The 282,623-nt window shown below is 39.2% G+C and overlaps 34 protein-coding genes across 46 annotated transcripts; 21 read left to right on the plus strand and 13 right to left on the minus strand.

Moving 5' to 3' along the window:
- Window positions 1-858: 858 nt before the first annotated feature.
- LOC126366152 (sodium channel protein Nach-like) lies at window positions 859-17,465 on the plus strand. 2 transcript variants are annotated; one of them, XM_050009097.1, is made up of 10 exons: window positions 859-1,120; window positions 10,207-10,407; window positions 11,221-11,412; window positions 11,852-11,953; window positions 12,692-12,830; window positions 13,504-13,697; window positions 14,285-14,418; window positions 14,685-14,799; window positions 15,554-15,660; window positions 17,077-17,465. In XM_050009097.1, the coding sequence occupies exons 1-10, from the start codon at window positions 978-980 to the stop codon at window positions 17,283-17,285; spliced, it is 1,536 nt and encodes a 511-aa protein (XP_049865054.1). In that variant the 5' UTR covers window positions 859-977; the 3' UTR covers window positions 17,286-17,465. The 2 variants fall into 2 exon arrangements, with proteins under 2 accessions (XP_049865054.1, XP_049865055.1); XM_050009098.1 differs by lacking the exon at window positions 859-1,120 and adding an exon at window positions 9,338-9,445.
- A 515-nt stretch (window positions 17,466-17,980) lies between these two features.
- On the plus strand, window positions 17,981-46,175 carry LOC126366150 (serine protease inhibitor dipetalogastin-like). Its single transcript, XM_050009095.1, has 3 exons — window positions 17,981-18,075; window positions 44,063-44,180; window positions 44,551-46,175. Exons 2-3 carry the CDS (start codon window positions 44,072-44,074, stop codon window positions 46,101-46,103), a joined length of 1,662 nt encoding a protein of 553 aa, XP_049865052.1. The 5' UTR covers window positions 17,981-18,075; window positions 44,063-44,071; the 3' UTR covers window positions 46,104-46,175.
- A 536-nt stretch (window positions 46,176-46,711) lies between these two features.
- LOC126366151 (serine protease inhibitor dipetalogastin-like) lies at window positions 46,712-49,800 on the plus strand. Its single transcript, XM_050009096.1, has 2 exons — window positions 46,712-46,749; window positions 47,983-49,800. The coding sequence occupies exon 2, from the start codon at window positions 48,000-48,002 to the stop codon at window positions 49,536-49,538; it is 1,539 nt and encodes a 512-aa protein (XP_049865053.1). The 5' UTR covers window positions 46,712-46,749; window positions 47,983-47,999; the 3' UTR covers window positions 49,539-49,800.
- A 3,336-nt stretch (window positions 49,801-53,136) lies between these two features.
- Window positions 53,137-62,659, plus strand: LOC126366398 (trypsin delta-like). Its single transcript, XM_050009507.1, has 7 exons — window positions 53,137-53,332; window positions 53,541-53,567; window positions 54,575-54,722; window positions 59,755-59,869; window positions 60,352-60,489; window positions 61,075-61,230; window positions 61,571-62,659. The coding sequence occupies exons 1-7, from the start codon at window positions 53,137-53,139 to the stop codon at window positions 61,742-61,744; spliced, it is 954 nt and encodes a 317-aa protein (XP_049865464.1). The 3' UTR covers window positions 61,745-62,659.
- Window positions 62,660-64,918: 2,259 nt separating this feature from the next.
- Window positions 64,919-98,273, minus strand: LOC126366156 (beta-1,4-glucuronyltransferase 1-like). 4 transcript variants are annotated; one of them, XM_050009103.1, is made up of 6 exons: window positions 97,920-98,273; window positions 87,487-87,591; window positions 86,415-87,343; window positions 85,991-86,147; window positions 67,835-67,998; window positions 64,919-67,137 (listed from the first exon to the last, which is right to left on the minus strand). In XM_050009103.1, exons 2-6 carry the CDS (start codon window positions 87,544-87,546, stop codon window positions 67,080-67,082), a joined length of 1,368 nt encoding a protein of 455 aa, XP_049865060.1. In that variant the 5' UTR covers window positions 87,547-87,591; window positions 97,920-98,273; the 3' UTR covers window positions 64,919-67,079. The 4 variants fall into 4 exon arrangements, 3 of the variants coding, with proteins under 3 accessions (XP_049865060.1, XP_049865061.1, XP_049865062.1); XR_007566314.1 differs by lacking the exons at window positions 64,919-67,137; window positions 67,835-67,998 and adding exons at window positions 75,421-75,559; window positions 76,524-76,725; XM_050009104.1 differs by lacking the exons at window positions 64,919-67,137; window positions 67,835-67,998 and adding an exon at window positions 72,338-72,519.
- Window positions 69,152-71,288, minus strand: LOC126366159 (trypsin-like). The gene is made up of 3 exons (XM_050009111.1): window positions 71,121-71,288; window positions 70,621-70,770; window positions 69,152-70,291 (listed from the first exon to the last, which is right to left on the minus strand). Exons 2-3 carry the CDS (start codon window positions 70,741-70,743, stop codon window positions 70,145-70,147), a joined length of 270 nt encoding a protein of 89 aa, XP_049865068.1. The 5' UTR covers window positions 70,744-70,770; window positions 71,121-71,288; the 3' UTR covers window positions 69,152-70,144.
- Window positions 98,274-99,800: 1,527 nt separating the features above from the next.
- LOC126366154 (ribosomal RNA-processing protein 8) lies at window positions 99,801-102,952 on the plus strand. Its single transcript, XM_050009102.1, has 6 exons — window positions 99,801-99,989; window positions 100,319-100,633; window positions 100,802-101,261; window positions 101,630-101,804; window positions 102,118-102,354; window positions 102,718-102,952. Exons 1-6 carry the CDS (start codon window positions 99,921-99,923, stop codon window positions 102,929-102,931), a joined length of 1,470 nt encoding a protein of 489 aa, XP_049865059.1. The 5' UTR covers window positions 99,801-99,920; the 3' UTR covers window positions 102,932-102,952.
- A 735-nt stretch (window positions 102,953-103,687) lies between these two features.
- On the minus strand, window positions 103,688-113,534 carry LOC126366147 (helicase POLQ-like). Its single transcript, XM_050009091.1, has 16 exons — window positions 111,217-113,534; window positions 110,763-110,941; window positions 110,368-110,559; window positions 110,207-110,288; window positions 109,781-109,980; window positions 109,087-109,232; window positions 108,268-108,429; window positions 107,761-107,930; window positions 107,359-107,563; window positions 107,003-107,181; window positions 106,262-106,416; window positions 105,768-105,863; window positions 105,458-105,549; window positions 104,962-105,157; window positions 104,517-104,651; window positions 103,688-104,008 (listed from the first exon to the last, which is right to left on the minus strand). The coding sequence occupies exons 1-16, from the start codon at window positions 111,968-111,970 to the stop codon at window positions 103,937-103,939; spliced, it is 3,015 nt and encodes a 1,004-aa protein (XP_049865048.1). The 5' UTR covers window positions 111,971-113,534; the 3' UTR covers window positions 103,688-103,936.
- Window positions 113,535-113,577: 43 nt separating this feature from the next.
- Window positions 113,578-124,528, plus strand: LOC126366157 (troponin T, skeletal muscle). Of its 3 annotated transcripts, none has more exons than XM_050009107.1 (15): window positions 113,578-113,717; window positions 117,771-117,810; window positions 118,106-118,144; window positions 118,869-118,886; window positions 119,200-119,217; window positions 120,033-120,060; window positions 120,165-120,290; window positions 120,395-120,610; window positions 120,779-120,997; window positions 121,079-121,171; window positions 121,317-121,397; window positions 121,967-122,045; window positions 122,709-122,869; window positions 123,441-123,506; window positions 124,318-124,528. In XM_050009107.1, exons 2-14 carry the CDS (start codon window positions 117,788-117,790, stop codon window positions 123,504-123,506), a joined length of 1,167 nt encoding a protein of 388 aa, XP_049865064.1. In that variant the 5' UTR covers window positions 113,578-113,717; window positions 117,771-117,787; the 3' UTR covers window positions 124,318-124,528. The 3 variants fall into 3 exon arrangements, with proteins under 3 accessions (XP_049865064.1, XP_049865066.1, XP_049865065.1); XM_050009108.1 differs by lacking the exon at window positions 113,578-113,717 and adding an exon at window positions 113,789-113,804; XM_050009109.1 differs by lacking the exon at window positions 119,200-119,217 and having other exon boundaries at window positions 113,599-113,717.
- Window positions 124,529-125,371: 843 nt separating this feature from the next.
- LOC126366485 (coatomer subunit beta) lies at window positions 125,372-151,345 on the minus strand. Of its 2 annotated transcripts, none has more exons than XM_050009596.1 (20): window positions 151,181-151,345; window positions 150,728-150,819; window positions 150,292-150,521; window positions 149,367-149,536; window positions 148,459-148,666; window positions 147,869-148,006; window positions 147,347-147,545; window positions 147,033-147,178; window positions 133,279-133,419; window positions 132,305-132,466; window positions 131,842-131,942; window positions 131,390-131,577; window positions 130,858-131,027; window positions 130,309-130,438; window positions 129,570-129,716; window positions 128,955-129,116; window positions 127,821-127,966; window positions 126,714-126,803; window positions 126,122-126,274; window positions 125,372-125,906 (listed from the first exon to the last, which is right to left on the minus strand). In XM_050009596.1, the coding sequence occupies exons 2-20, from the start codon at window positions 150,816-150,818 to the stop codon at window positions 125,817-125,819; spliced, it is 2,862 nt and encodes a 953-aa protein (XP_049865553.1). In that variant the 5' UTR covers window position 150,819; window positions 151,181-151,345; the 3' UTR covers window positions 125,372-125,816. The 2 variants fall into 2 exon arrangements, with proteins under 2 accessions (XP_049865553.1, XP_049865552.1); XM_050009595.1 differs by having other exon boundaries at window positions 130,309-130,447.
- A 559-nt stretch (window positions 151,346-151,904) lies between these two features.
- On the plus strand, window positions 151,905-156,087 carry LOC126366553 (E3 ubiquitin-protein ligase TM129). Its single transcript, XM_050009703.1, has 5 exons — window positions 151,905-152,442; window positions 152,695-152,824; window positions 153,018-153,272; window positions 153,574-153,695; window positions 154,886-156,087. The coding sequence occupies exons 1-5, from the start codon at window positions 152,027-152,029 to the stop codon at window positions 155,037-155,039; spliced, it is 1,077 nt and encodes a 358-aa protein (XP_049865660.1). The 5' UTR covers window positions 151,905-152,026; the 3' UTR covers window positions 155,040-156,087.
- A 2,865-nt stretch (window positions 156,088-158,952) lies between these two features.
- On the plus strand, window positions 158,953-164,554 carry LOC126366399 (sodium channel protein Nach-like). The gene is made up of 9 exons (XM_050009508.1): window positions 158,953-159,047; window positions 159,152-159,343; window positions 159,496-159,765; window positions 160,584-160,677; window positions 160,889-161,056; window positions 161,768-161,891; window positions 162,308-162,413; window positions 162,800-162,906; window positions 163,754-164,554. Exons 1-9 carry the CDS (start codon window positions 158,953-158,955, stop codon window positions 163,888-163,890), a joined length of 1,293 nt encoding a protein of 430 aa, XP_049865465.1. The 3' UTR covers window positions 163,891-164,554.
- A 1,364-nt stretch (window positions 164,555-165,918) lies between these two features.
- Window positions 165,919-168,231, plus strand: LOC126366400 (uncharacterized). Its single transcript, XM_050009509.1, has 9 exons — window positions 165,919-166,010; window positions 166,217-166,417; window positions 166,538-166,804; window positions 166,906-167,011; window positions 167,175-167,342; window positions 167,443-167,566; window positions 167,640-167,739; window positions 167,821-167,927; window positions 168,021-168,231. Exons 1-9 carry the CDS (start codon window positions 165,919-165,921, stop codon window positions 168,188-168,190), a joined length of 1,335 nt encoding a protein of 444 aa, XP_049865466.1. The 3' UTR covers window positions 168,191-168,231.
- A 967-nt stretch (window positions 168,232-169,198) lies between these two features.
- Window positions 169,199-169,994, plus strand: LOC126366480 (probable DNA-directed RNA polymerases I and III subunit RPAC2). Its single transcript, XM_050009589.1, has 3 exons — window positions 169,199-169,415; window positions 169,621-169,721; window positions 169,800-169,994. Exons 1-3 carry the CDS (start codon window positions 169,401-169,403, stop codon window positions 169,984-169,986), a joined length of 303 nt encoding a protein of 100 aa, XP_049865546.1. The 5' UTR covers window positions 169,199-169,400; the 3' UTR covers window positions 169,987-169,994.
- A 1,018-nt stretch (window positions 169,995-171,012) lies between these two features.
- On the minus strand, window positions 171,013-172,507 carry LOC126366487 (40S ribosomal protein S2). The gene is made up of 3 exons (XM_050009598.1): window positions 172,360-172,507; window positions 171,524-172,043; window positions 171,013-171,327 (listed from the first exon to the last, which is right to left on the minus strand). Exons 2-3 carry the CDS (start codon window positions 172,040-172,042, stop codon window positions 171,061-171,063), a joined length of 786 nt encoding a protein of 261 aa, XP_049865555.1. The 5' UTR covers window position 172,043; window positions 172,360-172,507; the 3' UTR covers window positions 171,013-171,060.
- A 454-nt stretch (window positions 172,508-172,961) lies between these two features.
- Window positions 172,962-175,019, minus strand: LOC126366486 (N(4)-(Beta-N-acetylglucosaminyl)-L-asparaginase-like). Its single transcript, XM_050009597.1, has 6 exons — window positions 174,865-175,019; window positions 174,556-174,709; window positions 174,178-174,406; window positions 173,743-173,930; window positions 173,346-173,453; window positions 172,962-173,231 (listed from the first exon to the last, which is right to left on the minus strand). Exons 1-6 carry the CDS (start codon window positions 174,974-174,976, stop codon window positions 173,009-173,011), a joined length of 1,014 nt encoding a protein of 337 aa, XP_049865554.1. The 5' UTR covers window positions 174,977-175,019; the 3' UTR covers window positions 172,962-173,008.
- Window positions 175,020-176,231: 1,212 nt separating this feature from the next.
- Window positions 176,232-179,460, plus strand: LOC126366125 (adenosine deaminase-like protein). Its single transcript, XM_050009069.1, has 7 exons — window positions 176,232-176,421; window positions 177,344-177,492; window positions 178,144-178,332; window positions 178,410-178,629; window positions 178,704-178,860; window positions 178,936-179,036; window positions 179,114-179,460. Exons 1-7 carry the CDS (start codon window positions 176,383-176,385, stop codon window positions 179,297-179,299), a joined length of 1,041 nt encoding a protein of 346 aa, XP_049865026.1. The 5' UTR covers window positions 176,232-176,382; the 3' UTR covers window positions 179,300-179,460.
- A 1,658-nt stretch (window positions 179,461-181,118) lies between these two features.
- Window positions 181,119-181,963, plus strand: LOC126366143 (mitochondrial import inner membrane translocase subunit Tim8). The gene is made up of 2 exons (XM_050009089.1): window positions 181,119-181,347; window positions 181,471-181,963. Exons 1-2 carry the CDS (start codon window positions 181,249-181,251, stop codon window positions 181,642-181,644), a joined length of 273 nt encoding a protein of 90 aa, XP_049865046.1. The 5' UTR covers window positions 181,119-181,248; the 3' UTR covers window positions 181,645-181,963.
- A 28-nt stretch (window positions 181,964-181,991) lies between these two features.
- On the minus strand, window positions 181,992-183,482 carry LOC126366136 (RNA transcription, translation and transport factor protein). Its single transcript, XM_050009080.1, has 4 exons — window positions 183,332-183,482; window positions 183,030-183,254; window positions 182,739-182,825; window positions 181,992-182,549 (listed from the first exon to the last, which is right to left on the minus strand). The coding sequence occupies exons 1-4, from the start codon at window positions 183,399-183,401 to the stop codon at window positions 182,248-182,250; spliced, it is 684 nt and encodes a 227-aa protein (XP_049865037.1). The 5' UTR covers window positions 183,402-183,482; the 3' UTR covers window positions 181,992-182,247.
- Window positions 183,483-183,671: 189 nt separating this feature from the next.
- Window positions 183,672-186,228, plus strand: LOC126366132 (dehydrodolichyl diphosphate synthase complex subunit DHDDS-like). Its single transcript, XM_050009077.1, has 5 exons — window positions 183,672-183,990; window positions 184,382-184,515; window positions 184,821-184,969; window positions 185,441-185,616; window positions 185,914-186,228. The coding sequence occupies exons 1-5, from the start codon at window positions 183,799-183,801 to the stop codon at window positions 186,121-186,123; spliced, it is 861 nt and encodes a 286-aa protein (XP_049865034.1). The 5' UTR covers window positions 183,672-183,798; the 3' UTR covers window positions 186,124-186,228.
- A 284-nt stretch (window positions 186,229-186,512) lies between these two features.
- On the plus strand, window positions 186,513-189,060 carry LOC126366133 (dehydrodolichyl diphosphate synthase complex subunit Dhdds-like). The gene is made up of 5 exons (XM_050009078.1): window positions 186,513-186,692; window positions 186,851-186,984; window positions 187,777-187,925; window positions 188,325-188,500; window positions 188,823-189,060. Exons 1-5 carry the CDS (start codon window positions 186,513-186,515, stop codon window positions 189,015-189,017), a joined length of 834 nt encoding a protein of 277 aa, XP_049865035.1. The 3' UTR covers window positions 189,018-189,060.
- A 189-nt stretch (window positions 189,061-189,249) lies between these two features.
- On the minus strand, window positions 189,250-191,503 carry LOC126366126 (protein FAM50 homolog). The gene is made up of 6 exons (XM_050009070.1): window positions 190,988-191,503; window positions 190,801-190,902; window positions 190,293-190,497; window positions 189,967-190,121; window positions 189,641-189,753; window positions 189,250-189,464 (listed from the first exon to the last, which is right to left on the minus strand). Exons 1-6 carry the CDS (start codon window positions 191,330-191,332, stop codon window positions 189,365-189,367), a joined length of 1,020 nt encoding a protein of 339 aa, XP_049865027.1. The 5' UTR covers window positions 191,333-191,503; the 3' UTR covers window positions 189,250-189,364.
- A 300-nt stretch (window positions 191,504-191,803) lies between these two features.
- On the plus strand, window positions 191,804-195,871 carry LOC126366122 (ethanolamine kinase). The gene is made up of 7 exons (XM_050009065.1): window positions 191,804-192,196; window positions 192,284-192,420; window positions 192,855-193,038; window positions 193,297-193,385; window positions 193,526-193,752; window positions 194,343-194,571; window positions 195,652-195,871. Exons 1-7 carry the CDS (start codon window positions 192,062-192,064, stop codon window positions 195,716-195,718), a joined length of 1,068 nt encoding a protein of 355 aa, XP_049865022.1. The 5' UTR covers window positions 191,804-192,061; the 3' UTR covers window positions 195,719-195,871.
- Window positions 195,872-197,735: 1,864 nt separating this feature from the next.
- LOC126366139 (RNA polymerase II subunit A C-terminal domain phosphatase SSU72) lies at window positions 197,736-198,799 on the minus strand. Its single transcript, XM_050009084.1, has one exon. It carries the CDS (start codon window positions 198,556-198,558, stop codon window positions 197,980-197,982), a length of 579 nt encoding a protein of 192 aa, XP_049865041.1. The 5' UTR covers window positions 198,559-198,799; the 3' UTR covers window positions 197,736-197,979.
- Window positions 198,800-199,959: 1,160 nt separating this feature from the next.
- Window positions 199,960-201,050, plus strand: LOC126366138 (39S ribosomal protein L22, mitochondrial). Its single transcript, XM_050009082.1, has 3 exons — window positions 199,960-200,298; window positions 200,377-200,590; window positions 200,776-201,050. The coding sequence occupies exons 1-3, from the start codon at window positions 200,122-200,124 to the stop codon at window positions 200,994-200,996; spliced, it is 612 nt and encodes a 203-aa protein (XP_049865039.1). The 5' UTR covers window positions 199,960-200,121; the 3' UTR covers window positions 200,997-201,050.
- On the minus strand, window positions 200,993-205,465 carry LOC126366118 (UDP-N-acetylglucosamine transporter). 5 transcript variants are annotated; one of them, XM_050009058.1, is made up of 7 exons: window positions 205,313-205,465; window positions 204,620-204,842; window positions 203,959-204,072; window positions 203,339-203,553; window positions 202,830-203,099; window positions 202,397-202,753; window positions 200,993-201,908 (listed from the first exon to the last, which is right to left on the minus strand). In XM_050009058.1, exons 2-7 carry the CDS (start codon window positions 204,672-204,674, stop codon window positions 201,900-201,902), a joined length of 1,020 nt encoding a protein of 339 aa, XP_049865015.1. In that variant the 5' UTR covers window positions 204,675-204,842; window positions 205,313-205,465; the 3' UTR covers window positions 200,993-201,899. The 5 variants fall into 5 exon arrangements, with proteins under 5 accessions (XP_049865015.1, XP_049865014.1, XP_049865018.1 ...); XM_050009057.1 differs by having other exon boundaries at window positions 204,620-204,890; window positions 205,313-205,464; XM_050009061.1 differs by having other exon boundaries at window positions 204,620-204,814; window positions 205,313-205,462.
- A 350-nt stretch (window positions 205,466-205,815) lies between these two features.
- Window positions 205,816-208,165, plus strand: LOC126366144 (cytochrome b-c1 complex subunit 8). The gene is made up of 2 exons (XM_050009090.1): window positions 205,816-206,064; window positions 208,003-208,165. Exons 1-2 carry the CDS (start codon window positions 205,911-205,913, stop codon window positions 208,095-208,097), a joined length of 249 nt encoding a protein of 82 aa, XP_049865047.1. The 5' UTR covers window positions 205,816-205,910; the 3' UTR covers window positions 208,098-208,165.
- A 327-nt stretch (window positions 208,166-208,492) lies between these two features.
- On the plus strand, window positions 208,493-210,140 carry LOC126366117 (28S ribosomal protein S27, mitochondrial). The gene is made up of 2 exons (XM_050009055.1): window positions 208,493-209,658; window positions 209,749-210,140. Exons 1-2 carry the CDS (start codon window positions 208,606-208,608, stop codon window positions 210,019-210,021), a joined length of 1,326 nt encoding a protein of 441 aa, XP_049865012.1. The 5' UTR covers window positions 208,493-208,605; the 3' UTR covers window positions 210,022-210,140.
- A 104-nt stretch (window positions 210,141-210,244) lies between these two features.
- Window positions 210,245-212,780, minus strand: LOC126366115 (coiled-coil domain-containing protein 22). Of its 2 annotated transcripts, none has more exons than XM_050009053.1 (8): window positions 212,587-212,780; window positions 212,304-212,475; window positions 211,967-212,231; window positions 211,526-211,773; window positions 211,230-211,448; window positions 211,016-211,155; window positions 210,780-210,945; window positions 210,245-210,472 (listed from the first exon to the last, which is right to left on the minus strand). In XM_050009053.1, the coding sequence occupies exons 1-8, from the start codon at window positions 212,634-212,636 to the stop codon at window positions 210,245-210,247; spliced, it is 1,488 nt and encodes a 495-aa protein (XP_049865010.1). In that variant the 5' UTR covers window positions 212,637-212,780. The 2 variants fall into 2 exon arrangements, with proteins under 2 accessions (XP_049865010.1, XP_049865009.1); XM_050009052.1 differs by having other exon boundaries at window positions 211,526-211,803; window positions 212,587-212,779.
- Window positions 212,781-213,055: 275 nt separating this feature from the next.
- On the plus strand, window positions 213,056-214,868 carry LOC126366116 (DEAD-box helicase Dbp80). Its single transcript, XM_050009054.1, has 2 exons — window positions 213,056-213,190; window positions 213,365-214,868. The coding sequence occupies exon 2, from the start codon at window positions 213,372-213,374 to the stop codon at window positions 214,770-214,772; it is 1,401 nt and encodes a 466-aa protein (XP_049865011.1). The 5' UTR covers window positions 213,056-213,190; window positions 213,365-213,371; the 3' UTR covers window positions 214,773-214,868.
- LOC126366137 (ER membrane protein complex subunit 10) lies at window positions 214,853-216,198 on the minus strand. The gene is made up of 5 exons (XM_050009081.1): window positions 215,945-216,198; window positions 215,705-215,872; window positions 215,283-215,551; window positions 215,098-215,194; window positions 214,853-215,013 (listed from the first exon to the last, which is right to left on the minus strand). The coding sequence occupies exons 1-5, from the start codon at window positions 215,993-215,995 to the stop codon at window positions 214,930-214,932; spliced, it is 669 nt and encodes a 222-aa protein (XP_049865038.1). The 5' UTR covers window positions 215,996-216,198; the 3' UTR covers window positions 214,853-214,929.
- A 3,258-nt stretch (window positions 216,199-219,456) lies between these two features.
- LOC126366119 (uncharacterized oxidoreductase YrbE-like) lies at window positions 219,457-222,834 on the plus strand. The gene is made up of 6 exons (XM_050009062.1): window positions 219,457-219,673; window positions 220,049-220,300; window positions 220,399-220,706; window positions 220,987-221,226; window positions 221,402-221,557; window positions 222,617-222,834. The coding sequence occupies exons 1-6, from the start codon at window positions 219,594-219,596 to the stop codon at window positions 222,754-222,756; spliced, it is 1,176 nt and encodes a 391-aa protein (XP_049865019.1). The 5' UTR covers window positions 219,457-219,593; the 3' UTR covers window positions 222,757-222,834.
- A 139-nt stretch (window positions 222,835-222,973) lies between these two features.
- Window positions 222,974-226,740, plus strand: LOC126366120 (uncharacterized oxidoreductase YrbE-like). The gene is made up of 7 exons (XM_050009063.1): window positions 222,974-224,246; window positions 224,395-224,476; window positions 224,983-225,234; window positions 225,308-225,615; window positions 225,874-226,113; window positions 226,187-226,342; window positions 226,549-226,740. Exons 2-7 carry the CDS (start codon window positions 224,397-224,399, stop codon window positions 226,686-226,688), a joined length of 1,176 nt encoding a protein of 391 aa, XP_049865020.1. The 5' UTR covers window positions 222,974-224,246; window positions 224,395-224,396; the 3' UTR covers window positions 226,689-226,740.
- Window positions 226,741-259,688: 32,948 nt separating this feature from the next.
- Window positions 259,689-269,783, minus strand: LOC126366128 (delta-sarcoglycan-like). The gene is made up of 6 exons (XM_050009073.1): window positions 269,628-269,783; window positions 264,705-264,991; window positions 264,077-264,266; window positions 262,124-262,316; window positions 261,045-261,168; window positions 259,689-260,532 (listed from the first exon to the last, which is right to left on the minus strand). The coding sequence occupies exons 2-6, from the start codon at window positions 264,945-264,947 to the stop codon at window positions 260,344-260,346; spliced, it is 939 nt and encodes a 312-aa protein (XP_049865030.1). The 5' UTR covers window positions 264,948-264,991; window positions 269,628-269,783; the 3' UTR covers window positions 259,689-260,343.
- Between the last annotated feature and the right edge of the window lie 12,840 nt (window positions 269,784-282,623).

A 282,623-nucleotide genomic window follows, 5' to 3' on the forward strand; every position in this document is an offset into this window, starting at 1 on the left:
CCCCTCAATCAACCGGAGGGGGTATGGAGCATACTCCACCACGCTGCTCCACTGCGGGTTGGTGGAGGTGTTTTTACGGCTAATAGCCGGGACCAACGGCTTAACGTGCCTTCCGAAGCACGGAATCATCTTACTTTTTCGGACAATCAGGTGATTCAAGCCTGAAAAGTCCTTACCAAACAAAGGACAGTCTCACAAAGTGATTTCGACAATGTCCCCATCGATATAGATATATACAGCCATTAAAGTAAACGCCAGCTGTGTTTAAGTTCCATGTAATAGGGGGCAAGTCTATAGAGCTTAGGTAACTAGACCTTGGAATAAACGCTAGCACGATGATAATAAATGGCCCTTGATCATCAATCCTTAAATATATCAATAGATAGACACATTGATAACACTAACCGACTGACTGGAAAATGACAAATAATAAATGGACGTTTTATTCATAAAAAGCAAATCCTATGAGTTGAACATTAATTTTGATTGCACCTACCGAGGAATTAATGGTGTGTCACTATCAATAAAAATGATAAGGTGCCTGCTGGCAGTTTACGTAGTAAAAACAATAGCAGTAGGTACACATTTTCATAAAAAATATATTGAAACGACGTTTATTTACAAATACTGAAAGTCAATAACCTAAATAAAGATTTTATCTGACGGCGCATCGCTAGCGCCATCTAGTTTAATTTTTTCATCTTTTATTTCCGCAACTAATTATGGTCAAGAGTGGAAACACTCTAGTGAAACGTCACTGTCAACGAGTGCGGTTCAGTTCGTGAGACGTTTTCTGTTGCGAACGGACGAAAAAACGGTTGACGACGACAGATCACTTTGTCCCGGTATTGTAATCCGATTTAATCACGCTTGATTTACCTAATTGTTAAGTAGTAGCTTCTGATTATGAATTATACAGTGATTATCGAGTGATCTACAGTTTTATTTTAAACAACCACGCCCGGGCGTTACTTTATATGGCCCAGTCTGAAAGGTCTCGGAAGTGCCTTTATATCTATCTACCTAGTTCATATGTCCCACAATATTGTTGCTCTAAATATCATACGAAATACGTAGGGAAACGAGCTTATGTAACGGGCCAAATACCGCGGGCATTGATGTAAGTACCTATACTATACCGCGAACATAATATTATGTTTCATAAAAAAATGTAGTTGTCTCTAAAGGGGTTAACCCCTTAAATGCCGGAACGCGGATCTCGACCAGACACAATGTAAAATCTATTGTGTCTGGTATCTCGGCATATGAGAGGTTAATAGGCCACATAGAAGCAATTATCTAAAAAGCAATATTGCAATTTTATATACAATGTATATCAATGCATATAAAAGTAAGTGTCCAATGCGCAAGAATTCTCAATTAGCAATATTGCTTTTTAGATCTTCTTCTATCGTGTGGGTTGTGAGGTGGATTACCAACCCCATCAACCCTGGTGTCAGGGTTACTATTGAGCCGCCAAAGGACCTTGACATGGCTCATGTAACGATTACTAACTTTACTTACATCAGTAAGTAGTAGTAACCGGGAACAACGGCTTAACATGCCTTCCGAAGCACGGATCATCTTTCTTGCTTTTTAGATTAATTGCTTTGATGCGGCTTTTTGAACCCGCCATTGAACCGCATCTACTGTTTCTCATTTCCCTATGCGTATTCTTTACTTGGAATAATATATCAGTGGAGTAGTCACGCATGGCCACTTGAATCACTTTACTTATCTAGCTCATTCATAAAACATGGTCGTGTAACGATGACATTAACCGAATTTTTGGTTGAGGAAAATGTTGTGGCTGTTTTGTATTCTTGCCGGCGATAGAGCTAAGAATACTTGACATTTACTATCTTTTCTCTTATATTATACTTCCCTTGTGCTTCACGATCTATGATGGTCTTATGGAGTAATGACTTGGTGGCCAGTCACAGTGCGATAATTTATCATATTACCTTCAGGGAGCTAAACACACACATCCAGCACAGGCCTTGTGCTTGCCAATGATTGTCGAATTTGTTTTCGATTTCATGTTTGGATCATAAATGATTAGGTATTACGTGCTCAGCGGTGAAGGAACACATCGTGAGGAAACCCACATTCCCGAGAAATGCATTTTCGGATGTATGTGACCTAAACTGTATTGGGCTGGTTTTCCCTTCGCGCGTCAGACAGGCAGTCGCTTCTATAAAAAACCGGACCTGTCAAATCTTCAGGTCACGTAGGTAATAATAACTATTTATTATAATACAATAAATAGTTAAAAGTAGCATGGAGAGTATTTGGAAAATGCTACACCGACAAGAGCGTGGCTCTTAAATTGATGATGAATAAATAGTTATTATAATATCACACATCAACAGCGTATATACGTACCACTGCTGGACACAGGCCTCCCCTCAACCGGAGGGGGTATGGAGCATGCTCCACTGCGGGTTGGTGGAGGTGTTTTTACGGCTAATAGCCGGGATCAACGGCTTAACGTGCCCTCCGAAGCACGGAATCATCTTACTTTTTCGGGCAATCAGGTGATTCAAGCCTGAAAAGTCCTTACCAAACAAAGGACAGTCTCACAAAGTGATTTCGACAATGTCCCCATCGGGAATCGAACCCGGACCTCCAGATCGTGAGCCAATCGTGATCGTGTTATTATAATATAATAAATAGTTATTATTCGATAGCGTATAATAACCCGTCTCATCAACTAAATGTATGCAGTTTGTAGCGTTTATACAACCTCCCGTTTAAGGCCCGATCTCCCTATCCATCCATAGGGAAGGCCCGTGCCCCAGCAGTGGGGACGTTAATGGGCTGATGATGATGATACAACCTCCATGTTGTACTAGTAAGGTAAGGCCCTAATGGCCCGTTATATTGAGAAAGGACACATACCTTAAAGCTGAACTTGTTCATGTTTTTTTAGCTCCCTGAAGGTCATCATTATATCCATTATGCCGATTTTCACAGGATCCGCTTACCTAACCTGAAGATTTGACAGGTCTGGTTTTTAACAGAAGCGACTGCCTGTCTGACATTACAACCCGCGAAGGGAAAACCCTACTGACAATCCAACAGGAGCTGGCCTTAGCCAAGTTGCAAGTGACAAATCGGATCAACATGTCACCTTATTAACTCACGCCTATTTCCCACCGGGGTAAGCAGAGACTATGGAATTCCATTTACTTCGATGCTGACACACTTCTCTTGCTTCCTTCACAGTTGAGTGATAGAGTGAGTTAAGTTGGTTTGGACACGTAGAGCGGATGAAGGATAATAGGATTACGAAAGCGAAGGTTGATGGAGGGCTGGCAAAGGAAGACCTAGAAGGACGTATATTAACCAAATTGGAGATATCCTTAGAGAACATTTAGTACCTTATATCAATCTCATACATTTTTATCAGTGTCGTTGTCGCTTTTTTTCCGGCCAAGTAGTTAATGCCATCTGCGGGAAATCTGCAATAAGTCACGTCAAAAGAAAAAAGTTGTCGCTTTTAGAAATCTTTTACCACTTGGCTAAGCTCACCACTCACATCGTCCAAATAGTCCAGCAATGCGGCTGTCAAAGCCGAGCCGTGAATAATTGACCTTCCCCCCGGTCACGACCGCGGCCGGTGACGTCACGGGATCACGAAGGCAAACACCCTGCTAGTGCCAACACACGGATTTCGTAAGTAGGCAATAGTGCTGCGGAGAAGAGAATGTACTCAGTGACAAATGATATATATATATACACCATACTAGTACCTACATCTCTTCGTCTTCTCATCGTCTTGTATCTCCTGTGTGTGCATCAAACTACTTAATGAAAATAAAACAAAATATGTTTATTTTACGTTATCGAATGTTAGTAGGCCCCTCGATTCTATTATTGTAAAAAATAAGGAATTGGACCTCACGGATACTGCTGTATTTTTGGGAATTACTTTGGACGCTAAGTTGCAATGGAGTCATCATATTGATAAGTTGTCCAAAAGGCTCAGCTCAGCAGCATTCGCGGTCAAAAAAATTCGTTTAATAACCGATGTAGAAACCGCGCGATTAGTTTATTTTGCCTACTTCCACAGTCTAATGTCGTACGGCATCTTGCTGTGGGGTCATGCTGCAGATATGAACAGCATTTTTGTTCTGCAAAAGCGAGCCATTCGGGCGATTTACAAATTGGGACCCAAGATGTCACTTAGAAATAAATTTAAAGAAATTAATATTTTAACTTTGGCATCACAATATATCTTTGAAAACTTAATATATGTAAAAAAACATATAGGATTATTTGCAAAAAATAGCGATCGGCACATTGTTAATACCAGGAACAAAAATAAACTTGCTTTACAAGTCAGTCGATTACATAAGATTACTAAATCTTTTAAGGGGCAATGTATACGTTTTTACAATAAGATTCCCATTGACATTCAGAATTTGCCTTTCAACTGTTTTAAGACAGTAGTTAAACAAAAACTTTACAAAAAAGGTTATTATAAAGTTAGTGATTATTTAGAAGATATGAATGCATGGGATTAACTGTCTGAGAACTGATATTAGGCAGCTAAATTACTCAATTGTATACCAATATTTTATGTTTTATGTTTATTTTTATTTTTTTAAAGAACGTCTAGGGCCCTGTGCCGAGGTTTTTCTTGCAGCTTCTTTTCCCCGGCTATACAGGTTGTGAGAAGCTGCAGTAGTTTTAGGCGGATGAGACGTTCGTTATGTAAAATTGACGATTCAAAGTGTAACTATGTTACCTACTGAATAAAGATATTTTGAATTTGAATTTGAATTTGAATATTTTAATCCTATGGGGAGCCGTGGCAACCCAGTCGGAAGAACGCTTGTCTCTCACTCTAAAGTCGCCGGTTCGAATACAAATCATTTTCGAATTTATTTTTGGATCTAAAATGTTTATCACGTACGAAGGAAAATATTGTGAGGAAATCCAAATTCCCAAATAACACGTTTCGGAAGTATAGCATATATTGGGTGGTTTTCCCTTCGCGGGTTGGAAATTCAGACGGACAGTCGCTTCTGCAAAAAATCGCACCTGTCAAATCTTCAGATTAGGTAAGAGGACCCTGCCAAAACGGGGTAAACGGGGTATAAGGAGGTGAGGAGGGGGGGTTCATGCCTAGTCACTTCGTATTAGGAAACGACATAACGTAAGCTCACGACTATATTCGCAAATGGGGTAGTCAGAGGTGCATTCATCGCATGGTGAACTGAGCATGGACTTAGATTTTTTTCGCGCTGATTAGACGAATACATAAACAGCCTATATACGTCCCACTGCACAGGGCACAGGCCTCCCCTCAATCAACCGGAGGAGGTATGGAGCATACTCCACCACGCTGCTCCAATGCGGGTTGGCGGAGGTGTTTTTACGGCTAATAGCCGGGACCAACGGCTTAACGTGCCCTCCGAAGCACGGAATCATCTTACTTTTATGGACAATCAGGTGATTCAAGCCTGAAAAGTCCTTACCAAACAAAGGACAGTCTCACAAAGTGATTTCGACAATGTCCCCATCGGGAATCGAACCCGGACCTCCAGATCGTGAGCCTAGCGCTCTAACCACTAGACCACGGAGGCTGTTACTAGACCACGGAGGCTGTTAGGTTAATAGTAGGGAATTGGTCTTCTTCTTCTCTCGTATAGATTGTGAGGTCAATGACCAACCTCATCAACCTTCAGAATTACTATAGGGCCGCAACTGTCCCCTGACGTGTCTCGTTGGCTGTAAGCTAATTACATAACCTTAAACTAATTACATAAATAACAGCTAAACAATATCTGCATCTGTAGTTCCGCTAAGTGTTTAATTGCGCATAATGCGATGACGTCACCGATGACTATCAATGGAGATTAGTGGTAATTACTGAATAGTTAAGTGGTGCTGAATAGCCTGATCATAGGTACACACTATACATACACAAACATTGTATAGGTCGATATGTGATAAGTAGCAGTGCATAGTTCCCAATTCGCAACCCAGGATAACTAATTAGTAACAAACAAACACACACTACATTCACGGTCGTACTCCTTAAAGAGGTGGGCAGGTACACCAATCGTTAGAACACAAACAGCAGCAAATCTTGGCAGGTATTAGAGTCATAAAACGAATATGATAAATCATACGACAGCCACAAGCAACTAAATTCTTTGATTTTGTGATTCCAATTCCTCGTTTTTTTTTTTTAATTTGCATACCTCGCGATCGCGATCGCTAACGGCCTCCGTGATCCAGTGGTTCGAGCGTTGGACTCACGATCCGAAGGTCCTGGGTTCAAATCCCGGTGGGGACACATCACGAAAACAACTTTATGATCCCTAGTTAGGTTATAGGACATTACAGGCTGATCACCTGATTGTCCGAAAGAAAGATGATTCATGCTTTGGAATCGGGATAGAGTATTGATCTATTCTCCAAATCTGAATACCACGTGTATTCAATGAACAAGCGCAACAAAGTAATCTGGAAACTCATCCCTCACTTCAATCCTCGCTGACCTTCCACTGTTTAATTATTGACACAGCATCGTGAGACAGACGGCATGCGAGCATCACACTGAGATTATCACTGCGATGTCGGCAGATGAGAGTGCCCCGCTATTGTGCCATAATGGCCCAAATAGAGATACAACACCCATAAACGTTTACGATCACACTCAAACTGAATCCTGATTAAACGATAAACTCGGTGCTGGAACGGGGGAGCGAGCGTTACCAGTACAACTGATACTTGCAAATACTTGCCGATAAGATTACAAGTACTGAGATTCCAAGCTGCTTATGATTCCGGAAATTCTACTTATGATTGTGGAAGTCTAAGTGATAGATGGATTAACTTATTACCTATAATGTATAATGTGGCGTATTCGTCAAGCAGTAATCCTGGTGAATCCTGGTTCATGTTCGGTATTCTCTAGATCGTAAGCAGTATGGATCTCTGTTAAAAATATATATTTGGTCTTTATATAATTACCTACATAAATCAGAAACCAATAGCATAACTTTAGATTTCAGACACTAAAAGCAACGAGGAACCGTTGCTTCTCCATAAAAGTTTATTTTTCTGCCATCTGTAAAGACGCTGCAACGAAATCCGCTGAAATATTTATCTTAAGGCGTTTTATTACCGACAGCAAGACGTATAGAAGACAAACGTGAAGTAATTCTCACACTTAGAACATTAGTAACGATTGGACCCTCCATAGATCTGCGAGAGCGGGACATTTCAGCAAATATTTAAACAAACCATCGCTCACCGCGCGTACATTTTCATAAGGCTCGCGAGGTCTCGCCTCACCCTACCCCTATCGAATCTAATATTTATTGGGGAGGCATTGTCGCCTCTATACGTATTTCTTTATTTTATTTCCCAAGCGAGCGGCATACACCCCCATTTCTCTTGATAAAACACGGTAATAATGCTATAGAATGTCTGTCTGTTTATGTTGTCGAGGCTTTTTTATCGTGCATGTAAATATTCGCTCTGGCTGGCTACATAGAGGCTGGGAATATTTCAGTCTGGAGTGCATTTCTGTGTTGTTTAAAATAAAGTAGGAGGACGGAAATGCCAGCGGACTATCGACGATACAACCAGATAGAATGTTTGATTTTTGACTGTCAACTAGAAGGAGCGAATGAAGCACGCATCCAAAAGTCACATTATCAGCCAGCATATCACATCTGACTTATTTGTCAAAAGTGTTGTCAGAACCCGTTCGTCTTTTATTAGGAGTCTAGAGGTAATAACGTCGATAGCTTAGTAGAGTGTTCAAAGTTTTATTTAAAATAGATCCAGTAGGTAATATAATATCCTCTGCCTGGCGCGAATTATATACAGGGCTTCGACTACAGCCATTCGACGTCTATCTACTGTAGATGCGAATACAGTTCGACTTCCGGGCGGTACAGTTGCTATGCCGCGGCGGCTGCCATCCAATAGACTTCAAAAACAACATTTTATGTATTTCAACACTCATGTGAATTGCTGTTGACTCGTATGTCCGAGTACCTATACCTATGTAGGTCCGTGAAGATAACAACAAGAAAGTACTGAATTCAAATTCTAATCACTGTAGAACATGGAAATTAGCATCCGCTTGTATTCAGAAATGCAATGATTACCGAGGGGCATTAAGAAAATGGAAGCACTGACTAATTTCAATCGTAATCGCATTAAAAGCTATTTCTAAATGTCCCGTTGTAACATCATTGTGCTTTAGGTATCTGGTGCGCAGCAATTAAGTTCCAATTCCTTCCAATTGCAAACCATTTTATCAGGCACTAACTCGATTAACTAGCATGTCAGTCAGCAATACATTTCCATTTACAAAGCTCTTGAAGCTTTCCTGCATATTAATGAAGGAAATATTAAGTGATAATAATTATTAAATGACTTGTGCATACTGCATAGGCATCTCTATTAAAAGTCGTTTAAAATTGTATAGAATATTATAATGAAGAACAGTCAATGTATTATGTGTCGAAGTTAGTAAAAGTTTTATATCAAAATAATTACTTAAAAGACACAAGCAGTTATCATAATCGAGCACTAGTAAGTGCAGTTATTCATAAATTCAGTAATATCTACAATTGCAAAATTAATTAATCGGTTACAATTTTACTAAAAGAACACAGTTAATGTTATGAATGTTATGAAAAATGAAACATTTAGACTTCCAATATTGAAAGGAACCACAAAGGTAGTTAAGGAGACAGAGAGAGACAGTCGGAGACACGATGTCGGAGATAATAAATAAATAAAATTGTAACCATTAGAATATCATAAAAAATAATACCTACTGCGCATAGAACGGCAACTCTCCGCCCCGCACCAATTCGTATCAGGAGCCGAACTAGATTTACCTCACCCCCTCCGAGTCCTACTTTAGTTAAACGGGCTTAAGCCGCTAATGAGTGAGTAGGAGCGCATGCTGTCTGTCTCGCTCGCTTTTACGACGATAGACGGTAAGAACGTTAATTCTATATGGAGGGTGCGGAGTATGCTGCAATGCAAAGTCAAACCACTTACCTATAGGGTTCATTTATCATCAACACTTCTATCGGAAATGATTCACTATAAGCCGAGGCAATAAAATTTTATTATTCTAAATCACTGAATATGATCGATGTTATCTCTTGACCTGCCATTTTGATTTATGTTAATTACATACACAGACATACGCGGACTGTGAAGTCTGGAACTAATGGTCTATTAGCTACGACAGTGGTGTGAGCTGGGTGAGTTCCCTCAGCGCTCCCCATTTTTCCGGCCAAGAAGTGATAGCCGTTCAATGCTTATGGCAAATGTGCTTATGTGATGACGAAAATTACAAAATACCGAAGTAGTGTGAAGTGAAGATGATATTCAAGCGCCTACTGAGGGAAGCGCAGTTCCACGGCTCCAATAGACTCACTGAACGCAAATACCGGTAATTAAAAACGTATTTTCAAGCAATCTTTACGTAGCGCATCTCGTCACAATACAGTGGGAACAGAAAGTAGTATTAATGAATATCTATTATACAAATATCTAACTCCTACAAAATTATTTATCAGTTCAAGAAAGTCTTACGAAGTTTTTCCGAAACGACAAAATAGAAGATCGATAGACTAGACTGATCTGTTAAGATACTACTACAACTTATTAAGTACTTGTTATTAAAAATAACCTACAATTTTTTTACATTATGAAGAATAAAATAACAGGTAAGTACTACGTAGAAAAACCAAATCGGATGTCTTCGTCAGGTTTTAAATTCCTGAACCTGAACTTCGTCGCGGTTGGCTACTGACCCAAACACTTCCATTAACCCACAGTGGAGCATCATGTATTATATTCTATATCCCCTAAGATTAAGCGAATACCCAGCTTATTTTTTGACGTGACTTATTGTAGATTTGCCGCAGATGGCATTAACTGCTTGGCCGGACAAATGGGGAGCGCTGAAGGCTCTCACCCGGTTGTACCCAGCACTGAGACGTATAATAATATATAAGCTGCTTATACTAAGTTTTTTTTTTACTAGCTTGGATTGTTCCACTCATAAGCAAAGGCTTTGCTTCTGAGCTTCCACTTCTTCCTGTCCTGAGCGATATCTTTCCATTTGCCATCGCTTCCTGGGTCTGCCTCTGCCTCCAGAAGGTGTCCACTCCGTCACAGTTTATGTTTTTAACTTATGTAATATTTCAGAGTATTCTGGGCAATGAGTCTCACGATTCTGATGTGGGCAGCAGCGAGCATAATCGCAGAGACGATCAGCCGGTTCTTCGACAACCCCTCGTACCTGACGCTCACGGATTCCGACCAGATCGCCATCAAGTTCCCCTCGGTCGACATCTGCCCCGAAGTCGAATACCCTGACTATAAGCTAAAGGAGTTTCTTGACACCCTGTAAGTACAAAAATGTGTGTTGTAAAAGGTCTCAAACGATCCATCATTAATTGGGTCGTGTAATAGGTTCAACATAAATTATGAAATTCTGATTATTAAATAAAGACAGATCTAAAACGAAAAAAAATATTTTCCTTTTTCTATTTAACTTATTTATGAAATTTAATCTAGAAAAAAGTAATAATAATTCCTTTCATACAAATTCCATAGTAATTTTATGTTTTGACGTTTAGTAAAAAGTAATTGATTTGACTATTTGGAAAGTAGCCTATTGTAAAAATCATTAATCTAGAGGAATTAGACTAGAGCGATTACTTAGGTTGTACTTTAACGTGTTCTTTGGATCATGACATCTGATAGGGTTTCTGATCGGGGTTAGGACATTCTTCTAATCTAACGTCGAGTTCAATGCGAAAAAGGATTTACTAACTCTATGACGTGTTATTTTTATTAGCTTTTTTCAAAAGTTCTTAAACATCTTTCGACATCATAGTTATCATCATGTACCTAATCCTATTTAGGTACGATAGAAAAGCTGAATTATTGAGGACAGAAGAGGCAAGCTGATTGGACACCTAATAACACGCGACGAATTTATTAAAAACATCATAGGAGGAAAGCTAGAAGGAAAGAGAGGAAGGGGAAGACCAAGAAGAGCTTACATGGAACAGATTAAAGAAAAGGTTAACGTCGTATCTTATCAAGGAATTGGCCTTTGATAGACTAGAATGGAAAAGGCTACACCGACAAGAACGTGGCTCTTAAATTGACGATGATGAGAAAAGCTGAATACTCTTATGTTATTTCTTTCAGGAAAATACCACCTTCAATGAACAAGTCACACATCAGGTCGGTGTTGCGGCAGCTGGCCGCTTTCTACTCCCCGGATAAGATATACAGTTTGGACGACTTGTTCATGCTCGAGGCCTTGCTTAAGTACAACACGATGGACGTAGGCACCGCCTCGCGACGACTCACTGTCTCCTGCGAGGAGGCACTTATCAGGTGAAATTTTAACTATTTCTAAAATCTTAATACCTCTTAGCCATGACCATGATGAGCCATATCAGGGGCCTATGGTGGCTCAATAATAACCCTGACACCAGGGTTGATGAGGTTGGTGATCCACCTCACAACCCACACGATAGAAGAAGTTAAATGCCTGTTAGCAATACCGGCGTGCTTTGAAATTGTGCCATAACTTTTATTTTATTATAGTGGTGAATTTGTCAATTGAATCACGCAATTTTTGCATGGTTTCCTATCGTACTTATTGGCTTTATTGACCATTCGATTCAAGCGACAAAAATGATTGCCAACTATTTCGTTCGTGCCTTTATACCAAGCTTTTTAAATATTTAATTGAAATTACACGTATAGGCGCTTTAAATAGTTTTACTATCGAAATTATAAAACAGTAATGTTAAAATTTCTAATTTCTAAGGTGCCGTTGGAGGGGTGAAATGATGAATTGCTCAGAATTATTCACGATGGAGCTGACGGCGTATGGATACTGCTGCGTTTTCAATGGAAGATCGCTTATTCAGTGCGTATCAATCAACTACATCTCATCATTATAATATTTAAAAGTTTCGGCAAACAAATACATCGATGCATGGTTTTTCGAAGTACAGTTCCGACTTCATTACAAAAATATGTATACACCTATTTGTCTAATATTAGATGGAGTATACATATGCGTCATTATACTATACTTATGTACTTACATACATGACAGTCCTATTATCCGTCGGGGTAAGCAGAGACTATGGAATTACATAGACTTATATCCTGATTTACTTTTTTTGCTTCCACCACGTTTCTCAGTCGTTTTATACACATGCATATTAAAAAATTTTTGATTGCATCCCCAATTTAGTCAATGTCCTACATCATAGGTAAGTAATTGTAAATGGTCGGCAGCGATTGGGCGGAAATAATAAAGAAATAAAAAATCGAAGCAAATGGAATTCTATAGTCTCTGCTTACCCCGGTGGGAAATAGGCGTGAGTTTATGTATGTATGTATGTAATAAAGAAATACTAAACAAATATCACTTTTACTAAATTAATACAATGGAAAATACATAAAAACGACAATAATAAAAATAACTTAAAAGAAACGACCGCAAAAATTAAAAAGATAAAAGACAATCAAACCATATCGAAGAATTAAACATAGAATTTCTTATAAACTAAGGAGATTGTATATAATTTATAAAAAGTATAAAATCCATATAAAAACGTTCGTGAGTCGTTTACAATAATGATTATACTAATTCTAGAGAAATGCAGAAGTACGGCATCCACAATATGAAGGCTCCTCCGACGTTCTACACGAGCTACACGAGTCACACTACTGGGCTGATGGTGGCAGTCAACTCCAGCCAGCAGCAAGCTGATGTGGACCTTACATACACCTGGGTATGTAGAAAAACTTAGAAGAGTTACGTCCCGACTTGGCAAGAGCTAACCTCCTTGGAAAAGTCTGTGTTAGATCTTTAGAAGCGACACATATCGCGAGCTTTCGCTATCTTACGGAGGGGTTCGTGTTGCTCTTTGGCTTGTAGACGTATATTTATCTGTGTATAATCATAAACTGCCTATATACGTCCCACTGCTGGACACAGGCCTCCCCTCAATCAACCGGAGGGGGGTATGGAGCATACTCCACCACGCTGCTCCACTGCGGGTTGGTGGAGGTGTTTTTACGGCTAATAGCCGGGACCAACGGCTTAACGTGCCCTCCGAAGCACGGAATCATCTTACTTTTTCGGACAATCAGGTGATTCAAGCCTGAAAAGTCCTTACCAAACAAAGGACAGTCTCACAAAGTGATTTCGACCATGTCCCCATCGGGAATCGAACCCGGACCTCCAGATCGTGAGCCTAACGCTCTAACCACTAGACCACGGAGGCTGTTATTTATCTGTGTATCACACTCTAATTCAAAAAAGAAAAAACCCGATTGCACACTAAAAAGAGGAAAATAATCCTCTTAATTATATTGTTTAAACAATGTAAAACGCACTTTTGGCAGTAGGGTAAAAAGAGCTCCAAAAGCAGTTTAATGTTGAAATACCAATAAACTCCGCAGGTAGCGCTGGTGAACGCGCAGACGTACGTGGAGGCCGGGGTGAACGGCACGCCCATCTCGGCGGGCATGGAGCACTGGGTCGGGCACGGCTCCAAGAGCATGCTCATCAACGAGGACGCGCGCAGCCTCAGTCAGCACCTGCTCGGCTGCCGCATGTCCACGGAGAAGCTCAAATACTTCCCGTATTACAGCAAGTAATTATAGAATCATAGTGTGATATGATAAGGCAGCATTGTGTGTGAAAGAAGATGCAGTGAACAGAATTGATGTGTTTAGATGGTTTGAACATGTAAGTAAATAAAATTAGTAAAAGACGGTAGTGTCGGAAAAGGAAGGAGTAGACCGCGATCAAATGCAGTATGTTTTAAAGAAAGATCAGAGTACTTTAATTTGGTGAACGTTTATATAGGAAGGAGCAAAAGTGGTGTGTCAGGAAATTATAACGACACATGAATGTTATCCTGCAGCTATGGGAGGACTTAGTTTTGATTGACCTGTATTTGATTTAGTCCTATTAATTATTATTTTATAATATTCTAACAATTAATTCATCAATCAACAGATATCTCTATCCCTCTCATCAAAGGATCTATTCTAGGACGAACTGCCTGGTAGAATGCGAGATCGCGCGCATGATTAGCTGCAGCCAGTGCATCTTGTTGACACATTCTCGTCTATCGAAGACCCGATACTGCAGCTCCAGGAATCCATCCTGTGTCAAGTATGCTGCAGGTGTTTTAACCTTGTATGTATATTCCTCATCAATAAGCATTCATTCTAGGAAGTACTGCCTGGTGGAATGCGAGATCGCGCGGACTATCAGCCGATGCCAGTGCGTCCGGCTGACGCATCCTCGTCCTCCCATGATCCGGCACTGCACCGCCAGAGATCTGTCCTGCGTCAAATATGCTGCAGGTGTTGTGTTCTTGTATGTTATATAAACGTCATAATGTACAGATCCCATCAAGTGCCCTTCAATCCTCTTTGGATGGGATCTTTTATTTTTTGGTAATAGGTTCCTTTTTTTGCCACATGTGAAATCAAACCATTTCATTTTTTTTTATTTGTAACACCAATCCTGTTACCAGGGTCGAAGGGATCGGTCATTGAGCTCACAACCCACAAGAAACCTGGATTATTTTTTTTAATATCTAGTTTAATTTGATGGTTGATTGTTTCAGTGCCATTCGACAACGACCAGTGCAACTGTCCTCCCACATGTGACACAGACATCGACAATTTTGGAGTACAGAACTATCCGCTGATGGAGGGCTCCTACTCAATGGACAAATTCTAGTTAGTCTGGAAATGTATCCACAGAAAAACATTTTTTTTTAAATCTAAGGTTTCCACACACAACATTGTAAATCATATCCTAGTAAACGCGATAAACATATCAAAATGAAAGGAACAGATAAGCTATCCACATTTTACCATCTTTGTATTATAGACACCAAGATCAAGATGAGCGCATGTTAATCACTTATAAAAAAAAATATATATACATAGTATAAGTTGATAATAATCTACATAACTTATGTTGACGTTATTTATTTGGTATTTTATTTATAAACAATCCATCTCAGCTTTAAACCCAGTAGTTGGTAAAACCCTGATCTGTATAAATTCGTAGTCGTTACATAAGCCATGTCATGCCATGTCTTGGCGGCTCTATAATAACCCTGACACCAGGGATCAACCCTGGTGTCAGACTCGGTAATCCCCCTCATAACATCACCGATTTATATAATTTCAAAAGAAGTTTAAAACAGTACCAAATTGACAAAAGTTTTTATACTCTGCAGGAGTTTTTTAATGATTAGTACTTTTCTTTTACTTTTATGTTTAAATTATGTATACTTGCTCTCATTTATTATGTTTAAGCCTAAAAAATACGCTGTAACTCTCCTTTAAATTGCTGTGCCCAATCCGGGTCCATATTTGTTACTCACCTTATATTATCAACCTCCTACCATGTGGAACGCAATAAATGATATGAAGAAGAAAAATATACAAAAGGCACTAATTAATTCCCACTATCCTCCCGCAGTGAAGGGCTGGACTTCTCAAAGGTGAGCATCGTCCGTGCACACGTCCTGCACCGCAACACCGTGCGGTACATCCGCCGCTCCTACTTCACCTCCTATGATCTCTTCTGTAAGTCAACATTTGCTGAAGGATCTCATTATGATGCAGTGAAAGCCTGGACTTTTTTTCCTATATCGGCCGCTCTCCTCACCTCCTGTCATCGGGATTCTCTTAAAATGCATAAATGGTTTTGTCATAATTTTAATTATCATAATCCTTTTTGCATAACGTTTTTAAGCATAATAGTACTTTCCCATAATAACATCTAAGAATACTGGTTTGTTAGGTATAACTTATTTTTGGACTAATATTTGTTGGTATAAATTTGATTCGCATATAAATAGGTATCCATAATTCTTTTTTAGAATAATAGTGTTTTGTCATAATTTTTACAAGGCATAACAGTAGGTTAGGGTGCGGCGGGGGTGGCCTTTGGGCCACCCCTACGTCGCCAGCATGTTTATCTTACACACAAAAAGTATACTGAATGATGACCAACAGCATGAAATAGAGTCAAAAAATATAAAAAGTCACAATCATGAACCAAATGCAGCCTAGGAAAAAATAAGTTTCGGAAATGTTCAAAGTTGTGCCAAAGCTTTTCTCATTCGGAGTATAGTTTTTATGCTTATAATAATTATGCTTATATATCATTATTGCCATTAATTATTATGCTTGTAGTAGTTATGAGTTTCAAATTTATGCTTAAAAAGTTATGACAAATTAATACTATGCGTAACTAATAATAGGACAAGTAACATTATGCCATGGTAAATTATTACATAAACTTTTATGCGTTAAAATAGAGAACCCCTGTCATCTCTTCTGCAAGTAAACATTTGTATTTCTATGTCAATGCAACACTATCCAGCCCATGACTTCTCGAAGGTCCTCCTCCTTGCGCACAAGTTTCACCGCGACGTCGCGCACTACACTTCACCTCTTTCAATCTCTTCTAATGTCTACTTTCACATTATTCTTTTAATGTTATTCACACGTCTCAATGGAAATGTCCCAATGTTGCAGTATGCTTTCTAATAAGTGATTGAATACTATCACAATGCGGATAATAAACTACAATCTTAAGGTCCAAAATCGCGAATTAATGAAATACCTATTTATAGAAAAAGTGATTCAAACCACCACCATGTTGTAAAACGTTTTATTAACTTCATATAACTTTCATGACATCTTGAGCAGCTGTGTTTTTTCTGTCTCGGGTAAGGGCTCTCAGCCTTACCCATTTGTCCGGCCAGGTAGTTAATACTATTTGCGGCAATTCTACAATAAGTCACGTCAAGAACCAATGAAAACCTTTAATCTTATCTCTGTATTGAGTGCCTTGAAAGCAACCTAAAAACCTATTTACCACCTGCTAGATACAATCTGAATTCTACTACAATCTACAATATTTTAGTATGTTAATAAAAATAAAAATTCCTGGTACCAAGACTTTTAACGTTTACATCAACAATATATTTGCAGCTCAGCTAGGGGGGGTGTTCAATCTGTTCTTCGGCTGCAGCATCCTAACACTCCTCGAGCTACTGCAGCTGGCGTGGTACGGAGTCAGGTACTGCATTGACAGGAAGAAGAAGATACGCTTCCCTTCTCTGCAGCCCATCAAGAAGAAGAAGAATAACGGCATAAAGAAGATACTCAATAAGGGACAGGTTTTTAAGGTCAAGAAATAGTGACTTGTTTAAGTTCATGATCGTTAATTTAAGAGCGCTTTTGTCCGTGTAGATTTCTCCATAAGAATGGATCGATAAGAATCGTTTAAAGGCTAATTATTTTGACTTTCTTATAAGACACGACGTTCGCCTTCTCTCAAGTTACATTAGAATTGAATAGTATTTGTGGAATGGAAATAACGTATTGTAAGTATATGTATAATATTCATTTAATCATGTAGTTGTATAACTGTATGTAAAAACCCAAATATAATGATAATTAGTGCCCAAAACCCAAATATAAGTTGAATATGCATAATGGCCTGCCGTTTATTTATTATTCATAACAATATACATTGTGTTTGAAAATAACAATCGTTTATTAAGGTAGTCAAACAACACATAATATACAGGGTGTTAGTGACATCGTAACGAAAACTTTGAGTGATGATTCAGACTATGTTTTTAAGTAGATATCAAATGGAATTATACTCGCTCCTTGTTCGAGAGGTTTTTAACAGTGTAGTCTACGTCTTATGCTCCAGCATCGTCACAATTTTCAAAGCTCATATCCAAAGCTAAAAAAAAAAGTTAGTTTCCCGCTTCCTGAACGCAGCTGTCAACTAATGTCATTACGGTTTTTGTGCACCGGCGCGTCACTTCGCCTCCGTAAATAAACTAATTGAAAACCAATATTTAATACAAAAACATGATTGATATAGTGCGAAAAATCTGTTACTTACATAATCAAGTGCTTTTTTCTCTAAAAAAGCTAGAAACAGTACCAAAGAAAAAAATATGGATTAAACTGGTAAGTCTTAACATTATCCATCTACTAAAACAAGAGAAGATATAATTATGATCAATTCAATTTAATTCCTTTTATTACAAATTACTTTTTTTGAGGTTATAATTTTATAATCCTAAAATTCGAAGAAGTAACTTAAGTTGGTACTTATTACTAATAAAAGTAACTAGTTTTATTAACAGAAATAATAATAATATTAAAATTGTATCGTGTTCGTGTTATAACAGTGATTTAAAAGTTATACTTTTTTTTTTTGTTTTTCCCCGAAGGGTAAGGCAAAGGGAACTATGCCCATACAGCCATGTCTGACGTATTTTTTTCTTGATGATTAATGAAATGGTGAAAGGTGATGAATGATGATGATGAAACCTAAGCCCCCACCCTCGGAGTAGACTCCTACTCCGAACCCCAAACGAATTAACTCAAAAGTCCGCATAAACTTTTGAGTTATGAAGCGGCTTCCTAGCACGAAGCGAAAATAGGCAGATACACTTTGTTTATTGAATACTCCAATATAATAACACTCGCGAATGTCTTCCGACTAACTTAATGCGATCATTAACCACAAAACACCACTTCGTATTAATTATTTAGATTACTCAATGAAGAAAGCAACTGTCCCGTTTCCGTTTCCCGCCAAAAAGCTTTAAAAGTTATACTTTATTCCGATGTTGATGTTGTTTAAATTCGCCTTATATAAGGCAGGCAAAGATCTGAGGACTATACAGTCTTGACTTTAGTAATTTAATATTCGAAAATCACGATCAAAATAGGCCTAAGCCTTGTCTTCAGTCCCTGATTGCCGCGTTTTTATTTTCATCTGTCAAAAAATAATAATAATTTTTTTTTGTTTCTTTTTGTAATTCATGTTCTTGGCTTATGTTGCGGTTGATAACTTACTATCAGCGAATGAAATGAGCAGTTTTATTATAAAACAAAGAGAACCAGTGAAATATAACCGCAGAATGGCATAGAAAAGTAAATAATTAACTCGGAAATAATTTGACAAGTTCAGATAATTAGATGACAGAAGCACTTCATGTTTACCCTGTTCATCAAGAAGTACCCATGACACAGTAGTACTCGATATCACAGAGGTCATCTACACCATTGGTAGACAAGATACATAACTTATTCAAGATAACACTTAAAACATTTAGAGAATTATAATTGGTTTACTACAGGATAACCATACTTAAAAATGATATTATATATATTATAACAGTACATAATCCCTTCTCACAGTCTCTGTTAAGTGGTGTTAATAATGTTATCTTCTCCGAATGATACTTACAATATAAGATGATGATAATATACCCTAACAATAAAAACAGAAAGAGTGTTAAGAGAGTACAGGCAAAAGATAGCCTTATTATAGTAAGCAATTTCTTCCAAATTACTCTAATCTTATTATAATTCAAGCTTCCAACGTATGGGTGATGATTATTGGTACCAACCTAACCAACAAGAGAACACCACTTGGAGAGTCACCTAGTTAAGCACTAGTAGTGAACTGTCTGACTAGAGAATAGAGAGACTATTTGTTTCCTTTTAGAGCTATCACAATAGAGGATAGACAATGGACTTGATGTATCAACCCTATTAACATAAAAATCAACCACTAAGACTGTTGCAAAGCGCAAATATACCTATGCGTTATTTTAATACCTAGAGCTATCATTTAGCGGATGGACAGTGGACTTGATGGTACCAACTTAATGTACATAAGAGCTATCACTAGGAAGTTTGCCATTGCTAAGCGCTAATATACCTATTTTACATTTCCATACCTAGAGCTATCACTTAGAGGATAGACAATATACTTGAAGGTATCAATGTAATGAACATAAGAGCTACCACTAGGAAGGTCGCCACTGACAAGCGCTAACATACCTATTTCTCATTTCCATACTTAGAGCTATCACTTAGAGGATAAACAATGGACTTGATGGTATGAACCCTATTAACAAAAGATCTACCACCAGGAAGGTCGCCATTGCCAAGCGCTAATATACCTATTTATCATTTCCATGCCTAGAGCTATCACTTAGAGGATAGACAATGGACTTGAAGGTATCAACACAATGAATGTAAGAGCTACCACTAAGAAAGTCGCCATTGACAAGCGCTAACATACCTATTTCTCATTTCCATACTTAGAGCTATCACTTAGAGGATAGACAATGGACTTGATGGTATGAACCCTATTAACATAAGAGCTACCACGATTATGGTCGGCATTGGCAAGCGCTATATACCTATTTCTCATTTCCATACTTAGAGCTATCACTTAGAGGATAGACAATGGACTTTATGGTATGAACCCTATTAATATAAGAGCTACCACGATTATGGTCGGCATTAGCAAGCGCTATATACCTATTTCTCATTTCCATACCTAGAGCTATCACTTAGAGGATAGACAATGGACTTGATGGTATCAACTCAAATAACATAAAGCTACCACTACAAGTATCGCCTTTTGCTAAACGCTAGTAGATAGCTAGAACATAGACCAACTATTTTTTATACTTTTATTTCCATGTTTGGTTTGTCACTTGAGGAATCGAAGATAAACCATTGAATTGTCGGGGCTTACCTACCCATGTTGAAACTCAAGATTAGACTAATGCTGAGAAACAATAGACTATTATGTCAAATTGATTATTATAAAATAATGAGAGTACAAATTCTGAAGAAATAACCGACAATTCAAAACCTAAAAGCCTCTGTTTTATTAATCAACCTCATCATCACAGGCCTTTACATCTTTATCAGATGATTCAACTGTGCTAGAAATCAAAGTATTAATAGTATGTAATGTCAGAGATTACTTTCAAAAGAGATAACTGTACACAAGACATGGTTAGAGAATACTGCTATTAAATTCTTTCAACCAACATCATAAAATTCAAATAGCACATAAATAATAATGAATAACATTGCCCGAAGAGTGAGTAAACGAGATAGCAACAGGATCTGTGGAACAGAGACAACAGTATCAGAAGGCAGCCCCACAGCCAACAGCATGAACAGAAAGCCCACAAGGAACAGTATCAGCAGGCCGCCCCACAGCCAGCAATAAAAGCAGTGATGCAACCAGTCATGATCAGCAGTGCCATAACCAGCAGTACCAGCAGCCCTACAGCCAGCAGTAGTAGCAGAGCTACAACCAGATGTATTAGCAGTCTCACAGCCATTAGTATCAACAGTGGCCCAGGCAGCAAGGCCGTTTAAGAATAGTACCTCATGAGGAGGAAGAATTCCCTATAAAGTTATAATGGGAAAATTTGCACAAGCAAATATACCTACCTTTATGATATTTACTTTTTCAAAATTCTGGAAAAATTAATTCCGAATGTCTATCACTAAAAGTTTTAGCATTATCATTAAGACATGGGATTCAAATCCTGTCTTTGTTAATCAGGAATAACAATACTAATCTCAGTATAAATTGAGGTACCTACCTGATAATATTATAACTTCAATGAAAATTTCCTTCAAGTATTACATTCGAAATTGTAAAATATTGATACCTAGTTCGGTTAGATAGAATAGTTGCCCTTTTTATTATTAACTCATAGGTGAAAAGGAAGGAAAAATAGTTCATTATTAACATATAACTTACATCACCATTAGCGTTTTCTCTAAATTATGTTGTTGTAGATTTATTATGTTGTTGCTGATCAGCCCAAAACACAGTTTACAATTAATATAAAAATTACAACAATAATGTCCCTCCACTTAATCAATCGGAACCAAACTGCAGTGGAGAAGTAACAATAATATTTTCATGATAAATATATGTTTATCCAATTTTTCCAGTAAATAATAGGACGTTACTATTACTGTCCTAAAAACAAATTCAATAATTATTACACTAAAGAGATAGCTGCGTAAACAATGTTACGTGTGTTAATGTGTTGTGTGTACGTTGTTCTATCATCTGATTGGTGGGTGAAAGGTTGCATAGAGGAATAGGAAAAAAATCCACAACAAGTTATATTTATTATTACCACATAAAAAAATATACTAAATGTTATTACCAAGCCCATATGGTCGATATTAGGTAATACACAATAACGTGGGCTCAGGTAATCTATTTTAATAAAAACAAAATCTTAATTATTCCGAAGATAATTATCACACAAGTACATAATGTAAATGCACTTCCCCTCTTTATACTTTCAGCCTCATTTAACAATATTTTATAATAAAGAGGAAAGTTTAGTTCAGTGGTTCTGAATATTTTAATGAAAAAGGTCATTTGAATAAATGTATCGAAATTCTTACTTGCACTTATATTTGTATTTTCTCTAATCAATTTGACATGTTGTCTTAGGATTCATTTAACTACTCAATGTCGACAACAATTGCCAACTTAGCACAGGATGTTACAATCAATCTTGTGTCTGGGTGCCCTCGTCATTACCCGTTCTTCTTTATGTATTTCTTCTTCTTTTATGTATGTAAACAAATAATGTGTAACTTTGATAATTATTGTAGCCCTTGGTGTGCCAATGAAAAATGAGTGTTATACTATATGATGAAGTCTCACAGTCCTTTCGACTATAACTATCGTTGTTGTTCAAGAGCTTCGGAAATGTGCTCTATGGTGAGGTCCCTGTGAGGCTCTTATAGCCAATCTTGATGTTGAGCTCCATCAGAAATTTGTTCTTGTGTAGTTCTTTTGTTGTGAAATTGATAGTAATGTGAAATAGGTATTTAATGTACTTGCTCAACTTCAACTTTATTATTTAGAACTATGTATCTATTCTAGTACAGTATAGTATAACCATATATAACATACATAATATCGATTCCATTCTTGAGAACTGGTGAAACTTGTTTAGCGAACAGTTATTATTCTTATTGTTTTTTACATGATAATATCAAAACGTTTGGTGGAACGCCGCGCTGAGTTTATCAGGAGACGGCTGTGCCTCTGACTGCCTTTATTGGGATTAAAGTCATGGGCAGCTTAATTAGCTTTTGTGATAACAATGTATGTACTTTATTCATTAATGAATAATCATATTATTGGTACTCGTTTCAATTTAAATGTTTCATTCCCAACTAAACTTTGAACATCTACACTGTTAAAAACCTCTCGAACAAGGAGCGAGTATAATTATGAGATTAAACGAACTTACCTGTAAGTGAAGTTCTATCTCAATTATACGAAGCTCCTTGTTCGAGAGGACTCCCTCCCTTCAATTTTAATATCCCGCCCTAAAGCTTCCACAGGTGATGGAGTTGTCCATGAAACATGCTTTAAACATAATGACATTAGTTGACAGCTGCGTTCAGGAAGCGGGAAACTAACTGTTTTTTTAGCTTTGGATATGAGCTTTGAAAATTGTGACGATGCTGGAGCATAAGACGTAGACTACACTGTTAAAAACCTCTCGAACAAGGAGCTTCGTATAATTGAGATAGAACTTCACTTACAGGTAAGTTCGTTTAATCTCATAATTTTCCGTCACAAAAGTATGGAACTGAAAATACTATATACTAAAATTTTCATTAATTTTCCCACAGGAAATTGCACTTGATATCAACTCAGAATCATAGTCTGAATCATCCCCCTCAGTATTCGGTACGATGTCACTAACACCCTGTATACAAAGATTACACAGATTACTAAGAGAGAGAGAGAGTTTAATGTATTGATGCACAAAATGGCTTTCTCAATCGTTGATCCTATATTAGTTACATACGTATTATATGATTGCCAATTCGCCACACGCAACTTCGCAGTTTAACTGTTAACCATAAACGTGTGGGATAAATTATGACACCACGCCATAAGCCATAAGAGAGCATAATCGCGTCACGATGTCTAGCCAACAGGGCCAACACGACAAACATGTCAGACGTGGCGGCGCGTGCCAGTGCGGCCATCGTGCCAGCTCGTGGCACGCCAAATAGCCACGAGGTAATGAATAAACTTGATCATCGGATACGTGGACAAATTCACAAGTTTAATTAAAATACGATCCGAGCTCGCTTTGTTCGCCAACTATTTCACTAGGACGGAATGCGGAACGGAATCCCAATCCTATCGTGATCTGCAAAAAGTGTTTCAACCAACTCGCCTTAAGAAGCAAAGCAAGTCTTATCTTATTTCTTACTTTTTATTGTAAAATAAAACGGCCTCCGTGGTCCAGTGGTTGAGCCTTGTGCTCACGATCCGGAGGCCCCGGGTTCGAATCCCGATGGGGACAAATCACAAAAATCACTTTGTGATCCCTAGTTTGGTAAGGACATTACAGGCTGATCACCTGATTGTCTAAAAAGTAAAAAGATCCATGCTTCGGAAGGCACGTTAAGCCGTTGGTCCCGGTTATTACTTACTGATGTAAGTACGTAGTCGTTACATGGGTCATGACACCAACACCAGTAACCCTGACACCAGGGTTGATGAGGTTGGTAATTCACCTCACAATCCACACGATAGAAGAGAAGAAGATTTTAAAATTCTTGATTGATAAAACAAAGGACTGTGACGAAAAAGGTACATTATATCCCGAATCACGACAAAAACATCTTTCTCGTTTTGTTATATGTCCCTTAACTTAGTTTTCCTTTAAACAGGTTCTCCCATTGATGTATAGGTATTAAGTTGAGTTCACCCATGTTTTGACTCAAGCTAATTCCGAGACAAACAAAATATACTTATTTATTGCGTCTTTAAAGATGTGATTAGTTTGAAAAGTAAATAAATCCCACAAGAAGTGTCGAAAGGAAACTTAATTTTGGCACAAATCGAATTACATACCGCCGACTCACGTTCCCGCAGCCGGCGCCGTACCGGTAAGATTAGGGCTTCAAAATGATGTGAATTACCACAGACGTGACCGTTACCGCATGTTACGTTCCGGTATACAATTTACGAAGAAAAACCATAAATTATACTTGACATAAAATTCTAAGAGGAAATTACAAATAACGTAGGTAAGTATTTTAAATAATAAAAGTAAGCGATAATAATTATAATCAAAGAATTATTGTTTTTATAGTAATCACTCATGCTTGGGGCAACTTACAAACAACATCGTCAATTTACGAAAAATGGCTTTGATAAAAAATATTTTTTACAACCTGTGCATAGTTACTATTTTATTTATTTCAATACTAGCAACCCGCCCGGCTTCGCTCGGGTGCAATGCTGTAGAAAAAATTAAATTATTTACAACATCACATTAAAAACCTCAAAAATAACAGTATTTCTCCACTATTTAATGGATGTTATTATACATATAAACCTAATTAAAGCACATAATAACGGGTTCTTACCGCGTTTAAATGGGGATATGAGACTCCCGATATTTCGACACTGTTGCAAGTGCCATATCCCCATTTAAACGCGGTAAGAACCCGTTATTATGTGCTTTAATTATAATAATAACCGCGCAAACTTAAAACAATGTACATATAAACCTTCCTCTTGAATCACTTTATCTATTAAAAAAACCGCATCAAAATCCGTTGCGTAGTTTTAAGGATTTAAGCGTACATAGGGATATAGGGACAGAAAAAGCGACTTTGTTTTATACTACGTAGTGATAAAGAAAAGTAGTGGTTAAGTTACCGATAACTCTATTAATACCGGTAATCTAAATAACGGTCACAACACTAGCCTGACACTAGTCCCGGAACCAGGAACAGCCAGTACCTGGTACTATTGTAAGTTGTATTGTTGTTCTTTATTGTATTGTACCACTGCACTCGTGATCCCTTCAACCATAGATCATGATTGATTCATATTTTCGTAATGGAATAGTAATTCATTATTTTTATTTGCCAGGAACACGTATCAATAAAATAATTTGTGAACATGAATTATGAATTTCTATTTTCGTACTTTATCGATTTTGTATGTCTATTCAAGCACAAAATTAATTCCGGCAGGCTTAATTTAATTTGACTACAACTTTGTCTACAACTAGTGTCTTCCTTCTCTTATCATAACGAAAAGAAAGGGACAGTGCTATTTTTTAGAACTGTCAAGTTAAGTTTGAATTAAATCGGCGTCTGCGAGAATCGGCAACAACATTTACGTGCTGGAGTCAAGATTCCCTTGATGCGATAGCTCCATGCTGCGGTAAAGAATGAGGAAGCAATAGTCTGCACTGCTGTGCGGCAGCAAGACAGTAAGGAGTCGGAGATGCTCAGCCGCCGCTGTAATTAGTACGGATCCTACTATTGCTGGCGCGTGGGCCGATGCACCAGTTGTTAGCGATATTTTGTAGACAGTTACCAAACAAACATACGCTTAAGCATTCATTCCTGACTATTATGACAATAACATAACATAGCATCACGCCTGCATCCCCACGGGCAAGAATTTTAAGTCCCATGTTCGTACAAGGGGGCAAGACTATTGCCTTTAACTGGACACAAATCCTGAAAACCACGGAATATCAATTATTTATGATCCAAACATGAATTTAAACTCATAAAGTCGAATTCAGTTGTTTAGAGCTGGATCCGGGCTTGAAACCCGTGACACTACTATGTCAGTCACGCGTTCTGCGAACAGGACTATTACAGATTATTAAGACAATGGCCCCGATTCCAGACACCTCCAAATTTTGTTTTAAGTTATAACCGTCATTTTTTTGTCCGCCGAAATGAAAAGGGACGGGTGATTGTCAACAAGTAAATTTTAAATTAATGAATAACCCGTGCGAAAAAATAGGCATCTCGCTGGTATGCAATGCGTTTGACGTGCTGTCTACTTAATTCTGTCGGGTTATTGGCCGATGTAAGATTTTTAGACGGTTGTTTTAGATTTATGATTAAAATTGACGTGTATTCCATAAACTTTATGCCTGTCGATTACCCGTCCCTTTCTTCTTCAACGGATAAGAAAATAACAGGTATAACTTAAAATTAGATGGCGTCAGTAAACTCAATTTCCAGACACAATAGTTAAACAATATGGTTTGGATTTTAAAAGGACATGAGAAGCACAATCGGCGGCCTTATTGCTAAATAGCAATTTCTTCCAGGCAAACCTTAGGCTGAAATAACTTAGTGTATTAAGTTTAAAGGAAACACATACGTATTGGCACTTTAGAGGTTTATAGCAAACTAGTTATATTAAGTACATTATGAACCGCAAGGCACGTCCGCATAAAATATGTTCAGTATTAGGCCGTACACTTGCAGCACTTGAACAACCGTCAATCTGTTACGATTTATTCCAATTTCCACTATCCCGTCTCAATTGTACCACAAAGTGAACAAGTATTCGGGAGCCATTCGCAAGGAACGCAAGGAACGCCAACTAGTTTGTGAACACAGATTGAATCTGTAATGTGTTTCAGTCTAGAGCTAAATTATTTTGACCTGCACATTTGCTACCGACAGAGCCGACACAGGAAATGGTTGGCAGGTGCTTTCATCAAAGTTGAACACTTGGCTTGCACTGATGTGATTGGCTCACCGTTGATACAAAGTGTTTTGGTGCAATTTGTAGAAGTCGAATTTCCTGTTTCAATCTTTGGTTACCTTACTATACTGAACGATTTGCCTACCTTGTAGGCAAGTTAGGGTTAGTTCATTCCTCATATTTTCACGTAACACTGATAACTGCGCGAATAATTATGAATTACTTCAACAAAAAACATAGAACACGTTCAGCTGCTTGTCTTCCCGGGCATGTCGTAAAAACCGACAGAGGGATTGCGTTCTCTAACATGATGGACCAATGTTATGGGCGATAGGCTGATCCCTTATCACCATAAGGTTCATCATATCCATCTTAGGACTTCGTATCAACAGTGGCTGCAAGTTGTCTTTGATTACTTGTGGCTCTGCCCACCCCATTTGGGATTACGGGCGTGTGTTTATGTATGTATGTATGTACTTCAACAAAAAAGCCTTGGTAGGTAATAGAGACTTTTCAAAATCATTGCAAATTCCGATCGGCATCGTCGGTAGGCCCTAAAGTCACTTCCAAACATTGGCTGATTACCAGTATAGTCAAGTATAATAATGTTCATTTGCCTAGTGGTATATTTTGGGTGATATTTTCAAAGAAAGCGTGGTACTGATTTTCAAGTAAATCTTCTGATCAGCAATTCGGTAAATCCTTTAAACCTAAATCAGAACAGAGCGTCACCATCTTAGCATACACATTTTTTGCCTTCTATAAACCGGAACAAACCTACTGGCTCTACATTTCACGCAACACAATCCAAATAAACACCCTGTCTTACTTCACGTGGCATGTGAGCCCGCAAAAAGCAACAAATATGGCTTTGTAAGAAACAACAAAAACAAGCTTTAAATAGTCTCTTTTAATGTACTCCGGTGAAAAATACCGCTATTTCCGCGTTATTGTGAGGACAAGACTCGAGTCTGCACGCCGGCAACCATTCGAGCTCATGCAAAAATTATACAGGACCCTTACTGGGTCGTAAATTGAGAAGAGAAAGGGACCTTTTTAAGCTTATTGTTTTGCACCTCGCCACGATTGTTTCCTTTACAGCGATGAAATATTCATACGGTAAGCGTTGCGCTCACTTTAGGAAGTAATCCGGCGATCTGCGGACAATGCCGCTCGCTGCGGCTAAATGCTGTGAGTAAGGCTGCGTCCCCAGTAGGCAAACTGTGAGCCGCCGACTGAGTTAGCGGCGTATCGGTTTAGTACGCCCTTCCATATATTTCAAATGGAGTGTTCACAGTTTGCTAGTTTTGCGCTCACTGTACGCAGTTGCAGCGTTACGCGCGCCGACTATTTTAGTGAGCGGCCGACTCCCACCAAAACCGGTTCCAGTCGACAATTGGTTGGACGTTTGCCGCAAATTGATTATTCGGATAGTTAGAAAAAAGCTATCATCGTGTTAGGACGTGTTTTTTTGCATCGCACCTAACTAATCTCAACGCACACACACATCACTAACTCAAATTTCAGTTCGCTGCAAATTTGCGGCTCACTCAGTCGGCCTCTGACAGTTTGCTTACTGGGGACACAGCCTAAGAATAAATTAGGACGCGGCTCCAGCCTGGAAAAGGCTTTGTTTTGTTATTTGTACTTTATGGTCACGATTAATGACATAAAGGTGCCTCAAGTTTTTGCAGATCGTCTTCTGACGATTATTATTTTTATAACTCATAATTTTCTATCGGATGTGTGTTTTAACATTCCTATAGGTATAAGTAGTGTTTTGTTTTCCAACGTCTTCAAAATTTGCCCAAGAAACATTCCTACTAGAATCTGCAATACGATACCCCTCTCGATTGCAACATTTATTTCCAGTAAGTCCGTGGGCAAGTTTTATTGAACCATTCCTTGATTTAAACACGGTGAACACCGATGGAGGGGATAACCAACTTCTATAGAGGATAACTCTTAGACAATACCTCATTGTGAACGAGGGAAGTATCTTAGCAATAAACCTGAATTATAGCTCAATAATGTCTTAGAAGATTATTGTATTCTAAGTAACGGAACTACTTTTCTTTGTTCAACAGTTTCAGCAGTTCTTTAAGGACTAAGATACATTCTCTTAGGCAATCAAAACAGATAAGAATGTTTAAGAATGATATAAATCACTCGACATTTAGTTAGAATATGTCACTACCATATACAGGGTGTTAGTGACATTTAGTTAGAATATGTCACTACCACAGGGTGTTAGTGACACCGTAACGAAAACTTTGAGGGATGATTCAGAGTTGATATCAAGTGGAATTTTCCGTCACGAAAGTATGAAACTTAAAATGAAAAGAGTATGGAAATAAAAAAAAAACACAAAAAATTTCATGGATTTTCAGGATCATGGTCTGAATCTTCCCCCTCGGTATTCGTTACGATGTCACTAACACCCTGTATATTTTCATTTGGTTGAATTCTCATGCGTTATTCTTCTCATGTTTTTGTTCAGGCAAGCGTTGCGTTCCAGCGGATGCACCTTAGTTTAACACGTTGTACAATAATGTATTCTACTGAGCAAATGTGTCTTACAAACTTCTCAAGGTCTTGTGCTGGTGTATTGGCACCATTATGGCATCAACTTGTCAAAATTCTCATTTATTTTGAATTGTGTGAAAACGTGAAAGCCTAACTAAATAATTAATTTATTAGAAAATCGTCAACTAAAACCGTGGTTAGACACACAAAGCTGTACTGTGGTCATAATTAGGCTGACAATACCACCGCCACAATTTCATTAAAATTCAACTGCAATTTACAGTGCTTAGTACAGTAATTGAATTGACAATGTACTTATTTGCTATTTGTTCATTCTGCAGTCAGTCAGTACAAGTATTTGTAGCTACAGCAGACCCCGTAAATCATTTATCATTTAAGTACCTACATCTTCTATCGTGTGGGTTGTGAGGTGGAGGACTAACCTCATCAACCCTGGTGTCAGGGTTACTATTGAGCCGCCAAAGGCCCCTGACATGGCTCATGTAGCTAGTAGTAACCAGAACCAACGGCTTAACGTGCCTTCCGAAGTACGGATCATCTTACTTTCGGACAATCAGGTGATCAGACTGTAATGTCCTAACCAAACTAGGGACCACAAAGTAATTTTTGTAATGTGTCCCCACCGGGAATCGGACCCAAGACCGTGAGCCCAACGCTCAACCACTGGACCACGGAGGTCGTTAGTTCGTTAACCTACTTATATTGTTAACAGAACCATCAATGGTTTTTTCAATAAAAAAATAAGCAAGTGGTGAATGTGGAGCCTATACACTTTAAGTGTGACGGATGTTTACGGGTGTGAAGAACTACTTCCTGGAGCTTTTTTTTTTTGACGTGACTTATTGTGGATTTGCCGCAGATGGCATTAACTACTTGGCCGGACAAATGGGGAGCGCTGAAGGCTCTCACCCGGTACAACGTTTAAGACAACAGGCCTGAGGGTGCCCAGTTGGGCGCGAACCTCGGCTCAGGGCGTCGTCTGAGAGGAAAAATATTTGAAAGAATTAATCGACCCTAGTGGGTCGATAGCGATAAGCGCTGAATGAGGGAAATCGTCGACCACGCCGGCGGGGTCGGTATCGGGGACCATTACAACTTCCTGGACCGAGTACAACGGCTCCACCACTCTCCAGCGAAGCGGGACAGGGAAGTGATACTCCGACTTACCTCTAAAAGTATTCTACGCAGCATAAACCCACGCACGAGAGCTTGTACCTAACGTAGATTTAATATTAATTACATATCTTAAAAATTATTACCTTCTATTATTTAATTATCTATTCTATTCGGTAGCACCCAAAGCGCTACAACGTAATTGACAGCCAAACAAAGTTTTGTCTCACGTAGACAATTCAGTTGCATCCGACTTTGCCCAGCTGTCGAATACTAATTTTTTATTGAAAAGGCGGTTAGTATTGAAGTTTGAGATGGGGATGACAAACCGCATAGTGACAGTTTACCGATCACACGTGTAGAGCATAATTCGATCACGTTAGAGAGGTTATAATCCCTCATCGGTATTTACGACATGCGCGGGATGATTGGACACATACTTCCTTAACGTGTTCCTAGTCTACTGTCACACTAGCTTTTTTTTTTAAAATAGAACTCTTTCGTAAATCTTCTTGTTTACTCCACTTGATATTAACTCAGAATAATGAGCTGAATCTGTTTTCGTTACGATGTCACTAACACCCTGTATTTATATGCCTAAAGTTGTTATTTATAACTAGATTATAACTAATAATATGCTTCAATTGCTCTAAATAAATAGGTATTATAGGTTATTAATTTAAGTGTAAAGTTCCTAAAGAGTAGATTTAAGATATGTTAGTTATAGATTCCTTTTTTATTGTTATTATTTTCAAGTAATCGGCAACTAGTTGTATTCTGTGCCCTAGCAGGGCGTCACATGTACGCATATTTATTACAACACCTTGTATTACTTGTGACTTGCAATAAACTTCTATTCTATTCTATTCTAATTAGGCAAGCTGCAAATTCACTAGTCCATGAGTGGTTGCTGCATTTGTGGTTAGGTTTATTTGCCTAATTAGTCACTTGTAAACCAAACGTATTGACCTAGAGTCCGCCATCACTGGGAGAGCGCGTTATTGGTGCCTATTTGGGTAAACACGAACAGTGCCGGCCCTAGGGCGGTGCAAGGTGTGCCACCGCACCGGGGCGCCGAAATAGAGGGGGCGCCAAAATCATCCAAGACTGGTCCACCCGGAAACTAAAACTTCATCAGGCCCCGGGTTCAAATCCCGGTGGGGACATATCACAAAAATCACTTTGAAATCCCTAGTTTGGGTAGGACATTACAGATTGATCACCTGATTGTCCGAAAGTAAGATTATTCGTGCTTCGGAAGGCACGTTAAGCCGTCGGTCCTGGTTGCTATTTACTGATGTAAGTATGTAGTCGTTATATGAGCTATATCAGTGTCCTTTTGTGGCTCAGTAATAACCCTGACACCAGGGTTGATGAGGTTGGTATCCCACATCACAACCCGCACGATAAAAGAAGCACATAAAAGTCCGAACGGGTGGCCGGCAACATTTTTAAAAGATTTAAATAATCGAAAAATTTCATATAGTCAAGGGGCTGAGAGGAGCCACTTTGAGGTCTCACACCACCTAAATATTTTGCTAGGGCCGCCCCTGATCACGAGTGTGGTTGTGCTCGTTAGATGTTGATATTGAAGCAAGACGTGGATCTGTATACTGAGGCAGGACTGAAAGGTACCTAATATTAAGGCGATATATGCGTTTTGTGATACCCTGTGTGCAAGAAATTATAATAGTACATTATGATACAAGTAAGCTGTATTGGTCATTACAGTGAGGTTGGATTTCAGTCTGAGCAGGCGAGGGCATAATGGAGCCGAGAGTATAAACCAATGCTCACGCGTGTCATACGTCGTTCTTCAACATTTCGACGTTTTTAGTTTTGTTTTTCTGACATTTGCGAGGAAAAATCATTTTGCTGGTACAAATCAATACTAAGTAAACTGTATAAATTCATCAAAATCAAATATCATTAACAAAAAAAAAGAAAAACAAACCAAAATAAAAAAATGCAAAGGAAACGAAACTGGAAAAAAATGGAAAATGGAAATGGAATGGAAGGAAAGCGGTTGCTAGGGAATTTCGATCCGATTTCGCGAGACCTTGTCTAATTTTTCGGGATCAATCCCGAAGCATGATATACGAGATCCCTTTCGAAATTGACGGGATTGGGCGAATCTCCTTGAGTTATACTTTTTGTTTTGATTATGCTGATTTCCAAGGAAAACTACATTATTTAATTAGTAATATTTTAGAATAAAGGTTTTTGTTTTCTTTCAAAATATATTTTGTTTCGCTTAACCTCACTATCACAAAAAAGCAGTTTTCCCGAAAATTTCGGGATCCCGCGGGATCTCGAATTTGCGATCTCTAGTCGGGATTGCATTCCCTACTCCGGACGTTGAAATTCCGCGGACATTTTTTACCGGAACCCAATTTCGGTGTAAATAGAGTAGTGTCGTCACGATTTCTATTAGGGGCCCGTCAGACGTGCCATCACCTCGCGCGGCTGGCGAACTTAAAATCAATATTGCAATCAGAATACCTTCCTTACTCACCGACCTTGCTGTTAGAGTTAGATAGGTGGTGAGCCGTATTTGCCGTATCGGTCAAGCCAAATCAAATCAAATATCCTTCATTGCACACAAACAAAAGATAAAAATATTTATAATACATTTAACAAGAGTACTATTAAGCGACCTAATTGCCCTAAAGCAATTTCTTCCAGGCAACCACTGCCCGGAATCAACAATAAAAAAACTTGGATGACTTGGAAAAACAACGGTTAATAATAAGTACAGTAAATATTTATAAAAATACACTATATATATATATATATATAGCAATAGCACATACTCAATATATATATATAGATGCATATTTCTCAATAATACCTACCCATACTACAGAGAAAAGTATAAACTATACAATTGCGTTACTGAAAACTGCACATAAGATAAATTATTAACTCATTGGTGCAAGTCCGGTACCGGGTTTCGTACTAGCGCTCGAACCTGTATGTATATGTACCTCTGACTACCCCATTTGGGATTTAGTCGTGAGCTTTTGTTATTTACCTTCTTAATGTTACACTCCTAATGATACTATTGTTTATCTATATAATATGCCTTTCATAATGAAGAATTTCATTATCAAATGTAGTTGTCTTGGGTTAGGTGTATATTTTTAATGTCAACTCGCCTGAATGGTGTCATAAAACTGTTCCAGTTTACTTTGAACAAAGAATGAAGGGGTAATTTAGTCCAAAAATGTTATAAATAAATGATATTTTCTATTGTGGGAAAGGTGGATGAAGCAGCTCTGTCTGTCTGTGTGTCTAGCCAAGTAGTTAATGCTAACCTGGAGTTTCCCCTCGGAAATTCTGTTTTTTTTATTTAGTCCTGTCTTATTGTAGATTATCTGCAGCGCCGGAATAGAACTGTTACTCTGCGTATGTGTTGTCGCAGCTAGATTTCTCTGTGCTGTGGATTACTGGTAGTGGTTTATTTATGTACGTACACTCTGGCTATTGAAATATGCAACATTGTCACCGAACCAATATGGATCTCGGCGTCACTGGCATCTATCGCCACACATTTAGTGAGTCCAGTCTATATATCAGGGTTTGGCTACACTATAGTCTATACTCGCGATTGGGCTAGTCGGAGGTACATCCAGTGCAATCCACACATTTCTTGTCGCTTCACCGAGTTTTCTGTTGGACCAGCGCAGATACGAGTAACTATTAGGGAGCGGTATCGCTGCCTATGAGCAGCTGTGGTAGTGGCTTTACATGTAGTTTTAGACGGATGAGTTCGTAAAAAAAAATATGTTGACCTAAAATATATAATGATGAAGACCATATAATTACCCATTACTATTTATAAAAGGCCAAAATCTATTCTACTTTTATTAACCGTAACTGCTGAAAGTACTTTATATTTTCTCGAAGTATAATTCTCCTAGTTCGGCAAAAGTAGGACTCGTAGGACGATTATTTTATTATATCGCCTTTTCATTCCTCTCCGGGAGAATAGTTTAGAAAGTATTAAGCATTATTTGCAAAACAACGTTCATCAAAAGCCTGGGCGCACCACTAGCGGGTCACCAGTACATTGTGTGTGGAAGTGAAACCGCAAGACAATAGGAACTAATGCAACATTCGGTCCAGAACGGTAATTAGTAAGTTAATAATAGAGGCTGCACTAACAGGCGATCGATAGCAGGCACGGATAGACAGGTTTATCTACTCGCCTTGCATGTGTTGAGTGACGGGTGCATGTTGAACGTGCCGCCTGGCTTATGTTTCATGACTAAATCTATACTGTAGTGGTCTGTATGTCAATATTTCAATCGCCATTCTATATCTGAATCTATTTTTCATATACTATAGTCATATATTGTGCCTGTGGTCAAAAAGCGTCTCTAAAAGCGTGGTCTGTGGTCTGTGGTCAAACAGCTAAAATCTTGTGTGTAGATTTGAATTTCGAATTAAGCAATACACTATAGAGTAAAAAGTATAGTCCTTCTTGTCGTATTCGACATAGGCGACCTCAGTCTCTTCTCCCAAAAAAGAGAACAGCCAAATAAATGACTGCACAGCCACAGATCCACCCTCTCGTCTTCAGGATCCGGGCATCAGTGGACCCTCCGGTCCAACCGATAGGACCTAGAAGATACAGCAGCTGGCCGTAATTAAAAAGACTCTAACGTGCGTCCTTTAAGGCGTGTTGCAGCGTCCTGTTTTGTCGCATGGCAGCCAGAAGCATTTGCCTACCGAAGGTGTTCACCTATTACCCACACCGACTTTGGTACGATGACGGGAGACGACCGTCTACCTACACCCAATTAGATTTAGCCCACGGAGTGGTTTCCAGGGTGTGACCGCTGTAAGTACCATACAGACATGAGGAGCCACTAATGAAGAGATTCTGGAGCCTCGCACTACTACAGAGCAGTAGCCACGCGAGCCCCCGTTATTCTCCCGAATAAAAAAGTAATAAAAACATTAAAATATTTCAGGCGATGCCTATAAAAAGTTACTCACAGACAACACAATAATAAATCGACAAATAATTATAATGCTACGTATACGTAAGAAAGGACTCCGCTCCGCATCATTATGAGTTTGCAGTGAGCGTCGCATTAATGTTTGGACGTAATTCGTATTATGAAACAGTAGGACTAGGGCCCTGTGTTGGGAGGTTTTCTGGCCACGTGTTTCCCTCAGCGTTACAGATTCCGATGTGGTAGTAGTTTTACAGCTAGTTACATAATATGTAATTTAATTTTTTGGCGTTCAAAAAGCGCTAACTTTGTAAGCCAATTTTTTTAAAATTGAACTTAACTCTTTACATCAACCAACGAAACGCAAGCGCGCTTTATTGGGCCTAATTTTGGCCAGATGATAGCCCCAAGTATGTATTGCAACTATCAGTTAAAGGAACGCGTATAACGTTAGCTACAGGGCGGTAGAGCTGGGAACGTTTGCCATAGCACGAGATGGAGTAAACATCAACACATTTGCAAGTTAATTACGGTAACACGTCACTCCTGTTCACGCCTCTGCATTAGATACAATTTGATCATTTTCTTATCGTGTCGATGGCAAACTAAACAGTATCGGCCGAAAATAGACCCGGCTTAGTCAGCGGACTGTTTGCAGTTTGGTTTGGTAATTTGTCGTTTATCAAGTCGAGTACCACTAGCGACATGACCTTTAGGATATTTTATGAACAGCCTTAAATTCACAAAATAGTGTTCAAATTAAATTCGTTTTAAATTCAAATGTAAAGTTATAGTGATATGAGAATGAAAGTGTTCGAGTTCGTACACTTGGCTCTGCTTGAGATTTCACAACTTTTTAATAATGGTAGAGTCGCAAGACTTAGGTAGGTACTTAGTTACTTTCTTGCAAGAAAAGTTTTTACCCAACTGCGTACACTGCGTTGGTGAGTACCTTTCTATATTTAAGAATATCTTCCTTTCCTCGAAACTAGGGAATGATCTCACGAGATCTCGTCAAATTTTTCGGGATCAATCTTGACGGGATTGGGCGAATCTCCTTGAGTTATACTTTTTGTTTTGATTATGCTGAGTTCCTAAGAAAATTGAATTATCTAGTTAATAATAATGAAGAATATTTTTTTTTTATTTTCTTTTAGGTTATAAATAGGATAATTCATTAATATTTATTCAAGGATATTTTTTATTCAAGACCAATGTTTTGAGTAAAATAACACAAACAAATTCAATACCTACACCTACCTACTTCAGCATAAAATTTCCGGGGAATTTACTGTTGTAATAACAACAGCTGCTGTTGTGTTGTTGTTACTATTCACAAATACGACATAAACTTCAGCAGTGAACAATAATCATGAACATACTCGCGTCTTGTTTAAATACAAAAACAAGTGAAGATAAATTATTTATTCAGCTACACATTACAATATACACTTCTCATCAAAAAAATCGAAACACCTTGCAAGTTTACGTTTTGTCAGGATTATCAGAAAAATGTGTACATTTAGGAATAAATGTTAAATGTCGTTTAATAGTGAGTAATATGAGCTTATCAAATCTTAATGTTAATGTTCTAAATTTAAATGAATTTTTCATAGGTTTCGTATTTTGTTAAATGAGTCATTTTTATTCCGTATGGAGTATAAAGGAAATGGATAAAACAACACACGTAAATGAAAAAAAAAGCTAAAAAACGTTTATTTAATAACTTGTATTCCCTCCCCGAGCTCTAATTACTGCTTCCATACGGTTCTTCATCGATCGGATGAGAGTCACGATCACATGCTGTGGTATATTGTCCCATTCCTCTTGGATTGCATCTTGCAGCTGGCTAAGTGTTTCTGGGGCAGGATCTCTTGCTCGAATTCGTCTCTTTAATTCATCCCAAAGATGTTCAATGGGATTCATTTTCGGGCTTCTTGCTGGCCATTCCATAATAGAGATATCGACTTCGTTAAGATAATCTCGTACGACGCCCGCGGTGTGAGCCCTAGCATTGTCGTGCATGAATATGAAGCCGTTGCCAATAAAATGTGCATAGGGCATCACATGAGGCTCGAGACACTCCTCGACGTACCGATGACAGTTTAGTGCAGGCAGACGTGGCCCAGACACGAAAGCAAGCTCTGTCTTACCGTCGGCGCTGATTCCTCCCCAAACCGTCCACGAACCGCCACCATAGCTGACCTTTTCTTCAATGCAGCATTGTGCATAGCATTCTCCGTCTCTTCTGTAGACCTTGTTCCTTCCGTCGTTACCATACAGCATAATTGTACACTCATCAGAAAAGAGAACTTTGCTCCACTGTAGGTATGACCAATTTAGGTGCTCACGTGCAAAGTTAAGGCGCGCTCTTCGATGGTCTGCAGTTAATTTCGGCCCATTTGCTGGCTTATGCGGTACCAGTCCACGATCCTTCAACCTTCTTCTAATTGTAGAGTCACTTACAGCCACCCTTCGTACAACACGAAGCCGCTGCTGCAGTTGAAAAGCGTTAAGGCGTCGATTTCTTAAAGAAGTTGTTACAATAAATCGATCATCTCGCTCAGAAGTGACCCGATTCCTGCCAGATCCTGAACGGCGCGTGAACAAACCAGTCTCCCGATAACGTTTATAGACTCTATGAACAGATGACAGGCTTAGATGCAGTCTTGCAGCCACAACACGCTGACTAAGGCCAGAATCCAGCAATGCCACAACTTGGGCGGCTTCTGTGGGCGAAGTATCCATACGTTTTAGAAAAAAAACCTTTTTTCAGACGTCCCAAAGTCACAGTATTGAAATAAAAAACAAAAAGTTTAAGGATAGGCGCCAATTTTTAGTTTTTAAACGCTAAATGTACTCCAACCCTAAACACACATTTGTCTCAAAACAGTGATTCATTTCGTTTATAAGATAAACAAATGAAATTCTAATTTTGAATTTAGAATTTTCGCTTATTACTGTAATGGCCAAACTACCAGCTATACATTTATGTATTTTTTTTCATCGTATGAATTCTTTTATGTGTTAAATTCGGACAGAAACAATGAAAACGGAAGTGTTTCGATTTTTTTGATGAGAAGTGTATAAACGATTTTTTCAAAGACAGAATACAATAATATTATCCACAAATCATAATGTTCATACAATGTGCCCAATGCAAATGTTTATACCGCCATTGTGTTTTATAAACAATAATGTTGAATGAAAGAACGCAATAAAATATTGTTTTTTATAGATGGAACTAAGTCAACAGCGCTAACAGGAACGCGGCTAACGAAACATCCGAAATGTGACGAATAAGTGACGTGTTTACATTATTTTATTAGTGACATGTCCTTTGTTGATACCACTGTTTGATAGCTACTCTTTACAAATGAGACTTTGACACGTCGTCTCCTAGCGTTATCCTGTTTTTCACAAGGTCCCTAATGTTACCTGTTACCTAACCTTTACCTTTACCTGTTACCAAGGTTACGTAACCTAAAGATTCCGAGGTCCGGTTTTTCTTCGTGTGTGATCTTCCGACCGGCGAAGGGGAAACCAACCACATACCTCCGAAACGCATTTCTCGGAAATATGGGTTTCTTCACGACGTTTTCCTTCACCACTGAACACGTTATAATCATTTATAATTCAAACATAAAACGAAAACCGTTTTGAAAAATCTTTGGTTTAGGCCCGTTTTAGATGAACCTGCGGCTTCACAGTGAGAGTTACGTTCTTCCAACTAGGCTGCCGCGCCTCTCATAGAACGACAGATTTAGATCAATTTATGTGATCGACAGATCGTACAACTCAAGAAGGGATTTGGCGTGGAAATAATAATATCATTTATAGCTTAACAAATAGAAATATAATTAACATCATCGTATTTTTGATTACCATAGACAAATAAAATATAAATAAATAAATAAATTAACGGTATAAATTCACAAGCAATACAGAAACGTCCAAAAACAAAAGAATACGTTTGCGAAGTTGCCAATACAAGTAATCGTTATTAAAATAAATTACAATAATTAAAACAATTTAATTTAAATAAACATTAAATTGTTATATTAAAGCGAAAAGAAACATAAACACCCAATAATAACATAATATTATATCAATGTAAACATAAATAAATAAAATAAAAATAATGTTTATTTCTCTCACTAGCTTAGAACTTGTATACAATATCCAATGTATACGGGTACAGATTAATGAAGCAGCTAGCATCACACTCAATATTGTGCTGACAAATCTTAATAATAAGGGACTTTCCAGGCTACGTTTCCCAAAAAAAAATTAGATGGCGCTGTAAAGAGGTGCCTTCGTTTAACCTTCTAATTTCATGGATAACAGACGTATATGTACATCTTTTATCTTTGTTTTTAGGTACAAACGATGACCCTTGTTATTACACTCAGGCACAATTGCATCTTTCACCCATTATTATTCTGATTAAAAAAACCACTAAAATAAGCAAAATAGGTAGCAATATAATCATACAGAGTGATAGTGACATCGTAACGAATACTGAGGGGGATGATTCAGACCATGATTCTGAATTAATATGAAGTGGAATTTTTTGTCGCAAAATTCATTTACTTTGTTGTATGTTTTTAATTATTCTCAAATTTATACTTTTGAGATGGAAAATTCCATTTGATATTAACTCATAAATAATGAGCTGAATCATCCCTCTTAGTATTCGTTACGGTGTCACTTACACCTATACCTACTTGTATGGCTACCTGTATTTACTTGTACGGGGTGTAAGTGACATCGTAACAAATACTGAGAGGAATGATTCAGCTCATTATTCATCAGTTAATATTTAATGGAATTTTCCATCACAAAACTATAGAATTGAAAATAATTTCAGAAAACTAAAAAAAGGACATAAATTTTGTGACGGAAAATTCCACTTGATATCAACTCAGAATCATGGTCTGAATCATCCCCCTCAGTATTCGTTACGATGTCACTAACACCCTGTATTGTTTTTGGGAAACGTAGCATGGAAAGCATACGTATCATTGAATATTCTAGTATACAAGCTTACCTGTAAAACTAGCGTTCTTCTCCACAAACATAACTCATGACGTACAGCGGGAGTTCTGGCAGACACCAACTCAATTTTAATTAAGTTTGACATATTTTAAACTACCTATCTCTATCTCTGTTCTACTTCGTCATAAGTGAAGGACGACACAAATTAAGGACACTTATAGGCACTGCGACGAGTCTCTCCTTTCCGTTTGCCCTAGTTAATATGTATGAGGTACCTATTGTCATATAAACAATGATTTCTTGAACTGAATAGCATGTATAATTCAAATTGTATTTTAAACTCGCTGATTAAAAACCAGTATTTTATCATTTTCAGAGGTATGAAAATTGTGACATCATTAAAAAGGTTGTTTGAACATCAGAGTAGGTAGAAAGAAACGTGTTCGGGATAATTAAATTAGAAGATAACACGTGCAGAACAACAGGTTATGAGGGTAATGCAGCGGCCCTGGCGTCGCCTCCTCCACCCGGCCGGCGCGGGCGCGGCTCTTATCAGCTCGCGGCGGAAAGAAGCTGAATAAACCACCAAAAACCGGAACAGTAACTGTGTTATGGAGGGGTAATTCCCATATTTCTTATCTCTCTAGCTCCGGTTTTTTGTCAGCACCTAATGAGCCCCCTCGCCCTCTGCCCCCACCCGCACCCCGCAGGCCCCCTCCTCTAATTAATTTACTTCACACGGAGCCTTTACACGGCATTCGCAAACAAAAAATACGGCGAATTTCTCTGGCCCATGTGTTGTTGATCTCGGTAAAATTGGCGCCACGTTTTGCGGTAAAATTACAAGAGAATATAATTAGGAAGCCTACATGTGACGTGACGGGGGCTGGTGTTCCGCTGACGTGTACGACTACATTGTGATTCGTTTTGATATTCTATCTAGGTATCGCTCTGCTTTTCTCGCAAATAGGTATCATTATCCCGGCGGAGGCTTCGTAACAACCGAAACTTTGTGTACAAAAAAAAAGACAAAAACATTATAAAGATTCTATCTATCTATCTATCTACAGAACATAAACATTAGGTTGCTATAGTTAGCATATAGCAACGAGACCAAAAAATGAAAGAATCTGTGCAAACAACGTGATAATATCCGTAGCCCTTAAAAACGCTGTAAGTATCATGTTATTCAGCTACCTACGATTTATAATAGGTAAATAAAATCTAAGATAATGATTTTTCATCGGTATGAAATCATTTGACACTTCATCGACTATATTTTCGCACGAAGAGCGTAGTCAATAACCGCAACTACTGGCCGCCCCCCACTCTCGGCGACTACCTAGAAAAAAACAAAATTATTTTACTAACTTTAGCTCTTAGGGCTTTAGCTCTTGAGGCATAGAATAAACGGTAATAATACCATGTAAATGTAAATTACATAAGTACCTACTTAAATATTCATATTCATTATACTAAACGGTTTGTAAAATGTATAGGTACTCTTTCTCTCTCTCTCTCTCTCTCTATTTAAGAGCTGCGCTCTTGTCGGTGGAGTAATCGCCATTCCTCTCTTCTTCCCGCCAAAACCTTCACCTCCCGATACGACACGACCTGCATCTTCTCTTTTATTTGTTTCATAAATGTTATCCTAGGTCTACCCCTTCCTCTCTTCCCTAGGTACTATAGGTACTATAGGTATATATTATAAATTGTCCTCTGTTTCCAGTAAAAAACTTTGATTTTATTCTACAGATTCTAAGTTCTATTACCAATTAAGAATGCGGCCGGATGAATTTGAAAACCGACTGAAAACAAGAAACTTTCCCTTTCCATTTTTCACTGTCCACAATATTGCTACATAATAACTTGTGGACTTATTTCCTGTAATCAACCAGCCAGTGATCGCAGAATCGTCCCCTCAGTGGTAGTCGGGTCACGCGCCGGCCGCTCCAATTGAAAGGTGCCCAAGATTGAATAAAGATGGCGGACTCACGCTGTCAAATCGTCGCTATTGGCGCGAACGCGAGCACGGGAACACAGCGTGAGGTCACTCGTTCAGAAACAATCCGGATTTTTCACCAGTTTTATTACCGTTTGATTGTTCACGTCGGGGCACCCACGTCCGCCTTGAATAAAAGTCTCTGTATGTGAAATAAATACGGAAAACTCCGCGAAATGCACAAGCATTTAAAAATCAATCGACAGACATTTCCTACAGTTCAGGCTTTCCAAGCGCTATGAAGCAACTATCACAAGAAAAGGACAATACAAAAGATAAGACAAATTCGAATTGTTTCCTGTGGCACGGGTTACGCGACGCGTGGGGCGCTTATATCGAGCACTTCGACCAATAGCCGTACGACGTTTATTCACATAGTGGTGCTAATTCCTGTAAATACCATCTAATTTTATTTTAAGTTATATCTGTCATTTTCTTATCCGCCGAAAAGGAAAGGGACGGGTAATCGACAAGCATAAAATTTATGGAACACACGTCAATTTTAAGCACAAATCTAAACCAACCGTCTAAAAATTTTACATCAGTCAATAACCCGACACATTCATTTACTCATTCTTCCTAAAATTAAGAGCTGTGAATCATCCGTCCCTTTCCTTTTCGACGGATATGAAAATGACGGATATAACTTAAAATAAAATTAGGCGGTGTCTCCAGGAATCGGGGCCAGTATCTCTTGGTCAAAGCCCTCGATGTAATTCGATGTAAGATGTGCGGAACCCGTGCCTTCTGTGCTGGTACGCGTGTACGTGTTTATCAACATCCAACTCAATTGTGCAAACAACTAAACACCTAACATAGTAACTAACAACCTATGTTTACTTTGTATTCGCCATAAAAAAAATATCATAATAAATTGCTGTACTTATTTTAATTGTTACTCGAAACACTTGCGGCTGGACACGAAATGTAAATAAAATCCAATAACAACAGATTATTTGTTCCTAGGTCACCCTTATGAATGCATTGTCTACTGGTACAACATTTCAGTATATAAAAGGGTTTATAAGAAACATACTTAGCAAGCAGTCTCCGATACCCACTGCAGCCATGCGCTTCTATATAGGTAAATATTTACAATATAATGTATAGGACCGTTAAGGGGGGTTAAAAATACCACATTGCTATTTGACATTTGTTTTCAGATATATATAGGTTTTGTTTTTTTTTGTTTTGAGATTTGTTTTGTTTAGATGAATTACTTCGATGTGGCGTATTTAACCCCCCTGTACAATCTAGATTTTCTATTTTAATATTTGCTTGTAATTGTTCCTCCATATCTCTCCAATATTTAAACCCAATATTTAAACTCGCCAATTTGATATTTAGAATTATTTCACTTACGGACGTATTTTTTTTAAAATCCGCGTTTGATCTCGTATAAATCTTAGAATCTAGTATTCAAAACAACCTGTAATCTTTTTTCTGTTTTTCAGATATTCTACTGGTAGCTGTAATACAGTCCCAGATAATACAATTTGTGTCAGCCACAACGCCGATTCCTCCACTGGACTGTGCGTGTTCAGCTGTCTACATTCCCGTCTGCGGCTCGGATGCCATCACCTACTCCAACGAGTGCGTCCTCAACTGCGTCAGCAAGGACCGCAAAGCTAAAGGTCTCCCCCCTATCACCGTGAATAAAATCGGCGAATGTCCAAAGTACCAATGCCGTTGTACAAAAGAATATCGACCGATTTGTGGCAAGGACGGGCACACTTACCACAACGACTGCTACCTTGCGTGCGCCAATATTCGTCGACAATTACTGGGCTACCCGCCTGTTGGAATCGCCTACAATGGCCCGTGTAAGAGCACCTGGACCTGCTCTACCGCAATCATTCCCGTCTGCGGTACCGATAATCGGACGTATAGAAACATCTGCTTCCTCCGTGTTGCTAGTTTTCTGAATCAACTGCAAGGTTTCCCCCCAATCTATCTCAAATCGTGGGGAGCATGTCCATGGGAAGGTTGTATCTGTCCATTAAATCTCGACCCTATTTGCGCCAACGACGGACGGGAGTACACTAACAAATGCTTCTTTGAATGTGAGAAAAGAAGGAGACAACAACTAGGTCAACCTCCCTTACTAGTCGTCAATAAAGGCCCTTGCAAAGATGAATGTGTCTGCACGGCTATCTTCGACCCTGTATGTGCTAGTGACGGCAAAAGTTATGGCAACCCTTGCTTGTTGGAGTGTGAAAACAAGAGACGCAAAAAACAAGGCCTGCCGCCACTGAAAATACTCAGTAAAGGAGAATGTGGTTGCTTCTGTCCCCAAGTATATGACCCTGTGTGTGGCAGCAATGGTAAAACATACGGCAACGGTTGCGAACTAGGTTGTGAGAATCAGACTCGGAAACTGAAAGGCCTCCCACCAATAACGATGCTACACAAAGGAGAATGTGAGAAATGCTACTGTCCCCTATATGTAGACCGGGTGTGTGGAAGCGATGGGCGAACTTACAGTAATCTTTGTTTCTTGGGTTGCGAAAACAAAAGACGTCAAAAGCTCAATTTGCCGCCTTTGACTTACACGAAAGGAGAATGTCCATGCCAGTGTCCATACATCTACGACCCTGTATGTGTAAGTGACGGACAGACTTACAGCAATCCATGTTTGGTGGACTGCGAGAATAGGAGACGCGTACAGCAAGGTAAAGAACCCGTGAAGATACTTTACAAGGGAGTATGTGGTTGTAGTTGTCCAAAGAACTACGACCCAGTTTGTGCTAGCGACAGAAGGACTTATGGAAACCCATGTATTCTGGGCTGTGAGAACGCCAGGCGAGCTGCGCATGGTCTGCCCGCACTGACCGTACTGAACAAAGGGCCTTGCACCTGCTTATGCAACTGTCCTAACACCAACTTGCCCGTCTGTGGGAGCGACAGACGAACCTACAGAAACGTCTGCTGGCTCACCTGCACCACCAACTGCTACCTGCAGAGAGGCTGGCCGCCCGTGCTCGTCACTAAGACCGGCGTTTGTTAAATCAAATGCACAATATTGTAAACAAAAACATGTAGTCCAAGTCATTTAATCTAATAAATGAATAGCACCAAATGTTGTTTTATTATCCGTTCCATTTCGTCAAAAAAGTTAATCTGTATTAAGGCTCAAGGAATCTCGGCCGTTTTCCTTATGGCCCGACGACTGTATTCCTAGCGTGCGTATTATCACTCCTCCCTTCTTTCTGCTGATAATCACCGGATTCCGTAATGAATGCGGACATCTTTATTTTTTACGACTGTACCCTTCGCGAGAAAGTTATTCCGAGCTCAACCGCAGATAGAAAAGTGGAGTCGTAAAATATTATTGCTGTGTTATATTCGATACGTATAGAATATCGTAGACATATTGGTCTGGACTCTAAGTAATAAAGGAAACGTACTAACATTCATGATATTTTTCTTCCCTCCTCTCTCCTGCTCCTCATCTTCTCTCGATAGCTGAAATACATAACATGTTATTAAGTTTATTATTGACTTTCTATCCAGATACCCTTAAATATTCGTAGTTTCTAAAAAATGTTATATTAAGTAAAAAGCTAACCTGTTAAGCAACTCTAAAGCTTCGACAATATCGTAGCGACTCTCGATCGAAGATCATTCACGAATTTATAAAACGGTAACGTATGGTACGATCTAGTGCATTTGTCAAGCACTTACATTATTGGTTGGTAAGGTCACATTTATTTTTTATTTCAGTATTAATGTCTGGAAATTGAATTATACTGAAATACCATAGTAGGTAACCTGTGTCTAGTTTCCCCTTCTGAGCTCCGGTGTAAATACACAAATAGCAAATGCTAGATGCTTGAGACTTCTTGTGGATTCGATTCCCGGTTGAGATAATTTAGAAAGATTGTTTTTTTGTTAATTGTAATAAGTCTTGGTTAATCTCCATCACGTTAAGCCGTTGGTCCCAGCTATTAGCCGTAAAAACACCTCCACCAACCCGCAGTGGAGCAGCGTGGTGGAGTACGCTCCATACCCCCTCCGGTTGATTGAGGGGAGGCCTGTGCCCAGCAGTGGGACGTATATAGGCAGTTGGAGATTATATATATATATATAATCTCCATCAATCTACACTGTAGCAGAATGGTGGAGTATTCTCCATACGATTCAACTTACAGATTACACAGGGTGCACTGACCGTAACGAATGTATGGTTGTATTATAATAGGTACCTGTAGCAAGTCACTAAGAGGCTTCTTTCTTCCCACAAAACTACTCAGTGGAACTACAATACTGAAACTGATGATAGTCGAACTTGTATCCAGCATGATCCACTCATCAATAGACGTTTGTTTGTCAATAGCCACACACGAGCGCAAACAAACAGGCCCTGTTATTTTAACAAAACAAATCATATATTTCTATGACATAGGTGTCTTGTGAGGTCGCGAAAATCTACGTATAAATAAACAGATTATTGTTCCTAGTTTGCCCTTTGTTTAAATCTATTGTCCACTCATACGCAAGATTTCAGTATAAGAAGATCTGTACGATACGTAACACCCTCAAACTCCAATCTAACGCCTGGGGACCATGCACTACCACACAGGTAAATATTGATGCCTGTAAAACAGTACAGGTCTTAGTCCTCTGCCTACCCCTTTGGGGGTACATGCGTGATGTTATGTTATGTTAAGTTTGTTATGTAAAGCAGTAGACTGACTAAACTGGTAAAACATAGAATAATGTTGGAAATATATCAATAGTCTGTAGATCGTATTAACTTTTTTGTTAGCAATAGAACTACACCAGTCATGTGTAGTAAAGGAAGCAGTATTATTTTTAAATGGGGCGAGATTAAAACTATTTTGACAATGTTGGTACTACTTAGTAATTTGTATCGCTCGTTCCAGATATTCTACTGACGGCTATGATACACATCCTCATAGCAAGAAGAGTGTCGACCATCAAGCCGTATCCTCAACCACCCAGCTGCACATGTGAGGCTATCTTCGCCCCCGTGTGCGGCTCCGACGCCATCACCTACTCCAACGAGTGCGTTCTCAACTGTGTCAGCCAGGACTACATGGCCAGAGGCATCCCTCCTATCACCGTCAGCAAAATCGGCGAATGTCCAAAGTACGAATGCCGATGCACGGCTGAACTTCGCCCCATCTGCGGCACCGACGCCCACACATACTCCAATGACTGCTATTTAACCTGCACCAACACGCGACGATTGTCATTAGGTTTACTCCCCATTGGAATCGCCTATAATGGCCGCTGTAAGAACACCTGGACCTGCTCCAGCGAAATCATTCCCGTCTGCGGCACCGACATGAGGACTTACAGAAACATCTGCATCCTTCAGTTTGCCAGCCAACAGAGTCAAAGGCAAGGTCGCGCCCCGATCTATCTCAAGTCGTGGGGCGAATGTCCTTGGGAGGCTTGTATCTGCCCTTTAACTCTGGATCCCATCTGCGTTGACGACGGAAAAGAATACAGTAATTATTGTGTTTTTGAATGTGAAAGAAATAGGAGAGAGCAGCTCGGTGAAAAACCTTTGTTAATCGTCAATAAAGGCCCATGCAAAGTGGATTGTGTCTGCACCGCCATATTTGACCCCTCGTGCGCTAGTAACGGTAAAACTTACGGCAATCCTTGTTTATTGGGATGTGAGAACAAGAGACGTCAAAAGCAAGGCTTATCAGTCCTGAAGAAAGTCGGTAACGGAGAATGCGGATGTTTCTGCTCGCAGGCGTACGACCCAGTGTGTGGTAGCGATGGTAAAACATACGGGAATACATGTGAACTAAATTGTGAGAATAAAACCCGTCAGCTTCAAGGCCTTCTGCCAGTAAAGATCGTAAACAAAGGGGAATGTGAGATCTGCTTCTGTCCTCTTTATGTAGACCGGGTGTGTGGAAGCGATGGCCAGACTTACAGCAATCCTTGTTTCTTGAGTTGCGAGAATAAACGGCGCGAACGACTCGATCTGATGCCGTTGACGTATAATAAAGGAGAATGTCCCTGTCAGTGTACCTACCTCTATGACCCCGTGTGCGCAAGTGACGGGAAAAGTTACACGAATCCGTGCCTGGTGGACTGCGAGAACAGAAAGAATCAGCAGCAAGGTAAAGAACTCTTGAAAATAGTATATAAGGGAGAATGCGGTTGTACTTGTCCAAAGAACTATGATCCTGTTTGTGGTAGCGACGGGAAGACCTATGGGAACCAGTGTGTGCTGGGTTGTGAGGATAAAAGAAGGTTAGGGCAAGGTCTGAGTCCGCTGTCGGTGCTGAACAAGGGTCCGTGTGCGTGTAGATGCATGTGTCCAAACATCGACATGCCGGTGTGCGGCACCGACCGCAGGACCTACAGGAACGTCTGCTGGCTCACTTGCACCACCAACTGCTACCGGCAGAAAGGCTTACCGCCCATATTCATTGCTAAAAACGGCGTCTGTTAGAAAAACTCCACAGAAAATCCAAAGTTCAGAATGGAATGCAACCACCGTGCTCTAATAATGTCAGACAGCCTAAAACATTTCACTGCTTCTTTTTTGTAGAAACAATTAATTTGTAAACGTTTTCCTCGTGGCGAGACATATCTATCTCTTTCCTTCTGCTAATAAAATCAATGGACATAACGAATTCGAAAGGTTTTTTTATGTTACCCGTCGCAAAAAAGTTGCTTACATTTTGGGAACTGTCACAGATAGAAAAATACAATCGACGCTTGTTAAAGATTGATTATTTGTAGCATTCTTCCTTCAACAAAACTGCTATTATATTTTTTTAAACGTTGTTACTTTTCGCATTACCATGTTATAATGATAATAAAATTTGTTTCGGACAGCAACTTTTTTTTTATTCCCAACTGATCCTTTAATATGTGTTCCTGCTACTTATGTAAATAACGATCTCAAAAAACCGATCCGACCACAAAAATCACTTTGCGATCACTAGTTTGGTTAGGACATTACAGGCTGATCACCTAATTGTCCAAAAGTAAGATGATGCGTGCTTCGGAAGGCACGTTAAGCCGTTGGTCACGGTTATTACTTACTGATGGAAGTACGTTGGTAATCCACCTCACAACCCACATGAGAGAAGACCGATCCCAATAGATACTCAAGACGGTACGTATGTATGTACGTAGATATGTAACATTTCAAAATGAGCAACACAGCACGGTTGAGTATAGGCGCTTTGAAGCTTGCTTAGCTAAATGCCGATAACACAATAGGCTCAGCCACGGCTAGGTCACCTAGGTACGAGTAGGTCAGCACCCTTAGCCTTTGTGCGGCCACTTAGACCGCCTAGGTCTCGACTCGAGTGCCTACGGACTAGGCAGCGGAGGAAGCCTTTGACGAACCTCCATCCACTTGACACTGGAGCAACTGTACTTCTAATAGGAAATTTGTAACTTAGCTCTATAAAATCGCATTTGATTGGCAGGAAAATACTTAAATAATACACATACATAGCTTATATAATTATGTCCCTCTGCTGAGCACAGGCTTCTCCTGAGGGTTAGAGCATACTCTACCACGCTGCTCCACTGCTGTGGCTTGGTAAAGGTGTTTTGGACTAGTAGCCCGGTTTTTTTCTACATAAATGGATACCAACCATCTTAAAAATGTAAGCGCTTTAAATAAATAGGTTAAAGTTCAAAGTGCTTTATTTGTAAGAATATAGGTAAGTACAAAATTATCTTAAATGTAATAGTTTTAGTTTTCATCTTGCTACAAAGCAGTCCAAAGCCAGCTGAAGACAGGGAGGGATCAAGGGACAACCCAATTAGACTGTGTTGTTAAGAAACTAAACAAAACTCGCGCAGTGCGGATGCATCGCTGAGCGAGTCGGATCCCGCGGGATTTGCTCAGAACAGGGATGGACTCAGGGTTTGTAATTGGGGTCCTCCAACAGACGCGCAACCTCTTTAACACTTCCATACACACACGAAATTTCCCTAGTGACATAGGCAGAACCACAAGTAATTAGAAAACGCCTTGCAGTAAATGTTAGTCTTAAGGTAGATATGATTAACTCCTTTTATAATGATCCTAATAGATTTAAGTAGCCAAGATCCATGCAACATAAAGCTAAGCTAAGGAAGAACTACTTTAACGAAAGTTACATAATTCTTCTCTTACTTCATTACTTTCGAGAACAAATATGATTACGTAATATAATACTTATATCAACCACGTTAAACAAATCTTAGATAACAACAATAACAATATCTTCAGCGTTATTTTGCTGAGTATAAGCATTATTATTAAATATATTTTTGTAAAGATTTTATTAGTCAGTTATGGATACGGTATCCTAAGTTGGCCCCATGCGTCCATGGTCCATGGTCCTAACCGTCTGTGCGTCTTGTGTTCAATCTGTTTCTCTTTTTGATCCGTCCCGTATAGGTACAATCAACTGTTAAACAAATTAATAAAATAACTATACCTAAATCCGTCTCTGGCGGATTTCGGGAAGCAGATCCGGGCTCATCTGCATCGCGGTCGCGCTAAATTGTTAATTCAGCCCGTTTTTAAACACACAAAACTTTAGCCGCTCCAAACTTGGTCCCACTATGAATATGGTAACTAAGGCGCTTTACATAAGTGGCGGATATCATAACCTAACTCAAACTATTGTTTATTCTTGCTTATATTTTCTTGCTTTCAAAAAGTAGCGCAACTCAATATTTTCTTTCTTTCTTTCTCCGTCCACGTAAATCTTCAATAGGTACCCGCGTACAAGGTAAAATTATTATGTTAATGTTTTACCAATATAAATAGGTGTCTAGTCTTTCAAATTAAATTAAAAAGCAGCCTATAGATATAAATCGTTTGTCGCTTAGAGCGTTGGTAAAAAATGGAAAAAATGACCTTTCACTAAAATATATTTGAAAACAAAATTCAAACGAAGAACATTTACCGATTCTCGCCGTTTATAATTTTGGAACACGAACAATTGTGAACTTGTTCAAATAAAACAAATTAAATTACAGATTGGTCTGAGGCAATACCTCGTCCCCCGGCCCGCGTCCGCAACCTGCCCTTCAACTCCTTAATTGGATTAAACAAGGGATTTTCTAAGTTTTAAAATGTCTGCAACACCACCCGCGGCACTGACAAACTTGGCACCCTTTCTCAAAGAAACTTTACGCGTACAAAACACTTTTATTCGTCAAATTATAACTGCTCGACGGATTCTTTAAAAGACTGAAAAGGACATTCATTGTCCGCTCGTAAAGAAAGTGCTACAATAAAATGTCTTTACAAGACAAGCGCGCCTGCTCGAAAATTAAAACAACAAACATTTTCTTTGCATTTGAATTAAAACCAGGCGCCTATAGCCTAGTGCGCGCAAAAATACTGTAAGTATTACAAAGTTTTACATTACTCGTTACGATTGGTACATTCCGTAACTAACAATTTCACGATCATTTGATTTTATGATGTTAGTGCAATAAATGAATTATGAGAACAAAGAACTTACGAGAGTCACACGCCATCGAACTTGTAAGTGAGCTAACTTCGGAAGTGGATTCTGAGTATCGTTTCAAGAAAAAAGAAATTAGTAAACTGGAAGTGGCCGCGTGTTTACCGAGGCTTTTTTTCTTGAAATGAGTTTAGGAGTGTAATATTTACATTCAGCCCACTGCGGGTGGCAGCAGGAAAGTTCAGTGCGAATGTGTAAATGCAGCACTCGAGCTGCTGCTCTTATTTCCTCTGCTGCTGCTATCTTTCCCCTAGTTAGTAAAGGCCCGATGGCGACAGCGCTAATTAGTGTATTGTGCCTTAATTCAATGTAAACACTACCGTTGTTGACTAGTAAAATAGGCAGAATGCGTGTTATAAGTCAATGAAAACTTCATCAACCCTGGTGTAAGAGTTATTAATTAACCGACAAAGACCCCGGAACATAGCTCATGTAACGAGTACCTGTATATGACCCATGCCCAACAGCTTAACGTGCTTTCCAAAGCAATTAATCATCTTGCTTTCGGACAATCTCGACTTGCGATACGTTACCAACGGGACCTGCAGTTGCAGGTGAAACATGTTGCTGAGGAATTGCCTGCTAACGCTGCTGATCTGCCGGCGGTCAGCGGCCGAGTCCAGCGTCGAGGTGGACTACTCCGAGCTGGCAGAGAAGGCCGAGAGCAACAAGCAGAACATCCTCAACTTCCTCAAGGACTCGCGGGTGCAGGAGCAGTATAAGGCGCTCTATAACTCCTTGCTTACCAAACTTATAGGTAAGTTACAGATTTCCACACGCGACTTCATACCTGTAAATTTTCGATAGGTAAGTATACATAATAACATTCTAAATAAAATCCAGCTCATAGACTTCAGGTCCCCAATACTGAACCCGCTAACGCGGTCACGCTTTCCCTCAGGCATGTCGTCTTAATTTACACCGGCTGAAAGCCTTCAGCACTCACCAATCACAAATGTTTTCAGGTGCCGGCGCCACGGCTAGCAGAAGAGGTAAGAAATAATATTTAAATAACCTATTTATAAAGGAAACTAAAAGTAGTGATATAATAATGACCACCAAAGCAAGGTCGCGTAGGAGAAGAAGTATTCTAAATTGAATTGAATGTGGGTGTACCTACTTACTCCACTAACCAAAATGAAGGAGTATCGTGCGAGTGACATGCTTTGATCACCTGTCACCTGGGTGGTTCTATATCCACCTGAGTTCGTATCAAAACTGAATTGTTGATTAAATTAGCTTTAGTCAGTTGGTACAGTTTCGAACAAGTGAAATCAATTACTTTTTGCTCAAAGGAGGACCGTGTTGCTCTGTTTTTGCTAAACGACAAAACACGAAATTACTATGAAATAGCACACTGTGACGTCATAGAAAAACGTGGTAATAAGTCGAACTGATTATTACGATTTTCTTGATTAAAACTATTCATAAATAAATTAAACAGAAAAAAGATAATAATTTCGTCAGTTTTAGATGTAAGTATTTGTTTAGTCATTAGAACTTCATAATTTATTTTTGTAAATTGTTAGCAGATGCATGTTTCCAAGATTTATTCACATACAAGATGGTCATTTGACTACTTTGGAGTTCACTATTTTTCACGCGAGGGGGCGCCGCGAGTGTAGGGGCAGGCCGGTAATTCTGACAGCGGGCAATCGAACGCGGTAGGCTTATCGGTAGGAGCTAATTGTTTTAAAAATATTATAATTTTATTAAAATCAAGTACTTAAGTATTACACAGCTGTCTCTGCGTTTTTGTCTCAATTTCGCCCTTATTAACATGGTATAGTATAATAATACACAACTCTCTGCTCCCCACCACCGGCTAAGCTAGGTTTACCTCACCTCCCCTCGGTCTTACTTTAGTCTTCAATTGTCAGACGTAACACACACAGATACGCATGTACGATGACAAAGTGTAGAGTCTGTGTGAAACGAGATGTCCGGGGTGTGTCTAAAAAACTAACTAATTTCAGCTGGTGGTTTTTTTCCTGCGCAGGGTCTACGCGTCGGATCGTATCCGGGCGGAACACGTCCATTGCAGCCGTTCCCTGGCAGGTGTCTCTGCGACAGAAGACGTACCCCATCTGTGGCGGCTCCGTCATCACCGACCGCTGGCTCATCACCGCCGCACACTGCTTGCTCAGGTTTGTCAGCTTAAAAATAGGACCGGGGAGAGTTTAGATTAAACATTGCGGATATCTGTGTGAATCTGTGCATTAAGTAGGTACTTTACGACCAGAGACATTTTATATAGGTAACGTTTATTTATTATAATTTTTATTTTTATTAATTAATAAGCTCACATTAGAAACTCTACTTTGAAGTTTTGAACTTCGAAATAATGAATCCGTGCGATGTAACGCAATGTAACTGCCGCCTGACACCCCTGTTACATCAAGTTACATTATCTACATGACATGGACGTACTATGACGTGCTCCGACGCATGAAGATAAACGTAACCACGTAACCAGCCTTATCTTGAATACTAAAAAATACAATATCATTATTACTTTGTAAAACTTATGATTTTGTTGAACCTCTGAAAACAATTTCAAACTAAATTAAAATTAAATAAATATATATAAAAAAATAATAAAATAATTTAATAAAATTAAAAAGAAATAATTAAAAATTATTATTTTTTATTTTTTGGTCTAGACAGTCAAATTAAATTCCAAATAAATTATCTATATAATTAAAATTATGATGAATTGGAACCAATATCAGTGTGTTAGTGACACCGTACCGAATACTGAGGGGGATGATATCCTCATAGTGAAATAAAAAAAAAAACAAATCTTTATCCTATTTATTTACAACAAAAATATAACCTAAGGCGCCAACTGAAGATGGGTACAAATCGTATTTTGTCAACAACCTAATGCGAATAGTTCCGCATTCGTATTCGCAAAGCACGTATTGTATTTCAACCCTTCGGAGAGTCGTCAGACGACACGCCAATCCTGTTCCAACCAATATATTGCATGCCAAAGCCATGTAAAGCGAAACCTCTTCAAGTCCCAAAGGATGCCAAAAGAGATGCCTCTCAGCCGTAAGGGCGACAACCTTGTTGTGAAATCTTTTTCGACATTCGTATCGCAAACTCGGGGTTGAGACTTTGTTCCTGGTGGTTTCAAGCGAGTCAAATGCTACTCTTTTTAATTTAATAGGTACAGTTATCAGAATTATCTTGTACCCACTTTAGAACATTGTCGCACTACATATTTGACATTTAGTAAGACTTACGGTTTAATTTGTCAAAAAAGTTAATATGACATGGTATACATATTAGTACTCGTGACCGTACATAAATTACTTAAGTATATGAAAGAAAATTTTGGTGATGACAATGAGATTTGTGGCAGGCAACTCTCTAGTAATGATGATAGTGGTCTGGCATGTGTTATTACTAGCATACATTATACATCTGTGGCGGTGTCAGGTTCAGGTGACTAGTGGTTCTGTCCACCGTGGTCCCTGATCTACAACAGGTAATAGAGATTACAGGCGTTGGTGTAGGCGTCGATAACGATCTGAATGGTCACCTAACTGTCAGAACGGTGTATGGACACCTTACAGAATAAGGCCGGGTTTCCACAGCCGCGGAGATGGGTGGAGAAGAGCGGAGATGTGCGGATTTGACCAATCACAGCGTTCGAGAGAGCGAATAACGAAGACGCTCTGTCACTCTCTCCCTCACGGTGATTGGTCGATTCCTGCTCATCTCCGCTCATCTCCGCACAGCTCCGCATCAATGGAAACGCAGCCTAAAACACATAGCGAGTGGTGTACCGCGTTCCGAGCCGTCACTGCCAATTGCCGTCGGGCGGGTGGACGCGAGCGGGCAGGCGGCACGCGCTGCGCGTTTTACGGCCCCGGAGAGATGCTCCTTCCACAATTTCAATTTATCCTCCAGAGGGCGAATTGTATTTTTTCCAATGCAAAACAAAAATCGCCCCGGGAAACTCCATACTACAAACGAGGCATACATTTCGTTTCGCCGAATATTGGTACGGTTCGCGATACAAGTGTAAAGAGAATCAGAGAGAAAACTGTTTAGACAATAAAACAGCGCAGTAGGCATCTTTGGCACGAACATTTATTTTTTTCTATTTTTAAAACATTTTCATCGTTCCAAAGTAATAAGGGACTTTCCACGCTACGTTCCTCAAAAACAATATAGGTGGCGCTGTAAAGATTTTCCTTCGTTTAACCTTCTGATTTCATAGATAACAGACATAATATGCATCTTTTATTTTTAACCCATTTTATTACACCCAGGCACAATCTTCCACCCATTATTATTCTGATCAAAATAAAGAGAAGCAATATAAGTAGCAACATAATTCTATACAGTTCAAATGTAATCCAAATAATATCAAACAAGAACTATTTTTATATATTGTATTTTTGGGGAGCCTAGCCTGGAAAGTCCCTTATCAGTGTTGCCGACAGTAATTTGCTAAAATCCCCAAACGCATTGTCGAAATTCCCCACGTTTGGGGAAAGAAAAATGATAATTCCCCACATATTCCCCACAGAAATAAAACAACCAAAAATGTAGGTAAAGTTCCGTCTCTGTGAGGATGCATTTCTGACGTATGTCAGATATCACTAGTGTCACATTCACTGTAAAGTTCTTTTTAATATCTATATTTTCTATTCGTTACGTTGAAGAGCAAATACCATATATTTTTTATTTTTTACAGAAATAAAAAAATGTATTTTTTCCCTGCTAGGTAGAGCTACTTGAAAGCTAAATTCTGCCGGTAGGTCGCGACATATTCCATGTGATTTTTATTTCTGCCACTAGGCGGCGATAATAGATAATACTTAACGTTAAATTCACCGCAAGTTTCCGTCAAATTTTACTCTCCAGATTCTGCTGTAAACTTGACGTCAAAATACGGCAGTAGTTGGACGGCAACTTGACCATTATTCTGACGTGAACTTACGGAATAAAAGGCTATCAGGGAAATCAATCAAGACTAGCAGAAATGTGATGTTAAATATCGCGTATTTGTGTTCATACTTAAAATCCCCGCATTTTCCCCGAATTGAAGCTCTCCCCACACATTCCCCAATCAGCTTTGCTTTCCCCGCAGTTTGGGGAATTCCCCACAGATCTTATATAGGTAAGTACTTGTTCTGATTACCTATGTTGACGCAGTCTTGATTGATGATGAAGAATCAATATTGTCCGGATGTGCAGAGATTATGATTAAATTAAGCATTGTTCCGCTACACTCGACCTTTTTAACCCTAGTTTAAATAATTTTAGGAAAAATCTTTTGTTCGCCTTAAGCATATAATCGAATAATTATCTACTTACTTACTAATCTTTTGTTTCTCTCTTTTTCCTGTGTTCATCTATTTTTGTGACCTCAAAAATTGTATTTTGATACTTTAATATAACATTGAAGTAGTTGTTTTTCACTATAATTGTTGTTATTTAGTTTTGTTGTGTGCACTATATTGTGGATATTAGATTAAGATCTGTACTCTATACTATAATTCTGTTATGTGTTTTCTTTTATCTGTTTGTGTTCCTAATAAACAAAATAAAATAAAATCAATACCTCGGCCTACGTCATTACATTATGTCCTCCAACTTTTCCACCCACCAGTACCAATATAGGCTCGAGTAACACGGGCTCTAGGCTCGAGTAACACGGGTTTGGGATATTTATGCGAGCCTGGTAGCAGCGATCTGTCCCCGGACCAATACTGCAGTTACACCCACTTGTCCGGAAGATATATGACCGGATCAAGATGTGCTCGACTTGCCGCTATTATTCTTTATATAGGCAAATGGATTTTAACTAAGGTATTACATTTAAATCCGTGTTACAGTCAGTAGAAAATCCCCCTTCGCTTCCACCATTTCCATTCATATTTTTTATATTTTCGAAACCATTGTACCTCATTATAATCTTTAATTAAATGTTTAAGTAAGACTCTTAACCAAACAGCTGATAGAACAATTCAGTAAACGAGAAGAGCATTTCAATATCAACCTTAAAGGTTGTTGCCACAAGTGTTTGTGTACCGCAATATTGTATTTTCTGATTTCTTTGTGGCGAGTAAATGAAGTTTATTTGTTACATTGTTATTGCACTGTTGTTGTTAAATATATCTGTAATTACATTGTGTCAGATGAATAGCTCCAATCTAGATGTAAAGGCATTGTGTACACATTTTACTCTTAGGTTCTTTGTCCTTTCTTTCTTTTATAATGTTAGGTACATTAATCTATTTATATTATGTAGATAAATGATATCGTGTTGTTTCCAGGATTTGTGCCCGGTTAATGGCAATAGGCCCGCCTCATATTACATGGGACTTAAACATATCTGGCAAGGAGTGGGTGTATGTGGGTGTGTGGGGATGTACTATTATACACACTTTCGGGGATGCGGGCGTGATGTTGTGTTATGTTTTGTTATTATGTGTATATGTACGCAATTTGACATTTGCGTATCTAAAAGAAAGTGCGCCATGACAACAAAATGTCAAACAGCAATATTGCTTTTTAGATGTGGCCTTTTTAACCCCTCTGGAATTGGAAACAAAAATCTATACTTTTGCTTAATCTCTTGCAGAAGACGAGATTATACCTTGTACTTCCCACAAAACATAAAACTTGCCTCAAACAGTAAAGGCTATAATACCGTTGTACCTTTGTTCCGGTATTAAAGCCGGAGAGAACAAGGAAAAAAGCGAAAAATAATGTTTTTCTGGTACAAGCCTAGATTTTAAGCTTTTAAGCCTATAGTATTTTTCTCTCACAATAATACTAGAAATATTATTCCGTTAAAAACAACCCACGAACTTTTTAGTCTAATACTTATTCAGAAACTTCAAGACACGGAAATTCTGTAACATCATCTTAGCTAATGACAACTACTTACAGCTCTATTTCTTACAGCCACTTGTTCAGTACAGCCACTCCTGGCCATTGCGTTCACGTTTTGTGATTCTATACGTTACATATGACATGAAAGTGCAGTGCATTACGACGACTAACCGGGCAACAACGTCTGCGTATGTGGCATCTCTCTTCACAGGTTTAACTATAATAAAATAGGTTTATATTCAATCAAAGATTCAAAATCTCAATGCCCGGCGCGCGATCTTTGAAACATTAACAACCTTTTCAATATCTGGTGCACAGAACTCGCTCGAGCGACCTGACTGTGCGGTTGGGGTCCTCCTGGAAGACCCACGGCGGGGAAATGTATGACGTCAAGAACAGCTTCGTACACCCCCGCTACGTCAGCAAGACCAAGGTTAGGAAATAGAAAGAAATTATTGTTAAAGAACGCCACAATAATAATAAAAATTAAAAACACATCAAATCAAAAACGTACTTAAGTATACAAAATGACATTTCTACTTCTCTCGTGGGATGATCTGGTAGGGGTTATTAATTGAGCCGTCATTGGGCCCCTGACATGTCTCATAATAAAGACAATATAGCAGAAATTAACCAGCGCCTAAGTGTCATCCGAAACGCGGTATCATCTTACTTTCGAACAATAAAGTGATTCGCTTGCTGAACAAAGAACAGTGCCACAAAATGATTTCAAGAAAGTCATCGGGAATGTGAAGCGGACTTCAGACCACGGATACTCTTGCAAAATGAAATAAAAAAATAAGCAATTATTTATTTATTTAATAATTTATTGTACACAGGATAACACAGAAACACAATATGACAACATGAGGAGAGACAAAAGGCACAACTTTTTAATGATGTTAATGTTAAAAGGTCAACGACGTGGGGCTGGTGGAGCTGTACTCCCAACTGCGGTTCTCCGCCAGGGTGCTGCCCATACGCTTCGTGGATAAAGAGGCCCGGCTTAAGGCTGACTCGCCTGCTATTGTCTCAGGATGGGGGAAACTTAAGGTATTGTACAATCGAAGTCAATTATGTGAGTCTGTTGGTGCTGTATTCTCAGCTGCGGCTCTCGACCAAGGTGCTGGCTACATCATGGGGAAAGCGTTAAGTATACCTATAGGTATCTGTACTGTTTTGTAAGCTCGGTGAAGCGTGTAAATATTGTTGCGACTCCATGTAAGATAAAAACTTCACTATAACCTGTCTTGACTTTTACTCTAATACTATTAAGCTGATGGTCGTCATCTATTTTACCTCTCGACAAATTTCAAACAATGCAATCCTCTGCTGGAATGTATAAGTTGGCCTGAATGTGCTGTTTTATTTTCATGATTCATGATTAGCCTTCAATACTATCCTTAGACTTTTCTGATCTCTATGACCGCCGTACAAAGAGCCAAGGAAACAATTTGAGACAGAAGATCTCGTTAAACTCTCTCTTAAATTCAATTCAAAGGCTACACTGTAAAATTCTGGATCTTTTTTTCGCCCTCAATTTATATTTAGGTATGCAATGCACGTACTGCGTACGGGAAAGAATCAGACTATAATGAAACAAATTAGTCAGGGAATTGAATACTCCTTGTTCTGCAGGAAGGAGGTCCAAGCGCGACGTATCTGCAGTCCACCACTATCCGGACCATCGCCATGAAGCTGTGCAAGCGGTCAGGCCTGGACCGCAAGGCCATTGACCCCGTCTCCATGTTCTGTGCCGGCTCCTTCACGCAACCCTCGCCTGATGCTTGTCAGGTGTGTACTTATGACACTCTCGCAAATAGTGATTACCTGAAGTCAAATGTGTCTACCACTGATTGCCATTAGGGAATTTTGCGTAAGTATTAAGTTAGGACAACTAATCGCTGCTTGATCAACTATGCTTGATGTACACAGAACCAGGAAAGAGCGCGGTCTCTCAGTTCTGCGTGCATCATGCTTTAGCAACCGCTAACTGACACAAGCAATATTATCCGCCATTTTAGCTAACACTTGCTTCGTGCTCTGGAAAAGAACCCATTCAGTTGGTTCTGACCTTGAACGAGTAAGCATTCAGTAATGCATATTTTTTCTTGCATTCTTTTTCTTTTCCCAGGGTGACAGCGGTGGCCCCATCGTCTACAACGGCGTACTTATCGGCGTGGTGTCCTGGGGGTTGGGCTGTGCCAGGGGCAACTTCCCCGGGGTCTACTCGCGACTGGCCAACCCTATTGTCTGGGACTGGATAAACGGACATATTACCAGGAAACCCGATAACACCACCACATAGACGTACATCCTCGAACTTTAAATCAGTTGATTTCTCAAAGACTTGATACTTGTTATTTTTATAGAACCGTTACATGTTACGTTACCGGACTCGTCTATCGCGTCGTAGACACAAATTAACCCGCACTATCGGCTACGCTGCCAATACGTATAAATGAGCCAATAGAATTTATTTATTTCTCGCGTCGCGCGCACGTTCGGAGTCGAGATGCGTGTTGCGGCTACAGTCGTTTCGTTTTAAAGCAAACTCACAGGAGATTTAGGGTTGAACCAAACCTGGCAACACAGAATCGCATTTGTTCCGCCTCTGCGTGCTGCCGCGCGCGGATTGACCCTGCACTGAAGCGCTGTCGCATTTAAGATTTGCTTTCCCAACAGTAAAGCGAGCGACAACTGCTAGCTGCTGTATTGCACTTCCGCGCTTTTATCGCTCTAGTAAGTGACGGTTCTGAATGTCAGAAAAGGAATGAAGAATACAGGTAGTGCGATACGATGTGGCCAGATGTAGTTCAACCTTTAAACACCCTTACCTATCGCCTTGGACCAGAGTTACTTCTTTTTTACTTCAGCGTATTAATTTCATTGTTGGACATGAATGTCATGTTGCTCGGACTTGTGAACTGTGTATGTGTGACTTATTAGTCAATGATTACAATTATAAAAGTGTCACTTATAGAGGAATGTTGTTCTTCTGCGTGATATTTACGTCAGTCAATATTACCACTGTACACTTAGAAATCTTTGCACAAACAATCTGGGCTGCTGTTTATTTTGTAACTGAAAGTTCAAGATTCAATATTAATCACTGGCTAACTGACTGATTGTACTTTTTTATTATGTACGTACTCGGTTTTTTTTTATTATTTGTAATAAATAAATGAAAATGAATGTTCTTTATTGCACGTTTCTAAACAACGAGTACACGCCACCATATGAATGTGTTCCTCTAGTTATTAAATAACTTGTAATGTTTACCATTGGTTTTTAAAAGATGTGTTGCTGTTGCAGTTTCTTGTCATTTCTTCTCCTCAGCCATAACACCTTGCGAAATGACGTAAATTCAAAAATGTTACATTGACCTTCAACAAGTTTATCCATGATAATTACGTTGAATAAATGATTCTGATTCTGATTCATAACAAATAAGTGCTTATTTTATTGCAAAAATGGAAGCATAAAGTTACATAAACAAAAGATATATAAAGTAATCAAAAATCTTTAAAAATCTTTATTTGTTTTCTCAAATTCGATTCGATTTGATTTGATTTGAGAGAGCGCAATAGGCGGTCTTGTTGCTAAGTAGCAATCTCTCTGTTTATGTGTTTATTTATTTATTTATACACAATTAAACAGACACAAGGAACATACAAATTAAACAAACTCGATAATTTTTTTGGGAATTTTCTTTCCAATATACGTACTTACTGAATACCTAGTAAGACTTCGTTGTTCCCATTAGTTTTACTATGTCAAAATTTTAAAACATAGACCTAGAAATTGGGAGACAGTAGCTTTATTAAATCTAAGAGACTTTTTCTCAAATGTCAAATAACATTCTCGTTCAGAGGATGAGGACGTTCAAACGAAAATTCCCAGTAGTTCAACTGGTAAGACTACTAAGAGTAGGGGAACAGTACAGGTAAGCTGTGTATAATAAAACACTTTAATAGGAACTGATTGAAACAATATTTATTAAGAGAAGACTAATTTTTCCATGTGAACAAGTATAATGATTGTGAAACATTCACCACAGATTAACAATTAAAATTCAGTTTACCTAACATAACAAACACTTCCCACGACTTTGACACGAGCTGCTGGAGAAAGGTTTTAAGAACTTATAATTTATATTCCAATGAACTAAGTTTTTTATACATTATTGAAACATAACACAACATCACGCCTGCATCTCCAAAGACGTAGACAGAACGAATACTGAGGGGAATGTTTCAGGGTCATGACTCTGAGTTGATATCAAGTGGAATTTCCTGTCGGAAAATTCATGAAAATATTTGTATTTCTTTTTAATTATTTTTAGTTTCATACCTTTACGACGGATAATTTTACTTGATATCAACTCAGAATCATAGTCTGACTCATCCCTCAAAGTTTTCGTTACGATGTCACTAACACCCTGTATACTGTACAATAATTTTAATCAGACGTCCTGATTAGTGAAGTCATACGTACCTAGAGCCATGTCAGGGACCTCTGGCGGCTCACTATAACCCTGACACTAGGGTTGGTGACCCCAGTCATCGTACCTTATAACCCACACGAAAGAAGACGTCCTAAAGTTGAACTTACTTTAGGCACAAACGTTAGGGTGATACGTAAATAGTTCTCGTTTTTCAATTAAATACCCTTTTACCATTTTTTTTTTGATCTGTAGATCCGGGTCCGATTCCCGATGGGGACATTGTCGACATCACTTTGTGAGACTGTCCTTTGTTTGGTAAGGACTTTTCAGGCTTGAAGAACCTGTTTGTCTGAAAAAGTAAGATGATTTCGTGCTTCGGAGAGCACGTTAAGTCATTGTTCCCGGCTATTAGCCGTAAAAACACCTCCACTAACCTACAGTGGAGCAGTGTGGTGGAGTATGCTCCACGCCCTCTTCGTTTGATTGAGGAGAGGCCTGTGCCCAACAGTGGGACGTATATATAGGCTGTTTATGATTTTTATGATGACCCTCTTAACAACTTTTAGTTTCATGTCAGAGAAACGACACAATGAATTAAAATGTTCCTCATACCTATAACGGACAAGTAATATAACCATTTCCAAAGCAAATGTAAAATGTAGATTCAAAACTTTAACCATAAAAAATCCTTAAATGAGTAGTTACGATTTATAAGCGTATATTTTGGAAATTACGTAGAATATTACAGATATGATAACAATGATATTGAAAGTAATGTGACAAGACTGTATATATTTAAAACATTATTTACCTACTTACACAGCAACACTACTACAACATTGATAAAACTATCAAGTAATCGTTTTTATCCTAAAACAAGAGATCTAAACTTGTGCCCTTAAACTTAAAGCTAACACAACACGATACCCATAGAAAAGTGTATAAACTTTAAAACAACATGTAAATAAGTATACCCGCGTCCACCAACTAGTATGTAACTTAATTTGTCAGTCAATTTGAATAAAGGGCCTGAATGCTTTTTAGCCAAGTTTTATAATTACTTACTGAATTTAAGGACATTTTTTCATTGTTTTACCTTTGTACCTGACTGCCCTAGAAAAAAGATTATTTTAATTTGTCTAAATAAAAAAAAAGATCTTTGGTCATTCAATTACAAAGCTGAACATATTGGGCCAGGTAGATATAATGTATACTGCGTTAACTGACAAATTAACTTTCATGGCTTGGACATACCTAGTTAAATAATTATAATTACATATATTTTGTATAATTTGCATAAATCGTTCAACAAAATACTATACATCACATTACGTTTAGTGCCTAGACAATATAATTAATATTAATTAAAATAAATTTAAGCTTACTTCACTATACATACACCCATACATATTTACACAATATCAGACGTTCACTCTATCGTTTAAAAACCTACATACATGCATACAGAACTGACGTAATGATTTAAACATGATTGGTTATCTATTATACATACATACAGCTTTAAATGTTGCCTTGCCCAGGGATACGGGTGAAGACCTCAACGGTTGCAGAGGCGAAGATGGAAGCCATCGGTACGGCAATGCAGAACGGAAGGGGCAAGTGACAGGAACTGTAACCTAGAATCTAACAGAGGCGGAGGACAGGAGTCCTAGTGCAGCTTTGAAATAAAGTACTCTGGGCGCCATCCCACTTGCGTCAGACAGAGTACTGCGAGGCGGAAGGCAAGAGGGAAACTACTGCCCTATTTTTTCCTAAAAAGTAGCATGGATAATGCTACGCCGACAAGAACGTGGCTCTTAAATAAGTGATGTTGACACTATGTAAGTAAAAAATATAGACCAGGTAGCGAGCGTATTCAATGCTGCTAAAGAATCTTATACCAACATAAATATAATTGAAAAGATACTACTTATAAAGGTGTTCGTGTGTTAGACATCAACGGTTACATTATACGACGCACCGCAGAGTGCGTACCAGCACCAACAGCATCCTGGCTGTAATAGCTGGCAGGTGGGGCAGCAGCTTTATAAAGCACTGGCCCCATCAGCATCTAACCGTGTGCCATTAAGGTGTATTCTAGCTTTTAAGCATTTTCTTTTCTTATGCTTTTATGTTTTATTTAGCTGATATGGATGTAGAATTGACCGCAATAAAGTATTTAATTATATTTTTTTTATTATACAAGTCAATGCGACCCTTCCAACCGCTTCACTGCTAATCGCGTCGTGGCGCGGTGTGGTATAAGAAACGCCTTAGTAAAGTACGTATGATAGGTACTCAACTACTGATAATTTGTACAGTGACGTGGTAGCTCAAAACTATCTAAAAGCAATTGGTTTTTAAGAACACTTAAATCTAGAATCTACGTCGCAACAAATAGTCACCATTGTCCAGTTGGAAAATCACAAAACTGACTTAATACTAATGTGAAATTTCTTTCGATTCGCGCATTACGTACTGGGACATTAAAAGAAATGCTTCGATATCGCATTTTCTATCTTGTCTCAATGCAGCAGAGCGGTACAAGGTGGCTGCCTTCATCCTAAGCACACTAACCAAGTTTTAGGCACAAGTGGGCTGAGGCACCTTGGCTGACTAGTGACTTCAGCGCAAGTAAGGCAGAAATACATAATCTGTTTTGTGCCGCGTTCAACTCATACATTTAAGTACCTAGATAGAAACGACTACGCTTATTTTACTCCTGATCAGTGATAAGCCGTTCCGTAAAATCTCTTTCCTGTTGTGCTTTTCTGTATATGTTGTACATAAACTATTTTATTTATCTATCTATCTATCTCTTTAATAGTAAGGACACCGGCTGCCGTTCTTTTTCAAATTGTTCTTTCTTCTACTCTGATTTTATCTGCCTAAAGGTCAGGTAATATAGCTTTTTTTACATAACTTTTACGGCTTTTTACTGCGGGAACGGCACACAATATGTAGTCCCAAATATTTTAAGCTTAAGGTAATTTCATTCAGGACATCCACCACCACCATTATAACAGTCTCTTTGTGTTTAAATGTCAATTAAGCTTTTTGACTATGGCTGTGTGTTGGCGTCTATTAATAATAAATGCTTCTTATTGTTACTATGTACAAATCCCCGTGGTCAGAGAAGGCTGAGCACAGCGGCGAACATAAGGCCGGCGGCAGCGCACGCGCGGCCCTGCCCCGCCTATGTCTTCTTAGGGGGGGGTGGCCTTCGTAACAGGCGGAGGGGGTCTTTCCTGTACCTGAAAATTTACAAAACAAAGTTACACTGGGTTTCCGTGTTTATCTCAAATTGTGGTCGGTCACTGGAAAGGATTCTTATGCTTGGAACTCATCATCAGTCCGCGGTCTAACAACTGGCTTCTGTGAGGGTTTAGGCAACTTTAAACACCGTCTCCTTCCACAAACCACTGTGCTTAGTGCTTATCAAACTTACTCTTGTTCACATCCAGCGAGAAGCAACATAGTTGCTACTGTCGCTGCGTTCCAGAGGGGTTTGCGGATATATGCACGCATATGTACAACGCGTTCAATTAATATTTTAGTAAAATAAAATATACATAATATACGTATATAACAGACAGCCTCCGTGGTCTAGTGGTTAGAGCGGGTTTGAATCCCGATGGGGATTTTGTCGAAATCACTTCCTAAGACTGTCCTTTGTTTGGTAAGGACATTGCAGGCTTGAATCACCTGATTGTCCGAAAAAGTAAGACGGTTCCGGACTTCGGAAGACAAAAAAACCTCTGCCAACCCGCAGTGGAGCAGCGTGGTGGAGTGTGCTCCAAACCAGAGGCCAGTGTCCAGCAGTTGAACGTATATATCGGCTGTGTATGTATCAGTTTTTCACAGGGTCCAGGGGTTACCTAACCTGAATATTTGACAGGTCCGGTTTTTTACTAAAGCAGCTGTTTATATAAAATTAAAATGATTGTCTACCTAGCAAAGAGTTCCCGCTTGAAGGTCTCGAAGGTCTTACGGTTGCGTTCGTTCTGCTTCTCGCGCCACAGCGGGCGGTAGCGGCGCGACTGCAGGCCCCAATGGATCGTGAAGATCGGCGACAGCACGCAGAACTCGTAGCCAATCATGAACATCTCGTATACCTGCAGATTGGAGCACCAACTGAGCAAAATAATACTAATTAGCATCTCCAGGGGGATTAAAAAGACCACACATTCATCTAAGAAAGTTATTGCTTTTTATATTGAATGTTTGAATATGGCCTTTTTAACCCCCCAGGCCTAACTCCCATTGTATGGTAGATACAACGCTACAAATACGGCGGAAATGACCGTCACGACCGCCTATGTAATATGCAGAAAGATTGTACGCATTGTGAGCTAAAATGTGCTAATATTATGAAGATTTGCTAAATGGTAAGTCTCATACACCGGTCATCCTGACGTCAATGACGTCAGTGACCCAGGACGGCGATACCACATAGGCGGTCCTGACGTTCACCGGACACAATGTATGTCTTGTAATATTGGAAGTTGGCACGTGGCAAATGCTTTTTTGCCCGGCCAAGTAGTCAATGAAAGCAGAATGAAAAAATGGAATGGATGAAGTGGAAGGGGAAGACCAAGAAGAGCTCACATGGAACAGATTAAAGAGAAAGCGAACGTCGTGTCTTATAAGGAAGTGAAGGAATTGGCTTTTGATAGACAAGAATGGAGAATGCTACACCGACAAGAGCGTGGCTCTTAAATTAGTGATGAAGTAGTTTATGATATCTGAAACAAAATTAAAGTCCCAAAAAAACACCAAAGTTTTTATTGGAATCTTCTTGGGCGTACATGATCTACATTGCTTATTAAAAATGTCTACGCGACTGTGACATGAAAAGTTGTAATTGTATGCTTCTGTTCTTATTTTCAAAATAGGTACACAATTATGTTTTGATTTGCAAATACAATACACAATTAACAACTCATACATGTTACATTATTTGTAGCGGCGCCAAAATAACGTTTTGGCATTACGACTTTTACATGTGTCTACAAATTGGTTTTATCAAAAATAACTGTGTAGGTAGGCAAACTGATAATTTATACAACACTTTAGAAAAGTTACGATCTCCCCAAATTGATATTTATAGAAAAAATATACTTTCATCATGATATAGGTATAACTTCGACGCGTTGTTGACATTTGAAAAATATAAATATAAGGCTCATTAAAAATAAAACACTTTGATATAAAATTGCACATTTTATTAGAAAAGTAAAATAACGTAAATAAAATAATGTTATGATAGCTAGGAATGGGCACGCGCATGTTTACCGTGCTATTTATATAGTCCGCGTCGACACCGCGCACCAGTGTGGATCTAACATTGCTACATTTTTAGTGTATTTCTCTGAAAAAAAAACACACAGACACAAGGCACACACAGATAGCTCGGTGAGGTGAAAGTACTTAGTTCATCTTGCAATGGATGTACCTCTGACTACCCCAATTGGGAGATAGTCTTGAGCTTATGTTCTCTGAAAAAGAAGGTTTTTCCACATATTTTTTCCACCCATGCCTTTTTCAATATACTGGGTGTTAGTGACATCGTAACGAATACTGAGGGGGATGATTCAGACCATGATTCTGAGTTAAAATCAAGTGGAATTTTCCGTCGCAAAATTCATGATTTTTTTTAGTATTTTTTTAATTATTTTCAATTCTTGTGTTTTTTTAAATTATTTTCCGTTCCATACTTTTGCGACGAAAAATTCCACTTGATATCAACTCAGAATCATTACCTGAATCATCCCTCAAAGTTTTCGTTACCATGTCACTAACACCCTGTATTTACCTCTATTTTTTTATTATTGCTGCCATCACACATAAGTTAGATTTCAAACAATAAATAAGTATGATATAAAATTAATTTTAAAACATAACATTACTTCCACATTTCCACTAAGAATTTACTTAGTATATCCATAAACAGGATGTTTTAAATAGATGCTCTAAGATTAAAAAAAACCGTGTTACAGAAGAGAGAATGACAGAAATGATATCATTAGGTATCTATATTTGAACCAATTGATTTTAGTGCGGCTAATATCGTCGCCGTGTAGATAAAACCAAGCGCCATTTTGAAAAATGACATTTTGACTTAATTTTCCTCAACAAAACTTACTACCTATGTTGGCGTCACGAAATCTTGTATGGAATGTTATTTACTGCACTACTATTCTATAATTGTAGTACTATTATTTGTTGTATTCTATTTCTTATCCAAACACTGTCAGATTGTCAAACTCCAGTGTTCTGCGTGACCCAGCCGCGCAGCGCCGCTATGTTGGTGAAGACAGTCGGCGACAGCGGCAGGGCGCAGCCCCGCGCGAAGGATACCACGCCGAACGCCGTGCCGCGGAACACCGCAGGCCCACCGGAGTCGCCCTGGATATACAAGGGACAACATTAGTGCCCCATCTTCTTCTCTTTCTATTAGGTACCTCTTCCGTCTTCTCTCAAACGAGAGAGAAAGAGATCTGTCATACATCTGTCAACCCGTATGGGTTGTGAGATAAATGACAGATCGCATCAACCCTACCAGGGTTAGATACTATTGACCCGCCAAAGGCTCTTAGGACATGGCTCATATAACAACTACATACTTACTTAAGTAAATATCGGGATCGACTAGTTAACATGCAAAAATAAAGTTTTTCTTTTCGTCCTTAGATGTAAACAAAACGCAAATATAAACACAATAACATAATGCCCACCTGACAAGAGGACACTCCTCCAATGAGGAAGTGTCCCCCACAGAACATGTTGGTCGTGAGGGAGTCCCCGTAGGAGAGCCGGCACAGCCAGTGAGGCACCACCGGGACTTGCGCCTCCATCATAATGCGAGGGATGCGGCGCCCTCGCGGCTGGGAACATACCATATTGAATGATCAATAAACAGACGCGGTGAGAGGCACACAACGAACCGTCTTACTGTGCGGAGAACAGTGGGCTACGGTATATAATAGTGTCTTTGTACTGATCGAAATATCAATGCGATGCCAAAATCCGCGCGAACAAGCGGTACACCGCTAAGTAGTTTAAGTTTACGCGGTTATTATCATAATTAAAGCACATAATAACGGGTTCTTACCGCGTTTAAATGGAGAATAATATCGGGAGTCTCATATCCCCATTTAAACGCGGTAAGAACCCGTTATTATGTGCTTTAATTACTCAACTAAACACTTTTTGAGTTTCTTATTTAAGTACTTACTCCCAAACTAACAACCCAAAAAAGCCGCCATAGTAATTACTAAGTTTAAAGTTATAAGAACGACTTTTACATTAGCTCCTCAAAATACATTTGACAAAAGATAATAATGAAATACGACAAACTGTTCACACGTAGAACAATACTATCTATTCTAATCAAACATATTGATCATCTGGACGGTAAACTAGAAACCTCGCCAGTGCCACGCGTGCACAATTTATAGACATGACCTATATCCCAAATACCGCGCTCCACTGTGCTGTTATTTCGGCGCCATCGAACTGACACTTCTTTCATTGGGGCAATTTTACTGAAAAATCTGAGAAAATCCTTATCATATGCACCAGTACTGCGTACCCCAGAGCGATATAAGAGGTAACAGAGATTTCTTGAAATAATACACCGAATTTCCAACTCCCGTCTCACGCTCATCTGGACTGACATTCGTTTTTTGGCTTTTATGGTTTCTGCTACAATAGGTAGGTACGCAAATTAACTCTTTCTTTGAATGGTAAGGTGTGTTGATTGATTTAAAAGATTTGTTGCTGTTGCAGTTTCTTGTCATTTCTTCTCCTCAGCCATAACACCTTGCGAAATGACCTAAATTCCAAAATGCTACATTGACCTTCAACAAGTTTATCCATGATAATTACGTTGCAAATGATTCTGATTTCTGTTGCTTCTGCTGGAGAATATGAGTTGCTTCTGATGTTTTTATTCATATTTCAGTTGCAAGCATGTAAGACTCTCTCTTAGCGCTCTCACTATTGCTTAATACCAACTATTATGCTTATGATATTGCGTTGAACTGGTGTCTCCCGCATTACTATCAAGCAGCCAGGCTGTCTACTGACTGACGGCCTCTTAAATTATAATAGTAGGTGAACACATGTCGTAATCACTTTGTGAGACTGTCCTTCGTTTGGCTCAGATTGTTCAGGTAACACAAGCCTGAAATGACCAAAAAGTAAGGTGATTCCGTACTTCCGGCTATTAGCCGTAAAAAAACACCTACACCAATGCGTAGTGGAGCAGCGTGGAGGAGAGAGGACAGGAGAGAGGCACAGGCCGGAGGGGGTATGCTCCATACCCCCTCCGGCCTGTGCCCAGCAGTGGGATGTTCATAGGCTATGTTACGTGAACACTTACAGCAGTCAACCCCCATCCAGTGACGGTCAGTCTGACCAGGGGTACACCTTGCCCGGGTTGTGGCAACCTGATGGGCCTGATGGCCGGAGTCAGCGTCAGCGGCTGCGCCAGTCTCAACGCTGCGATGTCGTTGTCGAACCTCGGTCGTCCATATAGGGGGTGCACCGTCACATTTGACACCGGGACTATGCGGCCTCCGGAGTCACGGCGCGTGCTGCCCACGCGCAGACGGATAGCGTTTGGTGCTGTGCTGTAATTGTGGTAAAAAGAAAATCATGCTATAACGACTACACACATATTTACACATAATAATCACGCCTCATCATCACTAATTTAAGATCCACGCTACTTTTTAGGGACAAATAGGGCAGTGGTTTCCCTCTTGCCTTCCGCCCCGCAGTACTCTGTCAAACCTACCATCACGCCTACATACTTCAAAAAAAATACTGAAATACTTTTTATAAAGGCTACTGCTGCAATAAAACAATCCTCTGAAGGGAATATTTTCTTCTGTTGATGAAACAATATAGAAGTAGAAGTACTCTCTCGTAGATTCATTGTCGTCAGATGGAACCGTTCAGACTAATTACAATAATCCCTTTTGTCTGAGATTTGAAAATAAACTTTGAAGTGACATACTTTCCTACAATAAGCTACAAATTCCTTACTAAACTAATAAATGGTAACAAAGGTCGCCCTCGTGTCACGGTTATGTACTTGAACCATGCAGCCTTTATATTAGACATGCTCTCTATAGTCCAAATATTACAATAGTCAAACATAAAGCTGTTTTTAGGTCGAAACTAATCAGAACGATTCAGTCCGACGATATAGTAAATGATAAGATAACAATGAGGTTTTAGGTACTTATTTTTTTTGCGGTTTATGGTAGTGTTAAGTGCGTGTGTGTGTACTTATTTATATCCTATAATCGATCGGTAAGGTAGCCAATGGATGGTGATATTGTGTGTGTTTACTTTACTGCTAAACATGTAGCAAAGTAGGTAACTTTGTATTATTGCGGTAAACACTATTTTGGAAATACCTATCGCGAGCCTGGAACGTTGACGTCAGAGGCGTGTCGTAATTCATTTGTTTTAAACAGTTTCCGATCGTTAGTTCAGCGGATTACCTCGAGTTGAAAACACAGAATACCGTGCATATTGCGTCAAATGCCAGCAATAGATAAAGAGACAGGAATAACTACAATACTGACCGGCGCGGGCGCACCCGCGGCCCGCGCTGACTGCCAAACTATCCTTGGCGGATAGAGCTGCCAAATTATCGATTACTCTTACTCCGTTCTTCAAAAGCATTTAAAAATCTTTCATAATTATCTACATAAATCTGCCCCCACTGGTGGTAGAATTGGTGGTGGCAGACGGGAATACATCCCTTAGTAAGTGCCACTATTACTAATATTACTGTGTCTATAACATGTGTTTTCTGTTAATGTTACATGTGTGTGATATGAAAACAATATTACAAAGTAATTACTAACCCACCATAGGCTATGTAAATGGGCTATAGATTAACAATACAAGCATTTAAAAAATCGATAGTTTCACCATTATGTGGTCGACTCTATCGGCGTAGTTTGAGTTTAATTGCGATGCTTAAACTAATTCGTTATTTTTTATTTCGTTCTTGATAGTCCCAACAGAATACAGAGGCAGTAGGTTCGAGGACAATAATATTGTACTTTAATAGTTCTAATTAACAACGTATTGTATGTTTGCCAATTAGCAAAGTAATGAAAGGAATGTAATGCTTCATTTTAGAAATTGTTTTTCGTCGTGACTATGTGTCATATGGTTGATATTGAAGATACTAGCGTTTAGTTCTCACAAAATATCAACGAAAGGTCTTCTGGTGGAAAAACCGGTGGGACTTAAAATAGATATTCTCCATATCCCTTAAATTTATCGATGATACTGTTGTTAATAAAAATAAAAATTTATTTCAGACGATATTCATTCATATAAGCAAAGAAATATATAAGTATAATTGTAGATATAAGTGTGAGTGTAGGTAGTAGCGTATATAAGTTGCATGGCGAAATATAAAATTATATTCCGGTAAGTATATACTGCTCCGGTAGATGTAAAATTCCGAGAGACTGAAATTAGCAAAACATTCTTTTGTAATAAAGACTTTAGACAGAGAGGTTTTTGGAAATTCAACTCCTGAAACGGGGTTCGCAGACAACAACAATGTTATTATAGGTACTTAGTAAAACTTTTAACCATTAACTACTAAGTTAATGGTTAAAAGTTTTACTAAGTACCTATAATAACATTGTTGTTGTCTGCGAACCCCGTTTCAGGAGTTGAATTTCCAAATCTATGAGATATTTATTTATAATCGTAAAATGTACAAACTATATAAAAAGTGTGTTACCAGTTTAATTTACAAAATTGTAATGATAACGAACTTGGCATATGACACAATTAAACTTCTGTTTATGTAAAATTTATTAATTCTTGCTGTAAACACTTATCAATTAGAAGATAGTCTCACATTTCTCTTGCTTCTCCACATCCATCAATCATACTAATGATTGATGGATGTGGAGAAGCAAGAGAAATGTGTCAGAATCAATGCAAATGGAATTCCATAGTTTCTGTTTACCCCGGTCTAAAATAGGCGTGACTTTATGTATGTATGTACTTAGTAAAACCTCCACTTACTTCTGAACGCAATGCGCAGCGGTCAAGACATAGTCCCTGCTGATGAGGAAACCGCCACAGAAGGAGTTTCGGTTGATGACCATGGACACCTGGTGGAGAAAGCATAAACATAAAATATTTTAATCTCTGAACATTTATTTCCTAATTTGAATTTCATAGTGTAAATATAATTCTGACAAATATGAATATAATTTACTTGACAATAATCATCATTCTACTTCTCTCGAGGTGAATTACCAACCCCATCAACCCTGGTGTCAGGGTTACTATTGAGCCGCCAAAGGCCCCTGAAATGACTCATGTAACGACTACTTACTTACATCAGTAAGTAGTAACCGGGACCAACGGCTTAACATGCCTCATCGTGCATAATACGACATAAGAATTTATGGCAGAATTTTAAAGGAACGACTTTCTTGTTTACCTGGTAAGGGTGCCTGTTGATAGAGGAGGCGCGCCCTCCGATGATCTGCCCGCTCAGCTCCGGACACGTCCGCTCCAACTCCTGTAGTTCCTCATCCGTCGGGGGAGAGTCCTCCATCCTTGTCACCTCCTCATCAACCTCATTCTGTGCATCTTCATCTACTGCCTCTTGGAGATCTACAAGTTTAGGAGAATTGGTAAATAGTGTTCTGATTTTAAAATTGGAGTCATCATTTCCCTGCCATTATTAGACTCTAAGTTAGTCTGTCGGTACAACACATTTTCTTTTTCACATAGTCTCTATCAACCGTTACTTCATTTGTGACGCTATTCACACACGTTGTCCATCTTCTCGTTATTGTAATTTGAAACCCTATAAGCCCTACAAGTGGTGTCAGAAGTTGCATTCATAATAAATGACAAACGTTAAATACTGACAAATAATTTGGTTGATTTTACAGGAACAACGCCGCACGCAAATGCAGCATAAATATTGGTGTTTCAAAACTGCAATATAATTATATTTTTGACAATTATGACGACCATAAGTAGGATTGTTTTGATGCCTCGTGTCTTATGAATCTACACGTTTCCTAACGTGCTAGTAGAAGATAGCAGTATGCAGATAATTGTAATATCTTTCATCATATCTCGCTACATCGTCCACATTTGTTGGCACATTACCGACACAGGTGATACAAGTCCATCCTCTTCGGTTAGTCACTGCTCGGGGATAGTTTATTTTAAATAGATAAAAGTAGATTACGTTTCTAATGTCTGTGAGACTATCTTCTAATTGATAAGTGTTTACAGCAAGAATTAATAAATTTTACATAAACAGAAGTTTAATTGTGTCATATGCCAAGTTCGTTATCATTACAATTTTGTAAATTAAACTGGTAACACACTTTTTATATAGTTTGTACATTTTACGATTATAAATAAATATCTCATTAAAAGTTTTAAATTCAAATGAAATGTGGTTGATAAAAAAAAACATTAGGTAATTAGTTCAATAGAGAGCAAAAGTCGTCAAGGTAAAACTTTGCATCACTTGAAAATCCGGCCGAGTTGGAAAGCATGAAATTCATTTAGTGGCACTTAGTGAAAACGAAAGTTAGAAATAAGGAAGTGTACTCACCCACGGCGGATATCAGGCAGAGGTATAAAAGCAGGTGCGGCCACCGAGCCATCGCAGTGGTGTTGTCAGCAATTAATTCACCGGGTCACTGCAGGCCGAGATCTTTCAGCCACTCCGCGACACCGAACGTCCCAATTTTTTGCAAAATTACCCAACGCGACCGCAATCGGAAATTTCTCACGCCCGAGCCCAATGTCACGACCTTTTCGTTAAGATTCAGTGTTAAATACGGCTTTTTATAACTTAGTTATGCCAAGTGTAACATTATAGTAGTAGCAGTAGGCACCTATAGGCATTATTCATAATTATGTAGTAATTAATTCTATATTTATATTTCCAAGGACTAGCTGGGATAAAAACAGGTGTTTGAAAACAAACACGTCATTCATCATTCCGCTTTCGCGTAAATAAACTAATTTGTACGTAAAGGTTAATCGAAAATAGAATTTAAATTTAGTATCTACATAATACGTACATAAGAAGCATATTTCTATCAATTATAGATTTTTTTTAATGCGATTAAGTTTGGTAGTATCTACCAACAGTCTTTAAAGTAGATAGGTACGGACGACAACATATCAATAACGGTCGCGGGATATTGATGTATCTAGAAAGATGAAGAATTGTGTTATCATCATTAGATAATTATAATAATTGATGTATAATATGTTAATACTGTAGCAGACAGGATTATTGGGACGCTCAAGTTCAAATTCAAAAGTCTCTTTGACTATTATGAGGCACAAGTGTAGGTGGCAGGTGGCGCGTTACAATGTTGTGGTCTAATTTTAATTCCAAATTCAAAATGAGAGTTCCGTTTAAAAATTAGCTTAGCATAGCACCTATTGGATTCTCTCCAATGTGCGAGATTTTCATTCAAAAATAACGTTTCTTAGGCAATTTCCTCGCGCAATGTTCAAAAGACTTAATATACCTTCGACATGAAGAAAGAGTCCAAAAGTATGTTAACCTTGTCAACCGGAATCAGGTAAAACTGATGTTTCCTAAGATCCGGCGAGTAGAACTAGACATTATGAAAGATTCAAATCCGTATAATTGGCACAAGCCGACGCCTAGCACGCTATTTTTATAACCCTGCCCCTCCGCGACGAAAATATTAACATGTTTTCCATAACACAGTCTGTTCACATCACCTGATTGATTGATTGAAATCCAGTGGCTCAATACTCATAATCCGGAGGTCCTGAGTTCGAATCCCAATAGGGACATATCACGAAACTAACGTTAATGATGCCTAGTTTGGTTAAGCCATTACAAGCTGATCACCCAACTGTCCGAAAGTAAGACGATCCGTGCTTCGAAAAGCCCGTTAAGCTGTTGATCCCGGTTCCTACTTTTTAATACAAGTACGTAGTCTTTACAGCCCTGATGAGGTCGGTCATCCACCTCACAACTCACACGATAGAAAACGAACGTGATTGATTATTTGCATTCAAAAATGTATGTATTATAGAGGACTCAGGTAATTTCAAAACAGAGGATCATGCAGAATAAGAATAGCTAGGCGAAGGCCAGTACACAGTAAGTATCTTAAATTAATCAAAACGCTATGGACGGGTGACATAGAAGTATGGTGAGATCTAGACAGATCCAGGAATGTAAGCTATGCCCAGACAGTGGGCGTATATAGTAGATATACTTAGGCTGTTCCTTATGATGTTATGTATTCATTGAATGAACACGTCCTATTTGCGAGAGGAGGTCGAGTGGCAATGAATTACTCGTATGTGTAATAGTAGCATAAGGCATTTTCTATGTACAATCAAAGAGCAAAAGTTCAGTCACTGAGCCCAGCGTTAACAGTGTCAATTATTTGTAAACAGTGGTGAAATTATGAACCATTAGTTGTCCTAATTATAAAATTTATGTTTTTGTAGGTGTTTTTGATCTATTACAGAAACGACATGTAACCAGGAGGTCCAAATTGCAACCAGTTAATTTATGACTTTGCAAGAAACTGATTGGACTTTTGCAGCTTATCGTACCTAAGTGTTTCATTTTTTACACATCGTAACTACCAGGCAATGACTTCGCGACAATGATAGTCATGAATAGTGTGACACAGACGTTGAGACCTATGATGAACCCAAATAAAAAATATCAAAATTACATTCGCATTCCATGGCAACCAAAGTTAAAATGAAAAGCGTGTGCAAAGATTGGTCCGTGTGAACTTTTCCTCGCAGACGAGACTAGAAAAACAGACGAATATAATAACACGCCCATAAAAAACCGTACCAGTATAAGCAGAGACACATATCACACGAAGAATGCTTGCAATCACACTTAATAATTTCAAGTACAGAACATCACTTGGTACGGGATGTCGCAAACCCGATCCAAGTGTCCTATCATATTATGAATGAAAGGTCGCGGTAGCTAGTGTCCGGTCCAAAGAGACAGACAATACCATAAACATATATGATAAACAAATAATATAGGCGGGTAAGAACTTATTCCTTTCGTTCAGTCGCAGATAGGAGCAAATAATTATCGGAAAGTGATGAAAGGTGTATTTCGTTTTGTACGACATCCTTTAGCTAAGCAGGTGATGACGAGGTAAATAATGACTGGTGAGTCAGCGACCTTGTCCCGCCGTCAGACCGTGGCGAAAGCTCGGCGGGACAACACACAGACGAGCGCGTGACAACCAGAAAACAATATTTTGGTTCCATAAAAGACCATTAACCCGGCCCCAGGGGGAACAGGGTCATCTTCTGTGCCCTGCACTAGGATATGGACCCACACCTACGGAGTATAACGTAAAACCCTTGCCCAAGGATGCGGGTGAAGACCTCAACGGTCGTAGGGGCGGAGATGGGAGCCATCGGTACAGCAATACAGGATGGAAGGGCCAAGTAAACAAGACAAGACTGTAACTTGGAACCTGTCAGAGGGCAGCAGTCACGGCCAGTACTATTCAGAGGCAGAGGACAGGAGACCTAGCGGTTCCAAATAGACTGTCTGGGCCCCATTCCACTCGCGTCAGACAGTAGTGCGGGGCGGAAAGCAAGAGGGAAACCACTGCCCTATTTGTCCACAAAAAAGTAGCATGGAGAATGATACGCCAACAAGAACGTGGCGTGGCACTAGCAGCACATTAATAATAATAATAATAAAAAAGTTTATTCAGGTAAAATCTACGACACACATATACATTTACAACATTAAAATATACACACATTGACATTAAGAGTTTTGTCTTCTAGAATAAAAACAAAAGAATAAATTATTTATATATAAATCGCCGGGTTGTCTGTTTGCTCTTCCTAAGTAAGTATTTATCAAAAATTACCAACTGTATACATATACCTACGTACTTTGTAACATTTACTCCCGATGCCGTCATGATAAGGTGCTATCAATAAATTAATTAAACCAACAGCGCACATATTGTAAATATTGATATGGATCTCGAACATTTCGAATATAAATTGTACAACACTCAAACCGGCGCTAGGTGATAAGGAATTCTCGGAATTTTTAATAGGTATCAAAATAAATCCTTCATAACATACATAAACAGCCTATATACGTCCCACTGCTGGGCACAGGCCTCCTCAATCAACCGGAGGGGGTCCAAATCCTTCATAAATTAAAAAAAAATCTTTAAATTTATGAAGGTTTTATAAGTGCCGAATATCCAATCACAGGCAATAACTCAATATTATCAAGTTGTAAGAGAGTCGACCCACAACTCGATATGCCCGGGATAATTTATTTATTAAGTATTTCTTTATATTTTTCTTTCGATTACAATCACATGCAAACAATTCTTAGGTTACATATGCTGAGGCTCTCACTCTATACCTCTAGGGAATATAAACCCGACTCGAGATCGAAAATTCGCTATCCCAAAATTTTCGAGATCTCGTCTAGTTCATAAAAAAAAATGTAGAATTGGGATGGCTGAAAACGGCGAAAACTGCTTGTTTGTGATAGTGAAGTTAATTAAAACCAAATATTTTTTAAAAAAAAAACAATACCTTCATATCCTTCATTGGAAATCAGCATAATCAAAACAAAAAGTATAACTCAAGGAGATTCGCCCAATCCAATGGGATCTCGTCATATCATGTTCGGGATTGATCCCGAAAAATTAGACAAGGTCTCGCGAAATCGGGATTGCATTCCCTACTCTATACTTGACTATACTTAAGTAAGATTAAAATACTTTTAAAATTTAATTCCAAGTTAGTAGTAAGTACCTTTAGGGGTACCTTTCGACTGATTGATTAAGATTGATTATAGTCAGCAAAGTTTATAACTTGTACCACTCGTAAGACGAACTATTTTTGTGAAGAAGATCGTGAGTATTGGCAATCGATGTCTATTGTCATCACAGAACTCTTGACACAGATCCTAAACTTAACAACAAGAAGAATTCCCAATAAAAATAATAGATAGATAGATAAAATCTTTATTTAGGTTTAAGACGTACAGCACAAAAAAAAACACACACACACACACAATACAGCATATCAGCATCCATACCAACACCGGCCCGCCGCCACACACCGGACACTTCATACAAAAAAACCTCGGTTACACAGACACTACACAATGACGTTGTCTTACACGCGAGTACGTGTGACGTAAGATGCCATTATAACGCCCATACGATCGAAGACCAAAGTAAGACTGAAGGGGATGAGGGAAACCTAGCTCAGTCGCTAGTGGAGAGCGGAGAGTTGAAAATGAAAATATTTTATTTCACTTTACAATAGTGTTTCTAACTTAGGGTTGATGACTCCTTTTAAGCATAAGATGTGTTAGGAGCCAACGCTCTTCCGTAGTAACAAATGAATATTTGTAAGATTAGGGTAAAGAGTGAAACATTAAATAATAAAAAAATGTGAAAATAAATAAAAAAATCGAGTTGCTGTTCTATACGTAGTTTTATTCCTTATTCTGTGCCGTAACACACTCTTGATTTTATTAAATATCCTTTAATTTACGCTCGAACCATTTCTTATTAGCCCACTTCATGATTCTTATACTATTAAATGACCTCTAACGGCTTCATATAACCTACTAACACTACTTCTCCTCTTTCTATCGTGTAGCTTGTGAGGTGGAAAACCAGCCTCATCAATAGTAGTGTCAGGGATATGATTGAGCCGCCAAAGGCCCCACACTACACACTACTACTATTAGGGTTACCTTCGTACAAAAGATATCAACAGATCAATATTTGTGTCCCAGTATAATAATGTTTTTTTGACTATATTAATATGGCGATTATGAGGAAATCGGCACTATCCCCTTAGTTGGATGATATTTAACCCGAAAAATACTTATAATTAAAGAACTGCGAAGGTATATTTATGTTTTGTGATTTTGAAAAATTTGGGAGTCATCCAGTGATATTTATGATAATTATATTAGATTTTTTCAAATTAATAAACTTAAAATCGAACCTTATCTGGTCTGAAACAGTGATTATAATTCCATACAAAACAGAAAATTCTGACAGCAAGTGCGATGCGGAAGAATCTTGGTCTGCTTTCAGCTTCATGGGGATCTCTGGGACGAGTTATGTATAGATATCTAATGTATAAGTAGGTTAATAGCACGAGGGTCGGGTCTAAATGGTTCTGTCGTCCGAATGCCCTATTAACTTTGACAATGTTACAGAAGTGACTGAACTCTCAGCGAAATGTCAGCGAGCGACTTATATTTGAAACTATCTATTAAATATGAATTAGTTTTATGGCGTATAGTAAATGTACTGGAGAACATTCCACTAAAATTATTATCGGCATTGGAATTAATTTATTTCTCATACACAAATGCAAGTACACAGCCAATACTATTTCCACTTTTATCATCATCCGAATGGATCAAAAAACCGTTGTGAAACCCTAATAATAAATAAAACTATTCAAGCTTTCATCGTTTTATTAATTTCGAAGCACGTAATTCGAGTGTAAGCAACCACACCTGGTAATGAAATACGTGGAAATGATCTCAATCGCGTGGTAGGTATATATCGCAGCTGGACGCTGGGAGACGTGCGGACGTGCGCCGGCGCATCCGTCAGCGCGATCGAGTTACAGCACAGAAATATTCCACGCCGCCATATCGCGCGCTATTTTAGCGACGCGCCGCCCGACGCGGTCCGTGCGCTACCTCTACACTGTCAAATTCTAGTTTGACAACATAGGTACATAAACTCAGGTCCTAAAACTGGTCCCTATAGTTCACCCAGGACACTCCATACAAACATCTCTTTCTTACCGTGTGCATAAGTGCGAGTGAGACACACAGTCGGCACGAGCTTCTCCTTACCTTAACGGCTCACAGGTATTTAGATTAGACCAAGTAAGACCCAGAGGGGGTGAGGTAAATCTAGCTCGGCGCCCGATACGAAATTGGTGCGGGGCAGAGAAGTGCTAAATTACTAATGCTAAGTTTTGCTACACTGTTAACGGATTTATTCGATTTACCCATTTGTATTTCGAACGAAACTTTTATTTTATAACGTTTTATCAGAATAACGTACTATTCATTTCTAATGCGAAGCACTCAAGCGTAGATATTGTCAAAATTAGACAATGGATTACCTTGACAATGGTTAAGAAATAATCAATTGTTGCTGATTAAATCGTAATTAATTATTAATTTACTTACGAAAAAAATCGGTGTTATAAAAAGCACGTAAGCTAGCTTTCATTGCCAGACATTACAAAGGTTTTACAATATTATTGATACCTACTTTCATATTTCCTTTTATCCTACTAATTTACTTTATTTACACGTCGTTTATTAACTTGATGTAAAAAAAAGAAATACAATAAAATGCGTGCTCGCGACCTATACCTGGCCGATAGATATAGACCATGGTTCATGTTATCCAACTCAGGAGTGTGGACTGAACGTCATCACGTGTTTCTGCCCACTTAAAAAGGATTGTGGCCGTAAGTCCACCCACCCACTCCACTTCACCACCCCGCAGTGGAGCAACTTGGTAGACCATGCCCATATCCCCTCCGGTCGATTGAGGGAAGGCCTATGCCCAGCATTGGGACGTATATAGACTGTTTATGTGTTATGTATGACCGTAAGTTATATCAAAGTCGAAATCATTTGACTTGTATCCGTCCAATTTGAGTCATCACTTGTACGTCAGCGATACTATAGTGTGGATCAGATTGATATCTGACTTGGATTGCAATCCAGACATGTTTTCCATAACAAGCAATGACTTTGTTTACTGCACGGGTGATCAGAATTCTAGAGGAACTTGAACAAGAGTTGTATCTGGCAGACGTTTGTGTAAATATATCATCGTAATCACGGGAGCATCGTTATATGCCATCATAAAACGCTCGGTGATGTGTGGATATTTAGTTCATCTTACGATGGATGTACCTCTAACTACCCCATTGGGATATAGTCGTGAGTTTATGTTATGTTTGTTGGTATTTAAATCGCTACCTGTAATTCTACCGTCAGTTAATATACAGAGCGTAACGAATACTGAGGGAGATGATTCAGTCAGACCATGATTCTACGTTAATATCAAGTGGAATTTTCCGTCTCTAAATTAATATTTTTTTGTGCTTTTTATTATTTTAAATTCTATACTTTTGCGATGGGAAATCCCACTAGATATCAAATCAGAATCATCGGCTTAATCATCCCTAAAAGTTTTCGTTACGATGTCACTAACACCCGGTATTAGGTAGGTCTTCCTAGCGCTTGAGTTGTCTAATCTGGGTACTTCATTATATGTTTAATCAGTGCCTGAGGTTACCAGTACACAGGTTTTTTCTATATAAACACAACCCGGACACTTACTAGACGCTACATATTGACGTCATCGTACAAGCGGATCTGTATGTGTGATGTATGACGCCCATACGATAAAGGAGTGGAGGTGAGGTAAACCTAGCTCAGCCGCTGCGCTGGTGGGGAGCGGAGAGTTGCCATTCTATACGTAGTGTTATTCCTTATTCTATGGTATAGGTTTGTTTGAGCACAATCTCACGTGATTTGAGTCAAGTTGAAGGGCATACCGATGACGGAAGTGCATTGCACTCCTTGGCTGTAAACTAATAGCATAGAATAAGGAATGCTACTACTAATAGCAATAACATAATGTAGGTTATGTTGCTGGCGGAGCTCGGTGGCGCAGCGGTAAACGCGCTCGGTCTGCGATTGTTGAAGTTAAGCAACTTTCCCAAAGGCCGGTCATAGGATGGGTGACCACAAAAAAAAAGTTTTCACCTCGAGCTCCTCCGTGCTTCGGAAGGCACGTTAAGCCGTTGGTCCCGGCAGCATTAGCAGTCGTTAATAACCATCAATCCGCACTGGGCCCGCGTGGTGGTTTAAGGCCCGATCTCCCTATCCATCCATAGGGAAGGCCCGTGCCCCAGCAGTGGGGATGTTAATGGGATGATGATGATGATGTTGCTGGCAACACAAGTATAAAATATTTTTTGCATGGCAATATTGTACCGAATTGAATGGCCGACGCCTCCCGCGAAAGTGTACTTTACCGATTACAAAAACTTAGTGACAAGAAACAATCTAGTGTTTTGCAATTCGAAATAGAACCCTCGACCTCTCACCATCTACTACACCTACAGTCCACACACCAAGAGCCGAACAGGTATCAGATGCTACGGTAATACTGATAGTAATGGTTACCGTAGCATTGATTCAGGTTAGCGACGCAATAATAAGCAAACATGAATAACGTAAGAATGAGGCCGGTCGATTACGATGTCTGGCCATACGCCAACTCGCTTTGTGATGGGATTTGAAAACGTTGTCTCTACACAAGCAATATTCTTGACATTCGTTTCTACCTACATTACTCTACTTCTTCTGTCGCGTGGGCTGCGAGGAGTAACCCCGGTGTCACGGTTATTATTGAACCACCACTCAATAACGACTACGGACTTACATAAGCAGTAACAGGGACCAGCTGCTTAACGTGCCTTCCGAAGCACGGATCATCTTACTTTCGGACTATCGGGTGATCAGCCTGTAATATCCTAACCAAACTAGGGATAACAAAGTGATTTTTGTGATATGTCCCCACCGGGATTTAAGCCTGGGACCAACGGATTGAGACGCCAACGCTTTAGAAAGTCAGCTCGCCATCTAGAGGTCTTGGGTTTAAATCTCGACGCAAATACACAAATACGCAAATAGACAAATCACTTACTCTCTATGACACCTCCTCTAGTTTAAGACATTGTACGCTGATTGTCCGACAGTAAGACGATTTTGTTTAAAAAGCCATTTTCATGATTTTCATAAAAATGTTAGTACCAGTAAAAATAGGTAGTTACATTGTCGTTACATGAAGCACGTGACTGTCGTCGCCGCGTAGTATGTGGGTTAATAATACCTAACTCAGACAACAGATATGATCTACTCTCATGTGGGTTGTGGGGTCAACAACCCTTTTGACGAAGAGGAGGGTCACTGACCTGCGTGTTCCTGGTGAACCCGTAGCCGAGGAAGCGCTCGTCGTGCGCCGGCACAGTGTCAGCTGCTACATAGAACGGCTCGTACAGCAGCTCGAAGTTGGTCACGTTGTGGCTCACGTGGGTCTCCGCGCTCTCGTTGCCGCCGCTGGCCTCCCATCTGATCACAATCCAATACACAAAAGGAACATACAACACAGGAATACAAAGATACTTTTATTCTTGATTACGAGTCACTCTAAAATACAGATGACCAAGATGACGCTAACAAAAGGATTCGCTGTCTGTAGCTTCCTTTTTTAATATCTAAATAATTTCCCTCTTCGAAACAGTGGCGTGAGAAATCTACAGAAGGTGAATACAGACTGAATACATCAGATAGATAGCTGCATAAAAACTTAATTTCTATATATTGAATCAAACTCACCTTGAAAAATTGGAAGCGAACTGATTGTATATGAACACCTTTCTGTGGAAGGGTATGGCGAGCTTGTGCCGCGAGAGCCGCAGCACCTCCGACTTGTTGGCCGGGAAGGTGGCCACGCGCCGGTCCAGCTCGTACGTGGGCACCACGTACGCGCACAGCGGACACTTCGGCGTCCGGCCTAGGAACACGTCCAGAGCCTCCGCCATGCCTTTCGAAGGCACTATGTCGATGTCCACCAGAAACACAAACGGCGTGTGGCAGTTCTTCCTCGCGAGATTCCGCATGTGGTTCTGGGGGTAGGGATGCCGCGAGCGCCACTGGATGGTCTCCGGTGAGCGCTCGCCCGCCGGCAGCGGCTGCGACGAGCAGTCCTTGGCCCAGTGCGGCAGCCGGCCGTGCACTCCCTGCCGCTCCGCTGGCGTGGCCACGTGCAGCGCCAGCCGCGCGTACACCTCCGGCTGGCAGTGCAGCAGCCACGTCGCGAACCCGCACAGCAGCCTCAGCTCGTCTCCCGTCACGAACACCGCCACCGACATCGGGCCGGACCAGTGTGCCGCGATGCGCAGCAGCTCGTGCAACCGCTCCACGGACGACTGCGTGGCGAGGCTGACGCGCCGCTCGGCGGAGAGGTCCGCGTACGAGTCACCGACGGCGGCGTAGTCGTAGAGGCGGTAGTTGCGCGAGGTGTCCCAGCGGCCGAGGCGCAGGTCGAATCGTGAAAGCGGTTCGTCGTCGAGCTGTGCAGAAGGCGGCGGCGTGTCGGCGCAGGGCTCGCAGGTGGTGGCGGGCACAGGCGTGAGAGACGCGGGCGCTGGTGCGCGCTCGCGGCAGCGCGGCGATCGCAACAGCAGCACATTGGCCGCGCCGTTGTACAGCACCAGCCCCACGGCCGCCAGCGTCACCACGCTCCACTGGCAGCGCCAGCGCCACTACAGTACAATGTACACTATTAAACTTGATGTACACAGAGCCAAAAAAGCAGGACTAGCGGGCAATTATTCCTGGATGATACTGAAGGTTTATTTGACTTTTGAAGAGCCCTTGAACTCTACGTCGTCTACGTGTGACTTACAATCCTGTCCCGGCGCAGCTTGATCATGGCGGCGTGCGCGGACGCAGTGGGCTCCAACATCACGTGCTGCGCCACATCGCCTGCGCGCCGCCGCCCTATCCCAATCTGACGGCAAGCACAATTATGTTACATAAAATCATGAGTTCCGTAGCCACATTATTAACTTCCTACTTAAGTTTCTATTTCGTTGGTTATATGTCTTCTCAAATGGTAAATTATAACTGTTTATTAGGTAGGTAAGTATATCTACTTACTAAGTAGTTTAGTTTAGGATTAATAAGTAAAGTATCTACTTTACTTATAAAACTAAAGAAGCGCGCTACTAAGATCCGTAAACTCTCTAGTACTGTAGTGCTACTTATGAGTCTTATGAGAATTATTATCGACAGATGGTTCAATCCAATGAATAAAAGTAAATCTTCACTGTGGGAAAGATTACAGATCTTTCTATTAACGTATCTCTTGGTACATAATATAATCATAATAGTTATTAGATAATCTCTTGGTGTATAAATACCTATCTTTATCGTTCCATGCATACGTAATATCTGTCTGGTAAGAAAGAATGTGTAATTATCTGTCTTACGGTTTGAAAGGTGTTATGGCTATGGAGAACAAACAAGTTATAATCGCTATGTCCTAAAAATAATATTATTATTAGGTACCGCTTTTCTTTTGCTGACGTGACTTATTGTTTTGCTGCATATGGATTCACTACTTGGCCGGAATTATTATTAAGATAAGTACTTAACCTCCATGTAATGAGAAATTATTAATAGTATACTCGAGTTTACTCGATTAATGTTTTGTAGGGTTTTAAAAACAACTAAACCAACCCTAAATATTTATGAACAAATTAGTAGCAATTTTATTAATAATTAGGTACTTATGTTACGATAATATTTTACATAGTAGGTACCTACTGTTATTACTGGTACAGGTCTGCTGGTGGTAGCTAGATAAATCACCCGGGGTGAGAGGACTGTTTTTAAAAAGACAATTTAATTGAATTTAAAACTATTTATTTAGAATAAGACACACGTATTGTCTAAAAGAAGTTCAGCTTAAGACTACTTTAAAAACTAATGGGAAGGGACCAAGCGTCTGATCTCATCACGGCTTATCTTATGCAACGTAGCGCATTCTCTAGGCAGTCTAGACGCTTCATGAGCTTATCTTGGTGAATGTGCAACGTGGCGCATTCTCCAGGCAGTCTGGACGCTTAACTCCTCCCTCCATAACTTCGAAATTCTCAGGGGATGATTTTTGAGACTGAGAATTTCGACGTCTTCTTAAAGTTATGAAGATACCGATAAAAATTGTTAAAACTAAGATTATATATAAAAATAGAGTTCCTATACTAATGCTATTTATATTTACCGCACTTACACTTTTATCACTTTCACTTAGCACAACACTGTCAGCTTTTTTTAGGGCGTACGACAACACTTGGAGATGTCGCAGGTCGACCTCATCCAAGTTGATAGGCTTCCAGGGCGATGCTGCTGCTGAAGTTGGGATTTCCGGAAAATTTATAAGAGGTAACTTGGGATATAGTATTGGAGATGCTTCGGAACTATGATGCCTCAGTGTGACGTCATCGATTTTTAGTTCGCAGTTATCATCGATCACAGCCAGGTAAGTACCTCTGATGTAGATTCTGCTCATCTCACTTCCACAGCGTGTCTTCAAAAGGATGTTGGCTTTAGAGTAGAGAATCCATCGATTAGGTTGTATGGGCTCTACTTTAATTGTCTTCACTTCCACCAGGATAGGATAACAGGTGGTAATATTCATAGTAAACTTCATTAAGTCCGCCACACAGGTATCCTCCATGGATCTTGGGGGAATGTGTTCTTCGTAGCAAATAAAGAAGCCTCTCTCCAACTCTTTGCAGCGTTTGGTGAGTGAGAATGTGTTCGAACCATTCGCAATAAGGTAAGGTTGTTTTGGGATAATTAGGACGGATTGATTTAGGTTGTTTGTAATAGGTAGAGGAAAGACGTGATAATAATCGTATATTCCCTTTTTGACCAAGGGAACTTCGATGATAAAGACTATCTGATTTTCTTTGATATATGCCTTAATCTCTACACACTGCTCTATTTTAATTAAATTTACATAATTTACGGGATATGCAAGGCTCTCTTTACGTTCAATTTTTCCTAAAACAGTTACAAATTCGTCAGTGTCTAATATTGACTGGTGGAGAGTTCCCATTTTGCTAAATGCTATTGCTGTTTCTATTTCATCCAATCTGATATACAACATTTGGAAGTTATGTAAAAATAAATTGTAAATATGAATTAATCTATTGTTTGTAAAATTTGTCATTGACTCATTCAGTATTTTTCTAATGTCCCAAATTTCCCTATCCAATTGGATGAAATTATTTTTTGTTACATTGCTGTTATTCGTAAATGTCCCCAACATTTCAGTGACCAGACTCATTTTCTTTAATTCTGAAATTTGTCGAGTTTTGAGTTCATTTAACATTTTATCATACTTCACAGCATCCTCATTGTCCAAGTTGCCAGTTATTACTTTTATAAGTGACCCTAAAGGGTTTAGTAGTCCACGTTTTATTCTTTTTGATGGATTTAATTGTCTGAGTTTAGTGAAAGTTATGTGTTTTAGGTGATCAGTTTGACTTTTGACATTCGCGAGTTCGAAATTAAAAACATTCTTGCCAAAATGGTTTAGGACGTGTTTGTTGAGGTTCGCATAGCGGTTGAAATTAAACTCTATATCATCGTATACTAAACTTAAATCTAGATTCTTAATTATTATCCACTTATCGTAACTTATAATAGCAGTTCCCTCTTTTACAGGAAGTATCCCGGGATTGTGTTCAATCCGTTGTAGCTTGGCCTCCTCCTGGCTCTGGCTCAACTGGACCACCAGCAGGAGCACGACCCTGTGGAGGACGACGAATGTCCTTAATAGGTACATTGGTATTACGGTTCCTAACATCGACAGGTACTACATTCCTACTTATCTCTCCAACCACTTCTGCTTTTTGAAACCGGGGCTTATCTTTACCGCGTCTTGTGTTTACCCCTTTTATAAATATCGTGTCTCCTTCTGCTAGATTAAACCCTGTCTCTCCTCCCCGTCTTTCTTTAACCTTTTCCTTTTTTTCTAGCATTTCCTCCGTCATATATTTATACAGATATTTGGTTCGTCTCGCGTGTTCGGCTACCAGTTTTTGCGTGTAATATTTGTCAAACTCGACGTTAAAAGCATTAGTACAGTCGGTATGTCCAAATACGACTTCAAAAGGTGTAAGTCCTGTTGTCGAATGTATGGTGTGATTGTACGCCATTATTGCGTATGTCATGATCGAAGTTGCGTCCGTAATTTTCTGCTCGTATTTCGCAAGGCGATAAATTTCTAGGATGGTAGAGTGAAATCTTTCGATCATGCCCATAGAATTCGGGTTATGAGGTGTCCCTATGTGTAAGTTTATTTTATAAAATTTTAACGTTTCTTTCATTAATGTATTATTGAACTCTGATCCGGGATCAGCGCTTATCTTCTCAGGGACACCGTAGAATGAAAAGTATTTTATCAGAGCTCTTACTACTTCCGGTGTAGAGCGATTAGGAATTTCGAAAGCCTGTCCTAGTTTACTAAACGCATCAATGATGGTCAGGAAGTATTTCCCTTCTATTGAGAACAAATCCATAAACAATTCTTGGAAAGGTTTTGTCTGCGTCTGTGTCAACTGCAATTCAGGTTTGTATGGTTTGCGGTCGTACTTCATTGCTTTACAAATTTCACACGCGTTTATCACGCTACTGACTGTTATGTTCATATTGTTCCAGTAGTATACGCGTTTCAGCTTCATGAGAGTTTCGTTGATTCCTCGATGACATGTCTTACTCTCGTGGTATTTTAAAACAATTTGTCGTTGCTCTTCTTCGTCCTCTACATGTATAACTCTTTTAGTGCATTCAAATAGTTTGACTGTCCCTTTTCTAAAAAGTTTTATAGCCGCTTGTGTAAACTGTTTACGGTGAATTTCATTTTCAAAATATATGAAATGCTTAGTTTTCGGTTTTACATATTCTTTTAGGAATTGAGTGACCAAATCTGGCCTATTTGTTGGTAAATGTGCTTCTAATATCTTTTGATTGTTACTAGAGATATTCTTTACAGCCGTTTCGTTTCTGTTCCATGTATAAATTAACATCTGATTAGGTTTAGAGTCTATGGCTTCGTTTAGAATAGGTATGCCATTTGTGTCCATGTCTGGTGCCGAATGAACAGTTTGTGATAGAGACATGTTACTCATCGTTCCTTCTGGTATTGTAATGGTGCTTTCAGAAGGCGATAATATAGGGTACTCAGTTTCTAACTCATGCTTTGTTGTTTCTTCTTTCTCTCCACTGCTTATTGATATTACTTCGTCTTCCCGATTTGGTTGCGCGTTACTTAACCTTTCAATTTCAGAAACCACATCATCCAAGTAAGAATGTAATCGTCTTTCAGATTCGTCTACATTCACCTGCATGGATTCAGTATCGTCTTTACCTAAAGCATTTAGCCTTATACGGGATAACGCGTCCGCGTTGCTATTTTGTTTGCCATTTTTGTATATAATGTCAAAATCGAATTCTGAAAGTCGCAACTTCCATCTTGTTAATTTGGAATTTGGGTCCTTCATGGAATTCAACCATGCGAGGGGTCGGTGGTCTGTGTATATTGTAAACTTTCTGCCGTACAGATACGGACGAAAGTGTTTTACGGCCCATACAATGGCCAAAAGCTCTTTTTCGATGGTGCTATATTTAGTTTCTGCGTCATTGAGAGTTCTGCTCGCGTATGCAATGGGTTTGTCGCTTCCTATTGGTCCCTGTGAAAGTACTGCACCGATGGCAAAGTTGGAAGCATCGGTGGTTAACACAAATGGTTTCGAAAAATCCGGAAACTGAAGTAGAGGGGCGCTTACGAGGAGCTCTTTGCATCTTTCGAAAGCTGCTTTGAACTCATCGGTGATTTCAACCTTGTTTTTCTTTTTCAGACAGACTGTTAGGGGTCGTGTAATTTTGGCGAAATCTTTCAGGAATTTCCTGTAATATCCCACGAGGCCAAGGAAACTCTTAATTTCGGTAGGTGTTTTAGGCAATGGGAAATTGAGAACAGCCTCTATCTTATCGTTGTTTGGTTGTAGTCCATCCTTTGTAATGACATGGCCAAGGTAGAGAACTTCCTTCCTGAGGAACTCGGATTTATCCAGGGTTATTTTAAGGTTAGTTGCTCTGAGCCGTTCGAAAACTTTCCTGAGCTTTTCTATGTGTTCCTGAAGACTACATGAGTATACAATGATATCGTCAAGATATACCATACAGTGTATACCCTGCAATCCTCTTAAAATGCTATCCATGGCCCTCTGGAACGTGGCCGGAGCTGTTTTGAGTCCAAACGGCATGCGAGTGAACTCGTAATGTCCCGATTGTGTAGAAAAGGCTGTTTTCGGTCTGTCCTGCTCTGCAACTTCTATTTGATGATATCCACTTGCTAAGTCTATTGTGCTGAAATATGTAGACTTTCCCAGCTTATCGAATAGATCGGTAATGTTGGGCAGTGGATATTTATCATCGGTGGTGACGTCATTCAGGCGACGGTAATCTATTACCATTCGGTATTTGACCTCGCCTGAGGCATCCATTTTTTTTGGGACGAGGTGGACTGGGGCACTCCATGGTGAATGGGATTCTTGTATAACATTGTCCTTGAGGAGTTTTTGCACTTGCTTTTCTATTTCCAGATTTTGAGCTGGTGGTTGTCTAAATGGTTTAATATAGATGGGATCTTCATTTTTTGTACGAATGTTATGCTTTACTTCGTTGGTAAAAGTTAGCGGTAGTTGTTCACAATAAAAGATGTCGCGAAATTCATGGCATAATTTAAATATTTTATCCTTTTCTTCTTTGTTCATGTGATCAAGCCGGAGTCGTTTTAAATTGTCTTTCAGTAATTCGTCAATCTCGATATTAGTCGTGGTAAAGTTGATGTTGCATTCATTTCGTTCGAATTTTTCGACGTGCAACGGTTTAGAAAAAGTTAATGTGACGATATCTCTAGAGGCGTTTTGTATTACAGTTGTCGCGAAATAATTTTTGCATGTCACTATTGCGCTCGGCATACGCACGTCTTTACCGAAATCTACGAAATTAATAATCGCCTCTCCATCTTTCAGGTCCGCAGGAATCGTCACGCGTGTTTCAGTACGTGGTTGAAGCTGCACTTCGTATGGTGGGTTATATATTATTGGTATTTCTACATTTTTCGTTCGGAGAACTTGATTCTGCATATCGATTGTGGCGCCTAGTTGTTTTAGAAGGTCGGAACCGATCAAGCCATCGTAGCGATTATCGACGTCATAAACATAAAACTTATGTTGTAACATGCTCTTAAAAGTTTTCAGAAGGGGTATGACGATGACTTCGTCGTGTCTGCTACGAGCGTGAGTGCTTACAACCTCGAAGGGTTCGAAGAACTTATAGTTGGCGAAGAACTCGTCAACTTTCCTTGGGCTGATAAACGATCGAGTGCTTCCCGTGTCTATCATAAAACGAGCATTTATCTCAGGTAAGTTAATATGTGGTAATTTTAATAAGCTATCACAATTAAGATTTACTATATCGGGTTGTTGGGTGCGGCCGGCTCGTGAAAATCCGGGGTAGTTTCGGTTGTTTCCGAGCTGGTCGGCTCTTCATACAGATCGTAATATGCTTCATAATCTCCTTCATTTGGATGACAGTAAGTTTCCGCAAGTTCGTAGTTATAGAAAAGGTTATTATTACCTTCAGGTTCATCTAACATGTACTGTCTTGTTGCTGTTCGCATAGAGACATCAGTGTCCAATGGTTTGGAGTTGTTTATAGGGGGTCTGTATCCCTGAGGCTGGGGTGGAATCCCGAACCGATACTGATTGGGAATCCCGAATTTGAAACCCTGTGTGTTTTGATTGAAGTTGGGTCTAAAACCTTGAGGTTGGGGAATACCGAATTTAAATTGAGGGTTTGGTTTAAAATTATTTTGGTTTTGGGTCAGGTTTGGCTTATAGCCCATCTGCTGTGGAATCCCAAATTTAAATTGAGGATTTCCAGGTAATGGCATCCGGAACTGTTGTAAAGCACTTGGTCGAAAGACAGGTGTATTTTGTGGAATATTAAATTTAAAATTCTGGGGTTGAACATTTTGAGAATTTTGTGGTTGTACATTATGTGTTGAAGTTAACTGTTTGTGTTTAGAGTTATATTGGTGCTGGAAATTCACCTCTTCAGTTACGATGCCTAACGCATTTTCGAGAGTGGAGCAACCTTTTAGGCGAACAATACGTATTAGGTTTTCCGGAAGGTTATATAGAAAAACATTGAGCGCGCTGTTATTGTAAATGATCATTTTGGCTGCTTTTACGCCTTCGTCGGTCAACCGGTTTACTTTAGCAAATAAGGCGCTGCGAACATGTTGAATGCGGTTACAGAACTCATTGTAGGACTCCCCCGACTTTATTTTCATGCTCTCGAGTTCAATACTAATGCACTCCTCTGAGCGTGGGTCACCGAAATGCTGAAGTAACACAGATTTCAATGCATCCCAGGACGTTATGTCTTGTCTCTCACTGATAAGGGTAGCTGCTCTATCTACAAGCCTACTACTTATACAATGGAAAAGGTATGTGCTCTGAGCAAGGTTACCCTGTATCGTGTAACTATCTAGTACATATTGAGCTTTAGATAAGAATAAATTAAGCTGTTCAGGTTGACCACTAAACTTCGGTATCAAACACAGCATTTCTTTGGGAACTAACGTTACTTGAGCCATATTTAGTTTTATAACGAAACACACACAAAATAAAATAAATGTAACAAACAAAAGTAATAAAAATACTTAAAAGTTCACTTATCACCTATTTTAGTGCGATATGTGAAAATCAGATATTCTTTATCTCAGTGAAGTTAACCGAAACAAACTATATAGAGCTATAGAGTTCACTTATTAATAATTGAGCCCGCAACTAACAGGAATAGATAAGCATAAGAAGTGGAATGCGAATTAGTCACTCACAATCTGCTCACTGCCATATCCTCCACGATAAAGCTGCACTGAACTTCGTAGAATTATGTGTCTCTCGTATTATGTGAAAACGATTTTCACTCTGTCCGCTCACTCACTTGTGTTTAACTTATTTATTTGGTTCGTGGATATCTGCGACTTTTTGACCCGACGACCGATTTTCTAGTCCTCAGGTGCAGCCTTAATGCAAATATCCTACCGGCTGCGCCAGATAAATCACCCGGGGTGAGAGGACTGTTTTTAAAAAGACAATTTAATTGAATTTAAAACTATTTATTTAGAATAAGACACACGTATTGTCTAAAAGAAGTTCAGCTTAAGACTACTTTAAAAACTAATGGGAAGGGACCAAGCGTCTGATCTCATCACGGCTTATCTTATGCAACGTAGCGCATTCTCTAGGCAGTCTAGACGCTTCATGAGCTTATCTTGGTGAATGTGCAACGTGGCGCATTCTCCAGGCAGTCTGGACGCTTAACTAGCTACTTATGTTTATTTGATAATAGTGGTCTATCATGAGCTGTAGAGCCGGAAGGGGAAGGCCTAGGCAATACACCGTGATCAGATGTTTTAAAGTAAGGCAGGTCAAGAGTATTTTTAAACCAGTGCAACGGCCTCCGTGGTCCAGTGGTTGAGCGTTGTGCTCACGATCCGGAGGCCCCGGGTTCGAATCCCGGTGAGGACATATCACAAAAATCACTTTGTGATCCCTAGTCTGGTTAGGACATTACAGACTGATCAGCTGATGTCCGAAAGTAAGATGATCCGTGCTTCGGAAGGCACGTTAAGCCGTTAGTGCCGGTTACTACTTACTGATACAAGTATGTGGTCGTTATATGAGCCATGTCAGGGGCCTTTAGCGGCTCATTAATAACCCTGACACCAGACACACGAAACCAGTGCACGGTGCTGGATATATGTAAGTATAGTAATAGCATACCCCGGACACCTCATACAAAAAACCTCGTTTTACACACTGTACATTGACGTTATCGTACACGCGCATCTGTGTGTGTGACGTGTGACGCCTTTCGATTGAACACTAAAGTAAGGCTGCGTTTTCATTGACGCGGAGCTGTGCGGAGATGAGCGGAGATGTGCAGGAATCGACCAATCACCGTGAGGGAGACAGTGACAGAGCGTTTTCGTTTTTCACTCTCTCAAACGATGTGATTGGTCATATCCGCACATCTCCGCTCTTCTCCGCCCATCTCCGCGTCAATGGAAACGCGGCCCAAGACCCGAAGGCCGGGGTGGGGGGGGGGGGTTGAGGTAAGCGTAGCTCAGCCGCTGTGCGCTGGGGCCTATTTAATAAAACTTACAATTGTAAATTACAATGACAATTTGATGTACATTGCGGAGTGTGTGATCACGAATATTTTCCAGTTTCATATAAGCTACGTAATGAACACCAAATTGTCAGTGTAATTTACAATTGTAAGTTTTATAAAACAGGCCCCTGGTGGGACACGGAGAGTTGCAGTTCTATACGTATTACGAGTAGAATAAAAGCAATATGATCCTATAAGGGTTCCGTTTTACCTTTTGAGGTTCGCAACTCTAAAAATATTTTTTTTTAATACAGAAATCAAATAACTACATTTTATACTATATTATTATTGTAGAGTATTCACTTAGTCATTAACTGAACCGAGCAATAATTAGAGGATTTACCGTCAGGTGATATTGTGATTATTTTGCAAAGCTATTTTTGAAACAAAATCCTTAAGTATAAATAGATACACACAAAAACATAAATAGCCTATATACGTCCCACTGCTGGGCACAGGCCTCCTCTCAATCAACCGAAGAGGGTATGGAGCATACTCCACCACGCTGCTCCACTGCGGGTTGGTGGAGGTGTTTTTACGGCCAATAGCCGGGACCAACGGCTTAACGTGCCCTCCGAAGCACGGAATCAACTTACTTTTTCGGACAATCAGGTGATAAATAGATAAAACTTTTTATTACTTCATCGGATGGTTTAATTAGACGTAGCGCGAAATAGCGGCCGAATATTTTAAATCATTATTCGGGCATCTCTATCTGCCTATGCCTACCCCAATGGAAAATGGGCGTGATCGTACATGTATGTGTACATTATGTATGTCCACCATGTCGAAAAGGACTTAATCCGTTTATCAATTTTTAAGACATACTTACCCGACATAAAGCAGATAAAATAACAGAACTCTGTTTTTTCTTCCAGTCTAACTTCAACTACCTGGATACCTACTTCCTAAATAAAGTCACAATAAGTACTATATTAATTTTGAATAAGGAACTTTACTTTTTATCTATTATTAGTATATTGACGTTCTATTTTTAAATGATCGCACACCTACCCGTAATCAGCGCAGATCCGTTTCCGCTAAGCAGTAACTACACGTTACCTACTCAATAATATACCTAGACTGAAACAATAATAATCAGAGTGAAAACCAAACAATCACTGGGTACCGTGATAACGTCACTGCACAATGTAAAAATATCGTGAATAATTAAAAATATCTGCATTAAACGTTTGTTTTAGGTTATTTACAAAACTAAATCACTTATTCTGACCGTACAAACACACTCAAATCAGTTCGGTACTGATTTAAACTCACAACTAATAGTCCTTCATATATTACTTTCACTGTATTTAATTTTAATCCCGTTTTTCTTTTATGTTTTTATAAATTATTCTCAAAAACAGGTTTGGGTGGTCGAAATACTTCAGGGCGCATGTCTGAATTTAGGTCCTGCGCGTTACCGCCCCTTTACACCTTCTGTGATGGAATGTATTATTATCATGTAACAGTGTAACAGGTTACAAACTATGAAATATTTCCCCTCGCGTAAAACACAGCAGTAATATAACAATCAGCCTATATAAGCCCCACTAGGCAATCCTGATCAATCAGAGAGAGTCCAGAGAATGTTCAGGCAAGCTGCTCTACTACAGGTTGGTGGAAAAACGAGATTCTCCTAAATTGACTCCACAGGGAATCGAACTCAGGACCTAGAACCTAGGTTTAAAAGTCAAGGTGTCTAGCAATAAAGTACAATGTAAATATAACACAGAGAGGTCGTAAACGTACGTATCGATACTCTAGATTTTATTTCATAAGTAGGTACGTACCCTTTGACGATCAATTAGGTAATTAAAACACATAATAACGGGTTCTTACCGCGTTTAAATGGGGATATGAGACTCCCGGGGATGGGAGTCTCATACATACATACATACATAAACTCACGCCCGTAATCCCTAATGGGGGTGGGCAGAGCCACAAGTAATCAAAGACAACTTGCAGCCTTTGCTTTTGGGAGTCTCATATCCCCATTTAAACGCTTGTTATTATCATAATTACGCGGTTATTATCATAATTAAAATACATAATAACGGGTTCTTACCGCGTTTAAATGGGGAACTTAAAACAATGTATCAATTAGGTAGGTATATAAACTATAAGTACTCTAATAAAATAGTAATAACTGTAACTCACAAAAATCCCGTCTTCGTGATACATTCTTGTGAGACTAGCACTAGCATATCCGGTACACATATTTCACGTGAGCAGGGGCATAAATAACTAAGTATACCATTTAGGTATATTGTATAACAACACAACATCAACTATTTTTCTGCAGCTTGCTGAAACTCGTGCACTCATGAATTAATTAAAAACTAGTAAGTAGGTATGTTTACAAATGAAATAGTTTATGAAACAGCAATACCTTCGCTTTTAGACTGTATACTAGGTCTTGTTTTCATTAGTAAGTATTCTAACGGAACCCGAAAATGTATACAAATGAGTGGATTGGTAAACAAAATAAGTCTACCTAAACAAGTAGCTCTGACATCGCGCGACAGAGCTAAGGTCCCTGACATGCTTTAAGCAACATGACTGCGTATGTAGATACCGAAGAAAATACTAGTGGCACCCGACTTTACGTGCCTTCTGAAGCACAGAATCACCTGTAAACTTCCAATCAAACTAGATAAATGACATTCTAACCAAACTGAACAAAGACAGTCTCACAGAGAGATTTTACGGGAATCGAACCTTGGACTTTCCAATCGTGAGCCCAGTGTTGTAACCATCAGACCACCAAGGCTGTATAGGTACTTAGTAAGAAAAAACATTCGTGGAACACCAAAACGCAAAACAACATTAGTCATCAGACTAGACTGTATGAACTCTAGTCCCTTGCCTTTGATAAATGTAAAGAAAATGATACACTTGATTTTGACATTTCTGTGTTTACAATAAATGTGCGTATTTTGCGATATGTAAAATGAATAAAAGCCATAAAATTTATAATTTTTAACTGATATAGCGAATAATAAATTAAGAAAAATGTTCAAAGTACCAGAATGGGAGACTGATATCCCAAAATCTAAAGTGAATTTTGCGAAAAAAGTTAAAGTAAGTAGCAACGTGTTTTTCGAGCTTATTAAATGATTGTTTTATGTAAATATCAATTCATATAGCTTTTCATCCAACCCAGGATTAATATTAGTAATTATAATTGTAGTAGTTTAGTCGTTTACACCGATATTTGATTTTGTTCAAGATGTGCCGTAACATAACCTATAAGTATCTGGGTTAGAAAAAGTATTCAAAATAACTATTGTAGGTAATCACACTATATTCTCTTCATACAACAAATTTTTATATGAATATAAATTTTTAAAAATTTATTATTTTTTATATTTTTTTTATAAATTGAATAAAATTTAATAATTATTCCACAGACCCTAAAATCTAACAAGGCTACAGAGTCCATTCTTACGGAGCCTCCTGTGCAAAATGCTCAGTTTAAGAAAAATAATCTTAAAGAAAAAATATATCCTGAAAAAGTTACCAATACCAACATAGCAATCAAAAAAAAGAAGCCAGCTAAGAAACGGAAACATAATGATTATGTCAGACGTGTAATTAACGAAAATGATATTGTACTGAATAAATCTGAGCTGCGGGAATTAGATGAAGTTATAGTGAGTGCTAAGAAATTGAAACTGCAAGAGCAATACAAACAAGAGAACTGTGAAGATCAGCTCTTCAATAAGGTAGGAGAATTATACTGTTTTAGTGTCCCATCTAGCTTACAGTGTTTATAATATATTTAGCACCATAGTCATTTAATAACCTTCCTTGCAATTTGATAACCTTCCTTGCAATTTGATTTATGTAGATCTAAAAGAATTTCAGTATAGGTAGTTATTTGTTTTTTGCAGGATGAAGTACAGCAAAAAACAAATATTAAAAAGATAAAAAATAATTCTAAACAAAAGAGTGAATGTCCAAAAATTACCAATGGAAATGATTCAAATATCAGTGAATTGTCTGTTAAAATTAAAAACAAAAAGAAAAAAAAGAAATCTACAGAGAATGTTGAGAAGAACAAAGACACCAATGGCAATAATTTACCTGGGAAACCAAATAAGGGCAAACACAAAATAATAAATGATGAATCTGAACAAATGGATGCAGATGACATACCAGTAAAAGCTAAAAAAATTAAATTTGAAGATGAAGATAAAGTACAAGAAACTGTACAAGACAATACAGGCAATGTAAAGAAATTGGACTATAAAAAAAAGGAAAAGTTAAAAAAAATATTAGAACAAAACAACAGAAATTCTATCTCAATTAAAGGAGATAAACTTAGAGAAAGAATGATGGACAGGTTGAAAGGTTTGTGCTCCTTTTCTTTTTAGAATTACAGTTTCATAAACAACATCATGTGTGTATATTTCATGATGTTGTAATTTTTAGTTAGTGTAGCTATTCAATAATTTATTAATAATAATGTCTCATACAAATTCATACATTAAATACGAGTAAGTATTGATAACATTGGCTCACACCATGCTAAGAAATGTTGAATAATCAACCAATAATTATCAATTTATGTCTGTACATACAGTAACACACATACAACACTGACTGACTTATTCTTTGGGCCTAGTTGCTTGAAATAAGTGGTATGTCATTATTATTATATTAAATGAAACAGGTAAATATATAAAATATTCTAATCCAACTCGTGTTGTAACTTCCAGCTGCCCAATTTAGGTACCTCAATGAAAAACTATACACATCATCAGGGAATGAAGCACAGAAAATATTCCAATCAGATCCCAAGGCCTTCAGAACCTACCATCAGGGTTACCAGCAACAAGTTAAGAAATGGCCTGTCAACCCCTTGGACGTTATTGTCAAGAAAATTTTGAATATGTAAGTTATAATAAATATGTATTATACACACAAATGGTATCATCTAGTAAAATTGGAAATAATATGATGTGAGTCTTGTCAACTTTGTCATAGAACATCGAATCACATGTCATTATGGAATTTTGAGTACTATTGGAATGTGACTACCATGGTAGTAGTACCACCTAGCCGACGCGATTGAGTTGATTATTTCAATACTGATAGAGTGGTAGAGTCACGAAGACAACTTATTATTCAAGTCCTTATATAGATATGACTGACTATAATGGATCTTCATATTATTATAACAAGTAACAAGTATATCTTCATTCAGGCCAAAATCCTTCACAATAGCAGACATGGGTTGCGGTGAAGCGTCCCTATCACGGCGTGTGCCGCAGTCGGTGCGATCGTTCGACCTAGTGTCGGCGGCGCCCGGCGTGGAGGCCTGCGACATGGCGCACACGCCGCTGCCGCGCGAGGCCGTCGACGTCGTCGTCTACTGCCTCGCGCTCATGGGCACTGAACTCACGCAGTACTTGCTCGAGGCAAACAGGGTGCTTAAAAACGGGTAAGTCATATTACTACACACACCTAATCAAAACCACACGTTAAATCACGTCACGCCCAGTTTTATCGGAAGACAAATTGCAGCATTGTTATTGGATTCAAAGAATTTTAATTCCATTGGAGTTTGCATTGTTTTAAAAGATTGTCATATCTGCTGCGGCTGTTTTAATATCACGTATTCTCGACGCTTACTTTCATGGCGTATTTTTTTATTATTAAACAACAATGTATTATGAAGGAATTTAGAATGCTATCCCACTAATATTAAACAATATTTTTCCAACTTCGACCACGAAAACCGACTGAGAATCATACACATTCTGTGTTATCTAGTCAAGCAGTAATGTTTTAATTTTCATTATAGCGGCCAACTACTGATCGCGGAGGTAGAGAGTAGGTTCGACAACGTAGACAACTTCGTCAAGGAAGTAGAGAAGCTTGGGTTCAAGCTGAAATCCCTGGACAAACAACACACGGTGTTCTTCTTCCTGCACTTTGTGAAGACAAAGGACCCGCCTGTCAAGAAACAGAAGCTTCCTGCATTACAACTTAAACCTTGCTTGTATAAGAAACGGTGAATAAAGACAATGGAATTTGTATTTGTTTTGTTTTATTTGTATACTTATTCGTTGTTTATAGGTATATATGTTGGTTCTTTTTCATTGACAGTACTTATTTCTATTATTTGTGTTACGCATATTGCCTTATGGCGTCGACACGTCCGCCACTCACACACTAGCGAACGCACGCACTTAATCCGATTTACTGCAGGTATAGTGGCTCGCAGTTAACAGCGTCGGCGCTAGCTTGGTGTTGGCGGGACGGGGGTATGTGTGCGGGGAAGAATCGTTCGCTAACAACGCCTTTCAATTGTTTTGTTTGTCTCTCTGTATTTGTTTAAATATCTAAAAAATCTGTTTTTTATTGAAATATCCGACGTCTATTTAATCTTATTAGTTATCGTGAATACATGATCGTACTATCTGAAAAAATATATAAGTGTTTGTACACCAAACTGAACTGACTTATACGATATATTGTGATAAATGTACATACTCTAGACTTACTCAGTATGTCCTACGATTAATTAAAATAGCAGCAATACGAGCAGCGTGTTCGACGTGGATCGCAAAATAAATCTATGAAAAGTGTTACGAAGCGATTTTCTTCAGTCGCTGTTTTTAATCAAGACTGACAAAATTGCAGTGTATATGCGGAGAAACCTCCATAATTATAAAAAAAAACTTCCCCAAACAAAGGATATTTAAAAAAAGTACCTGCATTCAATGTTTTTGACAAGTTTCTTTATGTGTATTATATCAAACACGGTAAAATAATAACCAAACAAATTTTATTAATAACAAGATTCCATTATCTTGATAACAAAGATTTATTATTCCTATAGACTTCACTAGATAATATTTAAATCACAATATACATTAGCCTTAATCGCACAATATCACACCTCATTTTACTTTGACTTTAAATACTTTTAATACATTATTAACATTAACTATTTATCACTGGAATATAATTTGGCTATTATATAACACGGTCAGTCGTTTACAATATTTATGTATAAATTACATGTTCAGTTCTTCCATAACATCTTCGGCTTCTGCACGAAGATTTTCCACTTTTTCTATGAGGGACATCTGAAAAATAATTGAATTATTAGTGCCACATAATCATTTCATTGCGTTGCGTAGCGTGAAAGACAATATTTGAAACATCACATAATACCTAGTCAGTGCTTCACATACACACATTTTTCTTTTTCAGAATAATAATATTTTTTTAATTTTTGCAAAATTAAAATATAAATTCATACATACATGTAGCATAGTAACTAGTAAGTTAGAAAGTTGGCACGGCAACATAGAAATTTGGCATAGCAATTTAGGAAATTGGCATACGGGTAGAAACTAAGAAAATTGATATAGAAACTTATAAAATGGCATAGAAACTTAGAAAAATGGCATAGAAACTTAGAAAAATGGCATAGAAACTTAAAAAATTGGTATAGAAGCTGAGAAAATTAGCTTAGAAACTAAGGAAATTGGCATAGAAACTAAGAAAACTGGCATAGAAACTTAGAAAATTGTTGAATTAGTTCGAAAATGGACATGTTTTGTCATACGCTATAGTATGAGAGCTAGTTACCCGTGCAGCGCTGACCAGGTGCGTGGCGGCGGCGCGCGAGAGGTGCGCCACGGCCGCGACCAGGTCGTCCACGGACGCCTTCGCGATGTCCTCCACGCGCTTGTACCCCGCGCGCAGCAGCTGCATCGCCCGGGCCTGGACAACATTACCTTACTTTACATTTCCTATTCAAATTCAAAATCATTTATTTCGGATCTAAAGATCCATAGTGTGTTATCTAGACGCAAACGAATATTTTCTATCGAAGATGTCCCACCTAATGCTATTTAGGAAGTAGACGTGAGGAAACCCACGTTCCCGAGAAATGTGTTTTCGGAGGTAAGTCACCTAACTAGTAATTGGTAATTGTTTAATTCTGGTTTAATTTGAACTGTCAAATATGCGCCTTAGGGACCCAGTGAAAAACGTGTTAAAAGGAGATGATGATCTATCTGAAAAAGAATACCTTCTTAACAGCCGGTAGTTCCATCAGCTGGTGCAGTTCTGGCGCGGCGCAATGCTGCAGCCGCGGCGCCAGGTCCGCGAACAGCGCGCGGAACGGCCACAGCGCCTCCATCTCGTCACAGAACTTGTGAGCTCCCGACGCGAACGCTGCGGCTGATGACATCACTGACTGCACCTTGCCTCGGGGTATACAGTATCTACAAATACACAATCATTTTTATACGAGAGCATGTATATGATTTGAAATATCAGTTTAAAAAATAGGTCTTGCATGGGTACACCCAACTTAGACCTAAGTAGAAGCAAATCTTTGCCAGTATCCTAAAAAGTAACTATGGTGGTCGATGCACCAATACATAACAAATTCAATATATTGTGGCGTGATGCACGTAAAACCTGATGGGGTGAAAGCTGAACAATTTTAACCACACGTTTTTGGCGAGATTTAGTCGAAATTTTACTGACGAACAATGGGCAAGGAAAAACACTGTACTGACTTGTTGGCGACTTCTGGGATCGGCTGCTGCTTCCACAGATCATATAGCATCATAGCCAGATAGAACCGGTACAGCACCGACTCTGGAACTCTCTACAACGTTCACGATGATAGGTTACAATTTTGTAAAAAAAACTTTTATTAGTTTTGTACCAATCACGGTGATCTATGTAGAATAAATCTCTTTACTTATATATGAAACAAGCTAAAACAAATACTGCAATTATCATAGTCCTATTGGATCTTTAAGCTGAACTTTTAGTGTGAATGTATAAAATATGGACAAATAAAGTAAGAAATATGAAGATTACCGTAATTATTTTTCCAGTCATCATGCGAACAGCGTTCACTTCCGAGATACCAAGGATTTTAGCTGTTTGTAGACCTTCTTCGTCTAGTGCGGTATACTGAAACAATGTTTATTAAAACATCACAAACGTAACTGCGAAATATTCCGTGATAACCACGTACTGAATAGCCGAGGATTATGAGATTTGTCCAAAGCCTTTGAATAAGTACACCATCCATCTTGCCATTCAAAATAATTTATTATATTGATTTAGAAATTTAAACATGATAAGTCTGTTTTGTATTAAACTCAGAATTGTAGTTTTTAAATAAAGTAGTTTTTTTTTTTGTATGGAAAGAACAAACAAACAAAGATGTGTGCCACAGGGTTTAATATTCGGACCTTTTTGTTCATGATATACGTGATTTGCGAATATGAGTTACTCCTGACTAAATAAACTCACATCGACTAGTTGTCAGTGGTTATATGCATAAACTGAATGACGACATGACTCACCAAAGAATAATAATGTCTTAAGTCGGGCCTGATGCCGGCGGCCCCGTGTGGTGTAACCAAATATAACAGATGCAGGCTGCCCATCACCACCAGGGATCGAGACGCCACTTCCAGGTCCTTTTGCAGCTGCTTGGCCGTAGAGAGGTCCATACATCCTGCCATCAAGTTATTGTTCATTGCTTTTGGTGTCAATGTGGTCAAAGACTGATTACTCGCATGCAACAAATGCCTCATCATCACCAGCCCATTAACGTCCCCACTGCTGGGGCACGGGCCTTCTCTATGGATGGATAGGGAGATCGGGCCTTAAACCACCACGCGGGCCCAATGCGGATTGGTGGTTATTAACGACTGCTAATGCAGCCGGGACCAACGGCTTAACGTGCCTTCCGAAGCACGGAGGAGCTCGAGATGAAAACTTTTTTTGTGGTCACCCATCCTATGACCGGCCTTTGCGAAAGTTGCTTAACTTCAACAATTGCAGACCGAGCGCGTTTACCGCTGCGCCACCGAGCTCCTCAACAAATGCCTATCTAACTTTTAACATGAAGAATAACAAAGTTTTGTAGAAATATAAATTTATTTATAGGCTTTGAACGCCCTTTTACGAGACTATCTATAAAAAAAACAAGGTTCTACCAAAGAATAAGGAAGCTCTTTGCTCAGCAGTGGAGCATGTGCTAAGGATAACTCTTATACATTGTAACCTGAATACACTACGACAACTTTAATAATTGTTACCTTTAATAGCGGCGCGGCCGAGTTTGCTGACAACCAACTGACTGTCATTGTACACCACGCAGTCTCCTTGTCCCAAACTTGAGTCTTTTGGCTCCGGAGCCCTGTTGATAACTTCCAACGCACCGCTCAGAAGCAACGAATGTATACCCTTGTCGCATACTAGTTTTATATCTATTGGGCTGTAGAAACAAGAAGAAAAATTGTTCATGTACATGGCAGTACTGAGACGTATTATGAAGAAAAAATACTTACCACGAATTATTTATTCAATTTGATATTAATAATAAGCACGTGGTCAAAAGCATCTCCTTCAGCATACCCTGGTGTGAGCGAGAAGGTATTGTTATACAAATCACCTGTCAGTCTTAGCGACGGCCAGCAGCGTGGTGGCGAGCATCTCCTTCAAGGTGGCCCTGGTGTGCGCGAGGCGCAGCGCCACGGCGCTGAGCAGCAGCTCGTGCACGTGCGGCAGCAGCATGCTGCGCGCGGCGCCCAGCCCGCCCGCCAGCACGGACCGCAGCTGCAGCCAGTCGCGCGCCTCGCAGATTATTATGCTCTCGCCTAGGGAAATTAGCTCCGGTGAAACACCTAACCTACTTTGCCGTGATAACTTTACCCAAAAACCAATTTGAAATCCGTCAGTGTATAAATATACCAGAACTATAAAGTTACTACAGGTGGCAAAGTTGGCGTATTTCACTGAGTCGATAACTAATAAAACGAAATTTCCTTTTTTTACTTTTGTTATACTTCCTCACCAGTATCGCAGACGCCGGCGCGGCCGGCGCGGCCCGCCATCTGGCGGTAGGCGGCCAGCGTGAGGAAGTCCCGGGCCACGCGCGGCGCGCGGATGATCACGCGCGACGCCGGCAGGTTCACGCCCGCCGCTAGCGTGGACGTGCAGCACAGCACTGAGATCACGCCCGACCTAACACGGACGTTATTCAAGTTACATCACTATGACTAGGTGGATCTAAGTAGTTTCCCTTGCGATATCAGATAACATTAATTCCATTAAAGGATATAGCGACTTAAGAAAGTCCAAATATATCGAAATAGTTCCGTTCACAAGATTCCAGTGCAATCAATTTCATAAAAACAGTACTACTTAGTGCTTACCTAAAATGCTAATGATCATTAATTAAGAATATGGACAAAACACATACATGCTAAAAAATATCATTGAAGAAATTAGTTACTGCAATGGCTTAGAGGTCTTTAGAACAAGGCTAAGAAATGAAAAGTGAAACCATGTTCATGGTAACCTGAAAGCGTGTTCCAGCAAGGCCCGCTCATCAGCGGACAGCCCCGCGTGGTGGTAGCCCACCCCGCAGCGAGCCGCCAGCACCAGCTCCGCGCCTGCGCCCTCGCCGCGCAGCGAGCACGCCAGCTGCACGCGCTCCTCCACCCGGTGAACCGCCATCTCTCTGTAGAACATCACAACGATACACTCCAAGCTGTGACGGACCCAACTAGTTGACCAGTTAGTTCCGCCCGTAACCAACAGATGGCGCGCACAGCATTCAATGCAATCCTATAACGCACTAAAAAAGACTGCACAGCGCAACGCACATAGTATAAAACTTCCAACATAACACCGTTGGATCGTCGATCCCCAATCACACTTGTGTACTATGCTCAGTTCGGTACCCCGGAAATATCCTTTGGTGGCAGCAAAAATGCTATTGGAAAGAGTGTTCTAATAGCGCCCGTTCGTCAGCTGACACCATCGCGTGGCTTTGGGCACCCACCACCTCTACATGAACATCACGCACCAGCTAGAATCCACCGAACAACTGCAATTAGATCAGCGTCCGGATTGTCCTGAGCCAGTGTCAATCATCCGCATGGCACGACTCACCGGCTACTACCAACCAACCAAGATTGGTCGCCACATTTGCGGTTGCCGTCGCATTTATTACAAAAAAGTGTAGTAACGAACGTAGTACTATATAAATTCTGTGGTGGCGAATTAATTGCCGACTTTTAATGTGCAAACGGCAGCCCGCCAAGTCCGGGTCCAGGTCATATATTACTATAATGGTAGAGACATAATTTATAATATATACAATATTGTAACTAACCTGCGTTGCAGTTTGCATAGCAGCGCGGCCACGTTCTCGCAGTTGCGTTTGGTGGGGCAGAACACGAGGCAGGAGCCCCGCGGCACCACCTCCGCCACCAGCCCGCCCAGCAGGTCTGGGTCCAGGCTCACGCCCGCCGCAGAGTACTGACACGCAATTATCAATAACATCCACTTCGTTGGTAAAGTAATACTGACACCCAATTAATTAGTACACTATAGTATACATCGGGTAGTGAATGAGTTTTACTGGAATGTCAATCTTGCTAAACCAAGTTTACCAACCCCATCAACCCTGGTGTCAGGGTTAGTATTGAGCCACCATAGGACATGGCTCATGTAACTACTTCTAAGTTACATCACCAAGTAGTAACCGGGACCAAAGGCTTAACGTGCCTTTCGAAGCACGGATCATCTTACTAAAGTAACAGTAAGTAGTAGTAGTAAAGTAAGTCTTAGTAGGTATTAAGTAAATACCTACATTACCTACACAAATGTAAGAGTACATTAGGGTTCTGTTACAAGTAAGCTAGGAAGAATTTTAACAAGCAACATTAAAAAGTAAAATTAGGGTTTATAACTCTGGCGCTTTTATGAACACAGATAATTAAATACTGAATTTTTTAGCTCATTACCTCCCACACAACTAGATTTATTTAGGAAAACTTTTAATCTGCTGACACAAATGTACTCACATCGTAGGATAACTGCCGATGCGGCGTGACCTCGACGTCGTCACCCGTGTAGACGAGCCGGTGCAGCATGTCACCCAGCTTCACGTACTCCACCAGCTCGACGGGGCGGAACTCTCGCTGGAACACCTCGGCACGCAGGAAGCGGCCCACATCCGGCAAGTTGCCGATCGTCGCGCTCATACCCACTATCTGGATGCCTTCTGATAGGTGGAAAGATAAAATAAGGACAAGTATAACGAGATCTGGTTTGGGAGTAATGCGTTATTGCCAACATCAATATCGACATTCTTCATCAATAGCGTCATGCCTGCTGACCAAGGGCCGTTCCGAACATATGCCAACTCTTACGACGTATCCAGCCAGCCAGTACCCGCCACCCTAATACAATAGCAAACTGTTCTACGACTAAATTAGTGCAAAACTTACTGTCAGCAAAAAGTACTGTGGTCAATAAGGTTTCTAAGGTCGCGCCGCGGCCGGGTTCTCCAATCAGATGCAGTTCATCCACCTACAAATAATATCACATATACTTGATAGTCAACAGTAAAAGTGCACCAGGCACACCATACTTATGTATTTTCCCTTACCACAATAAGCCCAAGTTCTTCCAGCCTGTTCTCCTCAATGAGACTCCTAATCAATGCCAATCCTTTCTCAATGGTGGCGATATAAATACTGTTCTTCTTCCGCCGCTTCTTTGGTGGTATGTGTCCCTTGCCTGCTGCATACTCTTCTACTAAAAACTCTAGTTTCACAGCAAACGGTGTGAGTGACCACATCTGTTGGCATTTTCATGTTTAAGATATGTGTTTGGTTGGATATATTTTTTATGTATGTGTGTTTATTATAATATATAGAAATAAGTTTAAATTTTTCCTATTTTTATTTTTAACCATTGTGTGTATATGGTAGTATGCTGTTCAGTTTATAAAAGAGACAGTTGATAAAATTTAAATTGCTATTTTGACAATACTTTCCACACCTTTTCCTGGACTATGGCCACAAATGGCAAGATGAAGAGGGCATTCTTCTTCCGGCACAGCACCTCTCGTAGCATGAGTACCTCAGCAACTAATGTCTTACCACCGCTGGTTGGGAGTGCATAGATCAAGTTCCTGCGTTCCTTCACTGCAGGCAAGTTTAGACACTCCTCTTGCCAATCTGTGCCAAAGTATGCCAATATTTTGATCATAAAATTTAAGAACCAGGTGCATCTTTTTTAAATGTATGTATGTGTATGGTAGGAAAAGATTTATACAGGAAAAGATCAATAGATCTAACTAACAGTGTGACAAGGCCCTATGTTCTACAGTTTTCCCACAATATTTTAGTAATTGTCTTTAAACATACAGGGAATGGATTATAAGTCATATCATTTACAAGGATAATTTATTAGGAATGGAACCAATACTTTTTAATTATGAAAAAAGGCTTACCATAAAACTTTTCTATACTTCTGAATGTTTTGAATAAACTTTTTGCCAAGATTGGAAGCCCATAAAAGCTACTTATATCTTTCTTACACTTCCCTAGTTGAGTTGTGTTATTTGCATTGTTTTCCTTCTCGTCAACAATTCCGCTTTCTCTAATATCCAACAGGAATGAATCTTTGGTCTCAAATAATGTATTTCTTTTATCATTTATATCATCTTCGCCTTTAGTTAAGTTGTATATAGACTCATTTATTGCATCAAAACTCTCCTCAATATTGTCTCTTAAGTGTTTTTCGCACATCGCCGTCAGCAATGTATCTTTTACCTGATCGCATAAATTTGCTTCTTGTTCTAACTTGGAATTAAACAACTCTTCAGATATATCATTAATTTCACCCAATTCTTTTACTATTTCTGTTGCTAAGTTTGTAATATTGTGACTCACGTCTAAAGATTCCCACTTATCTTCATTTTTCGACTGTGAACATTCTAAAATGCCGGGAGAACATGGAATTTCACTTGATGTACTGCTTGTGTTTCCAGAGTCATGCAGGAACTCTATTTGGTTGCACGGCAGCGGGGGATCATCATTTTTGTCTACAGGAGACTCAGGCCGATGAATTGGACTTGCAGGAACCAACATTTTAGCTTTTTTATCAAAAATTTGAAGCTTTGGCCGAGACATCCTTGCAGAACCAAGCCGGCGACGTTTCGGTGTTGATGTGTCTTCACGAACATTTTTATTTCTCGGTAACATTATTTATTTTACATATAATTTATCATTACACTTGAATTTACAAACTAATTCTTAATTATTTGGTTGCAATCACAAAATAAACAAACTGCAAAACATGTCGCGCAATGTTCAAAAAAGTTTGACATACATTACATACGTTTAGAAATTTCCGAAAGTATTTTTTTTTAAATCGAAGTTTAGGCAGACTTATAGCCCATACATCCATGTCTGGTGTTCTTATCACATGTTTAATTTACTCTGTAAGTACCTACTCGGAATTAAAGAAAACATATTTGTTATCTTTCAGCATTGATGTATAATATGTCACTATAGTCTTTCAGAGTATGTACCTGTAAAACTAGAAAATAGCCGAATTTTATGTTTCGATGCTGGTGCTCGAATCTCCCTACTGAATTCGTATTTGAAGATTACACTTATTATGTCGCGACGTTACATACAATAGTTACGCCCATATTCCTATCGGGGTGGGCAGAGCCACAAATCATTCGTAATGTAACCCTCAGCCACTCCTCTGACTCATTTCAAGATAGATATCGTCAATAGAAAGATAAAATTACTTAAGCGCCAAGAGGCCATTTCGAAAAAAGCCTTTTAAAGTAGTTTTCATAACTTTTTACCCATATATCCAATTTCGACGACGTCCACGTAAGATGTAGGTAGGTTTTCATTTTCTACGTCTAGCAATCCATAATTATTATAACATGGACTGCTATTTTAGGATATTTTGGCGCTCAAGTCATTTTGCCTTTCCCATAACTATATGTTCAACCATATTTTATGGTGACAAGGCATGTTTAAAAAAGTATTGCAAACACACTTGTGTTGCAAAGTTGAAATGGGCCGTTAAAAACTGTACACACACTGTAATTTTCTGTTTTCTGCTAATAAGAAATAATAACATAAACCAGCCCATATACCTACGTTCCACTAAATCAATCAAAGAGAGCATAATCCACGACCCTGCTCCATTGCGGGTTGGTAGAGGTATTTGAGCTGGTAACCGGTACCAACGAGTGCCCCTTACGAAACATGAAATCGTCTTACTTTTTCAAACAATCAGGTGACCCCGCCATGTGTGCCACTGGACTAGACTATGGAAAGTTGAACGTGCTAAGATTGTCCGAGGTATGTCTATGACCGGACACTCAGGTGATAAATAACCCTGAAATGGTTCATTTCAAGATTTTCATCCTCAGACTTCAAGACTATCTAGATCTTCAGCTACATAATTTAAAATCTCATGAATGGATTGTTAAAGCCTTTATCACGTTTAATTGGCTGCCGGACTCAGAAACAGCTCTGGAGAAGCAGTACGAAGAACGCACCATCTCTAGCTCTACGCATACTTATCTCTGACCTATGTCCTGTAACCTATCAGTGTAGTGCTACCTTTATTTTTCGCGATGACATCAGTAGGTAAGTAGAAGCGATCTGTGCTCGTCGACATCGACCTCAATGTCATGCGGCAGGTAGCGATGGCAATGTTATGGTGTCGGGCGGCGGGCGTGGGCCCGCAGGCGCTGCGGCAGGCTGCAGCCACAGGCGGGGAAACCGGAGCTGGCTCGCGATCGTCTCAAAAATGACCGGCGCTAAATATAGCCGCGGGGCGCGGGGCGGCGCCCGCCCGCCGGCGCGCGGCCAGCGCAGCGCCAGAGCCGCCCCGGTCGCCGCGGACTCCACATTCCAACGTCGCTGTGCTGCCGGTTGAGGAACCAGTGACTGAGTGACCGTCTTCTACCCGTGCGACGTAAGTGCAGTGCCAGTGTTAGTGCAACTTGTGAAATCGAACTTTGACTTGCAGTGGTTTTCCAAAAGTTCGAGAGCTGTGAGAAAGGTGGTCTAAAAATACGCGCGCGCGTGCGCCAAATCCGGGCGGCGTCGACGCGCGCGCCGCGGAAATAGCAGCGCCTTGTATAGCGCGGGATTACGTTACCGCGCGCAACGCACGTAACGCCTGAAATGCGAACCCGCCGTGGAAAATGCGCCAAACTCCATAAAACACACACATACACACTTTACGGGCATAATTTTGCGACCACACTCACACTGCTTATACTTTGTACAATGTCTGACAACTTGGGAAAACTACACTTCTCATCAAAAAAATCGAAACACCTTGCAAGTTTACGTTTTGTCAGGATTATCAGAAAAATGTGTACATTTAGGAATAAATGTTAAATGTCGTTTAATAGTGAGTAATATGAGCTTATCAAATCTTAATGTTAATGTTCTAAATTTAAATGAATTTTTCATAGGTTTCGTATTTTGTTAAATGAGTCATTTTTATTCCGTATGGAGTATAAAGGAAATGGATAAAACAACACACGTAAATGAAAAAAAAAGCTAAAAAACGTTTATTTAATAACTTGTATTCCCTCCCCGAGCTCTAATTACTGCTTCCATATGGTTCTTCATCGATCGGATGAGAGTCACGATCACATGCTGTGGTATATTGTCCCATTCCTCTTGGATTGCATCTTGCAGCTGGCTAAGTGTTTCTGGGGCAGGATCTCTTGCTCGAATTCGTCTCTTTAATTCATCCCACAGATGTTCAATGGGATTCATGTCCGGGCTTCTTGCTGGCCATTCCATAATAGAGATATCGACTTCGTTAAGATAATCTCGTACGACGTCCGCGGTGTGAGCCCTAGCATTGTCGTGCATGAATATGAAGCCGTTGCCAATAAAATGTGCATAGGGCATCACATGAGGCTCGAGACACTCTTCGACGTACCGATGACAGTTTAGTGCAGGCAGACGTGGCCCAGACACGAAAGCAAGCTCTGTCTTACCGTCGGCGCTGATTCCTCCCCAAACCGTCCACGAACCGCCACCATAGCTGACCTTTTCTTCAATGCAGCATTGTGCATAGCGTTCTCCGTCTCTTCTGTAGACCTTGTTCCTTCCGTCGTTACCATACAGCATAATTTTACACTCATCAGAAAAGAGAACTTTGCTCCACTGTAGGTATGACCAATTTAGGTGCTCACGTGCAAAGTTAAGGCGCGCTCTTCGATGGTCTGCAGTTAATTTCGGCCCATTTGCTGGCTTATGCGGTACCAGTCCACGATCCTTCAACCTTCTTCTAATTGTAGAGTCACTTACAGCCACCCTTCGTACAACACGAAGCCGCTGCTGCAGTTGAAAAGCGTTAAGGCGTCGATTTCTTAAAGAAGTTGTTACAATAAATCGATCATCTCGCTCAGAAGTGACCCGATTCCTGCCAGATCCTGAACGGCGCGTGAACAAACCAGTCTCCCGATAACGTTTATAGACTCTATGAACAGATGACAGGCTTAGATGCAGTCTTGCAGCCACAACACGCTGACTAAGGCCAGAATCCAGCAATGCCACAACTTGGGCGGCTTCTGTGGGCGAAGTATCCATACGTTTTAGAAAAAAAACCTTTTTTCAGACGTCCCAAAGTCACAGTATTGAAATAAAAAACAAAAAGTTTAAGGATAGGCGCCAATTTTTAGTTTTTAAACGCTAAATGTACTCCAACCCTAAACACACATTTGTCTCAAAACAGTGATTCATTTCGTTTATAAGATAAACAAATGAAATTCTAATTTTGAATTTAGAATTTTCGCTTATTACTGTAATGGCCAAACTGCCAGCTATACATTTATGTATTTTTTTTCATCGTATGAATTCTTTTTTGTGTTAAATTCGGACAGAAACAATGAAAACGGAAGTGTTTCGATTTTTTTGATGAGAAGTGTATAAAATCTTTTTGTATATTGCGATAACACATAATGAAATGTATTTTTGTCTGTTGTGATTTACTTAGTATGTGTTACAAAATAAGTACCTACATAGTTATGAAGTAGGAAATACTTTCATTATCCTGGAAACTTTCCATGAAGTGGAAATAAAAATGGAAGAACAATCTACAAACTGCTCTTTTTAAATATTTCAATTAAAATATTTAATAGGTGTAAAACTCCAAACATAAATATAAAACGGAAAGGAGGGAAAAAATGCAAAAGAAGTTGTAATAAAAAAACTTCAAAATCGAAATTTCAGAACGTAATTTTTCAAATATGTGACATCCGGTTCCGTTACAGTTACGACCAAAGGTTACGACCAAAATGAAGCGGATATCTGTGATGGATCATACATCAGGGATACATTGAAAATTAAATGTGGTGTGATGAGCTTACATTCCGGGAATTGCGTCAACCGGTTGCTGTAACCAGAGACATAATCTAAAAACTGGATTCACGATCCAGAAATAAATCTGGAAAGGTCAGCGTGATTAAACGATTAAAAAGTCGGCAAGTGTAGGTACCTACATATCGGCCACATTCTAAAGATTCCATACATAACAATAATTATTAAGTTACAACAAAAAAAAAACATCTCATGATTATGCCATTAAGTATGCGGTGGAGAATATATTTACTTCCTTTCTCTTGTAGAAAAAACTTCTCGTTATTAAGTTTGATTTCATAAATCGTATTTACGCGCACTTTTTCAATTTGAAACTTCGTATCCTTCCGTACCTTCGTACTTTAATTATTTTATGTTTTGTAACTTTTTATTCTAATATTTTAATAGGTCGGCATTATATTCATCGGTCAAATAAGCAAAGGATTTGTAAAAAAAAGTCTGAACTTAAAAAAGTTTTATTTCGTATAACATTAATAAGTTGATAATTAATGTTGGCTCAAAGTAATGTCAGTTTTTACACGGAAACTTGAATTGAAACTTAGCTACGAATCGACAAGAAATAAACCTTAGAAATATTTTGCTAAATAAGCAACTTTCAGTTAGGATCTTTTATAGAAGTTTGAAATTAATTCATGGAAGACTTTAATATAACTTGTTAACTAGTCGAAAATTTAATAAAATATACTAAAACTCTACAATGAATAATTTTCCAACATTAAAACTTTAAAAATGTTTTGAAGATTGTAGTTTTGGTATGTAGGTCCGGAAAGCTTCAAGGCCTAGCGAAATCCGAGTCCTGGACAACATTGAGCGGGACCGCGGACGTGGCTCCAATTTTACACTTTCTTTGAACGCGTGCCAGCGCCCGCGCCGTAGGTGTACCACAGGAGATAACACGCTAAAAATACCGCGTCATAAACAATAACCACGTTTCCAGATCACATGAAGCTGCGCCTACGCAAATTTTCCCCCTGGCAATCGTATTTGGCGTGTAAAATGAGCAGCGCTATGCGGTATTCAATCAATACGCGGACAATGCGCACATGGTGGATGTTATCGATGATAAATAATCGATTTGTAAAGACATTTCACAAATGTTAAATATGATAAAATGCATCTACAGTATACCTACGACATTCTAGTCAAAACATGAAAAATATACCTACCTAACGCTTCATTGCTGCAACGTTAAATTAAACAGTCATCAATGATAAAATTAATCAATGATAAATACTGAATAATTAATAAGTATGATTTAAGAATACACGAAGATAAGGAGATGATTTATAGAGAACAGCATCCTATTGAAAAACTAATAACACACCCTAAGTAATAAAAACTATTTTAGAAAGGGCAACTGCGTTAAACGACATCATGCACTGTCTAACGTATTTATATCCTGAACTTCTGCCAAAATCCTTTCATCGATTGATCGACTTGATTGTAAACATTGCCGATATATCGACATGAGCCAAGATGTAAATAAAAATCAATCAGATGCATGACAATGCGGTAGTGTGACTTTATCCGTCGTGGAGTGCAAGCTTCACGGCGGATACGCACAGTGCAGGATATAAATAAGTTACTTTATCACAAGATAGTTAATTGCCAATTTCCATTGCAGAATAAACAACCACCACCATGTCTGACGAGGAAGAATACTCGTAAGTATCTCACTCAGTTTTGTCACAAAATGAAGTTGAATAGTTAGACGGAGAATAAAGGTTTCCAACCTGCTTAGTTAAGTACTTAAGTACACAAAAACACTATTGACAACAAAACACAATCTCATTCCAAATTACATTTTCAACCCTCTGTATGTAATAGCTTCAGGTACCTACACACTTGTGTTAACCGATTATGTATTTGAGTGTCCTGTCACCCTAAACCTCGTGACCTTTGTGAGTCCGTGACGTGCCCTGCGGACCCGGTATCATGTGTTAACCTCGTGTGTTACAGTGGCTCCGAGGAGGAGGAAGTAGAAGAAGTCGTCGAGACGTGAGTACACAATCGGAACTACCAACATTCTCTTTTAAAAATTAGATCAGTTTAGAAATAGATTTGGTTTTACGACACTTCAGCTTTTCTGGGCCTGTTTGATACTTTGCCTTGGCAAGACTATCATGTTTTCCAAAGTTCTTCGAGTAAATTGTATATGCGTTAGACCATCCGAGTGCCGTTTCCTGGTTGAAGCGAGTGTGATCGATTTGCGGCTAGTTTTGATTCCCGATCTCTTAGGCTGCGTCTGTCGGGCTTGTTGCACGCCCTCACCGACCCCTTTTGTCTTTTTTGTTGCAGGAAGTAAGTGGCGTGCTAGATGCGGCACTTACATTCACTTCGCTCACTAGGCTAAGTTTAGTGCGATCCTAACGCTTCTAGTGCTTAGTCGTCGCTTCTCTTGCTTCCAGACCCTCATTACACGATAGGAGCTGCCTTACTGCAAATTGCGCTTTTCTAACATTTAAATTGTTGATTTTTTTCAACAAGGTCGTGGCTTTGACCATTGGAAAGACCAGTCATAAGGACTGTAAGTAAACTGGTCTTTTCGTTTATTGTGAATGGATTAATACAGTGACTGATATGACGTTTGTTTTTGAGTGCGTTCGCTTTAACGTGGTGTGTAAGCTTTCTGTTCATGAATAAGTGTAAGTTATGAAAACTGTACAACTTTTAATTGTGACAATTTTTTTTCCATCGCTGCGTTTGCTGTCACCACCGACAGACCCGCCCCTAAACAGGAGTAAGTAGCATTAGATTTGATTAAGAAACGCTTAGCTTTAAACCGAAAGCCGTTGACACACATTGGGATACGTAAGCTATGATTGGCATTTTCATTAACATCTACGTACTTATAAAAACCCAACAACAATAAGGGAAAATACACCAAAAATGTTGTCAAAATTCTAAAGTTATACGAGCTAACACCGCAGTGTTTGTGTCGTGCGTGCGCTGAATAATCTCACCGGCTTGCCGTCTCTATGGATTTGCGATACTAGTAGTACCAGTATTGTTTACAAGTGAGGTAGAGGCTGATTGTTGTTTTCTGTTTCTAGGAGTAGACCATCGATCGCGTAAGTTGCACCGCTATCCGTGGTGTCACTAACGATCCTTTCATTAACTAGAAAAGGCGCGGGCGCACGTTCATTCCTCGAACTCCGGATTTATCGCACCAGATGATCGTCCAGTAAACTAATAATCGCGTGCCGTCGTCGGCCGCTATTTTTATCGGTTGTTAGGTGTTCTATTTTCGAAATTGTGCTCCGCTGCGCCCGCGCCTCTCCGCAAAGAAACAAGATGTCGGTCAGCGGGCGACTATCCGAGTCGTTCCCGCATACCTATTCCTGAGTTTTTGCTTGAAAGGATGCATGATATCAAAGCATGAATACCTATTATCGGATTAATAATGTACCCGTATACCATATCCACGGTAAATGTGACATTTATGTAATTGTATACCGACACAAAACATTTACAATTAAAACTTATACATTTACTACTCTAACTGTAAGCTACACACAGCAACCCGAGCTAAACACATTAGAGTAGCTTAATTTACAACGTGAAACAAAGAATATATCTCTCACGTAACAGAAGAATAATGATAATATTTAACAAACTCATTGTAATTGTCTGTCACAGTTTAGAATAAATAAGTTAATCTTAACAATATGTACAGAACAATCCGTTGTGCCAGTCCTTGCTTGGACGCTAATAAGTAGCGTAACAAGCGTAACTACAAGCGATGTACCTCTAACGAACTACAAACGAATAATGAACAATCAAAGTAACAGAAACTATATGTAATCTGAGCTGCAAACGATGGCACTCTAACATTAACAAAACACCATACAGTGAAAGGATTCTTACACTTTTCTTACTATTACAGGGGCGAGGGAGACCCAGAATTCATCAAGGTAAATATTACCACTTTTCAAACTGCCTGAACAAATCAAGTCACATTCAATCATTCAGTTTACTAAAAACTCTTGTAAAACTTTTAAAAAAATGTTGTTTGCAGCGTCAAGACCAGAAGCGGTCAGACTTGGACGAGCAGTTGAAGGAATACATCAACGAATGGCGTAAACAGCGAGCCAAGGAAGAGGATGAACTCAAACGCCTCAAGGAGAAGCAGGCCAAGCGCAAGGTACCACAAACATTGCCCACCTTCATTGATGTCCATCATGGATTACTAAACGAGAATCCAAATGATCCTTGAAACATTCGAACTAAACCCTCACGTTTAAACAGGTATCTCGCGCTGAAGAAGAGAAGCGCCTCGCCCAGAAGAAGAAGGAAGAAGAGGAGAGGAGAATCCGCGAGATTGAGGAGAAGAAACAGCGCGACATCGAGGAGAAGAGGCAGCGACTCGAAGAGGCCGAGAAGAAGCGCCAGGCCATGGTACAGGCGATGAAGGAATCCAGCAAGACCGGACCCAACTTCACCATCCAAAAGAAGAGCGACAACGTGTGTACCGACATTATTTATTCAACAAAACTAACATTCAAAGAATAACTTTTCCCTTTTTTTTGTTTGTACATTTCTTAAAAAAGTAATACTCAAATCAATAAATTAATTCTAAAGAATTTAAAATTACTAAAGTGGACGTGTGAGTAATATATACTTTTTGTGTAGTTCGGCCTTAGCAACGCCCAGTTGGAGCGCAACAAGACCAAGGAGCAGCTGGAAGAGGAGAAGAAGATCTCCCTCTCCATCCGCATCAAGCCTTTGAGCATCGAGAACCTGTCCGTCGACAAGCTGAGGGTGAAGGCCCAGGAACTCTGGGACTGCATCGTCAAGCTCGAGACCGAGAAGTACGATCTCGAGGAGAGGCAAAAGCGACAGGACTATGACGTGAGTATCACAAATATGAAAAAATCACCAAATTATACTTTCTTTCGATTAAAATGATTAACCGATTGCCCTTGTCCACAGTTAAAAGAGCTCAAAGAAAGACAAAAGCAGCAGTTGAGACACAAGGCTCTTAAAAAGGGTCTTGACCCCGAAGCACTCACAGGCAAGCACCCGGTAAGCATACTTAATACACCTCATACTGCTTTACATAAAAATCATCGTTCCTTTATAAATCTAAATCATAACAAAGTAATAAGCAAAAACCTCGAATTTCTAACAGATTTGCAAGAATATTAACTAATTTTGTTTTCATTTACAGCCCAAGATCCAGGTAGCCTCCAAATACGAGAGGCGCGTCGACACACGGTCCTACGACGACAAAAAGAAATTGTTCGAAGGTGTAAGTATATGACCGAGACACTATACAATGACACCAGAAATTTTATACGCAGCAATGTGTTTGAGTTCCATAAGAAGGGCCAGATGAAGAGAAACATACTCATTCCACACAATACAGAAACAGTAATAAATGTTGAATTTAAATGCAGGGCTACGATAACACGATGGCCGAGTTATTGGATAAGATGTGGAACGACAGAATGGAAGAATTCATGAATCGCACAAAAAGTAAGACGGTCCCACGGGTAGAGATGTTGTGTGCAGCTCGATATTTGATCCCCACGCATGTCGACACGGCATGTTAGACCATGGACCTGCGTTTGGTCATTGTCAAATTGACTGATGAGAAGTTGTTAACCCTGCCAAAAACTGGTTTCTGTGACCCTCACATTCACTATCTAAAACTTCCTAAAATATAAAAGCTATCTGTAAACCTGTCTTACAGTGGATAAGTCAATTTGTCAATGCAAGGTCATGCACATCAAACAAGCCCCACCCCAGTTCTGACCTCGTACCATTGTACCTTCACCGTAAAATAATATTTACCCCATGTGTTAACCGTTCCCCTAGGACCTAGAGAAACTGAACAAGGACTTCCTCGAAAAGGTGTGGAGTGAGAGGACCGACCAGTTCAAGGGAAGGCAAAAGAGTAAGTCAAAATTACGATCGATTGGAAAATAACTCAAAATTTTTACAACGAACAGAGCATTTAACATAAGTTGAAGTTCCAAATGACCCTATAATCGACATTTTCAATAACTAAGAAGTGAATATTTTTGCCTACTTATGGTAGAGGCTCTGCAGTTAAATACTTCAATTGGCATAGAACAAAATTTTATGATAAACAATCTAAACGGGTTTTGTCTCGATTATCAATTTATTCTCTTACCTATCTTCTTCATTTATATCATACACCTAAAATCCACTTTACATGTTTTATTATATTGAGGAATGTATTTTTGTGACTGAAACTGCGATGATCGCATCGTACCTACTGGATGATCGAGTAGCGTTTTTTAGATGTTTTAAACAATTTTGTATATGTTTTCCTATTTTGAATTACGTTTCAGTTTAATTTGTCACTCATACTTTCATTTGTTTATTGTAGATATGAATTGATATGTGCAAGTTATTTACTGAAACTAGTTACCGTTCTTTAAGTAAAATTTTTGCAACTTCTGATCATCAGAGGCATTCTATTGCCGTAATGTAACAACGAACTTCATCCTGTTTTTTGGAGATATCTCCAAGGAAAGAAAGAAGAAATGCTGTGAGCCTGTTATATACTAACACAAACTACTATGTGATATAGCGAGACTGCCCAAGTGGTTCGGCGAGCGGCCCGGCAAGAAGAAGGACGAGCCCGAGTCTCCCGAGGGCGAGGAAGACGTGAAGGCCGAGGAGCACGAGGAGGACGACGAGCCCGCGTACGAGCCCGAGCCCGAGGAGGAGGAGGAGGTCGTCGAGGAGGAGGTATACTGTCGTTGTCAAACACTATCAAACACAGACACCTATAAAATGAGCTTGCATCATCTTTTGTGTACAGTCATGAGCAATATGATGTACCCACTTTAGGACTCTGTCGCACTAACATATTTGACATTTAGTGAGACTTACAGTTCAATTTGTCAAAAAATATAATGTGACATGGTACCAAAGTGTATACATATTAATGCTCGTGACCGTACTATGGAGAAAGGGTTTTACCTGGGGCAAAATATTTACTACGATACGATACCTCAGAAATACAGAAATACGATTTTTTCTTATGTAAATGGGCTTTTAGAAAGAAACCAGCAGTTTATAAATCAAATTAAGAATAACATTGTAAGTGGATAAATGTCGGGAGTGTGAGGTCGCTTATATCTACATTGGTGTTGCCAAATGACACATGGAAGGTTTCTTACATTAAATTACTGACAAACAGTATGTACACGATACAACATAAGGGAGTTCTATTCTGCCAAAAAATATTTTACAGTATAGCTGAGTGTATTTTCAAGTCACTGTTTTACAAGAAAATAAATGTTCTTTATTTTTTTAGGAGGAAGAGGAAGAAGAAGAGGAAGAAGAAGAGGAGGAGGAGGAGGAAGAAGAAGAAGAGGAATAAGTGAGTTGAATATTATTTTACTGTGGGAGGGATCCGGGTAGTTGTATTATTTGTGACTGTTTTATAAGACTACACCAGTGTCTTCTCTTGTAAATGTTAGAACCAAAGTTAAATAGGAAAGTATTAATAGATAAATAAAAAAGTAAAAAAAATAGACGTTGGCCTGAATATTGAACACTGAACTGACGTTTACTTTCGCAATTTGGGTTTGTTTAGAAGCATGAATAGGCGCGCGGAACCAAAATCAAAGTTAAAACCAAACTTCAACACTTCAGAATAAGAAACAACCAACGATAAATTGTGTAAGATATACGATATATCACCGAGTGAATCTTCAAACACGATATCATGCCCCAGATAACATCTGAAAATAGCAGACTTAAGCGGTGGCAAAAGTATCAGTCTATTTCAGGAATAGAAAAAATCAAACACATTTCTGAGGCAATATTTCTAAACCAATGATTGTCGAATTTGTTTGGATCATAAATGAGTATCACGTGCTCAGCGCTGATGGAAAACATCGTGAGAAAACCCACATTCCCGAGAAATGCATTTTCGGAGGTATGTGACCTAACGTGTATTGGGCTGGTTTTCCTTTCGCGGGTTGGAAGGCCAGGCAGGCAGTTGCTTCTGTAAAAAACCGGACCTGTCAAATCTTCAGGTTAAGTAAGCGGACCCTGTGAAAAACGGGATAATGCTAGGGAGATGATGAAACGTATTTCAGTTCAAAAAAGGAATAGGTTTCCTACGAATTAGGAACTATGAACTTTTAACCTTTTTGTTATTTATTTATAGTATATATTTGTTCCAGATAACGCGGCACAGCTGATTTGTGAAACAAGCGCCACACGGACCGGACGCGTCGGACTGTACTGTTTTGTAACCAATCCATTAACTTATTACTTTTATAAATTATTTTTATTATTTATACTGTTACAGCATTCGTTACGGAACATGGACTATACATTCGCACTTACGTCGCGAAGATCTATGACGTCACAATAAACTAATTTATTTCATAAGGCTCTGCGTTTTTTATTACACCCTTTGACAATAAATTGTCGCAATATCCTAACGCTATACGATGTTTGACTCGAGAACTCGCCCTCACGACACTATGCATAACCATAGAATAAGGAATAACAATACGTATAGAACGGCAACTCTTCGCTCCCCACCAGCGGCTGAGCTAGGTTTACCTCACCCCCCTCGAGCATAGTTTAGACTTCAATCGTAGGGTGTCAGACGTCAGACACGCAGATGCGCGTGTACGATAATATCAATACAATAAAAAAATGTGTATATATTTCTCCCTTAGAACAGTTTACATTAACCCAAACTAGGAAGGACCTGTGTTTTGGGACACCTGGTCTTCAGCGCTCAGAAACAGCTCTTAGGTTGGTATTAATAAACTAATCTCAGCTTTGAGACTGCCCTCAAGATCATGTCAATGTGACAGTTCTCATATAAAAACAGGGACTTGAGCATGATCTTGAGAGCAGTCTCATCTGAGATTATTTACTTAATACCACCCTTAGATAATAACTCAGATGGGAGTGTAGTTTTAATAATAGGTAGGTATTTTTTTTATTAATCTATGAGTGATTGTACCCTTATTACTACACCGGTATGAAATATACCGGTACCGATTTCCTATTGGTCTGTATAACGGTATGTAATAATCTTTATATCATGTTCTGTGTACAATATAGATACTGTTAAATAAAGTAAGAAGTTGTAGAATGTTGCCCTAGAAAGTAACGTGGATGCGTTTATAATCGAGATCATAATTCTTTTGAAAAGCAGATAATTTTCATTCTTCAAAAAAAAAATACTAATTGCATAAGTTGAAATAAAATAAAGTGTCACAGTAAATAGTAATTTTATATTCAATCATTCTATTGTATATCAATATTATAACTATAGTAAGTAATCAAATAAGAACAAATCGCTAAATAACAACCACTGCACATTTGATGGCAATCCGTCCAATTCTAAGAAACTTTTATACACAACGTCACAGTTTCAAACAAATTGATTACGCGGGGTTAAAAGGGCCACATCGAAGCAATACATCTAAAAAAGCAATATTGCTATTTGACATTTGTTGGCATTGCGCAGTTATTTTTCTATGCGCCAACGTCTATTAACCCCCCCCATTTAACCCCCCCGGAGTCAGTATGACGCTCACAACTTCTTTTTGTAATCCTGATACATTTTGTCTGTATACCTGACTATAGCGTATCGCGTCCATAGCACGTGACAGGTGCAGTGCCGTTTATTTAGCGACGGCAATACTTGTCGTCTTCTTCACGCGGCCGGGGTGGGGTTGGCGGGCGGCTTCGGCTGCGGCGCCTTGTGCATCATGTTGATTTTATCCCCTAGACTCAGCGCCATGCCCTGCAATTAACAATAGAAGTTACCACACATAAGTAATCAGTGATAGCTACGGAAAACGCGTCGTTCGACTTCATACACCTGGCCCCAAGGGGGGACAGTCATGTCTGCCCTCCACTGGAGCAATTCCTCACAACATTTATAAAACATTTTAAACCTTTCTCCTCTGTTATTGTTTCGTTTATTGCAATATAATATTCAGTTTGATTGATCCGTACCTGGCTCTTGGCTCGTATGCGCACGTGTCCGACGACGGGCGCGTTGGGCTTGTGCAGCGGGATCTCGATGCTGAGGTTGGCCAGCGCGTCCTCGCCGAATATGGACCGCGCGTACAGGTTGGCCGCCATGAAGCCGCACTGCCCCGACAGCGCCTGGGAACACGAGATGTGGAGGTTAAAAACGCCGCATTGAAGCAATCCATCTAAAAAAGCAATATTGCATTTTGACATTTGTTGTCATTGCGCACTTATTTTTATATGCGCAAATTTCAAATGGCAATATTGTTTTTTTAGATGAATTGCTTTGATGTGGCCTTTTAGATCCCATGGTGTTAACAAGTCATAGCCAAGTCATAAGTGGCTCTGACACCTGGGTTAATGAGGTTGGCCATCCACATCACAACCCACATGAAAAGAATAAGAAATAATTCTCATGTCGCATTCACTCCGGTAATAAAAAGTGAGGAAATCAGTAAAAAAGTCAATAATACGTCAAAACAGCGACATTAAATTGAGAACCCTCCTTTTTTAAAATCGGTTAAAAACTGAAAAAAAGCAAATGTATCCATGAGCAAAATCAGATGACAAGTACCTTGTCAGGCGTGAGACACTTCATGTTGGTAGACGCTAGTAGATGTTGCAGGTACTCTTTAAGATCAGTGATGTTTGTGTTCACGGACACCTGGAAATAGAGCAAGAACAAATGACGTGAGAATAGAGAAGAGCAACGTGATGGAGTGTGCTCCGCATCTACTCCAACCGATAACGGGAGGCGTGTATCCGGCAGTGGCACTTGCATCTCATTACAAGAACACTTGCAACAGAGAGAGAGAGAGATTATCGAAGGAACACTTGCCGTCTCCCTCGTGTAACTTACTCCAGGCAAAATACTCGTTACAAAAATCTCAATGTAACCGTGTGCCGCCTTACCGCGTAAGTGCGAGCGAGACGGACAGTTCGCACGCGCTCCCGCTCTCTCCTTAGCGGCTTACAGCCATTTAGACTACGACCCAGAGTGGATGAGGGCGATACGAATTGGTGCGGGGCGGTGTGTTACTATACGCAGTCACCCCCTAGCATTATCCCGTTTTACAGGGTCCGCTAACCTAACCTGAAGACTTGACAGGTCCGGTTTTTTACAGAAGCGACTGCCTGTCTGACCTTCCAACCCGCGAAGGGAAAACTAGCCCAATACAGGTTAGGTCACGTATCTCCGGAAATGTAAGTATTTCTCGGGAATGTGGGTTTAACAGCCTCCGTGGTCTAGTGGTTAGAGCGTAAGGCTCACGATCTGGAGGTCCGGGTTCGATTCCCGATGGGGACATTGTCGAAATCACTTTGTGAGACTGTCCTTTGTTTGGTAAGGACTTTTCAGGCTTGAATCACCTGATGGTCCGAAAAAGTAAGATGATTCCGTGCTTCGGAGGGCACGTTAAGCCGTTGGTCCCGGCTATTAGCCGTAAAAAAACACCTCCACCAACCCGCATTGGAGCAGCGTGGTGGAGTATGCTCCATCCGGTTGATTGAGGGGAGGCCTGTGCCCAGCAGTGGGACGTATATAGGCTGTTTACGTACGTACGTACGTGGGTTTCCTCACGATGTTTTCGATGCTGTGTTGTTTTCGGTGTGTGTTGAGTTACCTATACGCAGTATCATTCTTTATTATATAGTAGTAGATAGTTCGTTGTTGTTTGGTCACCTTGTTCTCCCACTCGAACTCGGCCCACATCTGCCTGAAGTCCGCGTCGGAGCAGAGCGCGGGCTGGATGTAGTCCACGATGTCGATGTGGATGTCGTTGAGCACCACCACGCCGCGGTCCATCGACGCGCCCGTCACCTCGTACACTAGAGTATACATACATTGTTACTTATTATACGAAACTACATATAAAAAAAACTTCTCTAAAGGTATATAATATGTTTACAATACAATACAAATACACTTTATTGCACCAAAATAAAAAGAAATAATTACAAAAAGTCTCTTAACTAAGTACATGGCAAATGGCGGCCTTATCGCTTAAAGCGATTTCTTCCAGACAACCATAAGGTGAGGAAAAAGGTAAAAAAAAATAAAAAAATGAAAGATTGCGGGTACAAACTATGCATACAACTTAACAACAAATACATGCAAATAAATATATAACATACTTACAAATATAATATATACCTAACCTATATACATAACCTAACATATATACCTACTTATATAAATAGTACACACAAAATACCTAATAATAAGCAACTCAAGAGATTCAGACGATGACACTTCATTATAAATACAGAACCATTAACAATTCTTCCTTTAAAAAAAAATAGAAAAAAAAAAAACAAAAAAAAAGGATATAAGAGTAACCTCGGAGTACATTCAAGACACAAAAAAAAAATTGTTTATATGTAACTAAAATACAGAAACTTAGTAAATACTTTTGTATGGGAACGTATATTTAATCCTCTTGTGGCAACAATAAAATGAAGCTTCAGTAATAATGGTAAATGAGAAAAAAAACTAATTTATTTATGTTTTACACTGAATGCGCCATACGTACGCCATCTAGATAACCGATTAAAACTGGCTAGGGTCCCAATACCCTTAAACATTATGTTAGGTATAGCACGGCGTAAGACAACAGCCCCTCCAACAGCATCCAAGGTAGATCCATCAATGGTATACCAATGTTCTCGGATGTGATGCCTTTTTTTAGTGGAAAACAACACCGCGGTAGTTCCGAGCAACACTCGCCAAATTCCTGAATATGATCACTTTCTTGGAGGATTCAACGAAATGCCAGGAAAATCGAAAAGAGAACTAATGTATCCATAAATCACATACCAATATTTCCGAAAATGATCCCGTTTTCTGTGGAGGCGACCTTGACATGCGCCTTGATGGTGGCGAAGTCCCGCGGCGCCAACACCACGGCGGCCGGCCGTTCCACCAACCGTAGGTCTCCCAGCGTCGCCAGCTCCACCGTGCAGTTCTGCAGCGTGTCGTCTGTAGGGGAGGAATTACACACATAAACTCTCGCTCGTAATCCCCAAAATTTGGGGGTCAAAGCCACAAACAAAATAATCAGATAAAATCTTGCAGCTACTCAATTAGCTTCCAGTCCAGTAGGATCAAATTTGCGTTTAGTCACAATCACACCTGACAAATGACTTGAGGAACATGTTCTAAATCAATTTGTAATAAAATATTTTTTTTATCGGCCAATAATCCGACAGAATTAGGTTGACAAGCCACGTCAAACGGATTACGTATGAACGAGATGCCTATTTCATTCACCCGGGTTATTCATTCATTTCAAAATTAACAGTTGTCAATCATGCGTTCCTTTTCTTTTCGGCGGGTAAGAAAATGGCAGGTAAAACGGAAAACAAAATTAGCAGGTGTGAGTAGGAATCGGGGCCATTATCGTATTAGAACATAATAAAAATCTGTACTTACCAGTTTGGTTCACCACCAGCACATCAAGCACAATATCGTACTGGTTGACGGCGACAATGGCCTCAGCGTATACGGGGTCACTGAACCCGGTCAGCTGCGTCACCTTCGACAGCTTACCGCGCTCCTCTGACCCGCCTGAGCCGCGCCCTGGGAGACAGAGAAGGGTAGTATGTTTTACTGGGTTAATGTTATTCTTGATGGTTAAGAGATAGTAGATAACAAAACGCTGCGAATACTAAAACTAATAAGCCAACAGGGTTTTCTGAATTTCGAAGCTATTCGAAAATGTTCGACTTGATTTAACAAGTCACCAAATGGACAGTTGCAAATTGCGTATTTCAGGATCTACCTCGTCTGTAATATATGAGGAACAATATTGCGATGCAGGATGCCGATGTCGCTTTCCATCAACACCTATCCTACGGCCCACTTGGAGATCGCGTCTCTCCCAACATAATCCTCTCAGACAATGTCCTGATCCAATGTAGTCGTTTCTCTAAGTGCGCTGAGGTATCATCATATCAGTGATATCATGTTTCCCTGGGTAACCTAACCGGAGAATTTGACAGCTCGATTAAGCGACTGCCTGTATGAGCTTCCAAACGGAAGGGAAACTCAGAACAATTATAGGTTAGGTCACATACCTACGAAGCGCTTTTCTCTTACGCTCAGGCATGTTGCCCTATTTTTTACCGGGAGTGTTCGTAAGCGGTCTGTTATCCAATGTTAGTAGACTGACCTTGCAGCGCCTTGCTGAGCGACAGCTCGAAGATGTCGTGGTGCGCGGCGGCGGCGGGCGCGGCGGCCAGCGCCGCGAACTGGATGCCCGACTCCAGCTCCACCGCACGCGCCGGCGCCTCCGCCGCCTCCTGCGGGGACTAACACCTTCAACATCCTACCCCTCACCATCATGACTCTCCTAATAAAATACCTTATTGCCCGCTTAAATCCAGCGACCAAGAAATCACACGAGCTCACAAGTCAGAGAAATCTTACAGTCACAGTTGTTCTAAAATTATGAATCATTTGCTCAGTGCTGGTCTTTCATAAAGTGGAAATGTTTCTTTCTGACCAATCTGCTTGATAGATTTATTGGCGATAAAGCTTCATAACATCTTGGGCATTCAAAACCCAGTCTGTCAATGTTGATAAGGTCGGAAATCTATCTTACAGCAAGACGAAGAACCACCTTGAAAGCTAATATTATGTGACAGGAATGATGAACTGTTTAACTACAAAGCAGGCGCCCTATGAAAGATTTTGATGAGCTTAATAAAACTCGACCGACCTTCTCCATATCGGCGAGTTGCCTATCGGGCAGCTGCAGCAACGCAGCCAGCGCGTCCCGGGAGCCCTGTAGCAGCGCGTCCTGCACCACGGTGGGCTTGGACGCCGCCGCCAGCAGGCAGATGGCCGCGTGTTCCATGTCATCTGCCGTCAGGCCCGTTGTTTGACCACCTGAGGGGAAGATTATCGGCGAAATTGAAAAACATTTTAACATTATACCAAAGAGGCTATAGATACGCGTGTTAGGTCAGTCGAACACCTGATAATCTCGGGTCGAACTCTAAACCGCTGAACCGAATTTATCAGGTCAGATCAGCAGACATTTTTCTAAAAAATCGGATCTCTCAAAACTTCAGATCAGCTAAGCGGGTGGCCTGGGCTGGTGCAGCTTCAGCGACAGATTGATAACTGCGGTCTTCTTCTATGAGGTGGATTACTACCCTCATCATCCCTGGTATCAGGAAGTCGCATGGTGTCCTGGTGGTGACGCCGTGAAATAGTGTACGAGCTGGCCCGGTGGTTGTGTGTATTACCTGCATGCTGCTTGTGGTAGACGAGCAATGCTGCAGCCAGCCGCAGTGCGCTAGCGGCTTCGCTGGGCGCAGGCAGCTTCAGCGCCAGTTTGGCCAGCGCTGAGCACGCACAAGCTGCGGTGAAGCTCTCTCCCTCACGCAATGCTTGCCATAAGGCTGGCCCCGTGGAAGTGTTTGTTGATGTCGGTCTGGAGGAAAATGTGCTTGTAGGCTGGTTTGATACTGTATTATTGCACGATAAAATTCTTGAGAGTCATCAGAGATATAAAATGAGATACATTGTCAAAAAAGGACCTCAACGAAAAGAAGAGTCAAGAAAATTTGTCTTATGATTTGTATAAACAATTATGTATTAGTGATAGATATTCGTCATCTCTGAAATATACTGATTTTTTTCAAGGTATCGTCACTTAGGAAATGTGATGTTAGGAGGTGGTATTTTTGGTACATACGGCGGCAGGTTGAACGCGGACTGCGAGGCGTACGTGCCGTCACTGGTGACCAGCTGGCGCGGCGCAGACTCCGGCTTTTCTTTTTCCGTCTCCTTCTCCTCCTGCAGACGTTATATATTTATTGTAAAGCCAGTAGCTAACCTCCAAAGAAACAAGGACACATCGCCAAAGGTTTATTATTATTGGCTAGCCATCGATGTCCTGTGCTGGGCAAAGGCCTCTCCTTTCTTTCACGCCTCCCAATTCCCAGTTTCTTTGTGCCACCCTTTCAGAAAACGGTTCCGCTCGTAGCGCCATTTTCTTTATGGCCTTCATCGTCGAACTGCATTTGGGGGAACCCATACCTTAGCTTTTTAGTCCAAAGATCGTCGGTTGTTCAGACGACATGACCTGCTCAGAACCTGCCTGTTGCCTTAGTTTTGGATGAATGAATGTATGAATGGTTGTACGCCAGCGCAGGTACCTCGTGGGCGCGGTCGCCGCGCGCGGGCGAGGGTATGACGCCAGCCAGCACGCGCAGCGCGGCGCGCGCGGCGCCGGCCGTGTCCGCGAACTCCGCCACCAGCCACAGCGCCGAGCGGGCTATCTTGCCCACCTTGATGTGGGACACGCACTCCAGCAGTTTCTATAAGGACATGCATCGGTTACTCATTATGAAAAGAAATGAGTTAAAAAATGTCATCATATCATAAACAGCCTATACACCCCCCTGCCGGGCACAGGTCTGCCATCAATTAATCGGAGGAGGTATGGAGCACACTCCACCATGCCACGATTAAAAATTACCACGAATAAGTGTTTACGCAACAATATTATCTTTTATTTATTTTATTTTACTTACTAGGATATGCAACCGCTAACACACAAATGAGATACTTTTTATTAAACGTCAAAATAAAAAAAATCTTTCGAGTTTGTATGGAAATATTGGCTAGTGACGTCATCAATGCATGAGGTTAAACGTCATACTCATTGTTACATAATTCAATATTGATATTCGAAGATTAGTCAAACAATGTGATAGATTTTTGATCTTCTTAGACTGGCTTCTTTTTCTAAATTAGCATTTTATAACTTATCTTTAACCCAGTCATTTATGAGTAATTCCGGCGTAGTTACAGTTACGGTTACCAGGGATGGGGCGAGGAAAGCTCGGATTGGTGCGGAGGGTGTCCATTCTACACGAAGTATTATTGTCTACATTGTGCACGTGTGCTTTATAACAATTCGTGTAGTCTTTATACAGTTCACTAACACAGTTGGCTCGACCATTATGGCGATACGACTCACCATCTGTAACTGAAAGCTCGATGAGGCGTGGATACTTAGTTCATCTTGCGACGTATGCACCTTTGATCACCCCAATTGGAATATAGTCGAAATCTTGTGTTATGTTGTAGTTTATATCTCGTGAGCAATTACGCCAGGGTGCCATACCTCATAGATGGAGGGCCTCAGGTCGGTGAAGGTGTGCAGCGCGGAGCGCAGGAACAGCATGACGTCTGCGGCGGCCGCCTCGCTGCCGTCGCCCAGCAGCTCCAGCAGCGCCGGCGCCACGCTGCCCGCCACCTCGGGGAACTACACACCAGGTAGAGATATCACATAACATGGCGAAGTTTTTTTTTACGTATAGATGGTATTAACTACTTGGTCGGACAAATGGGAAGCACTGAAGGCTCTCACCCGGCACAAAATTATGGACAACAGGCCTGATGGTGCAAAGTTGGTCGTGGCATCGTCTGAGAGGATTATATTTGAAAGAATTAATTGACTCTACTGGATCGATAGCGATAGCGCTGAATAAAGGTAGCGTTGACCATGCCGGCGTGGTCGGTACCGGGGACTATCGATGCTATCGATCTAAATGACAATATTGAATGATATAGTGTTGATCTGAACGAGCTATCGATAATACTATAGAGAGTGTACGGTCTTCAACCGAACATAATTGGCTAACGTTGCGCCCTGCTTTTGGTAGCGATGCGCAGTCGATTATATTAGTGGGTCAGTGTGAAACGGTCACTCAATGTAAACGATACGTACTAGCCACGAGCGCTAATAAACACGTAATAAACAATTTAACCTACTTAACGAATCTTTGAGTTAACGATCAACTCCTACAACTACAACTGAAGATGGAGCGCTGAAGCCGGAACCCAGCTTTGGCCCTTACATCGTATGGTCCTTCGAGCTACTAGCGGAGTGTTGTGTTAGTGTTACTGTGATAGCGAATCGGTGTTTTTGGCCTCCCACAAGCGGGTCTCACCAAGTGCATTGAGAAAGCGCATATATCACTGTGTAACTTGCACGTACTTCTTTCAGCGAAGCTTCCAACTGACGCCACGATGGCAACTAACGTAGATCAACTCCTTCAGAAACAGAAGGTGACCTACGATAACATTAAGCAAATCACCTCCAACTACGCCAAGGATCCTGTTCAAAGGAAGAATTTGGGTTATCTAGAAAGACGTCTAGAGGCTTTGGAGGCTCACTGGGCTGAGTTTAGCATGAATCACGAGAATCTTGCACCACTTGTGACGCCTGACATGGACTACGTCACAGAAGGTATTTATGAGCAAACGGTAGCTTTATACGAGAAAACACGACAGAGGATGTTAAAGGAAAAACTATCTTTATCTGTCATGTCACCATGCCCTACAACTGATATCCGAATGGAAGATAACCAAATGGCAGGTTCATCTAAGGATAACAATAATCCTTCGGGGTTAACGGATATGAAAATCTCGGAGGATAACAGAAAACTTCTGCGGAAACAATTTTTAAACTTTAGTGCCTTTGAAAAAACGGCTTCTAAAATCAACGTCATGGCATTAGAGGATAAGTGGGAACTCGACGATAGTTTAGCTATACTGAAAACCAGGTGGGAAGCTGTTGATAAAATCCACTGGGAGCTCGACTACGTACTCGATGACCCGACTTATGAACAAGAATACCGCAGACTAGAGGAGATGCACGACTCGCTGAAAAGGGAAATCAATAGGAAAATCTGGGCGGACACTAATCGCCAGAAAACAACGCCTACAATTGATATACCCGAGTTTAACGGAAACTATAACAAGTGGGTGTCTTTTCGCGATCTTTGTGTGGAAACGATCCATACGAGCAAGTGGCTAACGAAGTCGCAAAAAATGCAGCTACTGAAATCTAAATTGAAAGGTGAACCAGAAAAGCTCGTACAGCATCTGAATATAAGCGCTGACAATTACGACTCGTGCTGGGACATCCTGCGTAACAGGTATGAGAATAAACGACTTTTATGCTCATCATACATAAACACGCTTCTCAGTCTACCTAACATCCAAGCCGCATCGGCAAGCCACTTAAAAAGGATGCACGACACTGTGAACGAGTGTATAAACGGCCTTACCAACATAGACGTCGATGTAGCAACGTGGGATCCTATTCTAGTCCACCTATTATTGCCGAAACTTGACGCCACAACGTACGCGGACTACATCCACGATTTAGAAAACCCCCGGGAACTTCCCAATCTCATGGAATTCATCCATTTTCTTGAGATGAAGTTTATTGCCTTTGAAACGGTGAAACAGGGCCAAGGCGTCCCTAAACAAGAATTTCCTCAAAAGAAACAAATAGCTTGGGCGCAAAATTCAACGAAAAATAATAACAATTATTCTAATGAACAGAGAGCAACAAACTTTAAGCGAAGTGGAAAGTGGGCAAACGCTTACTATGCAGCGCGTCTAAACTGCCCACTATGCAAGAATACGCATACTCTGATGAAATGTGACATATTTAACAAAATGAACGTAGCAACACGAAACGAAAAGGTAGCAAAGTTGGATGTATGTCCGAATTGCTTATTCAGTCACAATGGCATGGATTGTACGTCAGAGAAAACATGTCGAGTATGCTCGAAAAAACATCATACCCTACTCCATGTGGACCAAAGTGAGAGCAATAAAGCATCTTTCTCAACTGAACGAGCCGCACACAACGTCACGAGCACGAGTGATGATACGGAGGTCTTACTCACCACTGTCCAAATAATGGCAAAAAATGCGGAGGGTACATACGTCACTCTACGCGGTTTACTCGATCAGGGTTCACAAGTATCCCTCATCACTGAAAGCGCCGCCCAACGTTTACGCCTGAAGAGACGCAAACTGAGCGCCGTCATTTCGGGGGTGGGCACGTCTCTCGGAAATAGTAAAGGCTTACTTACATTGGACTGTAAATCTATACATTCAGATTTTACATTTTCTACAGAGGTACTAGTCATGACAAAATTGGTAAATAACTTGCCTAGTACTTCCCTAACGGAAACAAGATGGTCGCACCTACAGAACCTGAAACTAGCAGATCCTAATTTTCACGTTACTGGACCCATCGATATCCTATTGGGTGCAGATATTTACTCGTTGATAATCCAAGATGGAGTGGTAAAACAGGATAATAAATCACCTGTAGCACAGCATACCAAGCTAGGATGGATCTTATGCGGCAATGTAAACAGAACGTTTAATTGTTTAGTCACGCTCAACGAGTTAGACAACATAAGTAAATTTTGGCAAGCGGAAGAGATTAACGAGGATAACGAGACAACTGAACGAAGTGATTTCTGTGAAAAACATTACATGGAAACCACTACGCGCCTGAGTACTGGACAGTACGTCGTTAAGATGCCGATGAAGGCAGATCTAGAAGACAAGTTGGGACAGTCAAGACCTCAAGCTGTCGCTCAATTTTTACAACTAGAAAAGAAAATGGCACGGCAAACGTACTTCGCCGAACAATACAAGCGTTTTATCGACGAATACGTAGAACTGGGTCATATGACACCTGCCGCGCGACCATTAACCACGTCTTTGCAAGCGTTCTTACCTCACCATGGGGTCGTACGGGAGGAAGCTACTACCACCAAACTGCGGGTCGTTTTTAACGCCTCTATGAAAACGGACAGCAACTACAGTCTCAACGATCTCATGGAGACAGGACCCAACTTGCAAAAAGATATCTGTTCTCTCATTATCAAGTGGAGGAACTATAAATACGCTCTCACTGCCGATATCGAGAAGATGTTTCGCGCCATATTTTTACACGAAGATCAAAGGCCCCTGCAAAAGATCATCTGGCGTTCATCTCCTAACAATGTACTACAGGAGATGGAACTGTGTACGGTAACGTATGGGACTAAAGCAGCCCCGTTCCTTGCTATGCGCACGCTAAAGCAACTAGCAGATGACGAAGGACACGAGTTTCCTATGGCAAATAAAGCATTACGTCACCAATTCTATATGGATGACGTCATTACAGGGCATAATACACTAGAAGGCGCGCGAACATTACAAAAACAACTTTTCGAATTGTTACGCAGGGGCGGATTTACGCTGAGAAAATGGGCAACTAACGATACAGATGTCCTTCAGGATCTCCCCGAAGAGCAGAAAAGTCAACAAAACGTCTTTAACTTCAAACAGGATACACCAACAAAAATGCTCGGACTTGGCTGGAATACATCACTCGACCACTTCTGTTTTAAATGGAGCCTGACTGCACGGAACGGGAAAATAACTAAACGGATGTTATTATCGGATATAAGCAAGCTATACGACCCCCTCGGGTGGCTTGCTCCGATCATAGTCAGTGCTAAAATATTATTCCAAAACTTGTGGAATAATAAACTTACCTGGGATGGACATATACCCGACGAAACGGCGAAAGAATGGAGAAAAATCCAGTCAGATTTGGAAAATTTATCCGAAATAACAATACCGAGGTGGATAAATAGTGCCAGTGAGCACATTGAATTAGTTGGATTTTGTGACGCAAGCGAAAAAGCCTACGCCTGCGTAATTTACACCAAAACAACTAACGAACAAGGAGAATGCGTCACAACATTGCTTACGTCAAAAACCAAGGTAGCGCCGCTGAACAAGAAACCTTCCCTGCCGAGACTAGAACTATGCGGCGCGCTTCTACTGGCGCGGCTTATGGAGAAGGTCAAGCTTGCACTATCGGAAAATGAACTTACCATTCATTGCTGGACGGACTCCCAGGTCGTGTTGGCGTGGCTGCAAGGAGGCAATAAGAACTGGGAAAAATATGTCTCTAATCGAACGGCAATCATAACCTCGATAATACCCGCTACACAATGGAAGTACGTCAAATCAAAGGACAACCCTGCCGACTGTGCTAGTAGAGGATTACTGCCATCTCAGCTTATAAACTTCGATTTGTGGTGGCACGGACCTAGCTGGCTAAAAACGAGACGTAAGGCCGACTTTGAAAGCAAGGAGTTCATAACAAACGTGGACATGACCTACGAGTGTCATGCTCAAGTTATCAAACAAAACGATGATAACATAATAAGTCAGCTGTTAGAACGATGCGGCACAATGACTCAGGCAACCCGATGCCTAGCCTGGGTATCGCGTTTCATAACAAGGCTTAGAAATAAAAGTTACAAGTTTGATATTTGTTTGTCAACTACAGAATTGCAAAAGGCTAATGACTTCATTATTCTGGCTACACAACAAAAATATTTTGCCGATGACATTTTATATCTAAAGAAAAACGGAACTGTAACTTCAAAAAGCAAAATATTAAATTTAACTCCATTCCTGGACGCTAAAGGAATACTACGAGTGGGAGGACGACTGCATAACACCACTCTACCGGAAGAAAGCAAGCACCCTGCTATCCTACCGCATCATGGACGTCTTACACAGCTTGTTGTAGAACACGCACACAAGCACACGTTACACGGTGGCGTGCGGTTAACATTAGCGTACACGAGACAACGCTACTGGATAGTGGGTGGAACGCGTGCAGCCAAAAGCATTATCCGTCTATGCGTGAGATGCCATCGCTTCAGAACAACGAAGAAAGATCAAATTATGGGAAACTTACCAATGGAGAGAGTAACACCGTCTCGACCCTTCACCCACTGCGGCGTGGACTACACTGGACACGTGGAGGTCAAATTAAACAAAGGACGGGGAGTGAAGACTACAAAGGGATATATCGCTATATTTATATGCCTAGTTACGAAGGCTGTTCACATCGAATTGGTGTCAGATCTAAGCTCTCAAGCATTTTTGGCAGCCCTAAAGAGACTGTGCGCGAGGCGTGGAACTCCGACGCATATGTATTCGGATAATGGCACGAATTTTAAGGGAGCCGCTCGAATTTTACAAGAAGAATTCACCGCATACAAAACAATGACCTCGCCTGAATTCTTCAAAGCAATAAATAACCATCAAATCAAATGGCACTTCCTATGCCCGCAATGGCCAACGGCGGCTGGCGTATGGGAGGCGGCAGTGAAATCTATGAAATTTCACTTAACTAGGGTCCTGGGAGAACAAAAGCTGGATTACGAGCAGTTTACAACACTACTCGCGCAGATTGAAGCCTGCCTAAACAGTAGACCGCTATGCCCACTTACCGAGAATGTGGATGACCTAGACACGTTGACGCCGGGTCACTTCCTTACCGGGACACCACTGATGTCGCTGCCTCAAGAGGACTGCTCTGAAGATAAAATAGATCTCCGTAATAAATGGAAGCTGGTTGAACAGATGCAACACCATATCTGGCGTCGGTGGTCTAACGAATACCTTCACCAATTGCAAACTAAGAGCAAATGGTTGAAGCCGAAGGAAAATATCTGCGTTGGAGACTTAGTTCTTGTAAAAGAGGATAATCTGCCTCCTGGGAAATGGGCTATGGCACGAGTACTTACCCTACATCCTGGAGCTGACGGTTATGTTCGTGTCGTTACTATCAAGACACAGAACAACGTCCTCAAGCGACCGATAACTAAGCTGGCACCTCTTCCGAAACGTGAGATAACAGAAACTACGATAGAGAGTAGTAGCAACGATATGCCACGAGAGCAACCTACTAAGAGAGATCGCACAACTAAATGCCACAAGAGGAAGAATTGTTTCACAATACTGTTGTTGTCTTTGTTTACATTAACATCAACGTCGAGTGCTGCCGCTGTCGCCACACCGATGACGTCACCACTGAAAACTACACCAATCAAGGCCAACAAACCAATTTATTTTGATGAAATAGGAAACCTGCAACTCATCCACGATGAATGGACTCTCTTAGTCTACTACAACTTAACAAGTTTCTGGCAAGGAACTTCAAGGATAAAACAATACATAAATAATATCGATCATTTATGTCAAAGAAGCGACAAACAGCCATGCGAACCAGTAGTGTCGCAACTAAAACACGAACTCGATCAGCTGACTGCCTATAACACCCTCTTGCTGGAACAACATTTAAGTCGCCGAAAACGAGGTTACTTTAAGTAAGTAAGTAAGTAAGTAAGTAAGTAAAAAGTTTATTTCCTCTACAAAAAGAATCCATAACAAAAGACATTTGGTTTGTGCATACAATTTTTGAGAAGAGGCTGGTGCCTAAACTAGGTAAAACCTGTCATATAGGACACCAGGTCTCCACCTCCAGATATTAAACAGTTAAATTTACAATTATGATAAATTTGCAGAGTAATTAGTAAATAATACAGTAAAAAAGTAAAATTAAAGAAAGTGTAATAATAAATTTCAACGTATTTGTGTGTATGTATGTGTGCGTGTGTATGTATGAATGTGTGTGTGAGTTAGCGTGTTTGTGTTAGTGAACGTGAGAGTATGGCTGTTTCTTTGTATTAGTGCGTAATAATAAAACAAAAATAAAAATAATGACAGCAATGATTAAGATTCAACGAGTAGCAGATTTTCCGTATCATCATAAGTAAGGCCAAGGAGCCACACTGAGACACATACTTTACAGCGGTAGCTATTTAAGGGGAAAATATTGTTTATCTTGTTACATTTATTATATAAGTAATTACCAAGGAAACCAAAAAAACACTTTGCGAAGGCAGTTTTTCGCGGAATGTTTTCACAAACTATGTCATGGCGTCTTTTTCGAAGAATAAGAGTGGGATCATAGTTAACTGTGGCATGTTTTCTCAATATTGTGCTTAGGACAAAGAGTTTTCTGACGGACAATACTTCCCAAATTTTAAAAAGTTCATTAGTAGGGAAAAGGAAAGGCTTAAATGTGGCAACCTTTAAGACTGCTCTTTGAGCGGTTTCTAATTTTATTAAAGTAGTTTTAGGTGCACCACCCCAAGAGGTGATGCAATACGAAATGACAGATTGACAAACAGCGAAATAAACCATTTTTATAATTTTAAATTCTGCTATTTGACGGAGGGATTTAAAGATAAAAATTAATTTTCTAATACGGCTTGAAATGGTATTTATGTGGGATTGAAAGTTAAGTTTTTCATCAAGATGTATACCCAGATATTTAAAAGTGCTTACATTTTCCAAAAGGGGACAAGAACAAAAAGTATTACAGACAGAAGAGCAGGAATGAGCGATAAGAGATGGTACTATATCAGGGAAGGATGAGCTTCGCATGCCGAACATCATGAACTTAGTTTTCTCTGCATTTACGGTTAGCAAATTCGTTCTCAGCCAACATATCACATGATCTAGGCCGGTTTGAGCTGAATTAAAAGCATCAATCCATGAAGTCCCATAAAAAACTAAGGCCGTATCGTCGGCAAAAGTAATTATTCTACCGTTCGCCAAGGATATTTGGCACAGGTCATTTATAAACGCTAGAAATAGAGAAGGACCAAGGATACTGCCTTGAGGCACACCGTAGGTCACTGGCAAGAAGTTACTGACGTAATCCCCAATCCTGGCACACTGTAGACGGTTAGTAAGGTAACTTTTGAATAACCTAAGCTGAGTGCCTCTGATTCCCAAGCCTTCCAGCTTTGACAGGAGAAGAGAAAGGTCGACCGTGTCAAACGCCTTAGCAAGGTCGAGAAACACGGTGACACATTTATTGCCAGCATCCAAGTTTCCGACAACATAGTCAATTAGATCAGCTACTGCACTATCAGTGGATTTGTTTGTTCTGAATCCATATTGTTGAGGTGAGAGAATATAGTTCGATTCCAGGTAATAGACAAGTCTCTTATTCATAATGCGCTCCAAGATCTTGAACAATGTAGGCAAGATTGAAATAGGTCTGTAGTTGGTGACAGACGTTCGGAGACCAGACTTGAAGATGGGAGTAATTACCGCCTTTTTAAAGACATCAGGGAAGACTCCAAGTGATAGGCTTAGTTTACAAATGTGAGTAATAGGGGGTACAAGAATATTTATGTAGCGCTTCAAAAAAGCTGAAGTAATACCATCCCAACCAGAAGTATTGCTATTTTTCAGAGACATAATTAACCGCTCAACCTCTTGTTCATCCGTGTCAAACAACACAAGCGAGGAAGAACGAGTAGCTGTTACTAAAGCAATATCAGGAGGAGGGTGAGGATTAGAAGATTTGATATTTTCTGCTAGTGTTTTACCCACATTAACAAAATATTCGTTTACCGAGTTAATAGATTCCTTAGGGCAACTGAAAGATTTTAGTAATTCGGAAGAAGCCTCATACTGCCTTTTCATATTGGTATTGTCTTTAATAACATCCCACAATTTCTTACTGTTACGTCCCGCTTCAATTATTAGTTTCTTTTGATAATCTCGTTTTAGATTTTTAAGTGTGTTGTTACAAAAATTACGGTATCTTCGGTAAGTTAAAGCAAGAGTTGTATTATTTGGGGCCGATCTGAGTTTTAAATGCATATTGTCTCGATTTCGCATACATCGTAAGAGACCGATCGTGATCCAGGGTTTAAAAATAATGACACGGCGTGATAATTTTAGAGTTTTGGTATTCTTTACAAGTGCCTGCATAAGAAGGTTGACGAACAATAATGCTGCATGATCTGGGTTGGAAGAAGATAAAACCGACTGTAGATCCATAGAGTGCATACTATTATCCAAGCCAATATAATCTAATTTGGAGTTAAAGCGGTGGGTACGGTTAGATTGATGAGCGTCTAAACACAGTAAAATTGGATGATGGTCAGTGACTGCTGAGTGGATCACAAAGGTATTGCTAGGGTTTTTGGATTTTAAAATAAAGTGATCAAGACAAGTCTCCTTTCTAGTAAGCAAGTTATGCGTAGGTAACATGCTGTATGAAGCCAATAGATTAAGGTATTCATCTGAATATTCTTCGGTTGATTCAGGTCCGATATCGATATTAATATCACCGGCTAATATTATGTTTTGAAAAGATGAAATGGATTTAAGTATATTATGTAACGATGATAAAAATAGTGGCACATTTTTTTTGAAGCAGTGTGGTCGGTACATTGCGAGTATCGCCGTTCGGTTATCAATTTTTAGTAGCAAACAATTGCACTCCGGAAAATTGGGTTCGGAAACGGAGAACGAGAGAGATTTGTTCACATATAATACAACGCCATCGCTTTTGTTATAGTTGTCAGTGGTTTGATAAGAATTGTAACTCGTATCAATTACCGGGAGACTGCCGTGGTAAGTCGCTAACCAACATTCTGACAGTATGATGATATCCGGGGCAAATTTAAGGCGTGACATAAGTGTTAGAAAACTATCGAAATTACGATTGATACTACGAATATTTAAGCATAATAATTTTGTTTGCTTGCATGAAAAATTAAGTAACGAAAAAATGCTTTCCGCGTCACATTCCGTCGAATGTGATGTTCCAAAGTTATCCAAGTCATCTACCAATACATTAATATCTGCGAATTTTAATATTATAAGTAAGAATGGGCCGAATATATATATTCACAATAGTAACGTAAAATAAACCAAGGATCGCACTAATAATAATTGAATGTAGAAATGTATTTATGTGTGTGAGGGTAGTGTTAAAGTTGTATTCGTAAACATTGAGTAAATGTGAGGTGTAGTGAGTTGAATAGGCAAAAACATTTTGTGACATAGAGTAAAAACAAATAGACATGACAGTGAACATAATATTTAGTCACAACTCGTTCCTTAGTTTGTGAAGTTGATCTTCGCTTTTGATCAATATAGGGGTTCCGCCATCTTCCTTCTTCAGATAGACATTTCCACTTGCCGTCCAGCAATAGGCAAGGCCTTTATCGTTTTTCACTCCTTTGGCCAGAAAAAGAAGTCGGCGTCCCTTTGGTGAAAGGTATTCGGAAATGTGTATTACATTGTTGTAGTCCACCAGTCCAAGGTCAGAAGAAGTAAGAGAAGGCATCTTGGCTTTATAGCGTTTCTTCAATGTATCAAGCACGTTGGATTTAATAAGAGTATTTGAAAATTCTATAACAATCGACGAAGTGGAGCTTTCTTTCTTGCTCGGCAGCCGGAACACATCCCTACAATCAGACATTCCAATGTTCAGGTCAAGAGCATTTGACATATGTTTTGCATAATTGTATTGATCATTTTTTGTCTCCCCTTTAACCTTCGGCACATTTCTGATCTCTATACAAGTTTTTCTTAAATCTCTGTCCAACATGTCACATTTTTCTTCAATTCTGGAAATTTGTAGTGTTATTTGTTTTCTATTTGTTTCCAAGCTCGCTATAGTATCCTGGACCTTCTCAATACGGGCTGAGACATCAATAATAGATTTTTCTATCTCCGTGTTTGAGTTTTTTATAGATTCATTCTGACCCTTTATGGCTAAAATTTTTTTCTCGATGTCATCCAGACGGGAGTTTTGCCTACACTCGAACTCATCAAACATCCGTTTTAAGGTCTGAAGAACTGTGTCTTTACTGCTCGAGGCATCTTCATTTTCAAGTTCTATAAGATTTTTGCGCGTCTTGTTACGAATAGTAACATTCAAGTTATCATGTGTCACTTCTAACTTTTCCGCGCTCTCTGGTATCGGAGTAGTAGGTAAACTCGAACGAGGCGGCGAGCGCGCAACTTTAGGCATACTCGACAAACGATAGGGACAGCGCACGCAACTACCAGGCTATCAGAAATACGATAGTAATGTAGCGGTCAGGCCACGCACGGCTCAAGTTAGTTTTGTTGCGATTGACAAAAGTGAACAAAGTCTCGTACCGACCAGTCCAACTTGATCTTTAATGTATGTGCGAAGTAATGCAAAGTAATAGCACTCACAGTTGTTAAGCCACCGCTATCCGCGCGTTCTCTTCCACTTTCTGTTGTCCTATTATTTGAACAGTATTTATTGATTTTACAAGTTATTTATTTAAAATATTATATCAAATAAGGATTTACAAAATATACGTCTGACTGCTTCAGAGAAGTGAGGTGGAGAGTTTAACGGAGTAGGTAACCTGGCAAGAACTTTATTTGGTGTTTTGGATGAAGATTTTGCTGCGAAATACCAAAACGACATTGAACAAGTCCAGCAGAACGAAAATTATCTTTTGCAGCTAATTAAGAATCAAACGAGCATAGTCGAATCTGAAAATAACTTGATCAAAGCCAACGAAAACTTCATGAAGCAGCAACTGGACGTTATACACGATTACATAACGAGAGCTAACGATTCCATGAACAAAATCGTGTATAAGGTGGAATTAATGTCTTCCATGAACGAAATCAACGCAGCGTCCTTGACAGCCAGCTTGATCTTAACTAACTTGAAACGTACGCAGGAACTACTTTTGGATACCCTTATGAACATCCACAACGGCCATTTGGACATCCACCTGCTCACCCCGAAACAACTAATTCACGAACTACACATGATTGCAGCGAGAATATCGACTCGGCTCACGTTACCTGTAAAAAATATCGAACAAAACTTAAAAGACATTTACAAGCTTATTTATGTCAAGGCTCGTATTACGCAATCATACCTACTGCTAGAAGTGCACATACCGCTAACGAGTGACGATGATTATCAGGTGTTTCGAGCAATACCGCTCCCGATGTATCAGCCTAACGATGACGTCATAAAGGTAACAACTACGTCAACGCACATAGCAGCCAACTTCAGAAAAGATACATACATATCTATGAGCCAAGATGATGTTAATCAATGTGTACAAATAAATGAGATAAACTTCATTTGTAACACGAACTATCCGATTTCAAGCCTACATAGTGAACTGGCGCCGTGCGAGGCAAAAATACTAGGACAGCAAACAAATCCGCATTGCATAACAACTGCAGTTCAATGTTCCGACGAGTGGATCAAATTGCATACAACAAACAGATGGCTTTATTTTTGTTGCAAAAATTGCCACGCTAGAGTCATATGCGGAAATAATGTTATGACAACGAACACGGAGAGAGTTGGAACACTGGATTTGGAGGAAGGGTGTGTCATTCAGAAAAAGGATACGACTCTTTTCGCCTTCAACCATTTTGGAAGCCAGACGAACGTCGATCCTGGCCTGCTCCAGCTTTCGGATGTGAACATGCATCTAACGGAAGAGATGCATTTTGACTTCAGTGGAATAAACAAAAACTCCTCCACCCTTAATCAAAGCAAGCTACACGACACCATAGACAAACTTTTGAAACAGCAGAAAGACAACGAAAAGTTACCAAACGCCGAGATAACTACTCACGACGTCCACCAATACATTGTTTTGTACCTGTTGTTAGTAGGAGTCATATCTGCTGCAGTATACTATTCTATAAGAAAATGCCGTCGAATAATTAATGGCAAGAAGGAAAGGACAACGCACGCAGTACAAATAAATCTACCTACGACTACGACGAGCCGTCAGAGCATGGAACTTCAGCAGAGGGAGCCATCCTACGCAGCTGTTGCACCCAAGAAACCTTTACGGAGATACTTCAGTGCAGATAACGGATCTAGCATTAATTAGGCAATGAAATATTTAAGATATTTAAGTAACTTGTAAATTTTGTACTGTGCTGTATTGGTTACACGATCTTTTACGAATCATATCGTTTCACCCTTTTAATTTACTTTTCTTTCCTCTTATAAGTTGGGAGCATGTACGGTCTTCAACCGAACATAATTGGCTAACGTTGCGCCCTGCTTTTGGTAGCGATGCGCAGTCGATTATATTAGTGGGTCAGTGTGAAACGGTCACTCAACGTAAACGATACGTACTAGCCACGAGCGCTAATAAACACGTAATAAACAATTTAACCTACTTAACGAATCTTTGAGTTAACGATCAACTCCTACAACTACAACTGAAGATGGAGCGCTGAAGCCGGAACCCAGCTTTGGCCCTTACAGAGAGTATTGATAATTTTCAAGATCAACAATCTGTCTGACTACCGATAGATGGCAACAGTATACGCGGGCTTATACAGTGTCGCCAAGTCCCTCACCTTGAGCGCAGCCTTGTGCATGGCCCGCACCAGCAGCTGGCGGTAGCGGGCCGCGTCGTCGTGGTCGGCCGAGGCCGCGCGTGCAGCTTCCTTCCGCAGCACCTGCACCAGCTGCTCCGCGTGTGACGGACCCACTAGCTCCAGAGCTGCAACACACAACTGTCTTTAGAAATTACAATATTCCTTTTTAGGTGAATTGCTTCTAATTGGCCTTTTTAACCCATCACCACAAAAAATCATGGAAGATTCCGCTTAACATGAACTCAAAATCATGAGGCGAATGATCCCGTCAGTATTGAGCAGGGCGTCCGTACCCAGCTGCAGCGTGCGCCTGCGCACGTCGAGGTCGGAGGCGGCCAGCACGCGCAGCACGTCCATGGCCAGCGCGGGCAGCGCGCGCCGCGCCGCGTCGCCGCCCGCCTGGCGCAGCGCGCCCAGCCGCTCCACCACGATCAGCTTCACGTTGTTGTCGCTCTCCTTCACTATCAGCTCGATGTAGCACGCCGCCGCCGCCTGCGCAATTACAATTCCCAAATTTAAATTCAAATTTAGAAATTCAAATTCGGAAGTTCGTTAAAATTCAAATTCTAAAATTCAAATGCGAAAATTCAAATTCGAAAGTTCAAATTCGAAAAATCTATTAATTTAATAATTATCAAGGATAAACTTATTGAAGGTCATTTTTATAAATCAATTTGAACCATTAAACAGTCTTTATATTTCATTTGTATCATGTTTTGTTACAATAACTCGAAAGCCTTAAGTGTTTTATTGGAAAGTTCCAAATTCGACCTTTTTGACCTAGCGACCTACATGTAAGGATTGATGGTAGTAACCTTGATAGCGGCGGGCGCGGTGGAGAGCGTGACGAGGGTCCCGGCGGCCTCGTAGCGCACGGCGGCCGACGGCGCGTTGAGGAGGCCGTACACCGTGCGGATGAAGCGGGACCGCTCCGACGGGTTCGCGTGGCACACCTGGAGAGGGCAACATATTGTATACTTGAACAACTTCTGTTTAATAATCTTTCAGCAGTGAGCACAAATATTGAATGCTAGGAAACAGAGTAGAGTAGATAGATAAAACACTTTATTGAGCACAATGGACACAAAATACAAAGATAAGGACAACATACGGACAACATATAGAGTATTTTTAGGCATATCAGTCTTGTGTCACAAATTTATTCAAGACGGGAATTGTCTGGCATACCAATTACGTCTTTCTTCATACTACCAAACAGAAACATACTTTAGGCTGATTTTTTAAAAACCGGATAAATTATTTGGAATTCCAAACATTAGAATGAAAACAAACATTGAAATGAATGAAACATTGGAATGAATAATTAAATTTTAGTTACCATATTACGAACAATAAATAAATCAGATTTACGCATAAGATTATTAGCTTGTATAATGACACAGACCTTATAGATGAGCTCGACTATGACGAGCTGCAGGATGTCTCCGAAGCTGTGCACGTTGTCGAGCCGCGCGGCGAGGTAGGCGAGCGCGCGCTCCTGGTCCGCGTGCAGCAACATGAGAAACGCGTTCCGCTTGCAGGACATGTCCTGCTCCGTCTCCAGGAAGTTGCCCACCAGCTCCGGCGCGTCCGGGATCAGGAACTCGAAGTTTCTACAACGACAATATTGGGTTAATTACGGTTAATGCCCAAGGTCAACTAAGATACTTAGTTTTGTCACAAGAATAAGGGTGTTTATATCATTTTTAACGAGGTTTTGAACACCCTGAGTGATCATGCCAGCCTCATAGGTGCTTTCGTGTACCAAAGGATTGGTCAACCAAATAATACAAAATAAAAGCCTTACTTGATAGTGGCTCTGCCAACCAGCAATTGACTTATCCATTGCCAAGGGAAATCACACCCTGAGAACGAAAAACTATTCTTCTCTTGTCTAAACTCCGGGCACATTCCAACAATATATGGTAAAGGTCATCAGTGTTATGGCACAGAGGTGAAGACAAATGATGCTAACAAAAATGAAAGAATTCTTCTTTTAGTCAGCCCCATTGACCTATGTCAGGGCCTCTAGCAGCTCAATAATAATATTCCTGGTGTGCTCATGATATCAGCCATTGACTCCAAGTTCAGCAGAAAAGTAACATAGAATTCACAAGTTACTTAACAACAAACTAGGAAGCTAGGAAGGGGAAGACCCATTATTCATCATCATTTATGAAACAAATAAAAGTGAAGGTGCAGGTCGTGTCGTATCGGGAGATGAAGGTTTTGGCGGGAAGAAGAGAGGAATGGCGATTACGCCACCGACAAGAGCGCAGCTCTTAATTAGAGAGCGAGAGAGAAGTTACTTACTTATAGATGGTAAAGATAGCCAACACAGCGTTCCGGCGCACGTAGGAATGCCGGTGCTCGAGGCAGGCGCGGATGGTCGGCATCAGCGGCTCCAGCAGCTCCGGCTCTTTCAGCTTGCACAGGAAGCGCAGCGTCGACCCGCGGATAAACTCGTTCGGGTGTTGCAGGTCCTGACAATGTCACACACCAAGTGAAATCAATCACCAATCAATTTCCAAACATGATTTACTAAAAAGATTACACATATTATACAATATACAAACTATTGAACAGTGGTTCTAATAGCTTGTCCCTTAAACACAAATGCTTTCCACCTGTCATTATCCCTTGCAGTTGATTGCCACAGTGGATTAGCTTATAACTGAGAAATTCATGCAGACATCAAAATAACGCAATAATAATAGTCTACCCAACGAAAGAAAAATAGAGGAGGTAATTCCTGTAAAATGGACCTTTACACAACATAGTTTTAGTATGTTGTATGTAACTTTTTATTATTTATATTTTTTTATTAACTTAGCAAGAAAGGAAGCTGACTCATATTATGCTTACCATTACAACATTGATCTAACTAAACCAATTAACTTACCAGTTTCCAATCACTGTAGGTACAAGTTATTATGACTTCAATGTGTTTGTGTGGTTCTTTGTGAAAAGGTTTTTTAAAAAAAAAAAAAAAAACAAAAAATGTATAATTATGTGGTTTCAGCTTGAAACCCAAGCCTTGATATAATTTGATAATATGACGATTCCTTAAGTATACATACAAACCTTTCTGGTTCTTGACACACTTTTTTGTTTATGTGTTTTTGTATAATGTTTGCATAAATAATAAATAAAAAGAAAAGGATGTAGATATTTATACACACAACAAAACCTAAGACAGTGCAAATATGTTGACAATGAAATAACTCATAACACTCACCTTCCTATAAGCATCGCAGACCAGAATCATCTCCTGCATGAGTTTGCCATCGGGTGTGGTCTTGGGGACAATCTCCCAGAAGATGAGCAGCAACTTCTTGATGGTGTGGTCTTGCAGCGGCAGCACAAAGCGGATAATGATCATCAACAGCCCAGGGATCTTCTCCCCAGACAGAATGATGCCTATCACCTTCTTGAGGGCTTCAATCTTCTTTTTTGTGTCACCCTTCTCTATAATTATTAAATTAAAAGTTTTTTTCAATTAAGTAATAATTCTGCCTTGTTTCATAGACAATTTATAACCAATAAGCAGCAATAACAAATGTGTATTGCTTAAAGATAAGGTGGTGGCAATCAAATCACATCACAATTAGCAAATCACAATTAGAAAAATGGAAGTTAACATAACAGAAAATATAAAAATGAATATGTCTTACCAAGATCAAGCTTGAGTTGCATCTCATTGTAGGGCTCCGAGTCAGTCGGGAAGTTTATGAGGGTATAGCATGGCTGCTCCACACCCGCCATGCTGAAGATTTAATAATATAAAATATTTCACCATCTGGTTATGAATTTCTATGCCACTAAATTTCAAGTCTGTTGACCTGATAGTAACCTACCCAGTAGTTAACCTAGTGAAATAATACTACAGAGCCTATGTTTACCGAGAATACGTGTATCACATCAAGACCAATATGTTTCAGCAGAGTAAGTCAAGAAGTGTCAGTGAACATCGTCAAATACACATGTGTATCGAAAGCGATTATTAAGTAGATATCAAAAAAACGACAATTCGCAAGAATGTTATCGGCTTTACTGTATAAACTGAAAGAATATGAGTATCCGGCCTGAAACATGATCGACATATCAAGGACCGAAATGGTTCTTACCTTATTTATGTGCGGTTTTGGCGGACTAATAAAGTATCCCGTGTAGCGATAGATATCTTATTATCTGCACTTCTCACTACACTATATAAATTATACTATAACCAGTGTAATTCTTAGCAAATACATAAAATAATACTACAATGATACGTGTCCACATCCACACAGCCAAATGTCAAATTGACATAAATAGAGATAGGTTAAATTGTGCATATATTATTTTTTTATGTTTATTTATTATTTATTTATTTATTTATTTATTTATTTGTACACAATGAAACAGACACAAGAAACATACAAAGAAAACAGATAGTACAGGCAAGCAGGCAGGCAGGGTAGTTTATTAACTTGAAACTTGCAAATTTTCTAGCCAATTTGGCTGATGGAGAAAATAGAGTACAATTACATATCAATGAAAAAAAATAGAGACAATTGACATAAAAATGATTCAATTTATACTTAAAATCAATTATTTTTTTATTGAGTTAATGTTATCGATTTCACAAATAATTCGAATAAATAAAAGTGTACATCTCTAAATTAAAATCTGATACACGCTTTTGCAAAGCAAACTGAAACTGACCCGTATTCGTGTATCCGAATTTTAACAATAGTTGCGGTTTTTTCAGTAACTCAGTTGTTGCAATTGAATGTAATGAAAAGGACAGCGCTATAAGAATATAAACTCGTGTAATTGTCAAAATGCATAAAAAAAATACACAAAAACATACTATTGACAATTAAAATTTTATCCAACAAGAACAAGGTTTTCATCGAAATTTATTATTTCTTCTTCTTAAATTAATTCAATAGCTTTCGATTTTTTTATAAGACACAGTATATAACATAATGGATGTATTAATAACATTGTTTTACATATTATTTTCAATATGCGTTGTTTATCCGCCAACGGAGTTCGTGTCCGCCGGTTTCACGATAGCCCAGCTGTTTGATAGTTATTTGGGATCTGAGAATGTAAATTTTATTGGGTATCATATGAAGAGGATGACGATAACTGTGATGATCCACTCGGCGCTGCCGCTGGGATATGTGTTTTGCCTGTGGTGTGGGGGCGAGCGCGGACCATGGATGCTGGCGGCGGCGGCGGGCACTGCGATCTTGCCGCTGCTGATGTGCTACAGGATCCTGTGCTGGTGGGAGCACGACAAGAGCAAGCACCCGGCCGTGCGCGCACTGCTGCCCTATGTCAATCCTGGGAGCGACTGGAGGGTTGTTGCTGCTAATCTCAATATTGAATTTCGAAGGTAAATACATTTTTTGTTAAATTTACAGAAATTTAAATATATAACTACTTATCTTACAATTTTGTTGACTTTGTTATCTAGTATATTCACAATAAATTGCTTTATATTATCTCTAGCTATCATTCCTTGTGGAATTATTTGATCTTGTGGTAAGTAAGCACATTCCTGAAAGTATGTTGTATATGTTGCATATTTACTTGAATGTGAATTTCTATTTAAATTGGTATTGGTATTTAATATGTATTGTTCCAGTGTAGACAAAGTGTCAGTGCCATTAGGAGCCACCAGCAAATTTGTAGCAACTGAGACTTGGCTGATCAAAGTGACGCAATATACCTTGGACATTGTAAAGCAAACTGACTGTGCACTTGTTGCTACTGCTGTGAGTAACTTTAGATATCCACAAAATATGCAATTATATTAAATGTTACTAGATATTGAATAAAAATGTGAAGAGTAGAGTGGGAAAAAAACTGTGCTAAAGCCCAACAAAAACATAAATGTACAAACAAAAATTGATGCATATAGAGATCTTCCTACAAAAATATAACTAAACTAATAGTTTATCTATACAGACCGACAGCCATGATCTCGCACCCACGGGTGAAGATGAAGTACAGTTTGTGAACATAGAAGTGATCCCGTCCCGTGATGACATCCGTCGCTTCACCGTCCGCATGTCGACGACCGCACTGCGGGACCTGCAGCCACGCCTGGCCATGCCCGTGCGTGTTCCAGACCACATCAGCCTGCTGCCCACACTCATTGAGAGATTTGTCAATGTCTTCAAACAACACATTGAGCAGAATCCTGTTTATATTGTCGATCAGGTGAATTTGACATAGAATGTTGATTTGTTCTATATAATTTAATTTGTTCTATATAATTTAGTTTGTGCACTTGATTTAACAGGAATATGTGGGCTTCATAAATACCTTGTAACTGTGATGTAATACCTTGTTTGATAGTTTAATTGCATCTGTATTGGAAGTTTAATGAAGCAATCAGCATTAGATGCTTTTTCATTTTCAAAATTAATTATTTAAATAAAAATATTTTTGGTCTTGTCCAGTGTGCTGTTCTAAAACTAAAAAAAAACCGCAGTTATAAAAGATGGATGTTTGTTGCCAGGAGCCAGAATTATGCATCGGTTGTATGCAAGCCCCGGCAGACGTGAAGCTCACGCGCCGCTGCCTGCCGCCGCCGCCGCACCTCGAGGGCGGGCCTCCACAGTGCCAGCAGTGCAACTGCAGGTCAGTGCCATCGGCTGCCTCGCCGACTAAAAACTAAAGCCATAGTTGGACTCAGAACTTTATTTTATTTTTTTATTGAAATAAAGCATTTGGATAAAATATATATGTATGCTTCGTAATATTACAATCTAGCCTACAAGCTAATAAGCAATTTATCTTTAACCTAAACTACTATAAACAAAATATTATTTCCTAAGAGTTTGTCCACTGACTCATCTTAGATTAATTTAAGGGGAAGACACTTTGTTCACGTGTTCTTATACAAATCACTCAGGACTCAGGAGTGTAGATCATTTATGTGTGTTAGTGTAGAACAAACTCTATTGAGGTCCTTTCTCATAGAACTTTTGTTGTGAGGTCTGGCTGTACAGAACACCACACCACAACAACAGTACGTTCATTATTGCTGATCTTAATTTATGCATTTGTTTAATATTGGATCTTATTGACTGTATGAAGTTAGAGAACCTATAATGACATTTTGCGATCGGTTAGCAGTCCACAATCTATCTTACACCACTGTCACCCTACACTCAATATCCGTGTTCGTACCCTACGCTACGTCATTGTCATTAGTTCACATAGTAGAGTCCTCTAGTTGTGCCCCAATATATTAATTGTCATTGTCGTCCATTGCTTTTGTCGTTTGCTTGGAGTGCTGCGCTTGTTGGAATGTGAAGGTAGGTCTAGCACCTAGATTGTTTGAATGTGAATGGCCTTTTTTGTCGCGGCATTTTTGTTTATTGTTATTATTCATGTTACTTAATAGTAGATCAGTAGCTAACTTATATATCAGCAATGAAATAAAAAACAAGTGCGACCATGCCGGGCATGCGCACCAAGAAATCTGTGCCCAGAAAAGAAATAAAGTTAGGTAAGTGTTTGCCAAGAACACAGATATTCGCAAGGTGTGTGTGTGTGCTGTTTATGATTTGTAAATGTTAATCAAACAATACCAAACTCCCGTGTTGCTTGGTTTTATAACAGAATGAACAAAGTGGGTAACGGTCGTTAGTCTCAACAAACTTACTCTTCCCATAAAGGTTCTTTTTCACCACTTTTTTGGTACGGAAAATTTGGTTTATAGCGCTATCTTTCACTCGGAAGAATGTGCGATTTCCAACTCATGTGGTTGGTAATCAGTCACTTCCCCCGGGGCACAATATTGTAGCCGTGCTGTGGTTGCGCAGGGTGCTGTGGTGCGCGTCGTGCATGGCCCGCTGGTGGGCGGCGCGCGCGGGCGGCGCCCCCGCGGGCTGGCTGGCGGCGCGCTGCACGTGCCCCGTGTGCCGCGCCACCTTCTGCCTGCTGGACTGCTGCCCCGCGCAGCTGCAGCGCTCCTAAGTGGCCGCGGGCTGGCCTATTTAACATACCAAACAAAGTTAAGGCGATATATGAAGCGAATCACCTTGTCCGTTATATCCATGTTTCAGCCGTCGGGCGCGCGCCATCTATCGCACATCTCGTGTGATTACTCTCGCGCTATCGACTGCGTGAAGTTTTTCGAGTGTGCAGAGTAATGACGAAGATCAGAACCGTAGAAATAAAAGCTTAGAATTTTGTAGGAGTATAATAATAATAAGTAAAGAGACGAATAATGGTATACAATGTAATGGTGTATTTACTTTGTACTAGTATTTCAAAATACATACATTGCCACAGTTTCTCTTCATATATCGCCTTAAAATGGAACGAAAGGGAAGTAGGTCTAGACGTGTTTTTGATTAAACTATCGAAAGGATGACCCTCATAAATAACCCTTCTGTAAAACATACTAGTCTTACCTATTCTATAAAAAACGAAAGTGCGTGTTGAGAGACGATGAAATTTTTCTGAAACGATTTTAAGGAGTCTCCCCACACGATTGTTATCTCATCATAGACGTGACGATAAATAGATGTTATAACATATTATGAATCCGTTGTGTGGTTTCATTGAAACGTCGTAGCTTCTCAAAGTAATAATATTTTTTCAAAGACACGTCTAAAACATCTGATACTCTTTATTAATAATATAACGTTTATTATTAAAGTAATTATAAAAGACGTTTCAAGCCGATTTAATTGTTGTAGCGAAATATTAGACTAATAAAATTCAATGTAATTAGTTGAGAACTGAATGAATTAAAAATAAGTCTTATTTCCCTATAAAACTTAACGCAGTCTCTGCTATTTGGCCAAAGTTATCTATAAGTATTTATATTTTTTATTATTATATAATATTATAGACAAACATCAAGTTTTTATTAATGACAGTGCTTTTGCACAAATTCCGATTAATCTCTTTTTTCCTACATATTATGTTTATTTAACATAATGGTAAGGTGCATAATATTTACTCTAATATAAGTAGTTATTTTAAAAGTAATGCATTTAACTCACTAGCTATAAAACATGTTTTAATTAAGAGTTAAAAAAATGTATATTTGATGTGTGTAAATATTGTTTTTTATAGTATCTTATATTTGACATAAACATTCAAATGTTATTAACTATGATATCAAATTGTATAGTTACCTGCCATTTTTTTGTAAATAAAATGATTTTGTTATTTCAACCCAGATTTTTTTATTTATTATCTTACTATCGACATGTAGACGACAGGTCGACATGGCAATTCTCTAGTGACGTGACGTTTTCAATATCGAAATATTTTTGTTATGTATGTAACAAAATGTGAATAAAATAATACCACGTTTTCATTTAAGTTAATATTTATTCATCTGAATCATCTAACGTAGCGCTACAAAAACTTAAGAATCTTCGTCACTGGTATCTCCGACTTTTATAATAAAATCTTCCATTTCATTTTCCATTCCCATGTCTTTTTCCCAATATTCATTTTCAAGGTTCTGGACATATTTTTCGAAATTGCTCCAGTTTTCTGCCGTGACTGACAAAATTGCATTCGTTTGCTTATAGCTTTGTCAAACACAAATCGCTCTTTATGTTGTGTTTTTAAAACACAATAGTAATAAATTATGTGAGCGAGATTATAATCGATAAACGCGGTCGATACGGACTCGTGCGACACTAAGACTAAGACGCCGCGGGGACTGTGCGGGGCGACCCCGCCTCCGCGACTCACCTCATGCCCCGATTGCCATGTCGACCTGTCATCAACAGTACTTGGATTACTGAAAAAGCCAAATCACTTGTAGTCGGTCTAAGGCCTAAGCGATATAAACGAAGGATGCGCGACAGTGTACGCGATACAAATATAAGTAACAGACACACTATCGACTATCGCTGACTATCTACCTAGACTACTATAACTTTCTATAAGTACTAATGTATATCATCTCAATCAATGAGGGACTTTCCAGGCTACGTTCCTCAAAAACAGTACAGATGGCGCTGTACAGATTTTCCTACGTTTAACCTTCTAAATGTCATGGATAACAGACACCTGCATCTTTTATCTTTGTTTTTGGGTATAAATGATGACCCTTTTTATTACACACATTGTACGTATGCGATCAACTTGTACTTGCCTACCATGTTCGTAAAGATATTGTGATATCCAGCGGAGGTATAGTTCGGTTGCGGTGTAGATTGCCGCTTTGGTATATCGCTATAAACATGTGTTTGTAAAAACAAGCAGTCTATGCTGCGCGAGCAACTTCGTTGGGTGTCGCAATTTGATTGTCCTTGTCTTTAGTATAAGATGTACTAGTATAATAATATGTGGGATTAATGTCGGGACAAACCCTTTTAGGGTTTTCCGATGTTAACTATTTAAAATGTAGCATTAAATTGTATCTATGATAAATAAATAAAAAAAAAAACACCCAGACACAATTACATGTTCCACCCATTATTATGATGATCAAAATAAATAGAAGCAATATAAGTACCTAGGTAGCAACATAAATCTATAGGTGCGTGATCCAAATATCAAGCCACGATTATTTTATATTATATGCTTCTGCCATTACATTGTATATTTGAATAGAAATGTACCCGAACAATGAGGAAATAGGTAATTATCACGTCAAATCTCGACAGAGCCATCTATATTATTTTTGGGTTACGTAGCCTTGAAAGTCCTTTATTACACTGAAAACGCACGACCTTGTTGTTGTTATAGTAATGTGAAGAGTCGTTCGCCGCCCACGTGACTACGGCCATTCATTCAAGGATCCGTGTGACATGCACAGTAATTGTGTCTACATTCACAAACGACCATTAATCAATCGATACAAATATTCCAGGCCGATGCTATCTCGAATTGCCAAGCCAATGTCAATGGTTGCTACGAAAGCTCCTATAAAAGGGGTCCGACGTGCAATAAAGAAAGCGGAGGATATAAACTTCACTTAAACATTTTTCGCTTTGATTTCGGTTTTCTAAGTTACTTCTGATATTATATGTACCTCCGTGGAGAGACAACTGATACCATTAATTGTTTGATGGGTACTGCGGTTAATCAAGGAAGAATTACAATACATGTGCGACACTGCAACCGCAGTAACTAGTTTACAATAACACTTCACTGCCAATTGGACTGAGTAGTAATTATCCAGCGCGGCACTTACCCTATTCGAATTAGTCACGCCACAGTTTGAAACATAACACTACTGAATATACACAATACAAATCATTTTTGACATTATTTCGACGAGTGACATAGCTCTTATGCCTTGATCACATCTACTGAATGGACGGACGAGACAGTGCGGTCGGCCGAGTACTCGGTGTGTATGAACATTACGACGAGTGCACGGCTGAGCACTTGGCCGAGTTATTTGGCAAGATAGCTACTCAACCCCTGTTCTATTTGCTAGGCCGAGTATCCAACCCCGCGCTTCCCCGCACTGTCTCGCCCATCCACTCAGTAGGTGTGATCAAGGTTTCTTCAGATCGCATCACCTTTACCCGACCACTGCGGGACATTAGGGTCTTCTCGCTCTCTTTCAAACTGCTGCTGCAACCTTAGCAGGCTCTTCCTGCAATCCATTCAATGTCGTTAATCCCTAACGTACTTCCACGTGATTCGGTCTCACCGCCTCTGATCAATAAAGCGTACAGAACCCTCCAATAAAAGTGAACAGATATGTATATATATCTAGGCACTTGATAATTTTCTATGAAAGTGCTAATCTGCAGTGGGTTTTTTAGGACAGTGTTAACACGCCCTCACATTCATGGAATGTTACCAGCCGAATCTATTTGGAAGTCACCTTCCACCATGGTTGTGGTGCGGGCAAGAACTTGACTTTGCCGCATGAGATGAGTTGCAATAGAGAGTGAGGGCTATGAGGTCGTCCGTGAAGCGCGCGCTGAGGCAGTTCGCAAGGACGACTACGCTGCATGGCTTCAAATATCTGTGTTCACTTTTTTGTTTAGACCGGTAAGTTATTGAACATAATTAATTGGTTAATTGAGTTGAGAAGTCTTATTGGAAATCAAGATGCTATCGGAACGTGTTATATCTACCTACATGTGTGTCCGTAGCGTGGGGTGGGTGGCGTGTTGTTGCGCAAGCGCATGCTGTGCCGGCATGCTGTGTGGCGTGCTGTGGGCGCGGTTCCTGCAGGTGCCGGCGCTGCTGGTGCTGGCCAACACCCGCCACGACGCACACCAGCTGCCGCACGTCTCTGTCTGCCCCTCACCTGGCCGCGCCGCGCAGCTCTTTGCTAAACACATGTTAATATTAAGTACTTTATTTCTACTAAGTAGCATAATGCGGTATCCGCAGATTTTTAATGTTTGTATTTTGTGCTTTTTGTGCAAGAGTATTTTTTACTTAAACTGAGATAATTACAAAATACAATGCCAAAGTAATATTTTTTCACAAGGTCCGTGAGTGCCCAGGAAGCGCTAAGGCTGCCATCGCTGTTCCACAACCTCATGCACGGGAAGCCCGTGCCCTCTGACCACCTAGGCGTCCTCAAGCGTCTCCTCAAGGCTCACGACATGACATTCCCCGAAGCCTTGTTCAACATCACGCCGCCCTGTGTCGACATGATCAGGAAGTGTCGGTGGAGAGACACCATGGTGCCATGTGGACAACTGTTTCAGAAGGAACTAACCTCGTGGGGGGTCTGTTGTATGGCGAAGGGTGAGAAGTAAGTATTTAGTTTTTTCGGAACTGTAGATAATATAGTAGGCTAGTGGGTTGTAGGTTGTAGTAGGCTGACCTGTAGGCCATCTACGGGGTCCACAGGTGGCGGATAGTGGAACGGCCATAAGATATGATAGTTAGCTGCGAATATAAAAATAAGCTGGCCCCGACCAAACAGCAACAGGATTAGCAGAACGTAGTGGGTAGCTCACTGGGACGGGCTAACCTATAAAATGCTACTTAGGTTCTATGACGATCTTCTGACGTAGCGAGTAGGCGCCGCTACTTCAAAAGTGCACCCCTGATGCCGGGCAGCAGCGGTATCGGTACTGGTTGGAGGCCGAGGAAATGGATTCTGGTAGGTTAGGTTAGAACACCTGCTAGCTAGAACATCACCGATTGAGAAATTGGTCTGTGTGCTGCGGAACGGAAGGCGATTGGGGCAACCACCGTTCTACACGCCCTATCTATGGAGTGATGAAAGCGATTACTCCACCGACAAGAGCGCAGCTCTTAAATAAAGAGAGAGAGATAATATTAAAGTTATTCTTTAGGATAGGAAAAACCACAGAAAATCGTCAGGAAATGAACTTACGACATTGTATAAATACATATCTTCTCTCCCCTTTTCTCTTCTCTTCTAACTTAAACTTAATCTTTTTAAGTTCGGTTTAGTAAAGAACTTACATTGGTAACAGGATACCCATAATAAGTTAATCTCGTTTGAAAAGATAAACAGCAAGGAATATTTTACGCCAAGCCCGAATTCATATCTGATGTTCGATAATGAATAATATGTAAGTTTTTAAATATCTTTTGCAGATTTTCTAAAAGCGATGAAGTAGTATACGATCCCAAATTAGATTTAGTACTGGAATGTGCGGACTCGGAGTTTACCATTCCTAACAGTTGCGAGGTAAGTAGTGTACCTATAATATTGAAATAGGTTTAGGCAAGTTTTGTTATTTCCGGCCAAGTAGTTAATGCGGCAAATCTACAATAAGTCACGTCAAAAACAAAGAAGTTTTGTTATTTTCTTTTTTTAATTTTGGTTCAAAAATGGGGGGGGGGTTGTTATGTATATTTTTATTAGGGAACGTGGCGTAGAAAGTCCCTGATTGTTCCAGTTCTACACAAAGTACCACGGCGAGGAGTGGATGTCCCCGGTAACCCTCACCACTGGCTACCGCTTCCTGGTGCAACTGCGATATACGGCCATCCAAGACGCCAATGCCGACAAGCTGGTTGAAAGCAAGTGCGAGTCGCGAGTAGGATACTCCAGACGACGGTGTATGGTGAGTGATCAGCATTACTATCGATCTCATGAACCCTGGTGCCAGTGCCAAAGGCCCACGACATGGCTCATGTATGTAACATGGTTTGGTCGATGTTATACCACACCCCGGTCACTTCATACAAACAACCTCGTTTTACACAGACACCACACATTGACGTTATCGTACACGCGCATCTGGGTGTGTGACGTCTGACGCCATACGATTCAAGTCTAAACTGTTCGAGGGAATGGGGGGATACATTGACCTTCAACAAGTTTATCCATGATAATTACGTTGATAAAATGATTCTGATTTCTACGGTTTAGGGTTGCTACAGTTGACATCATGGTTGATGAGGTCGATCATTGATTTCACAACCCACGCGAGAGAAGAACATTACTATATTTGAGCTATCTTACCGCTTCTCCCAAAAACACGCAGTTTCAAATACTCTTGATGAAAGGTTTTTCTTTTACTTCGCTATTGATAGAAATTGCGCAAGTCAATTATGAAAGCAGCGACAACGCATTCTAGGCTTCGAAGCCACTGTCCTAAAAACTATTTAAAGTACGCTGTTTCCTTTAAATTTAACATGAATAGATAATAAATAATAATATTGTGCTTAGGTATTTGTACCTATTTATCTCCTTACTTTTTGAGTACGCAAGTATTTTAGTAGGTACCTAGGTTACCTAAGAAGTATGTTAACAATACCTATATTTCTTTTAGATCGAATGCAAAGAGCTTAAATGCGGTTGCTCCGACCCCTTGCGGACATTCCAGCCTTATGAGACGACCGTGCCACCGCCCTGCCCCATCAGCAAACTAAACTGTTTGAGAAATGTTAAAAATAGTAAGGACTTTAGTGTTTGTGTGATTCTCAAAATTAACGTTCTAATTTGTGTCACTTACATTTTCGTCACCAATGTTATAACTTTTATGTTTGTCATTTTATTTAACACTTCCGTTACTTGCCGAAACTCTCGTGAATTATTTTTTACGGCAAGCTTATATGTCTGTATAATTGAATATGCATCATACGGTTATTATATTATTATAAATATACTCAATTTTCGCACGTGCATCAATATGTCTACCGACTTAAATATCGGGTGAGAGCCTTCAGCGCTCCCCATTTGTCCGGCCAAGTAGTTAATGCCATCTGCGGCAAATCTACAATAAGTCATGTCAAAAAAATAATAATTAAAAAACCAACTTAAATAACCGGGATTCGTTATTTGAATAATTTGTATTTAATTTCCTTCGCAGTCGACGATATTTGTCCGTGCCGGGAGTCATGCAGGCGAATCCAGGCCATCACATCTGTGGAGTCTGCTCCCATGAACGAGATGCAGCACACTTTTGATTCTATATAGTAGGTATTTTGTAATAGACCTTTAGTCGCTTTCACGAAACTTCGGACTTTTGGGAGACTTCGGTGGGGACATATCACAAAAATCGCTTTGTGAGCTCTGGTCTGGTTAAGACATTGCAGGGTGACCACCCATTAACCGCAAGTAAGATGATCCGTTCTTCAGAAGGCACGCCGTTGGTCCCAGTTACTACATTCTGATGTAAGAACGTCGTTACAAGAGTCATGTCAGGGGCCTTCGGTGGCTCAATAATAACCCTAACACCAGGGTTGATGAGGTCAGTCATCCACCTCACAACACACGATAGGGGAAGTAGTCATTATTGGTAGTACTTCAGCAGATAATAGATATATTTCCATAATATGTGTCATGAGTAGTTTGGTTCCAGTGCAGGCCTGAACACGAGAGTAACAACGGTCGTCGCCTTTCATATGATGCATTCCGACTCTAAAACATTCGATCTCATGTACAACGAGACTTGGTGGAGCTTGCTTTGTAAGTACTTCGATATCAAAAAAATAAATTACTAAATTGTACTTATAACGGTATGTTTTTTTTTTTTAAAGAATGTCTAGGGCCCTGTGACGAGGTTTTTCTTGCAGCGTCTTTTCCCCGTCTATACAGGTTGTGTGTGAGAAGCTGCAGTAGTTTTAAGCGGATGGGACATTAATTGTGTAAAAAATGACGGTTCAAAGTGTAACTATGTTACCTACTGCATTAAGATATTTTTGAATTTGAAAGAATAAGAATGTATGGAGATATAATTTAGGTAGGATTATTTCAAGCATATGTCACACATACACATTGGGACATTGTCGAAATCACTTTGTGAGACTGTCCTTTGTTTGGTAAGGACTTTTCAGGCAATCACCTGATTGTCCGAAAAAATAGGATGATTCCGTGCTTCGGAGGGCACGTTAAGCCGTTGGTCCCGGCTATTAGCCCTAAAAACACCTCCACCAACCCGCAGTGGAGCAGCGTGGTGGAGTATGCTCCATACCCCCTCCGGTTGATTAAGGGGAGGCCTGTGCCCAGCAGTGGGACGTATATAGGCAGTTTATGTTATGTTGTTATGTCACACATACACACAACCAAACACACACACACACAATCACCTATAATTTTTTCACGCATTTGTTACCTATAGTAGGTATGTAAGTTACTTGGTTGTTTATTTTACTTATTTGTAGTACAATGTGTTTTCTCGGCAAGAGCGGAGTCGCCGGCTCCAATCACCTATAATAGTGTATTGGTTTTCTACAAATAAAGTATTTTGTATTTGATAATGAAAGAAAGAAAAAGAAAGAAAGAAACATGATGATGATGATGTATTTATTTCCAGCCTCACTGGGCGGCGTGTTCAACATGTTCCTCGGAGTAGGGCTATTCAGTGCGTTGGAGCTGCTATTCTTCTTTATAATCAAACTGCCCGCCGCCATTCGGCAGTCTACTGAAATAAACCTGCCTACTGCACGGTGAACTGCTCTGTTCATTGTCGACGAGGGAAGTCTCATTTGACGCAGTTATTATACAACTGACTACAGAGAAACAGTTTCCGTAAAATACCTATCTTTTATCTGCCATGTAAGAATTTAAATGAATTTAGATGTTAAAACCAAAATAGCAATGGCAAAACAAGCGTTCCATAACAAGGCGTGCGTGCATATTCAAGGCTGAAGCAATCTGAAAACGATGCATCAAAACTTTCGTATGGAGTATCTCTATGGATGTGAAACGTGGACGCTGACTCAGAAAAACAGAAAGAAACTCGAGGCCTTTGAAATGTGGTGTTGGAAGAGAATGGAAAAATAAGTTGGACTGAAAGAGTTATTAATAAAGAAGTGCTAGTAAGAGTAAGGGAAAAGAGGCAAATATTGAGAGTTATTGAGGACAGAAGAGGCAAGATGATTGGACACTTAATAAAACACGACGAATTTTAAAAACATCATAGAAGGGAAGCTACAAGGAAAGAGAGGAAGGGGAAGACCAAAAAGAGCTTACATATTATGGAACAGATTAAAGAGAAGGCGAACGTCGTGTCTTATAAGGAGGTGAAGGAATTGGTCTTTGATAGACAAAAATGGAGAATGCTACACCGACAAGAGCGTGGCTCTTAAATTAGTGATGTACGAATTTAAATGTGAATGCTTTTGCGTGCTATAGTATTAATACATTACTATGTAGTAAATATATTTTGTGTTATTTTGTAGTTTATACTATCAAACATATTTGGGTGAATTGTAGTAGGAATTCGATAAAGTACCTAGTGGCGGCCCTAGGGCAGTGCGAGGTGCGCCACCACACCGGGCGCCGAAATAGGGGGGAGGCGCCAAAGTCAACCAAGACTGGTTCACCCTGGCTGCAAGATAACTTCATCGGGTTAGATTGCTCATACCGTAAACAACATTTTTTATTTATGGGGCTGAGGGGTGCCACTTTGAGGTTTCGCGCCATTTAAATATTTTGCTAGGGCTACCACTGAAAGTACCATATATATACTTATAATATAATAAATGATTGCTACTTACAAATTCTTTTAATTATACCAACTTGGAATAATAATTACACGTGAAATTGACCCATTGATTGCTAGTTACTGGGTCATTAATATAAGTACCTATGACATCCTGATCAATCATAAAATGAGTCTAAGTACAGGGAGTTCCAATCTAGTGGCCAGAAAATAGATGTCTAATAAAGTCGACTGTTCATCCAATACGTGTTGCGACTTCATTTTTGTTTTTTGCCTCATCAATATGTAATAAAAACGCTATGAATTTACTTCTTGGTCCCTTGTACTCGTATCTTACGTAATAAAGCGTTTTATGTTTTTTTTTATTATTATAAATATTACGAGACAAGACACCCTGTATAGATTTAGATGTTAATAACAGATAGTACAGTTCATTAGTAGTTACTGACGAGTCGCATACGTTATCAATTTGGGGATCACTTTGATTTATAGTCTTTTGACATAGCGCTTATTGGCCTCGTGCTCCTCTAAGTCAAATATTTGTTTAATAATAATTTTATTTCACAAACACATTACAAAGGTAATTTTGTTAAAAATGTATACAATATCATGCGCAATTTTACAATTTAAGTAAAAACAGCGACAGTTCAACAGGGTCCCCAAACTAGGCTGTGTCTGTATCGTGGGAAACCAGTTAAGTATACATAACAATTTACATTTTATACGCAGTCATTTTGGAAATAAAAAGGAAAAAAATTGTAAGTACTTACATAATATGACTATTAGTTATTTATAACATTTAAAGTTATTTATTTAAAAGAATTTCAACTTATGTCGACTTACGTTGTGCCTTACGGAATCATTCAGCAATACTCGTAACGTAGGGGATTTTTTTTTACCAGATTTAGATCACCCGTGTCATTGAAATTAAAGACTATTCAGTCAGTCGGACATTTGATCGCCCTCCCGCTGCTGAAAAAAAGCTGTTGGAAATGAATTATGTAATGTGACATATGAATAGAATACTTATAATGATGAGCCGCTTGATTCGCGATGTGCAGAGGTTCTTCCGGACGACTACATTGCATGGATTCAAGTACTTGAACTCCCCCTTCTTTTTAGACAGGTTTGTATGAATTTCAGAAATTGTATGCTATTGCGTCATAATTATTTATTGGATAAGATTTTCCCAGACAAGTACAAGGCCTAGAGGTCTTTGTGTTTCAGTTTTACTCAAATATCGTCGCTTTCAGAAAAAAAATAACTCATAGAAGCAAGAGTCAGGATATCCCATTAATAAAAATCACAGTGATTTTCAAAGTGTAATTGCAGGTTTATATGGTTGTCATGGTGCTGCGCGAGCGCGTGCTGCGCCGGCATGCTGTGCGCCGTGCTGTGGGCACGGTTCCTGCAGTCGCCCATGTTGCTGACCCGGCACGAGCTCTCCACTGCGCTGGAGGTAGAGCAGAGAGCGCCTCTAGTCGCCATCTGCCCCTCACCCTTCCGCGCCGCTGAACTGGTTGCTGGGCATTTGTGAGCTTTTAATCTAATAAAAAATAACATTAGATGGCGTTAGCAATTTGCAATACCGATTATAATAATTAAATAAGTCTTACAAATGAAATTCAATGACAACGCTCACTTTTTCCCCAGGTCAATGAACATTAGTGAATCTAAATGGCTCTCGTCGTTGTTCGGCAAAATTTTACGCGGGAAGCCAGCTGCAGACAAACAACGGCTGCTTCTGGACAAGCTCCTGGATGCCCATAACATGAGCCTGTCACAGGTGTTGATGGACATGTCACCCTGCAAGGAGCTGATGCGGCGGTGTCGCTGGCAGAACATCATGGTCCCTTGCAACAAACTTTTCGGGAAAGAGTTGACGCTCTGGGGTGCTTGCTGTGTCATGCGGGCTGAGAAGTAAGACAATTTAATGCCTTTTTATGTATGTTGATTTGACTATATAGTACAAATGCACCTTGTTTCGTGACTTCATAAACAGTGATGGATTACAATTTCAGATTGTTAAACATAGAGACAGCGGTGGACTATTTCCAAACTACTGAGGAACTGGACTTGATGATGAATTGTTTTGTCAACCCGCACAAAGAACCGTATTGTTGCGAGGTAAGTATTTATTTATTAATTTTGAGGAAGACTCACGGCCATAAACATCCTAAAAATAAGTATAGGTATTATGTCTATATCTGCTTTTAGCCTTTGCACATAAATAACGTTATACGCGTACATTATTGGTGCCTAATGTTGTAAAACCTGTCAATAATTCTAGTTCTTCATAAAGTATCGCGGTGAGGATTGGTTAGGCCCCTGGTACCTGATGTCTGGGCACAGCTACACGACGCAGCTCATCTCCACCTCCATTCAGGACCCAGTGAAGGACAAACTAGTCAATGGAACCTGCGTCTCCACGCCTCTTTACTCGCACAGTCGTTGCATGGTACGAGAAACTTCAAAGAAACTTTTATCAAACGTACGATATCTACTATTGAGCGGCTGCAAGATTACACATGATGTTACATTTACAAACTTTTTAACAGATATTATGCAAAGAAACTGAATGTGGATGTTCGCACCCGTTACGACTGATTGAAGATTTTGAAATTAATCTCCCGCCACCGTGTTCAGTGATGGGGATGAAGTGTTTGGGGAACTTCATTCGAGGTAGTGAGTTAAGTTTACATAGATCATACGAGTGTGTACCAAATACCTATTGTAACCTGTATTATTATTTCAGAAGGAAATACGTGCAACTGCCTTCCAGCGTGCCAGAGAATCACTGCTTACATGTCTATGGAATCGCTAGTACTCAATAATTTCAGTTATAATCCTATTTAGTAAGTACTTTAGCACTAAATAGTGTTTAATGTTTTTCTTCTGAGTTAACCCTTTCTATGGCAAAGAAAAATCTCTTTCAGTCAGAATATTAACCCGAACTCATCGATAGTCTTAAATATTCGAATCAGAATCAGAGGTTCGAAGTCATATGATTTGGTGCCAACCGAATCCTGGCTGACTTTACTATGTAAGTAACACACGTAACGTAACTGAAAATAACATTAACTTCTAGTAAAACCCTCTTTCCAACCCTATATTTAATCTTTTGCTTAATTTTCAGCGTCATTAGGAGGAGTTTTCAATATGTTCCTGGGAGTTGGTTTATTCAGTGCGCTCGAATGTTTTTACGTTATTTTAGCGAGATTACCGTTCTCTAGTAGAAGAATATCTCACTCTGCGCAATCTGATAATAATATGCATTTGCATTCGACTAAAGTGGACAAAGTGTAAGTCAATGAGAGACAACATACTCATGCTGGCATGGTCTCAGGGCATGGCAGTCTTAGTTCCTATTATGAAGGTTAAATAGAAAAGTAAAAAGCAAGTAGGTTAGTAGGTAGGTGAGGTGGTAGTAGGTTAAATATTATAAGTACATGATGAACTTATAAGTTGAATATGATGCTTTCGCGATATGTAGACATTTAAGCCCAACTAGGTACTTTAGTACTTTAATATTGTTTGTAAGTACTTTATTGTTGTTTCCATGGGAGCATCACATGACAGTTTTTAAATTTTGTAATTTTATGGAGTTACACCCGTCTAATCAGTAGGTAAGTACACTTGATTAGTCACGATACTAAATTAAGTTAATATCATTAAATGATTGAATAATGATATAAATGAGCTCGGCCGCCGAGCACACAGCCTGTGTCCAAAACCAAATTTTAATCAACCAGTGATGTGCCGTTCCTGGGAATGGGCCAGCAGTAAAGAGGCGCAAAAGTAATGTAAAAGGGCTTTATTAGGTACTTACCTATTTTAAGCAGATTACAAGAAAGAACCATTTAAAAAAGAAAAGCAGCCAGTGTCCTTCCTATTAAATAGTTTTTATAACGGGAACGTTCCCGGCTTTGATTCCCGGGAACAGCACATCACTGTTCTCAATGAGTTTAAGGAGTTACTTCCGGTCTAATTTCCGTCATTTTCCGTAATTTCCGTTAGAGAAATAAGGACACTTATTAAAATCCCAATTGCCCTTATTTCTCTAACGGAAATAAGGACACTTATTAATTAAGAAGTTAAAAAAACTTCTTAAAAATTACGTATGATTACTTAAATAAAATGGCAACACTCTTAAAAAAAGTAAAGTCATAACCACGCCGCGTAATCTGCGTAGAACGGATGTTGTCGATAGGCGCCATATTTCTTTAATGACGTATGACAATTATGCTGGCCTGTGATTGGTTAGCGGTGACAGCCATGTTTTCCGGCCGGCCATTAAAAAAAAAATCTCAAACTTTTTATCATTACAAGATACGTAGTATCTCTTATTAGTCTGTGGTCATAACAAAGAAGCGTGCTTGATTTTGATTGAGTCAAGTTGAGTCGATCTTTTAATTTGTTAAGATTTTATAATATAAATTGTAAACAACTGTATTTATAAGAATATTTGTCAGAGGGATGCGCAATTTTAAGTAATTAGCCTTTCACAAACCAAAAAATGAAGATTTCAGAGGTACGTACCACATTCTTTCAGTTTCAGGTTATTAAACTTTTATAACTAGTTTTTTCTTCTGTTTTACTGAAAATAAATTATAAAATCTATTAATTATTATGTATGCTTCTAATTCAGAAGAAGAAAAAAATATATAAATGATCTGTAAATACAGAACTAGTCGGTGTACTGTTTACCACATAACAAGAAACCTTCAACTTTGCAGCTACCAGGAGATGAGGAGTCAGGAGCAACCTGTCGTACATACGTCTTCCAGAATGAGAGCCACACACTTGGGAATGCTTTGAAATGTATAATCAACCGATAGTATGTACATTACAATATTTACCTATTTAAAATTCCATGTTATTAAAATGTTTATCTGAACTTTAACACCTTTTGCAGTGATGATGTCCAGTTTTGCGGCTACACAGTTCCTCATCCAGCTGAAGCAAAAATGCACTTCAGAATACAAACATTTGAGACTCCAGCTTTAGAAGTATTAAAACGGGGATTGAAGGATCTAGAGAAAGTGTGTGACCATACAATGGATCTGTTTGAGAAAGAAGTAAAGGAATTCAATAAAACTTAAAACACATACATACCTACTCTTATTTTCTTGTGCCTATTCCTTTGAATACTAAAAATTCAATGGACAGCTAATCATTGCCAAGGTGGGAATGAGGAGCAAGCTGGAGAATGGTCTACCCTGTATGCTGGAGTCCACATACAGGGTAGACCATTTTAGAGACTACTGATGACCTGTCACACATCCATCTCTAGAAAAGTTAGAATTAGGTACTAAGATGCCACTAGCTTGCTTGGTGGCTGTCGTTTTACCCTGCCCTATTACAGACCTTTCCGAGCAGTTTACCAGATTCTCAACTAACCAGATTCGCTACTCACCAGAAGTACACTTAAAAGCAAAAACAAATGAAACAAAACAAAATTCATTTTCAAGCAACTAAAAATAGAAAAAAAAAATTGTTAAAAATAGTTGTTTGTTTAATGCAATCTCTTACACAAATTTTATAACTACATAACACAATCGGAAATAATATTATTTATTCATTCTTTAAATTCTTTTTGTACCATTTCCTTGAACTTCCGCTTCTTTTTTTAATATAAGAATGCATTTTAGCAATGATGGCTTAGTTGTTATCTTTGTGTTGGGGTGTCGATGCCATCCTTCTAGAGGGTATTTTTAGTTCTACTCTTTTCACCATAGCAGCTGAAAACATCACTGGTTATGTTGTTAATCCACTGTTCATGAAAATAAGAATGAAATTTTTGGAAACAATCATTACCTATTTGGTGCCATTTCGCAGATGCTCATGAAACCACCTTCAAGAATTAATGTTTGTGGTAATAAAGGTAAGAGTAGACAAGTGAGTAATTTTCTTCCCATTTACCATAATTATATGCTTACGAAGTAAATACTTATGCATTTCTGGGTTTGTTAGTACAAAATCTGGTGAGTAGCGAATCTGGTGAATTGAGAATCTGGTAAACTGCTCCGAAAGGATTACAGATCGGTCACATGAGTTTATATGTGTGTCATGTTTTGTTTTAACATACCAACTTTGTTTTTCTTATATGTTAAAAATGAAATCAAAAATATTTTTTTAAATATTTATTCTCCCATCACAAGATATGAGAAATGTCTTTAGACTTTGAATTCAGAGTAGGGCGACTTTGTCAGTGGGATATCCCTCCACAAGTCAGGTGTGAGGTAGGCGTAGGTCTTGGCAATGGCAGCATAAGTAGCCTTGGCGAAGTTGCCCAGGGTGCCGGTGGAGCCACGGGCTGAGGTGTAGCAGTCCTGGACTCCAGCCATCTGAAGCAGCTTCTTGGGGACTGGGGCAGACACAATGCCAGTACCACGAGGAGCAGGGATCAGCCTCACAGTAACTGAACCGCACTTTCCGGTCACCTAAAAATAATTAAAATGAGATTAGTATTTGCTCAAGTACCCAAAACAGATATAGGTGTATTATTGTTAATCAGACGCATTAAGAGCTTCACTGGATTTACCTCAAGAGGATACCACGAATGAAATGATTTCAGTTCTCATCATGGAAAACTTACAATAATAAAAAGGTAAATATGTAAGAAATATTAAAACAAACCTTGCAAGGTACTGTGTGAGGCTTGCCAATCTTGTTGCCCCAGTAGCCTCTGCGCACCGGCAGAACAGAGAGCTTAGCAAGGATGATGGCTCCACGGATAGCTGTTGCCACTTCCTTGCTGCACTTCACACCCAGGCCGATGTGACCGTTGTTGTCGCCAATGGCAACGAACGCCTTGAAGCGCGTGCGCTGACCAGCACGGGTCTGTTTCTGCACAGGCATGATCTTGAGCACCTCATCGTTGAGAGATGGCCCAAGGAAGAAATCGATGATTTCGAACTCTTTGATGGGCAGAGAGAACAGGTAGATGCTCTCGAGCTTGTCGATCTTTCCTTCGCGGACCAGACGTCCAAGCTTAGTGACCGGCACCCACTCCTTCTGGTCCTCCTTGCCGCGACCACGTCCACGGCCGCGACCGCGTCCACGGCCACGTGGGCCACCACGGCCTCTATCACCACCGCGAGAACCAAAGCCGCCGCGGAAACCGCCACGTCCACCGGCTGGAGCTGCGTCCGCCATTCTGGAAAGGTTATGTTACTAGGTTAGAACATTAGTGATTAAATAACCGATATAGATTAACTTATTTATGTAAATCAGACGCGTTTAGGCCATCACCGTGTAAACACTATGGTAGATACCACGAATGAAATGAATTTTAAGTCTCATCATATCGACACGTGGAGAAAAGAAAGCTGAAATTCTACAAAATAACAAAAACCACAACTGTTAAGAAACCTTACTATTGCGTTATTTATTAACTAAAACACTTTTCCGGTAAATAAACCTTTAAATTTAAATCAATATATTAAGCAAATATTAAATTCGAGTAAACTTACGTAGATCTGTATGCACGCTGTGACGGTCGAATACAAAATGGCCGCTGCTTGATAGAAAAGTTCGTCGAATCGATGACGCAAGATGATTTTTTGAATCGATTATAAGGAAATATCGATTTTTTCAACAAAGAAAAAATATAATGTAAATCGTGTCAAAACATTATTTTTTCATAAAAAATGTTTATTCTTCGCAAAATTGACAAGCGCCAAATTCAAAAAAACTTCTGTGCTTGCACGCCAGGTCCTTGCATGTGGTAGCCACCTCCATGTTTTGCACTAGGTACCTACATTGTTTTTGTACTGACTGTTTTTAAACAACGGTTTATAAGTTTAACTTGCAAATTACCAGTAAAGCATGCAAGTTAGTCTCTCGTTTTACTGGCATGTGTACATAAACAGCCTATATACGTCCCACTGCTGGGCACAGGCCTCCCCTCAATCAACCGCAGGGAGTATGGAGCATACTCCACCACGCTGCTCCAATGCGGGTCGGTACTGGCACGTGTATTCTCGCCTAAATAAACCTTGCACGTCAAGGGGACTGTACACCAGTGAGGTGTATTTAATTAGCAGGAGAAATATTTATTAATGTACAATGGGAGTATAATACCAAACGATATATAATAAAATAATAATATTAACAACATATTTAACATTCTACTATGACTGGTCCACTTTTTGAATGATTACGGTCCCGGACATAAAACGGGAATGCCGCTATTCCGTTGCATGCAGCTCCGTATTCTCCGTCTTTTGACAAGGCTACTACAGCCCCCATGAAGTCGGGATAGTGGGTCCGGATCCTCCCTATCGCCGCTTGCGCCGCTTGAGTAGGAGGGGTGCCGCGCCGCATTTCCTCAACTGCTACGAAACTGCGGGAAACAAGTTTTAATAAATTACGCATTTAATTTAGTAGGCATTTCAGCAAGTAGTTTTATCTAACAAATATGAATCAACAAACTCTTCGATTTTCCCTTTCCACGCACCTGGGTAGAAATCGCAGCATAAGATCCCCGTCACCCGTGGCCGCCGCGCCGCCCACTGCGTTATCTGCGTATGCGCCTGCACCAGGAATCGGGGAGTCGCCCACTCTTCTAACAACAGATATACACATCATTAGATAGATATACTTTGTATACTTAATGCCTAAACAATATTTATCCTACTCACAGGAGCACAAAGTAAGTACATACACAATTTATTCATATTTCACTGATTAGTCACTTGATAATAAATTATGTTAGGTTCATAAATATTTTTAATTGTTTATCAGTCAACATAAAATGTAGCAGCTGTAAATATTTAAGTGAAAAATATATACAAATAATGTATTTCCATTTGCATTGTTTACATTGTAAAGGCCAGAAAAAAAAATTGCCTCACCCAGGAATTTTATATTTAGCTCCATTAGTAGATGTTCCAGCTGCTACGTCACCATTCTGATCTATAGCCACCATGCCAATAGTGTCATGGTTATACTGGTCCACATGGGGTCCAGTGTATTTTCTGGGTTTTACATGTATCACTGGTTTGTATGGACCGCAGTGTTTACTTGGATCTGGGGTGACATCCTGTGATAAGATATGCAGTTAAGTGTTGATATGACTCTGTGATATTCCAAAAGATTAGATTTTAGGGCAGCACTTAAGAAACTCTGAAAAGGCAAATTGTTTGATAGTACCAGTACTAGGTTGTTTACTTCATTTTATAATCACATGGCAAAATATCATCTTATATACTATATATATTATTATACTATATTGTCCATTTATTTACGGATAAATAACACAAGTATAACAATAATTGTTATTTTCTTACCACCCAAAAGTTAGGTTGACAATGATTTTCATTGTGCCACTTCATCCAGAGTTTCTTAGATTCAGCAGTGGTGAGTGTCTCCTCATGGAAGCCCATCTGCTTGGCAAAATCTGTTGCCTGGTCCCCGACCAGGATGGAGTGCGTTGTATGCTCTAGTACATGTCTTGCTACTGATATAGCACTCTTGATCCTTCTAAGGGCTGCCACTGCACCAACATTCATTGTTTTACTGTAAAAGAAAAAACTTGTTTCACATGGTAAAAGTTTCTTTACAATAAAATAGAAAACGACATGTAAGTAGAAATTAAAAAACTAATTTTGAATGCCAGACAAACGAAAAAAACAAAATAAAAAGTTGAAAGTAAGTAAAGAACATACCCATCCATAAGAAGTGCATCTAGAGTAGTTTCCCCGTCCTCGTCTGGACTGCCGCCGAAGCCAACGGTTCTGTCGCATTGCTGCTCCTCACACACAGTAGCACCTTGCTCCACTGCATCTAATGCTGACCCGCCATTTTGCAATATATCCCATGCTAAAAATAAAATAGTTTCAAGTACCAAAAAACAGTGGAAGTGGGTGTACTATACACCTCTGCCTAACCCTTCGGAGATACAGGCGTGATGCTATGTATGAATGTTCAAGTATCAGTAAACAGTATTAAATTAAAATAAACTTTGAAGTTCATACCTCTAATAGTTGAGTTTAAAAAATTCCAAGTTGTTACTACAATTGGAATGTTTTGATCGTTATAAGCAACTTCAATTTGTAAAATAAATAATAGGAATAATATTTTTATCATTTTTTTAAACAACCGCCTTATCACAAGGTAGGTAATAAAAAAATGAAAGAAATGTCAATCGACAGTTTTTTTTTTTTTTTTTGGTTTGGTTTTCCCCGAAGGGTAAGGCAAAGGGAACTATGCCCATACAGCCATGTCTGACGTATTTTTTTTCTTGATGATTAATGAAATGATGAAACCTAAGCCCCCACCCTCGGAGTAGACTCCTACTCCGAACCCCAAACGAATTAACTCAAAAGTCCGCATAAACTTTTGAGTTATGAAGCGGCTTCCTGACACGAAGCGAAAATAGGCAGATACACTTTGTTTATTGAATACTCCAATATAATAACACTCGCGAATGTCTTCCGACTAACTTAATGCGATCATTAACCACAAAACACCACTTCGTATTAATTATTTAGATTATTCAATGAAGAAAGCAACTGTCCCGTTCCCGCCTCCCGCCAAAAAGCGTCAATCGACAGTCCGTCGACTGTTGGTCGACTGTCTTTGGTCGACTGTCAATATATTTTTTTCAGGGTTTTGGACAGGTTTCATAAATCTTTTTAGTTTAGTATGCAAATATGCTAACATGGTCTAATGAGGGATTTTACAGGCTACGTTTCTAATTACCTATTTTCTCATTACTCATGGTTAATAATTATTCAAAATATTATTTAATAGCAGGATAAGGCATCGGCCGACAAAGACCAAGTTGGTCTTTATCGGCCGATGATAGAACGATAAGTGTGGTAGCACCCTTACGCATTTTGACTTTGACAGCTTCAGTATTGTTTACGTTGGGGCTTTTCGGCGGGAAACGGGAACGGGACAGTTGCTTTCTTCATTGAGTAATCTAAATAATTAATACGAAGTGGTGTTTTGTGGTTAATGATCGCATTAAGTTAGTCGGAAGACATTCGCGAGTGTTATTATATTGGAGTATTCAATAAACAAAGTGTATCTGCCTATTTTCGCTTCGTGCCGGGAAGCCGCTTCATAACTCAAAAGTTTATGCGGACTTTTGAGTTAATTCGTTTGGGGTTCGGAGTAGGAGTCTACTCCGAGGGTGGGGGCTTAGGTTTCATCATCATCACCTTTCATCATTTCATTAATCATCAAGAAAAAAAATACGTAAGACATGGCTGTATGGGCATAGTTCCCTTTGCCTTACCCTTCGGGGAAAAACAAAACAAAAAAAAAAAATGTTTACGTTGGCAGCCTTGCAAAATTTACATTGACCATTGACTTGAGCCATTGACAAACTGTGATACTGTGATTGACATTGTTGAATTCATCAGACTATTCAGACTGTGTAACAGACAAGAAATTTGTATTTAACACTACTATTTTATTTATTATTATCGCCATAGTTTAATAATCTTAGAGTCTTGTCAAGTGTTCATTGTAAAGTCATAATTATAATGGAAATAGACAGTTTTTTAAGAAAACTTCCAAAAGTCGTGAGTACAAACAGTCGTATTTACAAATTGTTTTTTTTTATAGGAATTTTGTAGTTTGACATTTGTTTTTTTAAGTCTAAGACTGTTTTCACACTAGGTTTATCCGATCCGACCCCGAAAATGATGCATCTGAAGTGGTCGTAAAACTATTCGTACAGTAGCTTTCGCTCTACATTCGATATCTATAATCCGATAAAACATCACCATATCCGAATCCAATCCGATGGTCGAGCTAACTGTATTATCGAAAAATGCACATCATATTCAAATTTGTAAAAGTTTGAGGAAGCTGAAAGTTGCGCCGCTTAGTGAGAAATTGAGGAGCGCACGTTAGCAGCATGGTATGGGCATGTAATGAGGAGGGATGAAAGGCATACATAATAACGAGGAAAGTTATGAATATGAATGTGGATGGATATAGGGATGGAGGGGGGGGGACTCAAGGATGATAGAAGTGTGGAAGGATTATGTAAGGAAGGATATGTGTGTGAAAGGTGCGAGTACTGAGATGACGTATGACAAAAATGGTATAAGGGCAGGAGGATAGAATATAATAGAATGTTTATTTATCAAAAATAATAATAATAAAACAAAAAAACAAGGACATTAAAATTTGTAAAAGTGCGATTCGAAGTAGCCGTCATTTTTTGATTACTTGTGAATTTCAGTATGATATAAAGTACTCTGTGCTTGTGAACCTATTCGAAACTATTATTTTTTATTCGAATACAAAAAGTATGTGCGGTTGCTGTGACATACATGTGTATGTCACTTAAAATTACGAATAATTAAAACATTTCAAATTATTACACAAACACTAGTCAGTCTAAAATACCGCCCCCTCTCGTACCCGGTTCAACGGTGCCCAAGGTTTTTTAAAGGTTTTTTGTGTATGTTATTTTAAAGTAGTATTTTGTTTTAGGAGTTACATGCTCATTTAAATGGGTCATTAAGTCGTTCTACGATGCTAGAACTGCAGAGGTATTATGCTGACTCTGGAATGACTGATAACATGAATGCTTTCTTCGATGAATTTGAAATGGCCGCCGGTGACCCCAGAAGCTTTTCGGAGTAAATAATTTGTAACTTATAAACACTAAGTTTACCGTTATTATTATATAATATTGATACCTACCGACTCCAGCAGACATCTCCTAAATTTATTTTAAGTTTTACATGTTATAGGCAATAAACAATTTCTATTCTATTCTTATTTTCCGTCAAAGGAAAGGGATGGATGATTTAATAGTTGTTTAATAGGCATCACGCTGGCATTCAACCAGTTTGACGTGTACTGACAACTTAAGTTTGTCTGTCGAGTTATACGTCAACTTAAATCATAGAGTAAGGATTAATACTACATATAGAACAAAATCTTTCCGCTCCCCACCAGCGACTGAGCTAGATTCATCTCAGCCCCTCTCGACCTTACTTTAGTCTTCAATCGTATGGACGTCACACACACGGATGCGCATGTACGATAAAGTCAATGTGTAGTGTCTGTGTAAAACGAGGTGTTTTGTATGAAGTCTTCGGGGTGTACCTAAATGTAATTTAGAAAGGGTTTATCTGCTTGAAATATACGTGTGTTCCACTTTTTTTGGCTGTAGATAACCCTTTCCTTTCCGGCATAAGAAAATGACGACAGAAATTAAATTAGCAGGTGTCTACTGGAATCAGCACCACTGTCTTGTCGTTTAATTTTTTCAAAAAATATTCTAGCTGCTTCCAAGTATTCAGAATTGCACATAACCTAACAACAACTCCGTCGGCTCTGGAAATAGCCTTATTTTCAACACTCAAGGAGTTTCAAGATGATGGTTGTTGTTACATAGAACTCCGAAGTACGCCTCGTGATACCCAGTACATGAGCAAAAGACAGTATATTGATACTTTAGTGAAGTCAATTCGGTGAGAAATCTGTGTGAGTAATTGAGTATGCTTAATAAAATAATAACATTTACATTTTAAATATGTTTATATTTCAGGACGTCACCACAGCATCTAACGATTATCACGCGTCTAATAATTTCCATTTGTAGACATTCCCCGCTTGCGGATGCTGAAGAGATTGCAGATTTAGCTATTGAATTTTATAAAAGTTATCCGGATATAGTTGTGGGTATCGATTTTAGTGGCAACCCAACAGTGGGTAGTTTTAAAGATTTTGTCCCCGCGCTGTCCAGGGCGCGTGAAGCGGGATTAAAAGTAAGTTCATCAAACAAAAAAGCTTTTTTTAATATATGTTGACATTCGTAACGTCAACTACAATTATCTTACAGGTGACTCTACACTGCGGAGAGGTGTTTAACCCGTCTGAAGTACAGGAAATGCTTGAATTTAAACCTGAAAGAATTGGACATGGAACTTGTATTCATCCTAAATATAGAGGCACTGATGAGACATGGGTGAACTTATGTAAATCACGTATACCAGTTGGTGAGAACTTATTTATTTTGTAATTAATATATTTTTGTAATTACTATTTTTTAAATAAGTGGCATTTCATTTCAGAATTGTGTTTAACCAGCAATGTCAATTCAAAGTCGATTTCAGATTATGATTCCCATCACTTCAAATATTATTACACGGCTGGAATTCCTCTAGTCATCTGCGTAAGTTTACTACATAAAACATTTTTACCTGGCCTTAAACGTGTTGTTAAATTATTTATGTGATGTATTTTTTGCAGACTGACGACAAAGGAGTATTCTCAACGTCTCTATCACACGAATATAAAATATGCGCAGAAACTTTTCATCTCGAACCTTCAAAGCTTGCCGAACTGTCGTTAAAAGCCTGTGATTATATATTTGCAGAAGACATGCGAACAAAAGTTAAAGAGATAATATCTAATTTTGTACAAAAAAATTGCTAATTAGTCACTCAGTGATTATTCAAGATAACAGTGGTTAAGATTTTCATTTAGTTAATTAATTATTAAAGAACAAAAAAGTCTACTAGAATGTTATCGAACATATCATAACTAAAGTGTAATTTTCTTTTCCTTGTTTATATTATACTTATCAATTAATGAAAGTTGGTTTACTTTAACATCAAAATAGATCATAGAAGTACATGTATTAGAAAGTAAATTATTTTCTGTTCTGGGGACAGAATCTTCAATTAACGATTGTGTTGAGGAAGTGTAACGTAAAGTCTGATTTCCGTCTCGCTGATTAATTCAAACTAATATTTATGATGGAAATTAGCCTAGAAATGAAACTAGGAATGACCGATCGATAAAAATACTTGTTTTGCGTATTTCTCACAATCTTAACAATATTACTTATCCCATCCCATCTTCTAACTTAGCCTTTCACCCCATATTATGTGCTGCCTTCTCCAGACCAAACTACCTGAGTAGGGTTTGCATGGAACCGCGCGGCGCGAGTTATATCGAAGGCTTTCGACTAATATCCGATGTCTATCCACGTAGATAGCATTCGCTGTGTTTATAGGTGTAATGCAAGCCCTCGATATAATAAGCGCGGCGCGGTTACCGTGCAGACCCTGTTGATTGTATAATGAGAATACGAAATACTTATGTTCCATCTTTCAACGCGGAACACTCATTGGAACAGTCTATAAGTTTTTAGAAATTAATATTGTAACTTATCTTAAAATACAATTTAAATACGGCAAGTGAAGAGGCTCCTTAGAGGCTGAAAATCACCACAGTTCCATTCGATTAAAAACAAAAACCTGCCTGACATTGACAGTTGGTTTTGCGTGGTTGGTACGAAACAACTGAACTGTGGTAATGTGGTTGGACACACAGACTAGTAAGAGATACTACGTATCAGACGAACATCTCTAGTACTAACGTTTTGTTTGATTGGTTTTAATGATACATGACAGTTGTTTTTTTTTAATAATCGAATTTTACTTGGCAAAGGACTACGCGTCATGCGGCCTAGTGTACAGCAGTGGGACGTTCAAAAGAAAAGGTCTCGTAACTGGGATCGGTATTATTCTACCTACAGATTTTAATTCGACTTTGAAACAAGTAAGTATTTATTTCAAAGTCCCAGATAAACGTAAAATCTGTAGAAAATAATACCGAACCCAGAAACAAGACCTAATGACCTTTTTTTTAAGTTAGGGCTTGGTTCGTAGGGTTAAAAACATGTGAGAGATTATTCATTAAATTATTTATTTTTTAATTTTATACAATATTTTTTACGTGATGCAAGAAATGGTTCTTACATCGGAGGCACACACTTCTTTAGATTTAGACGGGATAAATCCATGCCCTTTAATATGCGATTTACACAAAAAGAGATTCAAAAGTTCACTTCTTGGTGTATCTTTTAAATTAATTTCGTTTTCGAGACACTTCCGCCACTTATTGAGTCTTTTCTCGGTGCATGGAAAATGATGCAATGAAAACAGCGCCTGGTCACGAATTTTTGCAAACACAGCACTCGCGATACATTTTCGAAAGAAAATACATGCGAAAAGATTCACTGGGCTTTGTATTACACGATAAAGTGGAGAAGATAAGCACAAATACACTCCACTCGATCACACAGTTTGTCATCTGTGTCGGCCATCTTTGACAGTACACCGGTAAAGATGGCCGATAAAGAAGGCTGTCACCGCTAACCAATCACAGGCCAGCACAATTGTCATACATCGTTAAAAAATATGGCGTGGCGCCTATCGACAACATTCGTTCTACGCAGATTTCACCACAGACTAGTAAGAGATACTACGTATGATTTCACGGCGTGGTTGGACATGCCTGTCGTATAATCTGTTTGTCTGCATTTGTAGTTTATAACCTTAATTTACTTGCATAAATTAAAATTTCCCTTTGAAAACATGACTGATTTATCGGACTTCTCCAGCCCAAAAGCTCCAGACTCCGAGCTGCAGGATTTTCTTATGGCCGAAAAGCAGAAGGCTCAATTCCACGCTCAGGTAATCATTGTGTAACTATTTAATGTTTCTAAATTAATTAGCTATTTATTACACAAGAAATCCTTTGCTGTGTTATTTTTTGCTGAGATCAAATATTTATTTATAGTGTGATCTTTTTTGTAGATCCATGAATTCAATGATTTCTGCTGGGATAAGTGTGTGGACAAGCCGGGCGCGAAACTGGACTCGCGGACGGAGACCTGCATCACCAATTGCGTGGAGAGGTTCATCGACGTATCCCTGCTCATCACCAACAGATTCGCTCAAATGCTTGAGAAGGGAGGTGGAATGCATTGAACAATATTGTAGTGTCCTATAAATAAGTTGTGATATGTGCTGCTGTATTGTTGAACAACCAAAAAATATTTGTGTATTATGTTGGCACACTGTGAACTTATATAAAAATGTTAGGTACATCTTGTGTATCAAACATATCTTATATTTCATTGCTAGTTTTTTTGTCTAAAGAATGTCATGTTAATGTAATTGAACATCCAGATTGCATTAAGTAGTTAATACATCTATTGTCTTATTCTTTGGAACAACACAGGGCAATACATGTGTTAACTTGTCAAATGTAGACTAGTTCTCTAAATAAAACCTTTGTTATTGTAAATAGTTTTATTAATTACTTATCAAATTATGTTTATAAATATCGGCAAATCAGTTCATTAGGATCTTAAATTAAAATGATGTCTGCTGCTGAGACCACATCAAATGTATAGTGTAATTAACTTTTACAAGAACTTAGATGTTGAGGTTATGAACTTCATCATGTACTGTTGACGCACTGTAGGTTGACCTAATAACAAAGTTATTACAGCTGGAAGTAAAGTGATATCATTAAAAACACTACAAATTAGAGGTAGTCACTTCTTATACACAAATAATACAGATCAATTATCTTCCGACACGGCCCAGCTTTGTGTCAGTTCGTGGATCTGCTGTGACCGTTTGGACCGTGACTAGTGCCTCATTGATCTTTGTCTGCAAGGCACGCAGGTCTTGCACAAAGAGTAACTTGAGAACGTCACTAGGCTGTCTGACTATGAATCCCTGCTCTCTAGATTGCACTTCAGGATGTGGAGATGTCTTCAAGACCTTGGCTAATGCAGCCAGCCGGAATTTTGGGTCTTGATGGGGTCCAATACCAGCAATAGTGGACACTCTTTCAACTCCTGCCTTGAAAGCCGGACTTGAAACTGAAAATACACAAACAATAAAGCTACCTCAGTGGACAATGATAAAAACATAAAGATTATCTAAAGAACATAGTTCCAATAACAAGTTCTTAGCTTGTTTTGTTACACTGTTGGGTAAAAACCAGTTTCAGTTTTAATTTCTCTTACATGCACTCATTAATTTGTAAAATAACAATTTAATTTACTCACAGTCCAAGTTATCCAGTGGGTTTGTAGACACAACGTTGGGGGCAGCTTGTTTCGGCTGGTCAACTTTTGCATTCTTGTACTTAGCAGCTGAAATCAGACAGCATAGATTGGGATTATACACAAATTGTTTTATTTTTTACTCTATTATCTGGAGAATGGTTTTAAAAAGTGGGGTGAAATTGTAATATCATCCTCCTCCCTTTTTCCACCACCACCCACAGATGGGTTTAGGCATCTTATATTTCGCAATATTTTGAAAATTGTATTTTATTTTTTTCTTATAAATCTTACCATTATCGGCGTACTCTAGTCTCACCGCATAGGACAGCAGCCAATTGAGTTGTTCGGCGGGGGTACCTTCGGAAGCCGGGCTCACTAGATCTTTCTGGTACGCGTCGTATGCTTCTTTCCAACTATCAGACTCTATATTCCTCAGGCCCTCTCGATCTTCTATCTTAGAGTGCCGAATCTTCTGGTCTTCCAGCCAAAGTATTACACTTCTATACTCTTTTTCATCTGCAAAAATACGTAAAATATGGTTTAACAACAGTGTCCAATAAGGTAACAAAAAGTAACTAAAACTTTCAATTTACCATCACAATTGAAGCTATCCGGGTTAGGGTGTCCTAAAGCTGTTAATTTTAGTTTAAACATATTACTCATTTTCTATTTATTGATTTATTTTCACCGGAAAATGAATAAATAACCCTAGCTATTTTTTTGACATTAAGTTTGCCATAGGCAAGATAGCTAACTTTTTTATACTTTATTCAATCATAGTGATGCTATTTGTTGATTTGATGGAGAATGAATGAAGCTATTGATTGAGTAACTTAGTACACCTCCACTGTTACGTGAAAGAACTGTGGGATTAAATTACTAGTATTCAAAACCGATTAATTGATAAGTGATAACGCTTATTGACATTTGTTTGATATGGTTGATTGATTGATAAGATATCATAATTATGTTCTCGTAACAACATTTTCAATTTTTTGTTGATTTTCTTATAAATATAAAGTTATTTGTTTCTTATAGCATTTCTAAGAAAGTAATCACTATGTCTACCTGGGTGAAAGAGAATTGCGTATCTTTTTTTCAACTGTTTTGCATAAAAGTGGTGAAAACTGGACGGGTACCACAGCACATAGCCTTTATAATGGACGGAAATCGACGATTTGCTAAGAAGCATAACGTTCAGAGGAATACTGGTCATTCCAAAGGGTTTGATAAACTTTCGGAAACTTTAAAGGTTAGAAACTGGTCAATTTCATAAATTTGTTACCTAGTTAAGTCGACACGTCAGTATACAGTTTTAGAAATAATTTAATGTTTTGTATAATTTTTATGATTGATATTAAGACGGCATAGTTGATAACGCCCCAATTTTTATGTAAACATTTTTTATGTTTAGGAGAGAGGAGATTTCTGTCTTTTATTGTAAAAAGTTACTTTCAAGATGATATTATTCTATGAATAATGATTATGTAAATTTAAGCTGTTTGCACATATGTTACTACACACCAGAAATGATTATGATTAAGGTAACAGCCACTTAACATCACAGATAATAACAAAATTAAAAGACTTATTTTATATTTCTGGGAACTGAATATTTAATGACATATTGTTATTTTTTCCAGTGGTGTTTAGACCTTGGCATTCCAGAAGTAACAGTATACGCATTCAGTATAGAGAACTTCAAGAGGAGTGAAGACGAGGTCAATGGCCTCATGGATTTAGCCCGTGACAAATTCCAGCGTCTTTTGGATGAAATGTAATAATTCTCAAAACCTAAACTTCCTAATACTTTTATTATTTGTATATCTTATGAATTGTAATGATTACTACATAATTAATTGTAATCATGATTACTTACAATATGATTATTCATAATCATCCCTGGTTATCTTGCTATTCCCAACATTTTTGTTTATAATCTGATTTCTTTTACGCATACAACTTTGCTATTCTCATTTCTATTTGCACAATTAATCTCAGCATACTCATGTACTTTAACTCATTTGCAATAAAGAATCTTTTTATATTTCATCAAATCATTAAAAATAATGCATGTTCCAGGGACCAGATCAACGAGTGGGGAGTGAGGATACACGTCGCGGGCCGACTCGCGTTGCTGCCTGAAGATTTGCAAGCTTTAGTTGCCAAAGCTATGTTGCTCACCAAGAACAACAACAAACTACGATTGAATATTGCATATTCTTATACAGGTAAACAACCTCTTTCTGAAAAGGATGTTTACCTATAAGTAGTCTATTTATTTAGTGATTAATGTTGGTAGTATACTACCAATTTAAATATTAATAAAAATATAGCAACAATGTATGGCAATGACATTCACACTTTATTTTTATTGCACACACATCCACAAGACATGTACAGAAAAAACTTAGGGTATATGCATGCATGGTGTTAGTGACATTGTAACAAAAACTTTGAGGGATTCCAAGTTAGACCATGATTCTGAGTTGATAATAAATTGAATTTTCCATCGCAAAAGTATGGAACTGAAAATAATTACACACATTTCATGAATTTTCCGACAGGAAATTCCACTTGTTATGTTTATATAGCATGTTTTTATTAACATTACTTGATTTGATTGCTGATATTCCTGCAGATTGTTATGCGAGTCTTGTCCAAACTCCAAACAAAACTTATTTTGATTTATTGCATTTCAGCTCGGGACGAAATAAGCCGCGCGGCATCCCATCTGGTGGATGGAGTGAATAACCAGGAACTATTACCCGAAGATATTGACGAGGACCTCGTGTCTCAGACATTGGAATTAGGGGAGCCAGAGCTGCTAGTGCGGACCTCTGGGGAAGTTCGCCTGTCCGACTTCATGTTATGGCAGGTTAGTAATAGCTGTTGAAATAAATATTATTTTGTATTTGTATTGGGTATCCATGTATTTTATATCATACCATGATCATACTAATTTTCTCTGTAGATTTATGAATAAAAATTGCCTTTATAAATGTAATTTGTGGGTAAACCTTCAACAGTCTCTGTTATTTTGTGAACACGATAGTCTCCTGGTTACTTATGGTTGTGCCTCAATGGAAAAATTAGGTAATAAAGAAGAATGTTGTGTAGTGTGATCTTAGGAAGCTGTTGTAGATTTATGAAATATGTTGTTGGTTTTTTACAGATTTCAAACACAGTGCTATACTTTACGGATGTGTTGTGGCCAGAATTTTCAATCTGGGATATTTTAGCTGCGATCATCTACTTCCAAAGGCACGCTCCGCCAGCCAGACTTGAAGACAGTATCAGTGAAGAGAAGCTTAACTTTCTCGAACGATTGGAGAAGTCAAGATGGCAGCAGTTGGAAAATATGGCGGCAATCGTTGCCTCGTGATGAAAATGTATCTTATGTAATTTATTAGTAAGCAATAAGTTGTTGTCCATGCCAATATGGATAGTTTGTGATGGTAATAAATATTTATTTTATTTAGTAATTTTACGCCATTGTTTTATTTTTTACTTTGTCGACGTCACCACGACTTCAGCGTGTTTTTTGCAAAACAATAGTTATTAAAATATTCCCACATTTAATTAGTTATTCAAGTCTCTTTTTTTTAATCCGGTTTAGACATTTTACATTTGTATTTTTTATTTTTCTTAAAACCTAGGTCATTTTTTACGTGTGAAAAATAACAGTACATTCTTAAGTTATATAAATAACCACTCGCCAGAATACATGAAAGTAGTATCAGTATTATGTTGCATAAGAGACATCGATTCGTCATGTTAATTTGGTTAAAAGAGCGTTTTATATTGTTTTGTATAAAAGTGATAAACATTGGTCGAGTACCAGCGCACATAGGATTTATTATGGATGGTAATCGTCGGTTTGCCAAGAAATATAATCTTGGGCTAAACGTTAGTCATTATAAAGGCTTTGATATATTTTGGGAAACGGTCCAGGTTAGTGGTGGCTAATCTTGTCCACGCGAATTAACTTTTTTACGATCTCGTGAATTGATTTTCTTTTTATCCAATGTTTCATGACCGTAGTGTTACGTTATTTACAAAAAAAAAACTAAATACACGATATTGTCATTATACCTACTTTTTATTTCCAGTGGTGTCGTCGCCTTGAGATTCCAGAAGTGACAGTATACGCATTTAGTATAGAGAACTTCAATAGAACCAAAGATGAGGTCGAAAACCTCATAGATTTAGCCCGAGTTAAATTCCAAGGGTTTTTAGATAATATGTAGGTAATCTATTAAAATTATAATAAGTAGGTACCTACAAACAAAGATAACGTAGCAACACGCCCTGTATCCTCGACGGGGTGGGGAGATGTCTCTAGTATACATACTGAGTTTACAAATAAACCTTTTTATGAAAACATCCTATTATGTTTATTAATCTATTATACATAATAATAATATTGTTAGTGTTTAAATAAACATAATTGGATTTTTTCATAAAAAGTTTTATACATATAATTAATTGTATAAAACTTTAATTAATTATATAAAGTGTTTATGTATGTAGATAAACTCACCCTGGTCACTTCCATTTCCCACCGTGGCCAGACTATGGAATTCCATTAGTTGTAATTATTACTAATTATGGTTACTTAAACACAACAAGAGCGCAGCTCTTAAATAAAGAGGGAGATGGTTACGTAAAATCCAATTATTCAAATAAGCAATAAGATCTAGGTGAAATTATTTATAGTCATTATGCGAATAGTTTTTAATGTAAGTAAGTAGTTAGTCATATCCTGTTTAATTAATTGTTGCGGTCTATATTTTCATAATTACACATTATTATGTCTAACTATTGTCATTCTCTTATTGTAAGTTGTGCAATAAAGATTTATTTATTTATATTGCTATTTAGAGAAATTGAGATTAACCCTGCATATGTATAATCTCGCCTGTATCTCCAAGGGCATAGGGAGAACCACAAGTTATTACAGCTACCATCTAAATGAGCAGGTACCTATTGAAACTATGTATTCGTAACCTGTTAGAGAAGACTTTTTAACTTCCAGAGACCGAATTAATCAGTTGGGAATAAGGATATTCGTCGCCGGTCGACTCTCGCTGCTGCCTGAAGACCTGCGAGCTAAAATGGCCGAAGTTATGTTGCTAACACAGAACAACAATAAAGTGCGGTTGAATATTGCATGTTCTTACACAGGTAATTTGAGATACTTCACAGCAACGGTCTCGGAACATCTGGGGCCTGTTCTTATGTCACCTCCTGTGTACGGCACCTGTGCTTTTCTGAGTACCTAATTCATTTTCTAATTGTTACCTTTTAGTTTTTATAGTTGTGTAAATTAGGTAGCTTTTTCTGGCATAGATCACTGATAAGCGGTTATTACATTTGCCAATCGATACGGTCCCATGCGTCAAGGTCGCAGGCTCGGGTAACGGGATTGTGCAGTGTAATAGCTCATTGGTGAGCAGGGGCAGGATTTAGCAGATTTTCATAATATTTTATACCTACACCCGATGCTCGAGCCCGTGACCTTGAGGCATCGGGTCGGATGCATTGGCAAGTGAAATAAGCGCCTATAGCATTGACCTACTTCAGCTCGGGATGAAATTAGCCGCGCGGCATCTCACTTGGTGGATGGAGTGAAGAATGAAGAGTTATTACCGGAAGATATTGATGAGGAGCTGATTTCTAGGACATTAGAACTAGGAGAACCAGAACTGTTGGTGCGGACCTCGGGGGAAGTTCGTCTGTCAGACTTCATGCTATGGCAGGTTGGTTAAAATCTGTGTCCGTGAATAGGTAGTCTTGTTTCAACGACCCACTACTATTTAAATATATATACATAAAATATATTTGTATTAAGTAGTTTTAATTTTTTAAGTAAGATGATCCGTGCTTCGGAAGGCACGTTAAGCCGTTGGTCCCGGTTACTACTTACTGATGTAAGTAGTCGTTACATGAGTCATGTCAGCTCAATAGTAACCCTGACACCAGGGTTGATGAGGTTGGTACGTCACCTCACAACCCACACGATAAGAAGAAGAATTTTTTATAGGTGCTTTTGTTACATAGATTAAATAATGATTGTTACAGGTATCAAACACAGTGTTATATTTTACGGATGTGTTGTGGCCAGAATTTTCAATTTGGAATATTCTGGCTGCGATCATCCACTTCCAAAGGCACGCTCCGCCAGCCCGACTGGAAAAACGCATGAGCAAAAAGAACCAGAACTTTCTCGATCGATTGGCGAAACTAAAACGTCAAAAGTTGGATTCTTTTTTATAAAACCCTAAGAAAAGGGATTTGCGATGATAATTAATTACCTACTTAATTTAGCAGCCGCGTTTACTGACTTTCTTGCATTCGATAATGGTATTATAATAATTTTAAGTGTGAAATTTCAGTCAAATTAAGTAATTTTATTATTAATTATGGACCTGTCAACAAGTGATTGACTTACCACAGAATAAGGTTGATTATGGTACTTACTTACCGATATTAAAAGTAAACATGAGCATTGCTTATAAAATAAATGTTTATTACTAATGGTATGTTGTAATTATTGCTTCACACTCGTTAGATAAACTAACATTGCTTCACAGAGTAAGATCGCCGTTGTTTGCAGTATCTCCTCATTTTCCCTTGATTGTGTATTTGGAGTATGTTTTCGTTGGGTCGTAGGGCTCCCATCGCGATGCTGGAAAGATATGCTTGTTTCTTTCATACCATGATCTGTAATAAAATAACACGTCTTCTTTGTTATAAAATCGGCTTGCAGTTGACCAAAATCTCACCTATTTTGGTAGTTTGTGTGAGTCCCTATCCCAAATTGCCTGTTTCATTGCTATTTTAGGAAGGTTTGAATTCAGTAGATGTTGGCCCTAGATTGCAATATAAATGAGACTCACCTCAGTAATACTTTTCCGGCATGTGAGTCTTGCTTCTCCTGCGTGGCGTCGTTAACTAGTCGCACGTCGTCTGTGGCGTCAAATTGGAACAGGGGACCGCTTTTACCTCGTGCCTGGCGACATTTTAACAATGAATAATTCAATTTACGTAGATACAAGTTTTTATTAATTCTTAAAAATAAAATAAACAGGTACTAAATAAGTAAGAAATTATGGCAATCATTTTGATTCAAAAGCAAAATCAATGCAGAAAAGTAACAAAAACAAATATTTTTTGTCTTTTTAATGTATCAACAATTAAAAAATAGATAAATAACATATCATACCTTAGTGACAATGAAATCATAGAAGGTGTAGTGATGAGGCAGGATGAGGTCCTCCTTCACATACATTAGCTGGTCTGCGGAGACTGTTTTCAGTTCACTGAACTCTGGCCTCAATGTGTCCAGGCAACGCTGCAGGAATTGGTATATAGAGTTACCTGTAACACGATGTAAAAAATCAGATCGGTCAAAAAAGGTCAAAAAAAGGTAAACTTGACACACTACTTGACTATTGGTTTCAATGTCGAAAATTAAGGATTTTATGTACTTTTCATAATACCTAAAATATTTTAAAATGTTTGCAAGTGCCATAAAATTATTATAGGTACCTTTCTTTAGAGTTACATTTCTCCTGTGCCCGGAACCATCCCAGTAACTGAATGTGACAGTGATGGGTTCATCTTTGAGGCTAGCTTGCGTCATCACCCACTCCAGTCGTAGCTCCTCCCGCAGTTTGAGATCTGCCTCCTCTCGTTCTCTGTCCGGTAGGAATGATGTGTCTACATCTGGATTTTTTTTTATTTTCTTTAGAACCTAGAAATTGGATAAAGATGACAATTTAATTATTTTAAAACACTCGCGAATGCGTAAGGCCCATAACCAGTTCAGACAGGCAGGGCTTGATTACAAGAAACATGAATGAATGTAATGAGGTTTATTAGATCACATGAGGGACATACAAGCAGGGAGGTCTCAGCCCCTCACGCTTACATCCAGTCTGTAGGCTGTTGTAATGTTGTAAAGTCATTGGCAGCCTACCAGCGAGCCATTCCCACCGAAGGTGGAGATTGCATTCCAACATAAACTGCAGCAAAGAAAATAAGACAAAATAGTTACCGGTTCTTCATCCTTTTCCTTCCAACTCTTTTCACTTGTTGTTTCATCTTCCTCCTCCTCTTCTTCTTCTTCTTCATCTGGATCAAATGACAGTGCTTGGATCTGAAAATTAAACAAAATTAAGTCTTCTACTTTTTTATAAATGTAGCTTAAATATTTTTTTAAATAGACTTGATCAGATTTTTACCTGTCTCTTTTGTTTATTTTTCTGTGCCTGCTTAGCCTCAATTTCCTTCTGCCTCTCTTTCTCTTTTTCTGCTTTTTTCTGCGCTAATTTCTTCTCTCTTTCCCTCACTATATGTTCTTGTTTTGCTTTCATCTCGTCGAGGGTAACCAGACCAATGGTGGAACTCTTCAGTTGTTGTTCTACTGCATCGTAATGTGTAGCGAATTTGTTCTCAATATTATCAATTTTGAGGTCTTCTTCTATTTTCTTCTTGCGAAGTTCTATCTCTTGCTGAGCTTTCTCGCGCTTCTTCATGAGGTGCATGGCTCTGCCAGCCTCCGAGGCTGCTCCTTTATAGTGAGCCATTATGCTTTCTTATTTAAAACACTATAATGCACAAATATTATCTTCTGATTTATGGATGAAAGAAAAATTCTTGAAGTAATAGTAAACACCAGGCTGCACCAATTTCTAGAATAAACATATCACAACCCATGCAACCATAACACCAAATTGACATTAACTGATTGACAGTGTCAATTTGACACTAGTCACTGCAGTGAGTGAGTGACTGATTCAAACTGTGATTGGTGATTACCAAGTGATTACTCACTACTTTTTTTATTGATAGTGTTGTACTGTCACTCTTTGTCAATCATATCATTCATTCATTAAACTTTTTGGATACCACCGTACCCTCTCTTCAAGAATGTCAGATGTAGCTATAATCGGTTGTTGGAAGTAATAAATAATGTTTAGTAGGTAAAATAATAAAGTAATGTTTGCTCTTCCTTATTGAAAAAATAAATAAAGAACGTAATTTTTTTGTGTCAAATAACGTCAAAGTCAGCCGTTGCGCACTTCTGTCACCGATGTGTCACCGTATCGTACCACCAAGGTCGTACCGGGTTCCGCCAATTTAGCCTATCCATTCAATTCAACTCGTTTATCACACGATGCATTATCACGAATTCAGTATAAATACCTCAGTGATACTTCGAGATGAGTCGTAGTTGTCCTTCTCGCCGGTGGCTAACTAGTACCGAGCGTACGCACACAATATTTCTACTTTACGGTTTTCAATTTCAGTGAAAAATGTCGTTGGTTTGCCTCGCAGCTGGAGACATATTCGTACCCGTTACTATAGAAGAAAATGATATTATAAAAGGTATTTTAGAAGTACTTAAAGTTATAAGACCCCATTGGCCAGTTAAAGATATTGAATTCAAGGTATGTACATATTTATATGTAAACTGCCTATTGTCGTTAATTAGGTAGGTTCTACAAGTATTTTTAATTGTTAATATTCCTTTATAGACTTTCACAGATGGTATAACAAATAAATTGGTGGCATGCCAAATAAATAAAAATCATAATAATGAGGACAACATTGTTCTTGTGCGTATATATGGGAACAAAACTGATCTTCTCATTGACAGGAATGCAGAAATTAGGTGAGCCCATATTTATTTTAAAAACAAAGATAACATAACATCATACCTGTATCCCCAAAGGGAGACAGGTGTATAGTATATAAATCCACTCTTCACTTAAAACATATATTGTAAAACAAAGTTATAATATATTTTATCTTTGTAAGTGAAATAATTCACTTAAAAGTTCTAACATGTTACCTGTATTACTGTGTACTTTTATACTTTAATTTCTAGCTATATTATGTACCTATAGTATAATATTTTTATTTTACTTGCTTACTTTATATATTCAAAGTGTACCTGTAACTATATTGTTCAAAACCAAGAAGTAAATTATAATTCTACAATGTTTGTAATTGTAAAACAAGACAATATAACATCGTATTATTTATGATATTTTCAGTACATTGTATTTTTATGACTTGTTTTTATCTTATTATAATATTTCACAGAAACATAAAAACTTTAAATGTTCTCGGTCTCGCTCCTAAAATATATGGAGTATTTGTGAATGGATTAGCATATCAGTATTACCCAGGTGTAACCCTTAATCCTGACACTGTAGTAGATGCAAAGATATGGCCTCTGGTTGCCAAACAAATGGCAAAAATGCACAAAGTGGAGCTCGGTGATGATGTGAGTATATCAATACAACGTGTACAGTTTATCTTTATATTACATTTCCATATTTCTCTTATCTCTATTGTTTAACATGTAAGAACTGTAAGTGTAATTTAGAACCAGTTGTAACATATTTTCTCTATATTATCTTATCATGAACCATTCACATTATTATGTAACCCTTTGCATTTACATACCTATAACGTCCGTTAGTGAATATAATAAATAAATACATTCTTTTCTGTAATTACAAAATATAACATTATGTTTCAGGTAAAAAGGGAGCCAATGGCTTGGGATAAAACTGAACAGTTTTTAAGTTTACTCCCAGACCCTTTTAACAGTGAGATAAAACAAAAAAGGTCCGTTATCATGCTTTATTTAATATAATAACAGTATTGTTTTTATATAATATCTTATGATTCACTTGCCTACTCTTAAGTATGTTTTGTGGGATGATCTAAAAATAATAAAACCTCTTTTTTTGTCATCTCTGTTGTAGATTTGTGAGTAGCTTTGGGTCAATAACAAGATTAAGGATAGAGTTTGAGCGCCTAAAATCTCACCTAACCAAAACAGAGAGCCCCATAGTGTTTGCTCACAATGATTTGCTTCTAGGAAACGTCATCTACAACCAAGATGAAGGGACTGTATCTTTCATTGATTATGAATATGCCACTTACAATTACCAAGCTTTTGACATAGCAAATCATTTCAATGAATTTGTTGGTAAGTAATAATATATCACACACGCACATAATCAAAAATGGACATGACGCGTAATAGTAACTTATGTATACTAGTTGCTTATGCAAAATGTGTTTATGCAATAGTATTATTCTTTATGGCAAAAAATTAACAAGATATATCTCTATCAGGGATGTTATGGATATGAAATTTCGGATATGGATTGGATACGGTTTTCCGATAATTTCGGTTACGGATTTTATTATTTAAGGAATTTCAAAGTAAAGTACAAATGGGTAGTAAAATGGTTTCATTTATAACGATAAGTTATATAATGTTATATAACATGTTATGACGACTAAAGAAGAAAAAACAAACTATGCGCGCGGCTTGTGTGCCGGCACTGGCAGCGGCCAGTTGATCACAACAACTTGTCATAACGTCTACGACATAACGTGTCTCCATTAGGCTCCGCCCCGATCCGATAGTATCCGAAACTTATTTCGGATTCGGTTACGGTTACGGAGCTCCCTAACATCTCTGATCTCTATGTTTTTATAGGTTTCTTTATCAATGTAAAGTAGATAGATATTTGTCATGGCCTAACTAATAATATTGTTATTCACTTTCAGGATTATCAATTGATGATATTGATTACAGCAGGTACCCCGATAAAGGGTTCCAGACTGCTTGGATTCAGACATACTTGACTGAATTTAACTGTGGTGTCGCGCCATCCGACGAACAAGTTGAACAAGTGTACAGAGAGGCCCAACACCATTGTTTGGCATCGCATTTCCTTTGGGGCATATGGTCCCTGGTGCAATATGAACATTCCAGTATTGATTTCGACTTTGTGAGGTAGGTTACTATATACATACGTAAACTCACGCCAATTTCCCACGGTAAACAGAGACTATGGAAATCCATTTGCTTCGATCCTGATACGCTTCCTCCACATTCATGAATCGCTTTATGCACGCACGCCGTTTCAGAGTCAATTGTACTGAATCATTTCTAAGGACATCTCCAATTTGGTCAGTGCACGTTCTACGAGTTCTTCCTCTGCCAGCCCTACCACCAACCCACTAAAGGTAGGTAGGTAGCGTAGGTTAAGTCTTGAATAATTGCAGCCTATTAGTTTGTACATTAAAGCGGTTATTACATTTGCCCAATCCTTCCCTCCTGATGCGATCGGAACCATGTAGTCTAAAAGCAAATTGGTGGGTGTAACCATGGTAACCAACCGAGCCCGAGACCTTGACGCATCAGACGGGTCGGTAGTTTAATAACCGCTTATGTTTGGTACATCTATGTCTAGTCAATTGGATAAAGGTGCTTCTGATTACTATGGTTTCTTGCCAAAGCGCAAAAGTAGATTGTTTTATTTTTTGGCGGTGAGGGTGTGCTGCCGCCAAAGGATGTTTTCGGGGTACCGCACTGAGCATAGTACCCTGCTAGCCACAAGTTGATAGTGTGACTAGGGATCGACGATCCGACAGTGTTGTGTTGGAAGTTGTATATATGCGTCTTGCTGTGTAAACTTCGATATCGCGTTTCACGACCGCTTGAAGACTGCATTATTACTAACTAACTAACTAGGTGGCCAACTAGTTGGATCCGCTACAATTTGATTCCCGCGTGGAAATAATATGGCCCTCTACACTCGTAACTTTCACCTTCGTCCTTTTATAGCGGGACATGGAACCTGAGCTGTTTGACACTGCGGCGGCGGCCACGTGACACCATCTACAGTCTCATTTCGCGAATTTTCACGCAGCGAGTGTAGAGCGCTTTTATTACATACTACAACTTGTTTTATAACAAATATCTCAATTTTGGTGGCATGATACGGATAATAATGAAACACCACCACCTACAGATGAACTGCTTATCTAATCTCAATGTTATTCGTTTCTAAGCTGTTCTTTTATATTTCAGGTACGCGGAAATTCGTCTAAACAGATATTACGAATTGAAAGATAAAGTGTTCAAGGAATTAAGTTGATCAGTTACCCTGATTCGGATTGTTATCATTTATTGTTAATTTGTAATTTAACATAATAATTTATATGTCACTAAGGAATTTATTGTTTTGTTATAACAAATAAGAAAATCGTGCAATCTTTAAATTATAATAAAAATAGTTTTGATTACATAATCGTTTTATTTCCTGCGGTTTGTGAGCTCAATTGTCAATTAATGGAGGAGGGAAATAGATATTGAGGAAGAGGATATTAGACTAAATGGTACCTCTTGAACATACAACATTATTTCCTGTTATCTATTGCGCATCTTAAATGTATCTGGCGACGAAACCCACTATTATTGTAATGTGATGTAACGTAATAATAGTGTGGATTGTGAGGTGGATGACCAACCTCATCAACCCTGGTGTCAGGATTATCGGTGAGCCGCCAAAAGCCCCTGACGTGACTCATGTAACGACTACGTACATACTTACATCAGTAAGTAGTAACCGGGACCAACGGCTTAACATGCCTTGCGAATCACGAATCAATTTACTTACAGTTGGTATATGCGCGCTTGGAACGATTGATGAATGTGGAGGAAGCGAGAAAATAAAGTCAGAATCTAAGGATGACCGTTGTTTCTCTGCTTACCCCTGTGGAAAATAGGCATGAGTTTATGTATGTACCTGATACGTGACGTTCCGTGTATTTGTGTAACACGAAAAGAAAAACTTAGTTTCCATGGTTGATCATGTCTTAGAGGATACGACATAACATGGTCGTACCGTACGTGATAATATGAAGAACATTGCTGCGCGGACAACAATGTCCCCTGCAATCGTCTCGGCTACTCGGGAACATACAACTACAACCAACACTCATTACATCGTGCAATTTAAATGGTGTACTCACATGCCCACTATGTGCGAGGATCTTTTCCAATAAGATTGGCTATATAAGCCACATGCGAGCACATGAACGTCGGAGTTGAAGCAGTCGCCGTAGCCGAAATCGGCTGGATCGCATCATAGTCTGTTAGTGTCATCGTACGTAACGAAAACTGAGAGTTGATTTAGACCATGATTCTGAGTTGATATCGAGTGGAATTTTCTGTCGCAAAAATATGGAACTGAAAAGAATTAAAAAAAATAACATTTTTATGAATTTTTCGACGGGAAATTCCACTTTATATCAACTCAGAATCATGGCCTGAATCATTCCCCTCAGTATTCTGTCTACTACTGTATAGCTTGGCCGCTCAGCTAATATTAAAGTTGACTTGTTTAATTTTTAACAACATAGCAAGCAGGCTCTCCTGAAGGTATTAAACACGGGCTTCCGTTCCAACCGGATGTTGGCAAAAAGACAACAGATACTATTGGTGGTGACCCTGACGATATCAAGATATTATGTTACCTAATAGGAATAAAAAAGGAAAAAATAAAATAAATAATTAAAAATAAAATTATACAATTTTTATACAAATAACAATAAACCTTTGTCAAAATCCCGCCCGCCTCGAATTATGTGGTACGGAATTCGTACTAGGCGCACTACGCTAGTGGGTATGGTGCGGCTGTGCTGGGCGCGTTTCCAGATTTTATCGAATCGTAGGTACGTGCGGTGCATTCGTGAATTTTTGATTTGAAAAAGTGCGTAAGTAGATGCCGATATACAGGAAGTAGCAGTTAGCACAGATTTGTAGGAAAGGTAGTTTTTACGTAGTACCACGGCTCACTCTTGTATGATTCGCTGTCGACGCCAAAATTCGTTTGTAGGTCATACCAAGAACTATTTCCATGGAATTGGCGCTATTTCTGGTGTATATGATGAAGCCTATAGTTATAGTAGGACTGTCTAATGATCTGAAACCTAAACAGTTATCTCTTCTTTTCGTGTGGGGTGTGAGGTCGATGACTGACCTCACTAACCCTGGTGTCAGGGCAGGGTAAACAATAATGATGGTCAGATAAATGTTTACAAAACCTGCACAGATGTGTCAAAGTAGGTTAATGTAATAAGTACAAAAGGAAGGCAAATTAAACAAATCTATTTTAATTACAAAATTGTTTTATTGAGTGCTGTACAAAAACAAATTATCATTACAGTTATAATTCATTAGGAAAATAATCAATAAGTACTATTTTACAGTCAAAATACATGTACTATCTGGCTAGTCAATCTTGGAAAGCAGTACTTGGTTATGGAGGCACATATGAAAATTATTTGGGAATCACATTAAAGCAAGGCCCATATAAATAAACATTTGAGGCAATCATCTTGATATGAGTATTAGTCAATAAAACATAATACAATTCAGTATTGGTCGGTGGCACTTTGCCTCAAACTCATGCAACAATTCATCTATATCATTGTCCAAGTCATCACTCTGGGCCATTTTTGTCACCATGTCACTGATCAAGAACGCTCCGATAGTAGCTTCCTCATGGTTGTCCTGAATATCTATGTTCACAACATGGACTGGCTGGTTGTACACAGACCTTCTTGAACCAAACCACTCAATTACTTGATCGTAGACTCGCTCTTCACATGTTATTATCACATCAAAACGTTCAACTGACACTTGGAACTTCTCAGGGGACGGTTTTATTCTCCGGTTTCTGTCCAACATGTGTAGTAATCCATTTTGGGTATAATAGGCTTTATCTTTTTCTAAGAGATCGTTGTAGATGTCATCATATGGAACGCCAAATTCATAACAATTCGGCCGATCCGCTGATGCACCAGGCAACTTAACCTTTTCACCTGTGCCATATGATTTTACTTTAAAGCCCTTTTTTACTAGAAAAGCGTGGGCCTCCATGCTCCGGTTCATGTTAGAAGAGCATACTACTGCAATATATAAATCACCCATCGTTACTATGGTATTCTTAAAAATTTTAAGCTATATTGTGAATAAATATAATCCTCATTTTAAGACACTTCTGTTTGCGTTTTCGTCTTATTTATATTATAGCTATTCTACTATTATTGCTATGTTTACTTTATAATGTAATTGAAATAATAAATATATATTTCGCGCGAATGAAATTATTTATCGTCTTTGAGTACGTATACGTATTTTTCTCAAACAAACGTATTGATGACATTGACATTCATAATGTGTGTGACCAACATTATTTTAACAAATTCGCAAATTGTGATATCTTCACCCACAGAACATCATTAAAGACGATCCCACAAATCGCTAATTTAGTATTATTTCAAATGAATACCTTTTGAAAATAAAACAACAATATTATAAGTTTATTCTTGTAACATACAAGAGTTTAAATCAGTCATATTCGGACGAATCGGGTTCCTCTACAATTTTCGGTTTTGCGGAATTCTTTAGTCCCTTTTTTTGTACACACTGTCTGGTACATTTATGGTAATGCAGCATTTTCTTTTGCATTTTAAATCAGCACGAACTGTAAACGTTCGAATTCTTCCGTGTAATGTAAGGCGTGGTAGTGGTTGAATTTTGTACCTTAACTGAAGCAACCAAAGGAAAAAACCCGCTAACCCTCCCGCTCCGCTAAAAATCTAAACCACTACATCTAGTGGAAATTCTACTGACCTGGCAGCACTGAAATTTAATAGTTTGCGTTCGTGTTTACGCAGTTCAGTTTTATGAAAGTTGTACGTGTGTTAATAAAAAGATAAAAAGCAATCGGAATTGGTATTAAAAGCTACGATTAAAAGCGTTAAAAGAAATTACCTAATAAATAGGGATGCAATCCATAAGTAATATATTCAATCGTTCAATGTTATCGTTCACTCAATTGATCAATCAAATTAAAATGTGCATAAAAGGGCTGAAGGTGTTTGTAACGAAACCAAAAATATAATAAAAAACTAAACTGTCATGTTATACTTTTTCGGCGGGAAACGGGAACGGGACAGTTGCTTTCTTCATTGGGTAATCTAAATAATTAATACGAAGTGGTGTTTTGTGGTTAATGATCGCATTAAGTTAGTCAGAAGACATTCGCGAGTGTTATTATATTGGAGTATTCAATGAACAAAGTGTATCTGCCTATTTTCGCTTCGTGCTGGGAAGCCGCTTGATAGCTCAAAAGTTTATGCGGACTTTTGAGTTAATTCGTTTGGGGTTCGGAGTAGGAGTCTACTCCGAGGGTGGGGGCTTAGGTTTCATCATCATCATTCATCACCTTTCATCATTTCATTAATCATCAAGAAAAAAAAATACGTAAGACATGGCTGTATGGGCATAGTTCCCTTTGCCTTACCCTTCGGGGAAAACCAAAACAAAAAAAAAAAAAAAAAACTGTCATGTTATATTTTAGAGGTTATAAAAATTGTTCAAAAGAATTATATTCTCTAAAATATCAGGTTATTTATTTTGTGATGTACAAACGCAAACTGGAACACTAAAACATATTCGATATAACGTACTTTGAGCACCGCAGAAAACATGAACCAAATGTTTAGAAATCTTTCCCTTGTAGCCTGTAAAAGCCCTTGTGCTAGTAATATTCATACAGCAACAACAGCATTCGCTTGGTCAAAAATAACAACGCCGCGAACATTTATTGAACCAAACAAGAAGATATATCCACCACAAGAGATCGGAGAAACACCCAGACCAGCTGTTAGTTGTGTTGTGTTGGATTATTTTACAATTTATATGTCGCTATTTGTCTATAAGAAATAAAAATTTTAATTTCAGTTTGTGTGTCATCAAAAGACGAATGTAAAGTACAGTCCAGAAAAGCTGTGGTACATTGCTTGCTTTGTCAGAGGAATGTCTGTGGATGAAGCAGTAAAACAACTGAGTTTTGTGAATAAAAAGGGAGCAGTATTTGTTAAGGAAGCTATCCTGGAAGCACAGCAATTAGCAGTGACTGAGCACAATGTTGAATTCAAGAGCAATTTATGGATAGGTATTTATGCCTCATTATCTACATTTTAGTCTAGATAAAACTATGTCCTTTTTAATAATTGTTTGTTATAACTATCACATTTAATTTTATTATTATTCACTTGGCAAATCTATTTTAATCTTATCTGAGCCCATAACAAACTAAGCTGGCAGTTGTTGTAATAAGTGAATTAAATTACTTTTCAGCTGAATCACTTGCTGGCAAAGGCATGACTATTAAGGGAATTAGACGGCATGCTCGTGGGAGGATGGGGGAAGTAAGGTACCAGTACTGCCATTACTTTGTTCGACTGGAAGAAGGGAAACCTCCCAAAGACTACTACAAACGCAACCCCCTCACCCCTCCACAACAACTTGATGAATGGCTAGAATCAATGAGGAAGAGGAAAATTATCAACTCATATTAAGTACATTATTTATTTGGTCATTGTTAGTTAGAAAAATATAAAATTAGAATCAAATTCTAATTGTTTTAATATACAATACCATACATATATATTTTTCGCTATAAAAATGTGTCTATTTATAAACTTATTCAAAGAAGTTGCATTTATAAGGAAATAATCTATAGTAGCAGGACAATACAGGCCGAACTAGAGCATTTATACATCAATAGAAATAACTGTACACGCATAACATTAGTGGTCCTAAAGTGGTGCAAGCGAGGGAGGTGTATACACAAGCACTTTTAATCAAAGACTAACACTATCTATATCTATACTGCACTGGATGTCAGCACATAATAACCATATTACATAATTGTAACTTTTTATCTAATCTTGTCTTACCAAACACACTCGCAATAATTTTGACAACTTTAGGACCACTTATAATGCAGTGTAAAATATAAGATGTTGTGGCGGCGTTCAGTTTATGAACGCACCCGTCCCCTCAATGTGTATACATAATTGCATTATCTAAGTTTAATCTAAAAAACCGTAAAAACAATTTACTAGTCTTATTCTATATACTGTACTTAAATTTTACATTCATCAAGCAAGAGTTGATGTTTGAAAATATCAACTCTTGCTTGATGATTGAATTTATAGTATTACTACATAAAAAATCTTATGTAATTTCCTTAGAATTAATCAAGAATGTTCAATAATTCACAATATTATGCTCCGACACGTGCTTGCCGCACGCCGCCCACAACAAATGCTTAACACAACTTTCAATGTATGAAGCTTCTCATACTGATTTGTTTCCAAACAATATAATGAACCATTCTTATAACTTGTTGCATTATTGAGATTATCATGGAGACTAGAGTATCTATCGTTTCCAAAAGGTCCATTTGTAAATTATTTTTAAGAATACTGCAAAGAAAATATTAATATATCAGATATTAATTAAATTAGGTTCTGCAACTACCTACAGTGTGGCAGAGTGGAAGGTGTAATATTATGCTAATCAGCAATAAAATAAATTGGTATTCAGGTAAATAATGATTAATATTAATACTATGCCAATCACCAAATTCTAAAATAAATACTTTAATATATTGAAAAGAGATATTTTAGATAAATTTACTTTTGAGTAACAACTTTAATTAAAGTTAATCAAGTTAAGATCATAATCTAAGTTAATTGTAGTAGATACTAATGAAATGCTTACAGCATTATAATTAATTAATCTGAAGTTTTACTCATCTAAAATATCTCTATCACATGTTTTACGTAGCTTACCAATTGCACTAAAGTATTTATAAATAGTACAAAAGTTTAATAATATGTACAAAAGTAAATATAGTCAGGCTAAGATATAATATAATTATTATATTGGGTAATAATAAAAATGATCATACACTCAAAGATCGTGGTTCCGGTTTTTTCGGCACGTAACCATACAAGAATATGGAACTAATGACAAGCATCGTGCCCACTGCGAATTGTACCGTCAAATGGAAGTCGAATATGTACATGGACGCTATGCAGGATATTATTATCGCCACGGAAGTTGCGAAACCCTTCAGGATGTTATCTGCGTATTTGACAACCACTGCCACTATGAGCCCGCCGGCTGCCTGAAGTATTACTAAATACCACACAAAACCATCGAAGCCCTTCAATAGGTTTGATATACTACCACTTTCCTTGATGAGATATGTGGCCAATCCGAATGGTAGTGATAGTAAACTTAACTGAACATTTCTCATCCAGACCTAAAACAATTTTAAAACGATTGTTAGTAACTATAGGAACATAATTTAAGATGCGAAATTTTATGATTTTACTTACAGATATGTCTGATTCTTTGAGTACTTTTTCGAAGTAAATCCCAGCAAACCCTGATATGAAGCAGGCGGCCAACGCGGCGCAGAAGCCGAGTACTTTGGACTCATTCCCTGAGGTGCTGGTGGGCGCAGGCTTGCTGCCCGAGGACAGCTGCACCAGGGCAATACCTGTCGCCAGCAGGCTAAGGGCACACCACTGCCATTTCTTAAGTTTCCTTTTTAACACAACTACAGCAAAAAAAGCTGTAGTCAGTATTTTTAATTGATATGTGACCTGTAAATATTAATAATGTGAAACACTATGTCTAATTAAACAATAATCACAGCTCAGTACAGAAAGAGATACAAAAGAAAATACATCTCTGATGAAAGATCCCAACAAAAGTAAACAAAGTTTAAATTAATCAAATTAAGAAAAAAAAAATTCTTGAGAGAATTTGCAGTGTGTAAGCAAAATAGTTAGAAAATACAGAAACAATTGGGATAAATGGAGTAAAGATAATCTATAATTACCTGATAAGTGGCAGCATCCAAATTCTGTGAGGATACATACAATAAATTATTTTGTACAACATACAAGAATGATGGCACACATACTCGAAGAGTATCTTTTATATTTAGGATTACTGTAGCATACAGGGATTGGACTCCTCTTGTCAAGTTGCCTGCCTCTTGTATCACCAGAAACAGGCATATTGCCAACTTCAGAACTTCTGACATGACAACAGCTGGAAATTAATAATGTTTTAGCTTACAAACTTTCAATTAACTTACAAATTACGCTCTATTGTGAGTATAGGTGAGCTCGATTTAGAAATATTTATCTAATAAGACGATGCTTTCCACTAGCGATTCCGTCCACGTGGTTTTCGGTTACCGCGCACACTACGTATTTTTTTTCATAGTAATATAGCCTTTAGTACTCGGGAATAACTTAAGTTTCTACTACTGGAAGAAAGGATTTTCAAAATTGGTCAGCAGATCTAGACAATAGTTTCTACAAAAAAACTTACAAATATTCCTTTTTTTTTAAATATTACTGTAGATGTTTTGACAGTAAAATTGGCATAATAAATACTCTGGATAACTTAGGGTTTAGGAATTGAATACCTGTTGTGTACAGATAGATATACCTGCTGGTGGGGAGAACTTCTCCACATCTCTTGTGAGAGCATAGCGCATGCTAAGCCCCAGGGCTGCATTCTGCACTGTCAGAATCACCAAACTTGCATATTTGATATATCCAGCTGAAATAATGTGTAAACATATTTCTAAAGTATTTTATCATTATTTTTTAACTATTTATTAATTTATTTTTACATTTAGAGATGTTTACAGGGTGTATTTATTGTAAATATCAATATTACAATACGTCACAAATACAAACTTAAAAACTAGTCATTAAATAACCCGCCCCTCACTGTTCCCGGAGCAAAGGTGCCCACAACACTAGCCGCATTACCGCGTTGAATGGCAATGGCCAGCCTTTGGACCAGGAACGAGCCGGAGCGGGAGTCAATTTTTTAACTGTAAATATTAATTTTCAATAATAGATAAAAAATTTAATGACAAAGTGCCTATTTCAGACATCTTTACCATAATTCTATAATCAGAAATGTATTTATCAATATTAGTGTAACTTTGTTCAAGCAAGGAAATATATTTGTTATTTAAATCTAATTCAATTATTTTCGTTGTTAAGCACTTTATAAGATAATATTTTTCTAATAGTCATACATTGTTCATAGTTTTGAACCATCCTACAAATATATTTAATATGTTCAATGTTCTTACCATATTGTACTCTTTTAGGTGAATATGCTTGATGTTTTTTTTCTCCGTCATTCATGTTGTCACAGTTGAGGAGGGTGTCAGTAGTTGCCAGCTCGTCAGTTGCTGTGGAGGGCTGGCCGTCTGCTGGCGGAGTGTCAGCTTGCTTCAATTCTATGTGTTCCTCGCTCGTACCCTCACTGATCACCTCTTTGCCTCCTGCTTGGAGATTGGTACCATCTGTTGACTTCATAGGAGCTAAGTTGAAATACCCGGAAGTTTGATGATTGTGAGTCTACCAGTACAGACATGAAATATGATAAGTTAGCACCAAAGAAAACTAAATACAAAAACTAAATTTTATATTTTCCAATAATTACTAGTCTAGAACTTAGAACATAAGTAAAAAAAAATAATAATTAATTGCCCATAAAATTATACCAAGGCATGAAGATCTTGATTAAGTAGTACAACATGAATTGGACCCATGATAAGCTTTACATTTATAACTAGATATACATATTATAAAGTTGACTAGGTGATAAAAACAGGTGCCGCTCACTATTTATACACTTAATTAAAAACTCGGTAAACAAACAAAAATACAACAAGGCAATACAAATAGTTGCGACATGAAAACATGCAAAATAACATAAAGATAATGCATAAAATAAACCCAGTTCTACTAAAACCTATAAAACTTATAGTTAAAATTACCAGAAACGACTTTATAAATAACAACACGCAAGTTGCCTTTCTCTTTAGGAATTTTGATGACGATTGTGTCTGAGAGCCAACGAGACCTTCATTTCGCTGCTATGCTATGCTTTTGGTTTGGGTGTTGGGTGAAGATGACAGTTTGTCAGATTGTTGGAGGTTCGTTGACTTTAACTCGACAGATTTGTTCGCGTGGAGTTCATTGACACTTTATTGACAGATCACGTTGTCGTTTAGAAATCGGAGCGAAGTTATTCAATCAAAATACTCACTCAATCGAACAATATCAATCAGAATAATAAAGTGGGATGGGATATTTTTATGTGGTTTGTTTGTTGTATATGATTCTTGTTCCTAGTCTGTTTTCCTTTTCGTGGTGGTGGTGGGTGGAGAGAGAGAGAGAGATCATCATGAACCATTCATGAACGTGCAAGCTTTATGTACACGTTTTTTTTCACTTGGCAATACTTCATGTTTTATTCGTTCGGTCATTCATTTCATTCGTTCGTTTGCTCTGACATTTATCGAAGATAGTCGAAACGAAACGAAGGTGCGTGATTGCGATTTCATTACATAATAACTTCAGGAAAACTACAAAATGGGACTACATTTTGGAGAACTCGCTAAAATCCGTGGTTTGGTCTCTTATAAAATATCCGCCCATGAACAGCGAGCTTTCGCAGGAGCGGTATCTAACGGTCTGCCCAACCTATTCCGCAGATTCCGCGCGTCTGTATTTAGGGTAGCACCACGTAAGTTATGATTTTATTACACAAATTTCTAATAGTGTTAACAAATCGTGGATTGTGCCTTTGCCTATTAAGATTTGCCTTTACCAATTTTGGATTTTATACTGTAGTATTGTGTATAAATTGTACAATGGCCTTGACTTATTAAGTAGGTACCTATTCAATAATAAATCATTATGAACAATAATATAAAACAAATAATAAACAAACAAATAATATTAATAAATGATTCACACACACACACACGCACATAGCAAGTGGTATTTTACCTTACCTATTAATTATTATTTTTTTCTCTTTATTGTTAACTTGATATTATTCAAATTTTAAATATAACAATATTCATTGTCAGCACCCTCAATTTTGGCTTTCTACATACAACTCTTGGATGGTAGCTAGTATCCTTAGCTCAGTTTTAAAACTTTTAGGGATAACAGCTGACTCATAGTAATTATGTCACAGCCTGTAACTACATACTTATAAATGTAACAAATATTGTCGTATATTTAAGGCTCTAATAGTACAAATAAAGATATTATTATTATTATTCATCCCTGTATCCTCGTAACGCCGAAGCATAATTACGATTTCGAAGTAATAAACGACGTTGGTACCTTGAAAAGGACCAAATTTTTGTAGTCGTAAAGGCCGAGCACTTCAAGTACAAATTTTAAAGTGTTAGAGTTATCCGATCGGCTTCAAATTAAGTGGAGACCTATGTAAGGATGAATAGAAAACATTTTTGAAAAAATTACGTTTTTTTTTTAGTTCTTCCAGAAGGACTCCCGGTTTAAGTCACTACTTTTAGTAAAATCTGAAAAATATTATTATTATAAAGGGTTATGTATTTTTTCATTAACATACATACCTATTTGTACGTCATAAATATGTGTATATACTTACATATTTAAATATAAAATAAGTAACGAGTTTTAGTTTTTACGGTGTAGTTTGTGATTAGTCCCTCTGGAAGTACATTAGGTTTTTATTATTAGGAAAGAAATTAATTCATGGTGTCAGTTTAGATCATCATTAGAAGGAAAAAGGAAATAAAATGCCGACGGTAGTTTTTTTTAATCATAAGATCACGTAAGCAAGTCAGTCTATATCGGTATGATTTAATCACATGTAACAATTTAAAAAAGTATTTGAAAAATATCCGGACATGACACCTAAAGTCCCTTGCAAAGGACTAAAAAAGTTTGCTTTCATATTGCTAACAATATCGATACGAAATTGATAAAATAACTATGTCATGTTGTTGATTATTATCTTACCTGTGATTTCTGAAAATAATGTGTATGAAAAACTACGACATTCGATTATTAACTTGATTTTTTTTTTACCTCGTCGCCGTGTGCATACCATCTTTACCAATAAAATGACAAATAACGTCAAGTGATACATATTTCTTTTTTATGAAAGCCACCTATTCACGAAATTGAATGAACTAGTTCATAGACAAAATACTTTTTTTCTCAATCGGCGCAAAGGTTTGAATTAAATTGACAGGCAAAGTTTTGGTACTTTTAAAAGTACCTTCGTTGATTATTAGAACAAACTATTTCAAAACCTTCGGCCTTTATCACTACAATTATTTGGTCCTTCTCAGAGGACCCCAGGGCTTACGAGGGTATACACCTAATGAAATTATTCTACCAATGGTTATTCAAAGCCTAAATTTATTAGTATATCACCTTGCTTATTGTCACTGCAATTAAATGGTTATTCCTGTAATCTACCTATTACATTCATGTCTATTGTCCTTGTCAGACTATATGTATAGATAAAATAGACCTTTTAGGAATAAAACCACCTATTCCTCTTTATTCCACCATCAGCCTGACACTGTGACAACAAGGCATATTGATATTATATATTATGGTAAACTTAATCCATAATCATTTTATTGAGATTGTTTATACATAATTATGTTTTCAGCATTCATTATTGGATATCTAGTCTATGAGGGAGTTGAGCGGGAACACCACAGGCTGTCTCGCAAGAACCCTGCTGATTATGCCAATGATCAATAAGTACAGTTTCTATAAATTAATTTATTCATAATGTAGATGTTTAATGGATTAAAATCATATTGAAGCTATACAGTGTTAAATTTTTCACCCCTCCTTCCCTGAAGTACCTTTGGCTGCACACACTTGCTGCTAAAATACCAAATATCTAGTAAAATATATAATACCTGAATATTTATTAGCACAGCAGAATTTACAGTTTTTATCAAATGGGAATACGATGATAATTTTCGGAATTAGAAAATAAAAGTTTTTTTTTATTTCGCAATCGACGTCAAGACTTGACACGAGGCTCTTTGGGCTGATGGTCATTGCCTCCCTATTAGTAAAAAAAACTGTCAAATCTTGTACTGAAGACTAGGCAGCATGGCCTCACGACTTTATCCATCTCTTATATGGGCAAAAGGAAAAAAAATGTCAGTGTCAAACAAACAACTCGCCTAACCTAAAAGTTGTAGGCAAAAACTTGAAATAATTACTTTGAAGTTGCTTTAAAATCTATTTAATCAAGATGTTGCGTAGTTTACGCAAAATTCCTTCAAGAAAAAGTATTTCATCATTATATTTGCAAAGAAAAACATTTTTGACCAATGATTATAAATGTACTGAAGCTTGGAATTCACAAATCTCGTCTCCAATTCTTACTAAAGTAAATATTCATGATTTTTACAATATATTAGATCAGAATTTCACATCTAAAGGTGTAATAAGTGCGATAGACGTGGATATTTTTGCGAATGCAATCAAGGATCCAGTTTATCTTGAGGAACTTAAAGATCTGCTTCACAAATTGAGACTCTCGGCAGACACTGGGAATACGTTAGAGTCTACCCATCACGCGACCATTCGAAACTTTATTGAATTTGGACATATACCGGAGTTGATAGACATACTCAAAGACCCACTGAACTTTGGTGTGTTTCTGGATAACTATTCAGCAAACATACTGTTAGACAAGCTAATTACTTCGGCAGATTATGAGGCGGCTGCAAAGGTAGCTTCTTTAATTATGTTGCAAGAGGATTTCACAAATGATATAACATGTTCCTTGTGTCAGTATGCATGCTACAAGTACATCACAAATTTTACGCCACCTGAACCACCCGCTGTAGAAGAGAAGAATGAAAAAAACAAAAAAGTAGAAGAAGTGAAGATAAGAATAAAGTTTTTAAGAAACCCTTATTTTGATGACCATTTTGATATAAAAGACACTCTGTTGTCAGCTGGCAAAACATTGGCCTGGATTTCTGAAAGAAGCAATGATACTGTTAATAATAACTTACAAATAATAGGATGGTTGGTTTATCAGAAATATGATAAATTGAAAAGTGCATGTAAACATATAGCTGAAACTGGATCACCTAAAATATTTACAGAAACTATTGATTTAATTAAAAAGGAATGTCAAAATGGGGAAGGAGAAACTAAAGAAACATTAGAAAAGTGTGTTTCCATGTTGGATGCACTTGGAACAGCAGAAACTCCCTTAGAAGAATCACTTAAAATTACCATTGAAAATGCAATTAACAAAGCTCAAAATAATGATATCTCACAGCAAAAAGAGGTAATTTCACCTTCCTTTGTATTTTTTATTTATTAATATTAGAATAATAATAATACATGTCAATTACATAAATGAACAATTTATTTACAGTTATTCAAGTCATGGATCAAAATCAGAGAAGAAAAACTTGAGGAGCAAACAAAGCGTCTAGACAGAGCAAAACGCACACAGTTAATTGAAGAGAAGCAGAAACTACTTGAAGAGGAAGAGCAGAGGCTGTGGTTCTTTGAAAAAGAAGAGGCCATTGACCTACAAATAGAGGAAAAAGAAAAACTTGTGGAAGCCCCTTCAGGAAAGACAAAGTCATCTAAATTATCAGATGAGGAATATGTTCCTCCAGAAATTTTGCCTAAACGCCGATAACTTGTATCTGTACAATGTTTTAGTAAATTAGATACTAATTAATAAATAATAAAGATTTTTATTTTCATTATTTATTATATTAATAGGTATATGTATAACAATTATTATGAGTAATTAAGAGTAATTTACAGATTATTTCATATATGAGTATGTCACATACCACTATACCAGCAACACAAAGGTGGTACTGGTGTCAAAAATTGACATTGTTGTGTAATGGTGATTAAACATGATTTGACTCTTTGAGCATCTGAGCGAGGTCAACTTGCACCCTTTTCAATGTGTCCTCTGTCCTCTTAGCTGTCTCAGCCTTGATGTTATCTTCTAAGTCCACAATATCTCTGGCCAGAGTCCCCGTGTCATTAACCAAAGAGACAATAGTGTTACATTCTGAGTGTAACAGTGCAAGCAGTTTGTATGCTTTTTTAGCCTGGTCATCTTTCTTTGCGTCCTGGAATTAGTTCAGAATTTTAAAATTAATTTAGTAATCAACAGCTATAAGTAACTAGAAGACTGTGTGCTTGAGCTGAGACTAACTTGAAATCTAGTATATATTATAGCAGTGTAAAGCATCTCTTAGATAAGGATGCTGTATTTCTAACCAACTTCAGAAAAAGAAGAAGACCCTATTGCCTATGCTGTCTGACAGTCCTGACTTCCAGGGACTGTATCTAATGAATGATAATAGATAGCCAGTTTATTTATTTCAAGATTATGTGTTATTACGGCAGATTTACGTTGTTATTATATATACATACCTTGAACAGAGTTTCATCAGCTATAGAAAAACATCTGTCTAATTGGCCTTCAAGGGTGTTGATCTCTTTTTGTAGCTGCCTTGTGTCTTCTAGAATCTTTTGTATTTCTAAATTTTGTTTATCAACATTAGAAATTATTTCCATTATTCTTTTTGTGTAGATTGACCTAAGAAATGAAATGTTTTTATTGACACAAATATTAAAACACAGAGCTATGTATATTTGTTTGCACAAACCTTTTATTCCCGCCTTTCATTTTATCATAATTACTTTTAAGTTGATCTCTCATTTCTTCTTTCTTTTCATATTCTTCTTTCATTGATTTAGCATTTTCCTTTAAGTTTATTAATATTTTTTTACACTTAGTTCTTTCAGACTGAAAAAATAAAGATTTTAAATTTTCGATTTAAAATATAATTTATCTAATTACCCATTACATTTAATACAAACCTCAGTAAGGGATAAACTATTCTTTAGCTTGTCAATATCTACTTTGAGAGATAGGTTTCTAGAAGTTAGTTCTTCACTCTTTCTATGTAGAAGATTGATGCTTCCTTGAACCTTGTCCAATATATTTTCACCTGATTCAAATTCTGTAATTCCAATACTATTCAAAATATTTTGAACATTCATCAAATCTGCTTCTGCCCTTTCACATGACTTCTGAGCCTAAGGAAAACAATCATACATATTGTTAAAAAGGTATTTAAAAGAGGTCTAGTGAATTTATATTTTAGATGTTTTACCTGTGAATATTCAACTTCCATAACATTTCTTTCACTTTCTAAAGTATCCAACTTCTGTCTTAAAATTATTGCAGTTTCTTTCAATTCTTTGAGACTCTTATTGATTTCAATTTTCACATCCTCTACTGCTGTTGGTTGATCATCATTAACCATAACTTTTTCCCCATCAGTTGTTGATTGCAGAGAGCTTGATGTCTTTACATCCTTTATCTTTTGCAACTTTTGTATAATTTCTTCATCTGTGAGTCCTATTGTGTTTACAGTATGTAAATTGAAATCTGTGAAGTTATTGTGTAACTTATTGAAGGCAAACACTATGAATGAATATTAAATAAAAAGGTAAGCATGGTATGACCCCACACCACTTGTAGGGTCATGCATGCTTGCATGCTTGTGTAGCCTCATATGAATCAGTACTTCCATGAAGTTAAGAATTAATACCTTTGGGATCCTTAAAATCTCCAGCAGTTTTTATGTAGGGTTGTCCACAACATGGTGGAATCCATATGGAGTTTAATTCTTCCGCAATTTTTGAACTTATATTTTGCATAAGCAGAGATTTTTTATTAGTGGGCTCTTTCTTGACAGTGGTATGCTTCCCTTCTGAAGGCAATCTTTCGATAAGGAACATAAAGACTTGTCGCAATTCAGCTTCATTGTAGTATAAAAATGTTTGATATCCAACATCATTTTTGTATCCCAAATCCTATGGAGAAAAGAAGAGAGTTTGTATGTTATGTTTATAATATTCTAAGCAAGTGTCTATGTGTTGACATACCTTACAAATGGAAGCTATCTGAGCTGCCACTTCAATCCTATGTGATATCCCGGAAGGCAACTTGGTAGGTACTTTTAATGATGGATTGATGGTAATGAGACATTTGGACGTAGCCTCGGTTATTGTCTCAACTGGCAATTCACAAATGCTTTTAATTTCGTCGCTGATATCGCTGTAATTTAATTTAACACCCATTATAAATAATAATTCTGTATACTTCTATAATATAATAACCAAGTATAACTTAGCATAACAAACACTGTACTGTATAGTACCTACTTACATGTTTAATTGCCGAAGGAAGTGTAAAATTATAGAATCCACTTCTTCCATTTTTGGTAATAATCCTATATACCTAAATACTCTTTATTCAAATAATAAAAGCACTTTTTTATTTATTTCTCATTTAACACACTTTCAAAGCAAAAATCAATTTGTTTTTTAAACAATATGAGTGAATGAATGAATGAACGGCCGGGTGGAATGTCACTTGTGTCCATTTATTTTTTAAATTCTTTACGACGGAAATGCAAAGAGCCTGTGGGCATTCTTACAGTTTTACTTATTATTTTTTTCAAATAACGATTTAGTAACTCTACTGAGTTATGGAAGACCAACGAAATTAGGTACTATGATACGTATACACCAGCCGCTAACGCCGAGCTGTGGCCATTGTTAGTAAGAAACATTAATAAAATACTAACAAACAGTATTTCCATGAAACAGCCGTACTCTTTTCACTGTACCATTAATTTCATTCATTCCGTGGAGGGAAAAAAAATGTTTCTTTTATTTCCATCTCATTTCGTTCTTCGTTCATTTGTTGCTTGAAACCGCGTTATTTGGTGATTTAATTTGTATTTATTTGAGAACTACCACTTTTTCACGTAAGTTAAAGTTTTTATTTTGTTTACTTTTATTAGTGAAATGTTACAAGTTTACAACTATCACATTTTCTCTGTAAGATTTTTGTAGTCAAGTAAAAACATGTAAGTACTTATGGAATGTCAAGACGAAAGAAAACTTGTTCACATTTAATTGTAATAATTGATAATTTTCAGGACGAAAATGGCGAATCAATGGGGACAGAAAGCTGAGGAATTAGAAATATCAAATAAAGTTGCAGGGCTAGGATTGAATAAGAAACCTCTCAACCAGACTACAGACTCTGATGAAGCTGCCGACGCCGCTAACCCTGCTGAGGCTTCATTATTGATGAAAATAATCAGGCAGGGCCTGGTAGAGTCGAAATTAGATATTGAAATTCAGAGGAAAGATCCCAATTCACCACTATATTCCGTAAAGACATTTGAAGCTCTGCACTTGAAACCTAATCTTCGGAAAGGTGTTTATGCAATGGGCTTTAATGCTCCGTCCAAAATTCAAGAAACTGCTTTGCCAACTCTTTTAGCGGATCCTCCCCAAAATATGATTGCACAGTCTCAGTCAGGGACTGGTAAAACAGCTGCATTTGTTTTAGCTATGCTGAGCAGGGTAGATCCCACCAAGAACTATCCACAAGTGTTGTGCCTGAGTCCTACATATGAGCTTGCCATTCAAACTGGAGAAGTTGCTGCTAAAATGGCCCAGTTTTGTCCTGAGATTAAATTGAAATATGCTGTCAGAGGAGAGGAAGTACCTAGAGGTACCAAGATTACTGATCACATCATCATTGGCACTCCTGGCAAGATGTTGGATTGGGGTGTCAAGTTCGGGATGTTTGACTTGAGTAAGATTAGAGTGTTTGTATTGGATGAAGCAGATGTGATGATTGACCGGCAAGGTCACCAGGACCAATGCATTCGGATTCATAAATGTTTGCCTCCAACATGCCAGATGATGTTTTTCTCTGCAACATATGACAGTGCTGTGATGGAATTTGCTGAAATCATTGTGCCTAATCCTATCATAATAAGATTACTGCGTGAGGAGGAGTCGTTAGATAACATAAAACAGTACTATGTCAAGTGTAAGAATGCAGAAGACAAATACAAAGCTATTTGTAACATTTATGGGGTGATTACAATTGGACAAGCGATCATATTTTGTCACACCAGGAAAACTGCGAGCTGGCTATCAGAGAAGATGTCCAAAGATGGGCATTCTGTAGCGGTGCTTTCTGGTGACCTGACTGTGGAACAGAGGATAGCTGTCCTCGACCGCTTCAGGGCAGGTCTGGAGAAAGTTTTGATCACCACTAATGTGCTGTCTCGTGGTATTGATGTGGAACAAGTGACACTGGTTGTTAACTTTGATATGCCAATGGACATGGACAAGAAGGCTGACTGTGAGACATACTTGCATAGGATTGGGCGTACAGGACGGTTTGGTAAAGCAGGTATTGCAATAAACTTGATTGACTCCCCATTGGCAATGCAAATCTGTAATGACATTGAAGCCCACTTTGGAAAGAAGATCAATTTGCTTGATATTGAAGATGCAGAGGAAATTGAGAAAATTGGGGCATGAGTTGGACTCTCTTATATGTATTGCTATCTTATTAATTAATCTTTAAGCTTAAAAATTCTGTATGCACACATTACAATAAGTAAATTGTTAAACAAATTGTTTTTTATTTTTAACCAAACCATACTACAAGGAAATAAATAATAAATATTTGGTATTATTAACGTGCAGCTTGAGCTGGGGGCTCTGGATTTGTGGCTCCTGATATCATCACGAAGATGGCAATGGGGACAATGTACATCCACTGAAACAGAGGACAAATGAATAGTCATCATGAAAAACACCAATATGGAATGTTTAAAATGTATCTGTATAACTTGCTACTTACATATTTAGCTAAAAATGATCTGTTATCCTTCAGTTCCCCTTTTTCCCTGGCTTCCCGTTCTCTCTCCAACTTCTGTATGTAGGAAGCCGTATCTGGTCTAGAATAAAAAGTATGTTAGTTAGTTACTAGTAGAAATTTTAGTTAACTGAAATATTCATTTGCAAACTTGAGAATAGCATACTTACACAGGGGCTTGCTCCACATAGCGAAGGAAGAAGTTAGAGTTGATGCTGTATCCCTCCTTATCTTGTACAAGTGGCTGTGACTTGTTTGTGACTTGGAAGCTTACAGCTATGACAGCTCCATTAGGCAGGACCCAAGCATTGATCATGTCTGATAATCCATTGTCTAGGAATGCTTGAGCTTTCATTGATGATAGGAATTCTGCTTCTTTAATATCTGCAGATGTGACAACAGTTCTGATGGTATAAAATCCATCAACATCGGCTAATTCCTAAAAGCATAAATTTTATGGTACACAAAATTCACATATAAGGTAAAATTATGTAAAAATATAACTGGAAGTTGTCCAGTAACAGGATATAATATAAGGCTATTTATGTCGTGCTATAGGGGAAACATGAGTCAATTAATGATTAAAGCTTACTTTTAGTTCCTGGATGTGTTTGTTGTTGAAGTGCGTCTGATCTATGACTGCAGTGCCTGCTCTAATGCTCTTTAGCGAGATATTCCCACGGGGGCAGTACTTGTTCCCATTACAATTGAGCGAATGTTCTATCCTTATATTTAGCCAGCCGTCGTAATCAATGCAAGTCTGGAAAATTTTAAGCATTAGAATATCGTTACAGGCATATAAAGTAACAGTATTGCTTAGGAATCTATTTACCGTGGACTGAAGTAACCTAACTAAATAGATAAGTGTAAAATAGAGCTTCATTTTATCTTAAATATCGTCGTTTATCGACTACAAATGTAAGCTCAGTGTATTTTTTTTCTATTATGTGTATTTTAATAACTATCACTCCTTGTACGACTAGCTATTAACTTGTAATTTCAGTTCAAAATGTTCAAATCTAAATTCAGTAAATTCAAGAATCCAATCAAATACCATTCGACGATCAATAAACACGATGACAGTGACAGTGAGCTAACTTGACATTTCGTTTTACGTTTAAAAAGCAGACTGAGCATAATTTGTCTGTAAGAATACCCATTCAGCCTTATCTGATGTATATTTTTTACCATTCGTTAGGATACAAGGACCAAGTATTAGAACTTGGTCTTTGTAAGGATACATAGAGCAACACGGACCTCCGTGGACCGGATTGGAACGAGCTTGTATGTTCATTAAATACTGACATACCTAAATAATATGTTCCCTTCGCAGGTACAATTATAATATTAGCCGCAACCTCAGAATTCTTTAATCTGAGGGATCAATCAGCGTGGTCAATCAGGTAAAGAAAACATCGCAAAGAAGCCCAAAATGTCGGAATAAAATTGATAAAATAGCATTTAGAAGACCAGTTAGTCTGACCAAAGCATCGGTTTAGATACCTAACTGATCCTGTCAATCGGGATAAACATTACGGACGTGAATGACGGGGACCAGCATCGTCTATTGGTTAAGATTATTTTTTTAAATTAATTTGTAAACCAGGTAGGTATTTGTAACGTGCCTTCCGAAGCACGGAATCATCTTACTTTTTTGATTCAAGCCTGCAATGTTCTTGCCAAACAAAGGACAGTCTCACAAAGTGATTTCATTAAGCCTTTGGTCTCGGCTACTAGCCGTAAAAACATTTCTAACGACCGCAACAGTGGGACGTATATCAGCGATTTATGTTATGTTAGGTATTTATAAGTACAAATGATTGCCTTTGGTTTTGGTTTCATGCAAGACCATTAACCCGGTCCCAGGGGGACAGTAATTTCCTTTACCCTCCGCTGGTGCAATTCCTGTTCGGCGCGTCTTTGCCGCGGAGATCTCTTACTTCGGCAGGCCGGAGTGAGATGGTGGCTGAATTCGGATAGGGACCCAGACCTACGGGGTGTAACGTAGAACCCTTGCTCAGGGGTACGGGTCAAGACCCCGACGGTTGCAGAAGCGGAGATCGGAGTCATCGGTACGGCAATGCAGTACGGAAGAGGCGAGTCACAGGGACTGTAACCTGGAACCCAACAGAGGGCAGCAGTAACTGTCAGTACTATGCAGAGGCGGAGAACAGGAGTCCTAGTACGGCTTTGAAATATACTTTTCTGAGCGCCATCTCACTCGCATCAGACAGAGTACTGCTGGGCGAAACGCAAGAGGAAAGAAACCACTGCTCTATTTTTCCCTAAAAAGTAGCATGGAGAATGCTACACCGACAAGAGCGTGGCTCTTAAATTAGTGATGATGATGATTATACCCCAAGGTCGGAAATAGACGAAAGGTCAGATCAAGCTAGTTATCTATGTCTATTAATTTAATAAACAAATAATAACCTGTTTACTAATCTGTTCTGGTAGTTTTGTCTCCTTCCGTTATCAACGATAAATGTTTAATTTAATTCCAGTATGTTATATTATATTCCAGTATATAGAAATACATTGACGTAATCCTCTCTGATTGTGGCTACGGGCTTGAACAGAGCTAGTTTGACCCGCCACCACGCTAGGGATGAAAGAGTTTGTTTCATTAGCACAACCCGCGGCCAGCTCGTGCCAATCTAAGTTCTTAATTCCAGACGCGACACGCACACGTGGGATTACAACCTCGTACTTATTGTGTTTCACTGTAAATATTTTCCTTCACAAATGTATAAGTAGGTAAGTACCTAACCAAGCGATCGGTATTTGATCGTAGAATTATTTTTTTGTGCTATGTCGCGTTTTTATTTAGAGTTTAGAGTGGCGAGCGAAAACAATTAAGAAAAATCTATAATAGGTGAAAACACTAACACTGAGGGCCCAAGTGAAAAATTACGGAAAATTATATATGTATCTAGCTCTGTTTCATTTGGATGCGTTTCGCCAGCCAGACTCTAATTTAATAGGAAAACACTTATAGAGACATTTGAAAAACAAAACCTTATCTAAACAAAAACTTAGATCGAATTCACCAAGGATCCCATCATGATGGAAGGACACAATCCCTCGAGTCAATTTTTGCATAGGAAGCTAAGTAGCTGAATGCGTTCTGTCGTTTGTCTCTTCTAGCCTATATGCATCGATGCAAATAGTACGTAGGTAAGTCAATTATAGATATTACGTAAAATCAAAGTTTATAAAATAATACTGTTCTATACTACCTAAGTCAAGATCAGAAGTTATGAGATAACGCTCAACATCCTAATTAGTACTAAGTCGTAGGCGACATACCGTCCGTAGGTATACTGTATGGTCCGTAGGTATGTTACTGATATTAATAAGACGATTTAAACACATATTTGCAATTTAAGTTCACACCAGTAAAGTTCCCGAGAAATGCGTTTCGGAGACATGTAACCTAATTACCATAATGTAATGGAATGTTTTGTAGGTAATTGGGATAGTTTTTCATTCGTCAGACAGGCAGACGTTTTTGTAAAAAGTTCAGACCTATCAAATCTTAAAGTTAGGTAAGCGGACTTCTAATGAAAAATTATAAAAATATTATATTTTTATTGTGCTTTGAGGATTTTAGTACAATTTGGTAAGTACTCCATCTAGAGCTGTGCAGGGGGGAGATCTTCCGAAAATAAAAACTTGCAACGGTCGACGTTTTTTGGAACAAGTAAATTCCCTAATTCGCGCGTCAACTCCCGGAATTCATGCACTCTGTTATGTAGATAACAGATTTATAACAGACAACAGACTTATTTACCACCTTGTTGTAGAACAAGGTGTTCTACTTCAACTTTATGTTCTTTTGGAGATATAGGCGTGATGCTATTTTACCTATGTTATAATTGGTGATTTTTTGTTAGTGTATGTATAAATATGTATGCTCGTGCACACTACACGCTCGTTAATCTTTCACTCGCACAAGCCTACTGGAAGAAATTTCTGTTAGAAATAAGTTGTGCCTTTTGCTCTCTTCATGTTGTTATATTGTGTTATCCTGTGTAGAATAAATTATTAAAATAAATAAATAACTGTAGGTAAATGTAAAAGTATAAAATTTGCAATCATACAAACATTTAAAACTTCATTCTTAGCGTCTTGCCTTGATGCACTCTAATCCAGTGTCTTAGAATTGTTTTATTTTTCTTTTTAATGGCACATCGTTAAACGGACGCGAAGTGTTATCAGTATTTTATGGTTTATTCCATGGTTTTGCAAATACCACTGTAAGAGTGCACAGTTCATAGTGGCCAGCACTGTATTATCACTTGTTTACATCATTGGGTGCGATATAAACTGGGAACTGAGAGTGATCTTCACTTGACTTTATCTATTGCGGCTGCACATAGTGCTCATACCTTCATACTTACTTTATATCTAAGTAACCCCATAAAAAAAGGTCTATCTGGTTAATCTTGATTCCTGGCTGAACTTTTTTTCTCTTCAGTATGGCTACAAAAAAATTCGCCGGCCCATCTCCCTACCATCTGAAACCATCGTACCCTGAGCAAGATTATCACTATACTGAGTAAGTATTTATTTATTTTTTATTTCTTAATCTAGGATTGATAATGTGGAGGAAGCAAGAGAAGTGTGTCAGGATCGAAACAAATGGAATTCTATGGTCTCTGCTTATGTGTATGCATGCATTAATCGTGGCCACTTTTGACATTTTACCTCGGTAACGGAAATAAGATTACTGCTGGAAATATTATCGTACAAAACCGATAAATACGAAAAGCATATTCTTTATTATTCTCTGATAAATTATGTACAGGCCTCTAATTCTTCTTTTCATTGTTCGCGGGTGTGTAATTCGGCGAGCCCGTACGGTAAGCGTCTAACACTTTCAGGGATTGTAGTATGTTTATTTTAAAATGAAAAAGAAAATGTTTCCTTTTAGGTATATAAATAATGTAACAACTAACCATAAAACGAAGACTCATCACAAACCGGTGGTGGGCGCCATGTTCGGTCTAGGCCGCGCCGGCTCCATCCACCTGGCCTCCATCATCAACAACCCTCGCATAATGCTGAAGTATATCATCGACGATCAAACGTCCAAGTTCACAGACTTGAAGAAGTACTGGAATTTATCCGATGACGTCATCTTCCTCACTTCCAAGGAAGCCGACAAAGTATACAAAGATAAAATGTAAGTATTCTTTCCTTTACATCATTGTACGAGTATTCTTTTGTTGCACTTAGGTGTTTTTTAAATTCATTGTGCTGGATGCTGGATATGTGTTGTAGGGTTAATGTAATATTTATTGGATCTCCTACCCACACACACCACGACATCGTAGTGAAGTCTATCGCTGCAAACAAGGACGTCTTTTGTGAGAAACCGATTGCTGAGAATATGGAAGACACAAAGAAATGTTATGAAGCTGCCAAGACCAAAGGCCGAGCGTTGTTTGCCGCGTTCAACCGGCGCTTCGATCCCGCGTACAGGAGCCTGAAGGACCGCGTGAGGAAGGGCGAAGTCGGACACATCCAGATCTTGAAGGTTACTTCCAGAGACTCACCGTTACCCTCTATTGAATACTTAAAGGCGTCGGGTAAGTCTACACAGTTATTTTACCTCTGACAAGATCATAGCGAAAGCGAAGCATTTAAAAATCCGTTCATCGTACTGCACTGTTATTCAGGTCTTTTAAAGCATTAGAATTAAAAACCGATAAAAGTCGACTAAGGGTTACATAAGTGCGATGGATTAGTAAAAGTATTCGTCTTGGACGTCCTAATGCCAAATGTAGGTAGTTCTTTTTATGAAGATTTGTACCTCGCTCTACCCTGACAAGAATCAATTAAAGCTTTTTCATTTCCTTTCTGCCACAGGCGGAATCTTCCACGATTGTTTAGTGCACGATTTCGATATGTCGTGTTGGGTGCTGGGCGAGTTGCCAACGCGCGTGCAGGCGTCGGCGTCTGCGCTTATCCCCGAGATCAAAGCCATCGACGACTTCGACACCGTCGCCTTCCTACTCACCTTTCCCTCCGGTGCCATCGTCCTCGGAGACAATAGCCGCTACTCCGCCTATGGTTACGATCAGAGACTCGAAGTTTTTGGCAATAAAGGTAACGAAAATCGTCATTATAATCGACCTTACAATCCACAAGAGAGGAATAGATGAAGAAAGCATAACAAAATGTTACTGGAACATCGCAATAGAGAATGTGACAGACATTATATGTGATACATTTTATGAACTGATGGTTTAAAATTACCGTTTTAATTTATTGTTTCTGGAAGGAATGCTCAAAGTAGAAAACGAGAAGCCGCGTCCTTCCCTGGAGAGCTACATCGGGCACGAGGGGATCAACACTGCGCCCATCTACTACTCCTTCCCGTCACGTTTTAAAACGGCATACAGAGCGGAGCTGGAGCATTTCCTGGACGTTGTGCAAGGTGAGCACTGTTCCTCTTTCTTAGTCTCTCTTCTTTAGTCTTCTTCAGCTAATAGTTCCGTGCAGGCCCAACATCTATCAACAGTTATTTGGTATTTTGACATTGATACTACTATGATAAAAAGTTACCATTCGCATTAAATACGGTAATCGCACTGTGCAGTCTCATTTTTTTTAATTTTGCACGATCGCACCATAACTTTTTTGTACCTAACCATTACTTAGCAACGACTTTTACGCCTTCTTAAATTAAATCAATCCTGCGGTTTTGTGTGTAAAAGAGAAACTGCAGACCACAGCTGCAGACAGATTCTTATGAACAATGTGGTACTAGTATTTTACCCGACTGCACGAGGTAAAGGAGTGTGCCTCTAATGTTTTCGCAGGTTCTCTATTTTTACGCATAAATTTTTATGTAATAATTTACCTTGGCATAATGTTACTTGTCCTATTATTAGTTACGCATAATATTAATTTGTCATAACTTTTTAAGCATAATTTTGAAACTCATAATTACTATAAGCATAATAATTAATGACAATAATGATATATAAGCATAATTATTATAAGCATAAAAACTATACTCCGAATAAGAAAACTTTTGGCACAACTTTGAACAATTCCGAAACTTACTTTTTCCTTGGCTGCATTTGGTTCATGATTGTGACTTTTTATATTTTTTGACTCTATTTCATGCTGTTGGTCATCATTCAGCATACTTTTCGTGTGTAAGATAAACATGCTGGCGGCGTTGGGGTGGCCCGAGGGCCACCCCCGCCGCACCCTAACCTACTGTTATGCCTTGTAAAAATTATGACAAAACACTATTATTCTAAAAAAGAATTATGGATACCTATTTATATGCGAATCAAATTTATACCAACAAATATTAGTCCAAAAATAAGTTATACTTAACAAACCAGTATTCTTAAATGTTATTATGGGAAAGTACTATTATGCTTAAAAACGTTATGCGAAAAGGATTATGATAATTAAAATTATGACAAAACCATTTATGCATTTTAAGAGAATCCCGTTTTCGCATGCCGTTGTTCGACAGAGGGTGTTCCGATGGAGGTGGGCAGCTGGCAGTGCCTGGCTGTGAGCAAGATAGCGACCGCGGTGGAAGAGAGTGTGCGCACAAGAAAGGCCGTAGACATCGACTGGAGCAAAGATGACATCCCCAATACATACTCCTAAAAAAATATAAAATAATGTATTTTGTCATATTACTTTTTTAAATGTTTTTAATATTTTAAATGTTGAAATAAAAATTAAGTAGGTCGTTTTATTTAAAAAAAGGTTTTGATTATGCGACTTAAAATATTGAGAGATTGTTTTAAAGTACTTACCTACGAATTGTACTTCATAACATAAACATTATCTTCTGGTGATCAAATACTGCCACGACGACGCGTTGTTTCGACCATATACTGATAGAAACGAAAGGATAAAGTGTAATTCAAACTGTATAATATTAGGTGTAGTGTACTTATATAAAACTATTTCTTAGATGGACTGATGAAAGGCGAATGAGTACGCATATCTCTTGCGTGATATAATATAATTCTTTATGTCAAATTAATGCAGCAATGTGAGAGTTCTCTAGTACTACTTACTCGTATATTTAGTATAAATATCAATAGATGATGAGAGTTACAAGAAATAACCTGAAAAATAAATTCTTTATACAAATGTCTGTTTAAATAACGTTCTATTTATAACCTCCTTGGAAGGATGTGCGCCATATAAACTGTCGGCTATTATTCACGTAGGTACTGTTCCGACAACAACTGCGATTTTTACTGTAAACTGCTGAATACATACATACATAGGACCGTATCCCCGATGGGGAAGGGAGAGGTATATATACAGGGTGTTAGTGACATCGTAACGAAAACCTTGAGGGATGATTCAGACTATGATTCTAAGTTAATATCAAATGGAATTTTCCGTCGCAAAATTCCTGATTTTTATTAATTAATTTCAATTCTGTACTTTTGCGATAGAAATTTTCACTTGATATTAGCTCAGAATAATGAGCTGAATCATCCCTCTCAGTATTCGTTACGATGTTACTTACACCCCATACAAGTACGTACAGGTAGCCATACAAGTAGGTAGGGGTGTTAGTGACACCGTAACAAATACTGAGGGGCATGATTCTGACCATGATTCTGAGTTGATATCAAGTTTAATTTCCCGTCGGAAAATTCATGAAAATTGTAGTGAATTTTTATACGTTTGCGACCGAAAATTCCACTTGATATCAACTTAGAATCATGGTCTGAATTATCCCTCAAAGGTTTCATTACGATGTCACTAACACTTTGTATAGAATCTCACTCCACTCACTCCTCGCCAGCTATGTTTAAGTACTATGTAATAGAGGCGAGCCTATTGTCATTAACCGGACACAAACTCTTGGAAATTGTGTACTTAAGTAAGTATATAACCAAACATGAACTCAAACCACAGAATAAATAGTCGAATTCGGTACCATAACTACTATCTAATATTATTGTATAATATCAATTATATGACGTATAAACTTTTAAACAGAGCGATTGCTGTCTTGGTTATCAGTTTTTGACGTTCGCGAATGTAATATAAGCAAGATGTTATTTTTTTTTATTTACTTTGTGCTCGCAGTTAAGTAGAAAGGCACAGATAAAGTAACATAGTTATAGGTAAGTTATTTTTGTGGTTTTTTATTTCGGTACAAAAATAAAAATATTTTTTATAATATTTTTGTTAAAGTGATAATCTGAATACAAAAATACTAGTTTTTGACTCTGATTTTTCTTACGAGTTATAAAGTGGAATTATTTATTTTAGCAATGGCTACCAAGAAGTTTGCCGGTCCTTCCCCCTTCAGTGTGCAGCACTCCTATCCGGAGCAGGATTACCGTCATACTGAGTGAGTTTTTATATAAGTAGATAGGTATATTCGAATCCATTCAAAATTCAAATTCAAAATTCTTTATTCATTTTAATTAGTACTTACACTTTCATAATATTCGTATTTAATGTCAATTAAAAACTCTAGTGCACTCGTCATGATATAGAAACTATTTTTAAGACATTTTTTTGACGTGATTTATCGATTTGTTGCAGATAGTATTAACTACTTGGCCGCAGTTTAAGACTTTACTTGCAAATTATTTTGTCTTACTTATTTAAATAAACATGATGTCACCTTTGTTCACACCCACCTAATTAAATAATAAAACTGAAAAAGAGATCATCGGATTTCGGCCCAGAAGTCAAAGTGCCGGCTCTAAAATTTTGTCTGTCAAACAATAATTATCATTGTACCACCACACCAATATGGTGGTGGTTCTAATTTACCTGACTCTACCTCCTCAGACATTAGAGAATAGGTCAAAGGTTAGCTAAAATAAATGATGTAAATTTTAATTATAGGTATTTGAACAATGTGTCAACTAATCACAAGGTGAAGAGTCAAGCCAAGCCGGCGGTGGGCGCCATGTTCGGTCTAGGTCGCGCTGGCTCCATCCACCTGGCCTCCATCATCAACAACCCTCGCATCGTGCTCAAGTACGTCGTGGACGACCAAACGTCTAAGTTTGCCGACCTGAAGAAGTACTGGAATTTGTCTGACGATGTAGTTTTCCTGACCTCTAAGGAAGCTGACAAAGTTTACAATGATAAAACGTAAGGAACTCTGCTTCTCTTATATTTATTTTTTATACATATTCAGAATACTTATTAAAAAACGTGTTTTAAGGGTCAATGTAATTTTCGTGGGATCTCCAACCCACACACACCACGACATCGTGGTGAAGTCAATCGCTGCTAACAAGGATGTCTTCTGCGAAAAGCCCATCGCTGAGAACATTGAGGATACCAAGAAGTGCTATGAAGCTGCTAAGGCCAAAGGTCGTGCCTTATTTGCCGCGTTCAACCGGCGCTTCGACCCCGCCTACAGGAGCCTGAAAGACCGCGTCAGGAAGGGCGAAGTTGGTCATGTTCAGATCCTTAAAGTGACCGCTAGAGACTCTCCACTGCCCAGCATAGAGTACTTGAAGACATCAGGTACGCTCCCCTTTTACCTACCAGTAATTTTCCGAACAAGTTTTGATAGAAATGGGAATTAAGCCGTCATTATAATGATATCTCTGAAGATTAAGAGCAATTATGGCGACTCGACTAGCTGCGTGGGGTGATAGCGCTTATCTGATTACTTTTATGGCTAACTCTAACAAATTGGCGAAACAAGAATCGAAATCCTGATAACGGGTACCTTTAATATTGTTTCGGGCTTAAAAAGATTTAGGATGCTATTTTCTGCAGGCGGTGTTTTCCATGACTGTTTGGTACATGACATTGACATGTCGTGCTGGGTGCTGGGCGAGCTGCCGATTCGCGTGCAGGCGTCGGCGTCTGCGCTCATCCCCGAGATCAAAGCCATCGACGACTTCGACACCATCGCCTTCCTACTCACCTTCCCCTCCGGTGCCATCGTCCTCGGAGACAACAGCCGCTACTCCGCCTATGGTTACGATCAGAGACTCGAAGTTTTCGGAAACAAGGGTACGACTCACTAATGATTTCTTCTCTTCTCCGTTCGTCCTTTCACTACTTAACAAATGCATACAATTTCTAGGAATGCTCAAGGTGGAAAATGAGAAGCCCACGCACTCTGTCGAGAGCTATATCGGGCACGAGGGTATCAAGACAGCTCCTATCTACTACTCGTTCCCATCACGTTTCAAGGAGGCCTACAAATATGAGCTCGAGCATTTCTTGGATGTCGTGCAGAGTATGTATTGTTAGCCAAGTCTGAATGTTTTTTTTTGTGAATTTGAAAATTATTTTTTTTGTTATAACAAGAGGCTTTATATTTGTGTTGTGTAAGCTTGTCAGTGGAAATTAGGTAGATCATCTAGGTTTATTCCTGGAAAATTAAAATATCTTATATGACAACAGGCTTCCATGATGGTACAAGGAGATGTTTTTGGTTGACAGAGAGTGTCCCGATGGAGGTGGGCAGCTGGCAGTGCCTGGCTGTGAGCAAGATTGCCACGGCTGCGGAGCAGAGCGCGCGCACTGGCCAGGCCGTCGACATCGACTGGAGCAAAGATGACATTCCCGCTATTTATTCTTAAACTGACTCATAGACTATGACAAATATAGGATTAAATTATCGTAAATTGTAAATTTTCTTTTCAAAACCTTCTTTGTAATTTTGTGATCCCATACGAGATTAGAAATGAAATACTTATAAAAGTTACAGAACGCTGGGTGAGGTGTGGGTACCTCTGACTACCTCAATTGGTATATGTCGTGAGCAAGTTATTGTTTATAAAATCACTTTACTGCCTTATGTAACATATTATGGATTCTGGCATCCTTGTGTGGTAGCAATTCTTTCTGAGGAATTCGGGTCCAGATAAAAGACTTTTTACGTGCTCTTATACTCCGACAAGATTAAACATGAATACTTGCTTTTACCTCTGAGGTGGAATATTCCGCTCCAATACGTTTACTTTGAACACAAGGGAAGCAATGTGGGGGTAATCGTTTAGTTGCGTACATCTTCTATAGCTTCGGCCGCAATGAGATAAATGACTAAAATCATTTCGGCTTTATTGGAATTCCTTACCTGTCGTTTAAGAATTTCTTAAGGAATTTTGCAATCGTAAATTTTATCCGGATGTTATTTTCTTAGGGCGTTTCGATTAGTGTTTAATACACATAAATTGGACGGTTTATTTAAATTAACTACACTCGGACTTATCAATCGTTTGTTATCTTTAAATGTTTTTCTGTTGACATAGTAATTAAATGTCAATGGCTGGTTATCATCGGGTTATCGCAGGATACAATCACATAAATTTACGGGAATTATCAACATTATACAACCAGATATTGTGTATTACAAACTTGACGAACATAAACCACATTCATATTACTATTATCATTTATCTTGTGTACCTAGACCTACCCAAATACGACTGAAACTTTGTGTATAAATAAGTACCTAATTATTATTTATTCGCACCCTAACTACATATTTATAATACTCACTTATAACATAATATAATACTTATAAATATTTTATTATTGTAAAAATAGATTCAAGTAGAAAGAGCGGCGGGTCAGTGGTTAGCTAGACACCGCGACAAACGTAATTTAGTTGTAGCTGAAGTGGATAAGCACGAGAGGAATTATTTATCCATGACGCCAGAGACTGTGACAGCGCGGCGTGCGCACACGGTGCCCGCGCGAGCGGAAGCGGATTCACAAATATGACTTTTTTAAAATAAATCAAAGTAGGTTTTTCCAATGGGAAAAACCGTCTCTTTTTTATTTTAACCATCAATCTGACCAATGGGTCAGATTGATGGTCAAAATAAAAAAGAGACTCTTAGATCTCACTTACAAAACCACAACAAAAGAAAACCCGAAGATCCTGTCTTTTGAATAGTAAGTAATATAAGTGAGTATTTTATGTAGTAGTAATAGTAAGTAGTATAAATAAATTAATAGAAATTTAGAAATAAGTAGACGAAAAAATGAAGTATTAATTTATTTAGCAAAGTTTAAAAATCCTAAAATAGCAAAATAACTTGCCTGCCAGCATAGCTGTCTTACTCACAGACCAGGAACTCAGTTTGAATCTTCAGATTTCGATCAGGGAATCTATAAAGGCCAGATTGAAGCAATTACCTCCGTCCAATGAGTCATAGAAAAAATTGACATTTGCGCATATAAAATTTAGTGCGCAATGTCTACAAATGTCAAATAGCAAAATTGCTTTTTAGATGAATTGCTTTAATGTGGCCTTTTCAACCCTCCAGTTTCTTTGACTTATTGGACGGAGGTAAGTAGTTTAACAGCTACACAGTAAAGGTTGTTTGCGAACATCGCTCAAGTCTATTATTGTAATGTGGGGCAACTTTTCTTCCTCCCATCTCACTGGTCGACTTGGCTCTAATTGAAAAATGCAGTTAGTTAGTGCCGACTCTTTAATTCCTACTCAGTGCAACTTGCCACCAATCTGTCGATATGGGTACAACTTTACGATTTACTGCCGCCTCTACCAATTGAATTTGTAATGCTTTGGTTTATAACTTATTTGTGACTGTGGGAAGTATTAGGAAACTCGGGTTGGGTTTTGTTGTTACACTTAAAAATACGATAGGAGGTAGTAGGGTATGGGTGGGGTATTTATAAGTATTATAATTAATGTCCAATGGTCGTAGTTCTTTACTTTTAATAAAAGTATAATCAAAAACAAAAAGTTTTAAAATTAATAACGCGGGTCGAAACTCTGTTACTGTCGAAGATATCGACATACAGGTAAAATAAGAATAAAAGTAATTATTTTTAATTTCTCCAAAATACATAATAATAATGGCGGGGGATCGTCCAGAATAAAAAACATCGTCATTGAATAAATCATAAAATCTTTTTGCTTAGATACGGCCTTTAGGTACTTAATTAAAAAGATTTCATGCAAAACTTTAAAATAACGAGTGGGTTAACTAATAAGAACACAAGAATATTTTGAGACTCAATAAATTTACTCATGTTATAATATATTAATAAAATAATAATGGTTAAGTTAAATTGGATTAGTACTTACTAACCCACCTGCATTCGAACTGACTTAGGGTTTTTGTTTTCCTTTTCCTTGTTAACTATTATCCTTATGTATCATTCTAGCCACCTATCTTATTTTAATTTCTCTCCTACCTTTTCATTTATTGGCGGGAACTTGTTATTAGCATTGTCTCATGTATATTTAGTTCATTTAATGTATAATTAGTCTGTAAGTTCTCCAAATAATATAAAATAAAATAAAATAAGTATTTTATATGAGTAAACAATAAATATATAAGTAGTGATTTTGTTTATAGTTAATAATGTTTTATTACAGGCTATGAATAACAAGCTGATGGCCGGGCAGCGGTTGATGATATAAATATTGGGTGCAGGGAGCGGAAAATTAAACAACGTTTACTCGCCGTGTCCCGTGTGTAGATAAATATTATTTTTTTCGGTATTATCTATTCCATCACTAGTTGGTAGCTGTAGGAGTAATTGGGCAGAATCCTAGGTAAAAGATTTTACGAAATTTTGATAACCAGATAAAGATAGATCTGAAACTAACGAAAAAAATTTTCTTTTTTCTATTTAGGTAACTTATTCGAATTTTAATTAAGAAAAACGTAATAATCAGTCCGACATTTTGACACGTTTTTCTATGATGTCAGTGTGTGTTTCATACAAATTCTGTAATAATTACGTGTTTTGACATTTAGTGAAAAGTAACTGATTTTAATTAGTTGGAAACTAGCCTATTAATACTTAGGTTAGTAGTTCAACTGTTAACCCCGACTCCAATTTTTATTGATGTTTTAGTTCACCATATCTTTATTATGAAGTATCGAAACTGGATTCATAGGTATGGTGGTCATGGTGCTTAGCTTTTGTAAGAGGTACAGCCTTAGTCTCGGCTACTATTTACTTTTAAATGTAGTCGTTTCATGAGGTGTGTCAGTGGCTTTGGCGGCTCAACTAGTAACTCTACTTCTTGGTTATTGATCTCAGAACTCACTCGAGAGAACAGACAGGTTTTTTGTCTTGTTAGTATATTTAAGCTTTGACTCAGGTGGCATTTATTACTTGGCCATAGGGTGTATGTACCATGTGTAGGACATCTAGGCAACCAGCGATGTGTCAATACGGGACGTGTTCACAACTATCTTGTAATTTATCAGTCAATAGCGCGTGCTATCTGTGGCCGGCAGTCTCTCCTGGGCTCCATAATTGGACATGTGCGCCGTTAATTAAATTTTCTCCGGCAAAGCGCATCGCGATATACAGCCTACAACCTTCCACGCAACATCTCGGTTGTGGTTGACGTTGATTTGTGCACCTTCAAGCTCATCGCACATAGACAGCGCTGGAATTGGGTCGTGTACTAGGTTCAAGATAAATTCTGATTAAGTACTAAATAAAGACAGATGTAAAACTAACGAAAAACATTTTGTTTTTTATATTAAACTTATTTATGAATTTTAATCAAGAAAAACGTCTCACGTTTTTCTATGACTTCAGTTTGCTTTTTCATACAAATTCCATAGTAATTTCGTGTTTTGACTTTTAGTAAAAAGTAACTGATTTGTCTAGTTGGAAATTAGCCTATTGTACCGGAGGTAGAATCTTTGTTTGTTCATCAACCTTTACCAAGTTTTCATATCTTAGTAATTTTATGTCACACTATTTTCATTTACTTATCGTAAAACTTAAGACGTACAACACATACACATACATTATAGAAGGGAAGCTACAAGGAAAGAGAGGAAGGGGAAGACCAAGAAGAGCTTATAATATATATTATATATTTTAAAGAGAAGGTGAACGTTGTAAATTATAAGGAAGTGAAAGAATTGGCCTTTGATAGACAGGTATAGAGAATGCTACACCGACAACGTGGCTCTTAAATTAATGATGATGAAAACTTAAGACGCAGCTACTCATGGCGACGTTGAATTCGGCCTAGTTAGTAAGCGGATGAAAGTTATGAAGTTATTATGTAAAATTAAAAGTACTTACTTAATAATAAAATTGTATGTCCATCATTTTCATCATATTTTAAACCTTTTTCTTTTTCTCTTGTGTGGGTTGTGAGACATTAACCCTGGTGTCACGGGTACAATTGGGTAGTTTCTTAGGTCAAAGATAAATTATTAAGTTTTGATTACTAAATAAAGACGGATCTAAAGGCGGCAAAAAACGTTTTCTTTTTTCTATTTAACTTATTTATGAATTTTAATAAAGAAAGATGTAATACTTAATAAGTGCGACATTTTGTCACGTTTTTCTATGACGTTACAGGTTGCTTTTTGATACAAATTCCATAGTAACTTCGTGTTTTGATGTTTAGTAAAGAGTGCTGATTTGACTAGTTGGAAACTAGCTTATTGAGCCGGTAACGGTAACGACCCTTGACATAACTCATGTATCACTACATACTTACTTCATCATCATCATCATCATCATCAGCCGTACGACGCCCACTGCTGGGCAAAGGCCTCCCCCAAGGATCTCCACGACGATCGGTCCTGCGCTGCCCGCATCCAGTGGCTTCTGGCGACCTTCACCAGATCGTCGGTCCACCTTGTAGCGGGCCTACCCACTGAGCGTCGTCCGACACGCGGCCGCCACTCCAGAACCCTTCCGCCCCAGCGGCCATCGGTTCTCATCGCCATGTGTCCTGCCCACTGCCACTTCAGCTTTGCAATTCTCCGAGCTATGTCGGTGACTTTAGTTCTCCTGCGGATCTCCTCATTTCTGATTCGATCAAGCAGGGAAATACCAAGCATAGCTCTCTCCATTGCCCGCTGAGCGACACCGAGCCTCCTCACGAGACCCATAGTAAGCGGCCACGTCACACATACTTACTTACTTAAAGTAAATAGCAACCCGAATCGACTGCTTAACATCCACGGATCATCTTATTTCCGGAAAAATGGGTGATTAACCTGTAATGTCTTAACCAAACTAGGCATTCGACAGGTGTCCTAAATTAAGCTTATGAAGAATTCAGAACGGTATGTCTTTAGAGACTTCCTTTTTACAAAGGCCACTAATGAACAGAACGATCTATCGAACCTGAAGACGCAGGTGTATGGATATGCGATGCGACTGGCTCCAGCCGCGCGATTGCTGTGATTGTCCCCGCACAATGCTCTCTGATGAGACCACGTCGAAACCTCATTCCACACACGTTTCACCTACGTTTTTACGCTCTTGATTTACTCTAAATGTAATGCTTTTAGATTAAATCAGTAGGTACTGCTGGCTCTAGCTCCCAGCTCGCGACATCGTCCGCGCATAATTTGGCTATCGCAGACCGCAGTAAGTACCCTCTGGAAAATAATCAATATTAGTTTATAAGTATAATATTATATGTGAAATGGTAACAAACAGACAAAGTTCCCTTCGTAATTAGGTATTATTGCATTTTTATGGCGAAGAAAATTCAAGATTAATCGTCTTTAAATAAAAAAGTATAATTAACCATATTTATTATTTTATTTTAAATGACATTTAAAATATATCATCTGGCCGATCTTGGTAAAGAAAATCAAAAGTTTAGCCGTATAATAGATAAACAGATATACATTATAATTTTTCGGTTTTATATTTATTTATTTATTATTTATTTTTTCTATGGACGTTATGGTCTGAAAATAAATTATTTAAATTTGAATATGGCATTTTAAATAATTTTCTATTAGATATAACCAGTCAGAAATATTATACTTATAAATAATTTTGCTGTCGAAATAAATAATTTTATATGAAGGTGAAGTAAACGCAAATTATATTTATTTTTCAATACTACATTGTTGTAGATTGAGACGAACACAGTTTTCGATCACATTTAACCTGATCAACAAAACACGGGTAGGCTAAACTTGTGAAAAAACTGCAGACTCGGGAAGAATTGTACTGTTTAATTGCAAAAACTTCGCGAGGGTAGCAGGGATCCAAGATTGAGCAAAGAACTTCATTAACCGCATGATTTGACAACAACAATGTGATTAAGCGGTTTCCATCAAAAACAAATTAAGCTGCTCTCAGGGGTTACAATACAATTTAGAATTTACAACACTGCAAGTACCCTAAATGTTTTTAAATAAGCATGTTATTGTACTAAACAAAACATTAAGGGAGGTGATTTTAAAATAATATCGGTGTCACGTGTTAGATAATTACATAATAATGTTGCGAATAAAAAGACCTAAGTACTTACATAGGATAGAGTAATTATAATAAGGTTCACAGTCACAGGGTGTTAGTGACATCGTAACGAAATTCCACTTGATATTAACTCAGAATCATGAGCTGAATCATTCCCCTCAGTATTCGTTACGATGTCACTAACACTCTGTATAACGACATATGCGTATGTATAAAATGCCCTCGATCCTTTCCCCAAAGCATCTGACAACGAGTCATAATATTTTTCGATAGGTTTTCATTTGGAGCGGTCGGCTAACATTAAAAGGTTAATCGTTCACATAAAACACGGCACAATAAAGAACGTTCACCATTCGCGGGCTGCCTGGAGTCTGACATCTCGCGTTATTATACTCGTAAAGTTCGCCCTTTCCTTGCATAATGACATGACGAATTGCCCTTGCGATATTTTTGCTTCTTTATACGATGAGGTCATTACGCGCCAGTTATGACGTTAAAGGCCGGGGAGGAATGTGCCGCTGAATATGTTACGGGAAAACTCCACATGAAAAAAGTAATCGGCTCTTCTACAGAATTGTGTCGCTGAAATGAAAAACATTGCCTTAAAACTTTTAAATACACACCCGTCGCCGCGCAGTGCGTGATTTTTTGTTTAAAAAGCTGGTGAGGAAATTTAAAGCAAATTCGGCCGCAGAGATAATGGGGAGCGCGAGTTTGGAGTAATAGAGAACGCGTGGCTGTGGCAAGCCGGGTGAAAAAGTACAAAAGTTGTGCTCGCCCCGGATAAATCGAGATGGCACACAAACATACATTATGTACCGGGTGTATTCGGGCTACGTCATCCCCTGGCGCCATGCATTTGCAAGTTGCGTGCTAAAAGCGCTGAGCCTCTGGACATTGTGGATAACGCCAATAATTCAGTGAGACCGTCTGCGAAATTTAAAAAGTTGTTTTACGTCTGGGATCCTCGCTCCTCGGCACCAGTCTACTGGAAAGCACTAAAATTTAACATTTTCATCATTAAATAGTCTCCCTTCAACTTTTACTTCGTTTCAATTCCGATTCATAATTCTTCTTAAAACTTTTTAAATTCAAGTTAAAAGCTTTAAAATAGTAAGTAGTGAGCAGTTTTCTCCAATCTTTATTGTTGTGAAGTTAGGGAATTGCTGTAGAAATTTTCGTCTCCGTAATTTGTGAGAGTTTTGTAGAAAATTGTTGTGTCGGTTTCATTCCGTCGTCAACCTGTTTAACGAAATTGTAACTTTTTTCTATGTGTTTAATGTTCATAAAAGTGATTCAGCCTTTGATGTTTGTTTACTATAAGTAAAAAAGAATAAGATAATTTTGTAATCTATATGTTGAAGTAAAGAAATTTAACATTGAATTTAATTAAAATCTGACTGAATCTTTGTGTTATCATGACAAGTTGATGGTTAAATGCGATGAACCATGCCATGCCATGTTGTCGTACTTATCAGGCATGATTGTTCCATCGCAAGAACATGGCGACAGCGGAGTGTTTCTTCAATAATTTCATAAAAATAAACGAGCAAATCTCGTCCTCATCGCAGTGGGAGAGCGGTTCGTGCTTGGAATAAATTTCTTCAAAGGGATCGTTTTCAATTTCATGGCTCAATCTTCGGGATCTCACTGAGAATATGTAAAGGGGCATTTGTCGGTGTCAACACAATGTAATGAGCCCCTTTCGCATTAGCCACGTGCTTCACAGTATCCTGGGAACATTTCGGTTGCAATCCCATCTCCTATCATAATATTACACCCCTTTATCTCACGATTTAATCAAAGGTCACGTAGGTATATCCTTATTTGAAGAAAAAAGTAATTATTGTTTATAGGCTGTTGTGGATGGTGGTAGCTAATCCAGCTGGTTTAATAAAGTTGTGTTTTAATATACTAAATTAGGGCGTTGCTTTTAATTATCTGCCTTGACCTTTAATGAAATGTATAATAGCTTAGTTACGTGTAAAAGTAAACATAGCTTAGTTAAAATGTTGTGTCTAACTCTGTATAGTTGGTTAGAGGATTTTAATTTTATAGCTTTGACCCGTGTTTAGGGAAATTAACAAAGTGAAGTAAATTAATAATTTATTAAGTAATTAAGTCTCTATCAGGCGACATTCGCTAACAAATATGGTCGCCTGGTCGCCTTACATTAAAAAGTGTTGGTATATTTTTTACTGAAATGTGCTTACAGATTATAGAAATGAGGTCTGGAGTACAGTTAATTTTGTCACAAAGCCGTTTGCAGTCTTAATTATCGCCGGCGGCTGAATGCAATGCGAATCTCGAGGAACCCGTTTCGTTCCACTCATAATTTGCTTTGTTAGCGTTTTAGACATTTTATTGAAAGGAGTCAGAGTAGGTAAATGAGTAAATGAAACGCAGACTACTTTGTCGTAAGTACCTAAATAAGTTTTATATACAGAGACTTGGTTACAAGGATTTTTTCTTATTTTAATATATTTGGGCTCAGGCTACTCAGTAAGTTAATCTTGATAAATAATATTACAATTACGTATATTTGGCATAGAATAAACAATAGTAGGTACTTCATGAGCACAATTAAATAAGGAAGCTAAAATAATCACGTCACCGTCATGTAACTTTAACGAGTTTGGGGAATAAGTTGTGCCTTCAGCCTGACCCTTGACCCTTGTATCTCAGAATTATGGCACATCACGTCATAACCCCCACCCTCGTGGCTGTTACTTTGTAGTTACGTGTTATCTTGTTGCCAAATATGAAGAAATATAACTCCTGTTGTTTTACATTTCATTAAATTACTAGAATGGTTTCATTCCCACCTGTAAAACAATTTGAATATTGCTGAAACGTATCTATAGCAAAATATTTACTTTACGACTATACGACTTGCGAGGTGTATAGAGTCGCGATGCATTTAAATTCGCTCGTCGAAGTGCGCCAATCTTCTTTTCCTTTGACGTCAGAGTTCCCGCGATTGTGAATTGTTTCAGCGGAACATTCGCCATTGAGGCAGTAATAACGTTTGTTCGAGAAATTCAAACGCGAAACTATTGCGGCGCTCGAATGCGCGGCATAAACGTCTTTGGCAATACCGTGTGTCGCGCGCACCGCACCGCGCCCACCGACGCGCCACACGTCACGCCACATTCAGAAATATTCGATCAACATTCACACACTTTCCAACATTTACAATCTAAGAGAATTCTCACTACATTATACACTTTTTAGCTTCGTTTTTTAGGTACAGAATTGAATGCGGCTGATATGTCGAATGATAAAAATAATTGCGAGCCGAGAATTTCTCGAGTCTCGTTAACAATTGACACGTCCTAACGATGATGTAAGCGACAGCTGTGTTAGAAGTCAATACCAATATTGACTTATAGACTTAGCTTAATATTCTGTGAAAGATCTATTTGTAATTAAATGCTTTGAAATATGAAAATAACGGGACAAAGACGGGTCAAAAATATCACATAAGGGAAAATTTTGGTTTGTGTTAGAAACGAAGTGAGGTTTCAGTAACGAAATGTCACAATGAGTAGAAAGAGCCCTCGTTGATGAAGCTGTGTTCACACGCGCGGGGGACGAGGTGAGATTGCGACCCTTCTGATTACACAATGTTGGCTTTCATCCCTTGTGCAAGTCGCGCGCCGGAAATCTTTTGTGATTCGACTTCGGTTATTGTGGCACGGCATACTAATATGCGGTGGTAGGTGACGCCCTGAAATATGTGTCGCGAAACACCTCGAATATGGGCGCACAGTTGCCCTAAAAATAGAATCGATTTATGAGCAAACTGCGATGCATGTGCTCGTGCTAATCATTTTTACGCGGACAGCCTCATACCCTAGTTTTATTGTTATAGACGGTTCACGGTTCAAAGCGCGGGCGATTGGAAAATGAAGGGTTAACTGTTAACTTAGTTACTAGAAGTGCCTATTGATACACTCATATATCTGGGAAGCTCTAAACCCTCGAACATCGCCGAAGGGTTGTATGTCTGTATTTTTTGAAGATTGCATTTCGATGAGTGTGCTCAGGAATTACATGAGCTGCTTCCACCTGCACCTTTCCACCATCGGACGATTCGACGCGGCTCCCCGTGTGGATTCCATCCATATGTGCTCGACATTCCTCCTCTTCGAACCGCTAGATTCGTTTCCTTCATTATGCGAACTGCTAAAGACTGGAATTCTCTACCGTGTCATTGTTCCCCTATACAATTTAGGGATTTTCAAGGCAACAGTGAATAGGTACTATTTAGGTTTGCGTGCTCCACCTTAGACAACATCGCTGCTTAAGACCAGGCTGGATCGTTGTCAAACGCACTCAAATATTTTAATAAAAAAATGCATTGCAAATTATTTGTAGGATTCCAAATTTGAAAAATCTCGAACTTTCGAAAATAGATTAGGTACCTACCTAAAGAAATAGAGTTCGTAACTATCATATCACTAGCTAGCTACACAGGGTTTTCATTACGGGCGAGTATGAATAATATTCAGTGAGGTTAACCAAGAGGTACAGGAATGGGTGTTAGCATTTAGTAATATAGCATCGGGGCTTATCTGGCGGGCAGCGGAGAGCTAAATTAAATTTGTGCCGGCCGTCGACTTCATGATCTAGTGGTCACAGCAGACACACTTGAGTTGCTGGTTGGTGCAAACCTCGACCAATATACTGCTACTACTCTACTTTTGTACTGCTATCATTTTATTTCCATACTAAGTAACAGGTTTTAGTATTAAAAAGCTCCTTGTTTTAGAAGAACCAAAGGTACAGTTTTTAATAAATTTTATTGAAGAACCACGCTTAGCCAACGCTACGTTAACTTTTTTGTGAATAGATATTTGTAAAATTTTCAATTGGAAATATTTGCTAGATTTTTTAAACAATTCAATATAATTAATTCAATAGATTTTTAAAATTTATAAGTTTTTATTAAGTATTTACTAATAACGATTTAATAAAATGTATTATGAAAGTCGATTTCATTGTACACATACCTACAGTAGCTATTAAACCCCAACGAACCTTTCAGCTTAGCGGCGAGCGATACCAAAATGTGATCACAAACTTACACAGCGGATCTCGGCGGGGATTTAAGGCAGTATGTCAGAACCTCGCCCAGAGTGTGTTTCTACTCTGATAAGAATACGTAAGAGCATAAAAATAAAAGTTCACATCGACGGAAAAGGAAAATGTCGCGGAATAATATTTGGGACACCCGTTTTATTTGACTGCAGACCCTCTGCGAATGGAGACAGAGATTTCCCGAGATGGCCCTATCAAACATTTATGGAGTACCTACATAAAAGGACAACACTTAAGAACAGTTTCAATAAGTGTCCGGCGTAACTAGCCCCTGAAGGAACTCACTGGCTGAATATTTGACAGCCTGTGTGTAACAAACTGTTTGTTTAAATAGAGAACATCGACAGTAATGTAACATGCGTGTTTAATGAAATGTTTTAATATGCCGTCCATGTTGGATGCGGAATCTAATCAGCATATTGTCCAGTGGTATGCAATTTAGAAGCTGTCGAACATTATGTGAGCTTACCGCATATTATCGAACATTAGGTACCGAATAATAGTTTTAAAAATGAGTTATTTTATTTAAACTAAGAACTTTTATTAAACGTAGTAGTAGGCAAGTGTTTTTACATTGTTTCTAAGACAGTGACGGATGCGTCTGTCGCGATTATAGTTCGAGGGGCAATCGTGCGAGCAAATGAAAGCGTACGAGTATAATTGCAGAGAGGAGCGAATGTCGAGTGTAGCCATGAAATCAAACCATTAGATATTGATGCGGTCTGACCGAGTGCGGTGCTCGCAGACTCGTATAAATGCAAATGAGCCGATTGTACTCTTGCCTTGATTAATCTAAAACATTTAGCAACTCCACTATTTGGTGCCGGTTTAACTTAATAGGTCTGTTTTATGGCCGCATTTGTGTGATACTTCTGAAGTTATCTGAAGTTATATATTAAGTTTTCAAATGGACGGTAAGATTCAACGGTTACTATAGTTTTGTCTGTTCCTAGATCCGGCCAAGTACTTAATAATGCCCATAACAGCCAAGTATGGTTTGTCAACAAAAAAAACCGTCACTACTTAATGCCCGACCTCCGGCCAAATTTATAATGCCATACCTTCGGCCAAGTTATTGGGTACCTAGTTAACGCCTAAGCGGTAAATTTACAATAAGTCGTGTCAAACAGATATCCGTTTTTATGTTGAGTACCTTCGAATTTATAATAATAGTGTGTATATGAAGTAAGGTAGAAAGAAAGGGTGACTTTCATTTTCAAATAACTCTAAGTAAATCACAAAACGCTCCAATAAACACGTTATTCACTATTTACACATGTTTGTATAAAACGTTGCCTTTTGACTTCTTTGTCGCGTAGTTCATAAAATATTTATCATTCGCACAAAGAAATTCCATTTTGGGGCAAATGCGCAAATAGTTCGACGTTTGAATTTCCCCTGTGTAAATGTTATTACGAACGTTCCGTGTGTTGCAGGTGAAACATTCTGCAATAACAGTCAGTCGGAGGTTCGAGGGGCGTCGCGGCCGGGAGACGCCGAGCGCCAACAAAGGAACTCGCTTGTCTTACAACCTGCTAGATACTATAATCAAACGAGCCCCGCGTGGAATAACTACCGCTTTCTAGACGGATAAACTCGCCAATTCTATAAGAAATATACATACATAGAGTCATAACTCATCAACAAAACAGCGCTCGCAGCTCCTCCTAGGATGGATATAATAAAATAAACCTCAGTACAGAGTACCTAAACTTCGATTTGATGAATCAATTGGTGTAAGCTGATTAACCCAGCACACCTTTAATGCCCATCACCCATTACCCATGAAGGATTGACCTCATTTTAAAAATAACATTTGCAATTACACGTTCTAAGATAAATTTTACAAATGATAACATAACATAATTATGAGATTAAACGAACTTACCTGTAAGTGAAGTTCTATCTCAATTATACGAAGCTCCTTGTTCGAGAGGTTTTTTAACAGTGTAGTCTACGTCTTATGCTCCAGCATCGTCACAATTTTCAAAGCTCATATCCAAAGCTAAATAAAAAAAAAAAAGTTAGTTTCCCGCTTCCGAGCGCACCTGTCAACTAATGTCATTATGTTTAAAGCATGTTTCATGGACAACTCCATCACCTGTGGAAGCTTTAGGGCGGGATATTAAAATTGAAGGGAGGGAGTCCTCTCGAACAAGGAGCTTCGTATAATTGAGATAGAACTTCACTTACAGGTAAGTTCGTTTAATCTCATAATTATACTCGCTCCTTGTTCGAGAGGTTTTTTAACAGTGTAGATGTTTAAAGCTTAGTTGGGAATGAAACATTTAAATTGAAACGAGTACCAATAATATGATTATTCATTAATGAATAAAGTACATTGTTATCACAAAGGCTAATTCAGCTGCCCATGACTTTAATCCCGATAAAGGCAGTCAGAGGCACAGCCGTTGCCTGATAAACTCAGCGCGGCGTTCCACCAAACGTTTTGATATTATCATGTAAAAAACAATAAGAATAATTACTGTTCGCTAAACAAGTTTCACCAGTTCTCAAGAATGGAATCGATATTATGTATGTTATATATGGTTATACTATACTGTACTAGAATAGATACATAGTTCTAAATAATAAAGTTGAAGTTAAGCAAGTACATTAAATACCTATTTCACATGACTATCAATTTCACAACAAAAGAACTACACAAGAACAAATTTCCGATGGAAGCTCAACATCACAATTGGCTATACGAGCCTCACAGAGACCTCACCATAGAGCAGATTTCCGAAGCTCTTGAACAACCACGATAGTTGTAGTCGAAAGGACTGTGAGAGTTTATCATATAGTGTAACACTCATTTTTCATTGGCACACCAAGGTCTACAATAATTATCAAAGTTACACATTATTTGTTTACATACATAAAAGAAGAAATACATAAAGAACGGGTAATGACGCGGGCACCCAGACACAAGATTGATTGTAACATCCTGTGCTAAGTTGGCAATTGTTGTCGACATTGAGTAGTTAAATGAATCCTAAGACAACATGTCAAATTGATTAGAGAAAATACAAATATAAGTGTAAGTAAGAATTTCGATACATTTATTCAAGTGACCTTTTTCATTAAGATATTCAGAACCACTGATCTAAACTTTCCTCTTTTATTATAAGATATTGTTAAATGAGGCTGAAAGTATAAAGAGGGGAAGTACATTTACATTATGTACTTGTGTGATAATTATCTTCGTGATAATTAAGATTTTGTTTTTATTAAAATGTAGTATGGTGGGGGTTGAGCGGGCAGAGAAGGGAAACGACAAAGTGACGTGGACGAGTTTATTCCGGTACAAACGTACGAATTACAGAGTGCGGAGAGAGGATCGTGTCTACACGTTACGGTCTTTCAACGAAAGTAGGCCCCTCGAAGAAGCGCAACTTCGTATGCCAACCGTATGGAGTAGGCGCGATATAGGTGGCGTTCAAATCTAGTTCCACAGAGGCGGAAGCTAGATCTTGCAGCTATCCCTAATCGGAATACAGAAGCAGGCAGTTGTTGTCTTCTCGACGTCCGCGAAGCGGACGTCGGGGAGGCACCCTCGGGGCTTGGCCCCTTTGGTGCGGTAGCTCTCGCCGCCCGCTAAAACGGGCGGGGCACGGGGGCGGGCCACGGCGGGCGAGTTTCGCGCCTCCGAAGGCCCAATCTCTTGTCCGGGGTGGTACCGCCGGCGAGTCAGCCCACCGGGTGAGACCCTGTTGAGGGAGGCCCAGTGAGCGACTCCAGCCAGGCGGTACGTGTCTTGTCGTAGTAGGTGGCCGGCGAGCTTGACCCGAAGTTTCCAGGTCAGCTCGAGCCGGCGGGGTCAGTCCAGTGAGGTCAGTCCGATGAGTCCGCCGGCAAGGTCGAAACCGTCAACAATGACGGTTGCCCTCAAACCGGCGGCTTGGGTCAGTCCGTTGCTGGGTAGGTATCCTCGTCGAGCTCCTCCACATCAGCCAGCTCGCGAGGATACGGCTTCCAGTCCGGGGGTCGCGCGTGGTATGGAGCCAGATTTCGTAGGTGCACGAAATCTGACTCGTCCGCGCGCGCGAACATCCCAGTCGAGAGCCTGGAGATAAACTCATCCAAGGTCTCGACTTTTAGGTCCCTCCGAATTACTTCGTTGCGGACGAATCTCGGCGCGTCCGCGATGGTGCGCAACGCCTTGGACTGCTGTGCCCGCAGTCTTTGGCGATGGGTCTCAGAGACCAATGCGTACCACGCGGGGGCGGCATAGGTAAGCCGTGTCCTAATGTACGCCTTATACACGCCGAGCTTCATGCGCAACGGGAGACTCGAGCAAAGAATGGGGCGGAGCAGAGCAGTGGCAGCACCTGCCTGTCCGATCACATTCCTCGCATGCTGGGCCATGGTGAGGTGGCGGTCTATGGTCACACCCAGGTATTTAGCCTGCGAGGACCACCCGATCTCCTCACCATGCAGCGTCAGATTCGGAGGGTGTAGCCGACCACGTCCCACAGTGATCGCTTGGGTTTTCCCCACGTTCACCGTCAATCTCCACTTTGCCAGCCAGGCAGGGAGGGCATCCAAGGTTCGCTGCATCTTCTTCGCGGCGTGCTTGGCGTTCAAGGACGTCGCGAAGAAGGCAGCGTCATCGGCGTAAAGCGCCAGCTTGGACCCTCCCTCCACGGGGATGTCATCCGTGTACCTGGCGTAGCAAACCGGAGATAGGCAGCTACCCTGGGGAACTCCCGCAGCGATCCTTCGGACTTGGGAGAGGGCGCCTTCCACTGCCACCTGGAAGCGCCTATTCTCTAAAAAGGTGGCCATAGTCTTAACGACTCGACGTGGAGTCGTAGACGTGGACAGCTTATATACCAAGCCCGGGTGCCATACGCGATCGAACGCCTTCTCCATATCCAAGAATACCGCTACGGTGGTCTCCCTCTTGTTGAGGGCCGCCGTCATGTCGTGCAGTACCCTTGTCAGTTGAAGGGTCGTGGAATGCTCGGCTCGAAAGCCGAATTGTTCCTCGCGTGGCATGATGTGTGGGATCATGTGACGCAGAAGAAGTCTCTCAAACACCTTGCTGATGTTCGGTAGCAAGGTGATTGGCCGATAGCTCTCAGGCTTCAGGATATTCTTCCCGGGCTTGGGGAGCATGATAACTCGCCCAAGCTTCCAGCAATCCGGAAAGTGCCCCGTCCGCGTGATGCCATTAAAAATGCGCGTCACCGCTGCGACTGAACGCGGTGGAAGGTGACGCAGCATTTCGTTGGTAATGCCATCCGGGCCGGGGGCCTTCCGGAGCGGAGTCCGTCTTAGCGCCCGGAGCACCTGTCCGGGCGTAAAGACGACGGGATCCTCATCAGGGGCTATCGGCTGACCGAAATAGCCCGCTAGATTTCGGGAGACTTCTTCTTCGTCATGGTCGGCGCCTGGGTTCGGCCGAAATTGGCTCTCCAGACACTCAGCGAAGATTTCTGCTCGATCCTCAGCTCTAAAACGGGGTGTCCCGTCCTGAGCGAGGAGAGGTCGCACTGGTGTCGGCTTCCCGGAGAGCTGTCGACACAGTCTATGGATGCCGGTCCAATCCTCGCCGGCTGAGTCGATAGTGTGTTGCCAAGAGTCGGCGGAGGCACTATCGAGCGCGGCCGAGATCTTCTCGGCCAGCGCATTCAGCCGGGACTTCATGGTGGGGCAACGCGTGGTATTCCACTGCTTGCGGAGTCGCCTCTTTTCCGCGAGCATATTCGCAATATGCTTCGGCGTGGGAGGAGCGGCTCCCGGTTTGGGAGCTTCGAGCGCGGCATGTTGCAATGCCCGCTGGACTGTAGAGGCGAACTCGGTTGCCAACTCGTCGACATCCGTGGGGGTCGAGACTGGTCGCATGGGAGTGTTCTCTACCATGTACTGGCCGAATTTATCCCAGGAGTACTTCCGCCGCGGCGGCAGCAGCCTCGTCCTGGTAGGATGGTTAGAAATGACCATCAGGACTGGTTGATGGTCGGAGCCTGTGTGATAGTCTAACGTCTCAACGGTGGGATCGGGCCGGAGCCCCTTGACCACCGCGAGGTCTATCACGTCTGGGAGATGAGCGGGGTTGTGCGGGTAGTGGGTCGGGGTCTCCGGCCCCAGAACCACATACCTGCCCCCGTTGGCGTCATCGAACAGACGTCGTCCATTTGGACAGGTCCACGTGGAATTCCAACCAACGTGCTTGCAGTTCCAGTCACCGGCCGCGATCGTTGGCCCCGGGCTGTCCAGAATTTTCTGAACGTCCGCGAGGACAAGGCGCGCCGCCGGCGGCTTATAAACCGCAAACACACGTGTTGGGACGTCTCCGAGAGCGATCTCCACTCCCAGGGCGTAGATCGACTGAAGACCAGCGATAGGTGGCAGAGGCTGGTGCACCAACCTTCTTCTTACCAGGACGGCTAGGCCTCTATAGGCCTGACCGAGGTCACTGAGCTCGTCCTTCCGGTATACGAAGAAGTTGGGGATCTTCAGTCGATCTGCGCCTCTCAGCTTGGTCTCTGAGATCAGGGCGACATCAATGTTCTGCTCCCTCAAGAGAACACGTAGAAGACCTATCTTTCTAGACAGGCCTTCGGCGTTCCAATGAAGGATTCTTAACGACATAAATTTTATGCCGTTAACAACCTCTTCATCCCGTCCAAAAGCACTGTAACAGGATCGAGATCCTGCTCCAGTGCCTTCAGGACATCTTGGAGTACCCCCATGGCGACCAGTAGTGCCGCCTTCTTGGCGGCGGCTGGATCGCCAGTTCCGGCCGACTTCCCCTTCCCCTGGCTTGGGGCGGGGGGTCGGATGGAGGGGGTTGTCTTAGGAGCAGACGATGTCGCCGGCTCCTTAGGCTGCTGTCGCGGCGGGATTTGGGGCAAGGAGGGACCTTTTCCTCCCCTGCCGCGCCTCCTCTTACGCCGCTTCGTGGGGCCACTCTTCGGGCCGTTGGCCGCCGCCATGAGCGACCCCTGGGCGTTCGACTCGCCTGTGGGCGCGACCAAGACCTTCTTGGTCGTTTGCCCCGAGGAGGTGCGGGCTGTGGTTCCGGCCTTCTTGTTGCGCGCCTCGCGCACGAAGGCCGGGCAGGCCACATGGTTGGCGGGATGTGGCCCACCACAGTTGGCGCAGGTCGCCGGTTGCTCCCTTGGTCTGGGGCAGTCCCTGGCCGCGTGTTCCTCCCCGCACCGCACACACGCAATCTTGCGGTGGCACTTGTGCGAGGAGTGGCGGAACTGCTGGCACCGGTGGCACTGCGCCGGTCCCTTTTTGCCCCGCCAGGCCTCTATTTTCACCCCGGGCATGTTAAGGAGTTCCGTGACTCCATAAATGCCCGGGATGGTCGCAGAGTTACGCTCGAGCTGGGCATGGTATATACACCCGGGTCGTCCGAAACGCGCCTGGATGGCGCGCACGAACTCAGGGGTGTACCCCAGTCGACGTAACTCGGCCTCAATGAGGGCTGGGTCGGTGTCGACCGGCAGCCCTCGGATGGCAACCTTGAGGTTGCGCTCCGCCGGAAGGGAGTAGGAGAACCACGATATCGTGGTCTCCTTTTCCAGGGCCATCAGGTAGGACTGAATGGTCCTGTACTCCTCCCCTGTGCGCGGTATAAAGCGCACCCCCCGCCCGTATGGACGGGCGTTAGGGGGGTGTCCGAGCTTCTCCCGGAGGGCTCGGAAGTGCCGAGCCCAGTCCGGGAGTACCTCCACCACCAAAGGGGGGTAACGCTCTCGCTTCGGCGGAGCAGGCTGCGACGCGGGCTTGGCCTGGAGCGGGGAATGTGCGTCCCGCTGTGGTGTCGTCGAGGCCGCAGCCGCGTACGACGGCTGCGTGTCCATCGCCTCCGGCGACTGACGTGGCGCCGGCGTGGGCGCGACCTGTCTCAACCCTCCTCGGAACGGGGGGGGAGACACGGCTCCGCGCACCGGCAGTCGAAGGGCATGCCTGCCCTCTCCCGAAGACGGGGACTGGGCGGCGAGCACCTTGGCCGGTGGCGGGGACGTCGAGCGGGCCGGGGAGCGGCTCGCGCGAGAGGGGCGCTGCGGCAACGGGGCCGCTGCAAAGTGCAGCGGCGGCGCTGTCCGGCGCGGCGGCGGCGATGGCGGTCCCAGCTCCGGCATGGAGAGGGACGGCCCCGGTGACGGGGGGCCCTCGCCCGCAGGGGCGAGGGGCGCGTCGAAGTACGTCTCCCCCGCCCCCGGCGTGGAGGGGGGGGAGGGACGCACTGCGTCACGCGCGGGTTGGCGCAGTGACGCCAGGGTCTCCCGCAGGTGCGGAATCCCAAGTAGGGAAGCCGCCGCGCTCCTGCGGAACACCCTGGGGCGCTTAGGGCGCCGTTTGGGGAGGGAGGGGGGCGGCATGACCCCCCACCACCCCAGTTGACGATTCACCCGGCGGCGGAGTCAGAACTCCTTTCCCGCCGGGGGAACAACCGGGGGACACCTGGCGCACCAGGCGTCCCCAGCCCGCTGGGCAAAGAACTCCCGACCTCTCGGAAGCCGACCGACACCCAATCTTACCCGTGCCAGGCGATCGCTCCCGCCGGCTTCCCTCCCGGCCTAACCACACCCGACAGACCAGTGCCGAAGTGTGGGGTTCCGGGAGCTCACCGGCACTTAGTCGCGACCACCTGTCGCGGGTCGGGGTGCAGGCCGGACCTAGCGAGCCCTAACCTAATCTCGAGCTTTGTCGAGAGGTTTCGGAAGGGGGGAGATGCCCGCCACTTCCACGATCCACGACCAATCACGAGCGAGCGTAGACAGTGAAAGTGCGCACGGATTGCAACTCCGACTGTCCGAATACAGAAGCATTGGTTTTCTCAAATACTTATATGTTGGCGGTGACAACATCGTTACCGCGTTCTAATTTTCCCTGTGGCGCCATCTGTTGTCGGATAGTGGAACTAAACTGCCTTCTGTTACAAAAATAGATTACCTGAGCCCACGTTATTTTGTATTACCTAATATCGACCATATGGGCTTGGTAATAATATTTAGTATATATTTTTTTTTTTTTATGCGGTAATAATAAATATAACTTGTTGTGGAATCTTTTACTATTCCTCTATGCAACCTTTCACCCACCAATCAGATGTTAGAACAACGTACACACGACACATCAACACACGTAACATTGTTTACGCAGCTATCCCTTTAGTGTAATAATTATTAAATTTGTTTTTAGGACAGTAATAGTAACGTCCTATTATTTACTGGAAAAAATAAATAAATGGATAAAACATATTTTACCCTTAGGTATGCAGTTACATATAAGGATAACATTAATTTATTAATTATCGGTCGTGTAGGTATATTATCATTGTTTGTAAAAATCATCCTTTTTCTTTAATCTAACCTAACATGATCCCGTTGTTTGCACTGGGATTCACTTCTCATACCCAACCTGAAGATTTAATATGTCAGGTTACTTAGTGAAGGGACCTGCCTGATTGACCTTACAACACTAACCGAAAAATAAGATAAACATATATTTATCATAAAAATATTATTGTTACTTCTCCACTGCAGTTTGGTTCCGATTGATTGAGTGGAGGGACACATCCCGTATATTGCTGTTTATGTTATGTAACATTAATGTTGTAATTTTTATATAAATTGTAAATACACACCAACCCGCAGTGGAGCAGCGTGGTGGAGTATGCTCCATACCCCCTCCGGTTAATTGAGGGGAGGCCTGCGCCCAGCAGTGGGACGTATATAGGCAGTTTATGAATGTAATACTTGAAGGAAATTTTCATTGAAGTTATAATATTATCAGGTAGGTACCTCAATTTATACTGAGATTAGTATTGTTATTCCTGATTAACAAAGACAGGATTTGAATCCCATGTCTTAATGATAATGCTAAAACTTTTAGTGATAGACATTTGGGATTAATTTTACCAGAATTTTGAAAAGTAAATATCATGAAAAATATATTTGCTTGTGCAAATTTTCCCATTGTAACTTTGTAGGGAATTCTTCCTCCTCATGAGGTACTATTCTTAAACGGCCTTGCTGCCTGGGGCACTGTTGATACTAATGGCTGTGAGACTGCTAATACATCTGATTGTAGCTCTGCTACTACTGCTGGCTGTAGGGCTGCTGGTTATGGCACTTCTGATCATGTCTGGTTGCATTACTGCTTTTATTGCTGGCTGTGGGCGGCCTGCTGATACTGTTCCTTGTGGGCTTTCTGTTCATGCTGTTGGCTGTGGGGCTGCCTGCTGATACTGTTGTCTCTGTTCCACAGATCCTGCTGCTATCTCGTTTACTCACTCTTCGGGCAATGTTATTCATTATTATTTATGTGCTATTTGAATTTTATGATGTTGGTTGAAAGAATTGAATAGCAGTTAATGGTTCTCTAACCATGTCCTGTGTACAGTTATCTCTTTTGGAAGTAATCTCGGCTATTAATACTTTGATTTCTAGCACAGTTGAGGTTGATTAATAGAACAGAGGCTTTTAGGTTTTGAACTGTCGGTTATTTCTTCAGAATTTGTACTCTCATTATTTTATAATGAACAATTTGACATAATAGTCTATTGTTTCTCAGCATTAGTCTAATCTTGAGTTTCAACATGGGTAGGTAAGCCCCGACAATTAAATCGTTTATCTTCAATTCCACAAGTGACAAATCAAACATGAAAATAAAAGTATAAAAAATAGTTGGTCTATGTTCTAGCTATCTACTAGCGTTTAGCAAAAGGCGATACTTGTAGTGGTAGCTTTATGTTATTTGAGTAGATACCATAAAGTCCATTGTCTATCTTCTAAGTGATAGCTCTAGGTATGGAAATGAGAAATAGGTATATAGCGCTTGCCAATGCCGACCCTAATCGCGGTAGCTCTTATGTTAATAGGGTTCATACCATCAAGTCCATTGTCTATCCTCTAAGTGATAGCTCTAAGTATGGAAATGAGAAATAGGTATGTTAGCGCTTGTCAATGGCGACTTTCTTAGTGGTATCTTTTACATTCATTGTGTCTTCAAGTCCATTGTCTATCCTCTAAGTGATAGCTCTAGGTATGGAAATGATAAATAGGTATATAAGCGCTTGGCAATGGCGACCTTCCTGGTGGTAAATCTTTTGTTAATTAGGTTGATACCATCAAGTCCATTGTCTATCCTCTAAGTGATAGCTCTAAGTATGGAAATGAGAAATAGGTATGTTAGCGCTTGTCAATGGCGACCTTCCTAGTGGTAGCTCTTATGTTCATTGCATTGATACCTTCAAGTCCATTGTCTATCCTCTAAGTGATAGCTCTAGGTATGGAAATGACAAATAGGTATATTAGCGCTTATCAATGGCGACCTTCCTAACGGTAGCTCTTATGTGCATTGTGCCTTCAAGTCCATTGTCTATCCTCTAAGTGATAGCTCTAGGTATGGAAATGACAAATAGGTATATTAGCGCTTATCAATGGCGACCTTCCTAATGGTAGCTCTTATGTGCATTGTGCCTTCAAGTCCATTGTCTATCCTCTAAGTGATAGCTCTAGGTATGGAAATGTAAAAAAGGTATATTAGCGCTTAGCAATGGCGAACTTTTTAGTGATAGCTCTTATGTACATTGAGTTGGTACCATCAAGTCCACTGTCCATCCGCTAAACGATGGCTCTAGGTATTAAAATAAGACATAGGTATATTTGCGCTTTGCAACAGTCTTAGTGGTTGATTTTTAAGTTAATAGGGTTGATACATCAAGTCCATTGTCTATCCTCTATTGTGATAGCTCTAAAAGGAAACAAATAGTCTGTCTATCCTCTAGTCAGACAGTTCACTACTAGTGCTTAACTAGGTGACTCTCCAAGTGGTGTTCTCTTGTTGGTTAGGTTGGTACCAATAATCATCACCCATACGTTGGAAGCTTGAAATATAATAAGATTAGAGTAATTTGGAAGAAATTGCTTACTATAATAAGGCTATCTCTTGCCTGTATCCTCTTAACACTCTTTCTGTTTTTATTGTTAGGGTATGTTATCATCATCTTATATTGTAAGTATCATTCGGAGAAGATAACATTATTATCACCACTTAACAGAGACTGTGGGATGGGATTATGTACTGTTATAATATAGTATAATATCATTTTTAAGTATGGTTATCTTGTATTGAACCAATTATAATCCTCTAAATGTTTTAAGTGTTATCTTGAATAAGTTATGTATCTTGTCTACCAATGGTGTAGATGACCTCTGTAATATCGAGTACTACTGTCTCATAGGTACTTCTTGATGAACAGGGTAAACATGAAGTGCTTCTGTCATCTAATTATCTGAACTTGTCAAATTATTTCTATGTTTATTATTTACTTTTCTATGCCATTCTGTGGTTATATTTCACTGGGTCTCTTCGTTTTATTACAAAACTGCTCTTTTCATTCGCTGATAGTAAGTTATCAACCACCACATAAGTCAAGAACACGAATTACGAAAAGAAACAAAAATAAAAATCTTTTTTTTTTTGTGACAGATGAAAATAAAAACGCGGCAATCAGGGACTGAAGACAAGGCTTAGGCCTATTTTGATCGTGATTTTCGAATATTAAATTACTAAAGTCAAGACTGTATAGTCCTCAGATCTTTGCCTGCCTTATATAAGGCGAATTTAAACGACAACAACATCGGAACAAAGTATAACATTTAAATCACTGTTATAACACGAACACGATACAATTTTAATATTATTATTATTTCTGTTAATAAAACTAGTTACTTTTATTAGTAATAAGTGCCGACTTAAGTTACTTCTTCGAATGTTAGGATTATAAAATTATAACCTCAAAAAAAGTAATTTGTTTTCGACAATAAAAGGAATCAAATTGAATTGATCATAATTGTAATCTTCTCTTGTTTTAGTAGATGGATAATGTTAAGACTTACCAGTTTAATCCACATTTTGTTTTATCAAAAAGAACTTACGCTCGTCGTCTTCCACATTTTTTCTTTGGTACTGTTTCTAGCTTATTTAAAGAAAAAAGCACTTGATTATGTAAGTAACAGATTTGTCGCACTACATCAATCATGTTTTTGCGTTAAATATTAGTTTTCAATTAGTTTAAAATACTGTTTATTTACGGAGGCGAAGTGACGCGCCGGTGCACAAAAACCGTAATGACATTAGTTGACAGGTGCGCTCGGAAGCGGGAAACTAACTTTTTTTTTTTATTTAGCTTTGGATATGAGCTTTGAAAATTGTGACGATGCTGGAGCATAAGACGTAGACTACACTGTTAAAAAACCTCTCGAACAAGGAGCGAGTATAATTGGTGTCTGAAGTACCTACATCCATTGCAAGATGAATTAAGTACTCACATCTCACCGAGCTTTCTGTTAGACCAACGTGACGGGTGGTGAATATCGCCATATATAATTATAGAGACAACTGATTTAGTGAAAACTCCACTTAAGTCTTATCTTATCTAGTCTAAAGTGTCTTATGTCGTGGGAAAAGGCCTTCCTCCATTTCTTCTAAGACTCTCTCACTTAAGTAGATAAGATATATTAATAACTCATGGATGAAAGACCGGTACCGGGGTTTGAGAAGCAAGCCGGTGACATGGAATGATATAAGAAAAATAAATAGGATAAATCGAATGAAAATAAAGCAGTAAGTACCTTTAAAGTTTATCACCGGCGGGCGTGTCACCTGGGCCGGCCGGCAACATTTACCCAAACAAAATTTGCCAAGTAACTTCCCTAAGTAAGACTGATAGACGTTTTTGGGCGTTCGGGGAAGTATGTTTTGATTGACACGATGTTAACGATTTTTTCGTATCGTAATTCACTTGTTTAAAAAGTTTGCTTTTTTTGTGAATTAGAGCAGTGCAGAGCGTCTCTATCTACGTAGTCTTGTTAAAATAGCTGCTAAGTAAGTATCTGTGATTAGTTAGGTGCTTCAGGTAAACGAAAAACGGTAATAAATTATTGATTGTATAAATTATTATTCACTACCGAATATTATTCGCTCAAGCTATTACCGAGCCGAATGTTCGGCCAAACTATTCGGTTTCGCGCTACGTCTATAGTAAATCCTCAAACAGTACGTAGTTTTACTGAAACATTGAAGATTCCAAGATTGTAATGATTCCCTGAATAATACTACGTTTTTTATAACGAACCTTAATACCGGTAAATACTTTTTCCGGTCCGGATAATTACCGGTTTTGGTGCCGAATACAAACCGCATCTCTGCTATGTATTATGAATACATACATTATTTTATGTGATGGAATCATACAAGCGTGACTGTGATTCATCATAAAAAAATGCAAATTATCAGGAAACGTGCGAAGAAGACCTTCATGAAGGATATGATGAGGATATAATCCGTGTATCGTTATCTCATTCTGATGGCGGGGAGTGGTAGCGGGGCGCGGGGGCGGCCAGGTTATCGCGGGCCCTGATTATGATAAAGCGACACACAGCCAGCCACAGGTGGGGTGGGACAGAAGTGTCAAGAATAAAAAATAAAAAAATACATTTTGACATCCTCATTACGTTTCATACTTCGCGGAAAATGTTACAAATTCACGCAGCCGCAGGTGTTTTATGGACTTCATTTACATTATCAGAGAAAAGGAATGTAATTTAATCAATTGTAAGTATGTTTCAATATGTGTGTTTTGTAATTAAAGCACATAATAACGGGTTCTTACCGCGTTTAAATGGGGATATGAGACTCCCGATATTTCGACACTGTTGCAAGTGCCATGATCACGGGATGACTGATGAGATTGGAGTGGAGTAGGTAGATCCATAATTTTCTACGGGCAGACATATCTGTCACCCCTCTTTCTCTGCCGCTTGTTTATGTGCTTTAATTATGATAATAACCGCGTAAACTTAAAACAATGTGTTTTTTGTGTATGGGATGTCCTTAAAAACGGTTTAGTACGAACCACTTTGAACCGGCGCGCGTGTATGAAACGATTGTAGAATGTGGAGGACGCAAGAGAAGCATATCAGGTGGGAAATAGGCATATATACAGGCATATGTACAGTTAGTAACATCTTAAAGAAAAGTTTGAGGGATGAATCAGGCCATCATTCTGAGTTTATAATAAGCGGAAAATTCCACTTGATATCAACTCAGAATCATGGCCTGAATCATCCCTCAAAGTTTTCGTTACGATGTCACTAACACCCTGTATATGTATGTTTGTTTCTATATTGTTTAGTTTAAATAGTTAGTTACCTACGTACGAGTAGCTATAAGTAGACTATCATGCATGCGAAGCTTTTGTAATTTAATAATAACCGTCATGAATATATTTCATACGTTAGTTTATAAATTAACGACTCTTTTAAGTTAGAGGAATTCAATTTATGATGAAACTTAAAGTTTGTACGTTCACGTTGCAGCGATAGTACGGCGTACATTGTACGTAGTACGTAAATACCGTGGATGCATGGGGCAGGTGGGCTTAACAGCCTTATTTGTCACACGCGTGTACCAAAATGTTGTAATTTATCACAAACTGATATTTATAATTTTCAACGGTTCTCTCGAATGTTTAGTGAACGTGCCGTAGAAATGTATAAATGGTAAGCAAGAAATGAAGACAGTATTTTTTAATAGTATGCAGTTATATAACAATTAGATACTTAATCATATAGTTTGTAAACGATTAGCTGTAGATAAAAGCGCTTCGTCCCATATATACAGTAACTACAGTATACAGTAACTAGATTTATATAAAAAAACAAAGCAAATAAATTCAGTATTCAGTGCCTATCCGACCTAGCCACCCATGTTTTAGGTATATGTTTTTTTGTGTAAAATCTCTTTTTTTTGAGGTACTTACCTACTTAAGACAATACAGATGAACTCTGTAGATAATACAGATCAACTAGAAAAGCAAAGCCTTCTTCTGAATATATCATTTTTGATCCAAATCGTTAGTGCCGTTCCTACGCCACAGTACATGAAATGCTCGTTTAAGGATTTAAGTACCCTTATAATTTAAGAGCCCCAACCCACTAGAACACTATGGTGGCGCCACCACGGTTGCACCACCACAAAATGTCACAGTAATCAATTTGAAAGAAAGAAAGAAAGATTTATATTTTAGGACACCACAGCCATGGATTTTAGACACATTTACAATAACATCACATCACATGACAAAGAGCATACGTATAAATACTTAGGTAAGTACTTAAAACTAACAACAGATAGCTAGTAATGGGTAAGATACAGGTATAAAAAATATAATATAATTAATTATTATTTTAATTTATCGTAGTGAGATTGCCCCTTAATGTTAGCTATTTTAAAATTTATAAAGTAAATACTTCGTGAATTAATGAACCGGGCCTGTCAATCTTCAAGCAAGCAAGTTTAGTTAGGTTAGCGGACCCTGTGAATACGTCGCGGATGATTTCGAAATTATCAAAAATAAAGTTAATTTTTTACGTAGGTAAACAAAACAGCGGTAGATATCATTTAGAAATAGTGAGTGGGGGTCGTTTGGTTGGTACGTTGTTGGAAGTTTTTTATATGGAGTGGTGCGGGGGCCACATAACGAGCACCTGTCGCCTCATTTACATAATGTGGACAAGTCGGCGAACTCTGGACATTTCATGTCTTGGACCAGTCTGCTCCGTGTTTATTTATTTATTTATTTTATCGTTTATTGCAAACTTTACAGCATAAAACCCAAATAAATGGCTTAAAGTCTAATACATCCACCATCCTAATGATTTGGTTAATTCCCTCCTATCCTCTTGGTGCATTGAAAAACTTGGACTAATAGAAGATGCAGCCCTGGATGTGTTGTTCTAAAACAGTGAAAATATCAGAACAGCAATTTGACATTTGCGCATATAAAAGTAAGTGCACAATGCAATCAAATGTCAAATAGAAATATTGCTTTCTTAGAGACCCCCCACACTAGCGTCTTTCGAGCGTCGTCGTCGTGCCAGCGTCCGCGGAACGTCCACGCGACGTCGACGCCGCGGCGACGCGACGCCAGCGCTGGCCGGCGGCCGAACGCCCAGCGTGCGCTGCGCTAGCGTCGCGTAACCGCGGCTCCTGTCGCGTACAATCAGTGTGAAAATGGATTCCGACGAAGAAACACTGCTGTTGATATTACTGATCCAAAAATTACGCAAACGAAAAAGGAAACATCGTCGTCAACATTGGGAACATCCTCTGTGTAGTGCTAGAGTTCAGGAAAGCGATTATTTCGTATTGTATTGTCAACATATAAAAAATAATAAAAAACACTTTTATGATTATTTACGGATGCCAAAACGAATATTTGACGAACTATTACAATTGATACAGAACGATATAAAATATCAAGATACCCATTTGAGGATTTCTGCGTCACCTGAAGAGAGGCTTATTATTACATTGAGGTAAGTAAAAACGCAATCTTTAAATCACGAAAAAAAAATTGTTTAGTAGATTGCGTTGTGCATTGTACTTGTTCGCAAAAAACGTTGAACTGACGCCGCGGCTACGCGACGCCAGCGCCGCGCACGCTCGGCGTTCGGCAGCCGGCCAGCGCTGGCGTCGCGTCGCCGCGGCGTCGACGTCGCGTGGACGTTCCGCGGACGCTGGCACGACGACGACGCTCGAAAGACGCTAGTGTGGGGGGTCTCTTAGATGAATTACTTCGATGTGGTCATTTTAACTCCCTAGATCTGATAATAGTCTAGCGACTGATGGCAGATAACGAAGAGGAAATAAAATGTCTAATACATGAAGTAGTTTTATTTGGCTGTGAGTCGTGGTTCGGCCATATGTGGCAAATCTACAGGTCATGTCAAAAATCACTTTGTGGTTCTAAGTTTCACACCCCGGACACTTCATACAAAAACCTCATTTTACATAGACACTAGACATTGACGTTTGTGTACGATAGACGCGCACCTGTGACGTCCATACGATTGAAGACTAAAGTAAGATCGAGACGGGGTGAGGTAGACTTAGCCGCTGGTGGGGGCGGGGGTTTAGCAGCGGAGAGTTGCCGTTCTATACGTAGTATTATTCCTTATTCTATGGATTGGTTAGGATATTGTAGGCTGATCACCAGATTGTCCGAATGACCCACGCTTCGGAAGGCATGTTAAGCAGTCGGTCCCGGCTACCAGTTACTTAAGTGGTTGTTGTTATGAGCCATGTTAAGGGCCTTTGGCGGCTCAATATTAACTACACTTACAACAACCTACGGTCACGAGTACTAATATGTATCTGAAACCATGTCACATTAACTTTTTTGACAAATTAAACTATAAGTCTCATTAAATGTCAAATATGATAGTGCGACAGGGTTCTAAAGTGGGTACATGATATTTATTTATTTTATTTAAGGAAAACCAACAGTTATATTGCTCATGACTGTACATGAGAGACGAATACGATTTTTGTCTCTTATTTTATTCTCTATTGTCTACAAAACTTTTCCGGGACTACGAATAGATTTTGTCAAGGATAGTTTACATAGGATTTGTCCCGTAAGAGAGGTTGATCTGATCAAATGGCTGCACCGCTGTCCCGGATGCGATGAACGGCGTCCGGGGTCTCGTAAAGAAAGTTCTACTTGCTCTAAACAAAATAAGTACCGATATAATGTTATCTTTTTTAACCGTTCAAAACATAAGTACTTATCTATTACATTTAAGTTATACGTTACATTTTTAAACTACAATTTTAATAAAAAAACTACATATTTTTGACACTGGGTAGTGGTATTAGTTTGCTAGCTTCAAAATAAGTATAATTTTGTGGTTTTAATCATTAATCAGGTTAGGTAAGTGGAGTGGTGTGTAGAAAATATAGTTACTTACGATTTACTTTTAAATTAATTCGAAATTAAATATTTAATGTCCATATATATGCACCTTTGTTGAATATTCAACGGAATATTCCACTTGATATTAACTTAGAATCATGATCTGAACCATCCCCCTCAATATTCGTTTCGATATCACTAACACCATGTATTATTTATTATAAAAATAATAATGTATCCCGGTCCATTAACCTCTAACCCAATAGCCCAGTGTCCTTTGTTTCCATAATCTGCAATAGACCTACACGAACCGGTCATTGTCTTTGGGTGCACTCCGATAGTGCATACAGGGATAATCGCCGGTTGGTGTACCATCAGCTTTAGATTAAAAAGTCCGGGACTCCATAGTCCCGAGATATGGAAAGAACATTACAAATAAGTACATATGTATATATCCTTTCTATCAGCTGCTTGTATCACGTTCCCAAGTAGTCGTCGGTTATATTAAAAATGATTCGATTTTCGTGATAAGTACATATATATTTTTTTAAGATTTATAAGTTTACTGCAATAAATAACTGAATAATTGTGTGGTTCAATATTTGTCACTCGATCACGTTTGTTTACGGAGTCGTTACTACAGTTGTGACGGAATAAATGTAAACAATTCACGGCACTTTTTATGTCGCGCGGAGGAGGGAGAGAAAATAAATAAAATCGCTCGAATCTTTTCCATTGCTTGTTGTTATTGTTACAACGTATATTCAATATGATACATACATACACTCTAGCTTACGACTATATCCCAATTGGGGAAGTCAGAGTAAATAGGTACATCCATCGCAAGATGAACTAAGTACCCACATCTCACCGAGCTTTCTGTTAAACCAACGTGATAGGTGGTGAGCTTTATCGCCATCTATAATGGTCTGTGTTAATCAATAAAACACTCATATGTTATGCTCTTGCGGTCACACCCGTGATCCCAAGGTGAGTAGAGCTACAAATTATTAGACAGCAATTCGCAGCCACTTTTTTTTAAAGCACAGCCCCTGGGTTATGCGGACTCAATTAAATACCCGCCAAGACGTGTGTTATCTGATAGAAAAGGCCTGCGTCCTCATTCCCTCATTAGCAGTGCAGTCGTGTAAACACAACAATAGCTGCTTGTAATTATACGACATGTTGTAATGAGGGGTTGGGACCGCGGGCTGGTGGAGCCATACCATTGATTAACTACTCCTTCACACATACATATATAAACAGCCCATATACGTTCCACTGCTGGGCACAGGCCTCCCTTTGATCAACCGAAGGCGTTATGGAGCATACTTATATAAACTCACGCCCGTAATCCCTAATGGGGTGGGCAGAGCCACAAGTAATCAAAGACAACTTGCCACTGTTGAAACGAAGTATTAAAATGGATATGATGACCCTTATGTTATAAGGGATCAGCCTATCGCCCATAACAATAGTCCACAATGTTAGAAAGGACACACTGTCGGATTTTACATGTCCGGCAAGACAAGTAGCTGATCGTGTACTATGTTAACTACCCATACATACATGTTTCTGGGAGTTTTAAGGCTAGAGTGAGTAGGCATTTGATAGGTAAGCGTGATCCAGCCTACACCACATCGTCACTTGGCATCGGGTGAGATTGTGCTCAAACGCGAGCCTATATTATTTAAAAAAATACCCATTGGAGTAGGCAAAGACTACGGAATCCAAATACTACGATCCTGGCGTACCACTTTCTTCAAAATCTTCATACATGCGGTTACAGTACCTACTCTTCACCTAGTGGAACCATAAAATATGGCGATAGCTGCTTCTCGCCGTTTACTTAAGTAAACAGTCGTTATGTACATGATTGAATGAGAGGCCTTTGGCGGCTTAATAATAACTCTGACACGATGGTTGGTGAGGCAGCTCGACCAAGCAAATATTGGAAGCAGAATAGTATTGCTTGTTTACCTTTATTAGCAGTACAGTCAGGTAAAAATCCGACAATTAGTCGACATAGTTGTAATGAGTAGCCCGCAAAGACCGCACATGGCCGCGTCTGTGACCGCAACGTCCGCCATTGATTCTCTGCTTGGTTTTTAAAATTAGAACCGGCCAGCAGCTTCGTTATATTATTCTTTAATTAAATAGTTGTTAAAATAATTGTTTTAAAGGATAAAAAATAATGTGAACTCCTTTGAAAAGTATGGGTTCAAGAAGGATTTTTTCTTTTGTAGATAATAGTTTGCTTATAATAACCAGTTAAGTACTTACATAAAATAAAACCCTAAAAAATGTTCTTGAGGGGTGATGAACGGTCACGAGTTCTTATATGTATACACTTTCAAACCATTTCAAATTAACTTTTTTGAGATATTCAACCGTAAGTCTCATTAATGTCAAATATGATAGTGCGACATGGTTCTAAAGTTGGTACATGATATTGCTCATGAATGAACATGCTTACGTTTAAAATATCATAGGAAAATTTGTTACTTATAGTACCTATTTAACCAATAAGTAAAACACAGTTTTTCAGTTTTGGTGATAATTTTATCAAAGTAAATTCTATATTATGTTATAATAATTAAAAATTTAACACTCTTACATTTATTGCTATTTAATCACGTTTTTGTACTAGTTAAATTATATCAATGTGCAAGGTGCAAATTCGTAAAAGGCAGTTGCATTTTAACTTCATTTTTTTCTATTTCTTTACTATTAATTATCTTTTTATTTATCTAAGATCACAAATGCGTCGTTAATACTGATTCTATTTATACTAACGAAAGGGGTTTCCGGTAATACGACTTGAATGCTTGCTTCACGTACAGTCATGAGCAATATAATGTACCCACTTTAGGACTCTGTTGCGCTAACATATTTGACATTTAGTGAGACTTACAGTTCAAATTGTCAAAAAAGTTAATGTGACATGGTACTAAAGTGTATACATAATTAATGCTCGTGACCGTACAGCCAGGAATGCGGCTTGACGAACTTGATGGAAACGACTTTCGTTAGTCAACAAAATGTTCTTTAAAAAATATTGGCACACTATCTCTCAGTACAGTCTTTAATGTTCTATCTTTTATATCTAATTACGTTGCTTTTCGGTGTGTGGATCTCCGATACTAATCTATAAAATTCAGACTAGGCGACAAATATTTGGCTAATTATTCTATGTTTGTGCATCATCGACACAGGTCGGTGTCGTCCTCCCGTGCTTCGCAGAGCACGTCCGGCGCGGCGAGGAACAGCTTGCCAGAGCCGCATGCACATAGTTGATACACTTTTCTGTATTTCACATTTGGTTGCGGCGTACTTGTCACATTTGCTTCTTTTAAGTTGCTGATTATCATATTCGAGGCATCGATTTTAATCTGAAAGGAAAAAAAAAGGTTAGTGTTTCTTTTTTCACAGAATGAATTGTAGATTTGCCTCAGATGGTATTCACTACGTGGCTGGAAATCATTTCTCGCGCATTAACTCAATCCGTCGTCATAGCAATCTAACTTACCTTTATTAGAGATAATCGAGGCGAAAAATTTCTAAGAACACTGAAAAATTAACATTACTATCATTCTCATAAAGTGCAAACTTCTCCCTCCCAAATATTATTATCAGCGGCGCCTCGAGCCGACTCGAGCAATTTGGCGTTCTATGACACTATTGCACTGTACGTTAATCGTAACAAAGTTACTTTTTCAGTTTTGTCAAAAAGTGTTCGCCTCGCGGCTGGTATAGCGCTGCCCTTACAGAAACAGGTAGTTACTAACTAGTTCTTCTCTTCTGTCCGACCTCATGAACCCTGCTGCTAGGATAACTATTAAGTGGTTAAAGGGGCGTGAAAATAAATGACGAAATGGTCAAAAAATCCACTCGTATTACTTACGGAACCAAACGCAGAAGCAAGCTTTATGTTGCTATGCGATGTGATGTCAATGCTTCCCGCTCTACTTTCTAAATATATAGACTGCGGGGCTCTCAGGTCCAGACCTCTAGTCGCGGATTCCAATCTGGAATTGACAAACAAATAATACCATTTAAAATATTAGTTTAAAGTTATTGGCCACTGTGGTCCAGTCCTTGAGCCTTGGGCTTGGACCCGGAAGTGTTGGGATGATCACTTTTCACCACACGGTATGTTTATATGTAGCTCTGTTCACTCTGAAAGGGATACGGTGGTGGTGAGGTGAACCTGTTGTCACGTAGTGACAACATAATGAAAGAAATGTATACTTAAGTAGTTATCACACTCACTCCTCGCCAGCTATGTTTAAGACTCAAAACGGGACTATTCACCGATTAGGGTTACTACAATTTTTTAATAGTAATTATCATAAAACTTTACTATCTTTGCATCACGACGGCTTACTGCGGAATCCCAACGAAGCTCTAGTATTGATTTTCGTAACAACAAACAGTTTATTTCTGGCGCGCTGAATCCGTTGATCTTGCTTGATAGCGATACATCTACAAATATTCTTTCTGTTTCTTCATAAAACTTTATAGATACGCGTTCATAAAAGTTAGTCGCCATTGTAAACTTGTACCGGGCGAAACTATTCGTATTCTATTCCGTCTATAAGTTTTATGGAGGGGGATATAACAATCAACATCTACAAACTCTGAAACTTGTATTATATTGGTCAGCAAAAATTTAGCTTCGATCGCCATCGACTCGCAAAGAAGAAGAAGATTACGAACATCTATGTACTTAGTTATAACACTTGCTAGGTATTTAAAAAATTAGGACAATAATTTCTACAGTACTATGAGCGACTTGTAAAGAAACAACGTGATGGAAATGTATAGATAAGGTAGGTATTACCTATGACTTCTATTAATAGGTTTGTATATGTCTGTACTTACTATGTTATCTATACGTTGCGGTGGAGATGTAATACGAGGCTTATGGTATGAAAATTAGTCGGTAGAAGATGTATGATAATGTTATATATAGCTACTAACAGTAGATCAGCTCCAGGCGGCGCGCGGACGGTCGGCGCCTGTACGGCCCCGCGGACCGTAACGCCGCCGGCGCCGTCCGCCGCCAGCACGTCGGCGCCGACGCGAACCTCGTCTCGCGACGCGCGGAACACGCTCGCGCCGCGCGCGTCCTGCACGTGGAACGCGTGCCCGCTGCACTCTATGCTGTCACGCTCTGGGTTTAAAAAAGGGACTGTTGGTTGGGCATTTCATGGTAGCAAGGAGGCTGCAAAAGCTCGAGAAGAGTGGAAACCTGTTGTTCGAGCCTGCAAAGAATAACGGAATCAATAGATAAAAGTAGGAGCTTGCTTTTCTTACTTCTCTTTCGGATATAGTTGCCTTCGTCGTGTCCTGGATAATATTACTTTAGTAGCTGAATGCATAGAAGAAACTGGTAGAATGTTACTGCACTAGCTTAGAATTTTCACCATCTAAACCGTAAACGATGCATTCTGGATTGATATGTAGGCTAATTGATCTATTCTTAGCGATTGCATTATAGAGAGACGCTGCGCCGCCAAATGTTTTGTTATGGATTTTATGAACGTTAAATACCCATTTATGTTTAGCTAGTACCAGAAAATCTTCTAATTTTCATTCTATACTTACAATGTGATCCAAATATCAAGCAACAATTATTTTTATATCTGCTTCTACCATTACATTGTATTACTATAAAAAAAAAAATACTTTGTGGTCCCTACTTTGGTTAGGACATTACAGGCTGATCACCTGATTGTCCGAAAGTACAATCAGGTGATCAGCCTGACTCGGGCTTCGGAAGGCACGTTAAGCCGTTGGTTCCGGTTACTACTTACTGATGTAAGTAAGTAGTCGTTACATGAGCCATGTCAGGGGCCTTCGGCGGTTCAATAGTAACCCTGACACCAGGGTTGATGAGGTACTCCACCTCACAACCCACACGATAGAAAAGAAGATTGTATTACCAATATATTTGACTAATTTATGTATCCGAATAATGAGAAAATATGTAAATATCACGTTAAACCTTGACAGCACCATCTATATTACTTTTAGGAAACGTAACCTGCAGGGCTAACAGGCACAATGTGATAAAATTATCGATCGATTAAATAAATTTTGTCGAAATCGATAACTTTGTTTTTTTCAGAACGACATAAAAAATTTGAGTTCACATATTAGCCAATCGACAAAACGACATCATTATATCGTCAGATAAAATGACCGTGATAAAATTTTATCACGTTCAAATTCAAATTCAAAAATATCTTTATTCAATAGGTAACATAGTTACACTTTGAATCGTCAATTTTACATAACGAACGTCTCATCCGCCTAAAACTACTGCAGCTTCTCACAACCTGTATAGCCGAGGAAAAGAAGCTGCAAGAAAAACCTCGGCACAGGGCCCTAGACGTTCTTTAAAAAAATAAAAATAAACATAAAATATTGGTATACAATTGAGTAATTTAGCTGCCTAATATCATTTTGTGCATGTTAGCCCTACAGGAAAGTCCCTCATTGTTTTGAAAGGAAGTTTCGTGTTCGCTGAAGTCCTGTTTTGATAGTCAGGTTATGTGTTACATCCGTAAATGCGAGGGGGGGTGACTCACCTACACATATTTATGAAACACGACGTTCGTGCCTCACCCAACAGGGTCCACATAATACCAGCGTCGTGGTTCACGCCGCGACTTGTGCTGAGTGAGGCCCTTTTATCTCAGGACGTCCACCACCACCTTATGATCATTGTAATGAACATCCTGCTTGCTGTAATTGATGCTTGATGCTTTTTGTAATTGTTTTGTAAAAAAATTAAGTGATGTTATTGTCTTGTCTTTGTGTGTGGCGTCCTTTTATAATAAACAATTTCTATTCTATTCTATTCTACTCACCTGAGGATTCAGATGAGGTAGGTGGGCGCCGTGAATCAGTGAGATAATGGTGACTTACTAATGAGTAAGCTGGCATGATCCGGCGTGTGCGGCTCGGAGACCAGCACAGTGAAGTTGCGATGTGAGTGCAGCGTGAGCGGCTGCGAGGGCTGCGAGGATATGCTGGAGGCCACCAGCCGGTCTACCACCCACGCGTGACCCGACACCTGAATGCCGCCCTGCACTATCTTGATTGGACCTATTCCTGACTGTAACAAAACAATTTTATTTTACTTCTTGAAGTTTTTTTTTATAAAATAGAGTGCTAACCAGCAGATGGATAGCCTGATGATAAGCATTTACCGTCGCCCATAGACACCCGCAACACGAGAGGAGTCACAAGTGCGTTGTTGGATTTTCAGATGGAAGTAAATTTAAAAAAGCAAACTGGAATTTTCCTGCTTTTTTCGCAATTTTCTTATTTTTTCTTTGTATGAGACTGAGAACCTTGTCCTTGAGAAAGAATTGTAGCGTTGACAGCAACTCTCCGAATGGCGATTCTCGCAGACTCGCCATAGCGGGAGTCTGTTTATGGCAAGTGGCTTGACATCTCGTCTGTATATAGGGATTCATTTTATAAGTAATGCTACTTGAAAAAAAAGTGTTGTGACAAATATATCTAAAGCATAGGTTAAAATACAACTTACCATACTTAATTTTAAAACACTAATAACCCATAGAGTCAACGCTATGTTCAGGAACACGAGCACCATTAGTAGCACCAGAATACAGTAGAGGGCTGTTCTCCGCCATCCTCTGTGAAGGGCTGCAGGGAGGCACCTGGGGCTGGCTTTATCCTGGGCTTCCGTGGACACAGCGGCAGATGGCCGGTCCTCGGTCGGCGTGTAACCCCACCCGTGAATAGCCCCCGAAGTATCAGCTCCGCTCATCACTACGTACAAGCGTTATCAGATTATTGAAATCAGCTGAGATCCTGCAACAAGGGATTACAGGTCGCGTTAATTATAATCTGTTGTTATGATGTGTGATAAGTGTTAGTGTATTGTTTGTGGCAACTGACGAATCTGTGCTTGTGGTTGCAAATAGAAATCTGGGGGTTAAAATGGCCACATCGAAGCAATTCATCAGCAGTATTGCAATTTGACATTTGCGCATATAAAAGTAAGTGTGCAATGCAATCAAATGTCAAACAGCAATATTGCTTAAAACACATAATAACGGGTTCTTACCGCGTTCAAAAAAGGGATATGAGACTCCCGATATTTCGACACTATTGCAAGTGTCATGATCACGGGATGACTGATGAGATTGGAGTGGAGTAGGTAGAAATATCGGGAGTCTCATATCCCTATTTTGAACGCGGTAAGAACCCGTTATTATGTGTTTTAATTATGATAATAACCGCGTAAACTTAAAACAATGTAGCAGCTATTGATATTGCTTTCCTAGATGAATTGCTTCGATGTGGCCATTTTAACCGCCCTGGTCTGTAGAAATCACAATGTGGAATGGAATGGAAGCTCGCAAGTAAAATAGTCGGGTAGCTTGAGCTTAAGATATTGTACCTGGGAGCCTCGTGGTTTAGCTGTGCAAACAACAAAGTGCGACTTATGTAAAACCGATAGGTCAGGGAAGGCGTTCGTTCGGGGCAGGTGGCCCCGGCCAAATAACCACCTCCGCTCCTGCCACTTGCATATTTTGTGAACTCGTAAACATCGTGCAACTATTGCTTTTTATTTCACTACAATGTAGTGTCTCTATCTGTATTTTACTACCAATGTTGCGTGTTCATTCGTTATATATATTGAAAAAAATAAACAACGTGGTAAACTAAAAATCCTAAAAAAACGGTCGTAGTAAAGAGTACCTCGCCCCTGTCTCAGGCTGTAGGTGTAGCTACTTTATATGTTATATTATGTGTTATGATGTGGGTTATGTTACACGTTACGATATACCTCCGTAGTCCAGTGCTTGAGCGATGGGCTCACGATCCAGACGTCTCGGGTTCGAATCCCGGTGGGGACATATCACAAAAATCATTTTGTGATCCCTGGTTTAGTTAGCACATTACAGGCTGATCACCTGATTGTCCAAAAGTAAGATGATCCGTGCTTCGGAAGTCACGTTAAGCCGTTGGTCCCGGTTACTACTTACTGAGGTATGTATGCAGGGGCCATTGTCGGCTCAATAATAACCCTGACACCAGGGTTGATGAGGTTGGTAATTCACCTCACAATCCACACGATAGAAGATGTAATGGACGTTATGTGTTGTATGAATTTAAATATTAAATAAAGTGTTCACGGTTTGAGATAATTGTGATGGTATGTGTGACGTAACTGCTGTCTCCTATATATTCTGATACGTGCTTGATTTTTTCAATTAGTCGAATGGCTAATTGAATGAAAAACAAGTTGGGAAGAGAACGCGGATAAAGCGCAGTCTAGTGCACTAATGAACGGTGCAGCGAGCGACTAATGAATAACACTGAGGCTTTCCAGTGTTGTCAGTGGCGAATATTGTTAATAACTTTGTGACTTCCAACAAAATGCTACTTTGTAAAGGGTCTTTGCGTGAAGTTACCTTTATATTTATGTCTATTAGGCACTTCTTCTATCATGTGGGCTGTGAGGTGAATTATCAACCTCATGAACCCTGGTGTCAGAGTCATTACTGAGCCGCCAAAGGCCCCTGACATAGCTCATGTAACGATTACTTACATCAGTCAATAGTAACCGAGACCAACAGCTTAACGTGCCTTCCGAACAACGGATCATCTTACTTTTTACTCGTTGCTCTGCTCGTCCCATTTGGGATTACGTGCGTGAGTTTATGTATGTTATGTTGATATATCTTTTTTATTAAATTTATGTTCCACAGGACAACACAGAAAAATAGTATAACAACAAGAAGAGTATATATATATGTTACATGAGAAGCCATAAAAGTTGATATTATTATAACATACAGTATCATGGATAGGTAATAATGAGCTTTTTTCGCCAAACGAAGATTTACTACCGTAATTACCATTTTAATTTCAATACTTTACAAATGTATTTTAAAGTTAATAACTGTGGTGAGTTATGGGTTGGGTTGGCCATTCGTGGACATTCATTTTGCTGATATTGTTTAATATACCTTTTTTTTTTCAATTAAAAAATCCTTTATTTACACTATAAACAAAACAGTTACTTACAGTACTAGAATGGACTTATCAAAGAAAAGAAAAATAAAATATCCAAACTAATATTATAAATGCTAAAGTAACTCATGTTACCTTTTCAAGCATAAAACGCTTCTTCTTCTTCTATCGTGTGGGTTGTGAGGTGAATTACCAACCCCATCAACCCTGGTGTCAGGGTTATTATTGAGCCGCCAAAGGCTCTTGAAATGTTAATATTGGTATGTTAATGTTAGTTTTATTATTATTGTTTTTATGATTTTGGTTTGTTTTTCTTTTTGGTACTTATGGATATTTTTTTTGTCTGTGTACTTATTGATTTCCGTGTGGTTTCTGTCCTGTCTTGAATGTAATGTACCTGTCTGTCTGTGTCTGTGGTGTCCGGAAGTAATAAATGTTTCTTTCTTTCTTTAAATGGCTTATGTAACGACTACTTACTTACATCAGTACGTAAGTAGTAATCGGGACCAACGGTTTAACATGCCTTCCGAAGTACGGATCATCTTACTTTTTGGACAATCAGGTGATCAGCCTGTAATGTTCTAATCTAACTAGGGATCACATAATGATTTTTGTGATATGTCCCCACCGGGATCCGGAATAGTATAATAGAATATCAATAGCTGTGCCACGAATGTTACATTACAGTTAGCAATATCAATAATAATCGCCGTTAAAATTATGCTTAAGTACTTACATATAGATTTCAACCAAAGCCTGTAAAACATTGACTCGGAAAGGAAGGTTTTAAAATCAATTCAGAGACAATTCAATTAACAGTTTATTTAATTCCACATAGTTGCTATTTTCAATTGGATTCATGTTCGTAGACAGCCGACAGCGATAATAAATACTTGAAAGCATTTGTCTTTTCTATTCATATTCTCTTTTTATGCACTTTTCTCGTTAAAGTGATCGGAATAGTGGCTGTTAAATATTCAGGAACCTTCTATAATCTCTCCTATTTAAATAATTCAGCTTTTATATTTATGCTTCCATACTGGTACGAACAAAAATACTTATATTGCACTGGTTATCTTGCTGGGTATGTCGTAAAAACCGACAGAGTGATTGTCCTTTCTACGATGGAACGATACACTAATTGTGGCTTGTGTGTGTGTATGTATACATGTGTATTTTTAAAATTCTTTAGTTTAAAATCCTGCACGGCAAGTGTACTGTATTGGCGTATCACTCGATCACAAGGCTTTGTCGTGGCATCTTTTCAAGTCGATACAATAGGCCGCGATAAAAAAGATGAATACTTGAGCCGTAAGGTGGATCTATTTAAATACTTATATTATTCTAGTATTACCTATAACCCATATTTGTGTGAGTTCATAATATAAACAGCCTATATACGTCCCACTGCTGGGGGCACAAGCCTCCCCTCAATCAACCGGAGGTATGAAACAATGTCAGTACAAACAGTAATATAAAACTAAAGGAAATTGATTTTATTTTTCACATTTAGTATGTTCTCTTTGTAACAACAGGTTTACGTACTAAGAAAATATGTTATACAATGATTCGCAAGGCGCCAAAGGATGCTGTGACTACGACATGAAGGTAGGACTGTCTTGGAGTACAAAGTTCTTATGAATAAAACATCAACTGATTTCAGTAATGCTTGCCAAGTTTGTCGCCTCGCTCTTGAACTTGGTGAGACTTGGAATGGGAATTCCTACTAAATTTTTCGCACGGGTAACACTCAAATGTTTGTGTACACACTTACGTAACAACGCGATAAAATACACGCAACTATGTAGGCGTAACTTTTAAACGTTTAGAGATATTAGCGATGCGGGCGGCTGCACCGGGCGTGCTCTATGACTGAGACTAGGTAAATTCATAGGTGGTGGAAGCACCACTCGAAATTTCTGGCGCGAGGCGAGGCGGCGAGGCGCGAGGCCGACGCGGCGAGGCGCGAGGCGGCGTGCTCCAGAATATAATATCAGGCGGTGGAGTGGCCGCGACTCTCGCCGCCTACTGCCCGCTCCCGCTACCGCTCGCGCCGCACCCTGCGCCGGCCCTCATAATAAACGATATAGTGCGAAAATAGCACCGCGACTCGGGAACCGGCATCGTTGTTCTATACGTAAATAAAATACAGACGTTTACTCTGCCTGTCTATCGCTAGCCGCATTTTCTGTTTACGAATAAATTTTGAATGTCAGTGCTGCAATCGATCTGACGTCGGAGTTTAAAATAAATTGAAAGCTTTTATTTTGAGTGACGACCTAATTGTAGAAGAGGGAAAAGTTTGAAAAACAGAACAGTTGCTCTGTTGTAGTGACACAGACTTTAGCGGTGCATATTTAATTTTGATTAACAAGCTGTGAATGTAGGCTGTTAATTAACTTGTGACCAAAATACAGTTTTGGAATTAAAGTTTGTTTCGTGATTAAAGTTAGCCATACTGTACCTATAGTTGTTGTTGTGATTGATTAAATTGTGACATGATCCGTCGGGCGACACTGGCGGCACCAGTAGGGGCTGTGGTCAGCGCGGAGTGGTCGCGAGGTCGCGTGGTGACGCGCCCACACGAGCGGAGGGCGGGCGCAGACTGACGGGCGCGCGCGGCGGTGCGCGAGCGACGACGATGCCGATTCCACCTCGTTTTGAAGTGCTGCATTTTTAATCGGCCTCCTGTCTCGCGCGGGACATAACTCGGGACGCCCGTACAGCTGCTCCCTACGAATTCTAGTTAACGTTATCATTAACTGACACCTTCATATAAACCTCGTGAATAATTAACAGGGATGCGACCGTGTCAGCACATTCGAGGGTCGGCGTTTGTTGATACTACACTGTAGCTATTTCGCTATTTGTAACTGAATTTAGAGCGGCTTCATTGACCTGTGGAATCTTTATTGGTGATTCGAATTCGAATATTGAGATACTCGTAACCTGGTTAGGTTATATCTGGTTAATTGCATCGGCAACATTTCGTTTTATCTTAATTGTATTTTCCATTTTACCGTAAGGTCACCAAGACGAGTGCTTTTTTACATACTCATCATCAGCCCATTAACGTCCCCACTGCTGGGGCACGGGCCTTCCCTATGGATGGATAGGGAGATCGGGCCTTAAACCATCACGCGGGCCCAGTGCGGATTGGCTAATGCAGCCGGGACCAACGGCTTAACGTGTCTTCCGAAGCACGGAGGAGCTCGAGATGAAAACTTTTTTTTTGTGGTCACCCATCCTATGACCGGCCTTTGCGAAAGTTGCTTAACTTCAACAATCTCCTAACTCCTATGATAATTACTAAGTGGCTGCTCTTATCCCACTGCTGGGCAACGGCCTTCCCATTAAGCTTCCTCTTCTCAAACGTATTTGTAATATATGTGACACGATTCAATCAGAATTTATCAAAAAAACAAAAGATTTCACGACAGCAAACATAAGATGAGTAACTATGAGATAATAACTTTGAGGACGGCAATGAAATCATATTGGATGTCACCGAATGTGTCCGGGAAGTTTTATTGGGCTGATAAATGTGGGCCCTCGGGGACAACACGCAGCACTTTCAGAGATAAGTAGAGAGAAAGAGGATATTGTGAGGGTACTCGATAGCTCACTCCAAATAACTTCAAATACAGTACAGGCGATAGGGTTGCCTCCCATACTATGTAGTACAGTCACACAAAAGTACAGTCAATGCACCAATAACGTATGTGAACTTAAAAATATAAACAGCAAATACAGTAAAAATATAAACAGCAAATACAGGGTGGTTAAATGACATCGTAACGAATACTGAGGGGGATGATTTCGATCATGATTCTGAGTTAATATTAAGTGAAATTTTCCGTCGGAAAATTCGTGATTCTTTAAAATTATTTTCAATTCTATACTTTTGCAACATAATTGGAAAATTCCACATGATATCAACTCAGAGTCATGGTCTGAATCATCCCTCAGTTTACGTTACGATGTTACTAAGATCCTATATAATATACGCTTTGAGAGCAACCGAATAAAATCTGTAGGCACAATTCTAACAGATTAGACGACGAGAAAATAGACCGAAATGAGTTCAGACGACAAAATTACGGATGGGATATAAGCTCTTTTTATAATATTCATATACAGGGTGCTTTTTAGAATAGTCAATTACCTAGTATTTTACATGGCTTATTTTAGATTTGAGTAGGATGGCATTAATTATTCCCTATAATAGCGACCAACAGCCTCTGTGGTCCAGTGGTTGAGCGTTGGGCTCACGATCCGGTGTTACCGGGTTCGAATCCCCGTAGGGATATATCACCAAAATCACTTTGTGATCCCTAGTTTGGTTAGGTCATTACAGGCTGATCATTTGATTGTTCGAAAGTAAGACGATCCGTGCTTCGTAAAGCATGTTAAGCCATTGGTCCCGGTTACTACTGACTGATGTAAGTAATCGTTACATAAACCATGTCAGGGGCCTTTGACGGCTTAATAATAACCCTAATACTAGGGTTCATGAGGTTGGTAATTCACCTCACAACCCATACGATAGAAGAAGATAGCGAACATATTATGTTGGCAATGTCCGACATCAAAAAATATAACTTCAAAATTCAGTCTCACTATTCAATAACGGCCTCTGTGGTCCAGTAGTTGTGCTTAATTCACGAGGAGGTCCCGGGTTCTATCAGGGCGCCGATATTTCTCAATACCGTCCCTAAGCTATAGCTGTGAATACTTACCTACTAGTAAATAACAGCCTCCGAGGTCTAGTGGTTAGAGCGTCAGGCTCACGATCTACAGGTCCGGGTTCGATTCCCGATGGGGACATGGTCGAAATCACTTTGTGAGACTGTCCTTTGTTTGGTAAGGACTTTTTAGGCTTGAATCACCTGATTGTCTGAAAAAGTAAGATGATTCCGTGCTTCGGAGGGCACGTTAAGCTGCTGTTCCCGGCTATTAGCCGTAAAAACACCTTCACCAACCCGCAGTGGAGCAGCGTGGTGGAGTATGCTACATATCCCCTCCGGTTGATTGAGGGGAGGCCTGTGCCCAGCAGTGGGACGTATATAGGTTGTTTATGTTTATGTAAGTAAGTAGCCGCAACCACTAATTGGGAATTTTACTCTGGAACTTCTGGAAATGATTAGTTGAATAAAAAGGTACATTTAAATCAATGTATTAGTTTTAACCGACTTCAATAAAAAGTGGTTATAAAATGCATTTTTAGTTACAGTTTTATGTTGAAATCATTATGCACCGCGTCACCTTCACAATAGACAAAGCGTTATAAACAAATAAGACATAAAAGCAACATAAAGATGTCAGGGGACGTGATTATGCGCCGCGCGCCATGGCCCATTTAATTCAGGCAATGTTCACACTCGATCCTGTTTTAGGATACAATCCCCGTGATCCAGGCGTGATACTGCATAATGTCGTCCGCACTCCACTCACCTAACAATGTTGAAAAATCTTCATTCTGTGCCGTCAGGGGATGCAAAAAACAAACCGTTTTAAAAGGCTTATTCGGTTCCGAACTTGTTTTTTCATTTATGTGCCTAATTTAGTTTTTAAACGATAACGAATCGCCTGCGGCCATTTTAATTTTAGCCAAATGAAAACGTTCTAATTTCATTTTTGATAGATTTGACGGCATAATTATTCTGATTCTATTCCTATATTTCAAACTTGGCTATTTGCATGAACGACCGGCCTTTGTGGTTCTGTTTGTTAAGCATTGGGCTCACGATTCGGAGGTCCCGGGTTCCAATCCTGGTGAGGACATATCACAAAACTACTTCGTGATCCTAAGTTCGCTTTGGGTATACATCGCAGTGAACTGTAGAGTTAGGCGGTTGTTTTTTATTTATTTATAACACTTCATAAATTACACATACATTGGTTTACAAACATCGCTAAACCTAGACAGGTTTGTCTTTGTCTTCTTCTTCGGCATAGGTTACTCATCATCACATTCAAAGTAGATCATCATGATTAATTAAAGAGCCACGCTCTTTTCTCTTCTCCATTTTTGTCTCTCAAAGGCCTATTCTTTCTCTTCCTTATAAGACACGACGTTCACCTTTTCTTTAATCTGTTCCAAGCAATTACATTTTGAATTATTCACGTTCTTAAAAAATATTTTTTATATTTTGGAGAAAATTATGAGTTTTAAAATTCTTACTTGTACTTTGTAGATCTGCTTGAGATATGTTTTAAATGTCCGACCGTTCCACCAACTGTGGGGTCGTCCGGTGAGGCGGTGCTCATGTGTCAAGAATTGTTGGTCTACATACAACTTACAAGTGAATACAACCTTGTCGACCGCGCCCCGCCAAACCGCGCCGCGACCGCATCGTGTGATAACCGCCTTATGGTATAGTATAATAACAAATGTAGTTGTGTAGCTGCGAACAGTGAGTGAACAGCGCAATGTGGTGTGCGTCCGAAGCCAGTTCTCCATCATACCTGCGTCACTTGAAAATTGAAAAACTTTCGCAATGCCTTTCTTATGGAAATAGTTTGCGTTTACATTTGAGTGAGTCGTCATTGTGAGGATTCAATGCCGAGTCCCATTCAAATTGTCTTCTAACAACTCCGAAGTATAGCGGGGGAGTGGAACTGGAATGCTGAAAACCTTCAAGCTTAAAGTTTTGTCTAATTTAAAATCTATCAAGCCTTCGTATTCCAGTCTTTAAGCGTGGGGTCGAATGCTGGTGGGGACATAATCACAAAAAATGGAATCGCTAGTCTGGTTAAGACTTTGCAGGCTGATCACCCCATTGTCGCAAAGTAAAATGATCAGTGCTTCGGAGTCCCAGTTAGTCCCGGCTACTATTAACCTCAGTAATTATTAGTCGTTACATGACTCAAGTCAGGGTCCTGTGGCGGCTCAACAGTACCCTGACACCAGGGTAGATGAGGTCGGTCATTGGTGTCTCAACCCACATGATAGAAGACGAAGAATAGGAAGTATAATCAGTATTTGGGTTTTTCTTCTTTTTTATCGACAAAAAAAGACATTTTCTCCATATATCCGATTTAACATCTTTAAAATTATAACGGCAATTAAAAAAATAATATAAAGATGTGTCCGTACAGGACTATTTAATGTTTCTCTTTATCTTGGTAACATACTTTTCTTTGCAGGGGCATTCCAAATAATATTGTGATAAAGTTGCCTTTTCATCGGAGACAGCATTGATTTACCACTTGGTCACATAATTTTGTGAAAAACAATCAAGCTACGTTAATTACTAATCGAGGAACCGATTAGTGTTGTGCTAGTATTTTGAGTATAATAAGATAACTATATTTTTGGAAAATGGAAAGATTCAACGAAATTCTAAAACATATAATTTATTAGAACGAATGACAGATCATTGTCGATAAAAAAGAACAACGATCCATCTACTTAATATGAAAGTAGGTACAAATAAAGCTGCTAAATAACGTGCCAGAGCGAATTACTATGTCGGCTCTAAAATAAGGCACGTCTGTCGGTGACCGAAATAAAAATTAAAAAGCATTTTATCCACATTTGAATCAGAATCAAGTGTTGCGTATTTTTAGGACAGCAAAATGCAAACCCTCGCGATAGCTCGCGTAAATCCGCATGAAATATTGATACAGTTTCGTGTAAACGTGTAACAAATGCGGTAATTTGAGCCACCTGCCGGCGATGCGGCCGCGCGCGCTGCACCACTTTTGAATACTGTACCTTGTTATTTTCAATGTATCGGTATTTTAAAATACCCCTAAGTATCTGCTATTATAGGCATGTCGGAGGTACATTAGGTCGCTATTTGCCTGTAATGGTTCGATATCGCTCGACAGTTTGGTAAAGGGGTAAAAATTAAAGAAGTACTTAATAATTAATGGCAATATTAAGCTCGCCCCCTATAACATGGGAATTAAGCATAACTGGCGAGGATTGGGTGTATACAGAGTGTTAGTGACACCGTAACGAAAACTTTGGGGGATGATTCAGACCATGATTCTGGGTTGATATCAAGTGGAATTTTCTGTAGAAAATTGATGAAAATCTCAGGGTATTTTATTATTTTCAGGCCCTGTTATTTAATCTGCATATAACCCAAATTTGAAATAAAAAAAAAGACTAATAATTAAAAACCATCAATGTAAATTGAACAAAGAATACGTAGTCTAGCGACTGTTCGCGTTGTTCGATTTACTTTGCGGCCTAATAAGAACCCAAAATCTTAATTAAACTTGTCCACCAGGAAATACACCTACCATCGTTTTTAGTACAATCAAGTAAGTTTTACTTTTTTTTGTTACGGTGTCACTAGCACCCTTATACTTTACACGTTTGCTAACCTCTTCGGGGTACATCGGGGAAGAAGAAACACCCATGCACGTTTTATATTTTGTGTTTTTATTCTTAGGTAAGTAAGTAATTATTGTTGTTAAATTATGTTAGTCAATGTATACGTGTGTCGTGGTTTATCCGAAATAAACGTTTTTGTTATTATTTTTAGAGTTTGTTTTTCTCTTCTTGAAGGGGGTAATTTCCCCCCGTGCGGACTTTAACCCAGTATGGCGGGATCATTATTTTTGACGAACTAATGATGGATGAGGTAAAGACATAAATGCATAAACTCACACCTATTTCCCACCGGGGTAAGCAGAGACTATGAAATTTCATTTGCTTCAATCCTGACACACTTCTCTTGTTTCCAAGAATGAAAGAAGAAGATGAGGTCAAGAATTTCCTGGTTATTCTGCAAGTATTGAGTATTGTCGCTTTTTGTAATGTGTGCAAGAAGTTTATTATTAAGGAACCAAAAGGTAGGTGTCCGCGTGATTATTTGCGGAGTTGGCGGGCGTCGGGCGCTCGTTTGCACCAGTATCAGATACTCGGGGCATTGAGTGCTTCTATTTGCTCTCATGTATTTACTCCGGCATTTACCCTGTCCGCCCGACAAGTGTTGACTTAGGACTGATATATTAGGTGTGTATTCGCACTCGACATCCCTCCTTTCATGTTTTCTTTGTTGATTTTACCTTTTAGCGTCATATTTATTGTAATTTAATTCATCTATTTGGACAATGAATTGGTACTTGATTCTAGAATCTGTTGTGAAATGTATTGGCGCCCGAAGGACATAGTATACGAACCTGAATACCCTGATCCTGTTACTCTAGGCATCATCATCATCAGCCGTACGACGCCCACTACTGGGCATAGGCCTACCCCAAGGATCTCCACGACGACTCTAGGCATAGAGGCGGCCAATCAACTCGCGACAACAAACATTTCAGGATCCCGATTCCGATCCCGCTAGCGTGGTCGACGATTTCCCTCATTCACCTCATTGCTATCGGCTCACAAGGGTTGATTAATGCTTTTAAATACTATCCTCTCAGACGACGGGCATCCTAAGTCCTGTTGTCTTAAATTTTGTAATGGGTGCAAGCCCTCAGCGCTCATTTGTCCGGCTAAGTAGCCGTCCTATCTCCAAAAATGTATATTTCTACATACAGCAAACAGAGACTATGGAATTCCATTTGCTTCGTTCCTGAGACAGTTTCCTTGCTTCCTCCACATTCATACATCGCTTCATACCCGCACGCCGGCTCGTACTAAAACTTTGGTCAATGTTTGGTGAATGTAGTAAAAATACAAGTAGTAGCTAATATAATTGTTGCGGTTGGGCGGAATGGTGCTCGGGAAAGAGTCCACTAGTAATGGCGCAATCATCTAATGAATGCTTCCGGGCAGATAAGCTCCGATTAAATGGTCGGTTTATTACCAAAGGAAGGCGCGCTCCCTTTACTGCACATCCAGATATCTTTTATACAGATACCGCCGAAGATGGTATTACCTACTCAAATAATTGGAAACGAGCCCGCATTCGATCGTAAATAGTTGATTGTCACGCAGTAAGTGGTCGGGGTTGCTTCTAGTTTTTGTTTCGAAAAGTATCACGTAACTTTCATAATAAAAAAATATTATTATAACATACAGAATAGACATAACAGAGAAACATCGCTTTAAAACAGCACAGTGGCATTAATGGTGATTCTTATAAATAAATAATTAGCATAATAAATAACAAAATACTAAAGATATTAAGGAGATTATCTAATCTTTAAATATTTTTAAATTTATTGTTGTTTGACAATGAAAATGTAATGATTTAATAAACTATATTTAATTGCTTAATTTTAATTTTTAATATATTTCTTTAATTGGAATATTTTATAATTTTTGAAAAATTACGCTTACGAGGTTTCCAATACAAGGCGATCATAATTATGAATAGGCTAGATTCCAACTAGTCAAATCTTTTTACTAAACGTCAAAACAGGAAATTACTATGGATTTTGTATGAAAAAGCAACCTACGACGTCATAGATAAACGTGGCACAGTGTCGCATTTATTTACATTTTTATTTAAAAAATATATTAATATTTTAAATAGAAAAACATACCGTTTTTTGTCCCCTTTAGATTTGTTTTTATTTAGTAATCAGAATTTAATAATTCATCTCTGACCTAGGAAACTACCCAATTCTGCTATTGATTAGTTGGTCACCTGTCAACACAAGATATTGTTACCTATACTTAGCATCTGTCTGGCTTGCGACTCTACCTGCCTGAAAAGACATAATAAGTAGGTTTGAATTGATTTATGACTATAAACACTTCCATTTTATAAACACGCATTGACTCGACCATGCTATAAGAAGACCAGGTATGCTCAATCCTATGACAAGCCGCCATTGCTAGCCCTTTGATGATGTAAGTGTTACACGGGTGTTACCATTAAATTGGTATCTCCAACATTCCAAGGACGTAAATTTTATAATTGAAAATTAAGTGAATTACTGACTAATGTATTTAATAACTATTACTTGTCACATATATACAAGTAATTGAAACTGTAAGTAAATCTACTAAAAGTTCAAAATTTCCTTGCAAAGTAAATATAAAAATATTGGTCGTGGTAATTTATTTTTTACAAAATGGCAACGCAGGGTGTGATGACGTCAGCTGGGCTAACCTTGCATTGTTAGCTGTCACTTTTGAGCATACCTGGTCTTCTTATACCATGGAGTCGACTATAAAGTCCCAGTACTTTTCGTCGCTGTTGAACGTACGTAACAGCTGTAAGATTCATAACAAGTGGAAGTTGGGTAATCTGTTATAATTACATAGAAATATCAATTACAGTTTAATTAATTATATCCGGTATAGCAGTGTGCGGTTAGATCTTGAGATAAGTGGCTCCTTGCGGCTCCTTGTTCGTGTGTAGGCTGTGTAGCTGTGTAACGTTACAATTTATCGCCTGCATATCCTTTCAGCGGGTAGATAATGACCGCAGTAAAACGTTTAAGCACGGAATAACTGGCGCTGGAGGCCGTTATTACAATATTATGAATGGCTTCCCTCGCACTGCCGCCGACTTGCGACCAGGAGCCTGCCGACGCCATACTGTGCTATGCTACCTACAATACAATACAATACAAAAACGCTTTCTTGCACATATAAACACAACACAACCAATGTTAGAAGGAGTATAATCTTGACATATTTCATAAAAGTTTGTCTAAATTCAAGAAACTCATTGTGCAATCATCTAGTCATGACCGTTAGCTTAACTGGTTCCTTTTATTTTTCAAACAAGTCACCTATTATTTTTTTTGTTGTAGTGTTGCCTGGCTGTAACTTTTCATACCCTTTTGTTAGATGAAGACTAGGCCTAGGAGGGAGTACGCGCCACACGTCACCGACAGCTGTCAATAAAAGAAGCGAGCATGGCGCGCGGCTCACTTTTGTCGCAGCTACGGAACCGAACGGACGTTCACTGTTTTCATATTGCTTTTTACTAAACTTGTGCTTTAAATCCTATTTTCTAGTTCATTTGTAATTATTTAAATTTATTTAAATTATAAGTATTTTTGCCTACGTTTGACCGTTTTTTTTTAAATAATTATTTTCCAAATCGCTAAAATCAGAAGTGGGATTCTATATCCGCATCTGTTTTGGCATCCTGCTTATAAATTTCCAAATATAGAGTTTTTTTCGTTTAATAGTGAATACGTCATTTGTTTAGTGTAGTTAAGTACAATGTCTGATCCAAAACCAAAGCGTAAAGGACGAGTGCGTGAACGTTCGCCGGAACCAGGGCTACAACAACAACTTCAGGCGATTTTATCCCGTCTGAACGCGTTGGAAGACACTCGTTCCTTGCAGCAAGCTGACCCGTCTACTGCGATCGACGGCAGAGCCGTCGAGGTGCCAGCCATCATGATGCCGGACGGTTCTAACGTGCAAGGCCCGTCATCGCCACCTAGTCTGCCGCATTCCGTCGCGACTGCTACGCCGACCGAACGTAACTGTGTGTTGGAGGTAACGGATAAAATTGCTAACGCAATTAACGCCATTACTCAGGTAAGGTCGACTAGCTTTTACATTTCTAGTTTTGACCCATCTTTGCATAATTTTGATATGTGGTGTGATGAAGTGGATCACGTGCGTATTTTGAACGGGTGGGATGACCGCGAGTGCTTAGCGCGTATCGGGAATTGTCTCAAGGGTGACGCACGAGTGTGGCTCAACGAATGGGTCACAAATGACAGGAGTTGGTATAATTTCAAAACCCAGTTTAGAGCATTGTGTCCGCAACGAATAGATATCGCAAACATATTATTCGACGTTATGAAAACAAATTCGGACAACTACCCCACCTATGCAGAATACGCGCGACGATCGCTATTACGACTTCGAATTGTTGCTGGATTGAGCGAGGAGTTAATTTCTGCAATTGTCATACGCGGGATCACTGACCCTCAAATACGAGCAGCTGCAACAAATGCAAATTTGTTGCCCGAGAATTTAGTCAGTTTCCTGTCTATTTATGTGAAGCCCGCACAATTTAGTAACAAATCCCAGTTTAGTGGAAATCGCAATTTAGATACACGTGGTGGTACTAACATGTCACGCAAACGCGAACGTGTCGATACCAAAACAAAATGTTTCAATTGCGGTAACATAGGTCACAAACATTATCAGTGTTCGAAGCGAGTGCGTTCAGATACTTCTGTTCCGAATGTTTCTTCCCCTACCCCCAGTACGTCAAATAATGCAAATGATAAACAAGTGCTCTGTACATACTGCAAGAAGTTAGGTCATAAAGTAGATGACTGTTTCGCCAAGCAGCGCGCGGCCTCCCGTGCACGTGGTACTCCTAATGTCAATTTCTGCCGCGAAATCGAAGGCGATTATAGGAAGAACGATATCACAACAGGCGTGATTCAGGGCATACCGGTTGATATATTAATCGACAGTGGTTCTACAATCTCTCTAATCTCGGAATCTGTAGTCGATCATTTCCAGTGTAATAAGATACCCTCATATCGTGCTCTTCGTGGTATCGGGAGTGAAGATGTGGAATCAACATCCTATACAACTTTAACAGTTGAATTCCCCGAAATAACTCTAGAGGTTGACTTCTATGTGGTACCTAGCCGCTGTATGAATACACCCGTGATTGTAGGTACGGACGTTTTGAATAGGGACGGCGTTACTTACGTACGTACGAGGGGCGAACAGCGGTTAACTCGCGTTGATAGAGTATTCGTTCTTGAATCGAGCGCGCACGTTCCTATCAATACTAGTTTAGATGGTGCCGACAAGGAACGTCTATTGGACATTATAGACCAGTTTTCTGAAAACCTCATTACGGGCACGGCTAATACCACCGTGAAAACCGGAACAATGCGCATTCAATTGAAGAACGATACTCCTGTCGTCTATAGGCCTTATAAGATGTCTCATAGCGAGAAACTACGCGTACGTGAGATAGTCAATGATTTGAAAGAAAAAAATATAATTCGCGAGTCACAATCTGAGTTTTCGAGTCCCATACTCCTCGTTAAAAAGCGTGACGGAAGCGACCGGATGTGCGTGGATTACCGGGCCCTTAATGCGAACACTTACAAAGATCGCTACCCGTTGCCATTGATCGATGATCATATAGATCGTCTAGGAAAAAGCGTCTACTTCACGAGTCTTGATATGGCAACGGGGTTTCATCAGATCCCCATGGACCCGGAATCTGTACACATGACGGCCTTCGTGACGCCTGAAGGGCATTTTGAATATCTCAAGATGCCCTACGGCTTGTCAAATGCGCCGGTGGTGTATCAAAAGATAATCGCAAACACTTTAAGTTCTTTTATTGCCAAAGGAAAAGTTTATGTTTATATTGACGACGTACTTATTCCTAGTATGACGATAGAGGAGGGACTGGAAACTTTACGCGACGTGTTACAAACTTTGACGGACGCAGGCTTCGCAATCAATTTAAAAAAGTGCACTTTCCTTGCAAAGGAGATTGAGTATTTAGGCCGAACCATCTGTAACGGTCAGGTTAGCCCGAGCAAGCATAAAGTCGAGGCTTTAGTTAAAGCTCCGATTCCAACCAATATAAAACAAGTAAGGCAGTTCATGGGCCTAGCGGGGTATTTTAGGCGATACATTCCGGGCTACTCGATCAAGACGGCTAGCATCAGTAATCTCCTTCGTAAGGGCGTACAATTCAATTGGGGTGAAGAACAGGAAATCGTGCGTCGAGATATAGTAGAACGTTTGTCCACGGAGCCTACGTTATCGATATTTGACCCGTCCTTGCCAACAGAGGTCCACACGGACGCCTCTTCGTTGGGTTATGGCGCGGTACTTCTCCAGACTCATGAGGGTGGGCACAAGCGACCTGTGGCATATTTCAGTAAGGCAACACATGGCGCCGAACCGCGGTACCACTCCTATGAGCTGGAGACGCTGGCCGTCGTCAGGGCATTGCAGCATTTTCGCCATTACCTCATCGGTATCCATTTCAAAGTTGTAACAGACTGCAATGCCTTGAAGTTAACCCAACGGAAGAAAGATTTGCTGCCTAGAGTGGCTCGTTGGTGGGTCTATCTACAGGACTACGATTTTGAGCTTGAATACAGAAAAGGCACGGCTCTGTCCCACGCGGACTATTTGAGCAGAAACCCGGTTAATGTTTGCGAAGTACGTAGACCCACCAACTGGGCACAAGTGGCACAGGCCGCGGATACAGAAACGAAGGAATTGTTACAAAAGTTAAACGAGGGGCAGCTTGATCCTAATCGCTACGTTCAACAAAATCATATTTTGTATTACAAGTTACATGTAACGGGAGAGGACTCGCGGTTGTTGTGCTATGTACCAAAGGGGCATCGCTTAAGTTTGTTACGGATATTCCACGATGAACACCATCATATTGGATTCGATAAGACAGTCGAGCTGATACTGAAACACTTTTGGTTTCCCGGGTTACGCTCGTTTACTAAAAAGTATATCCAACATTGCATTGTTTGCTTGTCGCACAAAAAGGTGCCGCGTCAACCGCCCCAACCGATTACATCGTGGAATAAACCGAGTATACCCTTTGAAACTGTGCAC

Source organism: Pectinophora gossypiella, chromosome 4 (genome assembly GCF_024362695.1).
Source record: "Pectinophora gossypiella chromosome 4, ilPecGoss1.1, whole genome shotgun sequence".
Lineage (NCBI taxonomy): Eukaryota > Metazoa > Arthropoda > Insecta > Lepidoptera > Gelechiidae > Pectinophora > Pectinophora gossypiella.

Bases quoted from the DNA above. Each gene is read 5' to 3' on its own strand.
- LOC126366150 (XM_050009095.1), top strand. From the start codon at position 44,072: ATGAATGCATTGTCTACTGGTACAACATTTCAGTATATAAAAGGGTTT. The intron at 44,181-44,550 runs GTAAATATTTAC...TCTGTTTTTCAG, and splicing joins AGCCATGCGCTTCTATATAG to ATATTCTACTGGTAGCTGTA.
- LOC126366553 (XM_050009703.1), top strand. From the start codon at position 152,027: ATGGATGTATTAATAACATTGTTTTACATATTATTTTCAATATGCGTT. The intron at 152,443-152,694 runs GTAAATACATTT...GTATTGTTCCAG, and splicing joins CTCAATATTGAATTTCGAAG to TGTAGACAAAGTGTCAGTGC. The intron at 152,825-153,017 runs GTGAGTAACTTT...TTATCTATACAG, and splicing joins GTGCACTTGTTGCTACTGCT to ACCGACAGCCATGATCTCGC.
- LOC126366486 (XM_050009597.1), bottom strand. From the start codon at position 174,976: ATGATAAAAATATTATTCCTATTATTTATTTTACAAATTGAAGTTGCT. The intron at 174,710-174,864 runs GTATGAACTTCA...TTTTATTTTTAG, and splicing joins TTTAAACTCAACTATTAGAG to CATGGGATATATTGCAAAAT. The intron at 173,931-174,177 runs GTAAGAAAATAA...ATCTTATCACAG, and splicing joins GTCAACCTAACTTTTGGGTG to GATGTCACCCCAGATCCAAG.
- LOC126366487 (XM_050009598.1), bottom strand. From the start codon at position 172,042: ATGGCGGACGCAGCTCCAGCCGGTGGACGTGGCGGTTTCCGCGGCGGC. The intron at 171,328-171,523 runs GTTTGTTTTAAT...AATTATTTTTAG, and splicing joins CTCACACAGTACCTTGCAAG to GTGACCGGAAAGTGCGGTTC.
- LOC126366157 (XM_050009107.1), top strand. From the start codon at position 117,788: ATGTCTGACGAGGAAGAATACTC. The intron at 117,811-118,105 runs GTAAGTATCTCA...CGTGTGTTACAG, and splicing joins TCTGACGAGGAAGAATACTC to TGGCTCCGAGGAGGAGGAAG. The intron at 120,998-121,078 runs GTGAGTATCACA...CCTTGTCCACAG, and splicing joins AAAAGCGACAGGACTATGAC to TTAAAAGAGCTCAAAGAAAG.
- LOC126366120 (XM_050009063.1), top strand. From the start codon at position 224,397: ATGGCTACCAAGAAGTTTGCCGGTCCTTCCCCCTTCAGTGTGCAGCAC. The intron at 225,235-225,307 runs GTAAGGAACTCT...ACGTGTTTTAAG, and splicing joins AAAGTTTACAATGATAAAAC to GGTCAATGTAATTTTCGTGG. The intron at 226,114-226,186 runs GTACGACTCACT...TACAATTTCTAG, and splicing joins CGAAGTTTTCGGAAACAAGG to GAATGCTCAAGGTGGAAAAT.
- LOC126366147 (XM_050009091.1), bottom strand. From the start codon at position 111,970: ATGTTACCGAGAAATAAAAATGTTCGTGAAGACACATCAACACCGAAA. The intron at 107,182-107,358 runs GTGATTTGTATA...TTGTTTCTACAG, and splicing joins GCCGTCGCTAAGACTGACAG to CCCAATAGATATAAAACTAG. The intron at 104,652-104,961 runs GTATTCTTTTTC...AATGTTGTCCAG, and splicing joins AACTACCGGCTGTTAAGAAG to GCCCGGGCGATGCAGCTGCT.
- LOC126366125 (XM_050009069.1), top strand. From the start codon at position 176,383: ATGGAAATAGACAGTTTTTTAAGAAAACTTCCAAAAGTC. The intron at 177,493-178,143 runs GTAAATAATTTG...AAAATATTCTAG, and splicing joins GACCCCAGAAGCTTTTCGGA to CTGCTTCCAAGTATTCAGAA. The intron at 179,037-179,113 runs GTAAGTTTACTA...TATTTTTTGCAG, and splicing joins GAATTCCTCTAGTCATCTGC to ACTGACGACAAAGGAGTATT.
- LOC126366139 (XM_050009084.1), bottom strand. From the start codon at position 198,558: ATGGGTGATTTATATATTGCAGTAGTATGCTCTTCTAACATGAACCGG.
- LOC126366143 (XM_050009089.1), top strand. From the start codon at position 181,249: ATGACTGATTTATCGGACTTCTCCAGCCCAAAAGCTCCAGACTCCGAG. The intron at 181,348-181,470 runs GTAATCATTGTG...TCTTTTTTGTAG, and splicing joins AGGCTCAATTCCACGCTCAG to ATCCATGAATTCAATGATTT.
- LOC126366115 (XM_050009052.1), bottom strand. From the start codon at position 212,636: ATGGAAGAAGTGGATTCTATAATTTTACACTTCCTTCGGCAATTAAAC. The intron at 212,476-212,586 runs GTAAGTAGGTAC...ATTAAATTACAG, and splicing joins TTCCTTCGGCAATTAAACAT to CGATATCAGCGACGAAATTA. The intron at 212,232-212,303 runs GTATGTCAACAC...TTTTCTCCATAG, and splicing joins AGATAGCTTCCATTTGTAAG to GATTTGGGATACAAAAATGA.
- LOC126366118 (XM_050009057.1), bottom strand. From the start codon at position 204,848: ATGAAGTCAACAGATGGTACCAATCTCCAAGCAGGAGGCAAAGAGGTG. The intron at 203,554-203,958 runs GTATATCTATCT...ATTAATTTCCAG, and splicing joins GAAGTTCTCCCCACCAGCAG to CTGTTGTCATGTCAGAAGTT. The intron at 203,100-203,338 runs GTAATTATAGAT...TAATATTTACAG, and splicing joins TGGATGCTGCCACTTATCAG to GTCACATATCAATTAAAAAT.
- LOC126366136 (XM_050009080.1), bottom strand. From the start codon at position 183,401: ATGAGTAATATGTTTAAACTAAAATTAACAGCTTTAGGACACCCTAAC. The intron at 183,255-183,331 runs GTAAATTGAAAG...GTATTTTTGCAG, and splicing joins GGATAGCTTCAATTGTGATG to ATGAAAAAGAGTATAGAAGT. The intron at 182,550-182,738 runs GTGAGTAAATTA...GTGTATTTTCAG, and splicing joins CCCACTGGATAACTTGGACT to TTTCAAGTCCGGCTTTCAAG.
- LOC126366151 (XM_050009096.1), top strand. From the start codon at position 48,000: ATGATACACATCCTCATAGCAAGAAGAGTGTCGACCATCAAGCCGTAT.
- LOC126366128 (XM_050009073.1), bottom strand. From the start codon at position 264,947: ATGAGCGGAGCTGATACTTCGGGGGCTATTCACGGGTGGGGTTACACG. The intron at 264,267-264,704 runs GTAAGTTGTATT...GTTTTGTTACAG, and splicing joins GTGTTTTAAAATTAAGTATG to TCAGGAATAGGTCCAATCAA. The intron at 262,317-264,076 runs GTAAGTCACCAT...TTTTAAACCCAG, and splicing joins TCATGCCAGCTTACTCATTA to AGCGTGACAGCATAGAGTGC.
- LOC126366117 (XM_050009055.1), top strand. From the start codon at position 208,606: ATGTTGCGTAGTTTACGCAAAATTCCTTCAAGAAAAAGTATTTCATCA. The intron at 209,659-209,748 runs GTAATTTCACCT...ATTTATTTACAG, and splicing joins ATATCTCACAGCAAAAAGAG to TTATTCAAGTCATGGATCAA.
- LOC126366400 (XM_050009509.1), top strand. From the start codon at position 165,919: ATGAGCCGCTTGATTCGCGATGTGCAGAGGTTCTTCCGGACGACTACA. The intron at 166,011-166,216 runs GTTTGTATGAAT...GTGTAATTGCAG, and splicing joins TCCCCCTTCTTTTTAGACAG to GTTTATATGGTTGTCATGGT. The intron at 166,805-166,905 runs GTAAGACAATTT...TTACAATTTCAG, and splicing joins TGTGTCATGCGGGCTGAGAA to ATTGTTAAACATAGAGACAG.
- LOC126366132 (XM_050009077.1), top strand. From the start codon at position 183,799: ATGTCTACCTGGGTGAAAGAGAATTGCGTATCTTTTTTTCAACTGTTT. The intron at 183,991-184,381 runs GTTAGAAACTGG...TATTTTTTCCAG, and splicing joins AACTTTCGGAAACTTTAAAG to TGGTGTTTAGACCTTGGCAT. The intron at 184,516-184,820 runs GTAATAATTCTC...TGCATGTTCCAG, and splicing joins CAGCGTCTTTTGGATGAAAT to GGACCAGATCAACGAGTGGG.
- LOC126366398 (XM_050009507.1), top strand. From the start codon at position 53,137: ATGTTGCTGAGGAATTGCCTGCTAACGCTGCTGATCTGCCGGCGGTCA. The intron at 54,723-59,754 runs GTTTGTCAGCTT...TCTGGTGCACAG, and splicing joins GCCGCACACTGCTTGCTCAG to AACTCGCTCGAGCGACCTGA. The intron at 59,870-60,351 runs GTTAGGAAATAG...TAATGTTAAAAG, and splicing joins GCTACGTCAGCAAGACCAAG to GTCAACGACGTGGGGCTGGT.
- LOC126366119 (XM_050009062.1), top strand. From the start codon at position 219,594: ATGGCTACAAAAAAATTCGCCGGCCCATCTCCCTACCATCTGAAACCA. The intron at 219,674-220,048 runs GTAAGTATTTAT...GTTTCCTTTTAG, and splicing joins CAAGATTATCACTATACTGA to GTATATAAATAATGTAACAA. The intron at 221,227-221,401 runs GTAACGAAAATC...TGTTTCTGGAAG, and splicing joins CGAAGTTTTTGGCAATAAAG to GAATGCTCAAAGTAGAAAAC.
- LOC126366399 (XM_050009508.1), top strand. From the start codon at position 158,953: ATGAGGTCGTCCGTGAAGCGCGCGCTGAGGCAGTTCGCAAGGACGACT. The intron at 159,048-159,151 runs GTAAGTTATTGA...GTGTGTCCGTAG, and splicing joins TCACTTTTTTGTTTAGACCG to CGTGGGGTGGGTGGCGTGTT. The intron at 159,344-159,495 runs GTTAATATTAAG...TTTTTTCACAAG, and splicing joins CAGCTCTTTGCTAAACACAT to GTCCGTGAGTGCCCAGGAAG.
- LOC126366154 (XM_050009102.1), top strand. From the start codon at position 99,921: ATGTTCAAAGTACCAGAATGGGAGACTGATATCCCAAAATCTAAAGTG. The intron at 99,990-100,318 runs GTAAGTAGCAAC...ATTATTCCACAG, and splicing joins ATTTTGCGAAAAAAGTTAAA to ACCCTAAAATCTAACAAGGC. The intron at 102,355-102,717 runs GTAAGTCATATT...TTTTCATTATAG, and splicing joins AACAGGGTGCTTAAAAACGG to CGGCCAACTACTGATCGCGG.
- LOC126366156 (XM_050009103.1), bottom strand. From the start codon at position 87,546: ATGTTGGAGCCCACTGCGTCCGCGCACGCCGCCATGATCAAGCTGCGC. The intron at 87,344-87,486 runs GTAAGTCACACG...ATTGTACTGTAG, and splicing joins AGCTGCGCCGGGACAGGATT to TGGCGCTGGCGCTGCCAGTG. The intron at 67,138-67,834 runs GTAGACAATCAT...GTAAATTTTCAG, and splicing joins AAGCGGGAACTCTTTGCTAG to GTACAGGAAAGACCCCCTCC.
- LOC126366485 (XM_050009595.1), bottom strand. From the start codon at position 150,818: ATGGCGGGTGTGGAGCAGCCATGCTATACCCTCATAAACTTCCCGACT. The intron at 149,537-150,291 runs GTGAGTGTTATG...TGACATTGTCAG, and splicing joins TCTGCGATGCTTATAGGAAG to GACCTGCAACACCCGAACGA. The intron at 148,667-149,366 runs GTAAGTAACTTC...TTGTCGTTGTAG, and splicing joins GCTATCTTTACCATCTATAA to AAACTTCGAGTTCCTGATCC.
- LOC126366144 (XM_050009090.1), top strand. From the start codon at position 205,911: ATGGGACTACATTTTGGAGAACTCGCTAAAATCCGTGGTTTGGTCTCT. The intron at 206,065-208,002 runs GTAAGTTATGAT...TTATGTTTTCAG, and splicing joins TGTATTTAGGGTAGCACCAC to CATTCATTATTGGATATCTA.
- LOC126366159 (XM_050009111.1), bottom strand. From the start codon at position 70,743: ATGATGGAGGCGCAAGTCCCGGTGGTGCCTCACTGGCTGTGCCGGCTC. The intron at 70,292-70,620 runs GTGGGCATTATG...TTGTATATCCAG, and splicing joins GAGGAGTGTCCTCTTGTCAG to GGCGACTCCGGTGGGCCTGC.
- LOC126366122 (XM_050009065.1), top strand. From the start codon at position 192,062: ATGTCGTTGGTTTGCCTCGCAGCTGGAGACATATTCGTACCCGTTACT. The intron at 192,421-192,854 runs GTGAGCCCATAT...AATATTTCACAG, and splicing joins GACAGGAATGCAGAAATTAG to AAACATAAAAACTTTAAATG. The intron at 193,039-193,296 runs GTGAGTATATCA...ATTATGTTTCAG, and splicing joins AAGTGGAGCTCGGTGATGAT to GTAAAAAGGGAGCCAATGGC.
- LOC126366152 (XM_050009097.1), top strand. From the start codon at position 978: ATGGCCCAGTCTGAAAGGTCTCGGAAGTGCCTTTATATCTATCTACCT. The intron at 1,121-10,206 runs GTAAGTACCTAT...GTAATATTTCAG, and splicing joins CAAATACCGCGGGCATTGAT to AGTATTCTGGGCAATGAGTC. The intron at 11,954-12,691 runs GTGCGTATCAAT...TACTAATTCTAG, and splicing joins AATGGAAGATCGCTTATTCA to AGAAATGCAGAAGTACGGCA.
- LOC126366138 (XM_050009082.1), top strand. From the start codon at position 200,122: ATGAACCAAATGTTTAGAAATCTTTCCCTTGTAGCCTGTAAAAGCCCT. The intron at 200,299-200,376 runs GTTAGTTGTGTT...TTTTAATTTCAG, and splicing joins GAGAAACACCCAGACCAGCT to TTTGTGTGTCATCAAAAGAC. The intron at 200,591-200,775 runs GTATTTATGCCT...ATTACTTTTCAG, and splicing joins CAAGAGCAATTTATGGATAG to CTGAATCACTTGCTGGCAAA.
- LOC126366133 (XM_050009078.1), top strand. From the start codon at position 186,513: ATGTTAATTTGGTTAAAAGAGCGTTTTATATTGTTTTGTATAAAAGTG. The intron at 187,926-188,324 runs GTAATTTGAGAT...GACCTACTTCAG, and splicing joins TATTGCATGTTCTTACACAG to CTCGGGATGAAATTAGCCGC. The intron at 188,501-188,822 runs GTTGGTTAAAAT...TGATTGTTACAG, and splicing joins CAGACTTCATGCTATGGCAG to GTATCAAACACAGTGTTATA.
- LOC126366480 (XM_050009589.1), top strand. The intron at 169,722-169,799 runs GTATGTACATTA...CACCTTTTGCAG, and splicing joins AAATGTATAATCAACCGATA to TGATGATGTCCAGTTTTGCG.
- LOC126366116 (XM_050009054.1), top strand. From the start codon at position 213,372: ATGGCGAATCAATGGGGACAGAAAGCTGAGGAATTAGAAATATCAAAT.
- LOC126366126 (XM_050009070.1), bottom strand. From the start codon at position 191,332: ATGGCTCACTATAAAGGAGCAGCCTCGGAGGCTGGCAGAGCCATGCAC. The intron at 190,903-190,987 runs GTAAAAATCTGA...TTTAATTTTCAG, and splicing joins AAAATAAACAAAAGAGACAG to ATCCAAGCACTGTCATTTGA. The intron at 190,498-190,800 runs GTAACTATTTTG...TCCAATTTCTAG, and splicing joins AGGAAAAGGATGAAGAACCG to GTTCTAAAGAAAATAAAAAA.
- LOC126366137 (XM_050009081.1), bottom strand. From the start codon at position 215,995: ATGAAGCTCTATTTTACACTTATCTATTTAGTTAGGTTACTTCAGTCC. The intron at 215,873-215,944 runs GTAAATAGATTC...AAAATTTTCCAG, and splicing joins TTAGGTTACTTCAGTCCACG to ACTTGCATTGATTACGACGG. The intron at 215,552-215,704 runs GTAAGCTTTAAT...TTATGCTTTTAG, and splicing joins AACACATCCAGGAACTAAAA to GAATTAGCCGATGTTGATGG.